Source organism: Phoca vitulina, unplaced genomic scaffold, assembly GCF_004348235.1.
Source record: "Phoca vitulina isolate PV1807 unplaced genomic scaffold, GSC_HSeal_1.0 scaffold31, whole genome shotgun sequence".
NCBI lineage: Eukaryota > Metazoa > Chordata > Mammalia > Carnivora > Phocidae > Phoca > Phoca vitulina.
The window spans coordinates 12,371,861-12,660,218 of NW_022589734.1; the positions used below are offsets into that span (position 1 = coordinate 12,371,861).

Here is a 288,358-nt window from a genome sequence, read left to right on the forward strand (position 1 = left end):
GAAAGTTTATCTCCGCCAAGGAAAAGCTTTCTGGAAGAAACAAATGTGACAGGTGAATTGAAAAGTGTGAGGGAGACAGCTTGCTGCAGAGGAAGTCAAATAGAATATTTCATAGAGCCCAAAGGAAGGAAGAAGAATATTTTTGCCTCTGGATTTCCGAAGAAGAAATGTGAAATGTGTCTGTATTCTGTCGTTGTTGGCAAAGTCTGCAGCCGAGCTCTGTCAGGCAGTCATACTTCCCCTAAGATGCCTTGGCAGGTTCTTTGTGTAGAAACTACTGTGGGAGAGAGCATCCTCAAAAAAATCACAGAAGCACATCCTTTGGGAGGTTCATGTTATCTCTTTTCAGACCACTGAGATGGGACTGAATGCACTAAGGGAATGTCTTGTGCTAGGGTATAATGGTCTTACAGAAAAGCCGAGTCCTTGTCCACCAAATGGGGTTACTTCGAGGTTGTCAAGCAGTTCTCTTTCCAGAAGAATCCCCGGGCAGTCCTATCAGCTAGAACCTGAAATTCCTTTAAATAGTCATTTCTTTTTGTGGGTGTGATTGCATTTCTCGACAAAGGTCAGCCAAACAGCTATTTATCACTCAGCAATGACTCATCATAGGTTCCATGATCAGAAAATAGAATACCTAGAGACTGGGATGTAATAAATATATTTAATGAGGTTGAATGCCCGTAGCCAAACTCTTTGGGGTGTTACCTGGCTAAGCGCATTGCGGAGCTACCATGGCAGGTAGGTATAGCCAAGACTGGTTTTTAAAAAATATGTACTTTTTAATATATAAAATGTATTTTTAAATTTGATACATATATAATGCAAGTTTGCTCAGATGTTGAAGACAGACAAATTACTTTAGCCTCTCATAACCAGGCACAACACTTATCTCAGTTTGTAGCTATTTCTTTTGTATATTATTATAGTTGTGATCATGTATTCTCTGCCCTCCCCTCCAGGTAATGAGTTCCAAGAGGGTGCTCCCAGCAGCACCTGGCCCAATGCCTGGCCCATAGCAAGTGCTCAGTGATATTCAGTGAGTCATAGTGAACAGGACCCCAGGCAAAGACCAAATAAATATTCAAAAAGGAGGAGGAGTTGAGAGAAAGAATTTGGTGGAAAGAAGCATCTCAGGGTAGTAACCTACTTTACAATTTTGTCTTGGGTTTAAACTACACAACAGACATATATATCATCCTGGGGTTTTCAAGACCACAGTCACTTTCTCTGCGTGCATTGCTTCTAGTTTTTCCAGCTGTGCACATTCGACACAACAATTACCCTTCTGCTATGAAAAACCAGTGAATTCACTTTACAGAGTAGAATTCCAAAAGGTCAAAGTCACGGAAAATATGCATCAATTCAACAACGGTGAGACATAACTTTCCTTTTAGACCTTTATTAGCTATGTATCATCTTTGAAAACATTCCTTTTCCTTCCTTCCTTCCTTCCTTCCTTCCTTCCTTCCTTCCTTCCTTCCAAATCTTGTTACATTATTTAACAGTTTCCTTCCTGTATCTCAATAACACAGGTATCAATTTTTTGACACTGTGCATCCTCCATCAGTACCAGAAAATAAATATTCCTATACCTAGCATATCTTTATTCCCTGCTATATTATGGGTAAAATGATGCAGGGAGGGGTGGTAAGGGAGCTATCAAGATGTTTACTTTATCATTAGTCACCCTTCCCAAAATACAGGGAGTTATTTATTTAACAAATATTTACTGATTGCGTACTATGTGCCGGGACCCGGCTCTTGACACTGAAAACACTGCTGGGGACCAACCAAAGTCCCTGAGTGCTAACATTCCAATCCACTCAGAGCTAGTTTTCTCAGGATTGAGGTTCATTTCTTATATAAAAGTTTGTTCAAATGTGAAAAGTACAACAATCTCTTTGGCATGGTGCAACTGGATCTTATTTACATTTTCCAATTCAGAGATTAAAACAATAAAACGAGCCCCTGTCGTCATCAACTAAGTTACTAAGTTACTTGTCACCATGCTCTGGACAGGAGACCCATTTTTTTAACCCAAAGATGGGTGAGAACAGGATTTGTAGTGACTCTTCACAGCCTTTTAGTGGAGAGCAACTCAGGATGCCCTGTTTCCAGAGCCAATGGTGGAGAGGAGGCTGCCGACGTTCTAGTTCCAGGGATGCTGTCGATAGGAGAAAAGGAGACATAGGTAACATTGCTTCTTTTAAAATCCTCACTCTTACCTGCGGAGTTTATCCTGAGAGTGTAAAACCGGGGAAAAGAACAAATTGCTCTAAGTGTCTATCATCTGCCATCCCTCATTCCCTTTCACAGCTTTCAAAAGGAAAAGGAGGACTTAATATTTATGGCCTCAATATTCTCCATCCCTGGCTTTTAGGTTTGAGCTCCCCCAGAATGAGACCCTGAGAAAAGTCATTGAGTTCAAATGGTTAATTGGGGAGGTGCTCCCAGGACACACGGTCAAGGGAGTGAGACTTTGAGCTAGGAAAGGAGAAGCCAGCCAGCGCCCAGGCACCTCCCGGTTACCTCCCAGTTACCCCCAACCTGGAGACCTGGTGCTCTGACCGGGGAGGGAGCTAGGTATTCACACGCTGTGGGGGAAGGTCTTCCAGCTCTGTAGGAACAGGCCTGCCCTTCCTCACAATGGAAGGCATGGTCTCTTTTTCTTCCCCTCAGACGGGGCTGGCTGATGACTTGCTTTTACCAATAGAAGGTGACAGAAGTGAGTTTGGGCAAGTCCTGAGCCAGTAGGAGATCCAGAAACCTCCATTCCATTTCCATGCTTGCTAAGGAAGCCGACTGCCGTTCTGGAAACAATCTAGGCTCATCCACTAGATAGTGAGCCATGTGTGAAGAGGAAGAGGCCACTTGGGGGAGTATCCAAGTGCCAAACACATGAAGGGGGTCTTCCTGGGCCTCAGAGCCCTCTAGCTGGGGGCTGAAGGCAGCTCAGCAAGTGACCCAGTGTAGACCTAGAGACTGCCCACCTGCGCCCTGCCCGAATTTCTTACCTCCAGAATCATGAGAATTAACCAAAAAATGTATTCTTTCACCAAGTGGCTGGGCATGGGTGCAGGAAGCATAGCTTTCTGAAACATACACTAAGTTCAGTGGGTCACTGGTTGAGAGTTGTTCCCGGCCCTTCTGGCCTGTTTCATAAGTGGACTTAGAGAAAGCCCCAGGAAAAGAAATACAGGTTCTGTGGCCTAGGGATGCTGGGCTAGTGTGTGCTAAGGTCACAAAGGCCCAGGAATGTGAGTAGGGCGCCGACAGTCTCTGCTACACCCGGACACTCTCCCTTCCGGGCATCCCAACATTCTGGCAAACTGGGTCTTTTACCTTTCCTCCCAATCCAGAGATCTCCCCTGCTTCTGTTGTCAACACTTATTCCTTCCAATTGGCCGGCTGTGATTTCAGTGTTCCAGGCAAACTCTTGCTTCCCTGGAGATTAAGATCTACCTCCTCCTTACACCTGATCCCCGAGGCTTCTAAGCTCCACATTCCTTTCCCCAGACACTGAAACTGTCTATGTTAATCGGCTTAAGGAAGAATAAATCCTAACTCAGCAGAAAGTTGTGTATTAGGTAATGTGGAATGTGAGTTTGTGCTTGTGTGTGTGTGTGTGCACTTGTGTGTGTGTGCACTTGTGTGTGTGTGTGTATGTGTGTGTTGTATGTGTGTTGACAGAGCAAAGAATTACAAAGAAAAAGATACACACTCTTCTCTCAAGAAGTTCAAAGGTTTAAAAGAGACTGACTTCCAATCAGGAAACAGTTACCATCCAGCAACATCGTCAAGATCAAGTCCTTCTACAAACGTGCTGGCCTACTGGATAAAAGTAATGCTCCACCTCAGATGGAATGCCGGTTATTTTCCTTGTTTTTCTATCGGTAGCAATGAGGTCACGCAGAGGCCCCGGTCTCTCTCCTCGTTGCCCGGGTAATCAAAAGCATGTAATTAAAAGCTGGCTGGCAACAGCAATGAATGTGATTCTGTGACCCAAGAACACTTTTTTCCTAAGCAAAGCTCATTAGGCCACATTAAATTCACAATAGGTTTAAATTCACAAAGTGTACACTGGAATGATCCTAAGCGGAGGGTTTTAAGCAGAGTTCCTCCTAGGACGGAGGGGGCTTAAGACCTGTTTTTGTTTTTTCTTTTTTAATGTGAGGAACCTGAGTAGAGATTGGGTTTTCTAACACACAATGCAGAAAACCCGGTGGGGGTCCTACTATATGAGGCTGGTGGCTGGGAGGAGAGAGAACGGTGAGAAATGGGTTGGCTCAACAAGACCTAGATTGGAAATGCCTTATTGTTGGATTCCATTCTTGTCTAGAAGGCAAAGCCAAGTTGAGTTAATTTAGTATTTTCTATCACCCGAACAGGTGGTTCAGGTCCCTGGATCAACGGATGGGATATATGTGATTTAAAACAAAGCCAAACAAAAACAAAAACAGAGGACTTGTCCATTCACCTCTGTCACTGAGACAGGAACCTCCATATTTCCCTTTTCAAGAATAAAATTACAGAGGGAAAGAAGCTATGCCAATTCCACATAGATTTTAAGAAGTAGACCCAGACTCTTCGGTTGTGACCAGGCTTTGGAGCGTCTCCCTAAACTCTCTCCAAAATGCTTGGAGAATGAAAGCCCACAAGTGGCCTCTGGAGTTTTCCCAGATGCCAGATGTTTGCCCGGAGGGCAAAAGCGGAGGCAGGCCAGTGGGCCGAGCAGACCCAGCAGCCTGCGAGCTCTCAAAACCGGGACAGCAAGAACCCAACCTGCAAGGGACAATGGTGGATTGCTCATGGAAGCCAGCAGATAGGGCTCAGACCCTCCAGGGAATGATCCTGCTTGACTTGGGGCAAGTTTTTAAAACCCTTTCAAACCTGTACGTTTCCAGCTGAATGAAGAGGACCATAATAGGATCCGCCCTGCAGAGGCATCCACAAAATACTTTTGCACAGCACCTGTGCTCTTGCAAGCTGTCCTCGAATGCTAACCGTTAGTATGGTCATCATCAGCAGTCTGCACAAGAAGTGCGAGGGGTCCCTGACATGATGTGCTCTCAGGGATGCTGGGAAATGTCCCCACATGCCGAGATTTTTCCCACTCAGCCCTCCTTGATGCCTGAAGTCTCTTCTTAGAGAACTTCTCCAGTTTCTTAAAAATTGTTCTTTCTTAAAAATGCAACTTAGCAGCTCCGAGAGTAGCTTGTAATGCCTCCTCACCCCATGAATGTATTGTGTGCCAAGACACACCCCATCCTGAACTAAGTGTCCTGAGTTCCTCGGGCTCACATACCTCACTGGTAGGGTGTGTGCGCACGCACGGTTTTGAGGGGGCGACAAACTCCCAGTATATTCTGGTGCAGAACACGATATCATGCGGAGGTGCTTCACCCATGTGTGCAAAAAACGGGGCTTTAGGAGTTCTTTGAGTCTCCTGAAATTAGATGCACAGTTGTGGTGAATTTGTATGCTTTGGGGCTAGGAGATCCATAGCTTTCATGGATTCTCAAAGGGCTTAATGATTAAAGAACTGTTGGAAACGGCAATTTGGAACCAGCCCTCCCAGCCACCTTCAAGTACGGTGATCCGCCGGGGGCCTGGGGAGACCTCAGAGTGTGTTCCAGCTGTCGAGGGTGGATGCGTGGACAGCCAGATAACCTCCAGGGCCCTGGGTGCTCTGGTGTATCAGTGTGACTGAGCAGATGGGTTGAGAGCCAAACCCAACCCTGTTGACTCACAGCTTGCTTCTGGAAGCTGCCTTGGAGTGAGCATGCAGATCAAGGTTCTAGTAAATTTCTCATCATGGGGAGGGCTTGGCCTGGGGGGGACAGTGAAACCTCAGGGCTCGTAGCCTTGCTATAAACCCGGGCCTCAGGGGTGCTGAGAGCTAGGGGAGGGGGGCACACTCGGGGTTCCTTAAAGTTTCTTTCAGTCCTAAAGTGAAATCATTCTAATGATTCCGCATTGAGTATTTCTCCCTCCCTGAAGCTTATATAATTTGGGGATAGAGCTGCCAAGTAAAATACAGGACTCTCAGTTAAATGTGAGTTTCAGGAAAACAATGAATAATTTTTTTGTATATATATATCATCTATATATATATACATATATACACATACATATACATGTATATATATCTTAACTACTTCAAGGGACATACATATACTTTGTAATTATTTACTGTTAACTTGAAATTCACATTTAGCTGGGAGTCCTGTATTTTTTTTTTATTTTTTATTTTTTTGCTAAATCTGGTATAATGGGCTGAATTGTGTCTTCTCAAAATTCATACGTTGACGTTCTAACCCCCTGAGGCTTCAGAATGTGACTTTATTGGAGGTAGGGTCCTTAAAGAGGTAATTCGGTTAAAATGGGGTCATTTGTTGGGCCCCCATCCAATACAACTGGTGTCCTTACAAGACAGAACATGTAGATGGAAGACCATGTGAAGACACAAGGAGAAGACAGGCCTCCACAAGCCAAGGAGAGGGGCCTCAGAAGAAGCTAGCCTTGAGCTTGGACTTCCAGCTTCCAGGAGCATAAGCAAATCAATGTCTGTTGTTTGAGCCACGCGGTCTGTGGTATGTTATGGCTGCCCAAGCTGACGAATACATCGGGCAACCAACCATATTTGGAGAACACTCTAAATAAAAGAGCACAAAATTATAAATACAGAATTAAGCCCAAGTGTGAATACTTATTAGAATAAGAAAAGAGATCACAGCAAATTACTAGAGACGTGAAGATTTGAGTTCCTTTTAGGCAACTGGAATGTCCGATGGTTCCTGGAACTCACCGAGACCCCCCCGATGGGAGAGGCTCTCAAGCCTAAGCTTTCTTAGTACCCCAGTCCATTTAAATCTGCCCGGATGTTTACCCTGACCTCTTCTAAAGCTCTCTCTGTTTACTTCCCTGGTTTCGCTCGCTTTCACAGCAACCTCTCAAATTACACAATGGGGTATTTTTGGAGCTCTGTCCCTCCTTTTATTGTTTAGTTTCTTATCTCTCTTCTGAGGGTAAGATTTTTAGCTCTTTGATTTCGTGTAGAAATGGATCTTAATAATGTTTATAAAACAGCATAAGTTTTTTCACATTAGAGCTATTTTTAACACATCATATTATTATTTTAATTACATGGGTAGCTTTGGTAATTTCATTTTCTACATTTTATGAAGTCTGGAAAGAGAAACAAGGAATAATGTAATTTTCTTTTACATAAGGAACTCTTACAGAAACATTTAATTTTGGCTGTAGCTGACAGATTTATAAAGATATGAGTGTATATAAATACATATGTGCATGTATATATTTCATATCTTTCTGAATGCCACACAGAATTATCCTAAAGTGCAACTAATTACACCAACTTGATTGCCCAGTGGGAAATCAGTTAAGTTAGACAAAATTGTTCTGTCACAACCATGTATAAAAATTCTTTGTGGATAAAATGTATGTATATTTAAAATATCATATAGGAAGGGTCCATAGAAAGCATTTCTTTTTCATTTTGAATTTAAAAACACTAGGTTCAATCTTTTTTAATTGAAAGAAAGTGTTTTTGAGCATTATTGTGTAGATTTCACATTAGTATGGCAGGCAATGACTTTGAGCTTGAAAATCTTAAATCTCTCCCTAATAGGGCTAAAAATTGGCTTAAATGCAACATGATAGAAAAAAGTATGGGGCATCTGGGTGGCTCAGTCAGTTGAGCACCGGGCTCTTGGTTTCAGCTCAGGTCATGATCTCAGGGTCATGGGATCAAGCCCCAGGTGGGGACTCCACACTCAGCAGGGAGTCTGCTTGGGATTCTCTCTCCCTCTCTCTCTGCCCCTCCTCTCACAGCTGTGCAAACTCTCTCTTAAATAAATAAATAAATAAATAAATAAAATTTTTAAAAAGAAAATAAAAAGTATAATGAGTATAAAGGAAAATAAAAGTAATTTAAGATGGACAATACGTGCAGTGGGGGAGGAAGAGGAATGCAGAACAAGATAAGCAGAATGAAATTAAAAAAGAATCACTAAGGCTTTCTCTTACTGAAATAGTTAACAAGGGATAGAATTATATTACTGTTTAATCTTTAGTTCTACCTTTCTTTTTGAAAAGGCAGTTAATTGAATGCCCAGTAGTTATTTATATTATTTTAAGGTTTTCACTTTTTATTTTTGCTTTAAATTTATTTAGCAATTTTTGAGAAATGGTCTGAAGTAAGTTCTGATATATTAGTAGATGCACAATGGTTATTGAGTCAAGTAGCTCACCATTCCAGCTATGCCGGTCTTGGAATAGAATTTGTACAGCCATTTGCTTGCTTTTCCCCTCCAACACATTAGAGATATTACATTGGTGTGTGTGTGGTGTACGTGTGTGCACATGCATGTAGTGGTGGTGGTGGTACATCAGAGTGTGCATTCGCAAGCATGTAAATTGTGCAGTGAAATGAGTAGGGCTGGTGGTGATTGCCCCATAAGTCTTATAACTACGTCAGGATATTCATCTTACTTTTTATTGTATAATTTATAGTTATAGTTAAGAATCAATGAGACAAAAGGTGGGCATGTGATATAATGAGTACTGGGCATTATATAAGACTGATGAATCACTGACCTCTACCTCTGAAACCAATAATACATTAGATGTTAATTAAAAATAAATAAATAAATAGCAAAAAAAAAAAAGGATCACTAAGGTGAAATAACTCAATCAGAGGAAGACAATTATCATATGATTTCACTCATATGTGGAATTTAAGAAACAAAACAGAGGAGCATAGGGGAAAGGAGGGAAAAATAAAACAAGGCAAAATCAGAGACAAAACATGAGAGACTCTTAGCTTTAGGGAACAAACTGAGGGTTGCTGGAGGGGAGGTGGGCGGGTGGGATGGGGTAACAGGGTGATGGGCATTAAGGAGGACACATGATGGAATGAGCACTGGGTGTTATATGCAACTGATGAATCACTGACCTCTACCTCTGAAACCTATGATATTGTATATGCTAATTAATTGAATTTAAATAATAATTAAAAAAGAATCACTAAGGCTTTCTCTTACTGAAATAGTTAACAAGGGATAGAATTATATTACTGTTCAATCTTTAGTTCTACCTTTCTTTTTGAAAAGGCAGTTAATTGAATGCCCGGTAGTTATTTATATTATTTTAAGGTTTTCACTTTTTATTTTTGCTTTAAAGCAGCTAATCTCTTGTGCAGGTAATTATGCAGGGATCTTCCATGCAGATACATTTAATGCTTGTGATTGTTTTCCCCTTGGAATTGGATATGCAATTGCTGAACAATTGTTATCCATAGATATAACTTCAGCTAGGGGGAAGTAAGCAACAAAGAGTGCCTTCTTATGGTCCTTTTCCTTATTGTCTGACATGATATTCTACAGCTCAAAGTCACCAAAATAGCCCCGTCTTCTTTTGGGAATCATATCCTTTTACTTGCTATGCTGCTGACGTGTTTGTTCTTTCCCTGAGCGTGGTTACCCCAAGTTTGCTTGGTTATTATTCAGTAGCCACTTGTGGTTTGAGGCCACAGCATTTTCAAAACTCTTCTTACTTATACTTATTCAACTTGCTCTAGAACAGATTCCTGGATATCCTCTTATTCTCCGGCTTTGCACAATATATCTTAGCTTAAATTAGTTGCCGTAAATGGTACTTCACAAAAAGGCTTGTACGTATATTTAGCTGAAGGCAGGGGTTACAGAATACATTTTCCCATCTTTTGGAAGCAGGGGAAAACCTCATTGAGAGGGAACTATTTGCACATGAAAAGATATGTTTTTTCAATAACCTGTCACAAAATGAATGCACTATATAGCATTTGAGCACTAAAATGAGCATTGCATTTAGCAGTAAGAGAAAGTGGGCTGTGTCACACGGTGATCGTGAGTCCTTTCTGATGGGCTTGCCCTCCCCGAGGGCAGGAGTGACAGCTGATGCACCTTTGTCCCCGACGTCTAATGCATTATGTGGCACACGGAGTGGGTGCTCAAAACACTGAACTCAACCAAGTAACCATCAATCACCCACATTGAGCACAAATTGTTAAATTAAAGTATATATTGTGCTCTGCCATTGGCAGAATCCTTACCCAAGCATGAGTTAAGTCTCCAGCTGGATCCTAACTATGTCCTCACCTTCCCTTGTCATTTTGACTCGCCATCAGCTTCTGGGATTCCCCATTTTCTCCTGTCTCTCTCTTTCTCTTTTGATCCACCCGCTACACTCTTCTGGCCTGAAATAGTCATTTCCTCATATCTGGGCTGATAAAATAATTGCAGAGATTTTTCAGGCAATTAAGTCAATGGGTACACTCTAAGTATTGTGCCGGGTTTTCTATAGCCCCACATCCTGCTATTTTTAATTTGCAACTATACAAGTCCATGACATGCTGGAATTTAAGGAGGCTCATTAGCCTACAATGTTTACTCTGAAAATGGTTGTTGTCATTGAAGAAAATAACCTCCCCCACTTCACAAAGATCACAGCCTCGCTTTATGTTGCTTCAGGATATAGCATCAGAAACACACCCCTACTTTCGGGGCAGGAACAGAATCGAGGTCTTCAGTCCTTTCCGGACACCTATGCATGGGCGACAGTGGGGCTGATATAACTGTGAGCAACAAAATACACAGAGATATAACCTGTGTGTCCCACACTGGAAGGTCTTATGTGCAGAGATGTCTTAATACTATGTACCACTGCACCACCATCCCCAACACACACACACACATTCCGGCATGCGCACACACCATGTTCTCCCACAGGCTTTATATTATCCACAAGGTCAATGGCAGACTTCTTTTATACTTAATCTTCAGTACTGCATACTCCATAAGGGATGTTCATCCATAGGGGACATTTATTTGACAAGCTAAATCCAGCTGCTGGTCCATGACATGCCATCCCCAATGATGGTTCAAAACTTCCCATTTCCCCAAGTGAACCATGTCCCCAGGTCATGGATACATGACACATGTCACTCATTCTACTATCACTTGTACCAATTCCTAGATTCCTTTTTTTTTTTATTCCCAGAAGGTGCAATCTTTTTGAAATAAAATGTTGCCTGGCAAGAATAAACATGAGACTAAGTTAAGTTTATGAAGATTATTTAACACACATTTGCAAAAGACTTCAGATGCAGCTTTGACATTTTCTTCTTGAACATTCATAAAAGCTGTATTAAAAATCACTATTGGTAAGTTTTGTTCACAAAGAAAATTATTCCAACATATCTCTACATGAAATCCTGGCCATAGGAGAATCAAGAAACAAGATGGGAGAGGATGGTTCTCAAAGGGTGTACCAAGGATCTCCACAACGTTTCAGGGGACCCACAAGATCAAAACTGTTTTGATAATAGTATCAAGATGTTGTTGACTTTTGTCAATGTCATTGTCCCTTATGTGGACAGTGATCCCACCCAAAGGCTACATGACCTGTGATATTGCAACCTACTCGTTTGGCTGAACCCAGAAGCAGATATGAGAATACAACATTTCTATTTTTTTTTAAGATTTTATTTATTTGTCAGAGAGAGCACAAGCAGGGGGAGCGGCAGGCAGAGGGAGAAGCAGGCTCCCTGCTGAGCAAGGAGCCTGATATGGGACTCGATCCCAGGACCCTGGCAGACGCTTAACCCACTGAGTCACCCAGGTATCCCCAACATTTCTACTTTAAGCCAGACATTAAAGAGATTTGTAAAAATGTAAAACAGTGCTATTATTCTCCCTCTATATTTTTATTTTGGAAAATACAGTTATTTTTCATACAAATATGTTAACTTACATTGATGTAATGGTTTCTTACCATTATTTTAAATGAATCAGTAAGTAAATATTAAAAATATTTCCTAGTTTTAATTTCAAAAATAGTAAATATTGATAGATACAACTCACAATTTAAAAAGCTCTTTGGGGTCATCAATCATTCTTAAGAGCATAGGTTTCCTGAGACCAAAAGGTTTGAGGAGGGCTAAACTATGCAAATGGCTGGGTACATCATCGTCAGCTTGTAAATATTCTCCTCTAAAAATCATTGCTCAAAACAATGTTTCAAAAGATGTGTTTTGGGTGCTTGGGTGGCTCAGTCAGTTAAGCGTCTGCTTTGGCTCAGGTCATGATCCCGGGGTCCTGGGATCGAGTCTCGCATTGGGCTCCCTGCTCAGCGGGGAGCCTGCTTCTCCCTCCCCCTCTGCCTCTCCCCCGCTTGTGTGTGTGCTCTCTCTCTCTCAAGTAACTAAATAAAATCTTTAAATTTTTTTCTTTTTTTTTTCTTTTTTTATAAAAGCTGTGTTTAGTGACTCAGAGGGGGGTTTTCCAAGTAGAAGCCTCTCCATTGGCTATCAGCAGGCTGCACCTGGCCTGGGTTCCACCCCACCTTATCTTTAACATCCTCTGTAGCTCCCTTTAGGCAAACAAAGTAACAGTGGGTTGGGGGGCCCACACGCCCCCCGACATATTATTCTTGGAAAAGGCTTGCCCTGGGTCCTGGGCCTCCTTGAAACTTCAGCAGTTTAGGCAAATGCCTCTAACAGGTTTCTACCTTCTCTCTGCCTATCTAAAATGCATCCTATTTAAACTCTCCTGGGAGTAAAAGTAGCTATCCAAAATACATATCTGTTATGATGGCATAAGAATGACCTGGAACATGTTCTAAATACAAAGCTTCCAGGCCCTAGTCTAGATCTAAGGAATCAATAGCACAGGACTGAGAAGAGCATGTTTTTTTCCTTGACAAGCTCTCCCCATAATCCTTACTACAGTCTCCAGGAGGTCACTGTTATGGTGCAGGTTGCCCAGAAAAGATAGGAAGACCTGAGTGTCTCGCCTCCAGCCAGGAGCACCAAACAGTCAGCATGTGCCTTGAGACAGGGAAACCCCTGGCTGGGGCAGCACCCAACACTTACCAGTGAAGTCAGACTTGGATGGGGCACCCAACACTTACCAGAAGCCCAGGCAAGAAGTGAACCAGCTGCTGTAGAGCTTTGGGGGGGGGGGGTGGAGGAGGATTTGGGTTTGGAATGACGACTGATGGAGAAGGAGAGAAAGAAAGGGGGATGAAGTATCAGGGCAAGAAGAAGAAAATTCCAGAAATGAGGGCCCTAGTGCTGAACTATGATTTTCCCGCCATGATTTTGCTTAGAGCCTGCCCTAAGCCTTCGTGGGGTCAAGACTCAAAGCAGACTTGACAGGCACAGACAGTCCAGCTCTGATGAAGATCCTCAGAAAAGAGAAACAGAAAGAATGTCAAAAGCCAGAAAGAGGGATCACATAAATGAGACCTGGAAAGATCACATAAATAAGTACTAAAGTGGACACAGGAAAAATCAGATCTAAAGGCTTTTCAGGGGCACCTGGGTGGTTTAGTCGGTTAAGCGGCTCAAGTCATGATCTCAGGGTCCCGGGCTGGAGCCCCGTGTCAGGCTCCCTGCTTGCTGGAGAGTTTGTTTCTCCCTCTCCCTCTGCCTCTCCCTCGTGCTCTCTCGCTCTCAAATAAAAAAAAATAATAAAATATTTTTTTAAATAAATAAATATAAAGGCTTTTCAGCTCCAGCATGTGTTTGGAGAAGGAAACCGTGTGTCTGCATGTTCGTTCCGCGGAAGGGGGCGGGGTGCAGGAAGCAGAAGGCAGAGGACCAAACGCACTAGGCCTGGTTATTTACCATTACCCATTGTGGGCACATTATAAAAAACCCACCCAGAAACAAGTCAAGGGTTTATAGCCTTTATTAATCTTTTCTAATCTTAGCGCCTCCGATTAAAGTCAGTGAAGCTTTGATACGAAATAGTTTATGTATACCCAGGGGTGACATCTCCTATTGTTTCACTTGTCCTTATTTGTAAGTTTCTTTCAAAGAAGCCTTTGACTTTGTATCTCTTTCCTTGGCTACTTCTCTATCTAAATGCCCTGCGACCATGTAGGCCACTCCCCTATTGACCGTTTTGAACATAAACGATTACATTTCAGCGAAGGACTAATGAATTTGGGAGAGATGGGGAACAGGGTAAAATCTGATCTTTGGGGACAATTTTTGATGGCCTGAATACTGTCAACCTTCACCTATTTTTCTTGCACAAGAAGAGACCTCTCTAGCAAGTCTTACTCATGTCTTGCAACACATTTACAAGTTGCAATGTGTGTGGCCCAGAGTACTTTTTGTATCACAGGCGGCTTTGATAACGAGCAGAGGTAGGAGGAATTCACTTCAGCCAAGTCTGCAGAGGGCCTTTGTGAAGCTCTTCACTTTCTTTGCCTTAACCTTCCTCGTTCTCAAGATAAGATGGGAAAAGAAAGGAAAGAAAAAACTATTTACCTCATACAAGTCTTTCAGAAGATGGACTGTGGCATTACAGGATGCTTCATGAGCTGTGCAATTTTGCTTATTTGTGTATTGTGAATTCATGATTTGCTGGAGGGTTTACTAATCTTTGTACCTATGCATCGAATAGATAGTGCTCAATAAACAGTGAAAAAATATTTAATAAATCACATCAACTTCCATAATGGTATTGAGGCAAATTAAAAATAAAACATGTATCTTGTCAACATAAAACTCAAAGTATCAGCAAAAATCTTGTGGGAGAAATGGAGAATGGCATTAAGATATAGTTCATGCTAATCAGGCCATAAATGAGACTCTGAGCATCCTGGTAGCCAAAGTAAAAGAAAAATTTGCCAGCGTACATCAGAAATAGGGATTGTGGATTCAGAGGTGTTGGGTCCTGGATTTTAATATATTTCAGTAACTAATAAATATTTTATTATTATTTTATTACATTTCAGGAATTTTCCAATTATACTTACACATTTTTCTTGAGATAATTAATATTGATCCTACAGAAAAATTACTCTTTTATTTTTGCATACACTGGGTGCTTGTAGAAACATGGAAAATATCAAATAATCTTATGACAAAAATAAAAATTAGGTTTTTCCAAAATGAAACTTCTTTAGCCTTTCTCGTTTAGAAATGATCACCTTACTTATTTCACTGTGTTTGGGATTATAAACTTTACACATCAAATGTGCCTAAAGTAAATCAAAAGCCTCCCCCAACCCTCTACCAATGAAACATACTTAAGAACAAGATGAAAATGCCTGGAGTAGTCAGGTGGACTGATATCAAGAGTAAACACCAACATTATATATGAGGAATTTTTAGCAAGCAGGGAACAGAGCCATTTATGAAGACTCCAATGAGGAAAGTATCTAAGCATTTCAATGAACTAAGAACTCTGGTTTCTAGAGGCACCTGGGTGGCTCAGTCAGTTAAGTGTCTGCCTTCAGCTCGGGTCATGATCCCAGGGTCCTGGGATCGAGTCCCACATCGGGCTCCCTGCTCCGCAAGGAGTCTGCTTTTCCCTCTCCCTCTGCTGCTCCCCCAACTTGTGCACTCTCTCTCTATGTCAAATAAATAAATAAATAAAATCTTTAAAAAAAAATTCTGGTTCCTAATTAAGATTTGACAATCATATTGTTTTTCCTGTTTCTTTGAGCCTCTTGAACACATACAGGGAGTTAGAGACCTGGACTCCAAGATCGGTAAATGATCACCTGACAGGTAGGGGGCCATTCACCCAGTGACGCCTCAGTTTTCCAAGCCTCAAGACAAAGATTATAATACCTACCTCATGGGATTATTGTAAGAATCAATGCAAATAGATGAGATTATGTATGTAGACAAACTTAACAAACTTTATATGAAGATACAATTTGGGTCCTATGGATTCCAGCACTGACATCAGTTAATTTGTCAGTTGGGAAGTGGTTGATTTTTCATAACATTGTATGTGTGATTGGTTGAATTCATGTAAAACTAACTTCATCTACTGCTAAAACCCACTTAATATTTTTTTTTGCTTCATAAATGTGTACAATTTTTAAAAATTTATTGAGTTCTGTGGCTCAATGTTCTTACAGAACTTGATTTTATATTTTAAAAGCTCTCTTTCTGCAAGAAGCGTGAATTCACAGTGTCTATCTATAGATTTAATACATATTTATCGTCACACAGGGTAGTTCTATGTGTGATGAAGTTCTACTTCTTTTCCCAGATTATTATTTTCTTGACTTTATTTACATTTTGCCTGGATAATCATATCTATACAGTTTAATAGTTCAAGTGATTGCACCATGATTTTGAGATTTTATGAGGAAAGCTGGAGTATACAATTATGTTTTTAAGTTAACTGATTTGACCATCCTTGATCCAAAGCAAAACAAAAACCACCTGACCTGCTAACTTTTCTGATGGCTGCATCAGCTTCTCTAGAAGCAATCAATCAGCAATGATCACATTTCAGATAAACCTCAAGACTGAGATGTCACCAAGGTGATTGGGAAGAAATAATCAGCCTGCACAGACATACAAAAACAAACCTTTTGAGTAAAGGCAAAGACCGCAGAGAGGCTCATCCATTCCCGTGGGCGTCCTAAGCAGAGTAGTGCTGGTTGTGATGGCGGGAGGAACCACACGTTCTTCTCTGGTCTGCCACGATGGTTAAAAAAACAAGGGATCCACTGGCAATGAGGTGGAGTCATAAACTGGGACATGGTGTAAAGGACTGGAGAGCGCCCAATGGCAGGAAAGCAGGAGAATGAAGAATTGCCTAATCCTCAGAATATCTGACCAGGTGCCGCAGGGAGAACAAACACTGCAGTCGAGGTATCCGGACACGATGGCCATAAACCCTGCCTAAGGCTCTTCCCTTCCCAAGCACCCGCTGATCTCTTTTCCTAATGATGCTCTCTACAGGGCAAAGGGTAGATGGATCAATATACTACCGACCCCTCATTTCACTCCTTGATTCTCTTCCAACTAGGGAATAGAAGCTGGGATTAAAAAGACTTACTTTAGTATGGTATTTTATTTTCTTTAATGTATTTGCCTGTGTCCAGCAAAAACCTACACTCTATATGGAAAAATCTACACCCCTAAATGGAAAAACCTACGTACATCATTTCTTGGTCTGCATGTATGACTAAAATGTGTGACTTCTGGAGCCAGTTCTTTTTATGTGTATAAAGAAGGCAGAGATTAATAATAATGCTGACATACACATACAGCCTGGTGCCAGAGTGTGCAGATTGAGAATTTTTTTTATTTTTATTTTTAGAGAGAAAACGTGCAAGTGGTGGAGTGGGGTGGGTGGGGGAGGGCAAAAGGAGAGGAAGAGAGAGAATCCTAAGCAGGCTCCATGCTGAGCATGCTGATGAGGGGTTCAATCTTTCAACCCTGAGACCATGACCTGAGTGGAAATCAAGAGTGGGACGCCCAAATGACTGAGCCACCCAGATGCCCCTGTTTTTTGATTGGAGTTATTAATTATAATGTGCACAAAATCATAGGAGGTGTTTCTTTGGCAACAGAAAAAGAAAAAAAAAACATTATTTACAGTGTTGTACAAAATCTTAGTCCCACCGTTTATAAAGATCACAAGTTCATGAGTGGATACTAGAGATTCCTAAGGAATTCCCTTATTATAAGTAGAACTCATCTGTGAATCTTCAACAACATGGATGATGAGAGTATATAGTTTGGGTTCCAGGAGTCACTGAAATGCTAATCTTATGAGACTAATACTATCTAGTATTACTATGAAGGTTATAGTAGTACTCATAAATATCTTATTTGTTCTCCTACTTTTTCCAATTAGGGCCACACAATGGATATAAGAGGAAATGAAGTATGTCACTTCTAGCCAGAGCCATGAAAAGGCCTTGAGCAATTCTCCACTCTCTGCAAATCTACAGGTTTAGAGAAAAGTATGCAGTGGTGGAGATAGAAGTAGCCTACCCTGCGAATGAATCACGGCAGAGTAGAGTCTCCAGACCCACAGCAGACATTAGGTGAGTAAAAAATAAATGTTCACCATGTTAAAATGCTGAAATTTGGGAAATGCACGTTTACTGCAGCCTAGCCCGTCCTGATTAATATAGATAATAATGGATTTTAGTCTTGGGAGCTAAATGAAGGTCTGTGTTAGACTGTTAACACATTTTCAATCTTTTCATGAGAGACTCAGCAGGATATAGAAGAATTGGCCAACTTCTTCTGTAAAGGACCAGACAGTAAATATTTTAGACCAGATAGTCTCTTCACAAGTACTCACTCTGCCATAGGAGTACATAAGCAGCCATGATGATATGTAATGGGTATGGCTGTGTTCCAATAATACTTTATTTATAAAAACAGGTAATGGACAGGATTTGGTATACTGGTCATAGTTTGCTGGGCCCTGTGATATGGGACCTCCTGTTAAATGTAGTTATGTTGAAAACTTGGTATATGAGTTTCTTAGGGCTATCTTTTTTTTTTAAATTTTTTTATTGTTATGTTAATCCCCATACATTACATCATTAGTTTTAGATATAGTGTTCCATGATTCATTGTTTGTGCATAACACCCAGTGCTCCATGCAGAACGTGCCCTCCTCAAAGCCATCACCAGGCTAACCCATCCTCCCACCCCCCTCCCCTCTAGAATCCTCGGTTTGTTTTTCAGACTCCATCGTCTCTCATGGTTCGTCTACCCCTCCGATTTCCCCCCTTCATTCTTCCCCTCCTGCTACATTCTTCTTTTTTTTTTTTTTCTTTCTTAACATATATTGCATTATTTGTTTCAGAGGTACAGATCTGAGATTCAACAGTCTTGCACAATTCACAGCACTTACTAGAGCACATACCCTCCCCAGTGTCCATCACCCAGTCACCCCATCCCTCCCACCCCACCCCACACTCCAGCAACCCTCAGTTTGTTTCCTGAGATTAAGAATTTCTTAGGGCTATCTTAACAAAGTACCACAAACAGCGTGGCTTAAAACAACAGATATTTATTCTCTCACAGTTCTGGAAGGTAGAAGCCAAAATCAAGGTGTTGGCAGGGTTGGTTCCTCATGCAGGTTCTGAGGGACAATCTGTTCGAAACCTTTCTCTCAGATTCTGATTTGTTGCTGATGATGCTCGGCATTCCCTGACCTATAGATGCATCACCCCAATCTCTGCCTCCATTTTCACATTGACATCTTTTCTCTGGATGTGTCTGTCTTATAAGAAGTCCAGTCATATTGGATTAAGGGCCCACTTTTCTTACTCCTTCCAGTAGGACCTCACCTTGACTAATTACATTTGCAATGACTCTATTTACAAATAAGGTCACATTCTGAGGTACTGCAGGTTAAGGCTTCAACAAGTCTTCTTGGGGTACACACAATTCAACCTGTAACCCTTGGTTACTTAAGGAACACATTTCACTTAGTAAACTGTCAATGATACGTGAAATTAAGAAAAGCTCATAATCAGAAATCAATTCATGAATTCTCTTGACAAGACTGAAATTTTAGGTATATTATAGAGCCATTAAAAGAGAAACTGTGCTCATAATTAAAATAATAAATAGAGTTTTGTAATGAACATTTACAATTCAGTATTATTTTTCAGGATCCTACGTTTTCCAAGTCATTGCTTAATGCTTAAGATGAGAAAATTAGATTTGATTTATATACTTTATTTCTTGTGACTGTTATTAAAGCAGAGGATTGATGAAATGATTATTCCATCTATAAGAATTTATTGAAGACAAAATTACAATTTCCTTGGCAGATTTTGTAAAAGAAGCACACAGGTGAACAATCAAGTAAGTGCTTTAGATGGTGCAGGAGAGGAGTTCAGAAGGAGAGACCCCCTAAGTGGCACCTTCCAGGAGGATGCAGTACCCAAGCTGGGCTGGAAGGGTGGCCAGGGTTTGGATAGATGCCAGAGAACATCTAATGTGGGCAAAGACAACATGATGTGTCATGGGGAGGAGGATCAGCCTGATTTGAGGTCGCAGGGGCATATTGGGAAATACCAATAATTATAACTGCAAAGAGCAGTTGAAACTGATAAAAGGACCTTGAATGTCACCCTAAGAAGGGTTTACATTACATTCATGAGCAGTAGGTTTCTAAGCAAATAATCAAGTCTGTATGGTGTAGTACACAAGATAAATAAGGCAATGGATCAGTGAGGAATTATCTAGGCATTATCTAAGAATGTCTAGGGATTACCAAAAAAAAAGGTGGTAGACTGTGGCTGGGTAGTGGGGTAGAGTTAGAATGGTTCATAGGAATTTTTATACATTTTGATGATTGGAGTTTTGAGACTGAGAAAACCATGAAGGAGAAAAAGATGAGCCAACATGATCTCAAGAGTGAGGGAAAAGAGGGAAGAGGCAGATGTAAACACGAGGAAGGCAGGCAAGACAAATTCTAGCTAATTGCTATTAGAGTAAAGACTAGTTCATTAGTTCTACTTGATTAGTCAAGATAGGATGAGGTAGTCATGGTTACATATAATTCCCCACATTCCAATAGCTTAGCACAACAAAGATTTATTTCTTGTTTGTGCTACGAATCCAGGGCTTATTGGAAGGGACCTCTGTTCCACAGATTTATTCAGGTATCAAGGCTAAAGGGCATTCCACCATCTTGGGATGCTGCCATTTCAACATGGAACAGCACAAGGGGAAGAAAGAACAAGGACAACTCCCACCACTCTTAACTGCCTTCAGCCTATTTGCCAGAACTTGTCACATAGCCAAAATACAAGTTAGGCTGGAAAATGTAGAGAAGCTGTGCCATATCCACTAAGCATTGCTGTCTCTACTGTCTCATTTTCTCTTCTTTTTCAAAAACAGTTATCTATGAATTTCTGTACTAATGTTGCCCTTAGTAAAGGGATTCTATTTCTTTCCACATGTTTTCACTAACAAACAGCCAGGAAATACTCGTGTATTCTCAACCGTAACCATTGCAAAGGGCTTTCACGAGCATCTTGAACAATGGAGACAGAAAGAAAAGGAGAATGTTAAAATCTGCTAATTGTTTCTCTTCAATGACTACATTGGTTCTATGGGTTTGGGCTGTAATGTGTACTTGTCACATCAGCTGCCCCTATAACTCCTGATTGTGTCATCATCCATAGGGTGGTTGTCATTAAAAATACCAACATGGAACTGGAAGAGTATGTATATGTAGCAGGATGTTAAATGTAACTTTTTCTATCTCGGGTTTAGAAAAAGACGCCAAAGACGGAGCAAAATGCAATCATTGCCAAACATCCATGTGCTAGAACAAGGCGCTAGACATATGCAGGTATATTAAGGGACTATGAAACTGGTTCTTCTAGCCTTAGCCCCGCAAACACCTTCAGGCTATATGAAGAGACCAAGAATTCATTCCCCAGTTGAAGAGGCCAATAGTGAGATTTTCTCTGGAGAGAGTTTTTGGTCTGTCGTGTGTTTCCCTCTTCAAAATGGGGAAGGAGAAGAGGATGCTTCCCTTTACCTCAAACCAAGTAAGGGGGTCTTAAAGAGACATGCACAAAGAACACGGTTCTCGTGGAGTTTGGTAAAGTGACAGACTAACATTTGACTCATGCCCTGAGAGATCTAAAGGAAAGAGTCTGTGGTTAAAGAGGGAAGCACTGGGCTGTCAGAGGAGAAGACTGCCATCAGCGGGTTTGCATATAGATGGAAGGGTGTGTATGTGTGTGTCTGTGTGTGTGTGTCCCATAGACAGACGTGGAACCTGCAGAAGTTCAAGCCTGAATTATCTTTGAAAGGACTCTGCCTAAGAACATGTCTTTCCAGGGACAAGATAATCTTAGCACAGAAGAGGCTAGAAGCTAATCAATGCAGAAGCTGAGAGAAGGAGTAGGGAACAAGAAGCCAGTTGGAAAAGCCATCATCCAGGCTAGGGACCGATGAGTGATCCTCAGAGATAGAGAGGAATGAGAGGTAAGGAGGTCTCTAATAAATCTCCAGCCCCTCAGTGGAAGAATCAGCATTTGGAAACTCTTAGACCCAGAGGTCACTAACAGATGATAAGAGTACTAAGCTAGTGCAGCTTTCGTGTTCCTTCCTCACTGGGTGCAAACTCTGGAGGGGCCCAAAAAGCAGCAAGGAGAGAGAGGAGAAAGGAAGACAGAGAAGAAACTTTCATCTACACTGCACTGCTCTGACTAAATTAGACCTCCGCTGGGGGAGGAAGAGGTTTCAAACTGGTTGAGTAATCAGACCTGAACTAGGGAGGAAGAAAAAGTTTGAAATGGGTTGAGAACTTGGCATTTTAACATCACACTGGCTGGACTTCCTACCATCCGAAAGAGGACTCGTCACTGTCTGAAAGAGGGTGAAAGGTCTGGGTCATGGTGGTGTTTCACCAAGGAGCAAGAAGACAGATCCACAGAGCAAAGTTTGCAAAGCAGTAGTGAGGAAAAGTAAAGTTTCTTATTTCTTGGATCCTACTTAGTCCTTCTGGTTCAAAAAGCCTGTTCACATTAATCGCTCAGTGAACACTAGTAAGTATGGCAGAGGCTAGTAAATACACAGTTAGTCCTTGAACCTCACAGATTTGAACTGTGCGGGTCCACTTACACACAGATCTTTTTCAAGAAATACAATATAGCACTGTAAATGTATTTTCTCTTCCTTTTAATTTTCTTAACAACATTCTTTTCTCTGACCTGCTTCATTGTAAGAATACAGTATATATTACATATACAAAATATGTGCTCACTACATTCTCAGTAAATCTTCTGGTGAACAGTAAGCTATTAACAATTAAGTTTTGGGGATGTCAAAAGTTATACACAGATTTTGAACTTTGCAGGGGTTTGGCACCCCAACCCTTGTGTTGTCCAAGGGTCAATTGTAGTTCATATTGTAATAGAATAAGGAATAATTGTGAATTGCTTTTGCTGGTGATTGTCTTGATGGGTGGTTATGTTTTTAAGAATTTAAAGTGTTTGCAATCAGTAATCCTTTAATTCAAAACTATTTAATTGGGGTCCTATAACTGGGTACCTACAGTACCCATAAATTGCTGTAGGATATATGGAAGGTCATCATCCTACTTTTTCAAAGCTTTTACATATTAGTGAAAGTAGACAAAAAATAATCTTAACAAAATGGGATAAAAGTTATAAAAGGAGACCATAGACTGTAATATTAGAGCAGAGAGTAAGGATATTTTACCTCTCAGAAAGATCTAGAAAGCTTCCCTAGAAGGTGATACCTAATCTGATGTTTGATGTGTTTATTTAACCATTAACCAGAATGGGTTGAAAAAGAGTGAGATTATTCTTGGTAGCAAAACAACTCAGCACAAAGGCATGCAACAGGAAAACCCAACTTTCTCAGGGGCAAATTTGCCCACATAATTATGGTACCAAGTACCATTGGCTGATGGTCGTGAATGGGTCTAGAGATTGTTCGGAGTCTAGATTGGCAACAGACCTATGTGACACGGTATGTAATTGGAGCTATCTTTCAAGCCATTGAAAGTGTTTAAAACATTTTGGTTTTGCTCTTACGTTTATATATGTGTTTTAAAAAAATAAACAGTATAAGTCTTTTAAAAAAATTATCTATAATTTAACTATCCAGAAAGACTACTAAATATATTCTGGAGTGTTTTCTTCCATTATTTACACATTTATTAAATTTTTATTTTATTTCAATTTTGTAGCCAATAGTTTTACCTTAATATTATTCTGTGATTATTTTCCAGTGTTATTGAATAATTTTTTAAAGATTTTATTTATTTATTCGAGAGAGAGAGAAAATTAGCAGTGGGGAGAGGGGCAGAAGGAGAGGGAGATGCAGACTCCCCACTGAGCAGGGATGCAGGGAACGGATATGGGGTTCCATCCCAGGACCCTGAGATCATGACCTGAGCCAAAGGCTAGACGTTTAACTGACTGAGCCACCAAGGTGCCTCTCACTGAATAATTTTTGACAACATGATCTCTAATGAGTGACCAATATTATATCAAATGAACCCACTATTTTTTATTCAGCCATTCATTTACTGTTAACAGTTGGGTTGTTCCAAATGCTGCAATTGCCATCCATATTTATACATCTTTCAGTGCATATTTATGCCTTTAAAGACACAGTCCAATAAATTAAATTGCTGAGTCAAAATAAATTCTGTGGAAGCTACTATTTACACATTTTTAGATTTGTTTCCACAAAAATTGTGCTAATTAACACCCTCCTCCCTTGCTCCTGTAGCAGCGTAAAATATTCTTTGTTCTTTTGTAGGTTTATCAATGGGACAAATTATTTGCTTTTATAAGTAATCTCTGCTGGTTTTGTAATAAAGTAAAATTTTAATAGACATTTCTATAAATAATCCTTGGTAAATAATCTTTGTTTAATTTTTAAAATAAACATCCACTGAAGAAATGTTGGGGATTATAGAGAAAGGCAAAGAAGAAAAGTTATTTCCTATAATTAAAGCCTGGTAACATCTTGGTATATACTCTTCTAGTTCTTAACTCTCTAAATGTATTTAGCAAAATTGAGACTTTATTGTATTTGAACTTACTTATATTTGGTCTTTTACATATAATCCTGTAGAGCAAGTGGGCCATCAGATCTTTAATTAGACTTCATAACATGGCTTCTAAGAACTGCATGACTTTCCCTGGTATGAGTGGGCTGTTGTCAATCTCCATTCCTGTCTTGGAAGTTAGGTTGGTTTTTATCTTTCATCTTTATATGAACATTTTTTTACATGAGCATTTTTTTTACATGAGCATTTTTTAATACCTTTGTGAATACCTTGAATTAAATTCTAAGACAAATTGCTAAAAATGCAAACGTTGAGTAAAAGGATTTGAACATTTTTTGTGACTTTTAATTCATATTGCCAAGTTGTGTTCCAAAAAAGATGCGCCTGTGAGTAGTGAATGAGAGGTCTTGCTTCACAACATTAAGAATGATCAATATTTTAATTTTTCCTATTTGACAAATAACAATGGCTTTGTATTTGAATTTGCCTTTCTTTGATTATTTATAATGTTAAATATCATTTTATGTCTTATGGAAGATATTTATTTTTCTCTTATTTGGAGGATCTGGTGCTCTTATTGGTGATGGTCAAAGCCTTTTTCTGTACCATTAAGGTATTATCCATTTATCCATTATATTTATTCATACAGTCCTTTTTTACCCAATATTTCATATTTCTGAGTTACTGGATTGCAAATCTTTGCTGGCTATAGTACATCTTTGATATGTTTTTCAGGACACATACAGGTGTTCTTTCTGAACCCTTGCCTAACTAAAATATCCTTTCTGCTGCCATCACGTGTGAATGACATCTTGCTGGGATGTGGAATTCTTGGGCTACAAGCTTTCCCTCACAAATGCACAGTGTCTTCTGATACACAGTGTAGTGGAAAAGAGTATGCATGGCTGGTGGTTACTTTGATGTCAGTTTGCCTGGGCCATGGGGTACCCAGATATTTGGCCAAATGTTACTCTGGGGTTTCTGTGAGAGTGTTTTTGTGATGAGATTAACATTTGAATTGGTAAACTGAATAAAGCAGATTGCCCTCCCTGGTGTGTGTGAGTCTCATCTAATCAGTTGAAGGTCTGAATAAAACAAAAAGGCTGATCACCTCCCAAGTAAGAGAGAATTCTCCCTGACTGCCTTCAAAATGGAACATCAGCTTTTTCTCACCTTCATAATCATGTACACCAGTTCTTTATAAGTCTTCCTCTTTCTTTTGATAGATGATAGATAGATAGATAGATAGATAGATAGATAGATAGATAGATAGATGATAGATATAGAGATGATAGAGAATAGAGATAGATTCTGTTTCTCTGGAGAACCCTGGTTAATACATCACGTTACCTAGAATTTTTTTTCTCTGTTTCCATGGTTTTAGAATTTGTTTCATCTGTGAAATTTAAAAATATAATCATGATACCTAGGTGTCGTGTCTTTTTTTTTTTCCAGTCATTCTGTTTGGAACATGACATGATCCTACTAGACAGGAAGTTGAAGGATCTATATAGTAGTTGTTCTCTGTGGAGTATAGTACAAGAAAGGTCATCTGCGGGACGCCTGGCTGGCTCAGTTGGTTAAGCAACTGCCTTTGGCTCAGGTCATGATCCTGGAGTCCTGGGATCGAGTCCCACATCGGGCTCCCTGCTCGGCAGGGAGTCTGCTTCTCCCTCTGACCCTCCCCCCTCTCATGCTCTCTCTCTCTCAAATAAATAAATAAAAATATTAAAAAAAAAAAAAAAGAAAGGTCATCTGCTAGGAGAAAGGAGGAAGGTGGTAAGGATTTTAAATTCTGTGACTCAGTACTAGGCCTTTAAAGTATACTTCCCCCGTCTGTCTGTCAATCCATTTCTGTCGGTTACAACACTCCTACTCTCCTAGTTTGGTCTTGACCTTCCACTGCTTGGATTCAGATGTGACCTTCAATATGAACTTCCAACCCTTAGCATTTAGCAATTACCAATTGTTAATTTTTCATATACTTAGGTCCTCTTTACCCAGACTTAAGCATAGGAATTAATTTATATTTACCTTTCATTTAGTAGATTTTGGTAATATTTGTCCTCTGATTTAAAGTGAAAAGACCAACAAATATTACTCATAGGGCAAAAATACACTTGCATAATTTTAAAACACACACTTTCTTTGGATCACTGTTGATGATAATCAAAATAAACTCCTATTCTAGGCTGATTATCAGGCTTTGTCCTTTAAAATATATATATATTATATATATTATATATATATATAAATATATATATAATATATATATGGATTTGTTACAGACAAGGAGAACATAAAAGTAAAAATTGGAAAATGTGCCTATTCTAACATAAATATTTTCCCAGTGATTTTGTTAGGGATATAAGAAAGCATACAATTAGTCCATTGACACTGTAATTCCATAGTTGAAGAATTCTGCCTGATTAACTACAACTTCACTTACCAATAAATAATTAATAACATCTACTGTGTGTCAGGCACTGTGTTATGTGAAATTTATCAGTAGTCTTATACATATAAATTTTTTAATTTATGGCACAAAATTATGCTACCTGCACAATACATAATAAAATCACATATTCTTGTACTTAATTTAGTGTTCTTTCAGTTACAATGAAATTACTGCTTTCCATAAATGATAACTATTCTTCAAGACTGCTAGAGACTTAAGCAGGTATAATCAATATAACTCTTAACTCACCTAAGCCATCTCTTGCAGATTCTCTCTTCTCATTTTGTGAGGGTTACTTTTGCATACTCATTATCCCGTATTATGTACAGTACAATCCACAGGAAGGAGTGTGCATATATCCATGCATATCCACACTTCTGGGAAAATTCTGAGGTCCTCCATAATCCTATAGCTATCAAAGTTCTGTGCACCCACAATGCCCTATGTTCTCTAGCTGTCTGTTCCTACGTTTCCTCATATTTATTCAGCTTATTTTTGTCTGTCCACTTTCCGCCTCACTTCTGGGGGTCTGTGCCAGCATCTATCTGTTTCCCACCCACTTACTTTAATGCAATCATCAGTCATTCCACCCATCGGTCAATAAATATTTCCCTCGAGCCATGCACATTAACTCTGGGTCTAGAGAAATCAGTAAGGCTTCGTCTTTCTTCTCAAGAACATCCAAAGACAGTCACACTGGGGGATAAGGGATTCGGGCTTCAACATATGAATTTTATAGGGACACAATTCAGTCAACAGCAGGTTATAAAATTCCTTACCATAATTTTGTTTCTATAACTAGATTAGTTTTAGTTAGCTTCGAATAGCTTCAAGTTTGCAAGAAAAGGAATGCGTGATTATTAAATAGTACCTAGAAGTCAAAATAACACTGTTTTAAACTACCAGCTGCCTAGATAAATTTATTGAGCAGCTCCCCACTTATTTTCCAAAGCTCATATGCAGTGTCTCAGTTAAATTTATTAATCATTTTATTCAAAAACAGGGGTCTTTTTTTTTTAAGATTTTACTTGTTTATTTGAGCACAAGCACTAGCGAGAGAGAGCAACATGAGTGGGGGGCAGAGGGAGAGGGAGAAGCAGACTCCCTGCTGAACAGGGAGCCTGACGAGGGGCTCGATTGCAGGACCCTGAGATCATGACCTGAGCCGAAAGCGGACGCTTAACTGACTGAGCCACCCAAGCTCCCTCAAAAATAGTTTTTGATAGAATTTCCATGGCCATGATTGATGGATTTGAAAATGTAACACTATAGCTAGACTTGCTCCATACCGTGGCATAGTCACTGTGGCACAAGAATGTCCCGAAGACACGAGATAGCGACTTTCCTACCTTCCTCCCACCTCGGCCCTAAGTACATGGGCCAAATGCAGCACACTGGACACTGCTTGGTTTTCCAGGCTGAAGTGTCTATCAAGGATCTCTAGGAAAGCTCGTATCAAGAAAATGTGCACACTTGCAACCTCTTGCTCAGGCTCAATAGTTTGGGTTTTTTTTAAGATTTTATTTATTTATTTGAGAGAGAGAGAGAATGAGTACACAAGCAGGGGGAGAGGCAGAGGGAGAGGGAGAAGCAGGCTCCCCACTGAGCAGGGAGCCCGACATGGGACTCAATCCCAGGACCCTGGGATCATGACCTGAGCTGAAGGCAGACACTTAACCGACTAAGTCACCTAGGTGTCCCCAGAGTCAAATAGTTTCTTAATCCAATATAAACTATGGAATGTCCATGCTCATTAGGTGTTATAAGTAGACTCTGATTGTCTAACTCTTTCTCTCTCTCGTGTACATTTTGTGATTGTCTTACATCCCATAATAGAAACATTTATTTATTTATTAAGAACCTCCAATGGTAACTTATTTAATAAGGAATTGTGCCATTGTGACCCACAGTTCAGTCCACCTGCAGTTGGGAGTAGCAAATGTGCTCTTGTGGATGTTGAAATTCATCTTAACGTGGGCCAAATGTGCTGGGAAACCAAATGAAATGACGTATAGTGGACTCAAGTTTGTCAGGCCACCTAAACAAGGAGGGAAAAAAGGTACATCAAACTTAAGGAATATACAAACCCCTTTTCAAAGAAATAAATCTCACATGCTTCCGTATATACTTAAATTCTTTTCTAATGTTATTTAATTATTTGTAGACATAAAAGTATGTATAAACCCCTAAGATTTATATCTTGAATTCATCTATAAAACCAGGAAAAAATAGTAATTAAATACAAACAAGAAATACAACATCAATAAAATTAAAATTGAAATATTTTTGCTAGGTTGCGTGCTGTTACGTTAATTCGCTACTTGTAACCTGACCGTATGACTACTTGCTATGGCAAAGGATTGCCTTTTTCCCTGATTATGAATATTCTGATGGTTTATATTTTATAATGATATATTCATAAATATTTTCCTTATATTTGATGTCAAAATATGTATTGCATAAATAATAAAAATGTACATAATCACACATATTTATTTAACTGCACAAGTACAGTTTTTATCATAACAATTACATCTTATAGTTAGTTTTTTTAATTATAAAATACCAAAAGGCATTAAATCAATTAAAATTACCCAAACATCTAATACCCAGGGATCAGCCCAGTTTAGCATATTTCTTTTCTCTTGTTTTAAATGCACGATTGTGGAGGGAGGAAACAGGAAAGCAGGTCAATCTATATGTGAACTTTAGTATAATACCCCATGCTTTCAGCTAGGGTGATCCGCCATCTCAGTTTGCATGAGGCTGGGGGTTTCCTGGGATGTGGGATTTTCAGCCCTAAAACCAGGGCAGTCCCAGGCAAATGGGATGGCGGATCACCCTACTTTCAGCCTCCTGTTTTGTTCCCAGCCTCCTTCATACTGAAATCTGTATGTATTTTAGGCTGTAGCTTCTTTCCCTTTCCATTATCAGTCAACATTCTTCATCCAATTTTCCAAAGTTTGTTGAGAGCACTTACCTTCCATGTGGTCCCTTCGTTCTCTGTTGTTGAAAGTGGAGGACTAGGTTTTATCTGAACTCCATTACTGCTACTTTAATGGGCTTTCAGGTGTGCTCTCCCCACCATCTTCAACAAGAAGGTGCAAGATGTTTTTGAGTTTCACATGCCTGTACAGCCTTGGATCAGGGATGACTCAGCCCCAGCTCCAATTCTCTGCGACTTGGACTTTACTTGCCCTGAATGCATCATCTGCTGCCTCTATTCAGTTGCTTTTCATGATCAAAGAAGAACTACTTGGCTCTAATGTGGTCCTAAATATAAATAGAAACACTGTGTTAACATAGGAAGTTTGGTTATTAAAAAAAAAGTCATCCAAATGTTTTTGAGCAGTCATTTTTTACAATATCACTTAAATAAACACACATAAAAATGTGGTGCTTATAAAAAAAACTTTTGAACCCCCAAGAATATATCCACAGATTCTGGAATGACTTCTCATAGATCACTTTAACCCTGTATGTTTATTCATATTTGCAGGGAGCACCATTTTAAAATACAGAGAAAATTATGATTGTGATTTAGATTTAATTTGAAATATGTTAGAATCTTGGCAAGTCCTTTTTAATATAAATTGGATAAGGCTCAGTCACTCAGGCCTATATCAAAGAAGAGTTTTCTAAGAAACATTCTAAATAAGATCAGATGATAAAAAGGTAGAATGTTCGCCTGACTTCTCATCCCCATGATTTTAATTCTTGGGTGCATTTTTCTTTTTTCTTTCAGGACTTGAAATAGTACCCATGTTCCCTTCCTAAATATTTTCTTTTTTTTTTTTTTTAAGATTTATTTATTTATTTTTAGAGATGGGGAAGGTGCAGAGGGAGAGAGAGAACCTCAAGCAGACTCCACACTGAGCACGGAGCCTGACACAGGGCTCGGTTTCATGTCCCTGAGATCATGACCTGAGCTGAAATCAAGAGTCAAAAGCTTAACCGACTGAGCCACCCAGCCCCTCCACCCCCGGAAAATTTTCAATTGATTGTGGCCTATCAGCTCTAGCTCTTTTAAAGGTCTACATTTATCATTGACAGGTAGACCAATTTTACAGATGTTCTTACCATAACTTAATTCCTTGTTTCAAATATGAAATGAAAATTAGAAGATTAGTAATAGAGTAAAATTTATAGGACATATTTTATTTATTTTTTAAAAAGATTTAATTATTTATTTGAGAGAGAGAAAGATAGCACATGCATATGCCCTGGCATGGAGGGGAGAGGCAGAGGAAGAGGGAGAGAGAGAATCTCAAGCAGACTCCCTGCTGATTGTGGAGCCAGATGCAGGGCTCGATCTCATGACCCTGAGATCATGACCTAAACCAAAATCAAGATCAGATACTTAACTGACTAAGCCACTGAGGCGCCCCAATAGGACCCATTTCAGAATGTCATTTAGATATACTCTGGGGACTCTTCTTTTCTCACCATGAGGCCCACTGATGTTAATGTGAGTATGGAAACAGTGTAAGCAATTGGGAACCCTGTAAATTTAAAGAGAATCTTCCTCATCTTCACAGAAATGAAAAGAGAAAATGTAATCTATTTAAAGGACAATTTTGTGTTCATTTTATTATTATTGAAAATATATGTATTTGAATCAATTTGTTACCACTCCATCACAACTCTTGGTTTATTCTTCAAAATAACAGTATCTGTTTTTCATCTCAAGCTTATTTTTATTGTTATAAACATTTTTATTTCATTGGAAAGAAAAGAAGTCCTCTGAGAAATATTGTTTGCTCTCTATAAATACGAAAAAAAGTTCAGTAAAATTCCAAACATGAAAAATTATGTTTTCTGAAAAAGATTTATTGTAATGTCTTCTGCAATATGAAGATCTTGAAGGAAGCTACTACTCATTCAGTGGTAAAAATTTTTATTTCATGATTATTTAAGCAATAAACCCTTCAACATTTTATAAGATGGCAATTTCCAGATTTCATTTTCAATAAAACAACTCGGAAATAATTTTCAGTTCCTTAAATCACACAAGGCAAGAGCATATTTCCCAAATCTCTAATATAATGCCCATAAATGTTGTGAATCAGAATAAAGATTTGTGACTAACTCCTGTTTCCAGAGTGTGGTCTTGGTTACAATCCCTCCATAGACTTATCTCCATTTAAATATTTGATTGTAAAAGACATGAAGTTCGTGTATATCAAGTGCAGATGGAAAGAGAAAATTTTCAGAAGGGAGTTTTCAGAACTATGGAATTCTGAAACTGGGGAGAAATGGTTACTTTAAAGAAACTAAGGATGATCTGTGAGATTAGTGTAGATGTATAAAATCTCTAACTTCACCTGGGTCCCTATGCTTCTCTCCCTCTCAGAGAAGAAGAATCAGAACCTACTTTCCTGCTTTGTTGAGCTTCCTCAGAGTCCAAGACTGTGACCCAATTTGCCATTTCCTAGGGCTTGTGTGAGCCAAGGCAAGGATGAAATGTATTGGGAGTCTGAATGAAGACTTAGGAACTAACAAATTATATTTCTCAACTATATTATCTTATTGTAGACACAAGAACTCAACAGAGCATCCCTAGGCCATGAGTTGAGTTCCAAGTTGATTGCTTGGGATTTGTTTTCTCCACAGAATTAACATTATAGGTAGAATTTAGATGTTTAATCCAAAACACATATATATTGTATTGGTAACAAACTTTAGACCTTGACCATCACATGTGACATTGTTTACCAAAAAAGAAGCTCCAAAAGAAGTTACAATTCCCAGTTGCTGTGGGCATATCTTTCCCATTGCCATCTTGACAATAAGTGCAAACTCCTCTTGTCCAGTCCAGCACTGGGCCACTAGAAGAAGATCAAGAACTCAAGACATCGTTAAAACAGAGATCCCAAATCTCCCTAGCACAGAGGAGATTAAACACGGAAGGGGTTTAATGATTGGGGTTTAAACATATGGTATATAATTATAAATTTTCAGGCTTAAAAAGTAAGCAGTTTTCAAGGATTCTTAATATTCTGTTCATCTCAATTTTAGAAATATCAATCCCTGTGACTGAAACTCAGTCACAAAAAGACAAGAGGATGATGATACTTATGAGAGAAAAAAAGGAACAAAATCCTTTATGTCAACTTCATATAACAAGATCTATAAACTTTAATGACCTCAGAGGATTTGACTGTGTCCATAATTGTAGAAATTAGATACAGTAATGGAACACTTGGTTCTTCTCTTTTCCCGAGGCCATCTTAACACCACATGAGCGGTGTGCTTAATTTTTCTGGCCTTTGGCCATGTTATATACATAAGCCATGCTGACCGAATGTCTCACTTTTTTAGCCAGAATGCTCTCATTTAAATAGCAATAGTGGGAAAAAAAAGTGAATTAATGCTTCTTAGCGGTTACCTGACATTACATTTCCTGTCCTTTCTACACCCTCCTGCGAAATATACACAGTGTTAAAACTTAAAATTCTGACATTTATAATTCTCTTCTTCTAGTAATGTACTTCTTCCCTTTGGCAAATTCATCTCTAGGGGCCTGGGTTCTCTCACTCATAAAATGAGGGATTTATATACCAAGTAATATCTGAGAGTTTTTCTAACTGAGAAAGTTCATGGTACTACTTATGTTTATACTAGGATTGTACAAATACACAAATATATTGTGGATAGTGAGAGCTAGGTTTTCACTTCTGGGGGAAAAGGGGTATAAATAGGGAAAGGGGGACAATACAGTAAACTCTGGTATTGGATGGAAACTAAAGGTGTTAGTATGAATTCATGGTTTTTGATATATATACAGATGAATAGACAGAAATGCAGTTATGTACCTGGGTTATTATAGAGACATATATTTTCTGCTTTGTCTGCTGAGAGGACCTAGAAGCAATGATAAACCCGTAGCAATTAGCACATCTAGAGCCCAGATAACTAGTTCAAAATACTTGTCTCTATTAAAAAGGAGCCAAGGCTCCTTGGAGAAAGTGTTGATTTCAGGACTGTGACAGGGAACATACAACACAAGCCCAGAACATCTTGTGGTACCGAAAAGTAAAGACTTGTTTGAAAATGATGGGGCTATGTCAAAAGAACACTGGAACCAATTTGGAAGAGCTTCCCAATGGCCAAACCTGGAATAATTTGAGTGAAAAAATAAACTACAGTATAGGATTATAACCTATAGAATAAAAGAAATATCCACAAGTCCAGACTCCTATCAGTCAGTAGGGGAGCAGAGACTACTCTTCTTTACAATAGAATTCCAACAATAAATATCAAAGAAATGAGGAAGAGAAAAACATCCATTATAGGCAAACACCAGGGCCATGGAATGATGCTAAAATTAGTGGGCAAAACCATGATGAACAACTGCATAGCCTTAAAGCATCTCCCAACAAGATAATTACTAATTACAATGGGAAAAATCCTAATTTTACCATGGGGAAATCAGCAGATACCACCTTGACCAACTGGTCAGAGTTAACATCCTCAGTAATAAGATATATTGACATGATGTATCCCCTGATATGATGCACTGGGAAGGGCACAACCTCACTTCTGCCTTCTCACCAAAAATGCAGAATCTCCTTTTCCTCAAGTGAAAAGATTAGGTAAATTGAGGGGTATTCTAAATAATGACTGACCAGTGCCCTCCAAAAAGGTCATGGTCGTGAGAACCAAAAAAAATATTAAGAAATTTTCAGATTGAAGGAGACGAAGGAGACATGACAATTAAATACGATGTGGATTTAAGGATTGAATCCCGGACCAAAAGTGTCAGTGAAAGGGCGCCTGGGTGGCTCAGTCAGTTAAGCATCTGCCTTCGGTTCAGGTCATGATCTCAGGGTCCTGAGATCAAGTCCCGCATCGCTTCTCCCTCTGCCTGCCTCTCTCTCTCTGACAAATAAATAAATAAAATCTTTAAAAAAAAGTCAGTGAAAAAATGACATTTGAACAAGGATTATGATGTAGTTCGTTGTATGGTATCAATGCTGATTTCCTCCTTTCAGTGATTGTACTATTTATAGAAGCTAGGTGAAGGTATACAGGACCCCTTTGCAACTTTTCTGTGAGTCTGAAATATTCCAATTTTTAAAACTAGGAAAAGAATATATTTATAATAACTTACAGATTTTAAATATAATGACATTCATTTAACAGATACCCATTGGATGACTTTTCTGTACCAAGCACCATGTTAACAGATGTCTAAGAACGCACAGCACATCATAGTCACGCACACAAACGTTTCCAGTTATCTTAAGAAATCCTTAATAACTAATATTAAGATAAGAGTCCCTATTTTTCCAGAAATGAGGACTGAACATCTCTAATTATAATGATGGTATTATAACAAAAATAATAAAGAAGAAACGTGTTTCAAATTAATCCATGAAGTCTATATATTTCTAATTTAAAAATCCCAACAGAATTTTGTAAGGCATTATAAATTAATCCTAATGTTCATCTAGAAGATAAAATATGTGAGAATCTCTAAGGAAATTTTAATAACTTACTCTAACAAATATAAAAACATACTTTAGGGGCGCCTGGGTGGCACAGTTGGTTAAGCGACCAACTCTTGGTTTCAGCTGGGGTCATGATCTCGGGGTCGTGGGATTGAGCCCCAGGTGGGGCTCCATGCTCAGCAGGGAGTCTCCTTGGGGTTCTCTCTCCCTCTCTCTCTGCCCCTCTCGCTCATTCTCTCTCTCTCAAAATCAATAAATAAATCTTTTTAAAAAAACATACTTTAAATCTATAGTAATTAAAGTGGTGTGATAAGAACACAAGAAGTAGTCAATGGAATGCTAAAAGACCAGACATAGATTTATCTATCTAGGAAAATTTAGAATAGGATACTAATGATATTTTAATCTAGTAGAAGACAAAGTTAACTAGTCAATAAATGACTTTGGGATAATTAAGCTTATTTATTCATTCAACAATTATTTAAATGCCTACATGGGGTTTTTTGGTTTTTATTGACATAATTGACATAAAATATTATATTAGCTTCATGTGCACAACATAGTGATTCAACATTTGTAACATTGCAAACTGATCACCACATTAAGTCATTTATCATCTGTCAACATACAAAGTTAATACAATACTATTGACTGTATTCCCCATGTTGTACATTCATCTTTATAGTTTATTTATTTTACAACTGGAAGTTTGTATCTCTTGATCCCCTTCACCCATTTATATCCCTCTTACCTCCCTTTCCTCTGGCAACCACCACTCTGTTCTATCTATGAGTCTGGGTTTTATTTTCTTTTATTTGTTTGTTTTGTTTTCTTGGATTTCACTTATAAGTGATCTAAAGATATTTGTCTTTCTTGGTCTGACTTGTTTTACTTAGCATAATACTCTGACGGTCCACCCATGTTGTTGCAAATGGCAAGATTTCATTATTCTTTATGGCTAAGTAATATTCCATTATATTTTTATATATATGCCACTTCTTTATTCATTCAGCTACTGACAAACAGGTTGTTTCCATTTCTTGGCTGTTGTAAATAATGTTGCAATGAACATAGGGGCATATATATCTTTTCAAATTAATGTTTTCATTTACTTTGGATAAATACCAGGAGGTGAAATTGCTGGATCCTTTGGTAGTTTTTTTTTTAATTTTTTGAGAAACCTCCGTACTGTTTTCCATGGTGGCTGTACCAGTTTGCATTCTCACCAACAGTGCACAAGGGTTCCCCTTTCTCTACATCCTCACCAACACTTGTTGTTTCTTATCTTTTTGATACTAGCCGTTCTGACAGGTGAGAGGTGATTATCTCCTTGTGGTTTTGATTTGCATTTCCTTGACTATTAGTGATGTTGAGCATCTTTGTATGTATTTGTTGACCATCTATCTTTATGTCCTCTTTGGGAAAATGTTAATTCAGATCTTCTGCTCATTTTTTTTATCAGATAATTTGTTATTTTGTTATTAAGTTTTACGAGTTCTTAATATATTTTGGATATTAACCCTTTAACAGGTATATGATTTGCAATTATCTCCTTCCATTCAGTAAATTGTCTTTTCATCTTGTTGATAGTTTCCTTCACTGGCAGAAGCTTTTTAGTTCGATGTGGTTGTGTTTATTCATTTTTGCTTTTATTGCCCTGGCCTTTAGAGTCAGATCCAAAAACATCACTAGGACCCATGTCAGGGAGCTTATTGCCTAGGTTTCCTTTTAGGAGTTTTATGGTTTCAGGTCTTACATTCTCTAATCCATTTGAGTCCTTTTCTTAGTATCTGGTGTAAGATAGTGGTCCAGTCTTATTCTTTTGCACATGACTGTTGAGTTTACCCAACACCATTTACTGAAGAGACTATACATTCTCCATTGTATATTCTTACCTCCTTTGTCACAAATTAATTGACCATATAAGCGTGGGTTTATTTCTGGGCTCTCTGTTCTGTTCTACTGATCTATGGGTCTGTTTTTATGCCAGCACCATAGTGTTTTGACTGTTGTATAGTTTGAAATCAGCTTTGTTTTTTTCTCAAAATTGTTTTGGCTATTTGGAGTCTTTTGTGATTCCATACAAATTTCAGAACAATGAAAAATGACATTGGAATTTTGATAAGAATTTCATTAAATCTCTAGATCGCTTGGGTAGTATGGATATTTTAACAATATTAATTTTTCCAATCCATGAGCATGAAGTATCTTGCCATTTATTTGTGTCTCCTCAATTTCTTTCATCAACGTCTTATAGTTTTCAGTGTACAAGCCTTTCACCTCCTTGATTAAATTTATTCCTAGGTATTTTGTTCCTTTTGATGCAATTGTAAATGGGTTTCTTGGTTTCTCTTTCTAATAGTTTGTTATTAGTACACAGAAATGCAACCGATTTTTTGTATTTATTTTGTCTCCTGTAATTTTCCTGAATTTATTTATTAGTTCTAACAGTTTTTTGGTGGAGTCTTTAAGATTGTCTATATATAGTATTATGTCATCTGCAAATCGTGAAAGTTTTACCTTTTCCTTACCAGTTTGTATGCCTTTTATTTCTTTTTTCTTCCCCTAATTGCTATAACTAGGACTTCCAATTCTAGATTTAATAAAAGTGTCTTTGTTCCTGATGTTAGAGGGAAAGTTTCAGATTTTACCCATTTAGTATGATATTAACTTTGGTTTTGTTATATATGGCTTTTATTATGGTGAGGTTTGTTCCTCTATACCCACTTATTTGAGAGTTTTTCTCATAAATGGATGTTGAGGGGCACCTGGGTCGCTCAGTCAGTTTAGCATCCGACTCTTGATTTCGGCTCAGATCATGATCTCTGGGTCATGAGATCGAACCCCACATCAGGCTCCACACTCAGCAGGAACTCTGCTTGGGATTCTCTCCCTCCCTCTCCCTCTGCCCCTCCCCTCCAGGCTCATGCTCTCTCTCTCCACTCTCTCTCTCAAATAATTAAATCTTTAAAAAAAATGGATGTTGAAATTTGTCAATTGTTACTTCTGCATCTATTGAGATGATCATATGATTTTTATCTTTTGTTAATGTGATGTGTTATGTTGATTGATTTGCAGGTGTTGAACCATCCTTGCATCACTGGAATAAATCCCACTTGATTATGGTTTATGATCCTATTAATGTATTGTTGAATTTGGTTTGCTAATACTTTGTTAAGGATTTTTGCATATATGTTTATCAAAGATACTGGCCTGTAATTTTCTCTTTGTTGTGGTGTCCTTGTCTGGTTTTGGTATCAGAGTAGTGGTGGCCTTGTAAAATGAGTTTGGAACGATTTTCTACTCTCCAATTTTTTTGAAGAGTTTAAGAAAGATAGGAATTAAATCTTTCAGTGTTTGGTAGAATTCACATAAAGTTGCCTGGTCCTGGACTTTTGTTTGTTGGAAGGTTTTTGATTACTGATTCAATCTCCTTAGTAGTAATTGGTCTGTTCAGATAATCTATTTCTTCATGATTCAGTTTTGGAAGATTGTATGTTTCTAGGAATTCATCCATTTCTTCTAGGTTGTCCAGTTTGTTGATTTATGATTGTTTATAGTAGTCTCATGATCGTTTGTATTTCTGTGGTATTAGCTGTAAATTCTCTTCCATTTCAGATTTTATTTTTTTGAGTCCTATCCCTTTTTTCCTTGGTAAGTCAAGCTAAAAGTTTGCTGATTTTGTTTATCTTTCCAACAAACCAGCTCTTAGTTTCATTGATCTTTCTATGTCTTTCAGTCTCCATTTCATTTATTTCTTCTCTGATCTTTATTATTTCCTTCCTTCTACTAACTCTGGGTTTCATTTGTTTTTTTTTTTTTTTTCATTCCTTTAGATGTAAAGTTGGATTGTTTATTTGATATTTTTCTTGTTTCTTGAAGTAAATCTTTATTGCTATTACCTTGCATCTTAGAACCACTTTTGCTGCATCCCATAGATTTCGATATGTCATATTTCTGTTTTCATATGTTTCTAGGAATTTTTTTTATTTCTCCTTGATTTCTTCAATGATCCATTGGCTGTTCAGTAGCATGTTGTTTAAGCTCCACATTTTTATGGTTTTTCCAGCTTTCTTCTTATAATTCATTTCTAGTTTCATTGTGATCAGAAAAGATGCTTGTTATGATTTCAATCTTTTTTTAAATTATTGAGACTTATTTTGTGGCCTAGCATGTGTTCTATCTTGGAGAATGTTCCATGTGCACCTCAGAAAAATGTATTCTGCTGCTTTTGGGTCAAATGTTCTGTATATATCTATTAAGTCCATCTGGTCTAAAGTGTCATTTAAGGCTTATGTTTCCTTATTGTTTTCTAAATGCCTGAATGTTTGAGAAATAAGAATTAGATCTCTAACCAATTCCATTTACAAAAAGCAGATTTCCAGTGTAATAAGATAAGTAGGTTTTAGTCTATAAAAATGGTAAAATAAAATACAGAAGAATAGTTTTTATAATCTTGGATTGGGAAAGACCTTTCCACATAGGATAGAAAATCTATATGCCATAAGGGAAAAATTGAAAATTTTAATTTCATAAAATGTAAAAATTTTTGCACACACACACAAAAGATAATGGCAAAGATATATGCTCAATTCCTTCATGAAAAAATAAATACAAATTAAAACAACAATTTTATACTTTCACCAAATTGGCAAAAATTTTTCAAGATGATTGATGTCCAATGTTGATGGTTAGATAGAGGTGAAGTAAAGAACTCACATAAACTGTTGATGTAATAAAATGCACAAATCTTTTGATTTGGCAATTTAATTTCTATGAATCTATCAAAAATACTCAAATATGTACACAGGAAGCATGTATAGGAAAGATCATTTGAATTGTTTGCAACAGCAAAATATTAGGAAAGAACCTCAATATTCTTTAAAAGGGAAATGGGTAACAAAATTATAGAACACCCGGACGTTGAAATACTTTCCAATTATTAAGAAAGAATGAGATAGTGTTTACCTATAAATATGGAAAAATCTTGAGGACATTTTATGACAAGCAAGTTGCATATCAATTGATATAGTATGATTTTATGTATATAATATATATGCAGATACATAAGAAGATGAGAGAGAACTTACATATTTTACTCTGTATTTGTTTCATATAATTCTTGGTTTGAATTTTTACATTGGGAATCTATTCATTCATGACACATGTAGCTAAAAATGTAAAGTGAAAAGATAAGATTCCTTATGATTTAGAGCAGCTCTATGTAAATATAGTTATTTTGTCCAACTTTTAAGGTCACACTTAAAAAGAAAAAATGGGCTAAAAGTAGAATATGGAACCAAAAATATGTATTCCTTAGATTAAACGAAGCGATAGATTTTCTTGGTAAAGCTCGAGAATGTGAATGATTTCATTCTAAACACAACTCATTGAACTATAGATCAAGTAGATTGCATCTTATTTTGGAGGATAAGATAGGGAGAGAGCACCCAGGGTTCTACCCAGCTCTGGTTAATAGCCTACTTATTTTTACAGTGTGCGCTGGGGAACAGGATAGCCTGACTCCTAGAGTTCACTCAATCAGAAAGGAAACAGAAAAATGAATTTCCCCATCTGAATACATTTCTTGTACTTAATGGAAATACATGTTAAGATAAATAAAGAAGAAAAGCGGATGTGAGGTCTACAAACCCAGGTGTGGAGAAACTGCTAGGTAACGTGAAAACTAAAGAGGAAGACTACAGAGCCAACACAAAGCTAGAGGAGATATTTGAGAAGCAGTGAATGAAAGCTAAAACAAAGAGTCATACCACTTTAAAACAAGTATTTGAATTCTGATAACATTAGTAAACTGATGGAGGAAATATAAAAATACATAATTTCCCAGCCAATTGTTTAAACCAGAAACTGGAGGTCATATTTTATATTTCCCTTCCTTCACCTCTACATCAGTCCTTATTACAAGAAAAATGATTCAATTGATCCAACTATCAAAGTATCTTTCAAGTCTGTCCACTGCATTCTACCTTCAATGTCTCCAGCCTGGTGTCACCACTGTCTCATCTTACCAGAACAACCACCATGAACTCCTAATTCTTCCAGCCCACCCCCTTGTCCCTCCAACCCATTCATATAGCAATCAGGGTGATCTTTTAAACACTTAAGTAGTCCTGTCCCTTTCTGTTTGAGAGTCCTTACCTTACAGCGCTGCCCTGCAGTGACCTTGAAGACAGCAGAGACTTGCCATGCCCTCTCCATCCCACCCGCCATCCTCATTCTTCTTGTTCACTAAGCCAGTTTTGCTTCCTTTATCTCCTTGCATCCCTCCCCAGGGCAGTCATACTCACTTTCCCTAAATTTTTGCCTGATTGAGTCTTTCTCATCATTCAGGCCTCAACTGAAATGATATTTACCAGTAGATGCTTCTGAAGCATCTAAAGTAGCCCTTATGTCCACACTTTTGGTCTCTGACCTTTTCTTTTATAGTACTTCAGAAATGTGTAATTATATATTAGTCTTAGTGTATGCCTGTTTAATGTACATCCTCTCCCCCACCATATAGATTCCAAGAGGGCAAGGACTATGTCTATCTTGTTCTCTTCTAAATTCCCAGTGCTTACCCTAGTACTTAGCATGCAGTAGGTGTTCAGTAATTGAAGAGGTAAACAGCCCAACATAATCACATCCAGAAATATTTTGATAGAACAGATACCTAATGAGATAAAGATTAATAGGAATAACTATTATTCATGTGATTTAAAGATAGAAATGATATAGGGATAGATACAGGGCCCCCTAAGGAGGTCATATGGCCTCCCAGACACACAGAGAGTTAGAAGTCAACATGGCCACCATGTTTGCTCTTCACTTACTGGGTCTAGAAATAATTTTTCAGTGCATCCACGGTGATTAACAACTGATTCATACTGAATAAACCCATGACAGATTTATGTGTAGATTACAATGCCAACTCATTAATTTAGAATAAAATATATAACTGTCAAGTCAACCTGATCCTTAGTCTTTGTTTAGCTCAATAACTCCCTATTAGAGAGAGATGGATAGCTAAATTATATGCAAATGATAACTGCAGCTCAGAAAAGATTCCTGGGCACAGCTACTTATGCAGCTGAAGTACTATCCTTTTAGACTAAGTCACCATTACCTTACACCTGGATTCTTACAGCAGCCTCTTAACTGTTCTCTACACTTATCCCTCTAAAATCTATTAAGCAAATTGCAGCCAACGTGTTTCTTTAAAAACATTCATCCAATCACCTCATTCCTCTATTTAAAACCCTTCAATTTTTCTCTTTACATTAGAAGGAAATCCAGCTCCCTATTCATGGTGGCTCTGTGTGTTCTGGGTCCTGCCACCTCTCCAATCTCATTGGATGCCCCTCTCCCCAGCACTCTAGATGCCCCAATACACTGGTGTGCTTTCATACTGACAGACTGAGTATATAAATGAACAATGGCCAAGCCATACATAAAAATAGAACTCTGACCAACAGCCTGCAACAACCAGCCCAGGAAATCAACTCATTATCTACAGTAACCGGCCTAGGAAGCTGGCCTGCTTTCTATGAGTCAGACTTATAAGAAGTCAGACCACTATCTCTAACAACTGATCCAAGAAACCAAACAATAACCCCTCAACAATTGGACTGAAATTACCAGGACTTATTAATAACTGATAACCTTTGTGTCTCTGCCGAAACATAAGTGACAATGGCTGACTCCCTTGCTATAGCAAACTTGGAATAAATGACTTTTGTTTGTTCTCTTTGGTTGGTCTTTGTTTATTTCCACAAGACCCTTCACTGTAATAAGCTGCTTCCTTTCTTGGAAACTTTCTAATCCTGTTCCATTTGCCTGAAATGCTTTCTCAATCCTTCAGATGGACAACTCCTTCCTGTTTCTTAGATTTCTGCTTGTATATTGAAGACAATGTCTCTGATCATTCTTTTTAAATACTCCCATCCCAGATTCTTTTCTTTTTTTTTTTTTTTTGGTTTCATTATAGCACTTACCACAACTTGCAATCATTTTGTTTATTTTTCTAGTTAACCTGTATTCTACCTATCATCCCTACCTATCATCACTTAGAATGAAGCTTTATGAAGATAGAGACTCTCTCTCTCATTCACTCTGACCCTTGAAGACCCTAGAATAGAACCCAAAAAATAACAGGTACCAAAGAAATATGTTGCATGACTGAATGGGTGAATAAATGTTTGCACACCTATAGGAAATGTAGACCCAGGGTAAGAAACAATTGTGCCTAGCCCCCCATTAAAATAACTAGATGTTGGATGAGTCTATGGTGCTGCACTTTTGCTGGCTTCCCTTAGACCCAACTTGATACAGAACATCCCACTTCAGAGCAGAGGATGAAGGAGAGGCATGACCCAAGGATGCATAGCTGGATCTCAAAATCTCACCAAGTCTATGAATCTCAAACATCGGAGTTGTCTAATCCCTCTAGCCATCAATTATTAGATCCCCCAGGCCTTTCCAGAATCCAACTGTCAATGTCAGCTACTCCCATGCAAGCTGCTAAGACAAAAGGTTGAATTTGGTGACTTAACAAGCCTTGTTAGGCCTTGCCTTTGAAGGCATTTTCAAATTAAGCCACTGGCCACAACTTCATTGTAGCCAAGCCTATCAGTCAGAGTTTATCAGAGAAACAGAACCAAGTGGAGAGAGAGAGAGAGAGATGTAAAGATATAGAGATATACAGTTGACCATTGAACAATACAGATTTGAACTACGTGGGTCTAGTTAGACATGGATTTTTTTCAGTAAATATAGTGTAGTACTATAAATGTACTTTCTCTCCCTTACGGTTTTCTTAATAACATTTTCTTTTCTCTAGCTTACTTGTTGTAAAAATACAGTATAGAATACATATAAACATACAAAATATGTGTTAATCTACTATTTATGTTATTGGTAAGGCTTTGAGTCAACAGTGAGCTATTAGGTAGTAGTTAAGTTTTGGCCGGGGGTGGTGGGGGGAAGTGGTGTCAAAAATTATACATGGATATTTGGCTGCATGAGGGTTCAGTGCCCTTAAACCCCACATTGTTCAAGGATCAACTGTATATGTACAGAGATTTAATTTTGGGAATTGGCTCATGCAATTGCGGGGGCTGGCAAGTCCAAAATGGCAGGACACACCAGCAGGCTGGATTTCTGCGTGAGAGTTTTAGGGCAGAATTTCTTCATCTCCGGGAAACCTGTTTTTCCTCTTAAGGCTTTCAACTGATTGGATGAGGTCTACCCACTTTATGGAGGGCAATCTACTTTACTTAGAGTCAACTCACTGTAGATGTTAATCACATCTACAAAATACCTTCATAGCAACATCTGGACTAGTGTTGGACCAGACACTTTGGCACCAGAGCTTAGCCAAGTGGATGCATAAAATTGACCCTCTCATCAAGGTTTCAACTTAAATTCCTTATTTTTCAAAGTAAAATTGTGTCATCCCTCTACTGAAAATTGTGTGGGCCTTGCAATTGTGCTCAGCTTGAATTCCCACTTCTCTACTGTGACTGAAAGGCCCAACCTGATATGATGCAGCTCTCAACTCTTGCTGTCCTACTTGTCACTATCCTATGGTCACTCTATCCTTTCATCACCTAAGTCTTGGCAAGTTTTGGCAATTATAAATTAAGCTGCTATAAACATTCATGTGCAGGTTTTTGTGTGAACCTAAATTTTCAACCCCTTTGGGTAAATAACAAGGAGCATGATTTCTGGATCATATGGTAATAGTCTGTTTGCAAAACAAACAAACAAAAAAAACTGCCAAGCTGTCTTCCAAAGTGACTCTATCATTTTGCATTCCCACCAGCAATGAAGGAGACTTCCTGTTACTCCACATCCTCGTCAGCATTTAGTAATGGCAGTGCTTTGGATTTTGGCCATTTTAATAAGTGTATAGTAGTATCTCATTGTTGTTTTAATTTGCAATTCCTTAATGCCATATGGTATTGAGCATCTTTTCATGTGCTTATTTGCCATCTGCTTATCTTTTCTGAGGGGTGTCTATTCAGGTCTTCTGCCCATTTTTTAATTGAGTTGTTTATTTTCCTATTGTTGAGTTTTAAGAGTTCTTTGCATATTTCGGATAACAGTCCTTTATCAGTTATGTCTTTTGCAAATTTTATCTCCCAGTGTGGGGTTTGTCTTTTAATTCTCTTGATGGCCTGTCTCTGGAGATATTTTTGGTTGTCACAATTTGGGGGCTGCTCCTGGCATCAAGTAGGTAGAGTTCAGAGATGCTACTAAATGTCCTACAATGCACAGGACAGTTCTTCACAATAAAGAACTGTCCAGCCCAAAATGTTAACAGAGCTGAGGTAGAGAAGCCCTGACCCAGATATTTTCTTGGTTGAGATGGATGACCAGACTGTTGAAGTCACCGCCTGTGGTGGAGCCCCATGAAGGTAGGAACTTTGTTTTGTGTTTTTCATCTCCATATTTCACCATTTCTGTCAATGAGCATTTGATGAAGTCTTTGCAGAGTTTTGAGCAGAGGAGAGATATAAGCCAACCTAGTTTTTTAAGGGATCACTCCAGCTGCCAGGTTGAGAAAAAACTATAAGGGGAGCAAAAGCAGAAGCAGTGAGATCAGTCTGGAGGCTGTTGAGTAATTCAGGCAAGAAAGGGTGATACCATGACTTTGGTGGTAGCCATGAAGGTGGTGGGAAGTGGTCAGAATCTGGATATTTTCTGCAGATAAAAACCAAAAACATTTTCTGAATAATCAGATAAGAGAAGTGAAAGAAGAAATGGAGTCTGTTATGAACTAAGATGGGGAAGCCTGAGAGGGAGCTGGTTTTGTGGTAAAGATGGGGAGTTCATTTTTGGACATGTTGATTCAGAAGTCTTTATTAGACATCCAAGTAGTGACAGGTCAAGTAGGCGTTTGTCATAATAAATCTCTGGAAATATGCTTGTGGGAGCCATCAGCGTGTGGAGAGTGAAGCCATGAGATGGGAGTAAATCAATAAGGGAGTGAGTGTGAATAGAGGACAGAGCCCAAGGCTGAGCCTGGGAGCATCCTAGCAGGAAGAGCTCTGGAGAAGAGCAGGACCCGGCAAAGGAAACAAAGAAGCAGCCATGAGGAGGGCAGAAGGAAGACACAAACGAAGGTGGAATCCTGGAAAGTGAGTGAGGAAGTGCATCAGGGTGCAGTGATCCATGGTGCCAAACGCTGTTGAGACAACAAGTCAAATGAGCCAAAAACTGGCCACTGGCTTAAGTAACATGGAGACCGCTACTGACCTGAATAAGAGGAGTTTCAATGGGGTTGTGGGATGAAAGCCTGGTTGGATGGGCTAGAGAGGGGCTGGAGGAGAGCAGTGGACGACAGTGAGTAACAATACCTCGAAGAGTTTTGCTGCAAAGGAGAGCAGACAAATGGGGCCATGGATAGGAAGGGACAAGAGAAGTCTTTCAATGGGAGGAATTACAGCAGAAGAACCCAGTAGAAGGGGAAATGATGATGAAAGAGAGAGAGGAGAGAATTGCTGGAGGAGATCAGAGCAGATGGGATTGTGTGCAGGAGAAGGGTTGTCTTTCCACGGAGCTTGGCTAGTTCAGCTATGGTGAAGGGCAGTAACAGCGTGCATAAATGTGCTACCTATCACATTTGACATGCTCACTGGGACACTGCAGAAGGGCTGGCTGCCTTATAGGGCTGAAGTAGGTGAAAGTCAATGTTGTTGTGAAACTTGTCCCTCGGTAACTTCAAATGTTCCTTTGTTAATGCATTCAGAGATCTGTTTTGGAGGTGACCATTTCCTTCATGAAAAGGCAAAGGGCGTATATGTTTCCACGTTGACTCCCCCAGACAGACAGACACCCCAGTGGCATTTGAAGCAATCATCTAGGACCCTCTCTGTGTCTGGTTTCTAACCTACTTCTATCCCATTTCCATCCTGCCAAGCTCCTGCCCTTTGCTTTGAACTCAAATTTTGGCCCTTTCTCTGGCTCTTTGGAATTGGCACTGCATTCTGGTTTCTGGTTGGGTTTCAGTACTTCCTACTAACGTTGGCTAGGACTCATCCCCTTAGCTCCTGGCTGCCTTGAGCTGCATGACCTGCTATTTCCAGCTCTTTGAAACCGAGTCCCTGATTTGGCTTACTTGGCTAATGCCCCAGCCTGGATCTTCTTTATCACCCCTCAACAGGGAATAGATACATCCAGTGACAGCTGGGATTTTGTGGTGAAAACAAATTCAAAACAGCAAAGTGAATTACCACTGATAATATATATATAGCTGTTAAGTATACTGTGGCCCAGGCTCATAAACCAATAACAGCTGAAAGTATCCTATTGATGAAACAAATCCATGGGTTGCAGTGGTAGGCAGAATTCTAAGATGGTCTCCCAAATTTCTCACTCCTTCCTAAATGTTTGCATCCTGCATAGTCTCTGGAACTGTAAATAGGATGGATTCCACTTCCTGTGATGAGGTTATGTTATAAGGCACAGTTGACTGTTACAAAGGGAGATTATCCAAGTGGGACTGAAATAGTCACATGAGCCCCTTAAAAGCAGAGAGTTTTTTCCAGCTGGTCTTGAAATAATTTGGAGATTGAGAACACAAGAAGGACCCCATAGACAGGCTGTTGCTGGCTTGAAGATGGAGGGAGCCAGGTCTCAGAATGACAGGCAGCTCCTAGAAACTATGTACAAGTCCCAGCTGCCAGCCAGCAAGGAATTGGGGACCTCAGTCCTACAACCATAAAAAAATGAAACCTGCCAAAGAGAATGAACTTGGAAGTAGATTTTTACCCAGGGCCTCCAGATGGGAGCTCAGTCTGGCTGATTGATTTTGGCTTTATGAGACCCTGAGCAGAGAACCCAGCTATGCCATGCCATAGTTTTGACCTACAGAACTATGAGCTGATAAATGGGTATTGTTTTAAACCTCTGAATTTGTGATAACTTGTTACACATCAACAGAAGACAAATGCAAATATCATAGACCAGTAGCGGTGGGTGCTTAGCAATTGGCTTTAAAAAAATTTTTTTTAAGATTTATTTATTTGAGAGAGAGAGAGAGAGCAGGGGTGAGAGAAACTCAAGCAGACTCCATGCTGAGCACAGAGCCTCAAATGGGGCTTGATCTCAAGACCCTAAAATCAGGACCTGAGCCCAAACCAAGAGTCAGACACTTAACCGACTGAACCACACCAGCACCCTGGCAATTGGGTTTTGAATGCCTTTCCAGACAAAATATGTAGCCTATGGAGAGGAACTCCAGAATGTTCCTGCAATTCTGCCTTTATCCTTTACTTCAAACCCTCAGTCCCTGTGGGCTTATTTCCTTAGTTAACACTCCCTCTTCTCTCTTAGCTGCTCTGTTACCTGAGATGGACATTTGACATGTTTGGGCTTTGGTTTCTCACATGGATGCTGCTATTCCTTGAATCATCCTTGATTCCACACAAGACCAGAATAGCTCCTTACCCTCAACCACCCTTTTTCTCCTTTCCCCACCCCAGGACAGGACTAATGTTCCTTAAACTCTGAATCCCAGTACACTGGATCAGGCAGTGGGGGAGGTAGATGGGACTGCTCAAGCCTCACTTTTATAGAAGGAAAGCATTGCAAATATGCAGTCACATTGCAAGACCTAGAACTCCAGTTTTGGTTTTTGCATTAGGTTCATTTCTTCCTTACTTTGAGAGGAATTAATACCAACAGCATTGATGTGACAGCCCAAAATGGTGACATTGGATGTTCCAAATTTAATTTTTTTCTTTACTTTGGATGTTTTGAAATGACATAGAAATTCTTTAGGTTTCAATCTAGAAATAGACCTTTAGCTATTCATAAAATCCTAAAATTATAGACTTATGTAATCCTAAAATTATAAAATTAATGGTTTTTCTAATCCCATTGGGCTATGCTACAACTGGACCTAGGGGAGAAGCCTCTAAACTTGCTATAGCCAAGATCAGCAAGGTACTGAGAAGGGGTAGGTAGAGCTTGGGCAGGAAACACCATAAGAAGACAAGGCTTTAGGACTTCAATATCTCTAGGAGTGGATAAGAGAGACAAGGGCTGGATTAGGCCAGGCAGGAGGAATGAGAATAGGGGTATCATGCCAAATTGGGGTCCAATGTTAAGAACTATTGAGCTGACATATCAGGGTCCAACAACAAGTGGATGGAAAAGCTGAAAAGATTGGGTACCAAGGGACAGTTAGGGTGGAGAACCTACAATTACTGAGTTTTTACATTCTACCAAGTCTCATCACATGGTTTTTGCATCTGAATTTTCTTCTCAACTGCCTTATGAGATCAGGTACTACCATTTCCATTTTACAAATGCAGAAATGGAAACAACTCAGAATGGATAAATGACTTCTCTTGGATCACATACATAGTAAGATGACAGAGTCGGGATTAGAACTGATTTCGATTGGCAGCACCCCATCATGCTGCTTCTTTATGGTTCCTCCCTTAACAGAGGCACCACTGAATCCATGACAATTATAACTTCAATCCAATAAAAATTTCTTGAGCCCCTACTACATACCGGGCATGATACACAGTGCTAGAGAGATCTGCCTCCCGAGGCTCTGTTGTTCATGGGCTAGTGGGAACTCATTATAGAATAGCACTGATGGGGAACGGGGATTTTTGTGAGCTCTATGAATATGGGAGCAGTAGCAAAGACATTTCAGGCATACTGAATGCCTGCCGTGCTTCAGACACCCCGCTAATCCCAGAAATGTCACAGACAGCAAAACAGTCCTCCTAGTTCACGACTACACCAGTTTCTTTGCTGTTCTTGCTCTGGGGGAAAGCCTTTGCAAACTTCAGGATGGTCTTTAAATGGTCTCAAAATCTTACCGGAGGTATCCTGAGGACTGTTCCCCTCTAAAAGTGAAAATAGACCAGTTGGCCTGGATGGGATCAGCAGAAATAAGCCAAGAGATTTCCAGTAAATACATGGCTGGGGAATTTGGGTAAGCTCCAAGCCCAAAAAGCCTCTGTCAGAGTCATTGGAAGAAAGCAGGGATTGTAACTATGAACGTTGGAGCCTAATCAATAAGCCTCATCTAGACAAAGGTGTTTAAGGAGAAGATGATCTGACTGGAGCTTAACAATAGGATATTATAATAGAGATCAAGAATTTGTTCGTGTAAATCTACTACTGCCAACGAAAACAGAGAGTCAGACCTCTTACAGAAATAATAAGCCACTGGGAGACAAGAGTGACTTTTTTTTCCTGACCCATATGAGGTCTTTCTTAAAATGATCTCACTCTCTTTATTTCTAATTCTAATCTTCTGATTAATATGTTGACTCTGGTATCAGAAATTGGGGTCTGGATTCCAGACAAATTATTAAGTGGGAAGTCTTATTTATACATCTGTCATTTATAAGTTTGATTAACATAAGACAACCTCAGAGAAGTTGAATGGTCAACTTACAAAAGATCTTACAAGATGGTAATATCTAGGCATGGTCATTTCCCAGGGTCTGGTCCATAGATCTGGAAGAACTGGAGAGGAAAAGAATCTAAATTTTGAAGCTAAGGACCAGAACCTGGGAATGGGGGATGATGCCCAGTATTACCATCTCAGTGACACTTTTGAGAGCTTGTTCTGTCCCTTTCTATGATATCTTCGTGACTTTGCTAATTGCAAAAAGCCCTAAGAGAAAATTCTTTTAAGGTGGGGTTACTAGTAAATAATAGACCATGACTGACACTGACTTCTTTCTTAGCCTCTTTAGTGTTCTAGAATATCATGAAGCTTCTTGCCCTGGAACCTGCAGGTAGAATGCAACTCTTGAACGTTATGCTGGTTGATTTGTACAACATCTTCTTTTTTACAATGGTCTTTCTTCCTAAAGAATTGGCTTTCCACATCCTTGAATTTGCAATCAGGAAATTGAATCTATCCCCAGGGAGCCAAAGGCAGAGTTATCTGTGTTGATCTGCAAAACCTCTGAATGATGTTTTTCTTGTATCCTCCTGACCTTATTCGAAGCCTGCTGTTTAGAGGCAGTGTTTATATTAGAAACAACTGCTTTGATATCTCTGGCAGGGAGTGAAGCTCTCTTACTGGCTACAGTCTTCCCTTGGGTGCCCACAATGAATAATTTAAGTGGCATTTTGGGGGACATGCATTCTAAATAGAAGAGTGATCTGAAATGTCTTCCAGATTTCCATGTTGATGTAATTGACTACAACACAAGAGAAAGGCTTACAGGCTCTGGATTCCATTTCATAGGTATAACTGATGGAACTTATCCACAATATGCTTTTTAAAAATCTTTTTTTTAAATTGTGCTAAAAAACATAAAACATGAAGTTGACCATCTTACTCATTTTTAATAATACGGTTCAGGGGTGTTAAGCATATTCACATTTTTGTGCAACAGATCTCTAGAGCTTTTTTATCTCTAGAGCTTACAAATCTGAAACTCTGTATCCATTGAACAAATCCCATTTCCTCCTTCCCCCAACCCCTGGCCACCTCTATCCTACTTTATGCTTCTATGAATTTGGCTACTTTAGATACCTTGTATAAGCAGAATCATACAGCCTTCGTTTTTTCGTGACTGGCTATCAAAATGCTTTTGATCATAGCACTACTTCCTAACACCCGTTCCTCAGCTGTGCATTCCAGTTGAGAAGCAGCAGAAGATGTTATTTTGTCATCATGGTAATAGTGACCATGGACTTCAGTGCTGTTCAATGCGCTAACAACGTCACGTTTGGGATCTCGGTTGGTCCCCACAACAGCCCTTAGCAGTAGATACTCTGACTACCTCCATGTTATAGATGAGGACACAGGGCTGTAAGACTAGAAAGGTTGAGTCACTGGTCACGCAGGTAGCAGGTGTCATTGTCGGCATCCACAGCCAGCTGGTCAGACCCCTCGGCCTGCACTCTGAACCACTAGACCACACCACTTCTCAACGGTGTCTGTAATTTGCCAGAGATACAATGACCTTCTCTTCCAAATTTCTATGTTATCTCCTTGAGACAGGATAGATGTTGTTCAGATGAGTACCCTTGTTATGCTAACATCCAATTTTGCAGTATCTTCAAAGCAGTCATCAAAAAACAAAGTTTACCCAAATTTTTTCAAGGAAGCTTAATAGTGTAGGAGATGCTCCAGATCCTCCATGCATGCACCCAAGCTCATCTGTATCAGCAGTGGATGGTTTCTGGGCTCCTGACAGGTTCTCCCAGTTGTTCTGAGTGACACTGTCTCTGTCGCCCAAACTATGCCGGCTTGTCCAACCAGCATGCAGCGCAGCTGGGAACACTGGGGCTGTACCAGCAGGGATGAGAGTAAGCTACCCTGGGCATTACTCCTCCCCTGCATTCCTTCCTCCTACCATTTCTGCCTGTCCCACTGCTCTCATTTGCACCTCCTGGGATGACTCCATAAATAAAATAAAATTCTTCTCTGGGGTGTGCTAGGGAACCCAAACCAAGACATGTAGCAGACCCTTAGCAAACAATGCCAGTTACTGCCCAGTTTGTGTTTTTTGCTGTTGCTGTTTTTAAAAGAATTGCATCCTCAGACCAGTTGTCCGTTGGAGTATCAAGGGATGTGCAGCATTGACCATGGGACATTGGGTCAATATGACTGGGCTAGGAAGTATAGAATTCACAAGGAACTGGCCGGCCTTGTACAACAGCCCCTGGTACACAGAACAGACACTGGATCATTTTAAACAACAAACAGCACAAATGAAATTGGAACTGAAGCGTATGTGTCATTGTTGGCTCTTTACAGAATAAATGAAATGCAAGCTGAGCAAATCTAAAAGGCAAATCATTTCCTCTCTCTTGGAGTAAGCCACCTGTGGGTCTCTGTTTACTGGTACTGAGAGCACCATAAGTGGTTATACAATGGGTCTCCGCGTATTTTCTCTGTATGCTACTACTGAGCTAGACCCAGCATTCAAGGGAAAATAAAACAGTAAATGCCTGGTACAAATCGATTTTATTAAAGAAATATTTCTCTCCATCAAAAGAGAAATAACCACGTTAAACTCATTAGGAAACGGTGAAAACATTATTTTGTCACGGTCCTGAGCAGCTGCTTCTAGTCTCAAGGATTAATTGGAAGTCAGGCAATCTTAAACAATCAAGCAAGTACCCTGTTGAACATCACCTTTAATAAGCCATCATATGCAGGTCACCCTATAGAAACATGGCATCCAAACCTCCACGTAGCATGAGAAAGAAGGCGCTTTCATGGTTCAGGTCTGTAACCTATGCTAAACCCATGAAGTTTGGCTCAAGAAACTCACAAACAAATATCAACGGCTCAAATCAAGTAGAATAAAGTGATTCTAGAATGAAATTTAGTGCTTTCATTTTCTCAAAATAAGTTGGTTTCAAGAGGAAAATATGAACAATGGAACAAAAACAAAGACAAGTAAAATATGGGATGGTTCCAAGTGATAACAGAAGTTTGTTTTTTTTTTCATTTTCTTCGTTTTTTTTTGTTTTGTTTTGTTTGTAAGAGTCAAAACTGGATAGAAAACTACCACAGCATCATTTGCACTGAGAAATTTCCCTGAATCTCCTTCTGCCATGACAACAGTCGAAAAAGAATTACGAAGAAGAGTAGGATTAATCAAAAGGTAAAGTCAAAATGAGTGATTCTCTTCCCTTCCATGATAACAGTCCTTTAAAAAAACAACGAAACAAAAAATGCTTTGAGAAGGAAGGGAGTTAGGAGTTTCCTAATTTAGTTTGAAATGTTTCTATTGGAATGAAGTCAGAAGCACTCGCTTTGTTTATCTACAGACTTATCTATCTCTAGGTGTGTCAGTCTTATCTATTTTTAAAATAGAAGATTATTTAGCATAAGGATTGTGCCTTACTTATATGCAACACAGTGAAATTAGGTGTATAAATCTGGAAACAATTTTCTTTGCACTGATCTGAAGAGTTATTGACCCACCCTCCAACATGCAACGCTGAGTCATTATTGGAATGCATGTGTTTGAGAATGTGGATGTTCTGAACACATCCCAACTTGAAGGGGCACCGTCCATAGGCCTGGATGACACTCTGAGGTGTCACCTACCACTGAGCGAGGCCTGCCCATATAGCGGAGAAGGATTCCAGTAGAACTTTACCGTGGACAACCACCAGGGAACAAACCATCATATATATAAGGCCAGTTTTGTCAACCTCTGAGTATTGATATTTTAAATCCTTGAACTTTATAAAAAAATAATTTAATGTGACACCATTTGAGTGTTTAAGGCAATGAATATAGGAAGCGTTGGAAGTGAAAAATGGGAATTCAGCTTTTTCTCAGTGAGCTTACACACCAACAGAGAAGACATATTATCCATTTTTTATGGAAAGTAGTAGATAGAGAGACAGAGAGAGAAAGAGAGAAAGGAAGTTAAATAATGTGGAGGTCAAAGTGAAAGTACAAAAGAGAAAAGGATCTAGAATGACTCCTGGATTTCTGGCCCAAGTTACTGTGTAGCCATTTGCTGAAATGGGAATAGGAATGCCCCACAGGAACAAGGATTCAACGAATCATGATGAGCTCAATTATGAGTTGCTATCAATGATTATGAAGATGGTGTGGAATCTGTGGCTTTAAAATGTCCCTAAAATTGACATGTTAAAAAAAAATCATTGAGGGGCCCCTAGGGGCTCAGTCGGTTAAGCGTCTGCGTTTGGCTCAGGTCATGATCTCGGGGTCCTGGGATAGAGCCCCACAATAGGCTCTCTGCTCAGCAGGGAGTCTGCTTCTCCCTCCTCCTCTGCCCCTCCCCCTGCCCATGCTCTCTCTTTCTCTCTTTCTCAAATAAACAAATAAAATCTTCAACAATGTCATTGATGTTAGCGTGCATTTTTGGCATTTGGCTTGTTATAAAATGCAATGAAATCTAAAAAAAAAAAAAATGCAATGAAATCTGTCATACACCACACACATACACACATTCCCACATGACTCCTGTCCAAAGGACACTGTATGTGTAGTTCAGCACGGGGAGCTGTTTGTCCCCTGAGAGCACAACACAGCTGTTCTAACTTCCCTGTCTTCGCAGAACGTGGTCATCTCGTCTGTGGTCAGAGGACCATCTATTTACTGCCTCTCTGACCACCTTCAAGCTGCCACCAGGGCTAAAGCAACCACTTATCTCTTGTTCTCTCTACTGAGTTTTTTTTTTTTTCTTGCCCAGTTCCTTGGCAGACTTTTATTGTTTCTCAGCCTTTAAACCAACACAGAAACAAATACAAATTGGCCTTTTCTCAATGTGCCCATCAACCACAGGGCTCCACGGGACCCGTGGCGGCCACGGCACCCCCACCTCTGCTCAGTGAGTTGAGAGGGGTGAGCTGCGAGCCCTCAGCCCCTGCGATCTTGCCTCCGGAGAGTGGGCTGGGCGGTTTTGTCCTGACCATTCCCAATTCCAGTCATTTCAGAAGTCTGAAGTTGCCTGCTGTCTTGACTTCTGAGAAACAGGCTAAAGGCAAGCTTGTTCACATATAAAAGTTATTTTTTTTTTACCTTAGCTCCTGCCAAGAAGTTCTTGAAATGATGATTTTCATGCCATAACAAATCTGAAAAAAATAGCAAATAGATCTTACACTCGCTTCCTATTATGAAGGGATTTGGATGCTGTGTTCATAAGGCTGTGTTCTGAAGGCAAAGAAAAACCCTAGAAGGTTTTGGATAGGAGATGACAGCCTGCCTCTTTCTCTTGCTCCTCTCGACCCTGAGATGAAAGAAGCTAGCTTAAGAGATTTCAGCCTGAGATGCAAACACTATGCTCCGGCCTCCATTGTTCCTCCCAAGTGGCTTCACTGCGCCCACGGTTTCCATAGGAGTTAAGAGGATGACCACTCCAGAGGACAGTAAGACTGCGCCCACGGTGTTTTGTGGCTGTTGCTGTTGTTCATTTCATCTGCACCAGATCATTCCCTGAGTGTATGATGATCATCCATTTCTCTGTGTTCTTCCCCCTTTTTCTACTTCCTGTATGCCTCTCTCCCTCTTAGTGGACACGTGATATATTACGCCTTTGCCTTTCTGGCCCTTTGGAAAGCGTTCTGACTTCCCTGATCTCAGTGGTCACGTCACTGGTTAGATACCTCCATTATCGTTCCTGGCATACAGCATGTGGTTATTCTATGTGACCGCCACATGGACTTGCTCTGTTCATCCCCAGAAAGTCGCTAAGGGACCTGGCGCTTCTTAGACTCAGTAAGCATTTGTGGGATACGATGGAACTCATTGGATTAAACAAGGGTAACTTGGCTGATATTTTTCTTTCTTCAAGCATTTCAGCCACCGTGGGGTAAAGCAGTATTACCAGCATTTTCGGACCAGAGATGGTAGACAATGAAATATCAGAGAAGCATACTCCAACTCCCTAAATTTCAGCATTTGTACCCTCCCCCCCACAAACCAAATGATAGGTAGTAAAAACAGAAAACCAAAGGGAGTATCTGGGATTTATCCAAAGCAAATATCAAGAAAAGAAATAAATTACTGATGGGGGAAAAAAGAGAATTATCTGTATGCTACAGCTTCCAGCTAATTCTACTTTTTCCAGAATCTGCCTTTTTTTTTTTTTTTTTTTTGGTATGGGGTTCTTTCTTCTGCATATCACAGGACAACTCTTGGTTAGGCCTGTCCCCCCCTCTGCTGTTAGACACACCCCGGTCTTGGCCACGTAATTAGTTTGGTTGCTGTACACCTGGTCCTCTGCCTCCCATTTCTGATGGTCTCTGATGGTCTTTTTCAGCATGTCCCTAAATTGCATTTTCTCTCATTCGCTCTCTGTGACTTTGTCAATTTCCTCTGCTCTTTTGAAGTATTATTTTCTGTATGATAATTGGCCTTCTTTATTTCAAATTGACTAATTGGGGAACTCCATATTTCTATACATCATTTTGAATACTGAGTTCAAACATCATTATTGCAGAGTCTACCAATTGCTTTATATATGCTGCTTAAAAAAATAATGCATTTGCTGGGGGGCCTGGGTGGAGCAGTAGGTTAAGCATTGACTCTTGATTTTGGCTCAGGTCATGATCTCGGAGTCCTGGGATCCAGCCCTACATCGGGCTCCATGCTGAGCATGGAGTCTGCTTGAGATTCTCTCCCTTTCCCTCTGCCCTCCTGCTCTTCTAAAATAAACTTAAAAGAAAGAGAGAAAGAAAGAAAGAAAAAGAAAGAAAGAAAGAAAGAAAAGAAGAAAGAAAGAAAAGAAAGAAGAAAGAAAGAAAGAAAGAAAAAGCAAGCCCTTGCCAAAAAATAAAAGTAAATATGTGAGGTGATGATATATGAATTAACTCGATGAGGGGCTTCCTTTCACACTGCATATGTATATCAAACCATCACCTATACACTTTAAATACTTTACAATTTTATTTGTCAATTTTACCTCAGTAAAACTAAGGGAAAATAATACAAATTAGTCAAGTAATTTTAAATTTTAAGAGCACTCAGTACTCCTTATGTTTTAATGAACAATTATAAGTAATTTTAATCCATTTTTTCTAATTTTACGTTCACATTTTTACATTATTTAGTTTAATGAAAGCTCTAAAATTGATTGAGTCCCACAAAACCTGGATCCCACCCCTGGATGCATGCTTAGAGAATTCCTTTTGAGTATAAACAATTGATTTTTCATATTCAAAATCTTTAATCTAGCTGGAACCTATTTTAGATTATGGGACAGGGTGGGAAATTTGCCTTTTTTTTCCTCCAAAATGGTTAGCCAATTGTTTTAACACCATTTTTAAGTAATATGTATTGTTTTCCTATTGCTAATAAAGATCATCTTAGCATATATTAAATTTTTAAGTATGGTTGGAACCCAAGAATTTTTATCCTGTTTTACCATTCTATTTCAGTTCCACTTTTAACTATTATATTTTGATAATGTATTTTGAAAAACATGAGAGGAAAAATCTCTTCTCAGGCTTAGTTTCGAAAATGTTCATGGTTTTTGCAGTTTATTTTTGTTGTTGAACTTTGATATCACTCAGTCGTGTGTTATAAAAAGAAGCCCATTAGAATTCTGATATATTTGTATGTAACTCCACAAAAAACAATAACAATATTGAGTCTTCTGATCTAGCAACATTACTTTTTTGTAGTTGCCCTTGGAAAATGTTGTAAATGTTTTCCTATGGATCTTCTGCATTTCTAATTAAGTATATGTCTAGGTAATTCACACTTATTGTCGCTGTTGTGAAGGGTCTTTGGCTTGGTTATCATTGGTTATTATTGGAAACCTGTTTTATAGTTAATAGGTCTGTGGTGTGTGTTTCGCAAATGGCCGTTTTCCTAAGCTTTCTTATTTATTGGTGTAATTTTTCAACTGCAAACTGGTATCTGCTTGATACTTTCTTTCATCTGAGTATTTTACAGCCTATCTAGCTTTTCTCATTATATTGGCTAAGATTCTAACATCACAAAATAGCAGATAACTGTTTGTATCAGTATTTATGACTTTATAGGAATACCTCTGAAAGAGAGAGAGAGGGGGAAGGAGGGAGGGAGGGAGACACAGAAAGACCCATCTAAGTATCTACATATTTATTTGCGTTTGTATTTGTGTATGTGTATGTGTGAAGAAAAAAAAATATATATATGAAACATTCAAGGAATATTCTTTCTACTTTCTTTAAATACATTGTCAAACATAGATGATGAACTAAACTGGGTATTTTTGGAGGGCATCTATTGATATGATTTTTTTTATCATTTGTGTCTATTACATTAATAGATTTCTTGCTACATGATCCTTAATTCTAAGAATAAACCCTACTATAGTAGGAATTTGTTGTTCTTTTATTACATCTAGATGGATGATATTTTATTTAGGATTTTTTCTCCTCTATAATCATAAGTGAAATTTAGCTGTAGTTTTCTTTCATTGTGATAATTTTATCAGGTTTTGGTATAAGGTTAAAATAAACTGGGAAGATTTCCATCTTTCTTTATGCTCTGGGACATTTTAAATTGCAAAAGAACTCTATAATTTCAGAGTTTAAAATAACATCCATAAAATCATCTGGTTTTGGCAAATTTGGGGGGATAATTATCTTTTTCAATTTTATTCATGATGGATCCTTTGCATATTGAGCCAAATTTGGTTATTTATATATTCCATGCTGACAATCTATTTCTTTATGATATTCTAACTTAGTCACATCGAGTTTCATAGATAAGTGGCTCCCAATGGTTTATCCTTGCACCCTAACAAGTAAATATGCCTGAGTAAGCACCCCAATATACTTATTTAATAATTTCACATATGTACTGCTTAATATATTCATGGGTTACATTCATTATAAAACAAACTTGGTAATAGAAAAATTTTAAGATTGAGATAAAGGTGAAATACACTATTTAAAAGTAATTTTTCATTTTTGTAGCCCAATAAAAATTTTTTTTGTAAAAATAACCTTTTTGTGCCTCTAAAACAGTCCATTTTTTCAGATTTATTGAGATTTAATTGACATATAATGTTGTATTAAATTTGTATACGATGTGTTGATTTGACACAACATTGCAAAATGATTAGCTAACACCTTCATCACATCACATAATTATCATTTGTTTTTTGTGGTGAGAACATTTAAGATCTATTCATTATTAACTTTCAAGTATGTAATAACATATTATTAGCTATGATCACCATGCTGTACATTGGATCCCCAGAAATCATTCATCTTATAACTGGAAGTTTATACTCTTTGATCAACATCTCCCCATTTCTCCCACCTCCTGGCATGAAATAGCCTTAATATTTTAGTAAGAGTCATGTGATTCAATAGCTTTTTTGTTATATTTTAATCTTCATGTAATACATTGTGATACAGGGAGCAAACACTTTTTTCTAAATTCAATTTGCTTTGATTTTTTTTTAATGATTTATTTATTCTGGAATTTGCTAACTATTGACCTTTTAAAAATAAAATGTAAATCACATTATATCCAGTGGCATCCCAGTGCCATAACCATTTGATACCTACCGCCATCCATTTTTTAAATTTATGAATCAGATTTTATTTAACAATGGGAATCTGTGCTTCATCCTTTTTTCCTTGGATTTACATTTCTATCCTGCTTCCACTACTCCCTCCCCCAGAGAATTTGTTTTAATATATGTTTATTTTTGAAACTCTACATTTATCACCATTATTTTCTACAATAAAAATATGCACATAAATTGAAAGTTTAATTTTATAATTACCTGTGAATGAACATAAGGCTCTAAGTGTTAATTGCCTCTTGGGTAGAGCTATCATTGCAATTGTTAGTAGTACATAATTGGTCAAAACAACTTAACTATATTACTAATTTCCATAAATAATCATTAAACAATTTTTTTTAATCATTGGGAAAAAAACGCTTAACGACATGAATAAGGTTGGGTTATTTTGCTATATTGAAGATAAATATTGCTTATGGCTTCGATGAGACAGGGCTCACAATTCTATTTATATATTTCATGTTTCTAGACGTCAGCCCCGAGAAACCCTGTTCATGTAAATAGACAGGAATAGAAGTTTTATTTTAGCAATGCTGTTCAATTTGTTTAACCACTTCTGGATCATATGCCAAAAAGTCACCCACTGATGAAATTACTTTTAATAATCTATCTTTTGACAATTCTAATTCATTCTTCGATTTTGTTGAAAGCCAAGAATGGATGTGTTACCCGGTCATTAGAGTTCATTCACTTAGGCTTTATTGAGATCTACCAGATGATTACTGTATGAGTCAGCCTTTGCTGTATAACTAACAAAATCTCAGTGGTATATAACAAAAAGTGGTTATTTCTGTCCTTGGCAAGTATGTAGGTCAACTGGGGCAATTCTGGTCTGTTCTGTGTGTTGCCTTTCGGGGTCTAGAATGAAGGCGCAGTGAGCGTGTTCTCCTCACGTTAGTGGACATGATGTGTGCATCTTAAAGCCTGGGCTCAGAGTTGGACAACTGCCCCCTCTGCCCACATTCCATTGGCCAAAGAAAGTCAGAAGACCCAGCCCAGTTTCATTGGGGTGGGATGAATAGACTTCTCATGGATGACATATGGGGTTGGGGGAGGGGGTGAGGTGAATGTTTGCTGACCAATGTAATCTACCATGCCTATTCTTTTTGTTGTTGCTTTTTGTTTTGGATTTAGTTTTTTCTTAATGGCAACATGTTCAAAACAATATATTAAAAAGTATTGGTAAATTTAGAAAGGCATAAGGGAGGCTTCTGAGACACTAGCCATGCTCTGTTTTTTACCTGGGTGGTAAAAAATACACAGGTGGGTTCAACGGGTGGTAATTCATTCAACTGCACACTCGTGACCTGTACGCTTTTTCTGTAGGTGTGTTATGCTTCAAATAAGAGCTTATTTTTGAATGAGGAGTTGAGAAAATTCTTTTTCATTTCAGAACTTTTTCAATACAGTATTTTTATAAAGATTCTTTTTACCCTGTCACAACCTTTAAATATGTATTTTATTAATATCTCTAGAACTATAGATTTAGAGCATTCAACTTGTGGAAAATGTCTGCTCTGAAACTTACTTAGCAAAGCCATTCCACGTTTTCAAATCTATCAAGTGAATCAGATTTATATTTATTTTGCATCGGAAAAACATTCTCCACATTTTTCAGTTCAAATAAATATGTTAATATTTATTTCAAGGAATGTTTACTTTTAAAAAATACTGCAAAGTAAACTATGGACTGTCTTGTGATATGGTTTACTAAAAGTGATTAAGATTAAAATTGGGTAGATTCAGTATGACAAATTCATCCACTTTGTAAGTTAAAAAACAAGAATAAATCTATACACTTTTAATATCTTAATTTCTAAGAGTACAGTGCAGTGTATAGCTAAAATGATGTTATTATGAAGGGAGAAATATAGTAAAATCATGGTATCTATTAAACGTTGTACACGTGCATGTATTTAGACTTTGACATTGGTTTTTAGAATAATTAACTAAAAATCATGTGTAAAGATCCAAAGTTAGCTTCATTAATTTTGTTCACACTATAAATAAACATTTCTACATTTCATGAAAGAAGGTTTATATATTGCTAAAAAATTACTTTAGAAGCTATCTTATTAATTTGAAATTTTGATGAAGTAGAAAAAAGTAAAATCATCTAGAAGATGAAATAAATATTTTTAAGGTATGACTTGATATAACAAGCTTTAACCAATTATTGAGGAATATATACCAAATACAAAAAGAAAAAAAAGTATAACTCAAAAAATTTGGACCCCAGTTCCTTTTAAAGCAAATAGTACCACTGATCTGCACCTGTTCTTAGATTATGCTTTTTTTTTTCTAGTCAGTGAGTCTTGGAGATGAGTGTTGAGAATAGCCAAAGAAAGTTGCTTACCTTTAAACAAATAAAAGAAAAAAGAAACAGTCATCTCAGCAACAGTATGTCTTACCAATGTCCCCTTTGCTTTGCCCCCTCTAACCTTTTCCTCAGAGAGCAATGCACTTTTTGACAATCCTTTTTAGAAGCAAGAGGAGAGACTGTAGAAGACAATATCCATCACTCTCCTCTCCCTGGAAGATCGGATTTCAAAACAATCTCCCATGAGCAAAAGACTCTTATTTCTGATACACTGGCTATACCTTGAAAAAGAAATATGTATGAGAGAGGAAAAAACTAGAAACCCCATAGACTTTTATTGATTCATAGACTAATCATAAAAGGAAACTTCCAAAAACTAGTATTTCCACAAGTCCCTTTGGTGTCCTAGAAGCCCCGGTTGACAAGAGGCCATGCATTGCCACGGGGTAAGTCTTTCAAGGTAGTCTTGATGCTGTTCACTGAACCTGTCCAGACTCTATTTTCCATGCTCATGGTAGACTCAGTGAGACCAACAGACTAGTTCTGGCCACTGCATTGTAAAGGAAAATGATGTATAGCCTTTCCAAGCAAGAGCATTAAGTTCCACTACAAGACCTTCCAGAGTTCTCCTTTCTTTCTGCCATGATGATTAGCAACCTTCCGTCCACTGACTTACGGGTTCACAGAGTGAGGACAACATGATACAAAGACCCAAACCTCCCCTAGTGGGAAGTACAGCGTAAATGAGAAATAAACATCTGTGTTTTAAGCCACTGAGATTTTGAAGTTTCCCAGACCATCCTAACCAATTCAACTTTCTTTTGTAAAGTGGGACAAGGCTATTTTGAAAGGGGAGATAAGAAAAAAGAAACCTACATTACACCAGGGAGGAGGATATAACAAAGTTGTTCTCTGTATATTGTGTCCTTTAAACTATTCACATTGTATCCCCTTTAAAAAGTCTCTACTTAGCCCAGTGTGAAGACCCTTAGTTTAAAAAAAGAAAAAAAAAATTCTTTTAAATACTTTGCCAAAAGGCACTGGGGGGAATCTCTGCAGAACACAAAATATATTCATAATAATTCCTCAACTCATTTCAGAGAATTGTAAGGATTCTATTATTTTAAATAATTTAGTCTGAATACCATTTAGCTAAGTATATATTAGCCAAATATGTGCCAATACACTGAAAATGAAGAAAAGCCAAGGACATCAATATCAACACTTCAACAGGGTGAAACCTTGACCTCCCTTCACCTATCAAGATGACACAGGTCTGACATACAGACTAAGTGAGGGTCCACTCTAAAATATGAGCTTTTTTATTAGGAAAGTATATTCGCAAAATTTTAGATAAAAAAACATAAAAGTAGATTTTCCATGGTTTTATTTGCAGATCACTATGGACCATTCCTTTGGATGCATCCACCTCACTTTAGAAGAGTATTCTTCCCAATTTAGAGGAGTATTCTCCTCAATTTAGAGGAGTATTCTCTTCTAAATTCGAATTAAATCTCTTCTAATTTGTGGTTAAATACTCTTTATTGTTAGTAATTATAGGTATTTGTACTTTTGTTCTTATTTTTCTTAATTGACCTTTCCAGGTATTTACCGATTTTGTTGGACTGTTTAAGAAACAATCTCTTGTATCAGTCAATTTTTTATTCTTTTGATTTCTTATTACACTTCTACATTTAATAATTATTTCTATTCCTTTTCTTAGGTTCCTTTTGTTGTGATATTAGCTTCTGGAGTTAAATACTTATTTTTGTTTGTTTGTTTTATTCTTTGTGGTTTAGTGATAAAAAAGCGTTTAAGACTTCAGTTGTAAAATGAATAAATTCTGGAGATCTAATGAACAATAAGGTGACTGTAGTTAATAATTCTGTACTCCATACTTGAAATCTTAAGAGAATAGATCGTAAGTAGTCTTACCACACACACACACACACACACACACGCACACACACAAAATGGTAATGATGTGAGGTGGTGGATGTGTTAATTAGTTTGATTGGGTCATCATTTCACAATGTATATATATATACATATATATCAAGTCATTACATTGTATACCTTAAGTATATAGAATTCTTACTGGTCAATGATATCTTAATAAAGCTGGGGGCAGGAAGCAATAAAGATGACTTTTTCTTTTTTTTAATATTTAATTTTTTTTTTGAGAGAGAGAGAGTGAGAGCTCATGAGCAGAGCGGGGGGCAGAGGGAGAGTGAGAGAGAGAATCTTAAGCAGGCTCCATGCTCAGCGCAGAGCCTGATGTGGGGCTCAATCTCATGACCTGGTGTTCATGATCTGAGCTGAAATCAAGAGTCAGATGCCCAACCAACTGAACCACCCAGGCACCCCAAGATGACTTTTTCTCCTCAGAGTATAGCTTTCGTTGTACTGATGATAAATGTTTTCATTATGGTCCATGACTGAATATATTAATAATGTTTAAATCTGTGATTGCATATTTGATTTCTTTTTTTTACTCAAATGTCACTTAGAAAGGTGTTTTAATATTTTCACTTAGTTGGGTTTAGAGGAAGAAAGATTTGGGGTTTTGTTTTGTTGTGTCTTCCAATTTTAAATCTTGAGTTACACATACAGTGCTGTCATCACAGAATCTACTTATATCACTTCTGCTTTGGAGAATTTCTTAAGATTGTTCTGAGTTATTGATTTGGGAAAGAGGTTGTCATGGGTTCTGGATTTGGTATTTAATCTGTAGTTCTTTCTCGCTCGATCTAGGAGTCACACAATTTGTAACAAAGAAAGTTCCATGACCAATCTTGAATTAGCTGCACTATGATTTATTGAGATCACTCTCAAAGAAAAACTTCCATCCCCAAAGAACGAAACACAAAAACACCATCAGCAATTGTACGGGTTCTTCTACGTCTTGGAACAGGACAGGATAGCCCCTGATTTCCTTGGAATCGTCACTCTAGTTGAGAAAAACAGTAGTATAGACGTTGTTCCCGTGCACGCCAGGCCATTTTATTTTGCTCGGAGTCAGTGGAGGGTGGGAGAACGGGATAAAGTCTTGATGACTAGTACCTCAGAAGTGATGGTACAAGTTAGTTGTCTCACTCACATGTGGATCATAACTCCCTTGCTATGACCAGGGTCAGAGTGGCCTGGGAGATGGTACAAGACACACAGGACATGAATATTCTCAAAAATAGCTCTGCTGAAGGAAATAAAAATACAAGCTCTCCAAAAACACCTGCTCAAAAATTTCTTGAATTAATGATAAAAGTAATTTTTATTTATTTATTTATTTGGTCTATTTTGTACCAGTAGGATGGAAGAAGTTGAGGTCCTTCTTTACCTAACATCCAACCTGGGAGAAGGAGTGTTGGCTGAAGAATCCTCTCATTTCCTTCTTAGCACATCACTACAGGGACCTGCTTCACCATGACTGATGTCAGTATTCTGCCATTCTGTGGGTACTAGAAAAGTAGGGGTATTCTCTCGTTCTAAGAGGCAAAGTTTTATTTATATTTATTAAATCATCATTGCTAATTATATTATTAGATCCTTCATCTTCATACTTACATTGTTGTCTCCTTGATGGTATTGTTTGCCTCAACTCAGAGACTGAGTTGAGAATTTTATTTTGATGAAAACAGTAATAAAAGTTATGTAACAGATAATGGAGTCAAAGTCAAAGTTATGAAACGGATAATGGAAAATGGAAACATGTTGACTTCAGCCCTCTCCAGTCCACTCCTCGTGAAGTGTTAACTCAGTGTTAGAAGTTCTGGGGTATGTTCTTCCATATCTTTTTTACAAATATATACAAACAAATACTGAGGTTCTTTGGGGTTTTTTTATGGGATTATGCTACAGATATTAATTCCACAATTTTCTTTGAAGGCGAATTTTTCTAGTATTCTTTATGTGTATATTTTATGCAACACCATTTACGTCTAAAAATTTATGACTTTGCAAGTTTTATTGTACCAGTATAAAAGAATCTATCTGGGTCCCACCCTATGCTTATTATCATAAGTTGATATTTTTAACAGTTTTATTGAGACATAATTACATATCATAAAACTCATCCATTTTAAGTGCACAATTTAATGAATTTTACAAAGTTTTGTAGCCATTGCCAACATCTGACTTCAAAATATTTTCATCATACCAAAAAGAAACCACATGCAAATAATTCCCCATTGCCAGCCCCAGCTTTAAGCAACAGCTAATGTAGTTTCTGTCTCTAATTATTTGTCTGTTTTTTGGACATTTCATATAAATGGAATCATACAATATGTATGGCTTCTTTTGCTGAGCACAATGTTTTTGAGTTTAACCATATTGTAGCCTTTACTGTATTTTGTGCTTCTTTTATTGACAAATAGTACTCCTTTAAATTGATCTTTGCCTAGACTATATTGACCCATTTCTTTATTTTCACCTTTAATGAATTGTGTTCTTGTAAACAATAAGATTACATTGTATCCTTTTCCAATTTGACAATCTTTGTTTTTTTTAACAAAATAGTTTAATCCATTCACATTTTTATTTTGATATAGTCCCTTGCTTCTGTCATCTTGTTTTATGCTTTCTGCTTTATATCTGATATTTACTGTTTTTTTTTCTAGAATTTTCCTATGGAACAACGTTCCCTTTTTTTGTGTGTGTTTTGGGTTTTTTTCCTGCTAAACATTGGGAAAGTATGTAACCTACTTCAGTTTTATGAGCAGTTCCCTTAAAGGTGAATTTGTATTTTTCTATGTTCATGAGTTAGATTGGCCTGTAATTTTTTGCTCATACTTTCTTTGGGTTTTTGTTTTGTAGTCAAGGCTGTTTTAATCAAGGTTTCATCATCATAAAATGGTGAATAGTCCCTCTTTTTCTATTCAAAAGTTTGGTAAAAACCAGTGTCCTTTTGTTTTTAAGTTATTGAGAATTTTCCTTATGGGAAGGCTTTGATTGTGGGCTGTTTTTTACTAGAAAAAGGACTATGCAGATGTGTTACTTCTCCTTGTGTATGTTTCATATTTTCTGTAAGAATTTGGCCATTTCATCTACATTTTCAAAAGTGTTGGGGTAATGTTTTTCTTTTTTTTTTTTTTAAAGATTTATTTATTTTGGGGGGGAGGAGGGGCAGAGGGAGAGAGAGGATCTTGAGCAGACTCCCCACTAAGCATGGAGCCTGACATGGGGCTCGATCCCACAACCCTGAGATCATGACCTGAGCAGAAATCAAGAGTCAGACCTTAAGACTGAGATGTCCTGGGGTAATCCTTTTCTCGATGTTCTCATAATCATTGTCATTTTTCAGAATTGAATTATTTTATCTTTTTTTTTGGCTCCTGACATTGGTTAATTCTGCCCTCTCTCTTTTATTTCAAAGAGCATTTAGTTTCATTGATTTTCTTTTTAGGGTGTTTGTTTTCTATTATTAATATCTGCTCTACTTTTTCTTTTGTTATTTCACTCTAATTTTATTTTTAGCAAAAGGTTAAATTCAATATAAAAAAAGATCTGAAAATGAGGGCCCAGTGATATTAGAGAATAAACAATGCATTTGCATTTTTTTTAAAAGCAATTATACAGGAAACTCCAGGGAAAGGCCCTTGGGATGGGGTGAAAGAGTGGCATTGGGACACTGAGGACAGGAAGGGACAAGGACACCTTCAAAGGAACTCTGTGGAGCCTGTGGAGCCATGGGATCAAGGGATGGGCTGCTTGCTGTGCTTTTCCCCCTTTCTCCTTCTCTCTCCCGCCAACTCAGGCCAGTTTGCTGGGAACTCATCTCTTGCATTGTATCTCCATTTGGAGAGGCTCAGAGGAGGAGGCGTCTATTCAGCAATTCAAATCTTTGGATTTTTACACTGACTTTTAAGGTCTGGGCTCTTAGGGAACTGTTTCGAAACCCTGAAGGTGAGGAGGGATGACTGGTCCAGTGTTACAAAGGACGTACTGGGATCCAGGGACTCTTATTTATCCTTGAGACAAGTCCCAACCCAAATCTGTTTCTGGAAGGAATATTTACCTTTCCTCATCATTCATTCACAAGCCTTCTGGTCCAGCTGGGGCAGAGTAGGGGATATGGATAGAGTTTGGGGTTGCATAGAGATGTTTTATGTATTTCCACGAGAGTAGGTTCTTGTCCTTCCACCAAAGATTAAGCAAAACAAGCTTGCTTAAGGCAAGAATCTTTAAATGGCAGGTCTTCCAACCCTAGAGTGGGTCAACTGAGTGTCTTCTTCACTGGAGAAAGGAAAAGTTAGAGCTCAGGCCTGTCTTTGTGTTTGTGCAAGTACCAAAAATCTTCATGACTTCTATGACTTTATCACCACCCAACTACACCCCCTCTTATTGTTATTATTGTTTTAGTTTAACTTAATGTTCACTAGTCTAACTTCTTAAGGTGAGTGTTTAGCTTACTGATTTCAGCCTATATTATTTCTAATTAACTTATTTTAAGCCATAAAGATTTTTCTTTTTTTTTTTAGGAAGAGAGAGAGAGAGTGCATGAACAGGGGTGAGGGGAGAGGGAAGGGGCAGAAGGAAAGAGAAAGAATCTTAAGCAGATTCCATGCCCAGCATGGAACCCAACCAACACAGGGCTCAACCTCACAATCCTGAAATCATGACCTGAGCCAAAATCAAGAGTCAGATGCTTAACCAACTGAGCCACCCAGGTGCCCCAAGATCTTTCTAAATATAGCATTAACTGTATCCCACAAATTTGATGCACAGTATTTTATTATAATTTCCTAATCTTCATTGTGATGTCTTCTTTGATCCATGTGTTATGTCAATTTGTATTCCTTAATTTCTTAATTTCCAAACACATGAATATTTTCTATTTATCTTTTCAGGTTGTTACATTTAATGGTACCGAGTCAGAGAAAATTCACTGCATGATTTCAAGCCAAATGTCTCAAGTCTTACCCTATGGCCTGCTTGATTGTCGAATTTGGCAAATGTTCCCCATGAGATTGAAATGAATGTGTGGTCTACGATCGTTGGATCCCGTGTTTTGTATGTGTTCATCAAATCAAGTTTTTCAGTTGTATTGCTCAAATTTTCTATGTTCTTGTTGGCTTTTAATCTGTTCTATCCAATATTGAGAGACATGCTAAAATCTCTGCATATGATGGGAGATTTGCCTGTTTTGTTGTTCTAGTTCTGCCAATTTTCCCTTACATATTTTGGGGCAGTATTTGGGTACATGTAAATTGACATTTTTTAGATCCTCCTTATTAATTAGAATGTTCTCATTAAAGCGTACACTTTGTCTCTAGTAAAGAGATCGGATTTTGCCTTCAAGTTTCATTTGACCAATATTGTTCTGGGGACACTAGCTTTTTGGGTTGATAGTTGATGTGGTGTATTTTTCTCTATTATCTTATTTTCAACCTCATGTTTTAAATGTGTTTCATCACAGCTGTGAGTTACATTTTTATTTAGTCTAACATCTTTATCTTTAAATTGGGTCATTTGGTCCATCTCACTTGATGTAATTACTAATATATTCTTTCAAATCCACCACCTTATTGAGTGCTTTCTTAGTTGCCCATCTACGTATGTTCCTTTCTATGCTCCATTTTTTTTTTACTTCTTTTGGACTGATTATTCTTATTCTTTGATTTCTCCTCTATTATTTTAGAAGTAATACACTCACTGATTATTCTTTTAGTGATTAACCTCGGGATTAGAGCAGGCATTCTTGACTTACCAAAGTTTAGTACTAACTTACAACTTTTATTCTTTCAGGAACTTGCAAGAACATTAGAACACTTTAATTCTATTTGCCCTATTCTCAGACTCTTCGCTTTTCATTACTACCTGCTCTTATTTGAGTAGACATGATATATTCTTGGATCATACTGAGAATACAGATCAGAGATTTTTAAAATAACCTTTTGTTTCTTGCAGTAAATAAAGAAGTTGTTGCAAAAGAGGATTTACTTTATTAACTCAAATTCATCCCCTTCTCTGAACTTCCAAGTCTTTTCCTATGTCTGGATTTTTATTGTTTCTTATTAGTTCTTCCCTATGGAAGAATGTATTTGTCCAACATTGGTAATCTAGATGCATTTTGTTGGAAGCTTGGTAAGTTGTATAAAAATTGGAAGCAATTATTTCTGTCTTCGAATGTACACCCTTCTTCTATATGACTTTGCAATTTCTCCTATTAATATTTGGGGTCTATTTTCCTATTCCCCAATTTAGGCTGGCCTTTTGATTTGCTTCAACAAGCAAAATATGGTAGTCATGTCCCAAATCCAAACCAAGGCCTCATGAAGTCTTGTGCATTTGGTTCTTTCTCTTGAATTTGGCAGAACCACCAAATAAAGATCCAGCTCTCCCGCTGGAGGAAGCTAGACCACATAAGGAGATAAGGCATCCTAGCTGAGGCCATCCTAGAGCAACCAACTCCCATCCGACCCAGCAGCTGACCATACGCACAAGTGAACCCAGCCAAGACCAGAAGAACTGCATAAATAAGCCCACCAAACTGACCACCTGTGCTATCATGGGCTAAATAAATAATTACTTCAAGCTATATCATTTTGGGTCGTTTGTGATGCATCAAAAGCTAACTGACATAAGTCCCTATTCAAAACTTTTAGACTCAGAAGAAAGGAAGAAAGAAAAAGTTTAGATTTTTTCATGTTTTAACTTTGGTGGCTAAAGAAGTCTTGTAATCTGTGGGGTAGGGAGATAATCCTATGGATGGGGAGTTCCACCAACTGGCTAACACTGCACGATGCTAGCTGATCAATAAGGCTTGGTGGGCCTTATTGTCAACTAGTAGTAATAAAGTGGTAATCAGGAGAAAGTTGATGGGCCAGTAGACTGTTTTGATAACATTGTGGCCACTGCTCGAAGATCAGAGAAAGCCCACAGCCCTCTGGGTAAACACCCATAGCATAAAGTCACTGGAAGGTATATATGGAGATAAAACTGGCTCAAAGAACTAGTAAGTAGACCATTCCACAGAGCTTACACCTCTGCAGTGACCTGAAAGATAAATGACACCAGAGAATTTCAGACAGTTATTTCAAGCCAGCAGCAAGAGAAATGGAGAATGCTGAATCTTGTTTGGATAGTAGGTGGCCTTGGGGCATCCCAACAGAAGAATAACTTTCTATTGATAAAGATCTCACAAACAGTTTTGTATAGTCATTATCATGACAAGTCATCCAATAGCAAATAATACATCTATCTGATTTGACTAAAGGAATGCAAGAACCCAATAAAAAGAACAAAATAATATGGGAAACTTTCAGATGGTGATTCTTTGTGCTGCAAGCACCTTAACCCTGAGTTATCCCTACAATGCAATCTAGCAGAAAAGTCTGACAAAAGTATGTAGGCACTCATTCAACAAATTGTATTGAATGTCTATTATTGTGAGTAGTCTTAAGAGATATAAAAATCATCATAACAACTCAGATATAGGCTCTTTCCTCAAGGAATAAGTAGATAGTAGGGGTTGAGGCAAGTATTTTAATGATGGTAATATAACCTCAGAAGTGATGGATACCATCTGAAAGTGTGAATTCCACAGGAATTCAGTGGAAAGTAGGATCAGTCAATGCTTATCCAAGGGACATCATCTGATCTTCAAGGCAAAAGAGAATTTGCATTAGAAGTGACTCCAATGAGAGATGGGAAGAGCTGGAGCCTATCTCAATATTGGGACATCAGCCCAGACACTGAAGAGGGAACCTTAAGTCAGAATCAACAGATCTTGTATTTAGGAGACAACAAGAAGTTTGGCAACACCAAGCTGGTAGTGGAAAGCTAGCTGTGTGACCCAAGAAAGTCACTAGGTCTTGGTTTCCAATTTTTCACCCGTGAAATCCATCTGTTAAAGTCAATGATCTCTAAGGTTTCTGCCAGTTCTAAAGTTCTGTTGGGCTTGGAACGAAACACTGTAGTATTTTAAATCATTAAAGAGAGTTGTGGTCATAGTTTCAGTTGTACAGCCTATTGTTGGTCATATCCTTGATTTATTTAACATCAAGTCCTTGTTTGGGAATGCAATAGCTAATTATAACACCAAGACTATGGGAGAATATGATTTGCCTTCCAATAATATATTTGACAGGAGCTCTAGGAAGGCTCTTTGGTAAACAAAACAAAAACTTTATGCATTAATAATGTGTACAATGGAACTTTAGAAAATGTATTTTGGAACTGAATTGTTAAATGCATCTATGAAATAAGGATTAGAGGCTGTAGGAAGCTGTACTTTTAAATAGCTAAATAAATAAATAAATAAATACTTAAAAAATACCTTAAGTGTAAAAATGACAGAAAGAATGAAAGAAAGAAATGAAATTTTTGTTGAAATTTGATCATGCTAAAAAAGGAAGCTTCAGAACTTGTTCATCATCTTTAGTTTTGCCTGAAATAAGAAAAAAATCAGAAAGAAGTGAAACTTAGAAGTTACACTGAATAGAAACTGAGGTCCATTTGCGTACATAATGATTTAAGAGCCCACCCTCACTGTGGCAGTCTATAAAATCATAAAAATATATTCAAACATTATTTTCAGTACACATAATTTTAAATCTTTAAAAAGTATTTTAATGGTATTTCTAATACTTCTAAAAGTTTAATTGAAATCTACATTGAAATTCCAGGGCAAAACTTTCATGGTTTAAAGTAGTGGTCATCATCAAGATTATCCTTCTAGACCATCTCTAGATCTACAAGACATTATGAAGTTCATAAGTGTATTAAAATAAAGGGTGATATAATTTTACATGTCCTTTGACTCCTTCCTGGACTCTGACTGGGGAGTCTGTTAGTAAGGAATCTCAGGTTAATGTGTTGTCATTTTCCATAATGTGTAGGTTATTGATTTTCCTTCACTCACTGTCACCGATCCATATCCTGAGCAAAAGAGCTCTGACAGCAGATGGAGGAAAAGAGTAATAGGAAATCTCTGATAATCAGAAATTCTACGCTCGCCAAAATGGGTGGATTAACCTGTACTAGGTTGCAGGGTAAATTCCTAGAGTGGATAACCTAGCATTTCATTCAGACACAAGTAAAACTTGATACGAAGGAGCTGGACTCATTTTTTTTTTAGAAAATCAGACGTATAGTTTTCCTATCCTAAAGCATATTTGTGTCTGCTGGCAGACAAGTACAGGTAATTGCCTCCAGGTGTTTGCCCCCAGGAAGTCATTGAAATTCGGTGCTAGTAATGGTTGTTTCCTCAGCAGCAAAAACTAACCTGCAGGAACCTCATAGGCACAGGTATATTTTAGAACAGCAATGCCGGCCTGGCTGAAAGAACATAAACCCAGAAGGCCCAGTTTAACAGGGAACAGACTAACTAAAATAAGAATCAGGACATACTTTTTAACTATTAACAACAATTTAAGACTTTAAAAATTTGTTCTTGGGCGCCTGGGTGGCTCAGTCGTTAAGCGTCTGCCTTCGGCTCGGGTCATGATCCCAGGGTCCTGGGATCGAGCCCCGCATCGGGCTCCCTGCTCTGCGGGAAGCCTGCTTCTCCCTCTCCCACTCCCCCTGCTTGTGTTCCTGCTCTCGCTATGTCTCTCTCTGTCAAAAAAATAAATAAAATCTTTAAAAAAATAAAATAAATAAAAATTTGTTCTTGGCTTTTAAAAAGTTTTAAAATTTGTGGGGATTTTTTAAAATTTACTCACTTATGGTAACTGCCTAGCAGATTCCTCCCATCCCCTGCAGAGGAAATGTGAATTACAAGAATAACTACACTTTTCTTTAAGTTCTCTTTTTATGGAATCTCATGTTCAAAAATAACTCATTATTAAAAATTAATCTGGACCTTTTATCCCTTGTGAATAGATACCCTAGGACATTTTATTAAAGGGGGCAGATAAACTATTAGCATTTAACTCACCTCCTCTGCTCAAATGAAAAACATACTTTTTTTTTTTTTTCAAAAGGCACAAACCAACAAAGACAAAATAAACAAAAATGACAGACTAGAGTTACAAAAATTTGGAAGCTTGGAGCAGACTTGGGAAAGCTAAATTCCTAAGCCAGCTGCAGGGAAAGCTGAGAAGTAGGCTAATCTTTGGGAAAACTTTCAAGTAATGATTCAAGAATGGGCATCATCGGTACCTCTGGAAGTTGAAAGTGGGGTGGTTTAAAAAGGAGCTGGGCCTCCAGATTCCCTCCTCTACTCCATGCAACAGGCCAACTACACACCCCAGCAGATGACTGAAGAGATGTATTCCTGCAGACAGACACATGGAGGGAATCATACTAAAAACAGGGTGAGGGGGGTGAGCCTACCTAATGAGTGCTAAGATTCCCAGTATTTTTTGCCCTTTCCATTTAGGAACACTGGTAGACACACACACACACACACACACACACACACACACACACACTTCCAAGTCAGTAATTGGAAGTCTTTATGGAATTTAACCAGCTTAAGAGAAAAGATCTGAAAATAATGACCTGGAACTCCCTAAGTAAAAGCAAATGGAAGAAGATAAGAAAAACAGACATGTCCCAGAGATCCAACATCTGTATGATAAGAGTTCCATAAAGAGAGAACTGAGGAAAGAGACAAGGGGAAATCATCAAAGAAATAATTCAGTACTCTCCCAAACATGAGGATGTAAGTCTTCAGATCAAAATAAACCTAACACCAGAGAAAATAATAAATCTACACTAAGATACACCATCGTGAAATTTCAGAACTCCAGAGATAAAAAGAATATCTTATGAACTTTCTGGAAAGAAGAGACTTCATAAGAAGAACTGAAATTCAGAATGGCATGAAGCATCTCAGTAGTAATGCTGGAAGCTAGGAGACAATGAATTAACGCCTTCAAAATTCTGAGGAAAAATTACTTCCATCTTAAGAATTCTTCTCTACACAAAGTATAAATTAAGTGTAAAGGTAGAATAAAGACATTCTCAAGTATTTTGAGTCTCTAGTTTTTTGTTTCCCATGAACTCTTTATTAGGAAGACTCTGGAGGATGAGCATCACCCAAATAAGGGAGTAAGCCAGGAGAAAACATAGGGTCTAAGAAATGGTGCCCCACTTGAGAAATAGGAGACAGCAATGCCCAGAATGATGGGAAAGTGATCCCCATGGAAACAGTGATACGGCACACTAAGGGTGACTCTTCAGAATGCAAGTCAAAACACTCTAGGAGAGAGCTATTCCATAAAACCAAATTAATACTATATTGAATGAGCTTGAATGCATTAAGATGGCATTTACCCATCTTAGATTGAATTAATAAGTACATGGGAAGCCAAGCAAATATAAAAACTAGGCAATTACTTTCACCAGGGTAATGAAGAAAAAGAAAAGGCATTAGATGGTTTAGCTGTGAATGGTGTTCATAGTACTGCATGTGGTCACGGTGATAATGTACGTGTAAACACTGTTGATCCAAGCAAAATTATAACCTACACGGGGCACATGGGGGTGGCATTGTAACTGTTGGTGCTGCAGGATAGAGGGAGTAGGGATGAGAAAGACATAAAGCTTCTTGTTTCAGAGTTAGAAGTCAAAGATAATGTCTAAATTGAAGTCCAAATTGGCAACATGCTTATGTTATATATATATATATATATATATATATATATATATATATATATACACTAATATAAGTATTAAAGAATTGGTTGAAATAATTGAAAATATTTGTGTCTAAAGAGCAGGAAAAACAGAGATGGTAGGAAACAGCTTTTGTTCACAACATGCTTTATAACTGCCTGACTCTTTAAACTTCAGGGAAAAATTGTACATTCATTTTTTTAAAAAAGAAAAAAGTTCAGGTTAAAACATGTATTCCTAAAGTCTTTGAGAAAATCATTTCAGGAGATATGGCTAAGTTGGATCACTTATCTTACAAAGATAACACCTGTCTACTTCTTAATTCCTTCATATAATCACACTGTGAATGAACATTTATTAAGGTGACTACCTTGTGCAAGACACCATGTGAAATGCCATGGGAAAAGTAAACAGGAAGGACTACAACATGATTCTCTTCCTCATGTTGTTGGCCAACAAGAAAGATACTTGAAACATGTTTTTACATGTTTATAGGAATAGATGACAAAAAGACTAGTGTGGAGGTAAAGGAACACCATATTACAGGACAAGAGAGACAGGATCAGAATTTGCCTGTTAGATGTGGCAAATTGAATTGAGCATTGAAGGAAGAGGTAGACCAGATAGCTAGTACTCACATGAGCAAAATTATGAAGAAAGGAAATATTTCAGCAAGTTTGGAGAGTTACAAATCATTCAATATGATGGAGGACAAAGAATGACAATGTGAATTCCAAGAGAGCAGGGATCTTGGGTTCCTTATTTGTCACTATGCTCTCAAAAACCTAGAACACTGCCTGGCACATAATAAAGACTCAAAAACATTTGCTCGATGCATGGCTTGATAAGATTGGAAAGCTAAGTTAGGAGTTGGTAACAGATGGTCTCGATGCCATGTTAAGGAACTTAAGAGTTTAGACTGTGAGTAATAAGCAAATATTTGAGGAGAGGATTATGGGTCTAATTTTGATGGCTGAATTCAGGATAGATTGGAAACATGAGAGATGTCAGTTTAATTAGAAATGGAAAATAAATGTCTGATTTCTATCCATTAGCCACTAAAATAGAAAGGAAGAAACATAGAGCAGTTATTACAGAAGCTAGCCATGATTTTATAGAAATTACCAAGTTTGGGGTCAGGAAATCTGAGTTTAAATCCTGTTCTCCGTCATTTAAAGTGTGAGAAGTCATAGAAACTCTTTAATGAATATGTTTCCTTATTAGTAAAATTAGGAATTAAAAAAACAAATCCTTCACCTGTTGTTGAAAGGGTACCAGATACATTTCAAGGATATGTAAATGCATGAAGGCAGTGTAAATTGAGGACAAAAGAAGAGAAAACCGTAAGATGGGGGACATAAAACAGAGCTGAGAATGAAGCTAAAAATCCCCCCACGATGATTCACAAAATTATAAGAGAGCATGTTGTAAACTATGAAGAGCTAGACAAGTAAGAGGTGTATTTAACCTACACCATTTCTGATGTACTGGGAGCTTGAAAGATATTGCCATGTATACAAGGAAAGGGCATTACATGGACGCACAGGCAATGGGTGTAGATGAAGCTTTTATGTTTAGAGGTCAAGAGGAAACTAGAAACAAGATATTCACTGGGCTGAGAAACTGAGTCCAAGTAGAGCTTTTTTGAATGGAGATATTTGAACAGATTTGTAGCTGGAGAAAGAAAAGTCTATGGAATACGAGAAAGAGTAAGGAGAGGGGGAAATGTATGGGTTAAGAACTGCAGGAGATCAAAGGATGCACAGTCAGTGGGGAAGCACATTGGCCTTAAGTGGAGAACAGATTCCACTTTCTCTTTTTTTTTTTAAAGATTTTATTTATTCATTTGAGAAAGAGAGAGAGAGAGCACAAGAAGGGGGAGAGGCAGGGAGAGAGGAAGAAGCAGGCAGCGGGGAGCCTGATGTGGGACTCTATCCCAGGACCTTGGGATCACGACCTGAGCTGAAGGCAGATGCCTAACCATCTGAGCCACCCAGGCGCCCCAGATTCCACTTTCTCAAGAGAAAGAGAGCAGTAGGGCAGAAGGTGCAGTATCAGGGGTAAGGGGCGTCTGGTTTTAATAGTCCTTTCTCCACAAGCTAGTCAAGGACTTCTGCTAAAAGCAAGGTAAGTGAATGGGTTGGGGGAGGAGTTAGGAGTTTAAAAGGAGCAGACAAGTTTCCAGTCCTAGAGGGCAGCGCTAGAGACCCAGCTATGCGAGGGACCGTCAAGTGTAAATAATAAGCACGCTTACTGAGACCAACGAAACATATTAACATATTGCAACTACAGTTTATATGACATATTATGCTTTTTGAACAGTTGTTTTTTAAAACATACAATCTCACTCGTCTTCATAGGCAATCACCATATTACAGAATAAGAAAGTTGAAGGTAAGAAAGAAATAACTTGCCCAAATGACAGGGCTAGTAGGTTTTTGCCTCATATTATAAAAATATCAATCGTGTTGGGTCATTAGTGAGAGGAAATCATTCTTTTTAAGTTATGAAATGGGTGTTCTTTCTTGGATAATTCCTTGGTCAGCAAGAAAGTTGAAGCTTCACAAGTCGGAGGTAAAGTCAAGATCACCCAAGATATTGTTTGGGTTAGAGAGAGCGAGAGAGAGAGCACGAGCACGAGCAGGCGGAGCAGCAGAGGGAGAGGGAGAAGCAGAGGGAGAGGGAGAAGTAGACTCCCCGCTGAGCAGGGAGCCCGATGTGGGACTCGATCCCAGGACCCTGAGACCATGACCTGAGCCAAAGGCAGACGCTTAACCGACTGAGCCACCCAGGTGCCCCTAAATTTTATTTTTTAAGAGCAGTTTTAGGTTTAGCAGAGAACTACTTCTCCTTGCATCAGTATGGTACATTTGTTACAATTGATGGACTGATGTTGATATGTTATTATTAATTAAAGCCCATAGTTTACATGAGTGTTCACTCCTCATGTGGTACAGTTCTATGGGACCCACAGCTTTTAACTACCATTTTTAATCACCTCACCTACAAAATAGTTTTGATTTATTAATATTTAAGTTGAGGAAAACTCTCAAAGGATCAAATGAACATTTAGATTTTGGATTTGTGGTACTGCTTCTAGCCAGGACTTCAAAGCGGTCATAGGAAAGACCTTTTGTTTAAAAACAAAACAAAACAAAAACACCTTTTTTTTTGTACTACCTTCTGAAAATTTTCCAATCAGTACTCTCTAATTATACCTTGATGTTCTCTAAGAGAAGTAATATAAGAAGACAGTTTTAATTTTAATTTTTACTGAAATACAGTAACGTTGGGGGAAATTAGCACATAATTCTTACAGATATAACAAAGTTCTATAGTACAGAAGGAAGGGGCCAATGCACTGATCAATTTTGTTTTCAAATCAATATTCTGCAGTGAATGCAACCACATCTTGCATGTCTCAGATTGAAAAGAGCCTAGAATACATAATCTAAATATTGCAACAGAAGATCCTTGAAGGTTTGTCTATATCGAAATAGTATGCAATTTGGACAATCCATCTCAAGGTCATAATGAAAAAGAATGAAAGAGCCCATAGTAAGAGAATGGATTAAAGAAAATCTAAAAAAGTGAGGTCCATGATTAAAGTTTATATTACCACAAAGTACCTGATTAGAAAATTCACCAGTTTTTGAAGTGGAACCAACAAAATCATAGCTTCTTTTTTTTAAAGATCTTATTTATTCATTTGAGAAAGAGAAAGCCAGAGAAAGTATGAGCAGGGGGGAGAGGGAGAAGCAGGCTCCCGCTGAGCAGGGAGCCCACTGCGGGGCCTCAATCTCAGGACCCTGGGATCATGATCCAAGCCAAAGGCAGATGCTTAACTGACTGAGCCACCCAGGTGCTCCAAAATCATAGATTCTTTAATCTAGAATGGACTGTAGTGAGCTGGTCCCACAGAGTCACTTTACAAATAGAAACTAAAACTCAGTGAGATGTCAATGTTAGTGATAAAAGGTACCACTTAACTATGTTTTTCACCAAAAGGAAAAAAAAAACCTGGATACAACAACTATGGATAACATCCAGAGTTGGTTATTAATTAACTGATTAATGAAGGAGACTAAAGAGAGGGCTATATAGAATAATAAGATAGAGTTGTCTATTCTAAACAGTATAGACCAGAAGATAGAAACCTAGAAAAAGTAAAACAATCATAGCACTTAGAGTTGCAGACGTGATAACCTCTCTTACTGAGAGTATGCCAATTTCCCGTGAGCCTGTTCAACCACTTCATGAAATGATCACAGAAAAGGGACAATTTAGCGAGATCTTAGAGAACTGGCAGGGTTTGGATGAGCAAAGAGGAAGAAGGCAGGCATTCTCTGTAATGACAATGGTTGGAAACATGGAAACTTTTTGCAGAAACAGTGAGTGGAACCATATAGCTGAAATGTGAAGACATTTTTTGGGGAAGCGGCTGACAGTAACACTGCAAATGTGCATTTGGGTCACCGTGTGGTTTGAAAGCAGCTAGAGAATATGGACTTCACCTTGTAGTTAGCAGTAAGCTGCTTGCTTCCTTCAGCAGGAGAGTTACATGCTCAAAGCATTATTTTTAGGAGATAATTAGGGTGGTGTGCCTGATTAAGAGAAGTTAGGAATGTTTGGACTCCAGCCCTATCTTTTCCAAGTTGTTGCATTGATGGACAACTGTGTTCTCTCTCCAGACACCCTCCAATGTTAATATTGGCAACACAGAAGTACCCCTGGATTAATCTACTACTGAGCAGCTTTTTATTAAATGTAATATAGAGTGTACTTGCTTTTCCTTTTTGGCAATCTTCTGAAGAAGGGTGAGGAAAATATTTTTAAACCTATCACATTGGCCTTTACATTTAGGGTAATATTGATGAAATCCCAAATCTTCTAAATGTGGGAGAAAAAAGCAAGAAGTTGATGTTGGGAAAACAGGAGGTTGTTGGTTAAAAAAAAATTGAGGGAACTAGAAAAATGTGGTTGGAAATGATGTCAAAATTGTGGGTTATGGGGGTTGTAAAGAGCTAATCTGTTTTTAGTTAGAGAATCTATATTCAAAACGCCAGGTGTCAGGGCAATACAGCTAGAAGAAAAAGGACAGGTATACAATTCACAGACTTCATAGAACCTAAAAATAATATTGTTCTGGGTTTAAGAATAAGCCATTCACTCCAAATTCAGAAGCAAAGAAGAAAAAGAAAAGCTAGCAGCAGAATGGGGTATAGTTACAAGTACGGGAATAAATGTTTGCTTAAAAGGATCCAGTTACAAAGTTAAGTGAAGACAGAAAGGAGGTGTAATGAAGATTTATGGGAGAATAATATAAAGGAGACATTGCACATAGTTAAAGGATAAAGAGGAAAAGCTAGTTTGATAGTTTTATGGAAGTAGATACATTCAAATTACTTAATAAGCACTCTGCTCTTCTGTAAACCATCCCTAGAAAATAGGTTATGATTATCACCCCATTGTACAGATGAGGATACTGTAAAATGCTCCTTAGTATTTTAGCACATTAATCTTAGCTTGCTAACTAGCAATGTGATAATTTGGCTGTGATAAGAAACATTAATGTTTCTTTTTTTTTTCTCCCTAGGATCTTTAGTTTAACCCAAAAGAATGATTCCTTTGACTTATCCACCACACAACTGGTCAGTATTCCATCATGACATCCCAACACTGCCATATATTTTAGATTACCAGAAAAATCAAGCACATTTCCTCAAGGAAATCTTCGTAGCAAGAAATCCATGCTATTAAATCACTTGCTAATATTTCTGCAGCATCCTAGAATTTTTTATTTAAGTACTGCCCAAATTTATTCTGGCTTTCTTTGAATTTGTGAGAACGGACACAAAATATTTTCCTGTGATGTATTGCAGAATAACAGCTTGGCCTTTTGGGACTTTGAATCATAGTCATAAAGTAACTTATGTTTGAAAACTTTTTGGAATAATAATAGGTTTGGGACCATGGTTTTTATTTCTAAATAAGAAAATAAAAGATTTCTCAATAAGAAATGTCATTAGAGATTAGAGTGAAAAAAATTGTTTTAATGGTATCAAAACAGATATAAGATCATCAGTTGCTCAGAACCTATGCTTAAAAGAAATGGTTATTGAGACAGTCAAAAAATACTTTTGAAGCATATCCAGAAGCTAAACACATTCCTTCCCCCAATCAAACTTTAGGGTCCAAGAAACTATGCGTTTAGAATAAGACAAATACGAGAAGAACTACTGTGAGGAAAACGTCTGATTTACCTTTCTGGAAATCATTTTATTTTGTTGCAGAGGGGTGGACTGTGGAACTTTCTGAGAGAACATGGTTACGAAACTGTTGTGCGATTAGAGCTCAGGAGGGAGGGACTGTTTTGACTCTCTTGTTACTATGTGAGCGCTGGAATTTTGCAACCAGAAGGCTCCACAACAGTTGGGAACGACAGTTGTATGAGTAGCAAGCAGAAGACAAATGTGTGTGTCCTGTTACTCCTGTTCTGAGCACTATATACCACGACTGTGCCAAGACAAGATTTCCTGCTTGCATCAATATTTTTTATAATTATCAAACCTCCTGTGCGTAATCCATTAATAGCAAAAAAAAAAAAATCTTACACATAATATCTACGCCGTCTTTAGGTTAGACAGCCATCTGGTTAGCTGATATTCACTATGCGCACACACACACACATATACAGCCTTATTTAGATGCCTTATTATAATCCTTGTTACATATCCAATTATCTACTATGAACCAAGCTCTATCTCCTCTTGCAGAAATTAAAATAGCTGAAATTTGGGGCGCCTGGGTGGCTCAGTCGTTAAGCGTCTGCCTTCGGCTCAGGTCATGATTCCAGAGTCCTGGGATCGAGCCCCACATCGGGCTCCCTGCTCGGCGGGAAGCCTGCTTCTCCCTCTCCCACTCCCCCTGCTTGTGTTCCCTCTCTCGCTGTCTCTCTCTGTCAAATAAATAAAATATTAAAAAAAAAATAGCTGAAATTTAAAAAGCACTCAAAACATGTTAAAGTTTACTATGAGCTGTTACTGTCCTCTTATTAGTGGCTTTCTCTTATCTTTCATTCGCTTGCTTATGTCTTACTTGTGTATTAATATTAGTTTCATTTTCCTTAGCCTCTATACATTTCGTTCTGTCTATTGCTCTTTCTCCAATTTACCCCAATTTGGACTTTGGCTCTAGATTCCTGGGTTCCTTTATATTGATACCCATAAACATTTTGGCATAATAGGAACCACCACGAAAATAAGATCTCAATAAACTCAAAATCATAAATTAAACCACGAGCTTTTGCAAACAGAAAATTAAATGAAACAGTGTAGAATAGTAGAGCACTGAGTTTAGGGAAGGAAAAACTGATGGGTTGTAGGGTTGTTTACCAGAAGCAATTTAATTGCACAATTTCATTCAATGGGCAGGCATCCAGAGGGAACTTCTTAGAGCCCAACAAGGTATTTAAAAAGCCAGGAGCTGGTGAGTTTGGGACCTGGTCAGGTCTGGGGTAACAGAGACATCAGTGTGGGATGCAAACATTTGGAGTCAAACTGTATTTGGAAAAGGAGGGCACTTGTAAGCTGGGGGTGGAGTTGAGGGGTTGGCAGTTAATTTACAGAAAGGAAAGGCTACGGATAACCAATGATTTAGAAGGGAAACGTGAAATGCATTGAATGCTCTGTTGAATCCTGTCCTGGAAGCTGGTTTATACACCTCGTATCCCCCTGTGCTGATGCTGGAATTTCATAATTATAGATATGATCTCTATTAAAATGAAGAAATGCTAGCGATGACATATATTATATATAATATACATATATAAATATGATATATATTTAAACTTGAATTATAAAATACATGTAGGAAAATATAAAGTATATTTTTGTGGTAAGCCCCACCTGCTTACCCGGATCCTACACTGCAGCAGATGAGTGAGCAAAGGAAAGACTCAGTGGGAGGCAGGGTGGTCTGGAGGTTCAGGATGTGATCTTTGCTGCAGATGGCGAGAGTCCTTGTGAGACCATGCGTGGTTGTACCTTGGACATGTTATTTAACCTCTTGAAGTCCGAGTTCCTTTGTAACATGTGGATAACAATAGTACCTATATAGCAGATTATTGTTTTTTTTTTTTAAGATTTTATTTATTTTTGCGAGAGAGCCAGCACGAGTGGGGGTAGGGGCAGAGAGAGAAGCAAACTCCCTGCTGAGCAGGGAGCCCCCCCGCCCCATGCCAGGCTGGATCCCAGGATCCTGGGATCATGACCTGAGCTGAAGGCAGATGCTTAACTGACTGAGCCACCCAGGCGCCCGCAGGTTATTGTTATTTTAAATAAACTTTACTTTGGAATATTTTAGATTTACAGAACACAGGCAAAGATTGTACAGAGAGCTTCCATATACCCTCACCCATTTCCCCCCATTGTTAACATTTTACATGATCTGTTTGTCTAAAATGCAAGTACATTTACTCTTAATTCTAGACCTTCTTTGGAGGCCACCAAGTTTTTCCACTGATATCCTCTTACTATCCCAGGATTCTATCCTGGGCACCATGTTACATCTAGTTATCACATCTCCCCCATCTCCAGAGACTTATTTCAAGATTTGAAAGGTAATAAATGTTTAAGCACACTTGGCAGAGTGTGGGAAATGCGATAAAGAACTGGTCAACATTTATGTGTGTTGCAGTTATAACTAAGTGACAGGCACCAAGTGCTTCAGAAATACCAACTTATGGGGCACCTGGGGGGCTCAGTTTAGTGTCCAACTCTTGATATTGGCTCAGGTCATGATCTCATGGGTCATGAGACTGAGTCCCCTGCTGGCTGGGCTCTGTACTCAGTGGGGAGTCTGCTTGAAGAATCTCTCTCCCTCTGCCCCTCCCCACTCTCTCTCTCTCTCTCTCTCAAATAAATAAATAAATCTAAAAAAAAAAGAAATACCAACTCATTGTCCTCATAATAATTTTATGATGACACCAATTACATCCACTTTACAGTTGAGTAAACTGAGGCACAGGAAGGTTAAATAAATTGCCCCAGATCATGCTTCTGGCAGAGCCGGGATGCAGTCTAGGCTTCTAATCACCAGGTTATCTTTCCCTGTGAATGTTTAATACATGTTGTTATTAGTAGCAGATTCTGAAACTGGTGGATTCTCTCCAGGGCTGTAAGGGTATTACTAAGAAATTCTTTCCCAATTCCTATTTCTCACTAAGAATATGCCTGATTTTAACCCTATTGAATTCCACAATTATAGCAACCCAGAAAGAAAAGGTATGGAACGTGGATTGAATTAGCCAGGAACACTCAGTGAATAGCTTTTCCTATAGATCACATTTTTTTTAACCCTTGCTCGGCCATATTTTTCTTAATTTTAGAGACACACACACCTACCTTTCTCTCTTTCTCTCTCTTCCTCCTTCCCTTCCTTCCTTTCAACATAAAAATGCACAAGCCATGAAACCTCAATCAAAACTATACCAAAGGAGAGACATTTTTTAAAAATATGGGCATGAAGATTAAGAGCAAGCAAAGGCAGTGGAGTGGCTGGTGGGTGAGAATCAGGGAAGGATGTGCAAGGAGAAGGACTAGGGTGCAGAATGAAGGAAGGGTTGACTGGGGGTCTCCAGTCAAGCTCTGCCAGGAGCCAGCTTGACCATGTTGTACAGACACATGGCCCCTTTATATTTCCATTCCCTGGTCTACAAAAATAAGCCGATCCCTTTTAACTGTATTATAGGACATCGAGTCCAGAAATACAAACATTCCAAGTTGTTTGAATGAAAATGCAAAAGTAGGAAAACAGTAAAGTTGGCATGGAAATCTTGGTAACCAAACTGAAAGATGAGCTGGACTCAGTCTACGACAAAGCTATTAGTTTGGGGCCATCTTGAGAGCGGGTCCTGCCACCAATAAAGCAAGATCTGAAAGTAACTCATCGGATTGCATTCGGGTGGAAAGGAGTTACAGTTTTCTTGCTCATTTGTTCAACAAACATTTATTGCAACACTGTTCCAGGTGCTGGGGACTCAGTGGGGAACAAATCAAGCCCCCTTCACCCATGGCCCTTATATTCTAGTCGAGGATTGAGAGATAACAGACAAGGAAATCAGCAAGATAATTCCAGAATGCCGGATGTTGTAAAGGAAATGAACAGAGTGATGAGATGGAGAGTATGGGGTAGGGAAAGGGGTATCCACAGTTTAGATAGGCTAAGACAGAGAATGCTTCATTTATATAAGTTCAGCCTGTGAACACTATGGGGAAGATGAGACTCTTAAATCCATTGGCAATCAATAAAATGCCTTTATTTACAAGGCAGTAAATGTGTATACCAAAACAGCTTTAAACTGACTAGAAATGTTAAAAAGTAGAGTACACAACTATGTTTTAAGAGTTATTTAGGAGTCATTCTTCCTGGAAGGAGGAGATGAGCATGAAGGCCTTTGGCCCTCTGAGGCCATGATCAAATCAAGCACACCCCAGTCGGTCTCCCCTTGGATAGAGGAGGCTGCAGTCTACTTCAGAGCTTTTCCAATTCCCCGTTTTCCCAGGCAGCAGCATTAGTAAAATAGTGAGTTATAATAGGAGCTAACATTCATTGAGCCCTTTGTTATTTCCAGACTTTACATCTAGTATTTCACTCAACCCTATGAGGAAGGTACTAGAACTTAAAGAGATGAGCACAACCTTTCCCACAGTGTCCTCTCTGACTGGAATGCAGGTTTGAACCCAAAGCCCATGTTACTCATTTCATCTTCAAGCACCTGACAAGACGGTTTCCTAGGTGTGTACGAATTCGCTCTGCATTTCCATGTAAGTCTGCTGTGGACTGAACTGTGCCTCCCCGAATACTCTGGATTCATACGTTAAAGCCCTACCCTCAGTGTGACTGTATTTGGAAATGGGGTCTTTGGGAGGTAATTAAGTTAAATGAAGTCATAAGGGTAGGGCCCTGATCCCATAGGATTAGGGTCCTTCTGAGATACTAGAACGTTCACTGGCTCTCTCGATGCGCACATTCGGAAGAAATGTCACGTGAGGACACGGGGCAGAGGCGGCTGGCCAGCTACAAGCCAGGAAGGGAGCTCTCACCAGACACCAAATCAGGTGACCCTTGATGTCGGTCTTTCAGCTTCTAGATCTGTGAGGAAATAGATTTCTAAGGTTTGAGTGGCCCAATTTACAGTGATCTGTATAGCCGTCCCAGCCGATGATACAATGTCTTAGATTATTGCACTTGTTTGTATCCACATTGTTAGATCACGGATAAAGTCGGACTATTTTGCTCATAGATAAGAAATTGAATGCCAGTGCCTTTTTCCAGTGTTCCCCAGTGTTCCACTTGTGGACACTGTTTATGAAGAATGGTTTTAGGAACTGCAAGTCTCACTCCCATCAGCCACTTCTAGTCTTCCTCCACCCCTTTAGCAGATAGTACACCAAATAATACTCAGTACACTCTTCTACTAGTTGGCATTGACCTAGGTGCTTTTAAATGACGTTAGAGACCAGGTATCTTGTAATAGCGTATCCTGTAAGGTTAATAATATTGGCATAAATGTGAATGAAATCATCCTTAAAAGTAGACTTGGTTAAAATTAGTAATTTTCTCTTCTCCCCTTCAACCATCATACCATTCGGACTTCCCCATTTTCATCACACAATCTACCAGCTTCTCAAAACTTGAAAATATGGACTTTTTTTTTCCATTTCTTTTTCTTCTTTCTCCACAGATGTAGATCATGATAGAGCTATTGTAATGTTTTTCACAAAATATAATCTTCAAGCTTTAAGCATCTCAATATTCTCTGGGCTCCAAGCATGTACCTACCACGTACTAGCTCTGTGGCTGTAGGTAGATTATTTGGCAATTCTAAGGCTCTTTTTCTTCATCTGTAGTATGGGTTTATAGTGAGGATTAAATGAGTTTACACAGGAAAGACCGACAAGTCATAAATTCTCAAAAACTGTCAATTACTAGCACCACCTTTCTGTCCACTATTACTCTGGCTGCTGATACAAGTACTATTATTACCATTGTTACTGATACAAGTCTACTATAGCAATTTCTGTCCATACAAATACTACTTTATTACTTCTGCTGGTAAAAATACTACAGTGACAGATCCTAAATCCATCAATGACCATAATTTTTCTTAAAAAGATCAGTCTCAGTCCAGATGTCTCCAAAGAACTACCAACTGTAGTAACATGTCCAAATTCCTTCCTAACGATGCCAGAGAAGGCTTTTCCCGGGTTGTCTGTTGTCTCCCCATTCTGTCTTCGTAGCTCATTACTAGGACAGCCCAGGTATATGTCTCTCATCTGCATAGTTATTAATAGCTTCCCTTTCCCTCTCAAGTGTCCTGGTTTGGATGCTACATTTACAGGGCCACCCTACTTGTTTCACATTTGCAGTGACTTTCAGCTCTAGCCGGCAACACCATCACACACAGTTCACTTACTCACCTTCAAGCTATTTCCCTTGCCTGGAATGTGGTTCTCAGACCATTGCCAAATCATGAACTTTCTCTCCTTCAAAATCCTACTGAGAACTCACCTTCAGGATGGAACTTTCTCTGATAATCCTGCCCTCCACCCAATCCAGAAAGCTCTCAGCAAGCATGTAAATAACTCTGTAGAACTTTAATTGGCTCTGTTTATAAGCTTCTTGTATCTTTTTTTCCCTCTAGGTATTTTTTTCAATGTGTTTATCCTGTCTCCATTAATTTGTAAATTCCCAGAGGGCAAGGCTTGAACACAGGTTGGTGTTGGCATAAAGTGGATGAACAGTTAGGGCTGAATGGCAGACAACAAACCTTCTTGATTACTAATCTGTTAAAAAAAGAGAGAGAGAGAGAGAGAGAGAAAAACCAAAACCATCCTTTGTTAATGCTTTGTGATGGCCTGAGACCGCTAATCTAATGTGAAAATATATCCAGTTTCTGCTAGTGTCCAGTTAACTAAGATAAAATCAATAGTTACAACCTTTCCATAATGTAAGGGGGGAGGGCGCGGACATATTCTGATCTATAAGAATGGGCATGAACGACATGTTATTATGGAGATTCTTCAGAAGTGTATCCTTGTCGCTTCAAGGCTGCTGGTCCATCTCAGAAGGGAAATAGTATTCACTTTCAAAACAGATCTAAAAAGCAAACAAAGCCTCAGAAAACATACAATACCACCTTGTTCTAAGTTTGCGCTGAGAGGGGAGGGGAAATGAATCTAATTTAGAAGGCCTTTGTGCGTGTGTGTGTGTGTGTGTGTGTGCGTGTGCGTGTCTAACAGATAATACCACATGGTCCAGCTCTCCAGGATCGCGGGATTGGTGGATTGTTCATTTCGGTCCAGGTAACAAAGGATAGCCCGGGGCAAATGGTCCTTTCTCACTGGGGGGGGGGGGGGGAGGGGGGGGGGGTTGTGGGGGGAAGAAGTGGAAATCCTTTACCGTGACCACCTGCTTCCCTCTCTTCAAACCAGCACATAAAGTGCCAAATATCTGCATATCATTCGCGGCACAGAGCCCACGGTGTAAACCAACGTAGGCGGTGCACTAGATAACATCAAAGCCCCAGGCAGGGGCCAGAAGGGGGGGGGGGGCAAAAGCAGCCGAGGGAATGAAGCGCCTCCCCCTAGCATTTCCTCTCACGCCCACTTTCAACCTAGGAGGCTTTTGGTTTCTGCTTTTGTTGTTTTTAAAATTAAAAGTTAAACCCAGGAAGCTTTGGATCAGACTTTTGCGTTGCAGTTCGGGTAAGTTTTCTCTCGGTTCTTTTGTCTGGCGTCTGGCTCGGCAGTAGCCTGGGCGTGGGGGCAGAGTTGGCAGAGCGAGCGGGGGCAGGTTTTGTCGCCGGGTCGCCCCGAGGAGGAGGGGATTCGGCCGGTGGACGGGAAAGCCCGGCGCGCGCGGAGGGCGGAGGGCGGAGGGCGGAGGGGAGGGACGGGCGGCGGCGTGACCCGGCGGCCGGCGGGGAGGAACCTCCGGGATCTCCGCGTGGCGGCGGCACTGCGGGGCCGCGCGCAGGGCGGAGGGCCGGGGCCGCGGGGCCGCGCCAGGGGGGAGCCCGAGCCGGGCCGGGTGGCCGCGTGGGAACCGGGGCTGGGGACACGCGGACGGCGGTGGTGGCGCGGAGCCCGAGGATCGCGGCGGGACGGTCGGGTCCCGCGACGAAATCCCAGGGTAGACTTGTGTCCTCCCAAAACTGCTCAGCAAGGAAAATGTGTGCAGAGCCCTGCCATGACACTGCCCTCGCTTGAACCGCACTCCCGGAGGGGGAGCTCCAAAGCGTTCACACAGCCAGCTGGGATGCAGCTAGAGAGAGCTAGGGCCCTGGGAACCCCTTTCTTCTACTTTTTTTTTTTTTTTCCCCTCCTGAGTATGATCACCTCCCCCATTGTTAACAGAATTTTTGACAGTTCAAACTGTTGTTCACCATTCACATTTATCTTCTGGTTAAAAAAAAAAAAAATCTTTCCCCCCACATTCCGATACCATTTGAGAAACTGTATTTAATTTGCCATAAAGCAAGTCGAAACTAGCTACTTTACCGGTTAGCTGGATTTCCCTTCGTTCTGATAAGTAGGAAGTTAGAACTGCAGGCAGAATTAGGAAAAGAAATTGCATTTAGAAAATTCGAAACTAGGAAATAGGAAACTGTTCCGTATTGCATATATTTCAAAGGAAAGTTTAATATTGATTTACCACTCAAGAAAGTTAAGTTGTGAGTCGTCTATTTAAGAAAAAAGCTCTTTAACAAGCTGAAATGGCAAAATTAGCTATTATAACTCCAAATTGCATGCTTAATCTGTTAGAAAGCGCACAACAATGCCAAATCCCATATAAACATTGTGTTCACACTGTGTATTTGTTATGTTCACCAACCACTGGGTTAAAGATATATTCATTCAGTTAGCATTTTGATTTAGCAAGTGACACCAAGGAGAATTAATCATTATCAAGCTACCTTAATCTTTATCCTCTGACAGATTAGATATACTTGAACATTTAAATGAGTGTTTATCTTTTATTCAAATGCCCAGTTGGGAAGTTACATTACATACTTTTTGTGATTGCAATCCATTAGATATCATTTACTTTTACAAAAGACAGATGATTACATCACATTGAAAATTTAAAGATTGCATTATTTCATTGACAGGTTGGAAGTATAGTATGCTAAACAACATCATTTCAAATTTAGACAGTTGTTGGGTGATCTTTGCTCTTACGACCAAATTTAGTTTTTAAGAGGTATATTCCCCCCTTTACGTGACTTTACTTTTGGTTACAAGCTCGCCTTTTTAGAGTATTCTATTTTTAATCATTCCCATTTTGGTGCATTAAGCTTTTCTTAGCTCAAATGAGCTAGAGGTAGGATTTCCTCAGGGGAATTTTCGGGGTCAACCCTAGCAGGAAAAGCCTAGATGTCTTTATGGAAGCCCCAGGGAACAAAACAATTCAAGTTTGCACAGATGGCCCGCGTAGTGGATGTACGGTCGTTTAGCATTTTTATTCCTTAAAAGGGGAAAGCAGTTTGGTTTAATCTAAGAAATTCTTCTACATCACATTTTTTGTTTTGCTTTATTCCTCCCAAGTTCAACGTGGCTCCTTAAACCAGTCACTTTTGCCTGCTTCTTTAGGTGTACATGTGGAATTTCTGAGTCCCCTGTTTCTAATATTCTTTAGTAGTTCTAACCCCGAAAACCTTCCTTACCCTGGTCCAGCCCTTCCTGACTGACTTCCATAGATTACCACTTCTTCCTCTACTGCTTTCTAGCAGCAAGGGTCAAACTCTGGTTTATGATAATTACTCCCTCTTCCCCCTTTCTCTTCTCCTCGGCGTCCCGGGAGCCAGGTCCGCTGCCGAGCCTCGCATCTCCCTTTCCGACCCCAAAGACCCCTCCTCTCCCTGCCCAAAGCTATCAGGCGGACAGGCAAGGGTTAACTGCGCTGGCAGCCCTGGCTCTGGGAACCACCAGCGGGCTTTGGAGCGGCCTCTGGAATAACCTTGGCTTTCCTCAGTCTTTTAATAGAACATCCGCCACCAAGAAGTGGTTTCAGTTCAGGGTTAATAATATGTCCCCTTCCACCCTCCAAACCAACACCCCGCCCCCCTCCCAGTTTTTTTTAAGTTGTTTTTCAAAGTTAATGAGTTTCAAGTTTCACAATTACTTTCCCCTTCCCTCAACGCGTTGCTGAGGAAACCCCCTTGGGGTCCCCCCCGCCCTCCCGTCTCCTTTCCCCTCCCCCATTCGGCCCGGGCGGGGGGCGGGACTGGGAGACCCCATGACGTCACCGGCCCGGCCCACATCCTGCTTTAGAAAGTAAAGAGACGGTAAAGAGAAACTACCGCCCCGCCCGTCCCCGCCCCTCTTCCCGGACCAACCGCCCCCAACTGCGCGACCCGGCCAGGCCTTCCCCGGGCCGCGTGACCGGCTGGGCCCGCCCCTCCGCCCCCGCCGGGCGCCAGTCCCCGAGCCGGCGCGACCCCGGGCTCCCGCCCCTCGCGTCCCTAACCCCGCCCCTCCCCCCTCGGGCCGCGCCACCGCCTCCTCCCGCCCCCCCTCCCGTCCCTGCGGCGGCCGGGCGGGGCGGAGCCGCGGGGCGGGCAGCGTGGGAGGGGGGGTGGGGGGAGGCGCGGTCCGGGGCCCGCCCCGCCGGGGAGACCCGGGGCTCCGGGCTCCACGGGAGCCCCGACCGGGGTACCCCTCCCATCCCCACCCTGCGCCGGGCTGCCGGCCGTGCCTGTCCACTTGGGCCTCCGAGCCGGCGGTGGTGAACCCCCCCTCCCCCGCCGAGCCCCCGCTGGGGGACGCCCCCTCCCCCGCCCGCGCGGCGCAGCTCGCGGCCTCCCCGCCTCCCGCCCCCGGGGATCCCCTGCCGCCCCGCCCACCCGCGGGAAAGCCTCGGACCTTCGCCCTCCCTCCCCCACGCCGCCCGGCCCGCGCTCCTCCCGTCGCCCCTAAAGACGCTAAACGTGCCCTACTCTGCCCCGGGGAGAGGTAAAGCCCGCGCCCGCCCTCCGCGCCCCGGGCCCCAGGGCCCCGGGGGCCGCTCGCTCCCGCCTCGCCGCCCGGCCCCCCGCCGCCCCCTCTCCGGCGGCCGCGGTCATGCCGCGGCCCGGGGCGCCGGCGAGCGCGGCCGCCTCCTCCGCCCGGCGCCTGCGGCCCCCGCCCGCGCGCCCCGCGCTTCCCCCCCGCCCCCCGGCCGGCTCCCCTGTTTAATATTTCAGCGCTGGGTGGTGTGAGTGCCAGTCGCCGGCCTCTAGTGTGGCTGCTGTTGGGGCGGCGGCGGCGGCGGCGGGGAGGGGGACGGAGCCCGGGGGCCTGGAGCAGCAGCGGGAGGAGGCTATGTTTGTGTTTGGGGTTGTCAAGTGAAGGAGGGATCCCGGGCGCCGCCGCCGCCGCCACCGCGCGGGGGTCGCGGAGATTCCGAGCTGCGGCCGCCGCCATCAGCAGCGCAGCTCCTGGGCCGGCTGCAGCGGCAGCGGCTCCGCCGGGCGTCCTGGCAGCAGGTTCGGCGCGGGCTCGGCGGCGGGGGCGCTGCAGCTGGGAGGGCGGCGGAGGGGGGGGTACCCGGGAGGGGGGCAGGACCAGTTCCCCCTCCGCGGGCGGGGGGCGTGCGGGCGCGCGTGTGTGTGTGTGCGTGTGTGTGCAACCGCCGACCTTGCAGAGGGGATGGCTGCGTGCGGGAGACACTTGCCACTTCTAGGCGCCCTCGCCGCGCGCGAGCGGCCCGAGCTGCGGTCCTGCGAGGCGAGCAGGTACGGAGGGACCCAGCCTCCTCACCCGCGTTCCAGCCGCAGACGCATTTTGCAAGAGGGTGGGGGGTGAGGGAGACCAGGCCTCGGCTTCCCAACCTCCCGGCTTTGTGGCTTTCTTTTCCTTTCGTTCTTTGCTCTAAGTGCCTGTTTACTCCCAGCCACCTGGGTAGTTTCTTTCCGGGGTGGGAGTACGCGCCTGCAGCAGTTGGGAAGTGGGCGGTGGGTTTGGGCGCGGGTCGGCTCAGGCTCGCCTCGGGGTCGGGCTGGGTAAGGAGTTGCAGCTGGAGAGGGGAGGGGGCGGTGGCGGAGCCGGCGGCGAGGAGGAGTCTCAGGGCTGCCGCGCTCGCCTCATCCCGTCCTCCTCCTCCTCCTCTTGCTCTCCGCATCCACTCCGGGCTCCTTCCTGAGCTGGCACTTCCATTCCCCCCTCCTCCTGGCATGCGAAGCGCTTTGTTCAGTGCAGCGTTGCAGAGGGGTTTTCCCAGGCTCCGCCCTCCACATTCATTCATGTTTTTTCTCCTTGCAACTGTCTTTACGCTTTTTGATCGTGTCATGTTTTTGCTCCATGTAGTATTTATTTCTTTCCTGCAAAGGAACGGTTTATTACTCGTCCTAGTCGCTCTGGTGCCGCTGTCTTTGCATGTACTCATTTCCCCTCACAAGGATTTAAACATGGGATGGACAGCTAAGGACAGTGGGTAGGCAGGGAGCGGGGTAGCAGAGAGCTGTTACTGATTGGGAATTTGCGTATTTTATATTTATGCTCCCGATACGGGATCACGTGATTATATTACATTCAGAGTTCACGCTTTAAAAAGTTCCAAATATCGTGACCATTTAAAAGCTTTAAGTTTAACAAGGAATGTAGTTAAGCAGTCATACAATTTATTTGGCCCTAATGTCTCTGAATTCTCTATTGAATCAAGCTTCGTGAATCGGATGGTGGATGTTTTTAATGCAGGGAGTTAGGAACCATATCTTATAGATCATTTAGTGCTGTGCTAAAGTATATGGTATTTGGGCATCATTTCTTATTCTTCTCTATGCAGTTAAAAAAATTGCAAATAATTTTGTGCAGTGCCCACACATAGCCTTATCAGGGGGTAAAATAACTGAAGTTAATTGTAGCCTTTTTCTGTTTCTTCTCTGCTGTAATGAAATCATAATTTTTTTTTTTAAAGATTTTATTTATTCAGTTGAGACACAGAGATAGCATGAGCAGGGGGAGAGGCAGAGGCAGAGGGAGAAGCAGGCTCCCGGCTCAGCCAGGAGCCTGATGCGGGCCTCGATCCCAGGACCCTGGGATCATGACCTGAGCTGAAGGCAGACGCTTAACCATCTGAGCCACCCAGGCGCCCCTTGAAATCATAAATTTCTAAAACCTTATACAGGGATATTAGATCTAGCCTTTCCCATATAGGCTTTCTTAAGGAGAATTAATATTTGAGTGTTTTTGTGGGCCAGGCAGTGGGCATCTACATTGTTTAGTTTACACCTTACAACAACCCTGTGAGGTGGATACTATTTCCTAGTTTTACAGTTGGGAAATCTGATCTTCGGAGAGGTTAAGTACCTTGAACAAGGCCACACAGTAAGGGATAGAGCCTGGCTTTGAACCTAGTCCGGTTTGACACTAAAATATATAGTCATGACTTGTGCTCTGTGCTCTACAGCCTCTTGAATAAAACCATAGAATACCTATTATCTCTGCTGAGGAAGTAAGCACTGAGAATAACTGAGTCATGTGGTGCCACATTGTTTAGTTGCTGACCATGGGCAGGTTAGTCAACCTGTCCCCATCTCATCATCTTATCTGTAAAAGTAGATAAATGATAGCTATCTTATCAGTTAATATTAAGATTGGATTAGGTAATGTGTAGAAAGTTACATAAGCACCCTGCAGGGGCTCAGTAAGTATTCTCTCGTTTCTTCTACAGTACTGGATATTACAAGTTTTAAACAGAGCATTGCTATCCCATTGTTCTGTCTTTGCTTTGTGATGAAACGAATTTCATGCTTAACATCATCAGCTTTATTCCAGGAAATTAAAACTAAAGTTTTAGCTCTAGGCTCCATGAGGATCTTGTGAAAGAGGAGACAGAGGTGGCTGATTTGGGAAGAGGATGATCAGGTTTTGAATTACTATTGTTTTGGCATATTGCATTTCCAATCACTGTTTTTAGAATGTATAAGTCAGGACAGACCAGGTCATGCTGCAGTAACAAATAACTCCCAAACCTCAGCCATTTAAAACAACAAAGGTCTGTTTCTTGTTTATGCCACATGATCATGGTAGGTTAGCAAGAGCTCAGCTCTGTGTTGCAACACTCACTTGTCTGGAACAGTGCCTGTCCCATGGCAGAGGGAACAGAGAGGGCCAGACGATTTTGCTTTGATAACAAAAGGTACAGCCTGGAAACAGTGCAAATCTCCTCCACTCACAGGTCATTAGCCAGAACTGGTCCACATTGTAACTAAACACAGCGAGGCATAAAGTATAGTCCTGGCACAAGCCTAGAAGAAAATACTAGAATAATTGGGGAGCAGCTCCAATAGCAACCACATATATTAACTGAATTAATTCAGTAAAATAAGGTGAATGAGACGTGGTCCTTGTTCCCAAAGAGCTTATGAACCAGCGGCCGTATTACATACAGCATAACGCTTTTATGGCCTCGTGCTATACTTTAATTGTACCTTGGGATGTCACTTTTAAAACACAGTGGAGTGAATCTTTTTCACTCTTCTTCGATGAAAGTACAGTGATTTTCTTTTTCTGTTTTCTTAATGAGAAAGCCCAGAGAGTAGCAAAATGAGATGTCCTACGGTTAATTAAAAGTTAGTAAGTAAGCTTTTGCAGGTGTCTCTGGCTTGGTTATCTTTTGTTGGGTTTCGGTGAGTGCTGAACTAAGCCATGACTTTTGAAGTGTCTTTTTCCTTTGAAGGTAGTAAAGTGTAATTTTTTTTTTTCTTTTTCAGCACATGGATTAATTGATGGATGTTGAGTTTATGGAGCTTCCTTTTTGTGACCTGCTCTCCCTACAGTTTCTAAGAAGAAAAAGGGGCCCCTGAATCAGAGAAGATGCCTCGAACTAAACAGATTCATCCCAGAAATCTAAGAGGTAGGGTTCTTCATGAAACAGAAGTAAGGTTTATAGTAAATCTTACAATAAAGTATTTCTTGGGTGACAGGAATGGCAGTTTGCTGGATGTTGACCCTGGTCCACGGTGAGCGCCCGGAGGGCTCCGTTTCTCTCATTCACTTCCAGTTTTCCTGCACAATTCCCATCTCTCAGGAAATGTTTCATAAGTATTTGTTGAATGAATTAATCGAATTTGACAAAATTACAGTGCCCTCCCAACCACTAGCATGGGTATGAAAGTGAGAGATTTACTTTCTCTTAACGGAGACTGCATTTGCCTGGAAGAATCTGAAATGAATAGTTGGATATTCTTTGCCAACATGATTTTGTTTTAACCCCTCCCCCATACCACTTTTGAGATTTATTTCTGTACAACTCTATACATTAGATTATCAAGAAGTGAAGAGAGTTGTAGTTGACATTAACTCAGACCATTATTTGCAGAACTCAGAGACAACATGACCTATTTTCCATGAGGAAGCAATCAGTCAAAATTACACATGCTCTATACATTTCATGCAAAGGTGAAAAATGCGTGTTGCTCCTTCACTGTGAAGAGAAATTTTAATGTTAGGAAAGTAAGCGTATTTTAGTTAATTGTTTCAAGAGATGTATGTTGTTCTAATGTGTTACATCAACTGGGGAGAACAATTATCTTTTATATTCAAGTTTAGTAGATAAGGGTATAGCAGTGCTAAGCAAAGAACAGTTACAGCAAATATAAACCCCAATGGAGTGAAGTATCTTAACGACATATTTACTATTACAGAAAAAAATTCTCAGGCACATGCAAGGCAAAAAATAACTTAAAGATCAAACAGATTAATTGGGAGATGTTTCTTTGTGAAATAAAGTTGGCCACTGTGGGGTGATCATTGAAAACGTGGTCAATTTTGTGGTCTCCTCGAATCTGAAACAGTGTGTGTTTCCTGTCTAAAAAGTACTGGAACTCTCTGCTGGCATAGGTGGCTGCCTCGGACCAAGTTCAGATTGATGATTATAGCACCGGTGTTCAATGAGGTGAGGATTTAGATGGAGAACATTGAATCTTGTGTGTCCCAAGTCTGATTTTTCAGAGTCCTATGGAAAATGTTGCGAATTGACCAGGTATTTGCCTGTCTTTCTCACTAGAACCTGAGCTCCCCAAAGTAGGTCTTTTTTCTCATTTACTATTAGAGGAAAGCCTTCACACTCCTGGGTGTCAGCTGAGGTGGGCATTTGGAGTCCTGGGCCCGGCTTTTATAATTCATCTGTCTAAAGAGGGTGCAAAAGGCAGCCTGGGGCTTGTGGGTGCCTTAGCTTAGCACAGGTCCTGGCAGCTAATAGGAGCCTAGATATTTGTTGAAATGAATACATGATTGATCTTACAGTATTATTTATGAGGTTGTAAATAGTAAACATTTTTCATATTTAAAATATATACAGGCATACCTTGGAGTTATTGTGAATTCTGTTCCCGAACACTGCCATAAAGCGATTATCGCAATAGAGCGAGTCAAATGAATTTTTTGGTTTCCTAGTTAATATAAAAGTTATGTTTACACTGCTGTGGTCTCTGAAGTGTGCAGTAGCATTGTTTTTTAAAATGTATGTACTTGAATTAAAAAAATAGTTTCTGCTAAAAAGTGCTAGTCATCTGGGCTTTCAGCGAGTTGTAATCACTGATCACAGATCATTGTAGCAAATGTAACAATAATGAAAAAGCTTGAAAGATTGCAAGAGTTACCAAAATGTGACACAGACGCATGAAGTGAGCAAATGCTGTTGGACCTGCTAATCCCAGGGTTGCCACAAACCTCCTCTAATTTGTAAAAGACAGCATCTGCAGAACGCAACAAAACAGAGCACAATAAAACAAGGGGTGCTTGTACTTTCTAATATTCTAGATCACACCGCCATCCAGAGAAATGCAGATGTTAGGCCACAGACTATTTTCCTGTCTGTACCAAATGTACAACCCACCAGGTCGTTGAACTGTTCCTGTCGCACCGTTCTAGGAGGTAGGGATAAAATGATCCTCAGACCTGGACCCTGAAAGAGCGTAGAGTTGAGGATGGGAGACGGGTACACGTGCACCTGTGCTCCTGTGATGAGGGAAGAGCAGAGGTATGGAGTTTCCGCAGAGGTGGGGCGTCATACTCTGTCCTGATAGTGGGGCCGGGGCGGGGGGGCAGTTTGGCAGGGGCAGCGTGGGAAGGGAAGAGAAGCAAAGGTATCATCTGAAGTGGGTTCTTAGGGCTGAGAAATTATCCACGAAGCTGATAAGACAGGGTGAGTGCATTTCATCTTGGGGGAGGAGCTAATGAAGTGACTTGGGGAATCCAAGCCAGTCTAAGTCCTTCTCCATTACTGAAGCATACAAAGTTCCGTTCAGGGGACAAGAGGGGAGGGACAGGGTAGGAGACTGGGGCCGGAGAATTAGAAATCTCATCCTGAGGGTCCACCAAATCTGACCCTAAATTTCATACGCAGAGCTAAAACTTTGAATAGGAAAGCTGGCTTATTTTCCAAAATTAAGGTGTTTTTAAAGTTTTCTAAGAGAATTTGAAATGAGTTCGGTTCTGGCCCATCACTGAGAGCTTCAAAGTCGCTTCACTAAGGCAGTAATGACTCAGGCACCGAAGAGCAGATCAGAGTAGATTAGCACAACACAGCCTACCAAAGCCATGTTGGTGGGACCTGCAGACTGGCCAGGTCCAGGGGTGCAGGGATGGACTGGTGGCTTGGGCAGCCCTTGATGGGAGAGGCGTATCTGAGCCAGGGAGCTTGCTCAGCAGAGAGGGATGAGGGCGAGGCTGTTCCTGTAAACAGAGGCACACAGGCAAGGAAGTGCTAAGGTGTAACACTTTTAGAATTTCCTCTTCTCTTCTAAAAATATATTTGAGGACTATATATCCCTGGGCACAGGTTGGGGGTTAAAGTAAGCAGATATGTCCTGAATTGCAATTCCTCTGTTATTCCTGAAGAAACTGATTTTAATGGTTAAAAAAAAAAAAGTAAGCAAGTAAACATTAGCTACTAAAATGAATTGTTTTAGCATTGATTTTGTGTCTCCCTGTGACCATTGAAATATCATGTTTGTTTTGCCTCACCTGTCACCCACTGCTCTGACTTGCAGAAGACCTACCGCGTAAGTTAGCTATGAAATGGGGAGAGAGGAAATCAGAAGACCAGAAAGCCATGCACAGCCCACCTTGCTCTGGTGAGCACGTTGCTCACCCTGCTTTAAGTGCATTGCTTCTTTTCCGGGCTTCCTTGGAAAATAGTCTGTGAAGTATTTGTCTTGTGTTTGGTAATTAAGTCAGTAATAAAAGATTTATACTTAAACTCAATTATATGCTCATTATGCTTTCATGGCAGTTTTAACTCTTAAAATACAATCTTTCTTGAATTTATTCTGTTCTTCAGCTGGTATTGGTGTAGTCCTAAGGCTATGCCAAGCTGTAGGGTAATCCTATTCTAACTTTCTGGAATATAAATTTTATTTGGGGGAAAATATGTATACACACACGTGTGTGTGTGTGTGTGTGTGTGTGTATTCATGTATTAAAATATTATAGAAGTCATATATGAATATACAAAATTTGTATGGATTTAAATGAGGCACGTGCATGCAATGCTCCTGTAGAAGGTAGAATTTACACTTCTCTGCTGTTAGAGGTTCTTTAGTGGAAAAGCATGAGAAGTGATATGTTAAGGGCAAGATATGAATCTGGGGCAAAACTGAGACAGAGTTAGAACTGATGGGGAATCTGTACAGATTATAGGAGTGGGATTTGTTGAATTCTAGTGTCTTGACCCTTGGTCCTATAAACCAGATAGAACGTTTGTCTTTGGCGCCTGTCTGCGCAAAGCAGATGGGTAGAGTTTAACACTGACATATCCTTTTTTTTTTTTTTTTTTTTAAGATTTTATTTATTTATTTTGGAGAGAGAGAGTGGGGGGAGGAGCAGAAGGCGAGGGGCAAGCAGACTCCACGCTGAGTGCAGAGCCTGACACGGGGCTCGATCCCAGGACCCTGAGATCATGATCTGAGCCAAAATCAAGAGTCGGATGCTTAACCGACTGAGCCACCCAGGGGCCCTTCCTGACTGACATATCCTTTGTGAGGGTGAATGAGAATTTCTGAAGAGCATGAGGGAAACACTTGGTGTTCAGAAGCAAGGCTTTGTATGTTGTCGTAGGTTCCCTGAAGAGGGGCTCTTGGCCACTATGTGGCAGACTCCGGGGCTGGAGCTCCCATGTATGGTCCCGGTGAATGTCCCAGCAGGGCAGTGCCCCCGTCGCCAGCAATCATTCCGTTCTGATCAGCCATCTCCCCCGCTTTCCCTGGCCTTTGCTTGGAATCAGGTAACGCGGATGGAAGAAACGGGGACTTGCTGGGGTTCCATGTCAGTCCTCTTAAGAGAAAAGGCTGTTTTTCTGCTATGCCAGTCATTATTGTGAATGTGTTTTCAAAACTTTGGGGGAAGAAAGAAAATTTTTTAGTTGAGTTTGGGCTTAGGGTTTCAAAGACTGATATACTTTAAGGTTGGAAGTCAGCGTAGAAAATACCAAGTGTTAACCTTTTGCAAAAAGGTGAAGTTTTTTAACCTCTAGCAAAACGTATTTGGGGAATTTCGGTGTGGCTGTTTTTCATTTTTAGTGGTTGAGTGCGTTTGGCTCTGAACACACTGCTTTATTATAATGTGAGAAGTAAAGGGTGAGGTCCACACATGGGATCTGTGGATGCCCATCACCTTGTAAGATGAAGTTCAAAGTCCTGAGTTTGGCTCGGACACAGTTTGGCCTTCTTGTTCTCCTGTGTATCTGGTGAATAATCTGCCATTTCAGGAACTCAGCATGCAGATCCAGTATTTCTGTGCTTGCTTTTCTTTCTGGAAAGTATTCCTTTCCCCTTCCCATTTGTACTCTGTTTTCTTATTCTGCATGGGAGATGTCGCTACCAAAGAAGATTTCTCTTCACCTTTGAGCTTTTCCCCCGTCTCCTACCTTCTCCCCTGCCACCGTGCCCCCCAGCATACATCTCCATTGCTTGTATCTCCAGGTTCCTTACCGTGCTTCTGATACTGCATCATAATTATCCTGCAGATCTATCATCTTAGCTGGGTATAACTTATATGTCAAAAGAGCATGTTTTAGTCACCCATCCGTGTTCAACAAATACATATTTGCATTAGCTTATTAGCAAACTAGAGGGTTAAAGATGATTTGTACTCTCGAAATTTGCTTACACTTCCCAACGTTGATTAGCAAATGCTTCTTGTGATATTTGGTAGCCTCTGATTAAAAAACCTGCTGTAATATAAAATTTTAATCGCTTAAACCAAGTCGTTATGTATTAACTTTTGTTTTACATTAGTTTTTGTCCTAGGAGTCCTCAAGTTTATCTTTTTGGTACGTTTAATTATCATAATGGTAAAGAGTCTGGCCTCAGGTTATCACTGGCTAGCTGTGTGGCCTTGAGCAAGCTGGGAGTGTTGGTTTCCTCCTCTGCAAAGTAGAGATAATGTGTGAAGATTAGGTAATGTGGCAACATTTAGCATGATGCCTGACACCAGGTAAACGCGCAGTATAGAGTTGTCACTTTCTCTAAAAAACTGGTTTGTGCCAAACTCTTGGATTGCGCGTGCTTTGCAGAGGCCACCCGGAAGCGCGGTGTGATGCTGCTTCATTGTGCTCAGCATGAATTACTGATGGGTCTTGTGGTCCTGGCGATCCAGGGCTTGGGATGTGGAAGAGAGCCATCGCTGCAGAAAAGAACTTGGGAAGGACAGTTCTCACCCAGAGTGCTGCCTCCTCAGTTTGTCCGTCTGTACGGATTCAAACCTTACCTCGTGTTTTGAAAATCTAGTTCTCAGGAAACTGATTGTGAAGTCTTCTGTTTTATTGTGACGGAACTGCTTTTAGAAGCGTTCGACCTTCACGATCCTGTAGGATTGAAGTGATGCGCTGTAGCCCACACTTGTGTTTAGGTTCTAAGACGGCACCGCTCTCTGTCCCCCGTGCCCCCGTCTCATGTGGGACCTTGGAAACCCAGTGGGTTTTCAGGAGTAATCTGATGAATGTGAATATTTTCATTTGCTATCAGTGCATAGACCCACTCCAGTGACTTGTTTTATCAATCACCTGTCGTGAAGAAAATCTCTGTTTTCTTGTTCTGTGGGGATGGTCTTGTTGAGCTTATGAGTAGGATAAGTTTAGTTTTGAAGATTTTTATTTACTTTATTTTTATTTATTTTCAAAGATTTTATTTATTAGAGAGACTGTGCAAGAGAAAGAAGGAGCTGGGGGGAGCGGGAAGAGGCAGAGGGAGAGGGAGAAGCAGGCTCCCCGCTGAACTGGGAGCCCAATGCGGGGCTCGATCCCAGGACCCCGGGATCGTGACCTGAGCCGGAGGCAGATGCTTAACCTTAAGCCACCCATACGCCCCTAATTTTGATGATTTTTAGATGGAATTCCAGCTGTTCATGGACATTGTTTTTCATCTTTGAATGTCAAGTCAGCAGTTCTATGTTGACAGCCTTAAGATTTGAGAAGTCAGAAATCTTGTAGGGTAAACAACCCAGGGCTTATTAAAAAAAAAAAATGCTGTAGGTGACTGCAGCTAGGAAGGGAATAAGTAAATAACTTACGGTTAAGGTTTTGATGGTAAAGTTAAGAAAGATTCTGAAGTTATTAGCAGCTATCACGTAAGTAGCTGTTAGTTTGTCTGACTAGGATAAAAATAGGAGACTAGATTTCATAAAGCCAGCCTCCCATTTGTTTCCAGATCATTATTTTTCAGCTCATATTGAGAGCTTATTTGATGCTTTTGGAATGCTTATTAACATTAACCAGATGCTTTTTTTCTGTTTAAAAGCAAATATAAAATGTAATAATACGATTAATCAGAGTAATGATTTTATTTTCAAACATCTTTGCACAAAATGTGTTCTGATGAGGTATAATTTTATCTTATCATAGAATAGGAAAATACATAATGTGTATAAAACCTCCTATTATATACATACATTTTTAAGCTCCACATTTAGGATGCCGCGTAATTTGAATACGTCTGGGACAAAGTTGGTTCTTGTGTTCTCTGAAAGAATATTTTACAAATAAATGCCTTATTTTTTCATTCCAATATTCATTATTTTAAGACATTTTAACAGTACTCTTTTGCATGTTAATAATGTGCCAAATTTACAAATGGTGCTCAGGTATTCCTATAAAGCACTTGGTACTTATAATGATGTTAACCACTATTCACTGCAGGGCAAAAACTTGTAACCAAATAGTGTCCTTTCTTCTCAATACTCAAGTCATTCTTCAGAAGGAAGTTCTTCTTGACTATTAGGCTTTTATTTTGGGGCTTTTATTTGGGGTAGCACTGCATTAACTTTGAATTTTTAAAATAAATTTAAGTAATCTTTATACCCACTGTGGGGCTCGAACTTAGAATCCTGAGATCAAGAGTTGCACGCTCTACCGACTGAGCCAGCCAGGCGCGACTTTTTTTTTTTTTTTTAAGATTTTATTTGAGAGAGAGAAAGAGAACAAGGGGGGGAGGGTCAGAAAGAGAGGGACAAGTAGGCTCCTCACTGAGCAGGGAGCCTGATGCAGGGCTCCATTCCAGGACCCTAGGATCGATCCCCCGACTCTGGGATCATGACCTAAGTTGAAGGCAGATGCTTAACCAGCTGAGCCACCTAGGTGCCCTCAGGTGCGACTTTTTAAAATAAATTTAAAATGTAAGGTTCTTAGAAATTTTCTATGATGAATTTTGTTCTAGAAAATATTCTAAGGCTGTGCTGCCATGCTAAAGTACTTAAAAAAAAATACAGTGATCATAAACTAGTTGGCTGCTAAGTAATTAACTAGAATAGCAGTCCTTTAAGTGTGAAGTGGAACCAGTCAAAAGTTATTCCTGCTTAATTGATGCCAAGCTGGATTTTTATGGTACTTGGGTATTTATGTGCATATGGTATTACTGTGTGCCTATATGGTTAGAGTATGAATTTACTCAAACCCACTTATTGCTCTGCATTTGGTAGTATGGTTTTATGTGCTTATTTTCCAACTCTTAATAAGATTCGCCAGCGAAGAAGAGGACCAGATCAGCATGTAATTGCTTAATATTGCAGTATTCAAATAGAAATTAAGCATTCAGTTGGGGCCATGTTTGATAGTTTAAAAATAAGTAAAACTGAACTGAGCTGATACATAGCACAGGGACCCAGAAGGTGGTTGAACAGTGCCAGAAATGTGTCTGGGAGTTCTCTCTTGCTGGCTTCTTATACGCCTCTCCCAGAGAATCCTTACAAATTCTACAGGGGGAAGGACAGCCCGGGGAAGTCATTCAGTTCATCTTCCTCATTTTACAGATGACAAAGTTGGCCAGAGAAGTTTAAGTGAATTGACTTTGAGCAGCTTATTTGTATCTTATTGGAGATATTTGTGGAGGGGTCTTTAGAATTTTCTTTTTTAAATCATACTGCTTCCCATAGTTATGTTTCGTTGTGGGCTGGCGGCAAGAGGGACGTTGTGTTTTATCATTTTTGTGGTAAAAAGAGCTAACCTGTCCACAGGTCTGTGTGCTAGGCTCTATTCAACATGCTTTTAATATCTTTGTTCATGTAATCCTTACAACTGAGTGAGAGAGGTGCTATTATTGCTCCCGTTATGTAGACATGGAGGTGAGACACAGAGAAGTTGCTGGTTGCCCAGGGTCCCACAGCCAGGGGTCGCCAATGCCTTTGCTCTTGACCATCATGCTTATACTTGCTCATGTTGATAGCAGAGTCTTCCTGATTAGTACGAGCTTGCAAATGCCCTCCATCCCAGTTACAAGATAAAGCTTGTCCAGCGCTGCACATAGAGCAGAGGTCACTCAGAAGATCAGAATTTGAAGGACTTTTCTTTTCCCCCTCTAAGTCTTTAATTGTTGAGATTCATTTCAGAGCTGTGGATATATGTATTACTCAAAGCTAGATTTGCTGTTACAAACAGAGGAATTTCCAAGCTCTTCAAGAGGGAGAGAAGAGGTGTTCCATCAAAGATGTTTGCTTGCTTACTTATTTAGTAATATGTAGTTGAAAGTAGAGGTATCTTGCTTAAAATGGAAAATGGTTTTATAATTGTTTTTTCATTTTGAAAATTTATCTTTTGAAGTGCAGTTGACATACAACGTTATATTAGTTTCAGGTGTTCAACGTAGTGATTTGACAGTTCTAGACATAGCCCAGTGCTCACCTTGGTAAGTGTAGTCACCATCTGTCACCATACAACGTTATTACAATATTATTGCCAGTATTTCCTATGCTGTACTTTTCATCTCTGTGACTTGTTTCTTTTATAACTGGAAGTTTGTACCTCTTAATCCTCCTCACCGGTTTTTCCCATCCCCGCATGCACCCCCCCTCTGGCAACCACCAGTTTGTTCTCTGTGTTTATGGATCTGTTTCTGCTTTTTGATTGTTGGTTTTGTTTTTTAGATTCCACATATAAGTGAAATCATATGGTATTTGTCTTTCTCTACCTAATTTCGCTTAGCACAATACACTCTAGGTCCATCCATGTTGTTACAAATGGCAAGATTTCATTCTTTTTTTATGGCTAGTAATATGTTGCATATGTATACCATATCTTTATTCTTCTATGAGTGGACACTTGGGTTGCATTCATATCTTGGCTATTGTAAATAATCCTGCAGTAAACACAGGGGTTCGTGTATCTTTTCAAATTAGTGTTTTTGTTTTCTTTGGGTAAATATCCAGCAGTGGAATTACTGGATCGTATAGTATTTCTATTTTTAAGAAGAATGGTAGTAGTTAAATGGGAGTCTCAGACTAACAGTTGAAATTTTAGACATAAATCCTTAAAAACTATTTCTCGGAAAACTAATGTGAAAACATTAAAATTTAAGTAAGATATAGAGGAAAACATTTTGTAATTTTTCCTCATAAGTAGGTACAGAAGAATATAGAAAAAGTATGCTATTTTAGATATATTTGGACTCTTCTAGAATATAGATGTAGTTGAAGGGCAAATGAAAGAATGAAAGGGAGACTATTAGTCTTCCATTTAATTTCACAAACAGTGAAGATGCTAGTATGCTATGCTTAGAAATAAAACCTCACACCTAGCCTTCTAAGGGTTTTTCATATAAATGTCTCCAAACATATGAAAAACATCTAAAGGCAATATAAAGCAACACATTTAAGATTAATATGGAACATTGCAGTATGGAACTCTCAAAGGGAAAATGAAGTAAAAACAAACTGGTTGAGATAAATCAATCAGAAAATAACTTCTTGGAGGAGTTAACGTTTTTCCAAATGAAAACCTGGATGAAGCAGAGTTTTGAGATGAGTTTTTAAAGAAAGGAAGGATAGATTGGTAGAGAAAATAAGTTGTTTTGAGATTGTGCTGGAAGATAGAATGGGGAGAAAATCATACAGGAATGGTTCTTGGTCTAGTTTGCTTGATTGGAGTGAATTTCTCAATGGACTTGAAGCTTTAAGGAAGAAGAGTAAAGGAAACTTTGTAGGTTTGACATGTGTAGTTTATATTTATAGTAATTATAAAATCACCAAGTTGAGTTCTTCTATAGTAAGTTGAGTGTTTATAAAAGATATGTCAAAGGCTACAGACTATCTTACAATATTTTGTAATTTAAAGATTTATTTATTTGAGAGAGAGCATGAGGTGCACGAGTGGGAGGGGCAGTGGGAGAGGGACAGAGAATCTGAAGCAGACTCTGCATCAAGCGTGGAGCCCAACTCGGGGCTGGATCTCATGACCCTGCGATCACCACCTGAGCCAAAACCAAGAGTCAGACGCTTAACCGACTGCACCATCCAGGTGCTTTGAAATTTAAAAACAACTTCCCCACACAGAGGATTTTTAGAGCAGTGAAACTACTCTTTATGACACTATAATGGTGGATCCAGGTCATTACACATTTGTCCAAATCTATAGAATATACAACCCCAAGAGTGAACCGTAAACTGTGGACTCTGAGTGATGATGTGTCCATGTAGGCTCATCAATTATAACCAGTCTGTCGCTCTTGTGGGAGATGTTGGTAGTAAGAGAGGCTGTGCGTGTGTGGAGGAAAGGGGTATATAAGAAATCTCTGTATAGTCCTCCCAATTTTGTTATGAACCTAAAACTTTTAAAAAATAAAGTGTATTCTAAAAAAACAACACCTCCACCTAGGGTCAGTATGATTTGTTGATATCCAGGAAAAGGATGATAGGTTAAAAGAATGAGGCAGTCTCTGTGTCTCTGTCTCTATTTCAGAAAACCATCTTCATGCATATGAACAAACCAGCAAAAGAATAATATATGCTCTTGAGCAAATAACTTGAATTTAGTTTCTTTCTTGAGAACAAGGCATGGGAGTGGGCAGGTGTTGGGGGTGGGGTGATGTTGATCTGTAAATTTCTTTTTAGCTTTAAATAGTGGTTATTCTAAGTCAAGGGTCTGCAAACCACAATCTTATGGTCAAATCCAGTCTTCCACCTGTTTTTGTAAATACGGTTTTATGGCACTCGGCCACACCCACGCATTTACATATGTCTGTTCCTGCTTTCCTGCTATAGCGGAAGTTGCAAATGGCTCAGAAAGCCTAGAATATTTGCTGTCTAACCTTTTACACAATTTGCTGATCCCTGTCTATGAAATCGGGGGGAACTGGATTATTTATGTTTGGGAATGAGTAAGAATGTTCCATCTATCTTTAGAGGAATGTAGGAATGAATAATAGGGGAACTGAGAGGGGCTGCTTTAGTGTGTTAGGGTCTGCTGCCTGCCAGGCATGATAAGGGAATTCACATTCGTTTGGTTCTAAGGTGAAGGGAGAGCCTTAGAAGTTGAGTTGGTCCTGACAGAAAGATTTAATTGTTCTTGATGTTCCGATGCCAGGATCATGGGTCTCCACTCAAAAGGCCTGGGTCATCAGGGTCCGTTCTGTCAGAGCACTGTCCTTCTTCCAGCTGTATTGTGTCCATTAGTCACCTCTATATTTATAATTCACACTGGTAGAAAAATATCATAAGCCACGATTCCCAGTGCTGTGGGCAAAGCCACCAAACATTTTGTGAAGGATTGTTCCTCAGAAAAATGGTCGCTGAGAGGCAGTCCCGCCCCTTGAGAGAGGTGTACTGAGAATGGGACCCGTTATCTGCGTGGTAACTGCTATTGACACATTAGGCCTGACAATTTGTACTTCAGTTTCGGGGAACACAATTACATTTCTGGATGTCTGAATTCTCAATATTACCTACACCACCATCTTTAATCTCCCAAGTAATTCTTCATTTCTGATGGTTTTGGGTTAGTGGAATGAGAGTGGGTACGGAAGATATTTTTATGTTCTGGTTTTGTTTTACTTTATTTTGCTTAAGTTTAAATACGTTAAGGATGGGCTCAGTCGAGTTCATAGTAACTATTTGAATAGTTTGAGAAACACTTTTGAAAGCAATGCTGATTCAGGGCGCCTGGGTGGCTCAGTCGTTAAGCGTCTGCCTTTGGCTCAAGTCATGATCCCAGGGGCCTGGAATTGAGCCCCGCATCGGGCTCCCAGCTCAGTGGGGAGCCTGATTCTCCCTCCACCTCTTCCCCTCCCCACGCTTGTGCTCTCTCTCTCTTCTCTCACAAAAACAAAGCAATGCTGATTCTCCACAGACACATTGGAACATTAGCCTTGTTATTGTGGTACCTGCCAGTGTTAGCATGTGGCTCAAAAATGGTGTGAGATTCAGTATGTTAACACGTGACCTTTCTCAGTGAAAAGCAGAGCCGTTGTGGTCATGAAGTGGAGTGAAAACAAAGGGCCACGTTGGAAGCCTCTGCCTGGACTTCCGTAGGCCCTGCTGGGATGGGTAAGACACACTGTAGAGTTCCACAGCTCTGCCTCTGTCTCTCGAGAAACCTATAGTTGAAGACACATAATGGCTTACACGTGAAAGTCCAGCCAGCTGTGCGAACATTTGATGAGTGAACATGGAAATAATATTCAGTTTACATATGTATGTGTGCCTGCATAGCAGAGGGGTTACGTGCATTATTTGGCCTTCTATCTATTGATAGTTTAGGTTGACCTGTTACATTTTGGTGGAATTAATGCTATATGAGCAATGAGTTACATGCTTCCCATTTACAGTAACGTCTTCAAGAATATAGAGTTTCGTTACATTTTCGTGGAAAGAGTGCATTTTTCAGTCTCTAGACAGTAGTTTATTGCCTCAGAAACCACTGCGCAATATATATATCTTTTACAGCTTTTCAAGATATAATTTATTTATGTGCAATAAAATTCACCCATTATGAGCGTACAGTTCAGTGAAATTTAGTAAATTTACAGAGTTGTGCAACCTTTACCACAATCCAGTTTTAGAATATGTTCATCACCCCCAACATTTCCCTGAGCCTGGTAGGAGTCAGTCTTTACATTTGCCTTTTCTGGACCTTTAATAGAATGGGATCACACAATTTACGGCCTTTTATCTCTAGTTTCTTTCAATTAGCATAATGTGTTTGAGACACACACATTATAGCATGTATCAGGGTTTTTTTTTTTTTTTTTTACCTTTTATTGCTAAGTGATATTCTGTTATATGAATGTATCACCTTTGATTTGTCCGTCCAGGTGATGGACATTTGGATTATTTTCAGTTTTTGGCTATTACGACTAATGTTGTAAGCAGCAATGCCCAAGTCTGCAGTTAGCTGGAGTGTCCTATAAATACCACCTAAGTCAGGTTGGTTGTTAACATCTGTTTTACCTGACATAATTATAGAGATTCCAGCTCTCTTAGAATTGCTGTTTGCATGGTATATCTTTCCCTGCCCTTTTACTTTGAGCCTTTGGATTCTTTGAACCTAGGGTTTGTCTCTTGTGGACAGAATCGTGTTGAAATTGCTCTTTTTTCAGCCTGACAGTTTGTCTTCTATGTGGTGTGTTCATTCCACTCACATTGATGTGCTTATTGTTGGATATATGTCTGCCATTTTGTTATTTCTTTTCTATTTGTCTCATACTTTTTTTTTAAGATTTATTTATTTGAGAGCGCAAAGGAGAGAGAGGAGAATGGGAGCAGGGAGATGGGGGAGAGTCGGGGGGGAGGGAGAGAATCCTCAAGCAGACTCACCACTGAGCGCAGAGCCCAACACAGGGCTGGATCCCATGACCCTGAAATCATGACCTGAGCTGAAACCAAGAGTCGGATGCTTAACAGACTGAGCCACCCAGGTGCCCCTCTTTGCCTCATACTTTTGTTCTTCTGTGTGTCTCTGCCTTCTTTTGCATTAAATATTTTTTGGTATACAGTTCTGATTTCTCTGTTGCATTTGTTGTTTTTACTATATTTTTGAGTAATTTTCTTAGTGGTTGCTCTAGACATTATAATATGTCCCTTAATGTATCCCTGTGTACTTGAGAATAGTACTACTTGAACCGTGGTAGAACATGGAAACTTTGATCCAGTTTGTCTCTGTTTTTCCTCCTTTATTGCTGTTCTTGTCAAAAATGTTTCATCCTTTTATGTTATAACCCTGGCAATGCAGTGTTAAATTATAGCTTTATACAATCTTATGTTTTTTAAAACATTTAAGATAAGAAATGAGGAAAAGTAGTAAGAGTCTTCTATCCACTAATATCTTTACCATTTCTGACACTCTTCATTTTTTCAGTGGATTCAAATAATCTTCTGTGTTACTTCTATTCAACCTGAAGGACTCGATATAGCATTTTTTATAAGGTGGGTCTTCTAGCAGCAAATTGTCTTTAAAAAAAAAAAAATCATAGAATGTGTTTTTTTTTTTTCCCCTCCCCTTTTTCAGTTTTGAAAAGTAGTTTTCTGGCTATAGAATTCTTAGTTGATGGTGTTTTTCCCCTTTCATCACTCTGGACCTTCCACTGCCTTCTGGCCTCCATTGTTTCTGATGAGAAGTCAGCTGTGTGTGTGTGTGTGTGTGTGTGTGTGTGTGTGTGTGTGTGTGTGTTGTTTTTCTCTGTGCACAATGAATTTTTTTTGCTTGCTGCTTTCAGTTTTTTCTTTGTCAGCAGTTTGAGCACTTTGTGTTTAGGTGTGGGTCTCTTTGTGTTTATCCTATTTTGAGTTGAAACTTGGTTATGGAGTTTATTGGTTTTGTTTTTTTTTTTATCAAATTTGGTAGGTTTTAGGGCATTATTTCTGAAGATTTTTTTTCACTGCTTTCTTTTTAAAGAAAACTTGGTGTCATGTCACACGCCCATGAGATTCTGTTCATTTTTCTTTCATCTGTTTTCTTTCTGTTCCTTAGACTGGCTAATTTCAATAGAGCTATCATCAACTGTACTGATTTTTTTCTTGTGCCAGCTCAAATTTGCTTTTGAACCCCTCTAGTAAATGTTTTATTTCATTTGTTTTACCTTTCAACTCCAGAATTTTTCATTTGGTTCTGTTTTTTATAATTTATATCTCTTTATTGAGGTTCTCTATTTCTTGAGTTATCATATTTTAATTCTTTAAGCATGGTTTCCCTCAGTTCTTTATTTATTTTAATTTTCTGTTTCCTTCAGTTCTTTAAATGTGTATATCATATAATTGCTACTTTGAAGTCTTAATCTGTTAAACCAAACATTTGGGGACACTAGAGACAGGTCATATTGACTGCTTTTTCCTGAGTATGGGTCACACTTTGTCTCTCCTCATGTCTCTCAAGTTCTTTGTTGAATATTCAACACTTCAGGTAAAAGATTGGAGCAACTCTATTGATTCTTGTCACTTGTGTATTTTGTTGTTGCCGTTGTTGTTCTGTTTGTTTCTTTACTAACTTGCCTGGATTAAATCTGCAAAGGCTGTCTCTCCCATACTGTGTGGCCGCTGCTGTCTGTTCAGGCTTGTTGTTGTTCGTTTGTTTTCTTGTTGTTCTTGAAGCCTAGTTTCCTAGGGGTCAACCTCGTGGCTCATAGTTATGTGTTCAGCCAGTGATTGATCCGAAGTTGACCTCGAGTCAGCAGAGCTTTCACTCTGCTGATGGATCTGTGTGTGGTCTGGGGAGCACATTCAGATTTCAGGGAGTTCTCACGTCTGCCCTGGCTTGTACTTTCAGCCGAACCCCCTTGCATCTTCACTGTGTGTATAGGTGTAGGTTCCATCATGAAGGAATGTGTGGGTGGCATGAGCCCACTCTGGTGTCTACGATGCATATGCAGAATCTCTGGTCAACCTGGGATATCTGTAGAGAGTTTATCAAGGGCACTGTGGTTCTCTCACCTCCCAGAACTCCTTGTTAAATCTCAGCTAGTTGGCTGGTGTCTTGCTTGCCCTGCATAGGACCTTAGCTGCAGACTAGCAGAGCCTCAGGCCTTTGTGTTCTCCTGCTGATGGGATTGCCCCTCGGACAGTGCTCCCTATCTAGTCGGCCTGGATTGGCGGTGGCCATGAAGCTGTTGGATCTCGCAGCCCACCCTCCCATTGATGACTGCACTGATGGAGCTGGGGGCCAGTGGATGGGAACCGCACCAGCGGAAACCATGTGGGCTCGTGCTGCGCTGGTCCCGCCTGAAGTTCAGTACTTCTCACAAGGAAACACTTGTCAGTTTGTGATTGGCTGCGGTTGATTTCCAGAATGTCAAACTGGTGGTTTCTGGGTTTGCCTGGCTTCATAAGTTGTGTTTTGGGGAGAAGATCTGCCTACTTCATTATTATATATATATATATTATATTCAATCAGGATTGAATCCTGATTCTGTGATTTACCAGGTCTGCGATTTACAGAGTGCTTTTTGACCCCTGTGAGTCTGGGTTTCCTCAACTTCAATTGTGAATAATAATACCTACCCAATGAGTTTTCCTGGAGATTAAATATACCATCCGGGAAACATCTGGAACGTAGTAGGTATTCAGTAAATGTTAGCCTGTGGTTGGGAATGCAGTTTTGGTAATTTTCCTATTTCAGATTATCTGCTTCTTGCTTTATCTAGCTTTGCTTCCTGAGATTTCTTTTCCTTTTATGGAATAATTTTGGTACTTTATACACTACTGAAGCATACTGTATGTTTTCCTCAGAGTACATTTTGGTTGAATGCTCTTTCTAGATATCCAAATATTTCACAATGATTTCCTTTCTAAAATCCAAATTTTATATGCTTGTAAGTGGCAATGAAACTTTTTATGACCATTTTATGGTGTCTGAGCTCATATGTAGAGGATTACCTTTTGGGGAGGTCTATAAAACAAAAAAGTGGATCATTATCTAGATGTTCTCAGAATATGATTGGAGGGGGCAAGACAGAGTCTCTAGTAGAGATGATCAAAGACTTTTAGAGAAATTTTTTTGGATCTTGCTGGACCACAGCTCACTCTCTTCAGCTTTGGAGGCTCTCTTCTCTGATATTTAAGTCCATAGGGAGGAAGTGGTGGTTTTAGTTGCACCATTAGGTTGTAATGTCATTTTTGGTTTGAGAGAGGATATGGTTGGACTAAGGCATATCCAGAGCCTTTTATGAATAGCCATACTTTCCTATGATTTCAAAGCTGAGAAGTTAACAGTTCCTCTTATGTAACATTTTACTTAACTGTCAGAGCACCCTGTGCCAGAATAGTTTGTAATGCTTTTAATTAAATTTCTGGGTCACCTGTGTGGCTCAGTTGGGGTTAAGCGTCTGCCTTCGGCTCAGGTCGTGATCCCAGGATCCTGGGATCGAGCCCCGCATCGGGCTCTCTGCTCAGTGGGGAGCCTGCTTCTCCTTTCCCTCTGCCTGCCCCTCTGTCTGTCTCTCTGCCTACTTGTGCTCTGTCTATATATGTCAAATATATAAATCTTAAAAAAAAATTAAGTTTCTAGACACTGCCTCTTCTTGGAAGCATTAATTTTCTCCCGAAGAATGTGTGTGTTGTGGACACTGTGTTTATCACGAATAATTCTTGGAAAATAGACTACTTAAGGGGCACCTGGGTGGCTCAGTCGGTGAAGTGTCTGCCTTCGGCTCAGGTCATGATCTCAGGGTCCTGGGATCGAGCCCCACATCGGGTTCCTTTCTCAGTGGGGAGTCTGCTTCTCCCTCTGCCTGCAGCTCCCCCTGCTTGTACTTTGTCTCTGTCAAATAAATAAATAAATCTTTAAAAAAAAGAAGAGAAAGCAATTAAACTATAAGTTTCACAATGGTGACATTGCAGAACTTAGACATACAGGAAATCAGGACGCAGAACTCTCTTGGAAAGTGAAATCAGGAAGTCAGGTACAGGGTGGATGGGATTATGCAGATGTTTTATAGGAGTCACCCTGCCCTTGGAGTTGCAGCTGTGTGCTACCAGGAGCGAGGTCTGATCCGGCAACTCACACATGCATGTAACATGCATGATACAGCCAAGGTTCTGTAGTTAAATCATGGATTTGTCAACATTAAATGGTCTTTTAGCACCTGCACCTGTTGCTGGAATACAGCGTGGAGTTACACATGCATGTTGCTTCTGATACGAATGCAGGTCTTGAGGCAGATCTGTAACAGGTTTATAAAAATTATGACTTCTCTTGGGCTTTAAACAACAGTATTTATGATAAAAATTGTAGAAGAGTTTTATTAAATGAAATAAAGGTTTAAACTTTTTATTCTGTGTAGATTGGATATTTTTTCTCGTGCACTCAGTGAACATTTGGTAAGTAAACCATGCAAAGCGCTGTGCCCTGTGAGTGCTGTGGAGGATACGAAAGGGACTCTGTCATAAATTTATGCCAGCCTCCAAGGTCCTGCATTTCAATAGGAGCAGTAAGACAAGCCCCTAACCGTAACAAGTCCCAGGTGCTGAGTGCCATGGGGTGAGTAGAGCTACCAGGAGAGACTGGGAAGGGAAGCAGTGCTTTCTGGTTGGTAAGAAAGCTATCCCCAGCCTCTCAGAATTCTCTTCACTTGTTCATTTCAGACCAATTCTCTGAGTCCCCATTTTAGGGCACAAGACCTGCACATACATTTCTGATTTCCCTTCATCATGAAAGCTGGAAAGAGAGGCAAGAGGAATTCATGGGTGAGAGACTTGGTGAAGGAGCATAGCTTGGATCCTTGGGGTGGTTTCTCCACTTGAGCGCTGAGCCAGGCTGCATGCGGCATCTGACCTGACCTGGAACCGGAAACCCCTTGCAAGTGCAAGATCCCACTCAACGAAAAGATCCCCGAGAAACAGCTCGAGTAAGCTCAGGGGCTGGACACATGCTAGATAGATTTGGGAAAAATACCATTTGTGTGAATCAAGCTGTTGGTACCAAATGTATGAAGAACTACTGACACCTCATGGATGTGGATATTATTATTTTTAGTTACATAAAGTGTGTATGCATATGTCGCAGAGTCTATCTGCACCTGAGTATGGACGCATGTATGGTCTTGGCTCAAACTGATCTGTGAGTTTAGTCTGTGACAGTGACAACTGTTCAGTATATTCCTAAGTTATTTGAAAAATAAAATAAAGTTGGAGTATATCTGTTGAGTAACAGCTTAATCTCTCCCAAGGTATCCATATTTTTTTTTTATAGAATTCCACTGATAGGACTTACAGAAAGTGGAAACAAGGTAGCATGTAAATAATTCATTATCCTTTTCAAATTTATATGCATTATTGTTTTAGGAAAGAATCACAATCATGGTTTTCTTTTTTAATGATATAATAAGGACAGTGCAGAGAGGTGGACTGTGAGGACTTACTGACAGGTGAATCTAGATAAGTCTACACTGAAAAATTATATATAGTTCACTTTACTTTCCATGTGTCCCTTGCTCTGTGGACTTCTATGCGTATCAGCCAAGTTGGTTGTTTCCAAAGTCAATTTCTAAAGTGAATCCTATTTGCTAACATTTGTAATTTTGGAATCATCCTATACATACGTGAACATCCATAAACAGGGGAAGATCATTAGAAATTAACTCGTGAAATTAACGAGTAGGTGCTTGGGGGGTGGGAAGATACTGAAATTTCACCCCACAAAGCAAAATAAATTTTAAAGAGTGGACATATAAAGAAAATCAAAATATAAGAAGTATAGAAAATGGAAAAGAACATCCCAGACCTCTGGAGAGGTTACATTCTCAGGTTTGGAGAATTACAACTCAGAAATAAAAAGCATAGCAGATCTAAAAAATGGAAGGATTTATCTCAGAGATGGTAATTAATATTAAAATGGTAGCTTATTCTAATATATAAGAAAAGGTGGTAGGTGAGTGGACAAATTACTCTCAGTAATAAAAAGGAAAAGTAAAAACTGTCTGGAGATAATTTTTATTTACCAATGTATTTGATATTTTTTTAAGAAAAGCATTCAGGGTGCCTGATCTTGGTGGAACAGGTGTAATCATTTGTTGTTGGTGACGTGGTGGGGCTTTAAAGGTTCTTATATTCCTTATGTACTCAGTTTATACTCCACATAAACCCCCTTCACCCAGGTATTCTATTTCTTGAAATTTATCCCAAAGAAATAATTTGTCAGAGGGAAAAAGATATCCCAGAGATACTAATTTTACTGTAATCTTTAATAGCAAAATAGTAGAAGTGACTTGAATGCCCTTTAATGTAGAATAGTTAATTGATCTTCTATACCAACAGACTTGAGAAGTGATAGTTTTGAGATCCTGTGGAAACAAGAAAAATGCTTGCTGTATGTGAAAATATATGTCTAGTATAGAATACACAATTATATGGCCTTTGTGGATATGCTTCTGTTGGGGTGACAGCAGTATGAGAATTTTAAACCATTTCAGATGTTGAGTGAGCATTTGCCTCGTGACTCTCGGTTTTGTTTGTCAGGCTGTGTTGTGCGCCCTGCTCTTGACCCTGGGGATGTAGAGCTCCTTGGGTGATGGTGTATGGTCGTGCAGATAGACCCTTACACAGTGGACAGTACAGTTTGAAAGAGTGGCTTGCCAGAGGTGATTCGTGAGCTGAGTCTTGGAGAATGTATAGAAGTTGGTCGAGTCATCTGGGAGGACGTGATATGAGCAGCAGTGACAGTTTGAATAAAGGCGTGAAGTGTGAGTCATGGGGGAATGTGTGTATTTACAAAGACTGTCTTATTTCCAGGGTAAAGTTAACCGCGAGGAGTGGTGTAGACGGCGCAGCGTGGGTGGTGAGGACTGGGTCTTGGAGGGTGTGTATGTTACTAAGGATGGAAGAGGACTCTTGTGTTTTCACCTCATGCAGTGTTTTCTTCTTTGAGAGTACGGTACACATTCTTTGTTTCGTTAGTCGTGCTCCATCCTATAAATGTTGAATATTTTTGGTTGTCTGTACAGTAAACACAAGTGAATGCACAGAATCAAAACGGGTACTCATTTGTGTCAGTGTCTTTGTGTATTTAATACTCTGGTCATTCATACCTTGACCTGTGATTTTCTTGAGACTGTACGAGAATCAGTGGCAAAAATTAAATTTTCTGACCCCTGATCCGTGAAACTATATTTCCTTTCTAGTTTATTGCTGCAGGTTATAGCTGAATATGAACATATTTGTGGGTAATGCAGTTTTGTTTTTTTTTTTAAAGATTTTATTTATTTATTTGACAGAGAGAGACACAGCGAGAGAGGGAACACAAGCAGGGGGAGTGGGAGAGGGAGAAGCGGGCTTCCCGCGGAGCAGGGAGCCCGATGCGGGGCTCGATCCCAGGACCCTGGGATCATGACCTGAGCTGAAGGCAGACGCTTAATGACTGAGCCACCCAGGCGCCCCGTGGGTAATGCAGTTTTATGTGGTTAGAAAACAAGTTTTATTGAATATTATGGGAAAGAATTTTGTGTATGCAAGAGGTAGTAGCAGTGTTTTGCTGCTTTTTTTAAAAATCTTCATTATAAAATCTAAATGATAAATCCTGACATTAATTGTTTTTCTTTGTCTTTTTTATTTTAAGCATCTTGTATAGGAAAAATTAAGGAATATGATACATTTCTGAGGACATCAACACCATACAAATTCTTTATGTTTAAATGTTTTGATCTATTGATGTCTTTTCAGTGGAAGGCAAATAACAGTAGCTGTATTAGAGCTTATTTAATGCTTTCATAAAGAAGCACAGATATTACAATTTCTTTATGTGTTTTTTTTTTAATATTTGAGGACTGTATTTTGGTATAATTGGTTTCCTTTTTTTTTAACCCATATGTATGTTTTATGCACTTAAAAGCATATGGAACCCAGGTGTTTATTGACTGATGAATGGATAAAGATGTGGTGTGTACACACACACACACACACACATACATACACACAGTGGAATATTACGCAGCCATCAAAAGGAATGAAATCTTGCCATTTGCAACAACATGGATGAATCTAGAGAGTATAATGCTAAGTAAAATAAGTCAGAGAAAGACAAATACTGTATGATTTCACTCATATATGCAATTTGGAAACAAGGCAAATAAAGAAAAAAAGAGAAAACAAAAAACAGATTCTTGAATACAGAGAACAAACAGATGGTTAGCAGAGGTGAGGTGGATGGAGGGAATGAGTGAAATAGGTGAAGGGGATGGAGAGTACCCTTATCAGGACATCTGGGTGGCTCAGTTGGTTAAGTATCTGACTTCAGCTCGGTCATGATCTCAGAGTCCTGAGATCGAGTCCTGCATCGGGCTACCTGCTCGGTGGGGAGCCTGCTTCTCCCTCTCCCTCTGCCCCCACTCCTGTACTCTCTCTCTCTCTTTCTCAAAAAAAAAAAAAAAAAAAAGAGTACACTTATCACGGTGAGCACTGACTAATGTATAGAATTGTTGAACCACTATATTGTACACCTGAAACTAATATAACACTGCGTGTTAATTATACTTCAATTACAAATAAAGTTAGGTAGAATTCACCATGGAAAAAAAAGAAAAAAGCATTCTAAGAAGAGGTCCATAGATTTTACTCAACTGCAAAGATGTATATAGCGTTCATGAAATGTTAAGAACCACCCCCCCAACCTTGCCCTGTCCCCCTAAACCCCAAAGCCAGGAAGGGAAGGGACCAGGATGAACTTTAGAAATGAACAAATTTCTACTCTGTGAACCTCTACTCTGCCTCTTAAGAGCTCTGTGGCTGAGGCATTTAGCTTCTGAGGTTCATCGTCCATTATAAAGTATGTATGATACATCTATCCCAGGTTGGTGATGAGGATTAAGATAGATGCTCTATTTCATATGCCCGGCAGGGTAACCTGCACCTAGAATAAACGTCGTTACCTCTGGGTCCTCTTACCAGAAACTAGCTATGTGTCCTTGGGCAAATTATTTGTCATTTCTTGATCTTGTGTGTTTATTGAAACTGAAAGGAGTTAGACCTGTTTCTGTTTCATCGAAACAAGGAATCTGAGACTATTTCAAAAATCAGGATTGCCCTTTTTCAGATTGGAATACTTGCTCAGCTGTGCCGAAGAGCACTAAACACCTGTCTTCATGTGGGGCACCCTAAAGGGAAGCAGGCATAGACGCGCCTGCATGGACAGGCTTTGTCTTTTGTTTCTGTGCCGCCGAGCTTTTTTCTTCACCAGTTTTCCTTCAGTAAGTGCTGGCCAGTCCCCTTTGGTTGAAACCATGCCTGTTGTCTCAAGTATCAACGAGATCGATGTGGAAGCTATCCTGGTAAACAAGCCTCTCTTTGGGGTTGGCTTACAGGAATCCTCCTATAGTTCTAAAAATGGTATTTCTGCATTTTGTAACTGGTAACCTGCTCTCCCTAATCTTCATTTCCAGTAGCTTTTTAACCCCCGTTTAGTCCATGGATGAATCTAGAGGGTATAATGCTAAGTAAAATAAGAGAAGTTGGTTAGATTGGTTGATGGTGGGGTGCATGGGTGGGCAGTTGGCAGGCTTGCAAAAAAGTACGATTATACAGTGAGGGTTCGTGATGGCAAAGTCTAGAAACTCAGAGAAAGGAGTTCATTGGAAGAATATGGGATGGTCCACATGATTGCCACCACAGTGGATATTTGTGTTTAATAGACAGGTAGGAGGCTGTGTGTGCAGCCAGAACATGGGAGATCATGGCCGAGGGGTGGAAGGAGGGCCTGGCCGCCCACCATCCAGTGGCGGATGCCCCAACTATGGGATGAAGATTCAGATGCTGAGCAGCTAAGAGAAAATACAAACAGAAAGAAAAATGAATGTTTTCTACTGCTGGATCCAGGAGTTGTTGAAAGTGCTTATTATTTGTGTGTTTGAGTGTGCACCTGCTGTGAAGATGCATGCACATGCCTGCTTTGGGAGGGGAGGGGACCCAGGGCTTTCATCAGGGGCCTAAAAGGGCCTTTGATCCCAGAGGAACTAAGAAATGCGCTATAATAAAGACATTTAACTGTGTTTGAATCTTTGCTTTTCCACCAGGTGGTGCAAATCTTTTATGATCACAGAAGTTAATCCTCTTAAAAGATAAGAAAAATGTAAAATTAAGTCATTTTCTCGTAAGAGTTTAGCTCTACCACACAAGAGTGAAGGATCATTGGTCTGATGCTTGCCTTCCTTCTGTCTTTCATAAAGAAATCTGTGGATATGTAACTTCTAAAATACTGACTATTGATTTAAGCTAGTCATAGATTTTTGAGCCTATCCTGCATCCACTATTTTGTTTTGCTCTTTCTAGAAAGAAATGATGACTCCTGGGAAAAAGTGGTAATATATTCAGTATGCTGATTGTTTCATTCAATTTTATAACTTTTTGCTTGATACAGAAAACTTGTATGATTTAAATTTTTGAAGATAAGAGTGCACCATGGCAGACAGGTCAGGTATTTTAACTGTCTTGTAATGTGACCCAAATGACAAGTAGAATTGTAATCAAAACAGGAAGGTAGGCGGCTGAATCGTACAGGTCCCTCGACAACGTTTTTCATTTGTGAGAGGTAGAAATAACGTCAGGTAGGGTCTTTGTAAGCCAAGTGTAAATATTTCATTGCTGGGATAAAGATAAGAATGAATTTTTTATTTGAATATGTTTCCAATTGTCTTAGAAACTTGGGACTATTTCAGTTTGGACATGTTTTGAATATTTTGGGGGAAAACTGAATACACTTACTAAATTTAAATATTATATACATACACCATTAGCAGAGTTGCTTAAAATATACATTGCTAAGATAAAATTTTTAACGGTTCAGAGGTCGTTTAACATTTGAATTTGGTTATTTAATAGTTTGGATGATTATACCAATGGTTAGCTAGTTAACATTTTAGCTTATCCCTAACAACATTTAAAATACTCCAAGCCCACTGGATACCCTCAAGGTCCCTGCAGTGTGTCTAGAGTTTAGGTGAAAACTTGTTAAATACAATCTTTTTTTTGATAATCCTTGTACCTCTACTCTGTAGGAATGATCCAGAACAGTGCCTCTCACTTTTTTAGTTCATTATCCCATTAAAGAGAAAAATTAAATTGATCATTAATTAACGTTAAATTTCGGCCTAATGAGACACATTAAGTACTAAGAACTAAGATTTTGTTACAAACTACTGCAGTAAACACCCTCCTTATGTACGAGGATCTACTTACTGGTTTATCTTGTTTAAACAAACTTAATGTGTTTGTTACTTCTCTTGACCTTCCCTCTTCTTTATACCCTTTACTCACTTTCTCTCTTAGTTGTTGGTCTTTTGCTCTTCCCTTTGAAGGAGGGCTTTCTCTGTTTGGGAGTCGTAGCACTTTGTCAGTCATACCATTTTACAAATGTTTCTCTCAGTCTATATTTTAGTTCTGTTCACGGTACCTTTTAATTATACAGAATTTTAAAACTTTTATATAGTCCAATCCATCATTTTTCCTGTTCTAACCTGCCGTGACACAAGTATTCTTCTGAAGTTTCTTCTACTATTTTTAATAGAAATATCATATTTTATTAATCCTAAGATGCACAGATTTTTTTTAACTCCTTCACATCTCAGGAGTTGTTTTAATAGCGTGTCATAGTTTAAGTGGTGGTGTGTTTTTCAGTGGCGTACAAAACCACAGTTTGTGTTATGACTGGTGCTTTGAATTCAGTATAATGACATTTCCTTTTTTTTTTTTTAAGATTTTATTAATTTATTTAAGAGAGAAAGAGCACAAGCTGGGGGGGAGGGGCAGAGGGCAAGCTGACTCCCCGCTGAGCGCAGAGCTGGATGTGGGGATCCATCCTAGGACCCTGAGTTCCTGACCTGAGCAGAAGTCAGATGCTTAACCGAGTCACCCAAGCACCTCTGTGACATTTCTTACGTTTAGATCTTTAATTTATTTGTGGTTATTTTTGTATATATCGTGAGGTAGGGAGTGTTTTTTTTCCCCAGAAATAAAACCAATTTGTCAGGATTGCTTATTAAATGAAGCATCCTCTTCTCTCAAATTGCTGTAATTTCCCATATACAATTGGCCTCCTGGCCTGGGTTGACTGACTTACTTATTCCTGTGCTGACACCATACTGTTTCGGTGGCAGTAGCTTTTTAGTGAGTTATAAATTCCGAAAGATAGGTTTGGCTTCACTATTTTTTTTAAAATAACATTAGTTAATGTTTGCCTTAAATACCATTAATTTCAATTCCAAAGGCTCTGATTTTACCTGTTCTCTTAATGTTTTGGTGAACTAGGCAGGCGTTGCGTACGATGCTTGCATGCTCATGGGTGCTCACATAACAGTGTCTCCCATTTCACTGGGGCGATCGATGCTTCTATATCCAGTGCAAGACAGGTTCCCCGTGAATCGGGTGCTCCCCAGTGTTTCCTTGCTGGATTCATTAGTGGCACTTCCAGAAGTCAGTTTAACTTAGAGACGGTCCTAGACGTTTTGGAATTTCTGACAACCTCTGATGTCTGTCCTCTAAATGCCAGTGGCATTCCAATGAGTATGCCAAACAAAAATTCCCAGAGTTTTGCTTCAGAATAATCTGAGGGGTGGACCTTGGGGGTGGCCGGGGAGTGTGGATAATTGTTAAAGGTGGGTGAGAGTAAGAATACAGGGTTATAGCATTTTATCAATTTTTTTTATATATATTTGGAGTTTTCCATATAAAGAGTGTGTGTGTGTGTGTGTGTGTGTGTGTGTGTGTGATGTCCCAAGCATGTAAATGATGCATTGTGCAGGGTGACCTGCCCCCATTGAGACCGCTACTCTAAAGCCATGAATGGAAGCCCGGGAAAGTGTGTTTCGGGCTTCCTGAATAAGAATGCTAAATGAATTTGCTCTCCCCACAAAACATTGTTATAACGAATAATTGGGATCTGTATTAATATTTTCTTACTCTGGAGGGCAAATTTATGGGCTTCTTTATGAGCTGGTCAACACACCAACACGTGCCACTTTTTTCCTAAGGGAAAATATATTCTGATTGCTGAACAAAACGTTGTCGGGAACAGTGGACTACTGAGATCACCAGGGGGCTGAAACATGGTGTGGGCCTTGGCTTCTAGTTTTCCATCTCTGTCCCTACCCTGGTCAGCAGATGGGCATTTTCTTAGATACCGCGGGTCAGAAGTGAGATTGGGTGCACGTGCACGTGGATCCCACAAATCCATCACGCATCACAGACAAGCAGCTCGGCCCTGGGTCCTTGGAGGCTCCGTGGGTAGATGGAGTAACAGGGCAGCTCTGCTCCTACCTTAGCATCGGCTGCAGACATGTTAGCTTCATCTGAAAGGAAGGGGGAGCGTGTCGAAAATATTTGACACGTTGAGGGAAATTCATTTGGTTCGTAGACTTCCTTTAACATGTCATGAGTCAGGCCCATTTTTCAAGGTGCTGTCAGAGTGGAAAGGTGGCCCAGGGCATTGCACTGACAGCTCCAGAAGACAGTGTGAGTAGCGTCCCCTGGGGTGTGCAGTGAGCACAGCCTGGACCTCTCCTCCGAATTTCTTTTTTTTTTTAAAGATTTTATTTATTTATTTGACAGAGAGAGAGATAGCGAGAGCAGGAACACAAGCAGTGGGAGTGGGAGAGGGAGAAGCAGGCTTCCTGCCGAGCAGGGAGCCCGATGTGGGACTCGATCCCAGGACCCTGGGATCATGACCTGAGCCGAAGGCAGACGCTTAACCACTGAGCCACCCAGGCGCCCTCTCCTCCGAATTTCTTCAGTCAACTCCTTTGGAGTTAATGCTTGCTAGCAAAGCACGCGCCTCTATGTAAGAGATGGATGTTGGTGCTTGACCCACGCAGGCCTCGGAGGGTGTGTTAGTGGTGTTTGTAGTGTGTAAACACCTTTTTACAACAGATCTCAAACCTTATTTAACAGTTAAAAGCACATTATCATTTTAACAGTGCGTGCTCAGTAAAGGCTTTCTATAACATCTGTAATGGTGTAAACATGCCTAATAAAATTTTGATTACAACATTTATAAGCATTGGGAAGCCATGCTTTACAGTCATCTTTTAAATTCTACCAATTTGAAATCCAGTAATTTATATTTTTAATGCTTAAAGTTTCTTTTCATAAGTGAATGTGATTTTCAACAGTGTTAAGTAGCTTTTGATAGAAACACTGACTGAAGATGTGAAATACATGTGATTTAAATAACCCAGAATTCACTGGGGAAAGATTTTTAAATAATTTCAGGAAAACAGAAACTAGAAGAATTTTACCTTGGTTGTCCTATCTGAACTACCTTGGTAGATTTTATAGACTTTTAAGATTGTGTTCAAAAAAACTTTTTTCTGTGTATTTGAAACACTTTGATATTATAAAGTTGACTAGTAGTTTAAAATTGAACCATGGAGTAATAGTATGTTGTATAGGTTATTAAGGATAATGGTCAGCATTTATTGAGCTCTTACTGTATTTCCGGACCTGTCTTAATCTCATTACCTCGTTTAATCCTCCCAAAAAGTCCTGCAGCACGTTGGTATTCTGTTGTCCCCATTTCAGAGAAGGGAAGACTGAGGCATAAAGGAGCCAGAAGCCACAGGCCTCACAGGAATCACGTGGGAGACTGAAAGTAGAATTCTGGTCTGTCTTCCCCTTAAACCTCCTCTTACTGCCACGGCGCTTCGAAGTGCAGAAAGTGCTGTTCAGATCCTTGGCGCCGTAATTTGTAGATGACTTCATAGTAACATAATTCTGAATGCCTTTCAGGTATGTGTAAGTCTTACCCGTTTGGGGACATGCTGGTGTCAAGTGCAGCCTCGTGCAGTGATGTGTCAGGTCCCAGAGAGGCGCTTTGCCAGGATCATTGTCAGAATCAGCAAGGTGTGCCCTTGGCCAGTGGCCTCACAGTGCTGGGGGGGGGGGACGCTCAGGAGAGCAGGGAGGAGCCGGGTTCTCTGGAGTGGGAGCTGTGGGGCCCGGGCGTTGCCACCTCCCCGCGCGCCCGGCTCCGGGGGGCAGGTGCCTGGCAGCCCCGACAGCCCCGGGCAGCGTGGGTCCCTCAGCCACCTGGGCAGAGCGTCTGCCCACAGACACGGCTTCCTCCCGCGTGCTCTCAGAGCCAAGAGCTGTTGCTGTCGTGCAGTGTGGCCTCTCCCTCACTTCCGCTTTGGCGGTGGCCTTGTCTGAGGGCGCTCCTTCCTTCTGTTTTCGTCGCTAAGTCTGTGAGATTCGAGGTCATTCCACGCAGGCCGCCTCATTCTTGCTGCTTGCACCAAGGCGGGGGCATCGGAGCCAACCGCTCGCTGCGGCCCGAGACGCACCACCTGCGGTCATGTGGACCCGGCTCCTCAGCAGGCCAGCCAGAGAGTCTCAGACCCCGCTCGGGGCTCCGACACTCTTCCTCTCCACAGTGCTCTCCTTGCTTTTAAAATCTGGGTACGCGAGCAGTTTGCAGAGTTTAGGGATGTGGCCGGAGACCCTCTGTGCTTGCCTCCTGCTGTCCCTAATTCAGCAGTTAGGATACACCTGGAACCTCCTGTGGAGGAAACATGGACTTTGTGCCCCTGGATGTTTTCAGCTTTTTCCAGGCTTTCTGTTCGTTAAGCTGATGTCCTCGCGTAGAGTCGTGAATTCTAGGCACCCTGAGGCCCAGTGGTGAGAGCGGGGGTGGGGTGCAGAGCGTGCGACTGGCCGTGGGAAGGCATCTCAATGTTGTTCCTGAAAACAGCCTGTCAGAGGGGCTTGAGAGTCCAAATTTTTCCACATCTTTATATAAGAAAATGAAAATTTGCTTGAATAAAGAATTATCATATGTTTTGAACTTTGTCACCCAGACATTAAATGATCATTTAGTATTTGGGAGAGATGCCTTACACTATCAATACTCCATCTCTCTACAAACATCTCCTGGTCTTCCAACCAAAAATATCCACCATCCCTCCCAAAATTCTTACCTCTTTTTTTCTTTTTTTTTTTGGTAATCAAGATGTTGCTTGTGATTCACAGGATATTTCAAAACATGCATGGTGAATTTATTGTTATTGGAACCTGGATACACTCTGTATTCGAAAATCCACTATAAAAGTCCAAAATAGAATGTTTTTCAAAAGACCTTTCCAGTTGAGTTGAAGAACTCTAGAAGTTAAAAATGGTTTTTTCTCTTTTTAAATACTATTTAAGTAAAAATATCCTCAGCCTCTATGAAACTGGTACCCGTGCTTGTTTTGTGATGCTTTCTGCCCAGATACTGGCTCGCCTTTGAGCAAAAACGGTGAAGCTGTTCTTTCTGCTTGGGAACATTTTGGTATTATTTTTCTCACCACTAGTCTGCTCAATTCAAACCAAAAGCAAACTTCAAAGTCTTTATGTGATATCTACTGAACATGCTGACTGCTTACTGCATTTTAATGCAGTAATGAAGAATTTCAGTATAAAAAAATGTTAAAATAACTCTTCATTGTGCATTGTAAGATTTTGGATTCTAGCATATAGTCACCTCCTGGTTATGCACAGGAGAAGAGCAGAGGTGAGACTAGAGAAAAAGGTGTGTGTGTAGGGAGGGTGAAACTCCCAAAGCATTTATAACCAGAACACTTCGTATGCGGTTTAGATGATCAAATGATAGGAGCACCCGTGAAATAGGTGTTAAGATGTAGAAATCTTTTGGTATATGGAAATTTGGGTTTAATGATATTTATTATGTATTTTAGATGAAAGATGATTTAGGCACACACCCCTCATCCCGAGCAGCCTTCTAGCTGAAGTTTTTCTCTGTGCCTGCCCTCCTCTCTCTCCTACTCTTTCTTGCTCTTTAAGATTTGCTTGGGAGTGCGTGGGTGGCTCAGTCGGTTAAGCATCTGCCTTTGGTTCAGGTCGTGATCTCAGGGTCCTGGGATCGAGCCCTGAGTCGGGCTCCCTGCTCAGCGGGGAGCCTGCTTCTCCCCTCCCTCGGCCCCTCCCCCAGTTCATGCTCTCTCTCTCTCTCTCTTTCTCTCTCTCGCTCTGCTGTCTCTCTCAAATAAATAAAATAAAGATTTGCTTGACAGGTGGGTCATCACCTTGGGGAAGAAGAGCTCAGTGGTATTTGACCTCCTCAGGTAGCTTGTGGGGTGACCAGCTTGGTTCGTGTGTTTGGTGGAGTAGGTAGGCTTCGTACACATCATTGTGCCAGTTAACTCTGCTTGAATTGATTGCTTCTTTTTAAATGACTATAGAACTTAAAAATCTCACCAGTGCTTTTTGGTCTATGAACTTCATCCACTTCTCTGATCACAAATCGACACAATTAGCCAAAGAAGGCATTTTCCTGTTTGCTCACTCAAGTAATAAAAACCACTTCTGCGTAGGAAAAAAAAAAAGATGGAAGTATGATTTACAGATGATTCAAGGTTATTTAAAAACAGATGGAATTTGTGGATTTCGAACTGATAAGTATATGCTTTCCTGGCAAGTGTGAGTAGTTTTGTTAAATAAGCTTCCTTTTTCTCACATGCCCTATTTGAGATCTCAAACCATATTACAAAGCTCTAGTATTCAGAACAGTATAATATGGCATAAAAGCGACACATAGATGAATTGAATGGAATAGAGAGTCCAGAAATAAACCCACACGTACAAGGTCAATTAGTTTACGGCGAAGGAGGTCGGAATAAACAATGGGGAAAGGACAGTCTTCTCCATAAATGGTGCTGGGGAACCTGGGCAGCCACATGCAAAAGGATGGAACTGGATTGCTTGCTATCTTAGACTGTGCACCGAAACCAGTTCAGAATGGATTAAGGACTTAAACATAAGACCCGAAACCATAAAACTCCTGGAAGAAAACAGGCAGGCAGTTTCTTGACATTGGTCTTAGCAATGAATTTTTGGATCTGATACCAAAACAAAGGCCACAAAAGCAAAATGAACAGGAGGGACGACATCAAACTAAAAATCTGCACGGCAGAGGAAACCATCAACAAAATGAATAGGCAAAAAAAACAAACAAAATGAATAGGTAACTTAGAGAATGGGAAAAAATATTTGCAAGTTATGTATCTGATAAGGGGTTAATGTCCAAAGTACATAAAGAACTCATACAACTCAGTAGCAAAAAACGAAACTATCCATTTAAAAAATGGGCAGAGGATCTAAACATTTCCCCAAAGAAGACATAGAGATAGCCGACAGCTACATGAAAAGGTGTTGAACATCAGTATTAACAACAAAATGCAAATCAAAACCACAGTGAGATATCATCTCAAACCTTTTAGAATGGCTGTTTTTTTTTTTTTTTTTTTTTTTAAAAAAAGATTTTATTTATTTGAGAGAGAGAGCACAAGCAGGGTGAAGGGCAGAGGGAGAAGCAGACTCCCCACTGAGCAGGGAGCCTGACGTGGGACTTGATCCCAGGACTTCGGGATCATGACCTAAACTGAAGGCAGACACTTCACCGACTGAGCCACCCAGGCACCCCTAGAATAGTTATTATCAAAAAGACGAAACACAAACAAGTGTTGGCAAGGATGTGGAGAAAAGGGAACCCCGTGCACTGTTGGTGGGAACGTAAATTGATGTGGCCACGGTGGAAAATAGTATGAAGGTTCCTCAAAAAAATTAAAAGCAGAACTGCCATTGATCCAGCAATTCCACTTCTGGGTATTTATCCAAAGAATATATAAATTGAAAAGATCTGTGCCCATCCATGTTCACTGCAGCATTGTTTACAATAGCCAAGGCATGGAAGCAACCCATGTGTCCAGTGATGGATGAATGGATAAAGAAGATGTGGTATATAAATACAGTGGAATATTATGCAGGCAAAAAAATCACATGAAATCTTGCCATTTGCAACAACATGGTTGGACCTTGAGAGTATTACGTTAGGAGAAATAAGTCAGACAAAGACAAATACTATATGATCTCACTTATATGTGGAATCTTAAAAGAACCACAAAACAGTGAGTCCATACACACACAGAACAGATTGGTGGTTGCCGGAGGTGGGGGGTGGAGGTGGTCAAAAGATACAAACTTTTTTATTACAGAATAAATAAGTCATGGGTTTTAATGCATAGCAAGGCCATTATAGTTAATAATACTATACTGTATAAATGAGAGTGGCTAACAGAGTAGGTCTTAAAACTGCTCATCACAAGAAAAAAACTTGTAACTGTGTGGTGATGGGTGTTACCATATTATTATGTTGACCATTTGACAACATATATATGTATATATCAAATCATGTTGTAATATATGTCTAGTGTATCTCAGTTAAAAAAACTTAGTAGGTATCTAAGAAAAATTATGATTTATTCTTCCATTTTTGTCTTTATTGTTTATGTGTGTATATACATATATAATTTATAGGTAAAATACAAAAATGTAGGCATATGTATGTATGTGTACACTGATTTCCAGAGGAAAGGAAACGCACCTGATTATACTTTACAAATGAATATACAGACTGTAATTGTTTTTGTTTTGTTTTTTTTTTTCCCGTGAGAGGGGAGGTTATAAGGGAGGATGGTACACGAGTGGGTATTTCTAAAATTGTTTCAACAGAAGGATTAAAGTTTTTGTTGTTGTTATTTTTTTCCCTTCATAGCTCTTATTTAATGTGCTTTTTTTTTTTTTTTTTTTTTCCTTTTGGCTAGCTTCTTTTTCCATAATTACACTTGCCCATAATTATGCTTGAACAGTCTTGGGAGAGAAACTCTGTGGCTTTCTGAAAAACTGTTCTTTCATATAAACTTGCCCAGATGAGTGATAGGAGGAACTGTCCTCTCTGGTTTCAAAATGAGTTGAAGCTCTGTGTGGGGGACTTTCCAAATGAGTAAAGCATGCCATGCTGTGTGGTAGGCCAATACAAATCGAAGGGACTACAACAGCTGTTGCTAACTTGTGAAACATGCCTTTGGGTCAAAAGCAGTATTTGGAAACTCTAACTTCTATTGGTACACAGCATTAGACGCATAAGGAACCGTCTTCCTACGGTAACAAAACTGTGATGTATCCATTCAGATTATGAAAGTATTTATTCATTCCCTTTGTATTATGTTTCCTCTAGTGAAGGCACAAACCAAAATCATGAAATGTATCTTATTTCCAGAAGCGCCGAAAGTGGGCAAATACATCTTTAAAGGGCTTCCTGGATATAGCTTTGTACAGCATGTTGTAATATTTGAGGATTTATGTTAATGCATTTTAACTTTATTAAATGCTGTTTAAAAAGCAAAACAAAACTAGTGTTCTAAATGCACTGCCTATCATGCGTGAAACAGTCTGTCTGACCCTTACGTGTACAAAGTTAGTTTAATTTTGTTTTGTTTTTTTTAAAGATTTTATTTATGGGCGCCTGGGTGGCTCGGTTGATTGAGCGACTGCCTTCGGCTCAGGTCATGATCCTGGAGTCCCGGGATCGAGTCCCGCATCGGGCTCCCTGCTCGGCTGGGGGTCTGCTTCTCCTTCTGATCCCCTTCCCTCTCGTGCTCTCTGTCTCTCATTCTCTCTCTCTCAAATAAATAAATAAAATCTTAAAAAAAAAAGATTTTATTTATTTATTTGACAGAGAGAGAGAGACAGGGAGAGAGGGAACTCAAGCAGGGGGAACGGGAGAGGGAGAAGCAGGCTTCCCGCTGAGCAGGGAGCCCGATGTGGGGCTCGAACCCAGGACCCTGGGATCATGACCTGAGCCAAAGGCAGACGCTTAACAACTGAGCCACCCAGGCGCCCTAGTCAGTTTTAGAAATTTGTATTTGTGAAGAGGGGAGGGAGAGCTAACGTGTACTGAGTATCTTCTCTGTACTGGTACATTCCATCAGTGATCGCTTTTAGGAATTAAAGCCATCTTGGGGGGCGGATGACTTTTTTTTTTTTTATGATAAAGTTGAGGTGTGAGAATTAGAACCTGTGCCCACTGTCACACGGCTAGCAAGTGGCAGAACCAGGGATTGAGCCTTAGTTTGTTTGAAAAGAAAACCCTTGCTATTCCCAGTGCACCCTGTTGTCTCATTTACTTTCTCTTCTTGTCCTAAAATAAAACCAGAGGATCTCATTTCACCAGATTAAAGCTAGGTAACTACTTGTAAGCTAGAAATTTTAGTTGATTTAACCTTTGATCTAACACTGCTTGCCAAAATGCTTAGGAAATGTTACCTTTTGAACACTTTCAACAAACGCTCAGACACTAATTTCTTGGAGTGTGTGTGGGGCGTGAGGATTCTCATTGGCACAGGTTTTAAAGTAGTTTATTTTCATTATTGGAAAACCTGTACAGTTCTTGTCACTGGACTCTGTGTCTATTATACTTCATAGCATAATTTCCCCCTAGATCAGGAGGCTTTCTGTGCAGCGGCTTTAATTTATGTCCCTGTTTTGGGGGAAGATCTGAAAGGATATGTGTCCTTACTATAAATGACGTTTCAGAATAAAGATTTGAAGACAAGATATAAAATTTTTATAAATTTCCTAACTGCTTGTTCTTTTGTATGAGGATATGTTCTGAGGCATGTCTAGCCACATTTTGCGTGCTGCTGTTTAAACATTAAACTGTCCTGTCGGTTTATGGTTTGTTTAAGAGAAGAATGGGGTTTTTCTCCTGGTCAAGTTAGATGATCAAGGGTAAAAATAAGAGAAACAGCATAGAAATAAACTATTTCTATGACTATAGAAATAGACCATGACTAAACTATGTTGTAAACTATGGGAAAAAGACTATCGTGGGCAAACGTTTTTAATTATAATTAACCCAAATGTTGGGATATAACAGAAGAACCTAAATAGGTACTTGCAAGTCTTAGGGACAGGAGACCAATGGAAATATTCTAAGGCCCTGGGGAGACGGTGTGAGGGGGTTCTCAGACTCTCTAGCCTTGAGGGCAGAATTGACTCCCTGTCGTGACCGAAACCAGAGTGTTGGTGGTTGGAGAATGTGTATGGAGGTAATGTACTGATTCAGCCAGGATATGCTTGGAGAGAAAAGAAAACACCAATTTTCCTCGTCCAGCCTTATCAAGCCCCAAGCAAAACAAGAGACAACATAAGAACACGAGGGATAAATGCACAAGCTGTGTTACATGGTGTCTTCCAGCCTTTTCCAGAATAAATACTATTATGATGAACATCTTGGTGCACAGTGATTGTTACGTATTTAAGAGGTTTTTTTTGGTTTTGTTTTGTTTCAGTGAAGAATCTCACAAGTAGGATAACCAGGAGAATGTACATTTTCACCCTTCTCCATGTAGAGATAGGACCTACAATTTGTTAGTATCAGAAAAAATGGGTTCTCTTTCTTCTCTGTTTCAAGTAGAGTCTAGTGTACTTGAACGCTATTAGCTCTCACAGCCCGTGGCTCTCAGCAACGTACAGAAAGCGTCTGCTCTGTATTCAGTTACTTTACTCAGTCAGTTGTGATGCCAATCTGAGGTACCCGGAGTATTATATTTGGAGTCTAGTATTTAGTTCAATTTACTTATGAGTGTGTAAATAATTGGATTGATACCAGTGTTTATGCTGTGGAAGTTAAGATATGAAGAATAGAATATGGTCTGTCTTCTCTCCCCCTCCTTAGATGTATTTACCAAAAAAAATTATTAATGTTTTTTTGCAGAAAATTGGAAAGATCCACATACTCAAAAATTATAGTCACTCGTAACTGTAACATCCAGTGATAACAGCTGTCAATTTGAACATATAATTACGTATGTATAAATTTTAAAATGCAGTTGGGATAATATAGTATATGTTTTGTAGTGTTCCCCTTTGATTATATCTGCCATTAGTGTTTTAAAATGTCATTGAGGGCGCCTGGGTGGCTCAGTTGGTTAAGCGACTGCCTTCTGCTCAGGTCATGATCCTGGAGTCCTGGGATCGAGTCCCACATCGGGCTCCCTGCTCAGCGGGGAGTCTGCTTCTCCCTCTGACCCTCCTCCCTCTCATGCTCTCTGTCTCTCATTCTCTCTCTCGCAAATAAATAAAATCTTAAAAAAAAAAAAAGTCATTGAAATTCCTTATAGATATCAGTTTCAAATGTGACTCCGTGCTATTTTGTCTCATGTTAATTTGTTAGACTTAACAGTCTCTTGCTGATGTATGATTAGTTTGTTTCCATTTTATTTATGGAATAAATAAATTTATTTGTGATCATGGAACCCTTTTTTCCACTTTTATAACTAACATGCCTGATTTGATGGTGTAACATATTACTTAATCAAAAATGTCTTGCTTCTTGTTCATTAAAAAGTCTGAGCATTTGGGGTGCCTGGATGTCTCAGTCGGTTAATCGTCCGACTCTTGATTTCTTCTCAAGGTCCTGAGATCGAGCCCTGCATGTGGGGGCTCCGCGCTCCACGGGGAATGTGCTTGAGGTTCCCTCTCTCCCTCTCGTCTGCCCATACCCCCTGACTTGCACAGGCTCTCTCGTGCTCTCTCTCTCTCAAATTAAAATTTTAAAAAAAGTCTGAGCATTTGAGAACCTAATTCAAGATTGTAATATTCCATTTTTGTGTTTATCCTGTAGTAATTCTAAGAAAAAAATTCTTTGTGTTTTAAATACCTGTTTTAGAAAGTTGTCTTTGTTAGCTTCAGTTTGATCTACTTTCATTCACACTTCCATGAAATATAAATTGAGCATCTTTGTGCTGGGTAGTCAGACTATAGGGCAAGCCAAGATGGTACAGGGTTCCTGTTCTTACAGAACTTACTGCTTGGTTGGAAAGTATAATATTAAATAATTACCTAATAATCGGGGGTGGCTCAGTTGGCTAAGCATCTGCCTTCGGCTCAGGTCATGATCTCAGGGTTCTGGGATCGAACCCCACATCGGGCTCTCTGCTTAGTGGGGAGCCTGCTTCTCCCTCTCCCTCTGCTTCTCCTCCTGCTCATGCTTTCTCTCTCTCACTCTCAAATAAATAAATAAAATCTTAAAAAAAATTACCTAATAATTAAATGATTATAGAATTGTACTTGTAATAACTGTTACAAACCAAAAGTTACAGTGTAGCACCAGAACATCTACTTGAGGAACTGGTAGGAAAAGACAATTCTTCAGTTAAAAGCATTCTCATTAATTGTATTATCCTTTGTGCCTTCTATTTAAAATAGAAAGCCTCTGTGCTTTATCTGAGGAGCTGCCACAAACCGGAGGATACCATGTAGACCTTTTATTTATGTGTTTTGCTCTCACCAAATATCCAGTCTGGAGGAGAAGAAATCATTAATCCTTTTGGTTGAGTATTTGACTTCTGAGCTGGAATTTTCTTCTGAGCTAGCAGATTTCAGGGTATAAGTTGAATTCTTTTAGCCAGCATTGTGGTTTCCAAGCATGAGATTTCATCACCATGATTTAAAACCATTGGCTTGCTCACAAAGCAAGTTAAGCACAAAATAAGCAAAATGATGTAAACATGTGCCTAAGACTCAGGTCCTATGAGGCCAGTGCTGTTTATGAAGTTAGTACAGTGAGACATGGGAGGATATTGTACTTCATTTAGGGGAATTGTACTTTGTGAAATATTCATGGAAAGGGTGAGTTAATATTTGGTTCATATACATTTGATTTCTCAGCAGTTTAGTTAGCGGAAGTCAGATATTGGATGAGAAAGGCTGTAGACAGTTGATCTGGGGTCCAGGTTAGATTCAGCCTTGATCTGATGCCCAAGTTTGGAAGAAAAGCTGAGATACAAGGTGATTAGTTAATAAAGAAACAGAAGTGAAGAATACAGAGCTGAAAAATCAAGTTAAATGCCCTAAGATTTATTTGGAGGTAAAGTAGGATCTACAAAGTGCTAGTAGGGTAACTGGGCAGGATGAGAGGATTTGAAGAGGAAGGAAGTGTCTCGAATTTACTTAGCATGTTGTATGGAGCCTTAGCCCCCAGGGAGTGTGGTACTCTTAAAAGGAATAAGGTATTAATACCCGTGTGTCCTTCACTTAAATTCACAGCTGTTTACATCTTGTCACATTTGCCATCTCTCTCTCTCTCTCTACTATTTTTGGTTTTGTTTGTGGTGTATTTGAAAGTACTTTAAAAGTACTTACTGATTTTTGTAAGTTGACTTTGTATATGGCCACTTGACTGAATTCTTTCTTAGTCATTCTTACCAATTCAGTTGATTCTCTTGGATTTTTCTAATTAGATTCTATCAGCTGCAAATGAATGATTCTGTTTCTTCATTTACAATTTTCATACCTCCTAAATTTTTTCTTCATATCAAATTGTCCAGAACCTCTAGTGAAGTATTAAGTAGTTATCACTGGTAGAATTCTGTCGTTAACGGGAATGCTTCCTATAGTCCACAGCTGAATACAGTGATTGCAGTTAGCTTCTGGTGGATATTCTTTACAGAGTTTTAGAAATTATCTTCTAATCATAACTTTTTGGGTATTTTGCTAGGAATCGGTATGGAATTCTTATCACTCCAAATTGGTTTCCATACTTATGTTGTTCCTTAATATGTCTATGTAGTGAATTGTAGTAATAGGTTTTTCTGTTGTCAAACCTGTCCTTACATTCCTGAGATAAATTCTACTTGGTGATGACCTTTTATTCATTTAATATATTTTGGTATTACATATATATAAGATTTCACTTATTAATTTGAGAGAGAGAGAATGGGGGAAGGGGCAGAAGGGGAGGGAGAGGGGGTCTTCAGCAGACTCCGCACTGAGTGTGGAGCCCCATGCAGGGCTTGATCTCATGACCCTGAGATCACGACCTGAGCAGAAACCAAGAGTCGAACCCTTAACTGACTGAGCCACCCAGGGGCCCCTGATGCTACTGTATTTTAGGTAGATCAGTGAATATGGACGTGATTGTGCCTAATGAATTGCAGATCCATTTAAAATATTGCTTTTATATATTTTTATCATTGATATGCTTCTTACATCAACAGATAGTAAAAGTATAGCTACTATTACAGGGAGGACTACAGAATTATTGGTTAAAAAGAGGAGACTTGAAGTGGTTGGGAATTTGTAATCTAGATACTTAAAAACAAATCTCATACTCCTCCTTGCCCTCCTTCTGGTAGTTTTGCATAGGAGTCTGTTATCTACAAGAGGATCTCGATGTTAGTCTGGGCGCCCTGCAGCGTCACCCACTAAAGGAACTTTCAAAGGCTGTCTCAGTTCTCCTTTTATTTTCTGTTACCTACGACTCAAAAAACTAAGGATTGCATTATATAGTCTTATGAAATAGCTCATTGTAAAGTTTTACTATCAGTTGCGTATCTCCTGACATTCGCGCTCTGGGACATTTTTGTTAATACTGTTTCCTCTTATGCTCAGGGTTGGTTAAGATGCTCCTTTCTTGAATATTTAATATTACAACTTTTTCTAAATAGATTAGAATGGTGAATATAAAATTTAATTATTCTTTGGAGGGTGGGGGGGGTTGGTACTTCTTCAGAATCCTTCCTAAGAATTGATCATCATTATTCGGTAACTGTAGGATATGCAGGATATTAGGCTTGGACATGAGAAATCCCTGAAGCCAGCATGTAGAGTTGTCATGTCTCCTTAGTGTGGGAAGGAAGGAATCTAGATAATTAGATTTATCCTGATAACTGTTATGTCTGTTTAAAAAAAAAAAATGCCTCAGAGTCTTTGGGAGGGCTAGATGTATTCCTTCCCCTTTTTATAACATCCATCAGGCTGTAAATGCGGATTTCAGAAAGATCATTTTTAAAGCCAACATGCTGCTGTAAAATGTAAGGCACTTTGATCAGGGAGCGTTTGCCGATGTCAGTATTGCCAGTGATTTAGATAATGGCCATTTGGTTCAGAAAGTAAAAAAATAGCCTTGACTTTTCCATAAAAATAGGAACTTACAAAGGAAACAATGCATATTGAGTCCTGAATAATCATAATGGACAGTCTCTCTCTCTCTCTCTGTCCTTCTCTGAGAAAGCCAAATTATAGGATGGTTAATATCTTAAAGGATTCTTGTCTCAAATGCTGGCATGCCCAGATACAAAGGGGACTTGCTGAGATGCTGGCTTGGTAAATGCAACTCAGCAAATCAGAATCGTCTTTGGGTCCTCAGTCATGTTATGTAAGTGGTCATACTGATGGATTTTTAACTCTGATTCTCCTAAGTTGCTTTCCCATCCATTAAACGGTGGAAGGTGTTCTACAATGCAAAACAAGAAGAAGGCACCGCTGTTACTTTAAGAAGGAAATTAAGTAGGGAGGGAAAGGGGGGATGTTGTGACTGCTGACATTTGTGGCCTCATTTCATTTGCCTAAGAGGTGGACCGGCTTCTCTGTAGCTGCGGTTGCCATGGAGAGCTAGTGGGGGAGGACTCCCAGGACCCAGCCTGAGAGCGCGACTCCGACTCAGAGCTGCTCCAGAACGTGACGTGGAGGGGCAGGGAGCTCAGGTGTGCCAGCTCACGGGGGCTGGCTGACCTGCCGTGGCTGGTGACGTGACTGTGCACAGACCCCTGGGCGTGACAGACATGTGTGTGGACGTGCCTGTGGATGCTGTGTGTGAAGGGAAAGGATTGTGATGTTGTATGTATCCCCACCCTTCATACGATTGCTTACACGCGAGATGTGATTAGAAGAGTTTAAACAGATCTAACCCAAATGTACACCCTTGTTATCATAGGAAACTAACTTCGGTTGGCATGTTTGCATATAGATAAATGACATAAACAGTAAGTCAAATAAATTCCGATGGGAATAATAACACTCAGAAAAATCTAATATGGTAGATCAAACTGCAGCCAGAAATGAATGTGTTACTAGCCCGGAGTCATTAATTTACAGAGGAGAGAGAGAGCGGTGTAGCTAGATAATACAGGAGAAATGAAAACCATAAAAGTTGTAAGGATTCTTCTCCATTAACAGGTAGAAGAAAATCAGTTGTGTGTTTTGTAGGTGAATATGCTTGATCTTAACAGATGAATTTTAGGGATTTTGTCATCAGTGTGTTTTGGGGGGATAGTTTCAGATCAAATAGAGAATTGTGGTTAATGAGTTTGTAGTGTGATCATTTTAGGACTTTTTTTGTTTTCTTCACAGAACTGGTAAATTGAATCTGATGATATATTAGTCTTTTGTTTTCTCGTGGTTATCATTGTGGAGGATGCTTTTGTTTAAAAACAAATGTGATTGGTAAATTTTAACTAGAACTACTGTTTAAAGTATTTCTAAATAAATATATGTTTCTCTTAAGGAAATCATATCATGTGTTAAATTCACCAAGTTTAAAGAAACTTGACTTCTTAATTTTCTGGTGAAATCTGAATGAGAAATCTGAATATTAATACTGTTTTATAGTAGTTGAGTCAGAAATGGCTTAGGTGAAGAATACATTGTAAGGTTGTTACCGTCATTGACTGCTTAATGCATGGTACAACTTAATTTAAGAATGACCACTAATTGCCTAATTTAGTCCATGAGAGAAATGCCAAACCAAGTGTTCTTGTTTTTTTTTTTTTGTAAGATAGCATTATTCAAATTTATACACAGTGTCATACAGAGTGGTACACGGTGCTTCTGAAAAGATTTGTAAAATATACAAATTTATTACGGAATTTACTTGGAAAATGTTATTTCAAGTTAGGGTACTTCAGAAATTGTTCTATAAATATTTATTGGAGATTATATATATAAAACTAGTCCTTAAATGATAACCTTATTTGGCTTACTAAAAATTTCTATTTCTTTTGTCTTGGGAATATTGTATATTAAAAATACATTTCCTTACTTTTTAAGCATAATATCTAAAGACAAAAGTTCGTGAGTTATTAGGTACAGATATTGGTGAATTTGACATTTTCATTATTTTTCTTAATTTTTAAATTAATTCCAAGGTACGCTGATTCAACAAGGAACCGAAAATTTGTTTTCTTGATCACTCATGCAAGTCAAAGGGCTATGAAGTGTAAAATATTTGCGTATTTGTTAAATAGTAATAAATAATTTTTTTTCAAAGATTCGTTTACTATTTTAGAGAGAGAAAGAGAACATGGGATGGGAGAGGGGCAGGGAGAGAATCTCAAGCAGACTCCCTGCTGAGCGCCGTACCCAGCACAGAGCCTGATCTCAGGACTCTGAGATCATGGGTCAGAGATCAGGGTCATGAGGTGATGACCTGAACCAAAACCAAGAGTCAGATACTGAGCCACCCAGGTGCCCCAATAGCGTATCAAGTCCAAGCTGAGGATTATTCTGAACATTTCCCCTTGTTGCCTCTTCTCAGTCTTGTGTAACTTTGTGAGGTGGGTGTTGTTTTCTTACCCATTTTACGGATGAGGAAACTGAGATTTGGAGGATAGAGTCACTTGTCAAATATCACAGAGATAAGAAGTGGGGGGGACTAGTATTTGAACTCATGAAAGTTGGTAACCACCACACTTTATTGTTTCTTGCATGTGAAAACTATAACCTGGCCTAGGGAGAAAAGCTTTGCGTTCAGGTGTCCTGGGATGGAACCCTAGCTTTCCATTGTGTTAGCCAAGGGACAGAGCAGAGGTTATACATGTGAATAATTTCAGTGCTAATGTGAAGGCTGCTCCCCCTGACCCCCATGGTCGTAGTTACTTGCCAGCATGCCTTATTATTCATAATGTTAAAATATAAGATAGTAATCAAAATTATATTTTATTCTGTTTGGAAGCAATGGAGTAAAAGAGGATTAAAGGATATGATTAAAGTACTACTGAACCGCTTTTCAGATATCCTTTCAAATACGTGTCCATTTACGCAGCAGGGTTTCTCGGCCTTGGCACTAGGGACATTTGGGGCTGGATCCTCCTTTGTTGTGAGGGCTGCCTGCCCTGTGTGTCAGCAGGATGTTTAGCAGCATCTCTGGCCTCCACCCACTAGATGGCAGCTGCAGCGCCTCCCCTTCAGTTGTGACTTCCAGAACTATCTCCAGACATGGTCAGAGGCCCTTTGGGGGACAAAATCATCCCTGGCTAAAGACGACTACTAGAGATACAGAGGGGTTAATCAAGTAAATAAACATAATATAATTACAGAGTGTGTTGAGGACTTTAATGGAAAAGACCAAGATGCTGTATGTAAGCAAGAATAATGTGAGGGAGCAGGCTGGTTGTTGTGGGTGTAGCTGCATGTGGAGTGTGGGTTGGCCGACAGGGAAGGGCATGAGAAGACATGGAGGCCAGCAGAGGCCGTGGCGGGGGTCGCAGTGAGAGGTGAGGGCCTGCACCAGTCGGTGGGGGTGGACAGTTGGGAGGGCTTCCTGGAGGGAGAATCGGAAGATTTGGGGTTTGCTAGAGTATTACAGTGCTGACAACAAAGAGTAAAGAACCAGGAGGGTTTGAGAGGTGGATGCTGGGCAGTGTGCAAGACTACCTCACCAGCCGAGTGAACCCTCTGTGTGTCTTTGTGGCCATGCGTGGGATTCACCTGTGTTTCTCAGCAAAGTTAGGAGTGACTGAACGTCCTAGACCTTTGTGAATATTGGAAACCACGAGTGTTACGTCCGCGACTGCCAAGTGAGTGCATATTTAAGACTTGAAGGATCTGCCTTCCTTTACAGGTTAGATGTGATCTTGAGAAATGGGAGATCTCCCCCTTTGGCCAGTGGCGTGCCTCTCTACACACTGCTGCTGCTTCCTGGGCCCCTGCCCCCCGCCTGTCCCTACCCTGCTTTCTGCCCTTGGCCCCAGAGCTTTCTCCTCGAATGCAGCCACTTGTAGAGTGAATAATTTTTTGGACATCAAGTGATTATCTTGCTTTTGAGTCACAATTTTGAAATTTGCAGATTTCTTCAAGCAGCGTATCTCTGTAGTGGGCACAGTGTACACCATCAGTTTCACAAAGGGTAAGGACACGACATCCCAGGCCCTTTCTGTGGTACAGCATTCAGGGAAACCCAGTGGAATTTCTCTCGTCATGCAGCAGATCACCTCAACAGGCTGTTTTCTGAGGCCGTTTTAGTAAATAAGATCGTAGGAGTATAATTAATGATTAACAGTAACTTTTGTTAATAAGCGTAGGTAAAGTCACTCAGAGTTGTAATTACACTTTAAATGCTAGAATTCAGAATTGTAATGCCAGTTACCTCAGCAGTGGTGATAAAAGCTCTCCCCCCACCCCCACTAAATTGTATTGTTGAAATTGTGTGTAGCTGAGTGTGTCTGTCCGTGATTTCTACGATAGTAAAGTAGAAATTCCTTTTTGCGCCAGAACTGAGGCCTTGCAATTCATAGGTCTGGCCTAGGGGAGGCAAAAAGGAAAGAAAAGAGAGAAGCCACCTTGCCTGACAGCTTCACAGAGTCTTCATTTCTTGGTTTTCATTTCCTGTCCTCCACGGTCCCCACTCCAGTTCTGTTGATCAGCTAGGTCAGCCAGTGGTCACTTTATTTTTCTCTGGGAGAAGGACTTTTTCACCTCGATTTTCCATCCCGAGTCATCTTCCCCACGGGCCTTAGTCTGTTCATTCGCTCTGACAGATACGAATTCAGCCACATTGGAACACATGCTGTGTTTCTAGAGTTCTGCGTGTGCCGCGGGGATGGGTTTTCCTCTCTGCAGGTAGCTTAACAATCGCAGAGATGGAAAAGAGGCTTCCACGTAATAGAGAATTTAAGGAATAAATGAGACCACTAATAATAATGGGTAAATGGGATACAATTGAATACCATTGAAGAGATACTTCATTACAGACAATCGTATGGAACAAATCAAGTTCTGTAGGCTGTGGAGGAAGGGCAGAAGCTTTCTTTGCTGGATTTATTCGAAGTTTCTGAGAGTTGGGCGAAGCTTGGTGATGAAACATTGGTGAGGTCTGGATTCATACTGGGGGTCAGGGTGACAGAGTGACTGTGGTAGACCTTTCTCATGGAGGCGATGGTTTGAGCATGATTCGATACAAGCATGAAAGAAGCAGCCTGACACACAGGTACTTAATGCGAGAGGAGCTGAGGCGGTTAGTGTTGGTGCGTGCTGGAGTGTCCCCCTTGGGGCTCAGGAGGGGGCTGCAAGAGCCTGCGGTATTCTAGTTCAAGCATGAGAGAGGATGAGGCATTGCCAGCTCAGGCCGGACGCCGTTTTGACATGCACGGAGTCCAGTCGCATGGAAGCGGTATGGAGAGTAGAAGTATGGTGTTAAGAAGGGCACATTCTGGAGGCAGTCTGCCCTGATTCAAACCTGGCACTTCTCATTAGCTCTATGAAGTCGGCTTCTGCGGGCCTCAGTTCGCTCCTCTGTAGAGTGGAGGTTGAGGGCAGTTCCTTCCTCCTGGGTGGGTTTTCTGTGAGCATTGAATGGGTTCGTGCACGCAAAGTCCTTAGCCCAGCGTCTAGCCCCTAATGAACACTTATATTTTTGCCGTCATTGATAGCTTTTTCCCCAGTAATCTCTGAAGGAGGGTCAGGGCTTCCAGGCAGGTGTAAGGGAAGCACCTGGAGGCGGTTCTCCGAAGGAACACCCATGAGTTCGCAGCAGTGATGGGGGAAGAACAAGCTGTGTGCGTTGTGGGCATCCCTTAAAAAGGCAGTGTTGCTCATTCAAGGGGAGGGTTTTCAGGAGCAGGGATTCTAATGATGGGTTGGAACAGGTCACTTACGATGTCTCCATTGGTTTTAAGAAATGTGTATGTGTTAATCCTGTTTTGCTAGTTTATTTAACATATGTTTTAGAGAGTTTAAAAAAGAGTTAACCTTATTAGCTGTCCAAAGTAATTACATCCTGGTGGTCTCTCGTGTGCTACAGTATTATAACTGAAAAGAGCTATACATTTTCTTAAGTTTAGTGATATTTTAGCGTGTTTTCACCATGATTTGCCTAACTGGGTCTATATAATACAGTAGCCTCTAAAGCAAATGACCACAGTTGATAAATGACTAAAAAGCTATTTTTGGCTTGACTAGATTAGATCCATACATATGAAGTTACAAGTCTAATTACTGTTATTTTTGGCCAGAGCCCTTGCAAGTGTGGGAGTTAGCCAAGTACTTCCTTTGTGAAAAAAATGACATTTGTTCATTGTTTCAATTGTGATGATTGCTTAAAGTCTATGAGTTGTGTGTGTGTGTGTGTGATTGCATTATAAAGATTTGGATTGGGAATTTTATACATTGTAAAATTTATCATAAATACTGATTCATGGGGTACATGGGTGGCTCAGTCGGTTAAGCGTCTGCCTTCGGCTCAGGTTTTGATCTCAGGGTCCTGGGATCGAGCCCCATGTCTGGCTCCCAGCTCAACAGGGAGTCTGCTTCTCCCTCTGTCCCTCCCCCTGCTCGTGCTCTCTCTCTCTCTCAAATAAATAAATAAAAATCTTAAAAAAATAAAAATAAATACTGATTCAGAACCACTTCAACGTGCAAAGGGTCCAGTGCTCTCATTATCTTATATGAGATGTTATTATTCAGTAACAGTGAAGACTACTAGAGGACGTAGGCATGTATGCATGTAATGGTGTGTGGGTATATTTCAAATAAAGTAATATGTATAACAACATATATGTAACACAAACACATACACATCATCCATTATACACATCTACATACACAAATCAAAACTGTATGAACTGTTGTTTGACCATTATTCAGGCCAATAGCCTCAAACAATCATTTGAGTTTATTTTCCTAAAATATAATTTAACGTAACCAGTGGATTTGATGATGTATTTTGTAAGTGTTACTCATTTCAAAATCAATTTAGGGAATGTCTCTCCGAGTGTGTCAGCCAGTAAAGCTAACTCAAGTTCACGATCGGCCGTTCACTCTGTGGACCCCACAGACGACCACCTGTGCATTTTTGCACTTCCTTACCATTCTGTATTTGTAATGACCTAAATCACTCAGAAGTTAATACCTTTCACATTAAATATTATGGCATAGAATATTAGTAACTGGAAATAATTGTATTTTGTACATTTCATCTCTTATATCTGTGACATTATGCAAAGTTGGGAGCTTTTGTCAAACGACTTCTTGAATGGAAAGTTACTTTACTAGTCTAGACCATTTATTCACTTATAGCACAGAAAAAGATGGTAAGGATTGTTTAAAACATGTAGCTAATCCAAAGTTTGGAAATTTTGAAAGGTTACTTTTCTTGTGGTTATCAAATTTTTAATTCTTGCCCGCTTGCGAGTAGCTTTATACAGTACAGAATGGTTAGGATTTACGGTACTTGTCTGATGCCAGGGTCCAGGTGATTGGGCAGTTGACCTGCTGTGTGTCGAGCACTGTGCTTGGAACTCAGGGCTGACCAGCACCTACCTGGTCTCTGCCCTCGTGGGCCGCTGGGCTAGTGAGGAAGCCGACTTCAAGCAAGCCTACCATGAGCCCACTGCTCTGGTAGGACAATAGAGGGTGTTAGGGATTGCAGGAATGCATAGCGGCCCCTAACTTGGTCTTCATAAACTACAAAATGTTAGGGTATTTTGGTTTATTTTGACTCTAATTCCCCCTTAAAGATTCTATCTGTAGTTGATGAGTAAAATTGTTAAGGTTTCACCTTATTTCTCTCCCTTCTACCACCTACTTACAATTTTTCATATCCTTTTACCTTCTGCTTCTCGCTGATGAGGGAATTACCCTTTGGCAAGGATGCAAATTGGACTATTTTGAGGTGAAAAACAGACTTGTTATCTGACCTCTGAGTATTTTGCCTAACGTGTTGAATCGAGTTAAGTTAAAGGGAAGTGTAAAGAATAGTGTGTTGTAATACTTAGAATGGTATTATTGCCATTCAGTAAATGTTAATGTATCCTCAGTTTGCAAGGAGGAGACTGGCATCAGTGACTTTGACAACATGGAATAATAGAAAGTTTAAGTGAGAATACTGAAACAAAATCTGAGCGCATGCGTTTATGTTTAATATGTGTACATATGTAATATACATAATATATGAATTTTTTAAGCATGTAAGTAAGTACTTATATACTGTTAGAGAATTGAGGCATTCAAGTTCTGGTTTTGATTTGGCTACCCATACTTACACACATATATGTACATATATCTTTATATATGCCTAGATATGTAAATGAGTAATACATCCTCAATATGAATCATACATACAGTTTTTTTTTTTAAAGATCAACTAGTACAAAAGCATGTACTATAAAAAAAAAAATTGTCTTTTCTCCCTTCTCCTGCCCCTGTTCTTTATCCTCATACTAAGAGGCACCCAGTCATAGTAATTTCTTTGTCACTTTTTCAGAAATGTTTATGCAGGCATGACAACACCATTTTTTAAAAACTGGGGGCGCCTGGGTGGCTCAGTCATTGAGCGTTTGCCTTCCGCTCAGGTCATGATCCCACGGTCCTGGGATTGAGCCCCGCATCAGGCTCTCTGCTCAGCGGGAAGCCTGTTTCTCCCTCTCCCACTCCCCCTGCTTGTGTTCTCTCTCTCGCTGTGTCTCTCTCTGTCAAATAAATAAATAAAATCTTAAAAAAAAAAAAAAACTGAATTATATAAAAACAAAAGAATGAATTATATAATGTATGCTAGTCTGAACCTCTGATGTTTTTTAAATTTAGGATTCTCATACTCCAACAAGTCATTGCCCAAATCCCTAGAATTGTAAACTGAAATTGAAAGCAAAAGCCATACTAGTAGGAAAACATCTACTAGTGAGCTGACTACTGATAAAATTTGGCTCCACCTAAACCTCCTGCAGGATTTTAGGTTGCCATTGATTCCCATCCTTTCAGTCAATGTCTATGTCAGTTTATTGCTGATTTTTTAAAATTTTCTCACTCATAATAGTATTATTTACAGAATATGTATTTGAAATAGTATGAGAGCAAAGTACTTGCAATGTTCTCTAGTGACTAAACATGCTAAAAACACAAACCAGAATCCTTTAAAACAAACATGAAGTCTAGACTCTTAGTTCCAAGTCTGTATGTCCCGCCTTGACCAGTCAGTAGAGTTCTGTTTAGCTTCCCTTCAAGTATCTCTTCTGGAATAAGCCCTTATCCCCTCAGACTCATGTTCCAAACAAATAAACCATTTTTTGTTCTTTATTCATTTGGTCATTGATCGCTGGATTCCTAAATGTGAGGAGAATATCTGTCTGTCATCATCTCTGTCATCTGTGTACGTGGCTAGGTGTGGACCGATGTCGGGAAAGCAGGTCATTTGCCTCTGTGACGTGTGGTGTGGCTCACCCAGCCAGCAAACCTGAACCTTCCATGTCACTTGAGACTCTCTGATTACTTTCCTGATACGTTAACTTTTCACCACATTCTCCTTTCACCCTGCATATTTACTTTCTGCCATGCCACACCTACTCATGGTGCCCCACATGCTGAGTACTTATTCCTACTTTCTTCGTGCTCTTCCCTCCCACAAGTTTTTTCACTTCCCCTAGAATTATTTGAGCTCACATTCTGCCAGTACTTAATAGAATGAAATAATTCGTTATTTATTTAAAAAGAGAGGATGCTCTCAGTTTTTCAAAAGATCGCCATAGCTGATAATGTGCTTGCTGTTTGAAATGTGTACCAGAAAATAGGTTGGGAACAAACCATCTATTTCAGTTTTGTGTTTTTAAAAAAATAATCATTTCAATCTAGTGTCTAAGACTTTGATATAATGTGAAATAACTTAAAGGTATTAAGATTCAGATTTGTATGAGTTCATTACTTAGGGCTGACCTTGGGCCTTGGGGGCATTTTGAGATGAATAAATGTTTTTGTCATATATTTTACTTCTGTGTATATTAGAAACCTTATAATATAGTGTTTTATTTTTTGCTTTAATGGTCAGTTTGTCTTAAAGAATTGAAGAAAAGAGAAATACAGTCTTTTTATTTGTCCTGTCTCTCTTCCTCCCTCCCTCTGTCTGCTTCTTTGTTATAAATCAGGGGTTTGCAGATTTTTTTTGGACAAGGACCAGATAATAAATATTTTAGGCTTTGTAGCCTCATATATTCTCCATTACATATTCTTCTTGTCCTCCCCGCACTTTTTTTTTTTTTTAACATTTAAAATAGTGCACAGGCCTTACAAAAACTGGTTGTGCTCTACATTTGACTTATGAACCAGTTTGCTGGCCTCTACTCTAGAGACATATTTTTATCTGTTAATCATTTCCCTGCAGCTTAAAAGTTCTTCAAGTTCTTCAAGTTCACCACTTTTAACGTTGCTTATATTAGTAACAAATTTTCTCAACTTTTGTTTATCTGAAAATATCTTCATTTGCTTTCATTTTTGAAGGATAATTTTGCCAAATGTAGTATTCTAATTTGACTTTTTTTTTCTCTTCAGCACTTTACTATTTATTTATTTGGTTGAGAGAGACAGAGAGACAGCGGGCAGAGGGAGAGAGAGAACCCCAGGCAGGCTCCACACCCAGTGCGAGCCAGATGAGGGGCTTGATCTCCCGACCCTGAGATCACAACCTGAGCTGAAATCAGGAGATGGATGCTTAACTGACTGAGCCACCCAAGTGCCCCATCTCTGTAGCACTTTAAAAATCTGTTGCCACTCCTCCCCCATATTCTGCAGTTGCACTAGGACATGCCAATGTGGTGTTCTCTTTGGGGTCCTCCTTGGGGTTCACTGAGCTTCTTGGATCTGTAGGTTGATGTTTTAGTCAGATTTGGGAACAATTCAGCTATTATTTCTTCAGCTATTATTTCTTCCCAGTTTTCTCTCCTCTCCTTCTGGGACATTAGTTACATATATGTTAGATTACTTGATACTGTTCCATGGGGCATTAAAATTATGTTATTTTTCAGTTTTTTCCCTCTCTGCTTCAGTTTAGATAATTTCTTTTGACTTGTCTTCAAGTTCACTATTTTTTTCTGCTGTAGTGTTTCATCTGCTCTTAATACCATCCAGTGAATTTTTTTTCAGATACTGCATTTTTCTTGATATTATTTCCACTGTTTTTAGAGTTTCTATATATATATTCTGAAATTCTTCTATTTATCCTTTACAAGATTCATCTCTTTTTTGTAACTTTTTGTCACGTTAATAGTTAATTTAAATTTTTTGTCTGCTCATTACAACATCTTTGTTATCTGTAGGTCTAATTCTTTTTCCTGACTTCTCTGTAGCAGTTTCACGATTCACCTTCTTCGTAATGTTTTGTCGTATAGAGAAGAGTGTGGTTGATACGTTTTAGAGGTCTGGATTCTGTCATCTTGATCTGAAGATTGTTTTGTACTAGCAGATAGTTAGGTTACTATCAGATTTTCTGAAACCTGTGGAGGCTTTTCAGAGTAGGTCTCTTTGATTTGCCCTGAGTCCAGGATGCGATGTTAATCCTAAGGCATAGCCTTGGAAACACAAGGTGTTTACCTGGCTCTTCTAATATGACAGGACTTGAATTCCAAATTCGGTGTCCCCGTATTCATGCCGATAGCTGTTGCTGTACTTTGCTCGGTTCTTTCATCCTGGTCTTGGGTTGCTTTCCCTCGGGTTCCTTGAGGTCTTACCCTCCATACAAGCAGTTCAAGAGTCAGCCAGGGATTTGAGGGGCTTGTTCACAGATTCCAGACTCTTTTCTCTGAGGCTCCCTATGGGTTTTCCCCCCACACTCACTGTCCAGGTGTTGTAGCCGTTCCAGACTCTACCTCTGTCTCAACCCGGTGTGACTGGTGCTGTGTGCTTGCTCCATTCATACTCTTCGCGGACTGGTGATTGCCCCTCAGGAAACAGCCATTGAAAAGTGGATCTTAACATTGTTTGCGTCTTACCCTTCCAAGGTCAAATCCCATCCAGATTCTGTCTGCTCTTGGTCACTCTCTAGTACCTTCCTTATTTTTTGTTTTTGTTTGTTTGTTTGTTTTTTTAAACAAAACATTGTTTTTGTTTTTTGTTTATTTAATACTTCATCATACTTTTATTGTATTGACAGGGGAGTTAGTCTCCTTTAAGCCACTCTGACATTACCAGAAGCCAGAAATTAAATTCTTGCTTTCAGTGGAAGATTTTTATAGTATTAGTAAGATGATTATTCAAAGAATTAAGAGACTCTGGGAAGCCTTCCAAGTCGGCATAGTAGAGGAATAAGATAGTCCTCTGATCCTTTTGGTTCATGAGTTTGGTGTCCCAGGTTGACCGGCAGCTGGTTGTAGGGGAGCTGGTGAAGAACTCACCGTGCAGTACTCTCCACTACACGCTGTTGGAAGCAAAAGTTAAATGGATTATGAATTGGGCATGTACTATGAGAGTTTTGCTTCATGTTCTTTCTTCCTTTTGCTATAGTGAGGTTACCATTTTTTACTGTATATTATAGGTACTAATACATTGATATATCTTACTTGATTAACGTATTTTCATTTCCACTAGAGCCTGGGCTCCAAAGGGAAGACACTGAAGCTAGATCAAAGCTTTGCACAGGGTAGGTTCTAAGGATGAAATGAAATGTACTGTGCCAAGCACAAGGCCTGATGGACTGAGAACAGTGATCAGTGATTTTTTTTTCCTTTGCTATCTACTCTCCTCTGCTCTGTAAAGAGTTACTAAATATAATGGGACTGGTAAACTAAGAGAAAGAACAGATTATTTATTACAATTACCTGCTTTTCCCCCCTTTTTTTCATGTGGCTACATAAGAATAGTTTGTACTAGTAAGAGCTACATTGTTAAATTATTTGGGGAGAAATTTAACAACTAAAAAAATGAAAACCTGTTTTTATCACTGTGAAAATATACCTTTGAATGCTCACTTAGAATGCAAAAGAATAGTAATAGTGTAGATTAGGCCTGTGTCAGAAGTTCTTAACCTCTGTGGTCCCTGCAAAAGTGTGTGTGTGTGTGTGTGTGTGTGTGTGTGTTGCTGTCTAGGAGATGGTACACAGTGGTCATAAGGATTTTTTTTTAATAGAAACATTTTGAAATTTTATTTTTTTAAGTAACTAGCTTTTTTTTTTTTTAAGAAACATTGAAAAAGTGATAGATCAATACTGGAGTAGGAGGAAGATACTCTAGTTAAAAAAGACAGTGTGTCTTTATAGTTCTTATGTCATTTCATTTTAAAAAGAGTGTGTATGTGTGTGGGTGTGTGTGGGTGTGTGTGTAAAATAACCTGGAATCTGATGTGCCAGCATGCTAACAGTGGTTAATTTGTGTAGTTGAAATATTGTTTTATTCTTGTACCATAGATTTTTGTTTAAATTTCAAAACCTAAGTAAATCTCACACTATTAACTGATTCAAACAGAGAAGACATTAAAAGATACAATGAAGTATGTGTCTTTCTCATGTGGACCCCTTTCCTCAGGGCTGGCTGTGAACACCAGCAGCACATACAAAAGCACACACACGTGCACACATTCGTTTTTATATTCTGACACAAATGGAAATATACTATATACATTGTTTTACTCCTTGGGTTTTGTTTTTTTGTCTTTCTAATTCTGGAAAGTTTTCTCATCTTTAAATTCTTATCTTCGCCCTGCCACACCCAAAGGAATTAAGAACACTGGATAGCATCGTTCTAGAAATCATTTTCTTTTCTTTTTGATATCTTTTTCAGCTTTGGTGTGTACAAACCTGACTCCTAGTGGTAGTTCAGAAATTATTTAATTTCCTCTTGGCTCTGATTATTTCTGGGGGCAGTGACCTTTATTGAATGCCTACTCCGTGCTGGGCCTGTAGATACTTTGCTTCATTTACTTAACATTGTTATATATATCATTTCTTGCTTATGATTATTATTTGAACTATAATGCTGTGACAATACATTAATAATACTTTGGTAATCTTTTAGTTTTTTAAAAAAAATTGGCTTCTTTTGTTTCTTTTTTAAACTTTGGAATGTGGAAGCTTTATTTTCTTATTTTCTAAAGATTTTGTTTATTTGAGAGAGTTTGAGAGAGATAGCATGAGAGAGAGAGCACAAGCAGGGGAAGAGGGAGAGGGAGAATCAGACTCTCCGCTAGCAGGGAGCCTCACACGGGGCTCGATGCCAAGACCCTGAGATCCCAACCTGAGCCAAAAAGTTGCTTAACTAACTGACCCACCCAGGCGCCCCAATGTCAACATTTCTTGAATGAATAATGTGTTTCAGGCAAAATATTCACATGTTAATTTCTCTGTCTCTCCTTTTCACAAGAAAACAAAAGACAAAATCAGATAAAATGATTTTAAATACAACCATGAGAGGTGGCCACCTGTGCATTAGATGATGAGTGTGTTGTGTCTGCTAAATTTGTGGTAAGCATACAAGCGAAAAAAAATTCTTGTTTCTTTTTTCATTAGAATGCAGTTAACTGCTTAATGTCATATAGAGAGAAGCCTTTTCAGAGTCTCTTCAGTATGGTGTACTACTGCCTTGGAGTTTGTCTCTCCAGAGTTGAATCTTGCTGAAAGGATGCTGGGTATCAACCACTAGGCCAGGGCTCGAACCACTGCACCCATAACATCCCGACTCACGAGTGGGGGGCCTCCATGGGCAGAAGGGGCCAGTACAGTGGTGAGAAATCCAGTGGCAGGTAGTTGGGAAGACCGCGTCATAGCTCTTTGCCAGGTATATAGTAGAAAACCAAAATATCAAAGTATTCCTTACGCCGGCCTGACATCCAATTAGAATTCTAGAAGAAATGTAGTTGTACTTTCTGTTCAGTCTTGTGAGTCTCTAAATACTCTTCTTCTACCCAAAGGGGGTTTGGGCCGTTATTTCTAATACTGCTTTTCTTCTTCCCTCACATTTCTAGTCTTCATCTGCCCGCGCCCCCATTTTCCTCACTTCTTAGAGAATATGAATTGATTTGTATCTGCAGTAATTGGAACCAGTGGAACCAGAAATCTGAAACATCAAACTTTCATTTACCCCAGCTCATAGTAGAGTTACCACAGTTGCGGGCATACTGTGAGCATTAACTGTTCCTGATGAGGAAAAGAGTGGTGAGTGGGCTTCCAGTGAGGGTTAAGGAGGCGTCCCAAGAAGAGCCCCCAGGCATATAGAAGGCGGGCAGCCTGCCTTCCCTCAGATACAGTTCGCTGTGCTTCTTCGTTTCTGTGCCCTAGATCATAGCAACACCGTGCATTTAAGTCCTTCATTTTGTTTTGTTTCTTTCTTTCTCTCTCTTTTTTAAATAAAAGGCCTTTAAAAAATTATAGGGAGAACTGTATGTGTTATTGAGATGAAACAGCCTGAAAAGCCAGAAGAATTCTCTTCAGACTTTGAGAGCCTCACCTCTTGGTTCTCTCTGAACCATCTCTACATTAACAGGCTTACCCCTGAATTTGGGGTGTGTGTGTGTGTGTGTGTGTGTGTGTGTGTGTGTATGCATGGGGGTGCACACATGTATGTATATGTGTGTGAATCCATTACTGGGTTAGTGACTCAAGTGCAGTGGAACCTGGCATTTAGCCTCTCAGGATAAGAACGCTCTGTCTTCCTAATCCTGTGTCTCCCCATCATAGTTACCATGACTACCTGCTCCCATTCAGGGCATCAGAAATCATCAAGTGGGATGAGGAAACCAGTGTTGTCATACTCTAATAATAATATCTGAACCAAAAGGGGCCATGTATTTTAATGTGATAATTAGAAAACCGTCTTGATCCATGTCAATTTTTTAGCATCTTTACACGGGAGCTTCTTATGTTTAAATAGTTTTTGTATTTTCAGACATATGTTTTTCAGCTGGAAATTTATTTTCTAGTTTAGGGCTCATGTTGGTAATAAATAGTCGATCTGTCTGTGATATGCTTATTAAGAACGTCTGCGTTGACTTTGCATGTTAGCAGTGTCCTTGAATTGGACATCCTTACCCATGAAGCGTGCCTGGAGCTTTCCCTTCCTCATCTTCCCTGGTGTCTACCAGAGGTGATGTTGCTGGCCCGGCCCTGTTACCTGATAAAAAGTGGCTCCGAGGAGCCAGCTGATAAGACTTTTTCTCCCAACTCCTTGGGTTTTACACAATTTTGAATCTTGACCCGATAATATCTGTAATTTAGAGAACACTGATTTTCAGGTTTGGCTGCATATTAGAATCACCTGGGAAACTTTTAGTACTGATTTGATTGATAGGGGCTGCAGTCTTCCTACCCAGATTTTTGGGTTTTTTTATTTTGTTTTATTATGTTATGTTAATCACCATACAGTACATCATTAGTTTTTGATGTAGTGATCCATGATTCCTTGTTTGCGTATAATACCCAGTGCTCCATGCAGTACGTGCCCTCCTTAATACCCATCACCAGGCTAACCCGTCCCCCAACCCCCTTCCCCCTAGAACCCTCAGTTTGTTTTTCAGAGTCCATAGTCTCTCATGGTTCGTCTCCCCCTCCGATTCCCCCCCTTCATTTTTTAAATGACTCCTGTAATAAATGAGCAACAGCTAGAGTTTGGGTGTTTTTGGCAACTTATAAAAGAGCGTAAGCCAGGAGCTAGAAGGCTGGCACTAAGGGACTCCACCTTGGTCTACATTGCTTTGGCAGCCATCTGAAGAAGGAGCTTTTCATCAAACTTAACCTCCTTGGCCAGACTTCTCGTGGGTTCTGAAACTGTGTGAGCTTTAGGAAGGAGACTTTGGGAGTTTGCTTTGCTTTTTACTTCTTAGGAAATGTGTGCTCAACTCTGAAAACCAGTGGCCTTCCCAGCCCCCTGTAGGGGTAAAAAGGTATAATTACCCCACTATTAAAAGTATTTTGCACACAGTAGCCTAACACGGTTAGTTCCCAGCTCTGCTGACGAAGACTAAGGAACTCTCTGCAAATGAAACCAGATGATATGTTATTAAGAGGCAAAAAATAATTTAAAAGCCTTAGATGGTTCAGTGGTAACCTATTCACTGTGTGTATACATTTTATTTCCATGGTCAGCTTTGATATCAAGATGATTTTCTTACAGAAGAAACATGGCATATAGTTGATCCATATTTTTAAAAGCGTGATGGAGCTTTTACTTTTCTCTCTGAACTCTTTTTTCTCAGTGTCACAATGGAAACATGCTTTCTGAGAAGGGCAAATGAACAATTTTGCTAAGTCGACGAAGGTGTACCTTTATGTATACGTAAAAGTGTAACAAGGCTAAGCATTTCACAGTTGGAGTTTTCTTGTGGTATATTTTTGTTCCTGATCTTTGCCTTTCCTTGACTCATTACCATATTAGATTAACAGATTGTTCATGTCCAGTTAACCTTTATCTCTGCCCTACTTTACCTGTAGCCAAACTCTGGATCTTTTTCAAACCCGTGAACCTCTTATCGGAAATCGATCATGACCTCCGGCCAGATTTGCTGGCTTCAGACTCTCAGCTCCTGTTCTCTGCCCCTGTGTTCTTCTGTCTTCTCCTTTCCCAGTTCCTTCCTAGCCACTGCCCACTGAACCACTGCCCATCTTGTGTATTTGCCCGATCAGATGACCCATCCTCTAGGACCTTCATCTCACCGAACTCTTTATCCTTCCCCCTGGAAAAGTCCAAATTTGGCATTCCTTCTCCATTTCTTCGTCCAGGTTGCCAGACTTTGTTAGGATAAATAGCACTGCTGTGCACATTGGAGCCATCCAATATCCGTGGGTTTGCACTTCACAGATCCCTAGTCTCTGTTCATCAGTGCTTTTATTTGTACTTAAAATAGATCAGCTCTTCCTTTCCCATCAATAGTTTTTGTCTCACCATAGCCAGTCTTGAAGACCCCTTACAGAAACACTATGCTCCTTTTTCTTTGTAGACAATCATGCCTCTTATCTCAATAAAATTGAGGCAGTTGGATATGCATTCCCTCAAACTCATCCTTCCCATCAGTAGACTTTTCACCTGACATACCATCTCTGAAAAACACGCCAAACAACCTTCCCTTGACGCTGTGTTTCTCAGTGGCTCCCCAGTTCCCTCTCTTCTTCTCCGATGAGTGTTTAGAAAGACAGTTCTGCTCTGTTCTCTTCTCTACCTCCCGTCCCATCGCTGTCTCAGCCCTCTGCCCTCCAGCCTCCCCCACCCACTGCATGCTTTGCAAAGCATCACAAGGACCTCCTAATGGCTCGATCCAGTGGAAGCTTTTTCAGTCTTTACTGATTGCATCATCTCCTGATTTGACAGTGAAACACTGTTCTCGTGACCTCTGGGACCAAAATTATTTCTGGGTCTCCTCATTTTTTTCAGCCATTCCTTCCCCCCCCCCCCCCCCCCCCGCCCTTTGCCTCTTTCTTGGGTTTCCTTTACCTCTTCCTTAACAGCTGAGGCTGCCTCTCATTCCCACCGGTGGTTCTTAACTGGAAGGAAGGCAACCCATTAAAGCCCTTGTCAAACCTCTTAACATTTATATAATCTGGGGCCACCATTTCTGTAGGTATTGGTTCAGTAGGTCCTCCTTCCAGAAACCTATAATATAATGGTTTTATAATATTCTGTCATATGGAAGTACCGTAATTTACTTATTTCTCAAGAATTCAGTCAACAGGTATTTATTGAACACCTACTTTATGCCAGGTACTATAGATGATGTAGTTTTTTTTCCCTAGTATGAAAAGCACTGTGAAGAATGGCCTTTCCCTCATTCCTTGTATGCTCTCAGTCTAGATTTCTAGGACTTTAATCACTGTATTAAGGATGAGCTGGTTTTCAAAGATCTTAACACCTGTGGCCCAGTCACTTCGTAGACTAGTTATGTTTTTGCTTCCACCAACTCCGTGGTATGGTTTTAACTGCTAGATATGTAGGAAGGTAGTTTCCAAATAACGTATCCTTAGACCTGCACTCTCCATGTTTGTTTCCAAACTGCTCTGAGCTCCTGACAACACTGTTTGGTTTTCTTCTCTGCCTTCCCAACCTCCTCCTGGTCCCCTACCTGAAAGCCCTCAGTTTCTCTCTGCGGTGGGATCACTCATCTTCTGTTTGTGTTCAGCCCTTGTGTCTTTTCCATGGACGTGTTTCCGGACTCTTCTATGGCCGGGACAGCCACCCCTCCCCGTTCTGCATTCCCCCGAGCCCCCTGTGGCTAGGGTCACATCCTTACAGCATGTGCAAGAATTGCTAGTTTACCTCTGAAAGTTCCTGCATGCGGGATCGCTCAACTTTGTGTATCTTTACACCAGCACGTGGGAGCTAATAATATATTCCCAACTGAATGAACCCTGTGTATTAATGTTTTAGAAATGATCCCAGAAAACCTGGCAGTAATGAATGCTGCTCTGGGGGCAAGAGCACCATGCTGGGGGTGCAGATCAGAGGTGGGACCGGGTCAGGTCCTCAAGGAAGTGATAACAAGATTAGTGGCCAGTTTCTTTGTTTTAGGGTGTTCATTAGAATAATACTTGGCTAATATGGTGAAGTCTATACTATTTCTATTTATTGTTGAGGATTTTTTATTTGTTGTTTTTTTGTTTCGTTCTTACACTAACAACAGATGTGATTTAGGGGCGCCTGGGTGGCTCCGTCGGTTAAGTGTCTGCCTCAGCTCAGGTCATGATCCCGGGGTCCTGGGATCGAGCCCCATGTCAGGCTCCCTTCCCAGCAGGGAGTCTGCTTCCCTCTCCCTCTGCTTCTACCCCTGCTTGTGCGTGCTCTTTCTCTCTCTGTCAAATAAATAAATAAAATCTTTAAAAAAAGGAGATGTGATTTAATCAAGTACATTCTGTACATTTTTTAAATTTCCTTTTTCCTTCTCCTTTGTCCTATTGCTGTTATAAATTAGAACAACATGCTTCCTAATATTGAAATACCTTTGCATACTTATTTTATACCCTACTTGAATGTGGCTTTCCAGACTTTGAATATACTTCTTTTAAAAAAAATTTTTATTATTATTATTTTTATTTTTTAAGTAATCTCTATGCCTGATGTGGGGCTTGGAATTTATGACCCCAAGATCAAGAGCCACATGGTCTACCAACTGAGCCAGCCAGGCGCCCCTGTACTTCTTGACATAGATTGTTAAATCAGTATTCACACATGGGACTTGCGTGTGGTATTGATTTTTCTGCCCATTTGGTCACATTTTGGTATCAGGGTCCTATCAGCTTTATAAGATGACTTAGAACAGCTTTTATGTTATCCTGTGCTCTGAAACAGTTTAGGAAATGCTTTACTCTTCAGAATCAGAAAGAATTTGATCACAAAACCATCTACGCCTGGAACCTTTAAAAGTAATTCTAGGGGCACGTGGGTGGTTCAGTAGGTTTAGCGTCCGACTCTTGATTTCCGCTCAGGTCACGATCTCAGGGTTGTGAGATCGAGCCCCGAGCCTCACATTGGGCTCCACCCTGAGCATGGAACCTGATTGGGATTCTCCCCCTCTCACTACCTCCCCTGGCTCCTCTAAATAAATAAATAAATAAATAAATAAATAAATAAATAAATAAATAAATAAGGTAATTCTATGTTATTCTCTGGTAACTTTCTTAATTTCATCCATAGTTATTACGCCAGTGTAGTTTTCCTCTTCCTGGATCAAGTTGAGTAATTTTATTTTCTGGAACTTTTTACTAATTAATCAGAATTTTCACATTCATTAGCACAGAGTTGAGTCTCTGATTTTTTTTTTTCCTGTTTACCTCAGATAGTATTTTCCAATTTGAAATATTCTAGTCTGGATTATCATTTTCAGCATTATTGTACAGTGTCATCTTCCTGGAAGACAGGAAGTCCAGAGGTACAAAGATGTATGGCACCTAAATGTAGGCTTACTTAGCTGATTTAGTAGTTAACACCGGGCTAATTTTCATTTGAAAGAGCACGTGTAAATGGTTATGGGTATTGGATGCGTTTTTAACATTACGTCATTGTCATATATTTAGTCTTACTGAAATAGCTCGAGCAGCTAACAGTAAGAGTAAGGAGCTTGTGCTGATGGGTAATGAGAGGACGTAGGAGTTATGCTTATTTAGTAGTAAAAATAGTACAGTCACATATGGTGATCCTTTTTCAATCAGATGGTATCTCTTTCAGTAAATAGAGGTGCCTTTTACAGTTCATTAGGATCTACTTCATAAAATTTTACTCTTAGCCTTTCGGCTTTGTGCTGTTAGGGCTCAGTGGAGAGGGAGAGCCTGTGGTGTTAGAGCAGGGGTTACAGGTGCCGATCCGAAAAGCAGGAGAGAAGGACGAGCTCGTAAAATTAAGGCCGATATCACTTGTCATTGAATGGAGTAATAAATAGTTGATTCAAGTGTTTTCAGGGTACCCATATGGCTTCCCACATGTTGAAATCATTTGTAATGTGAAAGAGGATAACATGCTGGGTTTTTAAGTGGAACCACCCAGTGCCAATTTTAAATCTGTGTACAGGTATCCTTCTCTTTTCAGAATGCACCGATGCTTCCATGTCTCGGCAGGTTATTGTCAGCATTGATCCAAACAGCAAATCACGCAGGTCCATCTTAGTGTCCTTATGACTAGTGATCACGAGCTGTGTTGCCACAGGGACACGGGGTTCCACATGCAAGGTTTTTGGTGGTGGCACAGAGAAGGGAGTGATAGGCTGTGAGTAAGGGTGTTAAGAGAAGGTTTCCCGGAGGAGGCGAATCTTGAAAGGATGCCACCAGGAGAAGGGACAGGGTGGGATCTGATGGAGCCTGCAGGAGGTGGGGCTGAAGCAGGAAAGAAAGCAGGAATGGGGATAGGAGGGAGGCTGAGGACCTTGTTAGCCACACGGTGGAATTCAGACTTCATGTTTACCTTGAAATTGATACTGAAATGATCACTGAAAGGATAATCTGTGAGCCCCTCCAGGAAAGCCATTCTGTTTTGTTTTGTTTTCCCATCTCTAGTGCCTCCTGTTGTACCTGACGCAGGGTAGACATTCAGCACAATAAAAACACAGCTTTGGTTGAATCAAATCCTAAGGATTCTGTGGGTTGGTCCCCAGAGCTGTGCTGTCCTGCATCCTGAGGCTCTCAAGGAGTGGTGCAGAGGGAGAACCCCACACTTCACCATAGGGTAGACATGGCCAGAGAGCAGGAACTTAACCATGAACCTGTATTTGAAGAGTGCTTTATGGTTATTAATGATTTGTTTTTAATCATTCAGTCTTCTTCCCAGAGCCCTAAAAGAAGGGTTGTTTCTTAAGGGCTCTAGGACTTGGTTTTTGTTTTTGTTTTTGCTCAGTGGTTTCAGATTACATTTCACGAAGAAAGAGACTTTTTAAAATTATTTATAGATGATAGAAACAGAATATTTTTGCATCATTTTCTTATACAAACAAAAGTTTTTATTTTTTTTATAAACAAAAGTTTTTATTTTTTTTACAAACAAAAGTTTTTAAATATGGAAGCTGTTGTACAAGATTGTTCATAGCCTTTACCATTAAGAAACGGTTTCTGTGCTTTATTGGAGAAGAAAATCTATAAAAAGTTGTAAATTTTTAATAGTTGCAGAACCAAAATATGACTTACATGATTAGTAAGTACCCTCTCCCTTCTCCTGGCCTGTTACTCTTCCAGCCACAGGCCCCTCTGGGCCTTAAAAAAGATTATGGATCCATTCATGTTGCCTTTTCCAGGTGATAGGTCCTCCAAGTACATTGAGTAAAAATTGAATTAATTAGAATTCCATCTGAAATACAGTAGGAACTCATTACATAAGAATGCATTACTCACTTTAGATTTACCAACATGGTGTGGGCGTATCTATTTTTATCTTTAAACAACAGCAACAGAGAAACTGTAGTTTATTTCTGAATGTGTAGTTCTCTGAGATTGTTACCTCAGATAACAGTGACACTGGGGAGGGGGTGATAGAGATGGCTCCGAATCTGAGATCCTATTCTAAACAACAGCCCCAGCCCCCCAAGCCAAGGCTTATAATAATGAGATCCTATATTATTGCCGGGAAGTGTTAGCCTTGGTAAAGGGAAAAGGGTAAAAAAATAAAAGGTAAAAAAGATGTGTAGGTAACTGCTGCTTATATCTGGTTCAGAATCCAGCAGTGGGTCGTAAAATCAATGTAGCTGGCTGGGCAAGGCCGCATTTTTCATTTTTAATAGGAAAAGATAGAGGATGGAGTGTGGGTAAGTTTGTTTCTGAATTACGTATACACATAATAGTACACATGTATAATTGGTTGGAATGTAAAAATAGATTTATTGCTCTAAGTCATAGTGAAAAAAATGATAAATATTGCTTTAAATACCAGTAAATTGCCTTGTCTGAACCAATTAAGTACGTACAATGTATGACCACTTTCTCTGTGATTTTGGAGTGTCTTTGAAACACCATGTTTTACCAGGAGAATCATAGAGCATAGGTTAAATATAAACAGGACTTTTTTTTTCTAAAAATTGAAGCAAAAGCTTTGAAAATTGGCTGTTAGAAGCCCTATACATGAAAATTGTATTTACCTATTGAACTGGAGCCTTAGGTAAAAGCATTTAAGTAGATGCTTATCCCTTACATAGATGTCCTACATCTGCTGATTTATACACTGTTATTATGAAGAGAAAAAGGCAACTTAATTGAAAATTTAAGAAGAAAGAGTAGTGTTTTGTGATCCCATGTAAATTGAGGTCATTTTTGTAAGAATTTGTTTGGTTAACGTGCAAACAGAAGGTAGCCCAACCTCCATATACTGAATAGTAACTGTTCTTTAAATATATGTTACATCATGAGTTTTTGTTGCTTTGAGCCACAATTGATTCTATTAATAAACAGTTGTTTTATTATATAATGCCAAATTATGCGTGCATAAATCTTAAACACAGTCATTACTACTGTGAATATATAGAATACGTATATATTATTTATGATTCTTGAGTTTGGATGAACTGCTGGCATAGAACTAACAGTGTTTTTTCCTTTTTATGTTTCTCAAGAGCTGTATATTTAAATTATATGATTTGTTTCTTTATATTTTTGCAGGTCTACAGTGTAGTTAGTATATTTTATTTTTTAAAAAAAGTGGCCCTTGCCCTTTTGTTATTTATGTTAATGTAGATTTCACCCTTGCATTTGGTATTTTTCTCTTTGAAGTAAAATTACTGCTGAGGCAGGATCCACTTTCTACATTTAATAAGAGGTTTTTTGTTTATTTTGGGGTTTTTTTTTTTAGGACAGTTTCCAGTTTCAGTTGTCATTTCATGAGAAGTGATTAAAATTTATAAATAAGAAAAATTGTAATATTTCTACGGGTTATCTCTACTTATACGTCTCATTCTGGATCTGAGAATTAGCAGCAAAGAAATAGGACATTGCTGTGGGGATAGATTTGTCAGGATAAAAACTTACTTATTTTTGACCAACGCTGATAGCATCTAATATTTCAGACTAGCTTGTCTCCTTTATTCTGCTCCTCCCACTCTGCCTTTATTTTGTAGGCTGGGTGGGTCAATATGCAATTAAAAGAAGTTTGGTCAGTAAATTGGAGGTTCTCTTGAGTTTCTGGCTTTCCCAGCAAGGTTGACGGGAGAAGCAGCAGGTGGACCAGGGTTCAGAGGGCCTGTGGTGGGATCTGCGTCTTTTATTTGTTTGGAAAAGCATGCATTTCGGAGGTTCATCTGTGGCCAGTGGTGGTGGTAGGGGTAGCTTTGGAAACCATTTTAGGGACTGGGGGTGGATCCCCAAAGGCATAAATGACTGAAGTACCAATATTTTGAAAGCTTTTAAATGGTACTTCCATGGACTAACTATAACATTACATAATTATTGGTTGTGTATTCATTTCAGTACAAAATAGTTCCCTGGGAATTTTGTAGCTTCTGCCGTTATCACGAGCACTTAGACCCCTGTATTAAACTTGGAACTGGTTGTTGTCATGATCATCAAATAAGGTGCATTCTTATAAAATTTAAATTAATTGTTAGCCAAGGTAGAACACGTGCTGCTTTTACACGATCCAGTGGTGCTCAGAGCCTCAGATCTAAGAGCTGTCGGCTCGGGGCCCCCACTTGGCTCCCTCTCCCATCCGCTCCTGGGGAGCCTCCCAGGGCCTTGTTCGGTGTCACTTCCGGGTTACACCTGCTCCTTCAGAACTGGTTCCAGTGTAACAGTTCTGTGGTCAGTACTTGGAACATAGGATGTCTTTAATGCAGTTCGCTGCCCTCACACTTCATAAATGACCATCCTGTTACCAAGGCTTGGCAAGACGGGTAGGTATTAATTAAAGCTACTCTTCGGCTCCTCATTTCATTTATTTCCCGGTTCTTCCATGTTTGGCATAGGTCTCAGGCCATCTGTGAACTTGGATTAGACTTGTTTCTAAGCCAGTGGGCGTTTGTTATATCTCTCTAATAAAATCCTTGTTGGGCATTTGTATGTCTTCATAAGGAAAGTTTTATTTTTAGGTACTTTTAGGCACCTAGACATTTTTTAACGATAGTTCAGTTTTGAAATGCGCTCATTATTTGCATTATGGAAACATTAAGTGGAAGTGGTCCTTGTGACCAAGACATGATTGAAAGAAGAAATTCAATTTTAAAATGAGGGAATAAATCTATCATTATTTTGACAGTTTACACGTATTTATTTCACAAATAATTCATTCAATAAATATTTATTATTTATCAGTCACCATGTATAAGTAGTATGTTTGTTTTTCTGTATTCTTATTTGTGTATGATGAATTGATTTGTAAAATTTCTTTGTTTTTCTTAGACAAAATTGAAGAAGCACAAAAAGAACTTAATGGGGCAGAAGTGTCAAAAAAAGGTAAATTAAACTCAACTGTAATATAGACTGTATTCTTAACAGTGATTCCTCTACAGCTACCTTATAATCACAGCCTTACTAAATCTATCACTGTAAACATATCACAAAATTAAAAATCACCTTAGACTAACTGTTGCCTAAAAGTATACGGGCTCTGCTTTATGAAATGCTTTAGCTATGTAGCATGTTCTGTAACTGTTTCCCATGTATTTATCTATTGCTGGTAGGATTCTGAAAGATTGTTGCAGTTCTTTTGAAAGTCCTGTTTATGAGACCGTCCCATAGCAAAAAAAGTACAAATATAATGACTAATGATGGCTGTTTACACATATATGTGCCTATGTGTGTTCTTGTGATGCAGTATTTTTTTGTAATGACAAAAGCCTAAGACAAATAAAATAATATGAATGCTAGTCAGTGGGAAAATAGTTGAATAAATTGTAATACATTCATATTTTCAGATACATTATATACCTTTTTAAGAAATGTTATTTCAGTTGATGGTGATGATTTATTGCTGAGTGAGGAAAGTGAAATTGCACTATAGCTTATAAAATATCTCAGTTTCTTTGTTCAGTCAAATGACAAAGGTATACGCATGAACACATACATATTTACATGCATACTCGTACATATGATTATACAGGGCTGGACAAAGTTTGCAAGGACTATGCACAAATATATAATGGTGGAAGAAGGGGCTGAGGAAGATTAACTTTTATTTATGTGGCTTTGTGTTTTTTATTAGTTATAATGGTTATTATTTTGTAGAAAAAATAAAAAGTTTAAAGGCAAAAATTGATTGTCATCATAGAAAACACACTGGTTACTTTTCCAGGTAACAGGAAAAAATACATTCACTATAAACCAGCCAGTGCAGAGGGGAAAACAGTGTGAGGTGGATAGTGTTCTAACCCTATATGTTAATGAGAAAAATTGATTAAAAAGACATAATTAAATCTCCCTTTGTAGCATTTATATTTCATGATTTATTATTTCCTTGTCCTCCTTAAATCTTCTTCTTCTTCTTCTTTTTTTTTTTTAATCTGGTTAGGTTCCCAGCTAACTAGGTGTCTTTAGTAGAAATATTTCTGGCTATGCAGGTTCTTCATCCCTTGGGCCAACCTATGAACCTTCAAGATGGTTTGGGGGTGGTTTGAATAGTTAGGTTGTGATGTGCAGCAACCTTGAAGTGTCTCTCTTCTCCGTTTTCCTTTTCTCCCACTCCCTTCTTCCCTGCAATCTGGAAAGTCCATAACAAATAAGCATAGTTAATGACATTCTTGCTAAAAAGTTTAGAAAGAACAGAGAAGTTGCTGTAGCCATGCTGTCCCTTCCAGTGGTTGACTAAAGATCCCTTCCCCCATCGCTGTAGACAGACAGCATTTAAGACACGCAGGCTGTCAGAGATCTTTTACATCCAGTAATGGTTTAGAGCTGCTTCAAGTAGAAAAATAAATGTGTGCTTGTTTTCCTTTTCCTTCTTTCTCACTCCAGTGGCAGAGTTTTAAGAACAGTGAACTAAAGGCCTGATAGGAAGGAGGAAATGAAACAAAGGTTCTAGAAAAAGAAATTGGATAATGAGGTTCAGAATAATCTAGTGGGCTACATTTGGCAGGCTACATTTATTTAAGACCTAGGATGAATACCAAGTGAGCATTGTTCTGTGCAATTCACTGCCTAGAATTACAACTTGGCTTTCATTTTTACGTACACATTCTGGGCAAATTAAAAATAAAACAGCTTTTCCCTCAAATATAATTAAGGAATAATATCAGTTTGTCTTTAACAATATGAGATAAAATCTTTGAGTAATAAAAGTGTTAAGATTTCTCAAATCTTTGCTGAGCTGCCTATTTTATTCAAGGAAATTCATTTCTTCAAATAATGTACTTTAAAATTTTCTTGTTTATTATTTTTATTAAGACTAGTCACCTAGGACAGATCACTTTTTCACTATTCTTTCAAGATGCTTTTGTTCTTTCCCCCTGAAAGTTTGACTTTTTCTTCTACATCTGGTTATTTTTCTACAATGCTCATGGTTCTGAGGCTTTGCTTCCATAGAAGATAGTGTAGTCCTTAACTTATCTGTGGATCTTTCTCCCCTTTCCTTTATTTTTACCATTAGGACAAGTAACTAATTTATCTTCAGAAGCATCTACGTTAATGGCAGGCCCTTACAAAAAAAATTTTTAAAAATAAACCTTGCTCGTTGATAGATTTGTATTGTTTTCTAACATTTTAAGTAAGGATTAATCTGTTTTATATGGTGGCAAAGAAAGTGACTTGGCCCATTACACACCAATAAAATAAAGAAGGATACTGAATTATGTATTTCTTTTATTCTTTTTGCATGTGAATGAAAATTAGATGACTTTGATTTATTTTGATTTTAATCGGTTTGGGGATAAAGAGAACATGTAACATTCACATAATTCTCTATAATGTCATTATATTCTTCCTTACAGTGCTCTTTACTTGTTCTTAACATCCATTGTATTTGACACTATTCCTAAAATTATTGCACGGGTTTAAATAAAATAAATAGTGAATGTCACAGATGTGAGAATGGAGTATGTTATAAAATAAACTTAGGAGAAATAAATAGATCAGTTTCTCAGGAGAGCTTTCATGTGCTTTCTTTGTCTAAGTTTTAATTTTAATAGTTTAAAATTTTTATCATACAATATTTGATACCTATAAATTAATAGATGTGACATATAGCATAAAAATAACATCGTGCTCTTTGATTCCACTACCCGGTGTAAGTAAGAACTGGTGCATTGTCAATACTGTTGCATCAACCTGCATGCTAGGCTCTGTTTCATCCCACTGTCTGCTCTGTTGAGGTATTTACCTCCTCAACTTTGTGTTCATTGTGTTAATGCTTCATGAAAATAATTATACTTTTTAGTTTTGCCTGAGTTTGAGCTTTAAAAATAAAATTACATTGTATAATTTTAACAGCTTTTTCACTCAACATTGTTTCTAAAATGTATACATGTTGTTGCATGTAGCTATTTCTTTTTATTGCTGTAATAATGTTTTATTCTGTGAAACAATATGTGCCTCCATTCTCTTGTTGATGGATTTGAGTTATTTCTACCTTTTTGCTGTCACAAACAGTGCGACTGTGAATATTCTCATATCCTAGTGCACATCTGTGAGTTTTCCAGGGCATATAATAGGGGTATAATAGTGTCTAAGAATTCATTTTGTGCTTGGAATTGTCAACCCTTTTATTTTTTCTAGTTGGGTAAAAAATAGTATTTTGTCCTGCTCTCGATTTATTTTTCCCTAATTTGTAGTAACATTAAACATGTCTTCATTTGTATTCCACCTTCTTGAAATGCTTATTAGTATCTCTTATGCATTTTTAAAATCTTTGTTTTTTCTTAATATATCTTGGATAACAGTCCTTTATTCATGTTATGTGCTTTAATTTTGGGCTTAATTTTTTACTTTATTTAAAGTGCCTTTTAGTAAACAAGCTCTTGATTTTAATATTACCAAAGTATTAGGCTTTTTTCTTTTATGATTAGTATTTTTTTGTTTGGGGGATTTTTAAACTTATTTGCTTGTCTTATATTCTTCCCTACCACAAGGTCACGCATATTTTTTTCTCTATTTTCTTCTTTAAAAAGCCTTTCACATTCAGATAAAAAAAAAAAAATCCATCTGGAGTTGATTTTTTTAAAAAACATAGTATCAGGGTTCCAGTTTTGTGGGGATTCTTTTTGTTTTGTTTTTGTTTTGTTTTTTGTTTTTTTGTCCCTGAACATGTATTTTTTAAAATTTTTTATTTATTTATTTTATTTATTTGAGAGAGAGAGTGACAGAGATAGCGACAGAGATCATAGGCGGGGAGGAGAGGGAGAAGCAGGCTCCCGCTGAGCAGGGAGCCTGACGTGGGGCTTGATCCCAGGACCCTGGCATCATGACCTGATCCAAAGGCAGATGCTTAACCGACTGAACCATCCAGGTGCCCGGTCCCTGAACGTGTATTGAGTGGATTTCCCTTTACTCTCTGTTTCATACTAATTTTCCTTATATGTATGGGTTTGTTTCTTGGCTCTCTGTTCTGTTCTGTTTATGTATCCGTGGGTTAATATCACAGTGTATTAATTACTTCACTTTATGTTTTTTTTTAAGATTTTATTTATTTATTTGAGAGAGAGAGAATGAGAGAGAACACATGAGAGGGGGGAGGGTCAGAGGGAGAAGCAGACTCCCTGCCGAGCAGGGAGCCCGATGCGGGACTCGATCCAGGGACTCCAGGATCATGACCTGAGCCGAAGGCAGTTGCTTAACCAACTGAGCCACCCAGGCGCCCAACTTTATGTTTTAATATACAGTATAGTAGGGCAAATTCCTGAAGTATTTTGACTATGTCTTGTTTTTTGCTCATCCATTTAAATTTTAGAATCAACCTTTAAGAGAATATGTTGGGACCTTGTTTGGGATTACATTGAATTTGGGGCAAACTGACTGTTGTCACAATTTTCAGGCTTGCTTTCTATAAAAATAGCATATTTTTGATACATGTGTTTTCTTTAATGTCTTATTTTTTCCATATGGGTCTTGTATTTATTTTATTGAATTTATTTGTTGGAATGTTATTTTTTTGCTTACTTCATTGATTGTATGTATATATATGTGCAATTGTTTTCTAGTTCTTGTTGACAAATAGAAATGCAGTGTATTTTTTTGTATATTCATCTTGTATCCAGCCACTTGGCTGAATCATTCATTCTGAAAATTTGTCTGCAGATGCTTTAGATTTTCTTGTAAACAGTCATATCAGCTGGAAGTAATGAAAGTTTTGTTTCTTTCTTTTTTAAATCATTGTTCCTTTATTTATTTTCTTGTTTTACCCAGTTGGCTCAGTAAAATATCAAAAGAATGGTAGTGTTGGCATCCTTGACTTCTTCTTGATTTTAAAGGGAATGCTTCTAATATTTCACCATTAAAATGTTTGAAGTCTTTTTTTGGGAGGCTGGGGTCATTTTTTTTTTTTTTTAATAGCTTAAGGAAGTTATCTTTTTGATTTATTGAGATTTTTAAAAGAATCATAAGGGCTCTTTTTTTGATCAAATGTTTTTCTTCATAGGTAGAGCTGATCTTCTGGTCTTCCTCCTCTCCTTCTAGTGTTTAAACTTCACTTGCATTCTTATAATAAAACCAATTTAGTCTTGATGTTTGTCTTTTTAAACACACTGCTAGATTTAATTTGTTAATATTTGTTGAAGAATTCTGTATCCATGTTCAAGAGACAGTGGTTTTATTTTCTTATAATTTTCCTTCCCTGATTTGTCTCAGAATTATACTAGCTTAACAGAGGAGATCTGAGAACTGTCCTTCTGCTTCCCATGGATGTGATTAATATTGGAATGATAGCTTTATAGGAAGGTCTTATTATATATTTTGACTTTCAAGAGGGATTGAGGGTAGATTTTTAATTATCAAATCAGTGTATATAATAACAGGGTTCTGCTCAAGCTTTCTTTTTTTTTTTCAATCAGATATATATATTTGTTACAGTGGTATACATTCTGTCAAGTATTCACATTTATTGGCAAAAAGTCATTGGTGGTATTCTCTTAGTCTCTTTCATTGCTACTGGATTTTTTCATTGTTAATTTTGTTCATTTGTGCTTTTTCTCTTTCTTGATTAGTCTTGCCAGAGGCTTATCTGTTTCACTTCCTTATTGTTATACCAACTTCTGATTTTCTTCATATTGTATTGTCCTTTTAATTTCAAAAGTTTTGCTTTTTATTATATTTTTTCCTCTTTGGGTTTATTCTGTTATCAAATTTCTTAAAGTTGGAATTTGGGCTAATTTATTTTAAGCCTTTATTCTTTCCTACTTGAATCACTGAGCTATTTTATTACTTTCTGTGTATTGCTTTATTACATTGTACATAATGTCATATTTGTTGCTTTCACTAATTTCTATGCCAGTTGTTTCTTTGACCCTCTTGACAGAATTTTTTTTCCCCCACATTGTTGGGGATTTTATTTATGTTTTTGTTAGTGATTTCTCACTTCATTGCATTCTTACATTAACTTTTTTTTAAACTAGTTTGTATTTCTAAAACAATTCGCTCTGTTTCTGAACACCGTGTAATCAAAAATTTCAGGGAATGTCCTACAAAAATGCTCCTAGATTTTATGCTAGAAATTCAGAATTCAGCACTTTCTAAATTTACCGTGTTACAAAGATTAAATAGCTGAAGTTGAAAGATGTCAAAGAACATTACCCCCAGAGAGTACAAGCAGAAAGTGGTATGAGGAGGTTTTAAGTCCTTGTCTTGGACTGTGCTGTTCTAACATTATCCTGCATTATAACTGGATGATTGCTGTGGTCCAGTGGTAGTTGAATCTGTGATAGTCCTGTTCTAAATTACCCGTTGAGTGATGAGATTATGATAGCAGTCACCTCCTTTAAAAACACTGTGATAACTCAGGAAAAATAGGATTCAGCCAGTTGGGTCTAGAAAAAGGTGGAGATTGTAGGTCAGCTTGCTTTGGAATGTTTCACAGTAATTCACAGCAAAATCCTGAAATCGTCCCTGTAATGCCAGTACTTTCCTTCAGCGCGGTGGTATCACTCTGACCTTTTAAACTCCAGCCCCCAGAAAGTTGATTTATGTAAACAATAATTTCTGTTAATCATCCATTTTACCCTGTATACAAGAGTAATGAGGTCCTAAGACACATGTCTGTAGGTTATGTGGCTTAAGAAACATGGTAAGATGGGCGCCTGGGTGGCTCAGATGGTTGAGCGTCTGCCTTCGGCTCAGGTCATGATCTCAGGGTCCTGGGATCGAGTCCCGCATCGGGCTCCCTGCTCCTTGGGAGCCTGCTTCTCCCTCTGCCTCTCTCTCTCTCTCTCTCTGTCTCTCATAAATGAATAAATAAAATCTTTAAAAAAAAAAAAAGAAAGAAACATGGTAAGGAATCTGCTCTGCTGAATAGCTAGTGGTTTTAGACTTGCTCCGAGGAGGCACTTGACAAGTAGGACTTTTGTTAACATAGGCGTAATGTATGCCCGGGAATTACCCTCCCGTTATCTGGGGAAGCTGGAGGGAAGTTAGGTTTCTGTGTAAAACTAGCCTGCGTAATTCTGAAGTGAGAGTGACAGACTAATGAGCAGAAAACTAGATTGTGGAACTCTAATTAGCGTGTAAATAAGAAACCTAGAGTTGGCTCACCTACTTTCCTAAACATCTTTTTTTTTTTTTTTAAAGCTTGCCAGGAGAACAATAGGAGTACGTTTGCCAGGAGGACAAAAAATACTCCCATGTTTTTTCTGTTTTAAATACCACACATGCTATTTTTAAAAATGAAGGCTGATTTGTGATACTATTTTATGTTAATAAGGTTATGCTTGAATGCTAAAGACACTCTCTTCCTTAAAAATTCTGCTAAGTATACTTAATAGAAGGGTTTGTTCTTAGATTAGGGGCGATGAAGTCCTTCCTGAGTAAGACTAAAATTGAAGTGGCATTATGGAAAATTTGGGCTGATTTTAGTAAATTAAAATAACAATGCAATCTAAGGGAAGATTAAAATTTTTTAAAAATAGTCTGGGAGCAAGTTTGTGCACTAGCACAAAACTTAGTTAGCATCATCAAAATGCAATAAACCTGGAAGGGCATTAACAATTTACAAAATGAAAGTTCCCTGCCAGAGGAGAGGCCAGCGTAGTCTTTCATTGAGATGTCCGAACTTCAGAGTATTTTAAAGGAATGAAGTTTTATTACTTTAGTGTATAGTAATACTTACTAGTTACGTATGTACTCTTGACAAGTTGTGGTCCTTAGGTTTATAAATTAATTGCTGGGAAATAATGTATTTAGATGAGCAAGTCAATGGATGTTTATTTTAAATAAAAACATCTATAAATTCTGCTTTCTTCTTAATAAATGCCCTAAAAAACTCATGTTTTTCTTGTAAGGTTGTTAGTTCATTCTTTTATTCAATAAATTTGTATTATGCGTCAGCCATTCTTTGTAGCCCTGGGAAATAGGTAGGAAAGAAAAAGTCTAACCCCTAAAAGGATAACTTTTAACTTTACTGCTCTTGCCCAAATTATCGTGAAATCTGAATTGATAAAATCAAAATCCATGAGGTTTTATGTAGACTGTCAGCAGTGCCTAGCAAATTTCCCTTGGGAAAACAGCAACAGATTTTCTGGGGTTTTTTTTAGGGGAAAAAGTCATCTTCTTTTAATGATTTATTTCTTGGAATTTTAGATTTAAACGTTAAGGTTTCATGAAGTATTCTGAGTATAATGGAGGATGCTAATTTGAATTATAGGAAGATTAGTATTGTTTTAATTATTTGTTCAGTGTGTATGACTTAAAGGTATCATATGTCAATCCTGTCAATATTTTGAGATTTAAAAATACCAAATCCTAAGAGATGATTGCCTTTCAGATAGACTGCCAGACATATAGAAGATGATTTGCACAATGATAAATAACATAAAACATTTTTTAGTACATTAGTGTAAAATAAATGTCTTTAAATATTCTGTACTCGTGGTGTTTAAACGCAAAAAAAAAAAAAAAAAACTAGGGGCGCCTGAGTGGCGCAGTCGGTTAGGTAACCAACTCTTGATTTCTGCTCAGGTTGTGATCTCAGCATCATGAGATCAAGGCTGCGTCAACCGCTGGTCAGGCTCCGCGCTCAGCGTGGGCTCTGCTTGGGATTCTCTCCCCCTCTCCCTCTGCCCCTCCTGCACTGCTCTCTCTCTCTCTCTCTCAAATAAATAAATAAATAAATCTCTTTTTTTAAAAAAAAATGCAGAAAAACTAACACTTTGTTTCCCATAAAATGCAAGAGGCAAAATCCTTAATGTTTTACTGTTAGAAAATTCTGTTGCTGATTACTATCTGTTGAGGAATCATTCATTAAATCTGAGACTTAGGTAGTTAAGATTTTTATTTTATAGGATTCATAGGATATCACAGGCTTGCATTCTTTTGCACTTTTATTGCATATTCCATTGACTTCAAGATGCTGTTGATTGTGAGATGCACAATGATTTCATGCACCATTTAGAAAGGGAAAGTCACTGCCCATTAAATCATGACACAGTGCTCTTATAATTGACTAGAAGATGAATCCTGATTTCAGGGAGATTAAAATGCTTGAAACATGTTTGTTTGAGAGTCTACAGAGTATGTACTTACGTCCACTGCTTCATTTTGTGGTAAGAGAGGTGAAGTGGTTCAGATGGTGATGTGTGGATTTGAGCTGCTTTGAGGACAGCATCCCTAAGAACTGTGAAAAACAAAGGAATGGATCTTTTTCTGTTGGTTCACTTGGGAATTCATCGGAGAATGATAAGAGGACAAAAACAGGTTATGTTCAGCTTACTGTCTTTGCTTCTTGGGTAACTGACCTCATACATACGCTTCCGTATTTTCTATGTAAATAATGTTTCAGGGTGACTTAAAAGAATAGTGTGTGTTACTCTTGATTTAGTTAGGCATTTCTCCACTTGGCTGCTGTGATCTCTGTGTGGGGCAAAAGGAACAAAAGGGAAGTGAGCTCAGGTATCTCTTGCCTACAGAGAGACTTGTTCTTCTCTCTTCCACAGATGAGAGAAGGCACTAGACGTGTGGCATGAAAGTGAGGCATATAATTCCAAGGAAGAAGAATAGAAAATAAAAGTGAGGGGAGGCAGAATCAATTGAAAATGGATTAAACAACTGGGAGAAACTCTGGAAAATAAATTTAAAAATTAAAACACGAACAGTTTTGGAAATCACAAAGTATCATTTCACCCAGATATGATATTCTTTTGTCAGTTTCACGATTCAGAGTGTGTTTTATTGGGCTGGGCTGCATCTGAGAAGAATTTCAAATTTTGAAGGATAATAACTTAGAGTTTTGTCCTGAGCACCAAGCAAAGAATGAACTCCTTCCTTCAAGAAAAGATTTGGAAGCCACAAATAGATTCTGTGGATGAGTGAGGGAAGGTATGAAGAGGGCTGAAGAATGTTGAAATGAGAACAAATGTAGGTGGTGACGTCTGCGCAGAGGCTGATGTTGAAGTGGGGAAGCAGATTCGAGCAGACTGCGTAACAGGTTGCGTGGGGAGTGCGGCCCGCTCCCTGCATGGGAGCAGGGAAGGGGGCTGTTGCTATGGGTGTGTTGATTTCTGCAGGCCTATCACCTATTAGAAACTGTTTAACAAAACCCCTTCATGGCTTTCTGTGGCTCTTGGCATGAAGACAGTGCTCCAAAACATGGCGCCCGTGAGACCTCATCTCACTAAGCTACGCCCCTCGTCTGCTCACCCAGCCTCACCAGTTGGTCTCCTGTGATTCCTCCAGTTCAGTTTTGCCCACTGTCTCCCCTCACCCCCCACACTTGGCTCCAGTTCCTGGTGCATACAGTAGGCATTTGGCAAATATTCGCTGAATAAATGAAGATGGGTGGGTAGGTGGATGAGAGAGAGAAGAATGGCTTCCTTCACATTACAGGCAGGACTTTTAGACAACATGTACTATTAATTTCTTCTATTTTTTTTTTTTTTGAGTGTGGCTACGTAGATATTTTTTATTTCTCCTGCTGTAACCTAGATGGTATTATCTGAAATAATTTTTTTATTATATTAAATTATCTGTATAATTTAATTGTATATATCTGCAGTGATGTACAGAACTCATTTATGTATATCTCCCTAACAAAAACAAAAGCTTTCCTCTAACCCTAAGGGACTATGGACACCTCCTGCAAAGGAATCCTTTCTCGTGACTTTATCTAAACAGTATGACTAAACCCATTCTTGGTATACTTTGGTAATATAATTACACATTAGTTAACCTGGTGGGAGGTTATGATGTTCTGAATGAAAACTTGAGGATTTCAGACTTCTGAAGGTTCAACACTACAACCCCAAGAGCCTTTGTGGTAGAAATGGTTATCAAATAGATTTCATACTTTCTTGTCTTGGTAATAGCATTAGCTTCAATTTAAACATTTTTTCTTTTTTCTTGTTTAAACTCAGGGTCAGTCACGTGCTGGTCCCTGGAGGAAAGGAGGGAACAGTTGACGGCATTTGCAGTTTGGTGAAAATACTCCTACCATGGCCGATTCCAAGCTACCGATGGTTGTGTAGCTTACAAAATTCTTAACTATTTAATAGGACAGTTTTAAGCACATATTCCTCAGAGAATTTATCACCTTGCTGTATTTTTCTTGTGGATTCAACCATAGAAAGAGTAAGACCTAGAGTGACATGGGCCCCAGTCCTTAGTGTAGAATTTTCTTAGAAAAATCGCCAGGGTTTTTGGGCTCTTTCTTGTGGAAGGGAACCAGAAGGATACCAACCTGAATGACCTTCAAGGCTGGGAAATCTGACTGTCTTGTAAACTTATTATTTGAGTGGAAGGCTGAATTAGCCTTCTACCAGGTGACCTTCTTAAACCTGCAAAAGTACATCCAGATATTTGGTTTTATTTTCAGTGTCAGCTCTTTTGTTAGCAACACTGAGATTTTTATCTGACGCTTCTCCAGCTCACTATTTTTGCACAGGCCATATCATTACACATTAGAACAACTTATAAAAATAGAAAATATACTTATTTAATCACGCCTCATCTCAGTTGTTACTTTTCTACCTTCTTCGATAACCTAGCTATAACATAGCCAGAGAGGATGAGTTTCTCTGAGGTGTTCTTTAGAAGTAAGGAAAAGTACTTATCAAAATCGTAAATAAGGTTACTATAACAAATCTGTAACTATATACTCGGGTTCCTTTTTTAGTGGCATCTTGAAAGACATAAGTTATGTAAAGTAATAATTAGAGCAGTATTTTGTTGGAGTGGACTATTTGTGAATGTGATGTTGTATAACAATAATATGACAAAAAAGGGGGAAAGAGAATAGAGCTATAGAGGCATAACATTTTCATACGGTACTGGAATTAAGTTGGTATAAATCTGAAGTAGACGCTGATAAGTTAGAACGTAAGGTAAGCCCGAGAGCACTACAAAGAAAATAATTCAAAAAAAGTAGTGAAAAAATCATTGAAGAAATTAAAATGTTATGCTAGGAAATATTCACTTAATATAGAAGAAAGGAGAAGTGGAGGAACAAGAAAGGTATAAGCTATGTAGAAAACAGAATGCAAAATAGCAGATATGAGCCCAGCAATGGCAATAATAACGTTTTTTACATGGAAATTGATTAAATAATCCCATCAAAAGGCAGAGATGGTCGGACTGGTTAAAAAAACAAGATCCAACTATATGCTGCCTACACCGAGACGCACTAGATTCAAAGACGCAACTAGATTGAAAATAAAAGGCTAGGAAAAGAAATACATAAACAACCAACATAAAAAAGCCAAGTAGTTGTATTAATAATAGACAAAGAGACTTAAAATATAAATAGGGGTGGGGCGCCTGGTGGCTCAGTCAGTTAAGCATCTGACTCATGATTTCGGCTCAGGTCATGATCTCAGGGTTGTGAGATCAAGCCCTGCATTGGGCTCCACACTCAGCAGGGAGTCTGCTTGAGATTCTCACTCCTCTCCCTCTGCCCCTTCCCCCCTCCAAATAAATAAATAAATCTTTAAAATAAATACGTGTGTGTGTGTTGTGTGTGTGTGTGTGTGTGTGTGTGTGTGTGTGTGTATAAACAGGTATTTTCTAAAGATAAAAGAGTGAATCCGTCAGGAAGACATAACAAGTTAAAAACACATATCTACCTAACAATAGCACCCCAAAACATGAAGCAAAACTGACAGAAATGAAGGATCAAGTAGACAATTCGTCAGTGTGGTTGGAGACTTCAGTACCCCACTTTCCATAATGGACGGGACAGCTAGGCAGAAGGTCAGCAAGTCAATAGAAGACTTGAACAGCCCGATTAACCTGCTGGACCTAACAGACATCTATAGAGTATTCCACCCTACAAGAGTAGAACACACATGTTCTCCACTGTGCATATAAGATTCTCCAAGATAGGCCATAACTGAGGCCATGAAACAATTTATCAGTAAATTTAAGAGGACTGAAATAATACCAAGTCTGTCTTCAAGCTGACCATAATGCAATGAAATCAGTGACCAAAAAAGTATACACACCTGAAAAGTTCTTCTGATCCTACATAATCCCCCAGAGGAGAAATGGCAGTCAGCAAAGCAAAACTTTTATGTCCAGATGATTTAGAGACTTTCAAAACAAGTATACTATGAACATTGCCATGAAATTGATAGAAGGATTCTACATTAGATTATCTATCCATGAGGAAGGTAACAAAGGCACAGGCCACTGGGAATGCTTTCTTTGAAACAAAAATATAGCTTGCTATAACAAATTTTTAAGGATTACATTTCTTCCAAAAGAACAAAAAGTTGTTCAAATAATTAAGCAAGAAAGGGATTATACAGGGAAATGTATTTGGAACAACAGTCTCGTTGTCTTCCTTTTGAATAAGACAGAGCATTTTAGCAGCTGAAACTTTTTTTTTTTTTTTAATTTAAATTTTTTATTGTTATGTTAATCCCCATACATTACATCATTAGTTTTAGATATAGTGTTCCATGATTCATTGTTTGTGCATAACACCCAGTGCTCCATGCAGAACGTGCCCTCCTCAATACCCATCACCAGGCTAACCCATCCTCCCACCCCCCTCCCCTCTAGAACCCTCAGTTTGTTTTTCAGAGTCCATTGTCTCTCATGGTTCTTCTCCCCCTCCAATTTCCCCCCCTTCATTCTTCCCCTCCTGCTACATTCTTCTTCTTTTTTTCTTTCTTAACATATATTGCATTATTTGTTTCAGAGGTACAGATCTGAGATTCAACAGTCTTGCACAATTCACAGCGCTTACCAGAACACATACCCTCCCCAGTGTCCATCACCCAGTCACCCCATCCCTCCCACCCCACCCCCCACTCCAGCAACCCTCAGTTTGTTTCCTGAGATTAAGAATTCCTCATATCAGTGAGGTCATATGATACATATCTTTCTCTGTTTGACTTATTTCGCTCAGCATAATACCCTCCAGTTCCATCCACGTCGTTGCAAATGGCAAGATCTCATTCCTTTTGATGGCTGCATAATATTCCATTGTATATATATACCACATCTTCTTTATCCATTCATCTGTTGATGGGCATCTTGGCTCTTTCCACAGTTTGGCTATTGTGGACATTGAGCAGCTGAAACTTTTTGCAGAAAAATAAACTTGTCACCCAGTGTCATTACCTTGTCATTTCTTAAGGACATATTTCTAAAAGAGATTAAGTATTACTTTATTTTTATGTTAATTTAATACTCTATTCTGATAGTGTTCAGTCTATTTAAAATAACAGTTTTTATTTTATATTCTAATAAAATAGAATGTTAGAATAATGTTGGCTCTTTTATAAACTTATTACAAGACATCAAATAAAATATGTGTTTATGATGTTTTTATTAGAAGTGTATTAAAAATTTGGTTTCACTGGAGCTAAAATAAAATACTGGGGTTAATTCCAGCTACTCAGTATTATAGGAAATAAATATTGTAATACTGGTTGGGCCATTTTGTTCTAGTGATATAATTGCAATCCATGATGAAATAATATAATAATAATAGGATGTTGATGATATAATAATAACATTATCATTACCATCAACAGTAGCAATGGTGGTATTAGAACGGAAGTCGAGGTTTCAAGCATCACACTGTGCTTCCTACATGCGTTACCCAAATAATCCTCACAGCGCTGTGCAGTCCCGTTACCTACACAGTAACGTACATGTCTGAGGTCGCGGAGCCGGTGATGGGTAGGACCAGGACTTAAAGCCAGGCTTCCCTCTGTTAACTGAGTGGACGGAGTGGGAGAGTACGAAGAGTCTAGGCCAGTTTGTGATCTTAAACAGGTGCACGAATGTCCATGCTCTGCATGCTGAGATTGGCCTAAAATATTAATTATGTTGATCTGACAGGACTCTATTGATTATATTGGGTAGCTTTCCTTATATTTAATCATCTGGAAAGGTTACTTGGAAGTTTGAGTGCGTGGAAGGAGAGGACCATATGCAGGTCTTATATTCTTCCTCAGTGAGAGGTCTGTTCAAGTTTTCACCTTGTTGGATCAACTTGATTTATAACTTGTTACATTCTGTATGTTATTCAAGTTTCCAAATATCATAAGATGGAATATAATATTCTCTTCTTATAATTTTGAATGCTTTTTCTGTTTTTTTTATCATACCCTTTTTCAAAACCTAAGAGCTTTATTATTGATTACACTGATTTTTATATTTAATTAAAATTTTCAAAGGTAAGTATTACTTACTCTACTTTAAAAAAATTTTTAGGGGCACTTGGTTGCCTCAGTTGGTTAAGCATCTGCCTTCGGCTCAGGTCATGATCTCAGGGTCCTGGGATGGAGCCCCGCATCGGGCTCCCCGCTCAGCGGAGAGCCTGCTTCTCCCTCTCCTTCTGCTGCTCCCCCTGCTTGTATGCATGCTCGCTCTCTCTCTCTGTGTCAAATAAAAAATAAAATAAAAAAATAAAAAATGTTTTTTTTTAATTTGATTATGTCTAACTTTATTTTTGTTTTTATTTTCTTTTTTCTATATTCCTACCATCTTATTTCTCCAAAATCATGTATTAGCTGCTTAGCGAATTATCTCTTATGTATAAAAATGTCCTACAGCATTCATTTGCCGTTCAGTGGTTAATTACACAAATATTTGAGTACCTATTTTGCCCATATCTGCTAGATTTTGATCTATATTATTTTCAGATACCTTTAAATAAGCAATTATCTGTTAGGTTCTTAATTTGTTAGTTGAACTGGTTTGGGGTTGAGTATTTTATTACATGTTTATGAGAATATATTTGTGCATGATGAATTTAAAAATGTGGAACTTTAGGTGACAGATAGTAAGGGTCTCCTGTGCCGTCTTTATACTCCAATCCCATAGTGGGTTTTTTTTTTTATTCCAATATAATTAACATGCAGTGTTATGTTAGTTTCAGTGTATAATATAGTGATTCCACAATTGTATACATGACTCAGTGCTCATCACGGTAAGTGTCCTTTTAATCCTCATTCACCTATTTCACCCTCCAATGTTTTTAAATTAGTTTTGAAACTTTATGTATGAAGGTTTTCTTTTAACCAAGATTTATAAGTTAGTATGTCTCTATTTTATGACATTTTCTTTGTGTGTTAAAACCTATGTGTTTCTCTTTCCTGACTTTTTGCTACGTCCTAGCCTGCTAATGAATTCCGACCCTCCCCTATAATTCTATTTCTATGTCTTTTGAAGAGTTTTTAATGTATGTTGTTGCCTCTCTATACTATTATAAAAGCTTAGTAATGTTGTCTCTTGCATTGTTTAAACCTTTAGCCCGATGATTCGGGGTCTTAGTTGGGATGGGAGTGGACCTCAGATTCCACTTAGCATTCTATTCTTGCATTTCTTGTCAGGGCTGAGGTTATTGTTCAGGAATGCTGCTGACCTCTGATGGCTTTCCAGTGTATTCTTCCATTAGGAATATTAACAAGGCCTTTGAACCCACTTTGATTGGTAGAACTCCACTCACATTTCACTGAATGCTCCAACAGCTGCCCCGGTCTTCTGCTCGAGGTGGCCCTTAACGAGGCTCGGTGACGCTCTCAGAACTTGCTTTTGTGCCCCTGCTGATGCCAGACTTCTGGAACTTCCCACCGTGGGGCTTGTTCTTCCTCACAGGGGCTAGCCCACTTGCCCTGCTTTGGACTCACATGCTCTCATTATCGTGTATTCGGATTCCATATGCCTTCTTATTTTTCACACTGTTGCTGCTCATTTTGCTTTAGCCACATATTAATCGCACTTTTCCCTCTTTGTCTTACATCTCCAGTTTCCCATCCAGGATAATTTTATTTTACTTCAAGAATAGTCTTTAGTTTTCCATTAGCGCAGGTCTGTTGTGACAAATTACTTCAACTATCATTTATTAGAAAATGTCTCTTTCGTTTTCATTCTTGGAAAAATGCTTTTGCTTAGTATAAAACTAGAGTCTTCTAGCTTGGCAGTTTATCTCCTCGAGCACGTTGCTGCTGTTGAGATTGTCACTTGTGAGTCTAATTATTGCTCGTTGGAAGGTTGATCTGTCTTCATTTTAATGTATTTTCCCGAGACTTTTAAGATTTTGGGCCTCGTCTCTGCCTTGCAGTTTCACAGAGAGGTGAATAGGTGTGACTTCTCTGTATTTATCTTGTTTGTGTTCCATGGCACTCTTGAATTTGTAGAGTCCTGGGTTTCATTCAGAAGGGCCCAATTATTTATGTCCTCACCGTCCGAGATTCCAGTTCCAGTCTTTTCGACTCATCCTTCGTTTAGAATGTCTCCATTTTGCCACCTTTTGTCTCCGGTACTGTATTCCCTGTTGTTTCTCTTGACTCTTCTCCCAGTTCCCGGTAGTAATCTAAGCTTAAATCCATCCATCTAAATTTGCTCGTATTTTTCCAGTTCTGTCATTTATATTTGGCTTTTCAAACACACTCGCTCTCTTTTTATACTTTCCCATTTTCCTCTGGAATTTTCAATATGCTTTCAATATGAACAGCATTAGTACTTTGATTTTAAAGTCTCTGCATATCAATTCCAATATATTGGACCCTCATCGATCTCTTTGTGATAGTGGTACTTTCATTCTTTTCTTAGGCACCTGGTTGTCTTTGAATAGTTAGACATTCTATTTTAAAAATTAGTGAAATGGGTTTGGAGCCTAAGTTGACATCTTTCTCCAGAGAAGATTTTGATTTGCTTCTACGAGGCTCTTAGGAGAGCTAACAATCCAATAACTTAATCCGGTTTTGGGGTCTTTGATTTTTCTGGTCACTGGAAGTGAGTTGCTATTCATTTGAAGCTTGCTTGGTCTACATCCAGTTCTCTCTTATTTCTAGAATAAAGCCCTTCAGGCTCTCAACTGGGAACAGGTAGATTTCCATAGGGACTCCATGGATGGCATGCTCTGGATTCTGTCATTTATACCCTTAGCTCTTTTAGATTGTCAGAAGAGCTGCTCAGCCATTTAGCTGCTCCCTCTGGACAAATTTTCCCTGAGCAAAAGGAGCCCAAATGCTGAATTCACCTTTTTGGACTTTTATCCTCCCCTAGCTGTTGCGGCCCACTATTCACTATCTCCCTACTGTTTCAGCATCTTCAGTCTGATAATATTTATAATTTGTTTAGCTATTCTGTTATCCTCAGAGGAGTATCATTTGAATTAATTACTTAATTCCCCATTACTATAAAAGTTCTTTATATATTTAGAGTACCAACCCGTTATCTGCCTTATATGTTGCAATATTTTTCTTTTTGTCCTTTGCTTTTTTCATATATAAAAGAAATAAAATCTTATTTTTAAGATTTTATTTATTTATCTGAGAGAGAGAGAGTGTGTGGAAGTGGAAGGAGGGAAAGGAACAAGCAGACTCCCTGCTGAGTGTGGAGCCCGATGCTGGGCTTGATCCCATGACCCTGAGATCATGAAGTGAGCTGAAACCAAGAGTACGACACTCAACCGACTGAGCCACCCAAGCTCCCCAAGGAGTCTTTTATATACACTCAGAGTTCTTCCAGAAATCACTTCTTTCTGTGGTTTTGTTTCTTACATTGAATTAATGAACTTAGTGTGGAATGTGGTGTTTGTTCAAGATATACTTTCCTTTTTGGTTCCGTGTGTGAAACCTGCGTATTTAAAAACTGTATCATCCTTTACCCAGGATTTTGAAATATGCCACTTTTTTGTATACTAAATGCATATATACGATGCAATCTTTGTATGGGCTTTCCATTTAACCATTAATCTGGTTTTGAGAAAATATTATTTAATCATTTAATGCCTCTCCATGTTGGTGTCCTTATATCACTCTTTTTTAGAATTTTATTATCTAATTTAGAATATTCTCCCAAATGAAGATTAGAGTCATGTGACATTAAAAAAAAAGAGCAATTTTTTTTTATTGTTTGAAATTGTATAAAGTTTAGAAATTTGAAAAGAACTGAATTGATATCTACAAAATATTCTTTCCAGGAGCATGGTGTGTTTCTTTGTTTTGTAAGTCTTTTTTTAATCATATCAGAAAACTGTTTAATTTTTTGGTATGTTTTGAATACTTTGTGCCAAATTTATTTCTAGGCATTTTTCTATTTTTGTTGCTGTTACAAATAGAATATTCTTGCCATTTTATTTTCTAACTAGTTATTTTTGGTACAAGTGACAAGATTGATATTTTTATGTTTTTGGGAGATATCTACCTTCCTGAGCTCTTTTTAGATATACTAGATTTCTGGTTATTTCTCATAGGTTCTCTAAGAAACCATTATATTATCAGTAAATAAGGCTACTTTCTTCCTTACCATTATTTATATCTCATTTCTTTTTATTGCTGCTGCATTAGCTAGATCACCTAGAGAACTGATTAAAAATCAGTGATCATGGCAAAAATCCCCTCATTGTCCTATTGTTCAAGAGAGATTTCTCTAGTGTTTGATTTTGAGTGTTGTGTATCGTGGGCATGGTAAATATTTATTGAATTTTCCTACTTCTCTAAAGTTTTGTTTTGATTTTTCTGATTTCTCTGTGACTTCCTCTCTGACCCCTAGGCTATTTAGAAATATGTTGTTTAATTTCCAAATATTTGGGGGTTTTCCAGATATCTTTCTACTATTTATTTCTCATGTAATTTTGTTGTGGTCAGAGAACGTACTTTGTAGGTCCTTTTAACCTTTTTGAGCAGCAGACCATTTTTAAATTTAAGGTCACATGTGCCCAGTGGCTACCTATGACTGCATAACAAATTACTATGAACTTAGCAGTTTAAAAAATACTTAACAGTTTTGTAGGGCAGAAACCTGACATGGTCTCACTGGGCTATAATCAAGGTGTTAGCAGGGCTATGTTTCTTTCTGGAGTCTGTAGGGGAGAATCTGTCTTTTGCTCATTCAGATTTTGGCAGAATGAAACTCCTGTGTCTGTGGGTCTGAATTCCTCCTGTCCTTGCTGGCCTTCCCAGCTTCTAATGTCCACCTTGTTCCTTGGATCTTGGCTCCCTTCCTCCATCTCCATAGCCAGCAGTAGCTGGTCAGGTTTGTCACACTTGAGATCTCTCCCTCTCTCTCTCTTTTTCTCTCTCTCACACACATCTTCTTCTGTCAGTTAAGTTTGAAGAGGTCCTGTGATCATCCAGGATACTCTCCCCATTTTAATGACCATAATCTTACCACGTCTACAAAGTCCCCTTTGCATATGTAAAGGAACAAAGTCTCCAGTTCCAGGGATTGGGGTATGGACATTTTGCAGAGCTATTATTTTGCCAAACACACTACCATATTGGAAAATGCAGGGTCACACTGCATTATATTTTAGAGTGATGGAATTTTAAAAATTCTTCTTCAGATGTTCTTTTATTGTTAGCATTTTCAGAGTTCTTTATATATGTAGATCCAAATTAAGGTTTTAACATTTCAGTACAGGCCAGCTGGCAATGAATGCTCTCAGCCTTTGTTTTTCTGTTAAAGTCTTTGTTTTGCCTTCATTTTTGAAAACTGTTATCTTTTGATGGAGAATTCTGGGTTGGCCATTTATTTTTTCTTTCAGTAGTGTGAAAATGTCACTGTACAGTTTCTGTTGAGAAGTCTGCTTTAATTTTTATCTTTGATTCTCTGTGTGTAATACATTTTTCTAACTTCTGGGTACCTTCAAGATTTTGTCTTTATCTTTGGTTTTCAGCACACTGAATATGATTGGTCTAGGTGTTTTTTCCTTTTTTCTTTCTTTTTCTTTTATTTCTTGTTTTTTCTCTCATCTTTTTTTTTTTTAAGATTTTATTTATTTATTTGACGGAGACGCAGTGAGAGAGGGAACACAAGCAGGGGGAGTAGGAGAGGGAGAAGCAGGCTTCCCACGGAGCAGGGAGCCCGATGCGGGGCTCGATCCCAGGACCCTTGGACAATGACCTGAGCTGAAGGCAGACGCTTAATGACTGAGCCACCCAGGCACCCCTCATCTTGCTTTATTCTTACTCTTACTCATCCAGTTGGGGTTGTCTAAGCTTTTTGGATCTATGGTTTGTTTATTTTTGAAAAATACTTGCTATTATTTCTTCACTTATTTCTACTACGGTATTCTTTCTTTTTCTTTTGTGATTCCAGTTATACATTAGATCATTTGATATTGTCCTATGGGTCTTGAATGCACTGTTCTTGTTCTGTCCTATTTAGTTTCCATGCTATTTTTCTTCTTTGTATTTCTGTTTGGTTAATTTTTATTGGCCTATCTTCCTTAGTTTTGTCAGGTCTACTAATGAGTCTGTAAAAGGCTTTGCCTGTCTCTATTATTTTGTCTTTTATCTCTAGCATTTTCATTTGACCTTCTCTGTGTGTGTGTTTAAATTCCCATTTGTGAATGCACATATTGATTAGAGTTATTTTAATTCCCTGTCTGAGAGTTCTGGGATCTGAATGATCCCTGAGTCTGGTTCTTCTGATTGTTTTGTCTCTTGGCAGTGGGTCATCAATGTCTGCATCATATTGAATTTTGGATATTGCATGTATATAACAGTAGTTACTGAGGTCAGTGGTTTTTAGTGGTTGGAAATGGGCATGTTTTTCTTCTCTCAGGTGATCAGGTGGGGAGTTGAAGCGGTTTGTTCAGGAGTTGGGCTGGGTTTAGATTTTGGTGTTGCTGTGTATATCTTCCATGTGCCACCCCGGCCTCCAATTATTCTAGTGATGACCTGCCATTTCCTTGTGCTTATAGAGGGGCTGGGGGTCTGGACGGTTTTTTCTCAGTTTGGTGCTCCATGCTCAGCTTTAGCTGCCTGTGTCGTTGTGGGAGTGGCGGTCTCCACCTTTTTACCTGTCCTAGCAGGTGGACTGCTGCTGCTCCTTCCTCATTGCCAGGCTGGTAGCGGGGGCTGGTGAGGATTGCTCGCTTGTCCTGCTCCAGCCTCAGTCTTAGACAGTTCCTGTGCTTCCTGACCATCTCTCGTGGTAGCAGACCTCTCGTTTTATTAGTATGGGATTTTGGTCCCAGGACAGTTTCCTACTGACCCTGGGAGAAAGGGTTTCTTCTTCTATCCTTCCCCAAGCCGCAGTGGGGTTTACATGGGTGACACATCTGCTGCTCTTTGCCCAGTAGCTTGAAGTTTAAGGTTTTTGTTCCACATGAGAGAAGCTCTGAGGGCCCTGGGCTCTGTGCATTTTCCAGGAGCTGCACCTCCTCTCTCTGGTCTCCCACCCCGCCCCCTGGGTGAGTACCTGCTGGAGGCTCACGGGAGAGAGCCTGGGAGTGAGTGTGGACTCCCCCAGGTCTAAGGCCAGGCCAATCCAGCCCATGCTCAGCCCTTAACAGTTTGTTATAGTTTTAGATGATATTTTCTTGCTTGTTTGAATAGCTTTCATGTCTTCCTCCACATGTCCTTCCCTGCTTGGCCCCAGGTGAGCCATTTCATGCATCCCTGCATGGAGTTCAGGCTTTGGTTGCTCTGTGACCTCAAGTTCTGATGGGCTCAAGAGAAGTTGTGATTTTTGTGATACCTCTAGCTTTTTTATGTTATTATGGTGGGAACAACATTCTTTTCAAGTGTCTACATCTTGAAGCAGACTCATCTAGCTTTATTTTTTAAAATAAGGAATGGATGTTGAATTTTATTAAATATCATTCACCCTTATTGAGAATGGTCATGTGAATTTCAAAGTTAGTCTTCCTGATGTGATGAATTATATCAGTAGGTCACCTGATATTAAATCCATCCCTTATTTTCTCTTACTTGAAGAATTTTTTCACTAGCAAATATTTCTTTGATAACCTATTAAGGGTTGGATACATAGAGATGGATAATAAAGTGTCTTAGAGATTTGTATTCTGATCAAAAAGTAGAGAAAAACAACATGTAAATAGATAAGTAGGGCACTTTAGATTGTGATTTAGATTAGGAAGGAAATGAACGGGGTGGGTGGGCAGTAGGGGTAACTACTTAGGTAGGGTGGACAGGAACAGCCTAGAGTTAGGCTCTAAAGGTTGAAAATGGTCCAGTCGCTTAAAAGAGTTGAGAGTAGGGAGGGCTTTTCAGGAGCCGGCAAGTACACATTCCCAGGGGCAGGAAGGAGACGGGCCTGGTGGAAGATCAGAAAGTTCACTCGTGTGGCTGAAACATAGTGACTACGGGGGAAATGTTATGAAGGGAGGTCAAAAAGGTAGACAGAGCCAGATGGCCATGCCATGTCTTTAGCCAAGTTGCATGTTTGAATTACCCGAGGGAGGGGAAGAACGTGGAGATGAACTGAATGAGGCTTCCTGTTGCTTGCTAAGTAAAAGTCGTCGTTCCCACATCCACGCGGTAGCCTCCCGATTACAGACACTCCTCACAGGTAGTTCAGGTTTGGGTCCAGACCATCGCAGTAAAGCGAGTATCTCAGTCAAGTGAGTCAAGTGAATGTTTTGGTTTCCCAGCACGTATAAAAGCGATGTTTACGCTCTACTGTAGTCTAGTAAGCGTGCAGTAGCATTATGCCTAAAAAAAACTTAAAGATATACTTAAAAAAAATACTGTATTGCTAAGAAATGCTAGCCGCCTTCTGTGCTCTCCGTGAGTGATAGTCACTGATCACAGCTCCACCGTAACACATGCCACAATAACAGAACAGTTTGGAATACCGCGAGAATGACTGAAATGGGACACGGAAACGGGAAGTGCGAAACGCTGCGGGAAAAATGGCACCGATCGACTTCCTTGATGCCGGGTTCCCATAAACCTTCAGTTTGTCAAAAAAGAAAAAAAAGGCACTCTCTGCGAAGTGCAGTAAAGCGAAGCCCAAGGACACCAGGTGTGCCCTGTGTGCCTCTGGTACAGTTGTTTATCTCCTATTAATGTGTTTGTTATGTCTTACAGTTTCAGTCTCTCCGTGCTGACTTTTCCTTCCTGTGTATGACCACACCCAGCGCCCCCCTATCCCAAAAGAACCTTCCATGTCCTTTTCTTCCGCTGATACTGACTCCCTGCCTCTCTCCTTCCCTTCACAGCGACTTCTCAGAAGGTGTTCTGTGTTTGCAGGCCCTCCCTTCCTCCCTCCCTCCCTCCTCCTTACCCTCTTGTGACATGGTTTTTAACCATAACAATGTCCTCCTGATCCCAGTGACCACCAAACCCAGCACCCTCCTGTTTATTCTTACTTCTCAGAACGGAAGATTTAAAAATACACTATTGGCCACATCTTCCTTCTTGGAGTCTCTAAACCCTGACTTCCCGGGCCCTTCACTGTCACATGTTTTGTTTTATCTTTCTTATTACCCCTTGTTTCCTTTCATTTCTACTTCACCCTAAATAGAAGGATTACCCAAGGTGCTGAGTCAGACTTCTCTGTCTACCGTATATTCTCTCTGGCTTATCCTTTATGTCCTTTTACAAAAACAGCTCTCTCTGTGTACTCCCAAATCTGTGCCTCTAGCCCAGACTTCTCTCTAGGGAAAGAAAAGAATATGCATCTATATTTAATAGATCATAATTTTCGTATTGCTATGTAATCTTTGTAATTATTTTAAATGGATGTGTAATGTTATGTTAAGTGCCTCTGCTGTAATTAGCCTAACCATTTCTCTGTTGAAAATTTCTAGTCCTGGATTTGCAGCTACACTTTACAATTCTACACATGTATATTGAGTTTGAGATTTGGTGGGACAGAGAGTGAGTTGCTTTTTTTTTTTTTTTTTCCCTCTCACAAACTAGCTCAGGCCTCCTAGATAAAGATGGGAAACTCAGCAGAATCTTTGGCAAACCTTTCTTAGGCTTTCTTGCTTTGGATCAGCTGAGAGGCCCACTGTCACTACCTGAGTTCAAGGTAGCATTTTCACCCTTGCATGAACTCCTGAAAGGCCTTCCACATGGTCTCTGTGTCCCCGGTCTCCTTACTCTCTGCTACAACATGCTCTCTGTTGTTAGAGCACAAGTCGTCCTTGTGTCCCCAAGACTCCAAAGACCCTGAAGCTTTTCACACTGACGTTTCTCTGAGTAAATCTGAAAAAAGAGATTCACCTTCAACCAAGGCAGGATTTTAAACATACTGTTAGGTTGTAGTTCCTAATACCTACTGTCAGCCTTAGGAATATTTTTTGCCATATTTAACTGGCAAGGCAGATGCTCTCTGGAGCCAGGAGATGTGTTTGTTTTCATTCTGTTATTCTCTAGAAGGAATCCTGGAAACCAGCTGATGGTGCTGTTCTACACTCCTTGGTGTTCTTCAAAAAATATAGGAGCCCTGATGGTTATCAGGCTTGTGCCTTGGGAAACACGGTGCTGGTGCCTTAGCTACAGAGAACTTGGGAGCTATTTCTCTAACCATTCACCTGTCCCAGGTCAAGTGGCCTTGGTGATCTTTCTAGGCTGTTCCAGCCACCTACCTGATGGAGAACTGGTTTTTAACGAAGCCCATCAGATCAAGCTTCCAACAATGGCAACGCTGCCAGTTTTGGTCTGTCCCCTCAGCATGATTCATCTGTGTTAATGAATTCCTGTTTGGATATCCGACCTGGTGAGGCCTCGGGGCTTTTGCCCGATTGTCAGCCATTTCCAGGAGCACACCGACCAGGACACGAGTTACAGCAGTTGGTTGACTCCATTTTTGAGCCTTTCGCACCCTTTCCCACCCGGACTCTGTGTTATCACTGCGTAAGGAGAGAGCGTTGCGTGCAGCAAGCATTTCCAGGCCCAGTGTTAGTAAAACACTGGCATCCCCGGAACCATATGGTAGCAGCTGTGAAGCAGGGTCCACACTTGGGGCAGAAGGTGGGCCTGTGTGCTGGCCGGTGGAGAGTGGGCATGTCATCAAGGCACCGTCCTTCCGCTGCCTTCCACCACTTGTCCCATGGTCTTTCTCTCAGATCCTCCAATTCTCAGCTTAGTCTACCATAATAACAAATTGCCTTTAAAGTTATTGCAAAGCACACGTGCTGCTGGTAAAAGCTTTTTTTACCCTTCCCACCCTCTGCCCCAACTGTACTTCTGCCTTGAGGCATTCTGGCCTGTGCATCCTCTTCACTCGGTGGCCCACAGTAACTGTATACCAGACATTGTGGCCGTACCACACTGATGGCGGTGCTCTCTGCTGTAGGTCGGGGGGGCAGGAGAAAATAACAACTGTCACTCGCCGCTGGATTGATTTGAGATTAATCACAATGAAAAAACTACCCTGGGTGCTTCATTCTTGAAGACCCAAGGGTCTGCCGCTTCGTTCTGCTCCACGCATTGGTTCCCACAAGGAGGCTTCTATCTGTAATTCCTGGCCAGATGGCCTAGCCGTCCGCTCTGTGCGCTCCTGCCCCAAATCTTGAGAACCAAAGGGGGGAAGACAACAGTCAGTAGTGAGGCACACAACTTGTTTGAATTCCAGCTCTAGAACGATAGTGCGGTGTTCATCTCAGATGGGCCTGGTACCCTCCCTCTCTTGACAGTCTCTCTGATCCCCCCACCATTCTTTCCCTTCACAACAACAATGACAACAAAGTCCTTAGATTTAGAGACTGATCCAACATGCAGAGTCATCCCCACCCGGGATGGAATGGGCTTCATCCCTTCAACAAGGAGAGGGAACCCTGTTAAAGGAGACCTGACAAAATCTTAGAAGAGTGACCACAACTCAGAAAAAGACTGTTAGGAACATACTCTCCACCGAAGGGAGGTCAGCAGTCAGGCTGGCTCCAGGCTTTTCCACTTTAGCATCACTGCCGGATAGCAAAGGAGCATGCAGAGTTTTAAAAGAAAGAATCGAGGGGCGCCTGGGTGGCTCAGTCATTAAGCGTCTGCCTTCGGCTCAGGTCATGAACCCGGGGTCCTGGGATTGAGCCCCACATAGGGCTCCCTGCTCAGCGGGAAGCCTGCTTCTCCCTCTCCCACCCCGCCCTGCTTGTGTGTTCCCTCTTTCGCTGTGTCTCTCTCTGTCAAATAAATAAATAAAATCTTTAAAAAAAAAGAAAGAATCGATGTATTTAGCACCAAGTGTTAGAATTCAACTAGAGAAATCAAGAGTAAACAACTATGCAAATAGAATGTAAATGTTATACACTTTGACAAAAGAGAGAGAGTTGGTCTTCATCTAAAATTGAAACTTGTAGTTCAGAAAATCTGTTTAAAATATGTTTTTTAAGTCTTAACTTCAGAGGAATTTTTTAGGAATGTAGTGTCTCTATAAAGAAATATGGATTTAAGTGTAGTTTTTCCTTTATTTTCACTTCAGCTTCATTTTAAGTACAAAGTTAAATTTTACTCTTTCTGTTTAAGACATACGTAGGATCGTGTATAGAATCCCTTTAAAACTTGGTGTGATATTTCTGGGTGTTTTGCCTGTGCGTTGAATTTTCGCATTTTCCTTTGGAGTGCCAAACATTGTTGCATTTTTTTTTTTTTTTTTTTTTACAAATAACTTTATCTAAAAATAAAAGCTTATTCCAAAACCTATGTAAAACATAACAAAATAAACCCATCTACCAACCAAGCCTCTGGCTACATAGGTCTTAGATGGGGTTTGGCATGGGCAGATTTTTTAGAAATCTCTTGTGTTTCTGAATGTTCTGACAGTTTGGAACTGCTCCTTCAGCAGTTTCTCTTCTCTCTTTTTATATGTGTTTTGACAGCCCGGTGGCTTTCACCTTTCTTATAACCCACCTCCATGCTTTCTCGAAACAGTGGGAGAAACCACTCACCCCAGATGACGAGTTACGATTTTTCATTTCCACGTGTTTGCTTGGCATGGCTAATAAGAGGCAGAGAGTACATCATTAGCTTCGTTACATTCATCCTGAAAAGGGAAAACCAGTGGGAAACATCGTATAAATGAGTGGATCAAAGCATAAAAACGATTTGCTCAACATCATTTCTTATCAACAAACCTGATACTTTTTTCCCCCTATTTTCTTAGCTCAAATATTTTAGTCACAAGGCACCCCCCCTTTTATTGCTCTTCTGATTCGTTAGCATGTTAGTAATGTATTTTTTCATTAAGTTAATCTGTGACAGCACATAAACTGATAATCACAAGATGACTAGGATATTTTTTATCCTATGTAAATTTTATCTTCAGTTAATATAAAGTGGTTATTATGGTGGAGACATTTTGGTCTAATATGAACTTCAGATACATACATTGCAACAGCTATTTGAAAATAATCAGGAATTCGAGTATTTGACTTTTGTACAAATAAATAATACGAGCTTGAATAATTTTTGTCTGTGTGCCCAAGGATCCAGCAAATGGAAACAAATGAAATTATCGCAAGTAGTCACTACTCAAAAATAAAATAGTTGGCAGAGATTGTGGGTGGTTGATGCCATTGAAATACTGATTTACTTCCAACACAACCAGAAATGAAGGTGGTTTCATCCCTTCTGTCCTGCAATTAGCTCTAGTCACCTTCCTGCCATTAATGAAAAAGAAACCTAGCCATTGAATATTTTGCTCAGTTAAAATGGTGATTTTCTTTTTAAACTAAAGGCCATTGCAACATTATGACTTTTAAACTGTGTTGTTGAAGAACCACAAATAAATAGATTTTTTTTTACTTTCATAAAGTTTTTGTTCATTGGTAAAATTGCCAGATTAGCAATTCTTCATGCTTCTACCAGCTAATATCTCATGATCATCTGAGGTATGTTTGTTCTAAAAATCATTATATTTCTCACAAGAATATCAATATTGCATATTTTAGAACAATACTCCTAGAAACTTGCTGAGGAGATTGCCTTAAAAGATACTAAATGTGGGGCGCCTGGGTGGCTCAGTCGTTAAGCATCTGCCTTTGGCTCAGGTCATGATCCCAGGGTCCTGGGATCGAGCCCTGCATCGGGCTCCCTGTTCCGCGGGAAGCCTCCTTCTCCCTCCCTCACTCCCCCTGCTTGTGTTCCCTTTCTCACTGTGTCTCTCTCTGTCAAATAAATAAAATCTTAAAAAAAAAAAAAAGATACTAAATGTGAGAAGACAGTCAAATACCCAGCATTAAAAGGTTGAATTTTCTTTTGTGGGGCAGGTCTGTCAGTCTGTTGTGTAGACAGAGTCCTCAGCTGTCAGTGTGAAGGGGAGGGGTAATTTAGTTTTTGAAAGATCTGGTTCTAGGACCTTGGTGAGAGAGGTGGTCAAGAGAGAAACACAACATTCCGGAAATGTACACAAAGGTCTTTGCCTGATTGTTTCAATAGATTTTGATTGCCAACATTCTTAAAATTGCCAGAACGTTCGAATGCAGTGTTATCCAAAATAAGCTCTCCTAGACTACCTTTTTCAGTGTCATAGCACTCTTGTGATTGTAATCTTAATTTTAAAAATATGTATATAGTTAGTATATATACCATTTTACCGATTGATATTTTTAATTTTTTTCTTAACAGAAATCTTAGAGGCTGGCATTAAAGCAACTTCAGAGTCACTTAAAGGTGTGAAACGAAAAAAGATTGTAGCTGAGAATCACCTGAAAAAAATACCAAAATCCCCACTGAGGAATCCTCTTCAGGCAAAACATAAACAAAATACAGAAGAGTCCTCTTTTGCTATTCTTCAGAGTGCTTCAGAGTCTCACAGGAAACAGAATCCTAGTCCCGTAAAAAACGGGAAGCAGTTTATGAAACAAAATGGAGAAACACCTGGGGTAGTTGCTGAGGCCCCTAAATCCGAAGACTTGGTCTCCCCAAAGAAGGCTTTGTTTCTGCAGCATGCATCTGAACTGCGTAGATGGGGATCGGAAGGCTCCGACCCCGCCAGGTTAGACTTCCTGGACGCAAAACGTGACTCTGGTTCTTTGTCAAGTCAAACCAGGACTGACCATAGTGAATGTACCTCCTCCACTCGTAGTCCTACTTCTTCTTCTTACACAAACACCGCATTCGATGTCTTACTGAAAGCAATGGAGCCAGAACTGAGCACCTTGTCACAAAAGGGCTCGTCTTGTGCAGTTAAGATAGAAAAACTGAGACCAAATAAAACTGTACGGCCCCCTTCTCAGTTACACAGCAGCTCAGTGGAGGCCCCAGATCAGACTCCGCAAGAATTTGTTTCTGAGCCGCGGCCTTCTCCTTGTACCTCATTTGCCGTGCACGTATCTGTTGCTCAGAAGAACGGGCAGATTCAGCCAGTTTCTCATTCACATAATCAGCACGAACACTTTGTTTCCGCACCTGCACAACAAAATCAGCAGCCTCCAGCGTGTTCAGGTTTCACGAGGTCACTGGCGAATCTGCAAATTCAAGAGAATGCCAAACTTGAACAAGTTTATCATATAGCAGTGACATCATCTGTGAGTCTGACTTCACCTTCCAGTAGAACTCAGGTTACTCCTCAAAACCAGCAAATGGATTCTGCTTCACCGATGTCAGTAAGTCCAGCCCATTCTACACAGTCAGCCCCCCCGCCCATTTACAGTTCAACTCCTGTCGCCTCTGTCGTTAACCACAGCGTGGAGCAAATGTGCAATCTTCTTTTGAAAGATCAGAAGCCCAAAAAACAAGGAAAATATATTTGTGAGTATTGCAATAGAGCTTGTGCAAAGCCTAGCGTGCTTTTAAAGCACATCCGCTCCCATACTGGCGAGCGGCCCTATCCCTGTGTGACCTGTGGATTTTCATTTAAGACTAAAAGCAATCTGTACAAGCACAAAAAATCCCATGCACATACTATCAAACTGGGTCTTGTCTTGCAACCAGGTGCTGGTGGTTTGTTCTTGTCCCAGGAGTCTCCCAAAGCACTTAGTATCCATTCAGATGTAGAAGACAGTGGGGAGAGCGACGAGGAGGGGGCTGCTGACGAAAGACAGAACGACCCAGCCTCCATGGACCTGCAGCCTGTGCAAATAATGAAAATGATATCAAATTCTGAAGCTTTACCAAAATCAAGTTCCATTCCCAGCAATCCAGACCACGCAGCGGGTGACTTTTCACTACAGGACAAAGCTTCAGAATCCCAAGCTGTGACGGAGTTACCAAAAGTCGTGGTCCACCCTGTCAGCGTGTCCCCTATAAGAGTTGACAGCCCAAAGCTTACGGACCCCAAGCCTGAACTGTCTAGTGCACAGAAGCAGAAGGACCTTCAGGGAACCAGTGTCCTGTCCCACTCAGCCTGGGCATCCTCCCTAGAGACTGATGAGAAGTCCCATCAAAAAGGGGACCTGAGTCAGCCTGAAGGAAAACAAGAACCACACATAGGAACGGTACATGCCCAACTACAAAGGCAGCAGGCTACCGACTGCTCCCAAGAGCAACAAGGAAAACTTCTGAGTCCTCGAAGTTTAGGAAGTACAGATTCTGGTTACTTTTCACGTTCTGAAAGTGCCGACCAGACGGCGAGTCCACCGGCTCCCTTTACCAGAACGTTACCCACCATGGAACAAGACTCAAATAAGAATAATGGGCCCTCTGCACGTATCAGTACACCAGCATCCTCGACCCTGTCAACAAGTGAGAAAGCATTGCTTCTACCGGGTCAGATGCGCCCACCCTTGGCAACAAAAACACTTGAAGAACGGATATCAAAGCTTATCTCCGACAATGAAGCCTTGGTAGATGATAAGCAACTGGATAGTGTTAAGCCACGGAGAACCTCTCTCTCACGACGAGGAAGTATTGATTCCCCCAAGTCATACATTTTTAAAGATTCTTTTCAGTTTGATTTGAAACCAATGGGACGGAGAACAAGCTCAAGCTCTGATATACCAAAGTCCCCTTTCACCCCTACTGAGAAATCAAAGCAAGTGTTTCTTCTGTCTGTACCTTCCCTTGACTGTTTGCCTATTACAAGAAGTAATTCTATGCCTACCACAGGTTATTCAGCAGTACCTGCAAGCATAATACCTCCCCCTCACCCACTGAGAGGGAGTCAGTCATTTGATGACAAAATTGGCGCTTTCTATGATGATGTCTTTGTGTCGGGACCTAACACTTCTGTGCCCCCCAGTGCGCATCCCCGGACCCTCGTCAGACAGTCAGCAGTCGAAGACTCTTCAGCAAATGAAAATCACCTTCTCGGTCCTGGACAGTCCTTGGATGAGAGCTATCAAGGATGTGGTGCCCCTAGTGACACCGTATCAGCAAGGAGCAAGTCCTCGGCACCAGGCTCGCATTTAGAGAAGAAGAAGTCCCATCAAGGGCGAGGGACGATGTTTGAGTGTGAAACCTGTAGAAACAGATATAGAAAACTGGAGAATTTTGAAAACCATAAGAAATTTTACTGTTCGGAGTTGCACGGACCAAAAACAAAGGTAGCTGTGAGAGAACCTGAACACAGCCCCGTGCCTAATAGCACACAGCCTCAGATTCTGCACTACAGAGTTGCTGGTCCCACAGGGGTGTGGGAACAGACGCCCCAGATTAGAAAAAGGAGGAAAATGAAAAGTGTTGGAGATGATGATGAACTTCAGCAAAATGAAAGGGGGGCTTCTCCAAAAAGCTCTGAAGGCCTTCAGTTTCAGAATTCTCTGGGCCCCACTTCCACTCTGTCTAAGCATAATATTGCAATAACAAGTGACCAGCAGCATAGAAATATACAGTTGCAAACCCTCCAAATCCAACTGGTTGCCAGAGGCCCCGACCAGACCATGGATCCAAAGCCATCCGCCATCACGGAGCCACACCTAAGTTCAGCTGCCCAGGACAAGACAGAGTTGAAGAGGCATGGAACCGGAATCTCAGTCATTCAGCATACAAACTCACTGAGCAGACCCAACTCATTTGACAAGCTTGAGTCTTTTGAAAGAGGTTCCCCAGTTTCCTTCCAGGAGCTGAATAGAACATTGAAGCCCGGGCCTCTGAAAGTAATAGGAATTTCCCTAGAGGAAGGCCACCCTCCTCAGAATACATCTCACCCTCACCAGCCTGTGCTATCATCAGACGCTCTGAGAGGAGAACTTCAGGATAGTTTGAGAAAGAGTTCAAATGAACGACACGTGTTAGGACAGCCCTCCCGACTAGTCCGGCAGCACAACATCCAAGTCCCAGAAATTCTGGTCACAGAAGAGCCAGATCGGGACCTTGAAGCCCAAGGCTACGATCAGGAAAAATCAGAGAAGTTCAGCTGGCCTCAGCGTAGTGAAACCTTGTCAAAGTTGCCAACAGAGAAACTGCCACCCAAAAAGAAGAGGCTCCGTCTTGCCGAGATGGAACATTCTTCAACAGAATCAAGTTTTGACTCCACTCTGTCCAGGAGTCTAAGTAGGGAGAGTAGTTTATCTCACACTTCCAGTTTCTCAGCTTCATTAGACGTAGAGGATATTTCTAAAACTGAGGCTTCCCCCAAAATCGATTTTCTAAACAGAGCAGAGTTTCTCATGATTCCAGCTGGCACGAATACCCTTAATGTTCCTGGAACTCACCGGGAAATGAGGCGTGCTGCCTCAGAACAGATTAGCTGCATGCAAACATCCATGGAGGTCTCTGATTTCAGAAGTAAATCATTCGACTGTGGAAGCATAACTCCACCTCAGACAACACCACCTGTTGAATTGCAGCCCCTGACGTCCCCTTCTGGCATGGGGGTCACTGGGCATGTGCCTCTCTTAGAAAGAAGGAGAGGTCCACTGATGCGGCAGATATCTTTAAACATAGCTCCAGACAGTCATGTGTCTCCTGTGAACCCACCCTCTTTCCAAACAATTGCTCTTCCCGGTGTGAACGCTGCACCCTTTCAGGGCCCTCAGCTCACTAATGCATCTTTAGCCGAGTTTCCTGCAAACACTTTGCACTCCCAGGCTCAAGTTAAGGATCAGCGAACAGAAACTTCCAGTTCCACCTCTACTAACATCTTTCCTGTTCACCAGCTTTTTGGTATCAATTTGTTAAATCACATCCACGCCCCCCTTAGCCACCAAAACACACAGATGTCTCTACAAGTGTCTACACAGAGTGTCAAACCAGATGCAAGTCCCAGTTTATGTGTATCTTCTAAAAGTAAAGATTGCTTTGCCCCGAAGTACCAACTTCATTGTCAGGTTTTCACTTCAAGCCAGCCTTGCTCTTCCAGTCCTGTACTTTCTTTGCCAAAGCAAGTTCTTTCAGATCCAGTTGGAGTTGACCATCGTGGGACTTCATTAGCATTACCAACCAAATTAATGGATGCCATGCCTAATTCATGTGTCCCGCCCCCACTGAAGCTCGGTCCCCTCGGTGGTCAGGCGCAGAAGGTGCCAGCATCGTTTGCGTTGCCCGTGCATCTGCAGAGTAACATTCCAGCATACTGTTTTGCCACTGTGACACCTCTGCCACAGATCCTGGTGACCCAAGATCTCTCCAACCAGCCAATTTGCCAGGCCAATCGTAGCATGGTGCCAATCAGCGAAGAACAAAATTCCATGCCAAAATTGCAAAAAGATCACCAGAATGCTTTGCCAAACCCAGCGAAGGAACTCGTTTGTGAAAATGCGTTTTCAGAGATGGGCCAGAATTTTTCTCCATCAGATTCCCTGTCCATAACCCAGAAAACGTCTATGGGTAGACTTTCCCCCCAGCAAGAATCTTCAGCTTCAAGTAAAAGGATGCTTTCCCCCGCAAATAGTTTAGACATTGCCATGGAAAAGCACCAGAAGCGAGCTAAAGATGAGAATGGGGCTGTTTGTATGACCGAGATTAGACCCTTTGAGCCATTGAGTCCAAGACCTAGTGAAGGTAATAAACAGAAGAAACCCGTTTTAGTGAGGCAGGTTTGTACTACAGAGCCTCTTGAGGGTGTGCTATTGGAACAGGATATTTTTTCTCCACCTGAAATGAGTAGTGAGGCTGTTAATTTGACAGATGTTTTACCAGCTGATAAGTTGTCATCTGAACACTCTAAGTCTTTAGCTACAGAACCTAGAAGTGAACTACAAGAATTTGAAAAGATCAAGTCATCCACATCGCTCACTCTTACTGTGAGAAATTCACCTGTCCCTGCAGAAAACATTCACATTTCCCCTTTGGAACGTGCAGACAATAGCCAAGAAAGGAAGTCTCCAGGGGTTAAAACTCAAGGTGACAAAGAGAGCATCCCAGAGCGAAGTCAAGCTACGACCAGCACACTTTTAGTGTCTGACTCGGGAGAGACACAGCAGCTGCCTTTCCCCAGCCTGAAGACCTCAACCAGCTTTACGTGGTGTTACCTACTGAGGCAGAGGGCATTGCATTTGCCTCAGAATGACCAGAAAACTTCAGCCTACACTGATTGGACAGTTAGTGCCAGTAATCCAAACCCACTTGGTTTGCCTACAAAAGTTGCTCTTTCTCTCCTTAACTCAAAACAGAAGACCGGAAAATCACTATATTGTCAAGCAATAACTACCCATTCCAAGTCAGATTTATTGGTCTATTCGAGCAAGTGGAAAAGCAACTTAAGCAAGGTATTTGACATATCATTTATCTTCAGAAATAGTTTGTGCAATGTCTTGATGCCTTTAAATGTTTTAATTGGACGTTGTATCTTATATCTTAATTTTGAATGACAAATTGTGCTCTGTAAGTATAAAGTTATCTGAAAGAAAGGATGATAAGTTTACCCTGGAAGTTATGCTGATAAGGGTCACATGGAATCCTTTGGTGATTTTATCTTGAAACATTTTGAAAATAACTTGCCCTGAGCTGAATATTTAAGTCCTTACATAATGGTACAGAGAATCACGGTTTTACTTTCATCTTTCTCTTATACTGAGAGGAGATTATGTTTATGCTTTGTTCCTGCTAAGTGCAGGGGAACAGAGGTGTGACTTATCAAAGAGTGTTCTATTTCGTCTTGAAATATAAGCAGAGAGCCATTCATACTTGTCCTCCGTGCACCTGACTCCTCTCCCCTCACCATGCCAGTCTCAACTCCCGCCCAGTGTTGGAATCATCTTATTACTAGAGAGAAGAGTCACAGGATAGCTGACTCAAGACGCTGGATAATTAAGTTGATTTGGTCAAGACGTAGAGTAAGGTCATAAAACTATAACTTTGGGTTCTTTGTGGAATCCATTTTAGTAGAGTTGTTGGCTTTATAAAATGGGAAAAATAATTGAAGTGAGAATAAATAGATAAAGGGATTGTGTTAGACTCTGGCCAATCAGAATTAGAGATTAAGTCCTTGACCTCCACAGATTCACAAGCATATAATACAGGTTCCTAGACATATATATGCTTATCAGTAAGGAAATACTTCAGTATCACAGTTATAATGGAGGTATATGCAGTTTTAAGAAGGAAGTCTCTAACTTTGCCAGTAGGTTGAGGAGGTATGGATACAGGGAAGATATTCCAAAAGTGGAGATACTTTAGCTGAGTCTTTAAAAAAAAAAAAAAGAAAAAGTAGGAATTTTTTTTTCAGGTAAACAAGAATGAGAAATTTTAATAGTTTGCTGAAATGATATGGAAGTGAGAAAGAACTTGGTTTGTTTTAAAGAACCCCGAGGAGTCTGCCATGGCTAGAAGGTGTAAGTTTGAATCACTGATGTGCCTTCAAGTTGGAAATACAGGGAAAAACCAAAGAATTTGCATGGTGGTAGAGAGAGATTGATCCTTTTTCAGCGAGGGAGGGTGCATCCAAACCATTCAGAATTTAATTTTTAAATGCCCAGACTTTACTCTAAACCAACTAAATCATAATCTTGGAAGATGAGACCTGATGATGAGAATTTAAACAGAGCTTCATGAATGTTCCTGTGCCTATAGAAAAGTGACTATTCTTCAGTACCAAGTGCCTTGGTAGAAATGCCTCTGGAAATTTGGAGCTAGGCAAGGACTCCCGGTGGAAGGTGTCAGAATTCCTTGGTGCTTTGGTGTAATTCATGAGCTTGCTCAGAGAGGAAGGAAGGAATAAAGGGCTCAGGATGGATTTGGGGATCACTACTACTTAAAGGCTTGAATGGATAAAGAAAGCCCACCCAGGAAACTGAAAGAGGTTGTTCATAGAGGAAAGAGGAGGACTAGGAGAAAGTGGGATCACATAGATAAAGGACGAAATTTCAAGGAAAGTTACTCAGATGGAGAGGTCAAATAAAGGTCACATAAAAATGAAGAACATGGTTCCTGAATTGAGTGGTTCTAATATCGCTAGTGACTTGGGTTGTATGGGCAGGTGGTTGTGGAGGACTGGGTGCTGGTGTTAACTCGCAACCCAGATGGTAATGTAAATGGACAGGAAGGGACAGGTGTTTCTAAGAGAAATAAGGTATCAACAATATAAATAGCACAGGTGGTCAAGCATATAAAGACTAAGGAAGGGATAAGGATTTTGGGGTGTTTAGCTCATTGGTAACTGGTGACTAGAAGCCTGATTTGATAGTAAGAAAGTGAGCAAAAGGTAAATGGGAATTAGGCGTTGAAAAGAAGGTGAAAAGTAGAATTGGCGTTAACGGTATAAAGTCAAGGAAAGGTATGTGTATGCATTCCAGATTGTGGGGAAACCCGATGTGTTTGCCAGGAAAAGAAGAGCCCGATGCATTTGTTTGCCGGTCAGGGTCCATGTCATTACCCCCTCGCACTACCTTTCTTTCAAAGCCAGCAGCTTTGCTTTAGTCCTGGCCTTGAGAGGACAGGGGCTCCCCAGGGTGCTCTTGCTGAGGCTGCGCGGGCCCTCCATCCGTGGTGCAGGCTCTCTCATTGCTTGCTGGTAATAAGTCAGGTCAGTACAGAGCTGTCTGCTTGAGGATGTGGTTTGTAAAGAGGGCCCTTGATCAGAAGAGTTGTGCCTCAAGTTGGATTTGGCCAGAGGATGGGAGTTTGAGCCTTGGCTGTTAAGCTTGACCTTGGACAAGCGACTTCACCCCGAGAGTGGCTTTCCTCACTGGGTCTAACCCCTGTGCTGCCCGCCTCACAGGATGTGTGAGAATGGCAGGGGCTGAGAAGGGGGACGCTGTGGAATCCTAAGGTGCTGTCCTATAAACTTTCCACAGGAAATGCACATACTGTTTATCATTTTGATGTTTGTTACCTTTTCCTAGAGACATAATCATTATCAGGCCACAGCCTGACTTCTGACCTGCATGTCTCTCACAGTTATCAGCATTCAGGAACTTTTGAGAAGATACAGAGAGGAAACATAATTATGGCTTAAAATGATAGGAGAAGGGGAGATTCTTGGGAAATGGGGCTTCTGCTTGACAGAATGCAGTTACAGTGCATTCCAGTGAAGGGGGTGTAGTCCTGTTTCTCAGGAGTATGAGACAGTGTTATACCAAAAAGGGGACCGGGCTCCTTCCCATCTCCAAAGAATAAAGCTCTTTAAGAAATAAAGTGTAGTGTGAGCGGTTGGTCAGTGGATTGTGGTGGGATTTTAAAACAGCATACGATTCGTCTGGTTGCTGTGGGCAAACAGAGAGACTAAAGCTGAGGGAGGGGAGAGAGCAAATGACCTATAAACATGTTATTTCCTCGAAATGCATTCCATTAAGTTAACTACATGTACGGTTCTCTGCCATGTTTTAATTTCCAAGTGAAACATTAGCATGTTTGTGTTTTCAGTTTTATTAAATTAGTTTCTCTTTTTTTTTTTTCCCTTTCAGAGAGCATTAGGTAATCAAAAGTCCACAGTAGTTGAATTCAGCAATAAAGATGCCTCTGAAATTAACAGTGAGCAAGATAAAGAAAATTCCTTAATCAAAAGTGAACCAAGAAGAATTAAAATATTTGATGGAGGGCAAGTACAAATTTTACTTTTTAAATGTACATTTAAACATACTTTTTAAATGTACATTTGCTTTCATGTGAATGAAGACTTACCAGTGCCAATTTTATATAAATGTTGCAAGGTTTCTCAGCTTATTAACAGAATCTTCATGGCAAAATATATGTTAGATTGTCATATTAAATAATTCCATTTGATCAAGAAAATATTTAGGAAGCATTGTAGGTCCTAGGAGGCAGCTAAGAACTGTTTTCAGAGTAAACTCTGGGTTTCACATAGATTTACAATAAGGAGTGCCTCAGGAAATCTGTTGTCAGACGAATTCACTGCCTATTTGATGCCTTTGTGTATTTGGTAATGAGAAAAACACATTGTAAAAGCTGATTGTAGTTCTGGCGAAGCCAGGAAATATTTCAGTACTTAGAGTTGTTGTCATTGAATTTAATAATAAAGAAAACTTTTGCACCAGTGGTTTAGAAGGAGGGAGTGCTATGCTAAAATTAAACTTAGTATCGAATAAGGTTGCTTGATTAGAATTAGCTATTAGCATATTAAGTGTTGATGCAAAAACCTGGACTATTCTGTTACTTATATGTGCATAAAATTTGTATTGATTGAGTATAAAAATTGTGACTTGCTTTATTTTGTAAGTTGAATTCTAATCATCAGTATTTTCTCAAAGACATAGTATCCAATCTCCCTATTTATTTTTTTTTTCTTTAAATTAGATATAAATCAAATGAAGAGTATGTATATGTCCGAGGCAGGGGAAGAGGAAAGTACATATGTGAAGAATGTGGAATACGTTGTAAGAAACCTAGTATGTTAAAGAAACACATACGGACCCATACAGATGTCCGCCCCTACCACTGCACTTACTGTAACTTCTCCTTTAAGACAAAAGGTATGAGATGACATTACTTCATGGTCCTTTTTATACACATTGAGCCCCAACTTTACATACTCTTTAACCAAGGATGCAGCAGCTTGAATTGACTAATATAAATACATCTTGCCAACATGGTAGTCTTATTTCTTTATCTGTTTCTAGACCTCTGAGGGAAAAAAAGTTTTCTTAATTATACACTTTTACAATATATATAATAAATATGACATTTTAAAAGGAGAAACTGCCCTTTTTTATTTTACTCCCCAAGTTAGAGTTGCATAACATGATGACTAATACATTTCAAAAATACTTTGGGGCCGAAGAAGAGAAATAAATTTTCATGATTACAAGTAAACCGAAAAAGATTGAAGAAAATTTTTAAATAATAACTATAGTAAACTTATAATGACTGTGTTCATGTTTTATTATCTAATTTTAGGCATGAATAGCCATTTCTCTTTTTTCCATGATGCTTTTTGTTCTTCACCCAAATTCTATTGAATTTCAGCTTCACAAAATTTCTGTTGTACTATTTAAAGTGCACATAACTCCGAACTAGTCATTAAAGTTATATTTAGTACTCTTTGTACTCTTTATATGTTTTTATTTAAATTGTAAGTCTTTATTATAGTTAAGGTAATTTTGCCCTCTTCAGATTCCCTGCTATATATAATGAGTACACTACTTATAAAATAATGCTCACTTTCTCCATTAGGCTCCTTGCTCGTGATCATTATATAAAAATATGTTACTTGAGACTTTAATTTCCCATACCACCCTTTAAAAACTAAATCTCTCTAAAACAAATCAATGTGATCATAAAATTACCTGCCTGAAAGTGCAACATCTGTAAAAAAAATATTTAATTATTTTTTTTTACAGAAACTTACTTTTATCCCTTTTGAGTGAACATTCACCTTTTTTCTGATTATATAGGCTGTCTTCGGGGTTTTTGTTTTAAAGATTGATCAACTCTTTAGCAAAATTTATTTCATTTTTTGGCTAGTATTTATTGATATTTAAAGAGAGTTATAATAAGTAGCAGCTAAACAGCTTCAAATTCACTCTCTTTACAAGCCAGTAGTCCCCTAAGCCAGAATGATAGAAATAACAGCAACGGGACTGTTCTTCGGCTAGCTTTGAATGTTACTGAAGAGTTTCAAGACATCATGAGTGATTGGGAGGTTCATGGTCTATAGTCCTTTCATTGGGATGTGGATTCTCCTCCTGGAAATGGAGAGTGGGTTTCAGGATGCTCCTCCTGGCCGTGTGTGCAGGCGGTGATAAGAGAAAGTGCTTTGATCTCTTAACCCAATATATTGCCATTTCACTGGTTTTGATCCTGTGATTAAGAAGCATCAGTTACTTTCCAATATGAGACCAGGAGACCGGAAAGAGGCCAGTGTTACTAATAAAAGATTACCAAGTACAGAACAGTGTTGCTAAATAGAAGAGGCTTAAGGTATAATGTGTAATGGGTATTTCTCAACAGAAGGAGGAAAAGGAATCAGGATATTCAAAAAAATTATATTCATAAAATAAGGGCCATAGAGGGAGGAACACTTAGGTGTGGAAAACCAAATGACACTGCAGAGACTTCTTGGCAAAGAAGAATACTCTGAATCACCAAATAGTAATCTTAGTGAAATAACTCAACACGGCATCACGTCACGTTTTAGATAAATGTTTCTTAAAAGGCTGACAGAGCATAACGACCCCTGAAGAGTGAGCGTGCAGTCTTCTCAGTGTTCACGTCCTCCGCCCCTCTGATATGCTGCTTATCTGAATTTACATTAAATGTTTTGTTTTGTCAGCTAATTCTTTGGAATTACGCAATAAATACGCATTTGAAGAAAGCTACCCTCGCTAAGGAGACTGGTGAAGAAAATGCTAGAAATTCAGTCTTTTCCTCTCCCCAGCATGACAGTTCTTTATTTTACTGGTCAGCTTCCTTGTAGAAGGCTGCCTTCTGTGACTATCTGTAAGACAGATACCATAGTATCTTCTAAAGGTAGCTAACTAATAAGAGACTTGTTTTTAGATGAGGCTCTAGGTGTTGCCCTACTGGATTTACTTGGTTGTCCTAGCCGGTGCAACAACTCTCCTTCTCATCGGCTGTGTCTGGTGGTAACAGAAATAGTGATGTAATGACAGTGCTACATAAATACGGGTATGCAGAGAGAGCGAAATGCTGCCCAGTGAATGCTCTGCAGTGCGAGAAAGTGATGCTTCCCATGGTAATGCCTATAAATCTCTACTTTGTCATTTGTCCTCTTAATTTATTTTATGAGGACATTCTCCAAAGAATTTTAATTGATTTGTTTTCACTGTTTAAAGGTCAGTCAGCAGAAACTGTACAGTGAGCTCGCGTCTCTGCAGGATTTACTATCATTTATGTTACAGAAAAGCTAGGCACTCTGTATGTTGCCATCAGAACCCAAAACAAAACCTCACGTGCCTTCCAGAAGATTTAGATTAATCTTTATTAAATCTGTTAAAAAATTTACTTATTAAGTTAATGCCCAAAGTTCATGGCATTGCTAGGGGATATTTCCATCTTAATATGTATATTTTGCATGTTAAAATGCAGATTGTTTATTTTAACTTATTTAAGAAGTAGGCTAATAATAAGTAATAGCTCAAGTTATGAGAAAATGTGCTTATTAAAAGCTATATTCCCAAATTTGCCTGATTACAATTATCCATTAACTTCTGTAAGAAGCAAATAATGTGCTATAGCTGTCCATTTAGGGAACAAAAGCACTTTAAAAGAGACTATTAGTGGAGCTCATAATTTGGTTTGTAATAGTTATTATATTAGAAAGTGCTTTGACTTGTAAGTGGACATTTCAGCCATATTCAGATGGCCAAGCCATTTTTGTTTACAACTTTTTAATGTGAAAATTTTGAAGCATATAGAAAAGTAGAGGTCTGTATAATGAACGCCAATATACCAACCACCTTTTACTAATCATTAACGTTTTGCCATATTTGCTTCATGGTTGTTGTTTTTTTTTTTTAAGTGTATTTAAACTAAGTATCTGACACGGCCAAGCCATGTAAGCCCGGTGTCACCTCTAGAATTACAGAAGTCAGAGTTTGATGGGCCTAGACATTATCTGGTCCAGGCGCCCTCTCACACTTGAGCCCCCCTGAAGCACAAAGCTCTGGGTTGCTCTGCATACTGACTAGTGGAAGAGTTGGCTTGAACAAGTGTGACCAGGTCCACGGACTTAGGGCATTTGCAGTGGTCCTGAGGTTCTGTAAATAGAGCCGTGTCCCCGGCCCTTCAGCCACTGCCAGCCCAGAGTTGAGAGCAATGACTCAGACATTCTTAACTCTTCTAGATGCTTGTTCTCAAATACTAGTTTGCCCCTGCTCACCAAACTAGGTCTTTAGATTTTGTTTGCGTTCTCAAAAGAGATGCTTTTCCCTTGTTGGCAGTTTTGTATGTGTATGTGGCATTATCCACTCAAGCTGCTTGGTATCCTTAGAAGAATCTGAGCTCTCCCCCTGCATTCATAATCACTTGGGACAAATGTGCCCAGTGGTTCCCAGTTAACCTGATAATACTTAGCTGCCAAAGGAAATACCTCTTTAGAGATACTATTATGAGACTTCTAGTCAATATGGTGAAGGGAAATTAATGTGGGAAATTCTTTCTCAGGTTCCAGTGAACAGAAATTCTGTTTATGACATAACCAAATGTAGTTTTTAACAGATAGTCAAGCTTGAAATTTAAAAAGGCAAATTCCCAGGTAACAGAAATAAAAAAGAAACTCAGTGCTAGCATAATAGTGAATAGACATTTAAAAAATAATAATGACCAAACAAATAAATAAAACTTAAAATTAAAAAAAAAAAAATCATGGGGACATCAAAGCCAGATATATTCCTCCAGCCCTGGGGTTTTAATGTCAATCCTGGAATGGAGTCCGGGGCTTCTGACATAAGCCTGGCCCTCCTGCCCAGTGACTTTGGACCATGTGGGGAAAAGGTACCTGCTAAAAAAGCAAAACCCCAGACCTCTGCCATAAAGAAATAGATACATAGATAGATAGATAGATAGATAGTCTAGAATTAGTGGTCTGAAACCTTAACTCCCAAGTAGAAGCAATTGGAAAACTGACCCAAGAGATGTTTCTACAATCCAGGGTCCTTAAGACTCCATGGGAAACAGTCTGGCTGAAGATAAACTTAAAATAAAAACTACAAAGCATGCAAGGAAACAAGGTACCATGGGGGAGATCCAGCAGATGCAATGTGGGAGGATTCAGACTCCAGGAACCATAGATCTTAGTGCAATCCCAAAAGGACTTTAAACTAAATGTAAACTGTTCTCAGAAATAAATGAGGATGAGAGAATAGAAACCAAAGGCAAAAGTAGACATGATCCAAGTAGAGGAGGCAGATTTGAAAAAGAGAAGTTATTAGTAATAAATAGCAAGGTTATTACAACATATAGATACCAATACTTTCGTTTGTCCGAGTTTTAGTCTTGGAATTGTATAACCACAGTCTGTGCTTTCACTTGAAATAGGAATGGAATTTGCCAGTGTTGACAAATGCAAGAACAAAATAATACTACGTAAGCTTAGTAAACATTCTTTTCCCTTAAGGAAATCTGACAAAACACATGAAGTCCAAGACACATAGCAAGAAATGTGTGGATTTAGGCGTCTCAGTAGGTTTAATAGATGAACAAGATACAGAAGAATCAGGTAAGGCTTTATTCCATATTTTTCATAAATGCTATTTACAATGTGCTATTTTTTTGCATCCATATGCTTCTTTTCATTCTCACTAATACTTCCTAGTTCTTATTGTCATTGCTGCTTATTTACATGATGCAATAGCCTCCTAATCAGTTTTCCCATCTTTAATTTGTCTTCCTTCCCATCCATCCATCCCCACAGATGTTCCTCTTCCTGAAGCATGTGTCTGGTCATATTACTGCTCTGCTGCAAGTCTTTCATTTAGCCTCCCAAATAAATTATGAGCCGCTTGACCTCACATCTTCAAAGTCCATTATAATCTGGTGTCCACCTGCTTCCTCACCCTTATTTCTCATTTCTTTCTTTCACCTATCCTAAGGCTTAAATTTCCTGCTTACATGACATTGATCTGGCTCTCTACCTCTCCAACCCTCCCTTAAACCGCCCGCCCCCCCCCTCCCCCCCCCCCCCCCCCCCCCCCCCCCCCCCCCGCCCCCCCCCCCCCCCGCGAAGAGCGAAACCCCCCCCGCCTTCAATCCCCATGCAAACGTGGCTCCCTGTGTGCACTGGGCAAAATCTTCCTTTCCTTCAAGGTCTAGCTCAAATCCACTGCTGCCATGAAGCCTTCTCTGATTTTCCCTTCCCACACTGGGGGAAGCCACTTTTCCCTTCTCTCAGCTTCTGTAGTGTTTTATATTTTAGCGTTTGCTCTCTGAAAGCATTGAATCTCTTTCTGCCTTATTTTTGGATTATCTACAACTGCTTACCTTACCTCCTCACTGAGACTGTTAAGCATCTCCTGAGCAGAATTGATGAAGGAGGGATGCTTCCTTCACCCGCAGCCCATGGTGCCCTGCCTCGCACGGAGCAGCTGCTCTGGAAATGTTTGTGGAATAAAACATTTCTTTGCATCCCCAAAATGTTTGTTATTTTTAAAGAGTTAACTGGTTGTTTTCTTAACAATGTTCGCTCAACAAATATAAGTGTTTATCTCTAACCAATTTTGAGGAAAAATAAACCTGTTCATCTGTTCTGACTCATTAGAGAGTAGAATTATTCTTTCGTAAGACTTTTTTTATAAGCCAAGAATTTATCAACCAAGAGATCTAAGTTTTCTTTAAAAAGTTGTCTTTTTTTGAAATATGCCCCAAATTAGACCTTTATTTGCTTGCTATGTTTTAGTTAATATGCATTAGTTTCATATCTAGAAAATTTCCAAAGAGAAAATGGTGAGGACACCATTGAAAATATAGGTAAAAAGTCAAACGCGTTTTAGTCCACCTGACAACCAGTAACACACTAAATGAATCACCCTGAATTTTTTTCTAAATATGCAAAGGAAGTGACTCACATCTTAAGTGGTACAGCTGATACGATTCAGTATTTTAAGCACACAGAAAGGATTGCCTTTAACTCTTTGGGGAATAAACTGATAGATTCTTGATAGAAGAAAAAGATAGTCATAACAAATTTAGGACAATAAGGAGCTTTTTTAAGTGTTTTAGGCACCTTGATGCTTTGATACATTTTGGGGATGGCAATATCAGGATTTAAAAGTGCCTATCACATTAACGTAGTGTAACTTTTCTGTCCTAGGAACATATTTATTAAAAGCTGATTTTTTAAATGTCAGAAATTGAATTACACACTTACACATTTAATAGAATTATTTATAATTCACTTCTAATGTAAACAGCTTTTATTTGGTTTATTTTCTGCTCTTAGCAGTCATGCAGTAAATTAACTACCACAATGAAGCAAAGAAAAAAAATTTTTATTTGCCTTATTATTTATTTGCTTTATAATTATTTGCTGTATTGTTAATTGTATTGAGTCATTCAGAAGTAAAAAGCTAGGAAGAATGAATAACAGTTTCAGCAAGTTTATTATTACCCACAAACTAGAAAAGGAAGAAAGTAGAAATGCGAAATACTAATGTCTGAAAAACCTAAGTGTAAAAAGTATTACTACAATATATACTCATTTATATGTTTTACTTCTTTAGGAAGATGTCTTATAAAAATTAAGTAAAATATCTCTAGAGTCCTCTAAAGTTAAAAGAAGGTAGTGTTTATATCCTAAATTTGCATAGGAAAATTAAGTGCGGTTTCCATTAATTATCATGTATTGTTTAAATTGGCTGACAGATGGACTTATATACCTATCCATTCTTTTTTGTATTTCTCAGCTCATTCCAGAAGCACTTGAAGCAGGTTTTAGATTATAACTCAAACTTGATAGCCTAATTCCCTATTCAGATCTTCTGATAAAACTAGGTAGTTTTACTCATTTTTCTCTTGGTTAAATTTTTTTTTTAATTACTGTAATTATGGGTAGCGTACTCAGTTCTTTCACAGTTTTGATTGAATAGTAAATTGTAGCATCTAGGTGGATTTTGCCAAGTGCTGTGGCCATATGGAGGCCTAGTAATTCTTTATGAATATGCCAACAAATATATCCTACTTTTGCTTTATTATGGGCTTGGAGTGTAGGTATAAAAGTAGTAAACATTTGTCGTTTTATACCAGTGGTCTTCTTTTCATTATACTATTTTGTGCTTTTAAAAAAATACTTTGATTTTTTTTAAATACAAAAAGATTACGAAGACTTTTATTACATGCACTCATGTATTCACACCGGACTTGATTATTATATTTTCTCGTATTTGCCTCAGGTCTTTTTCATAAATTCAGTGTATTTTGGAAAAAACCAGCCAAGCACATCATTACACATCAGGTCACCTTTGCCGGTCACTCTCCCTCCCAGAGGCAGACACTAACTGTGCTTTTCAGTTCATTTAATGCACGTTCATATATCCATGAACAGTATGTGTTTGGTTGGTTTGTGTTTTGAATTTGCATTAACAGTACCACCTTGTATGTAGATGCCTAGAAAATTAATTTTGCTTTCTAATTTTAAATTGTTTTCTAGAACAATTTCTGTCTCTGCACATCCTTGACTGTATACTGTAAGAATTTAAATTTTGCCCAGTTGGATGAATGAGAGCCTGCTGTCTTTGTGTTTTCTTGATTACTGTCCTAAGGTTGTGTCTTATTATTCTTTGAAAAGAGGTTCCTCTCCATTAAATCAGCAGTCGTTAGGGATGGGGTCTTGCTTAACAGTTCTTCAGATGTCTGTGTTTTTCGGGGAGAAAGCCCAGAAGCCTGCAGTAGGATGCTGCCTGTCTGGAGGGGGTCCTGTTTTCTAGTTGAACACTGGCCTCCACATGCAGTGCCCAGGGCTGTGGTGGCTGGTCTCTTTTCTTTTCTGTCTATACCCACTCACTAGGTAATCTCATTCCGTTTTCTGACAGTAAATACCACCTGTCTGCTGCTGATTCCAGTACCCACTCCAAACTGGCACATCCGTCCACCTGCTCATCACTCCCACTGGCGAGTCTAATGGGCACCTCAAGTTGGACGTGCCCCAAACTTCCGATTCACCCCTTACATCTAAGAAGCACACTTTCCCGAATGTCTTCTCCCATCCTTTCAGCTGCTAGTCCAAACATCTTGAAGTCATCCTTGGTGCCCTTTGCCTCTTCCTTTAAAGTGTGTTCAGGATCCCCTGTGTGTGTGTGTGTGTGTGTGTGTGTTTCATGGAAATAAAACATGAGGACAAGGATTTTGTGTTCACTGCCCGATCTCTGGCTTCTTAGGATGGTGGCTGGCAAGTGATAGGTAGTAAATAGTTGTTGATTTAATGAAGGACTGGGGGAAAAAATGACCTACAGTCTGTCAGAAAATTCTTGATTATTATTAGTTTTAGAATTGGACATGTTAGTTTTCCGTTAAATCCCTTCCCTAAGATCAGACGGTAGCTATAATACGGCATTTAATGCCTCTACCCGTGAAGATTACTTTAAGTAACACAGACACAGGTGTTGTCAAAGCCATGACGACATTTGTTCGTTAATTTGTTAGTTCTTGGTCATTAGACGAGACAGTAATTCAACTTACCTGACTACTCCTTTTTTCCATCCTCGGTGATGATCATTCCAGATTGACGAAGATCTGTTTTTCAGTAGTTCCAGAAAAGAAAATTTGCTTCTCTTGTTGAAGTGTTCATTCATTCGTTTAGCCCTTGAGCAGCTGTAGGTGATGTGCACGGCCGCTGCCCTCGGGCTCAGGGGCTCCCTGCCTGGGCGGCGGTGTTGGCGCGAGTCAGCCTCGGCTGGGATCGGGGCAGGAGCAGGGATGCCTGGTTGGTTGCAGAAGGATGACTAAGGATGTCCCAGAAGAAAGGGAAGGGACTTACTTATCCAGACATTGCTTTATTTGAACAAGTATCGGTGAGGAGGAGGGGTGAGGGAGGGCAGCATTCTGGACCGAGAGGGTTGCTTGGGCAAAAGCCCTGAGGTTAGGGGCAAGGAGCAGGTGCTAAGCACGTAACTGGGACAGGATGTGAGAGTTGGACAGGGTGCATACCTGATGGGGGCCACGGGACAGGTCAGACTATGCAAGGGAGCTTTAGCCCAGGAGCGGTGGTTCCAGGTGTCCACTCTACTCACTTGTCCTCAGATGTAATCAGAGCCGCTGCTGTGGCAGTTTATACCAATTTCTTGATGATGTGACACTTGACAGCCAGTATTTCTTCGGTATGATTTTTCTAGTATTTTTATTCTGTTAAACATTCCATAATATGTAAAGTGTTCCTTTGATTTAAAAAGTTTAATTCCATAAGGATGTGGTAAAGCGTAGCAGTTTGTTACAAAGTGTCTCACTTTACTGTCAATTTCCTTTCCCCGGGAAACATACAAATTATTAGAAATACAGTTGTAGATGAAGTGGCTGACTTTTAAAAAAGTAGGAAGGAGAATCAATGTTTTCAAGTATTGCAGTTTTAAATTCTGAAATGTACACCTCCACCTCCTGCTAGACTGAAGCTCAGGGGTCTGAGGCTGGTCAGTGTTGAGTGATCTCTGCCAGCTTCGCCTCTCTGCCCCCTCCTTGCTCACTGAGGTTTCCCGTCCTCCTGGTCACACAGTCTCCCCCATGTAGGGATTAGACACATAGTGGTTCCTCGGGAGACTTTAGATGCCTCATAGGATCCTCTGCCCCTCTCGACATTCCTGCCTGACCATGTGTTCTCCATCTTCCTGGCCCACTAGATGAAAACGAGGGGTCAGATTGTATCGTGTGATGTAGGATCTTTGCACACAGAACTTGCTGTCTTCTCTTTAATGGTGAACAGTTTTATCAGATGCTTTTGTGGCATCCTGCGATCTTAGTATCATTTCTCAAATTTGTGATCTAGCATAAATCTGATACTAAGCCCTGGTGTGGGGTACTGTCAGAAACCACACTGGGCATCCCGCTGCCGCATGTCTCCAGTAAACACTCAGGAAAAGGCGGAGGTCTGGCTGGCAGGAAGGTGCCGCAGTGCCACTCACGGTTAGCTTTTTTACCTTTATTTCAGAAAGGTAATGATTGCAGTGGCTTTTCCGATGCCTTTCATGCCCACACAGCGGCAGTTGTCCGGGGATAGCCGGTCTAGCCCTGTGAAAAGTGAAAGGCTGAAATAATTCAACTCCACCAGCTGACTGTCCTTTGTCACCGAGCTTTGCCTAAACACAGTTGAAATTTGTCACTACCAATGCTGACAGATGATAGATGCCCACTAAAGAATATAGTGATTAAGAAAAAATTAAGTAGCCAGATTCAGAGACTCCGTGTCTTTGGGGAAACCATTCCTCTAAAATGTCAAGGCTTGATCAGTATGAAAATTTGTGACATTGTCTTCTCTAGATACTGATTTAAGTTCCTATGTAATTTTGATCGCCACACTGCGTATTTCCTCGTCTAACCGTGCGGCCGCTCTGCAAGCAGTGGAGTCCTACAGTACCTTAAGGAGGACGATTAGAGGGGCACCTGGGTGGCTCAGTCAGTTAAGCTGACTCAGGTCATGATCTCAGGGTCCTGGGATCGAGCCCCACCTTGGACATCTAAGAAATGGGGTAGATATTTTTAAAGGAAGAAAAAAATAACCCACAATGTTGTTGTTTGGGAGATCTGATTCTAAATGCCAGACTTTGCAGAGTAGCACCCAGAAACCTATACCAAGGATAGTGCTTTTAGGTTACAGGGAAAATTTGGGGGTTTGGTCATTTAATTGATCTTCTCTATAGCACACCAAGGTATATCACCAGGAAATACTATCTCTGAGCTTTCATTCATTCAACAAAATTTATTAAACACTCACGAAAGGCCAATGTTACTACATAGTATCTCACCAAAATATTTTTTTTTTTTTTTAAGAGAGTGTGCAGGGGGTGGAGGGTAGAGGGAGAGAGAGAATCTTAGGCAGGCTCCATGCCTAGTGCAGAGCCAGACGTGGGGCTTGATCTCATAATCCTGAGATCGTGACCTGAGCTGAAATCAAGAGTTGGACGCTTAACTGACTGAGCCACCCAGCTGCCCCCAGAATATTTATTTCTTAAATATTATTACCATTTGGTAATGTCTTAGCCAGCTTATGGCTTTCTGGCAAAAATCCAAGGCTTCTTAATACTGTATCTAGTTATTCCTTTATGTCTACCTCATTTTGTCTATTTTCTACAAAGGTTTACTCTGGGTTTATTTCTCCTTAACTTTAGTATTTATTTTCCTGGCATTATCTTCAATCTTTTTTGTTTAAGTTATCTTAAACCCATTCCCTACTGTGCCGACCAGCACAATACTCAGAATGTCCTTCACTGGGGTCATGTGCATGTCTCTGGTTGCTAAAGAGGACTTGTTAAAGGTCACTGTGAAATGGTGTGATGAAGGACCCAAGACCCTTGATTTTTTAAATTCCTTCCTGCCCTTAGCAACAGTGGGCTGCAAGGCTACCCATTTTATCTTTCAGCCGATGAATTCTTGGCTATTTTCCAAGTGGAGTAAATTTACAGGTGCTAGGAACCATTTACGTTGAATGAAGCAGGAGGAATTATAAGTTTCTCTAAGCCAGCCATTAAAATGTGGACATTTGGCATTTAAAAAGAAGTTTCCATTTAGTTTAAAACCAGCAACTCAAGCTGCAATTATAGTAGTATGTGCTCACGAAAAGTCTCATCCCTCCAGCCAGCCGCACGTGGTGCGCATCTTCTTTTTGCCGGGCCAGATGACACAGTCTCAGGAATTTTGTCCCTGTGCTCTTGGGGTAGTAGTGAATACTTTCTTGTTTTCACCTTTTGTGTCACAAACCGTGCTGCCGGCTATTTGCTTTTCATGCCTTGATCCAAAGAATGTTTTTGTCAACAGTGCCGGGCCTCAGTGCTAGAATGTTAATCTGCTGCCGAATGGGGAGAACCATCCAGTGTGGCCAAGTGCAGCTTCAAACATGGTTCTTGCTGGGGTACAAGTTTGGGGTACGGTGTGTAAGAGCCGTGACGTTAGATCGCAAGATTTAAAACCTGTATCACATTTGCCCTTAAAATTAAATGAATTTTTCTAAATGAAATTCTGTCGACATGAAACCTGTACAGTGTGTTTCTGTCACTGGGATTTTCAGGGAAAACAGAATTGCTTCTTTTTAAGAAAACGTTCCATGCACAGTACGAAACCATAATAGCTCTGGAGATTTCTACATAAGATAAAGAAGTGTCAATATCATTAACGAACGACACAGATACGAGTCTTTTGGTTTTACTTCCCGAAGCGAACGAACGTTAAACTTTGGCCCCTTACATTCTTAATGATGTTTTCACCTTTTAAAACAAGCAAAATAACAACAACTTATTACTGCCATAGTTGTGGGCTTTAAAAGAATTTTTTTTCCCCCAAGTTGCTGCTGTTTGTCTGGATCTCCAGGTACTGTTTCTAAACTTGTGAGCCAGACAAGCAGGAGCATGCGGATCCCAGAGGGGGTGGTGGTGGCCGCCTGTGAATCCGATTCTTCCAGCAGGTGTCACTGTGGCAGCGATGTGAGGGCAGGCTGCAGTTCATCCGACCCATGCTGGAGTTGGAACTCCATCTTCAGGGAAACTGGGTGACAGAAGCTTATGGAAACGTTTACTTTTGAAAAACAGCGGTGCCGCATCACCTACCTCTTCTTTCCCTCACAAATTTAAATTCACAGAAATTAAAGGCATTAATTTTCCACTTACATAAATTTTTACCGAGTATTGGAAAAATTTAGGAGCAGGGGATGTGTCCAGGAGGACGTAAACGAAACAGAACTTGTAAGGGCCACGCATTTATGAATTTGTTAAGCAAGTGTGGGGTTTTTTTTATGTCTGTTCTAGAGGCCCTGGGGGACGCGGAGGGGTAAGCTACAGCCTTTGCCCTCCTGGAGTGTTACAGTCAGTATGTCACACCAAGAGAACAATGGTAGGAGAATAGTAGGAAGGCCGTGCATCCCATTGGTGTAATGACAGGACTCCTAAGTACATGAAAAGCTGGTTCCAAATTTTGGCTTTGATGCTTCCTAGCCACAGAGACATCTCTTAACTTCCTTGCTAAGAGGAGTTTGATATCACTGCTGTCACCGTGCCTGTGAGATTGAAACAGGATAGTGGAGTATGGGTGTTGGCCGACTTTTCCTGGAAAGGGCCTGATAGTGAATATTTCAGGTCTCGTGGGTCATACAGCCTCTGTCATGACTACTAACGTTTGTGGCTGTGACCAAAGGCTGCCTTAGACAGTTTGTAAACCCCTGAGCCTGCTACGTGCCAGGAAAACTTTACTGACGAGAACAGGCAGCGAGCCACATGGTTGCCAAGGTCGGATGTAACAGGAACTCCGTGCAGCACGCTGTGGTAGTTCTTGCACTGTGTAACGTGCTACAGCAAAGTGAACAATACCACAAAGTCCTAAATGGTAAGTCTTTGGAGTAGTTAACAAGTCTCTGGTCTCGCCCTTGCCAGCTGGTGATCACAGACAAGTCACTTTTCCTTTCTTCGTCTTCTGTCAGCATGATTTCTGAGGCCGTAGTAATAGTGTTCTTTGGGGGTAGGAGCAGGGCTAAGGGGATGGTGAAGTTATATGAAAGGACTTTTATTAACAAGAATCCAAACAAGAGAACAAGAGTTGGTGGGCTCTGCCTTGGCGCTATGGGTATTTGAAAGGATGCCATTGTCCATTCATTTCAGCTACCCATTTTCTCTTTTCTCTGTCACCCTAGAGTATCAACCCTGTTTAACAAGTATGTGATGATCCAGAGTTCATTTTCAGGTTTCCAGACTTGGAAACTTCCCCTTCAGGAGTTTCAGGACTCAGCACATGCAGAGATAAACATTATTCTCTCCTTGTCCTGGAGAAGGAAAGCTACAGCAAGGAATCCCAGCCCTTCAAGCTGTAGGCCTGTGGCTCTGTCCAGGGAGAAAGAAAGGTCCAGGGAAGCCACCCTGTGGGCCTTCCCACCCATCATACCTCCAGCTTTGTCTGAAACTTGGCATGATCAAGGCAAAATCAGATTAACATGGAGCCAGATAGTTTTACCCCCTTCCCCATTAAACAATATATGGTGTTCTTTTTAAATCCTTCATGTAAATTGCGTGTGTGTGTGTGTGTGTGTGTGTGTGTGTGTATACATATACACATATATATATAATTTAAAGATTTAAAGATTTATACCGTAAGTATTCTTAAACTTCCATAGTCACTATAAAATGCAGTGTATTTGTTGTGAAATTAAAAAGGTTGAGTTATTAGCTTACATTCTTCTTGGGGATTGCGTTTTATATGTTCTACTATTCCTAATCAAATAATTATATGAAGCTTTTAGTTTTTGTACCTATAAACATTCAACTCATGCATATTTATAAGCTGGTTTAATTTTGATAATTTACTATTGACCTTTCAGGTCACTCTGTAGTTAGATTTTTAAAATAGGACATTTGAATGTGGAACATTTAGCAGAGACTCAGGAGCCAGACAAAACCTGGGTTTGAATCTCAGCTCTGACACTTGTGAGCTATGGGCTTGACACTGTAAAATAATTAACTACAATTTACATTTTTTTAAATCCTTATCAGAGAAAATACCCTGTCCTTAACTACTTGTTTTAGTTATGATCAACTAGTACTGGTGTGTATGTAGCACAAAGCCAGATTCTCCGTGAGTCCGGGTGGCCAGAACCATATACGCAGCTGACTAAGAGATGCAAAACTAGGTACAAGATACAAGGTAGGAACAGTTGTAGGTGCTAAAAGCTTAACACATGTATGTAGGTTATGGTGTATTGGGGAGAAATTTCCTGTGCTTTTAAATTCACCAAGAGGAGCGTTGGATTTGGTTTCAAGGATTAATAGTTTCCTATTAAACAATAGGAAAGAGAAAATTGTTTATCAGAAAGAGAAGTCTTGGTGAGTATAAGAACAGCAGGGAAGTGGATATTGTGCAAGCTTATCTGAATGAGACAGAATATTGATGTCGAGGGAGTAAAATAAAGACCCTGGAGCACTGGCAGATTGTTTGTTTGTTTTATGCAGCTTTCCAAAAGATAAGTTTAATCTTAACAGAAAAGCTGCAAAGCGCATATAGAGAGTTCCTATATACTCTTCACCCAGCTTCCCCTTATGTTAGCATCGTGCAGAACTGCAGAACGTTTGCCAACACGAAGAGATTAACTTCAGCTCAACATTAGTAACTGAAGTACAGAAGTGACTTGAGTTTCACCACTTTTTCCACCGATGTCCTTTTTCTGGCTGAGGATCTCCTTCAGAATCCCACATGGCCCTTGGCAGTCATGGCTCCTTAGGCTCCTCTCATGAGTTCCTCAGTCTCTCTTGTCTTTCATGACCTTGCCATTTGTAGGGAACACGGATCAGTTATTCTGTAGAATGTTCTCAGTGCGGGGTTTTCGGGTGTACGCTCATGATTGGATTGAGGTTGGATTAGGAAGGTTAGAGCGATTGTACTTGTGGCAGTCTTACCGTATCCGGAGGCACGTTACGTCAATAAGTAGTATTGGTCAGGTTAACCTATCTCACTTGGCTAATCTTCCAGGACTTTCTGCTGTAAACTTACTGTCGTTCCCTTTGTAAATATTAAATGTCTGTGGGAGATACTTTGAGACTATGCAGATACCCTGTTTATACACTGGTGGATCTTGCCTAGGATAAGTATTACTAGGGTGTTCTAATTTATTAATTGGAATTTTTCTTCAAGGGGAAGTTACCATTTCTCCCATGTGTTCTTTCATCCTTTCATTCATTTACATCCATATGGACTCAAGGATATATATTTTATTATTCTTTGGGTTATGAACAGTCTTACTGTTTTTTATTGTGTAGCTCAAGTTCTCATTCACCGTTGAGAGCTCTTTGAGGCCTGTTCCTGTGCCCTTTTGATGGGCCCCATCTTTTTTTTTTCCTTAAGAAGTTCCTTATTTTCTCGCACACCAAGATGTTCCAGCCCTGACATCAACCATTTCTCCAAGGACCTCTGGTTCCCCCTACTGGAGAATGGTATTTAGAAACCAAGATCTCACTAGGTGGTGTGTTCATAGCTACTGACCTGTCACTGCTCTGTCCTCTGTCACTGGGTAGAGCTAGGAAGCATATGTACATACGCTAACTCCTACTTACACATCTGTATTCATTTCTGTATCTGGGGGGGGAACATGTACACACACACACACTCACACGTATGTCATATACATGAATGAAATATGAGTCCATACTGATAGTCCCAGTTCCAGTCCACACGGTTGATTCTAGCCTTCTCTTTTTCTGTCCCTGGCAGTGAGGAACCTGGTCCCCATCTACGCTGTGTTTGCATATTTGTTCAACTCTAGGATTTTTTTTAAAGATTCATTTATTTATTATAGAGGGAGGGGCAGAGAGAGAGAAAGACTCTCAAGCAGACTCCCCGCTGAGCATGGAGCCTGATGTGGGGCTTGATCCCAGGAACCATGAGATCATGACCTGAGCCGAAACCGAGTCGGAAACCCAACCGACTGAGCCACACAGGCACCCCTTGTTCAACGCTAGTATTAATGAACCAGTTTCAGAAATCCTAACCCACCTGCAAAAGAAACAGATTTACACTTACAGTCAGTGTGTGTGCAGTTTGTTTTGTCTTCGACCTTCACCTCACCCGGTCAGAACCCTCACCCAGGGTGGACCTTTCTTCCCACCCCTTCAGAGTGGTTGTGCGGTTCACTTGTACTTCAGATAGGGTCATCTGTCTCAGCTTGCATTCCATCTTGGGTACATCCCACATCCTGGCTGATTATGTTTCTATTGACATACTGTAAAGTTCACTTCATGGCATTCAGCTCACTCTATGGTGGTCTTTGACAAATGTGTAGAATGGTATGTCCACCCCCACAGTTCCATACTGAGGAGTTCCATCACCCCCCCAAATTTCCCTGTGCCATTCCCTTATAGACAACTGCTTCCCCTACCCAACAACCCCTAGCAACCACTGATCTCTTTTTTCCCTATAGTTTTGCCTTTTCCAGAGTGCCATATGAAAGGAATAATAGAATGAGTAGCTTTGGGGGTCTGGCTTGTGCTTTCTCTCTATTGCTCTGTCAAATAAATAAATAAAATCTAAAAAAAAAGAAATGTGATTTGCAATGTTTTCTTGCAGTCTCTGCTTGTCTTTATTCTTTTTTGTAGTGTTTTTCTCAGAGAAAAAAGGGTTTTTTAAAATATTAATGAAGCCCAGGTTATCAGTTTTTTAAAATTGTGCTTTTGATGTTGTATGTAAGAAATCTTAGTCTACTCCAAGGTTACACAGATTTTCTACAGTTTTCTTGAAGAAGTTTTACAGTTTTGTATTTTACATTTACATTGAGTTATTGTATAAGGTGTAAAGTATGTGTCATTTTTTTATATGTGGATGTCCATTTGTTTCAGCAACATTTATTGAGAAGACTGTCCTTTCCCCATGGAACTGCCTTTGTCAAAATTTAGCTAACTATATTTGTGTGGGTTTTATCTCTGGATTCTCTCTACTCATCTGTTGGTTCCTATATGTCTGTCCTTCTGCCAATACCACACAGCTTGGGTCTGAGTTCTTTAACTTCTTTTCTTTTCTAAAATGGCTTTGGCTATACTCGTTTCTTTTCTTTCCCCTAGAAATTTTAGAATCAGGTTGTCAATATCTGTAAAATGCTTATGAGATTTTTAATGGAATTGTATTGCATCTATAGATCAAATTGGGGAGAAATCCTTTCTTAACAATACTGAAATTTCCAGTCTATGAATTAAGTATATCTCTTCATTTATTTCTTCATTTATTTATTTCTTCATTATTTCTTTATTTCTTAAACTAGTACTTTCTAGTTTTCAACGTAACAGATCCTTTTTTAAATTTATACTTAGATTTCATTATTTTGGTGCTATTTTAAATAGTATTGTAGCTTATTTTTGAATTCTAGTTTGTTCATTGGTGGGTCATAGAGTTCTTAAAAGATTTTTTTTAAGATTTTATTTATTTATTTGAGAGCGAGAGAGAGCGAGAGAGAGCACGAGTGGGGAGGAGGAGAGAAACAGGGTCCCCACTGAGCAGGGAGCCCAACACAGGGCTAGATCCCAGGACCCTGGGATCACAACCCAAGCCGAAGGCAGATGCTTAACCAACTGTACCCCCTTAATAGATTTTTTATTATCCTTTTAACATCTGTGGGTTTGTAGTAATAGCCCCCTTTTCTTTCCTAATGCTGGTAATTTGTATCTTCTTTTTTTCTTAGCCAGTATTACTAGATATTTATCAATTTTATTTATTTTTTTTTTCAAAGACCCAGCTTTTGGTTTCATTGACTTTCTCTGCTTTTCTTTTGTCAACTTCTTTATTTCCATTCTTATCTCTGTTATTTACTTTCTGCTCCCTGCTTTGGGTGTGATTTTGTGTTTTTTTTTCTAATTTCTAAAGGTGAGAACTCTGATTATTTATTTAAGACCTCTCTTCTAATAGAAGTGTTTGATACAGTAAATTTCCCAATAACCACTTCTTTAGCTGCCTTCCACAGTTTGCATGTTATATTTTAACTTTCATGTAGCTCAGAGTATTTCTGACCTTTCTTTGAGACTTTTTCTTTGACCCAAGGATTATTTAGGAATATGTTAGGTAAATCTGGAATACTGGGGGATTTTCAGGTATCTTTCAATTATTGATTTCGAGTTTCATTCTGTTTTCATCCAAAACATACTCTGTATGACTTGTATTAATTTAAATTTGTTGAGGTTTGCCTTGTGGCTCTGAATATGGTATATATTGGTAAATGTTCCATGTATACTTATAAGGAAAGCATATTCTGTGGGTTGGGTGGAATGTTCTATACCTGTCAGCTGGGACAAGTTATTTGATAGTGTTTTTCAGGTCTTCTGTGTTCTTACTGATTTTCTGTATACTTGGTCCATCAATTACTGAGAGTGGAATGTTGAAGTCTTCTACTATAATTGTTGACTGGTTTATTACTTTTTTCAGTTTTAGGCTCATTTATCTTGAGGCTTCATTTAGTTGCTACACTTTTAGGATTATATGTGTTCATAGTGAGGCAACCCCTATATCATTAATATAATGTTCCTGTTCATTCTTGATAATATTCTTTGTTCTGAAATCTACTTTGTCTGATATTAGTATACTAGTTAGTTTTTCCAGCTGTAATTTAGTTAATGTCGTAAGGTATATCTTTCTCCGAACTTTACTTTCAATCTATTTATATTTAAAATAGGCTTCTGGTACACAATATGTATACTTGGCACTTGCTTTTTTTTAATCCCATCTAGCAATTTCTCTCCTTTAATTCGTGTGTTAGACCATTCCTTTTAATGTCATTTTTCATGTAGTGGAATAAAATCTATCACCAGCTGTTTTTTTATTTCTTTTTTTCTTTCTGACTTAATTGAGCATTTTTTATGATTTTGTTTTATCTCCTCCTTGACTTGTTACTCATACCTTGTTGTGTTCTGTAATTTACACTTGTTATATTTTATCTCTTCCTTGACTTTGTTACTTATACTTTTTTAAAAAATGTAGTTGTCTTCCTTCAGATAATGCTACATTATTTCACAGGCAGTGTAGACACCATAACAGTGTGTTGCTTTCCTCCTTTCCGTCTGTTGTGCTGTAGGTTTGTACCTTCTCCATCTACGGTTGCTATAAACACACAGCACACTGTGACTGCTGTAGACCTTCGATTGTCTTTTAGAGAAAGCAAATAAAACTTTAGAGAAATAATTTTATCTTTATCCTATTTCTGATGCTTTCATTTTTGTGTGAATGTAGATCCACATTCCTATCTGATACCATATCCTCTGTGCTTAAAGAGCTTACATTAACATTTATTGTCAAGTAGGTCTGCTGACAATGAATCCCCTCAGTTTAGGTTTTTCTAAGAAAACCTGCATTTCTGCTTCATCTTTGAAAATTATTGCCAGTGAGCACAGAATTCCGGGTTGGACCATTTTCTTGTTGTCATTGTTACTTTGTTTTTCATTTGTAGCATTTCATTTCATTCTCATTCATAGTTTCCATGTCTCATCTGAAATTCCCACTGGACATTGCAGGTTGTCCACCTTTCCCATTAGAGCCTTTAACACATCACTTATTTTAAATTCTCTGACATGTCTAGTGTCTGTATCACATCCAACTAGTTCTGATTGCTTTTTCTCTTCTGAGTATGTTGTTTTTTTTTTCCCTGCCTTTTTGTATGCCTTGTAATTTTTGTTGAAAGCTAGACATCTTGTATAAGACAGTGGAGACTATGTAAGCAGTCTTTCTGCCTCCTAAGGGGTGTGCCTCTCCTGCAGGGCCTTTAGTGTGGGTGTTAGAGTTTCTCTAGTTAGGAATCTGACAGTGTGTGAGAGATTTGTTGTAGCCATGGCAACTCCCACAGCACCAGAAGCTTCAGATTCCTATAGAGATAACGTGTCTTTGGGGGGTTGGGTGGATTATGAGAACAGTGCCTGTTTCAGTCCCAGTTTTAGGTCTTCCCTTTGTACTGTGTCTCAGTGAGAGTCACTCTCCACATTCCTGTTCTTCTCCTATCCCTTGCCCAGCAGTTTTGGGCTGTTATCTTGTCACTTAGAGGTCCTAGCTTGGCATTAAGGGGTGAAGAGGAGGACAGGAAGCCACCTGTGTTCTGATTCAGCCTCAGTCATCCACATGTACCAGGTTCTTAGGTTTCTGGGCTGTGGCCCTTGTGTTCCCCCACCACTCCCTCAGCTCCTGTGGTAGACTCAGCTGGTAATCTTGTCACTCCTCAAGGAGTAGAGCTGTGTTTTTTCTCCTGTTCCTCCCACTGCAGTAAGTCTTCACCAGTGTCCTGAGGGCAGCAATGCTTGTGCCCTTCTCTTCACAGCGTAGTGTTTTTTCCCTAGTGGGGAGAGGGGGTGTGGATCCAGGTGGAATGTCTTGCCCCTTCTCTATGGCTACCACTCCTGTCCCCCAGACCTGGATCACAGTGGATACTGAGCGCTCTTTTCTGTGAGCACTTGAGTGGGGTTCATGGCATCGAGCCTGCAGGAGAGCGTAGCTTCAGAGGATTCACACAATCCTGCCAGACCATAGTTGGCTTTAACCAACCTGTCAGCTGTTTAGCTGAATTCCTCTGCCAGTGATGCAGGCTTGGTGTCTTCTCTCTTCCTGCACGCACGGTCTCTGCTTGGAGCTTGGACTCTTTGACTGACTAGGACCTCGGCTTTACGAGGAATATTGAAAAAGTCGTAAATATAAAAGTAAGACTGTTCTCTTTTAAAACAGAGTAATAGTTTTTAAAGTAAAGCAAGTTTCATCCTAGTTAGACTCTGTAGCAGGGCTGACCTCTGATGAAATCAGCCTCCCTCTCTAGTCACCTGTTCTCCTAATCATCTGATGTCTTCTGATTTTCTTCAACTTTCCCCTTTAAGAGAAAAAAAAAAATACCAAAAAATGTCTGATTTGGCACTGTTGTGGCAAACTCAAAACAAATTGGGAATGACTCTTCAATTTTAGAATTTCAAACATCAGATAGGGTTGCAGAGAGGTATCTGTGAGGCAGAAGGCAGGGCAATTACCCCAAAATCACCCATTCCATCTCTAGCTTGGGCACTTGGTGGGATTCAGTAAATTAGTGTTATTTTATAGCAAAACAGAAGCCTTAAGGCAAAAAGCAAGTGAAATCATGTTTTAAAGTAGCCTACATGTGTATGTTTTGCCCTTGAATGTTTTAATTCTAAAAGTAACATGTACTTGAGATAAACAACTTAAAAATTCTAATCCATTCCATCTTCTTGAAATAATTACCCTCAAATGTTTTGGTGTCCATCCTTTGAGACTTTTCTCTAAGAACTTATCTTTGTAATATACAAGGAGTAGTAAAGTAAATTAATATGCAGACCATTTGGAATATGCAAGAAATAAACCTCTTCAAAATATATGTGTAAAAGCAAAATGTTAAAAAGTACGTATAAATGCAGAATGTTTCAAAGCTAAGCTGAATACAATGTGATGTCTTCTTTATTATGGCTCATGACAAAGAATTGGGGTAGAGATTTTGCATTCATCTTCCTCCATTTAACTTTTTAAAGTTCATTAGCTTTCTAAGGGAAAGCACCTTTAATTTTGTAAGATTTTTAAACAGGTAAAGTTTTAAATCAGGTTCCACATGAGCTTATGAAAATTTTGAAACCATTTGAAACCTGGACCTTCTTGAATATTCTTTGTTAAACGCAGTCCCACATGAGTTTATGAGGCTGATATGAATTACTTTTAGTTAACGTTCCTCTTCCTGTGAGGAGTTGAATTAATCATAATGAAAAAATGATGGGAATATTTAGCACCTCTCTTAGTAAAAAAGAAAAGAAAAAGTAGAAGTCTTAAATATTAAAGAATATTACTACCCAGAGGACAATGGAAACATGTCTAAAATACTATTCACTTATTAATTCAAATATTTGATATAATTTTTTTTTTTTTTAAAGATTTTATTCATTTATTTGAGAGAGAGAGAGAGAACAAGCAGGCAGAGAGGCAGGCAGAGGGAGAGGGAGAAGCAGGCTTCCCGCTGAGCAGGGAGCCCGATGCGGGGCTCGATCCCAGGACCCCGGGATCATGACCTGAGCCGAAGGCAGCGGCTTAACCGACTGAGCCACCCAGGTGCTCCTTGATATAATTATTAAATAAAATTATTTCACTTACAAATACAAATGGCATCAGGTTTTTTTTTGTTTTTGTTTTAATTTGTCCAATGAAAAGGAGATACAAAGAAGTAGAGAGAGCTCAGGAAGAATTGTGTTGAACTCTGTCAAATTTTTGTATATCTTTCAGTCTTCTTTAATAGTTGAGGCCTTTGTTTCTGATTTTCTTGATACATTGCCCTTGCCTGCGTACTCTTCTGAGGTCCATTTCATGTTCTGCATCCCTAACAAGTGTCCTGGCCATGCCGCTCTCTGGCAGCACCTCCCCTCTCTGATTCCTGACTGACTGACCTATTCTTCCCCTCGCCGCTCTCCTCGGCTAACCTTTGGGCTTTTTGTGGGTAGAGCCCTTGTCTGTTCTATTCCTCACAGCATTGCTAAGCTTATAAAAAATAATAATAATAAAAGGTTGCGTTTGTCCACATGCAAAATATTCTATAACATAGCCCCCTGGTTGTTTTTATTAGATGAAAAGCAAAGATTTGGTTTCGAGCGGTCTGGGTATGACCTTGAAGAATCGGATGGCCCGGATGAGGATGATAATGAAAATGAAGATGATGATGAAGACAGTCAGGCTGAATCTGTCTTGTCAGCAGCTCCCTCCGTTACCGCCAGCCCGCAGCACCTTCCATCTAGAAGTAGCCTCCAGGATTCTGGGAGTGTGGAGGAGGACATCAGGATTGCCGACTGCTTCTCTGGGGTGCACACAGACCCGATGGATGTTCTGCCCAGAGCCTTGCCTACCAAGATGACCGTGCTAAGCACAGTGCAGTCAGACCATAGCAGGAAGACAGAGTCCCCGGCGAAGATCAGGCAGCGTGGTACAAAAGACGGAGAAGAACCAACGACTCCCGTAGACACTTCTCAGTCCCCCGAAGCTGCACCCAGATCCCCCTGTCACCAGATGTCTGTAGACTACCCGGACTCAGAAGAAATTCTGGGAAGTTCTGTAGCAGGAAAGACTATCACTTTAACACAGGTAAATGCTTTGTTGTTGGTTTCCTTCCATTTACCCTGTTAAATACGGGGATTCTAATGACTTAAGAAAATAATATACTTAAATTATTTATTTCTGGCTAAATCAGTTTGTTTAGGCTTAATTTTTTGTTTTATTTAAAGGCAAAGGACATTTATGTCTTTTGGCTTCTTGCTGGGTATTTTAATAAGAGTTCACATACTGGATCATAAATCTGTGAAAGAACCAAATGGATCTTTAAAAATCTGTTCATTTGAAAAAATATGTATGTGCCCCTTGGGAATATGAGCCTTGGGACCTATTTGTCCCCGTGCTTACCCTGAGTTCTTTTTCCACTGGCATTGATATGATGGATTTGCACTAAATTATCCAAACATTTTGCAGTTTGCCCCTGTCGGCATGACAGCTACCAGTTTCTGTGGCAGAGTTGGTGTGACCCAAATAATGTACCAAGAAGTTCACTTTGCTTGAATGATCAAATTGTTGTGGCAGCTTTAGAGAGCTTCCTGCCGGAGAACCAGCTCAGGGCCAGACACAGGCCTACGGAGACACGACCTACGTGTGCTGTGAATGGGTCTCTGCTTTTACCCCTGGTGCGGCTCATGAGGAATGTTTAAATCTCTGATGAATACATTCATCTCCCTGACACTTGTCTTGCCTGGAGTACGGATTGACGATGGCCATAGGATTTATTTCTAAATGTGGCAGATTTTGGTTTGTGAGGTGACCCTGGAGAAAAATAAAGACTGTGCAAGCTCGGGTTTCTAGAGACTACTCTAAATTAATATAATTTAACTGAATTGCATTAATACTTAAATTATATTTGATATTTAAATTAGTATATGCGTTAATGTAGCTCTGTAATGTAGATATTATCAAGAAAAAGCTAATATTTAGGTGATAATCTTGGGCGGGAGGGAGATTGGCAAGATTTGTCCCTTTTCATGACTTCCAGATTTGGTCACCTGTGCTCTCCGCTTCTCTAGCCTAAAATCACTGACACACCTGCCAGTGCCTGGAAGTCAGGTTTTCAGTAGACATTTCATAAACTTATGAATGAAGGAACGAGGGAATAAACAACTGCAGACTTTTTTTTATTAATGACAACCCTTTATTTCAAAAATGAGTAATCCTCCAGTTGATTTTCCCTTTGAGTTGACATTCATAGCTAACTAATGTCGCAATTCCTCAATAACCCCTAATCTCTAAAATAGGGTAGAGCTGGTGGTGCCAGCAAGAATAACAATACCAACAACAGATACAGAACAACAGCAGTATAATTATGGCTGCGTCTCAAGGTTAGTTTCTGTATAAATGAGACAACACCCGGGGAATTTGTTCGAAAAATGCAAAGTACTGTACAAAATGTGTTGCTGTTATTTGTATAGAGATTAAAGGTATAATGGGTTTTTTAGTTGGCAATTTGTTTCTTAAAATGCAAACCTCATTTTCAGCGAGCTTGTAATTCGTATACAAATATACGTGCTCCCGCCTGGTTGGGAAGAGTAGATTTTATGCCAGCAGTTTAGCTCAGGGACTGAGAGGGCCGTGCTGTAAAAGGGTTTTGTCTCCTGCCTTTCAGAGCGCAGCAGCTGTAAGACTTCCTCCTCCTGCAGCCGCGCGCAGCCCTCAGACAGCAGCGGGGGTTCCTTCGGGGGCCTCGCTGCAGCCTGACGCTCAAGAACAGAAGCAGCAGGTGACCCTCCAGCCGCCTGCAGGCCTGCCCTCCCCCCAGACCCATCTGTTCAGCCACCTTCCTCTGCATTCTCAGCAGCAGTCCAGGACACCCTACAATATGGTTCCGGTCGGGGGGATCCACGTGGTACCTGCCGGCCTCACATACTCCACGTTTGTACCCATCCAAGCAGGGCCAATGCAGCTGACGATTCCGGCCGTCAACGTCATTCACAGAACTGTGGGCACCCCCGGGGATTCCGCCACGGCAGTTTCGGGCACCACACGTGCCGCCGGAGTGGCCGAATTAAGCGGCGTGGTGCCATGTATTCCCATTGGCCAAATCCGCGTGCCGGGCCTTCCGAACCTCAGTGCCCCAGGCCTGCAGCCGCTGCCCTCCCTGAGCATGGAAACCGTCAATATCTTGGGCCTCGCCAACACCAACGTGGCCCCGCAAGTGCACCCCCCGGGGCTCGCCCTAAACGCCGTGGGGCTGCAGGTTCTGACGGCAAACCCTCCCTCACAGAGCAGCCCCACCCCTCAGGCGCACATTCCAGGCCTCCAGATCGTGAACATCGCGCTGCCTACCTTAATCCCCTCGGTCGGGCAAGTGGCCGTGGACGCACCGGGCGCCCCCGAGATGCCACCCGCCCACAGCAGAGCGCGGGAGGCGCCGCCCCAGCCCGCCTCGGCGGCCAGCGCCCATCCCGGCAGCAGCAGCACGTCTCCTCAGGGGTCTCCTCAGGTCCAGCGGGCAAATGCAAAAAAAGTTCCAGATCCCTCTGCCCCCGCAAGAGCCCCGGCCAGGCCCGATGGCTCCAGTAAAGTGGACGCAGGGAAGGCCGCCTCGGTGAATCATGTGAAGCCCAAGCCTGAACTCGCGCCCGTGCAGGGCCAGCCGGCGGCCGCCGCCGAGCCTCCACTGCCGGCGCGTCCTGAAGCCTTCCCGGAGCCCCCCGGCCCGCAGACCCCCTCCCCGGACAGAGCGGCGCCCAGGCCCGCAGCGCGGCCCCGGAGGCAGGCCAGCGCCCCGTTCAGCGACGTGAGTAGTGACGACGACGAGGACAGGCTCGTGATAGCGACCTAGGGGCTCTTTGGGGGGTGGGGGGGCGGGCTGGTTTGGTTTGGTTTTTTGGTGGTGTTTTTTTTTATATAACACTTAAAGGTTTCTTTGAAAACCCTCCTTTCCTTAAAGCACATTTTTCTGACATAAACTCATGACTAATCTTTGTGCAATCATGAACTTTTGACCAATAATTGTTGTTTTGTGTCCGCTCCAGCCATTTTTGTACATGTTGTATAGACACTTGTGCCTTTTAGGAGTTTATGTTTAGAAGCTGTACAGATTGTTGAATATCTATATACATAAAATATATATTATATATGTATATGAAAACCAGGTAGTTATTTGTGTTTAGAAAAAAAACCTGTCAAATAAATCAAATGATTAAATTATATGTTGCACTGTTAAATATAAATTTTTATGGCTGTGGGGCAGAGTTTCTGTGTATAAATTAGTATGTAAACTCCATATTTATTGTATTCATATTCGTCTTTGAAAATGGGTCTGTCCTTCTTGTGTAAGACAGTAACTTTACATTTCAGACAGATTTTCTGTGTCATGAAATGTTTCAGTAAAATATTGTTTACTGACTTTACCATTGCTGAAGTCGTGCCTTCTTTATATACCCAATATCAGTATTCGGAAAAGAGCCATAGGTCACGTGTGGAAACCACCCTTAGTTTTGAGAAATGGGGGCTTTACTGGTGTTACTACTGTGTGAAACTCAGTGAAACCCATACAACTGAGAGGCCTATTTTTCTTATTTGTGAGCATTCATTTTATAGCTATTAACTTATAGAAGGTTCAGTACTTAGGAACACTTTCTGCAAATACGTATAGCATACAGCCTGGAATGGGCAAAGTTCCTAAATGCGGGTGTGACAATTTCTGGTAAACATAAAATAAGTTAAAACAATTGTCCAGAGAACTTGGATGAGGCCCGGCCTGTGAAACCGGTTTCTCAGGCTCTGCCCTCAAGTCTGTTTATTAGCCACCGGCTCTTCTTTCCCTCATAGGAAGTCCTACTGATTATGCTCAGAGAGCTCTCCGGCCAAAACCAAAACGCAGAGGGTCCAAGATTTACAGAAGAACCAAACTCAGACTTGTAAATTACTTATGTGACTCTCTTTAGAAATGATTATGTCCTGTCCTGGGAGGCTTAACCATCCTTACTCATTCAGAAAAAATTCACAGTTCCCATTGCAGTGATTTGCATTATCACTTAAGCATTACACATGCTAGATTGTGAGAAAGTGTTTTAATATTGAAATTGAATACGTAGCATATCATTAAGGCGATGTATTCAGATTTTTTAAAGGTCTCCTTCATGGGGATACCAAAGGTACCAGGCTGGTCAGACAACAGACCGTTGGGGAAGTATTGGAGACCTGCTGCTGGCCAGCCCCTGCTTTCCATGACTTTGGGAAGGGCACCCGCCATCTTGGCCTACATGCCCTGAACCTAAATTAGGATCTCTAGAACGCAGTCTGGCCCCAGCAGGCTCTGATGGGTCTGTGATGCTTTTGATGCATGCTTGAATTTTTATTTACACTTACCAACAGATTAAGTAACAAAATTCTCAAAAATTAAAAAAAAAAAACTATTTTATATTCCAAGATAGATTTGAAAAGAATTCTAGAAACTTAAGAGAATTGCATTGCTCTGTCAATATAGTTGTTGAAAATGAGGTCCATTATCCATCAAATTTCTCAAAATTAATGTTTTAACTTGATGTCATGCTTTCTATTATACTTTTTATGTATTTTGCCTAAAATTTTAAAGCAGTATAGCAAACATTTTTATTCTAAAATCATATTTTAGGTATGTGTAACTTCTCTAAAATCAAAAGTAATGCTCAAAATTTTGGGATTGGGTTGTTTTTGTTTTTTTTTTTTTAGTTTGTATAGATAGAATTTTCTTAATTTGAAAAATTTTCTACATTTAACCAAATACCAAATGTTGTGATGAACTTGGATGCTCCCTTAAGAATTTCATAATGCTCTAATATATCTTAAGCTTCTTTTGTAGTCTTGACTTTTCAAGATTCATTAAATTATACACATACCTTTAATATTAGTGACTTTAATACTTGAGTGTGACATTCAAATAGTTTGCTAACATTTGAAATATGTAGCTAAGTGAGAAACCCAGGTCTGGGCCATTATATTTTGAAATAGTCACATAAACAAAATATAAAGGAATAATTTTGAACACTCTGCAAAGTCATCTTTTCCCATGGAGCACTATTATTCTTAAATATAAGTGACTTTCAAATAATGCAACCCGGATTGCTGATGAGCCTACATTTTACTTTTATTCTTTTGAACTGTCATGAAAGACCCAGGTCACTAGAGAACTAGACCACAATGACCATGGCAAATCCCCGTGGTAAGTTCTTAGCTAAACAGGTGAAAAGCATAATGTGAGACAATTTCAGTATCTCCTTGTATGAACCCATTGCAATGTCACTCTCAGAAGTGTTGAAAATAGCTAAAGAACCAAAGGTCTGGTTGGCACCTGGTTGGGTCAGTCAGTAGGCCATGCGACTTTGATAGCAGGGTCTCAAGTTCAAGCCCCATACTGGGTGTGTAGAGATTACTTTAAAAAAATAAATAAAGCTCATCTAATAAAACTTATTTAAAAAAAGGTCATCTTTCTAGTTTTTAAAGTTTGGTGTATCTGTTTTGTGAAAATGTGTGGAATTAACCTAAGTTAGTGGCATTCAGGTAACTTGTTTTCATTCCCCAAGCTTTAGGCTTTTTTTTTTCCTTTTTTTTTTTTTTCTTTTTTTCAGAATGATAATTAACTGATAATATTTCACAAAGAGATTGTGTTTCTCTTCTTTTTTTTTCCATAATACAGCCATGACTTTCATTTCATAGGAACTGTATAAATAACACTCTTATTAGATAATCTCTGATCTGAATTTTAAATGATAGGGCTTAACAGGGCTTATGGAGATGTCCATTATTTTTGTTGGAAGACTGTCAACGTATTTCTTGATGCATGCATGGGTCAAAATATAACATCAGTGGTTCTTTACTTTTCTATTTTTAAGCTTACATTTTGAGATCAAGTGTCGGCAACACAAAAGGTGACTTTCATTAATTTTGTCTCAAAACTATAAGTTCTAAACATGGGATACTAAATCTAAGGCAAGAATCTTCTTCCACACTGGTTTCTCATGACTTTGAGTTATCTATTTAATATTCAGGGAAGTTATGTAGTTAATATTCAGAATTAATACATATATATATTTATTTATAGTATTTTAATGACCTTGACTCTCTGCTATCACTACAAAAAAAGAACAAATTTAAAGCAAAAATGGTAAAATATTTTTCTCTACAAGTTTTATAATCAGAAAGTCATGAGTCCCTTACCGCTATTGGGTTCATCTAGAACCTTGCATATACAAGGTTCTGTGGAAGGAACTGTAGACATCAGAGTTAAAGCAGAGATATAACCTGCTCCAGGGTATTCCCTGTCCCCTGAACCAGTCTCAGGCCTGAAGAAGACTCAGGCATCCCAATTCCAGCATTTGTTTAAAGTATCAACCAACTCCAATACAATGGAAGATACAAAAGAAATCAGAAGGCACACTTTCTACCCGGAAGGAGCATGCTTGCCTAAGACGTAGGCCATATAAACTAGAAAATAATACTAGACCACACACATCTTAGAAACCACAGGCTATAAACATTTTGAGAGGTAAGAAAGTTATTAAGTAATGAAAGAACGATTTGTGTATGTTGGGCACTGCTGTATTTTGAAAGAGGAGTGGGATTTGGGACTTTAGAATAGAGATAATGCTAAGCAGTAGAACAGAAATAGCTGAGATGACTATGTTACTTAAAAATTATGCCTGGGTAGGGGGAGCCTGGGTGGCTCGGTCGGTTGAGCATCAGACTCTTGGTTTCAGCTCAGGTCATAATCTCAGGGTCATGAGATCAAGCCCCACATCAGGCTCTGGACTTAGCACAAAGCTAGCTAAAGTTTCTCCCTCTCCTTCTGCCCCTACACCCACTCTCACTCTCTCTCATAAATAAAATCTTTAAAAAAAAAAAAAAAAAACACGTTCCTGGGAAGCAGTCTAAGTGGAAGAGAAGATTCACTCGGGCTTTCACCAAATATTTAGCACCAACAATGTAGAGAACACTTTGGAGATACAAATTTAATGCCAATAAGCGTCTACCCTCTAGGAGCTTAAGTTCTGGTAGAAGAGTAAGTGTGAGACCCAGAGTATCTCAAGAGGCACGAGTGGAAGAGTAGTTCCCCTTTATTGGTGGTTTCACTTTCTGTGGTTGCAGCTGCCCGCCGTCAACCTCAGGTGGAGGTGGAGGCAGGTGTCCCTGCATCCCCCCCCGCCGGCGCATCCTCAGCAGGTGAGTGTAGCCTAACGCCTCGCCACGGTGCCTGTGTCACTCACCCCACTCCATCGCATCACACATCATCACGGGAAGGGTGAGTATGGTACAGTAAGTTATTTTAAGAGAAAGAGACGACATTCAAGTAACTTATAGTACATTACAATTGTTCTATTAATAGTTACTGTCAGGGCACCTGGGTGGCTCAGTCAGTTAAGTGTCTGCCTTCGGCTCAGGTCATGATCTCAGTGTCCTGGGATCGAGCCCCACGTCCGGCTCCCTGCTCAGAGGGGCGTCTGCTTCTCCCTCTGCCTCTGCTCCCACTGCTTGTGCTCTCTCCTCCCCACTCAAATAAATAAAGTCTTAAAAAAAAAAAAGTTACTGTTGATCTTTTACTGTGCCTCATTTAAACGTTAAATTTTATCATAGGTATCTATGTATTGGAGAAAACAAATAGAGGGTTCAGTACTATCTGGTTTCACACGTCCACTTGGGGGAGAGTCTTGGAACATATCCCCACAGATAAGGGGGCCTACTGGACAACCAAGAGCATTGGTGCATCTAAGGGGGAGTTCCTGATTAGATTGATCAGAGAATGCTTTATGGAGCACGTGACATTTAAGCTTGGCCTTGAAGGGACTTCACTAAGCAGAAACAAAAAAGGGAAAGACATTATGGACAGAGGATGTGGAGGGCAACCAATATTTATCACCGCTGTGTGTTGTTTGTAATCTCACTTAAACCCAGGCAGGTGTTATTCTCCCATTTTATAGACAAGGAGGCTGCATCTCCCATTGTTTTGAATCTTCGTCCTGCTGGTGCAGGAGCTGGTATTGAACCCAGGATTGCCTGACGATGGTGTTGCACAGAAGCGAAGATACAGGAAGCGGGAAGAAAGAGCAAGACGGAGCAGACCATATTTTTAGTGGTTTAGCAAGCACCCGACATAGCCATGGTGATACTGTGGAGAACAAGGGATGGAATTGAAGATGATTAAAAGTGTGTGGGCTGAGGCGCCCGGGTGGCTCAGTCGGTTAAGCGTCTGCCTTCGGCTCGGGTCATGATCCCAGGGTCCTGGGATCGAGCCCCGCATGGGGCTCCCTGCTCCGCGGGAAGCCTGCTTCTCCCTCTCCCACCCGCCCCCCCGCTTGTGCTCTCTCTCTCTCTGTCAAATAAATAAATAAAAATTAAAAAAAAAAAAGTGTGTGGGCTCCTCTATGAAGGGGGCACTCCCTGGGTCAGAGTCATTCATGTAGGGAAAGGAGTGTCATTTTTTAATGGGTAAATAATTTAGGGGAGGAACTGGCCATAACAGGCCAGAGAAGTGAGGAGGAGAAGGAAGTAATACAGGGAGCATGGAAAGCCAACACACTTGATCGATTACCAAGCTGGCCACAGTATTTCTTCTTAATTGGTGGAGTCAATAAAATTACAGGAGACATTTACTGATCATGCAAACAGATGAGGATCAGTGTCCAAGAAGATTGGACCAACTGGAGAGATGGGCTGGATATAAGACAAAATTTCACAGGAAAAATTAAACTATTTCAAAATGTAGCCGTTTCATTTATACAAAGTTCAGTATATGCCATTCTTAACCCCCCCCCCCAAAAAAAGCATTGTCTTGGGATATTAGAAATACATTAGTTAGACCCACATGCAAAAATAGCCACGCTTTGTTCCCTCGTGGACAGAGCACCACGGGAGTATTATTAATAACTGTGACTTCTGGACCCCAAGCTTGAACAATATAGAAACAAATGAGCACATTTTGAGGCCATCAGGCCCTGAGGCCAAGCCTTGGGAAGGGCCTTCCTGAGAGGGCCCAGAGGTAGGACTACCTGGACATCATGACAGCGAAGAAAGCACTCCAGGAGAGTCATAACAGCAGAAATAATACAGAGTGATCATAATGAATAATAATAAGAAAGAAAAGGGCGCCTGGGTGGCTCAGTTGGTTAAGCGACTGCCTTCGGCTCAGGTCATGATCCTGGAGTCCCTGGATCGAGTCCCGCATCGGGCTCCCTGCTCGGCAGGGAGTCTGCTTCTCCCTCTGACCCTCCCCCCTCTCATGTGCTTGCTCTCTCTCATTCTTTCTCTCTCAAATAAATAAATAAAAAATCTTTAAAAAAAAAAAAATAAGAAGAAGAAGAAGAAGAAGAAAGAAAGAATAACAATAAAGTTGTCTTTCCAGTAGGGGAGAGAGAGTTTGGGGATTATGAAAAAAAAAAGAGTAGGCCATTGTGATGGAAATGCCAGATCTCCATTACCTTTTGTGTGAAGCCAGGATTAGCCTCACAGCAAGCAGCCAGTGGGAATTCATGGCCCCCAAACTAAAACTCACATTTGCATAATAACCAGACAGAAAGGAATATATCTTCAAGGAAGATTGCAATATTAAAAATTCTAGCATTCCACCCATCCTTCAAGGTCTATCCAGACTAGCCCAGGGGAGGGCCTGCCGAACTATCCTCCCTTCCATTTTGTTCTGAAGCAAGTTTTACAAAAACACCATTTCCAAGCGCTTCGGTGCTGGGGACAATATCTGTTCTGGAAACATGCAGACACGGCTGAGAAGAGCCCCAGAAACTAGGATCAGTGACCCCAGCCACATTCCAACTGCAGAGAGAAGGACCAGGCAGGTGTTTCTCTCAAAGTCATGGATCAAGTTTTGCTTATTTTGTAGTTGGGGTCCTTTTTAAAATAAAAAGTCCCCATGACATAGAACAAAAGTGTTCTCATCACTATGCTTTTGTTCTCTGAGAAGTTAGGGTTGTCTCCTTCCAGTAATGCCTGAGGTTACACTGGAAATGTAGGCTGTATTCCAGCACACTGAAGAACTATTCTTTTGAAGCTCTAGATTCTGGTAGGCATGGGGCTGCACGTTGGGGTAATGATGGAAGAATGGTAAGCTTTATATTTTATTGCCCCACCACCCAGGCCTTGTACCATGCTGAAAAGATGTAGCTGACTTAGGTTATTAGGATGAAACTCTAAATTAAAAGTGAACATTTCCTGGCTTAAAAAGATATGATAAATTCATTTTCAGAATTAGGTAAATTTTCTTACTTAATCTAATAAAGCATCCATACAGACAAAAGTTTTGAGGTCATCCATGGATTCCATAGAGTATTTTATGAACAAGTCACCTTATGTATAATGCAGTATTTCTAATTTTGATAATTACGACAAATATTATATGATGTTATTTCCATTTTATGGTTGAGAATATTGCCTAAGGGTTACAAAGTAGTGAGGCTAAGATTGAAAACTGGGTCTTTTTTTTCCCACTGTACCATGCTGCTTTTCAGTAATGATTTACAGTAATTGGGTTGTATTGTATTCATTTCTAGGTGAAAGTCTACTTAGTATTCATAAAACATCCCATTTAAATTTCTGACTGAAATGAGTACATCCAGTGCCATGCATATTTGTATAGATATTAGATTTTATAACCTTTCTATATGCCCTTTTTCATAATTGATATAATAGGAGCCATAAAAATATTTAGTGAGGAAATATTTAATTTAAATAGCAGGAGATAAAATAGCAATGTAAAGTGACAATCCTAATCAAGTATAAAACATGTAAATTTCCAAAGTATATTAGGTTTCAATTATGAGTCATTATTCAGAAAAACGTCTGTTACACATCTTATGGTGGTAAAAGCCAAATGAAAGGGGAAAGTTAAACATAGATTCACATTGTTTTGGATATAGACATGGTTTGAGCACAGCATACCATTATATTATAAAGTCTCTGAATCTGATCCTTTCAGAACTATTTTCAAAAAGAAATAGAGCAATTGTCTGTTACTTTTTTTTTTTAAGATTTTATTTATTTATTTGACAGAGACAGAGATAGCGAGAGCAGGAACACAAGCAGGGGGAGTGGGAGAGGGAGAAGCAGGCCTCCCGCCGAGCAGGGAGCCCGATGTGGGACTCGATCCCAGGACCCTGGGATCATGACCTGAGCCAAAGGCAGACGCTTAACAACTGAGCCACCCAGGCGCCCTGTCTGTTACTTTTGATAGAGAAGAAAATTATTTAAACATATTCTCCTGCAAGAGGGAGCATCAAATTATACTTTTAAAAATGTCTTAAATTATACTATTTAAATATAATGCAAAGAAAGCAAATATTGGAATTTAGAAGGAAATGAAGACATTAATAAATTCTTTTTACAGAACCAGTAAGAGAGAAAAACAAAAATTGATCTCCTTAGCAAATGATTCCGTATCTCAGAATAAACCAATACAAGCACTATATAGAATTTACTCTTTCTTATTTTCTTCCAGATCTCACTCTTGGTGTCTGGATTATAGTAGTGAATAATTAGATACCTTTCATAATGTCCACGTACTTGTGGGTTTTATAAAGTTATAAAAACCAATCGGCATTTGTTATGTAGTTGGTTTTGCTGGAGACATCTCTCATTCATTCGTTTTCAGTTACTTGGAAGACAGTATGTTTAGTTATTTATCTATGAATGTTGCCAAATGGGATCTAAGGAAACCATGTTAGGTGAAAGACAACAGGACTTTACATTCCTGGAGGTCAATCATGGAAAGAAAAGCCAGCTTTGAGATCAGTCAATTAGCCAGGCATGCTTAGTTTTCTTTGCTAATAGCAAGGCTTAGTTTTGCCCAGTAGGGTCAAATGTTAAGACTCGTTTTGATTCAGCAGTGGTATCCTTTGATACATTTAAATTTAGTCATTTGGGAACATCCTTATACATTCATTATACATCGAGACCTTTTCTGTTACTTCCACATGCATATTTACTAGAAATAGTTCTCCAGAAGTAGTTTAAGGTTTCATGCAGAGTCTGCTCATTTATAACCAACTATGTACCATCGCCATCATAATTATTGAAAGATCCAGTCTTCATTGAAAGTATATTAACTATTCTGATAAAATAACTTGCACCATGTCAGTCTACAGGGGCTGCCACCTTTTGAACTCCTAATGTTGAGTATAAGAAACTGAATTTTGGAAGGTAATCTCTGAGGAGAAAAATAATTTTTACAACTCACCTTTTTAAAAATGAATTTCAGATCCCAATCACTAATGACTTCTTTTGTGAACGACCGTGAGGTGAAATGCTTCATAAAAGATATTTTCCTTTGTCTCAGCCTCTGTTGGAAATAGTTGTAAAATGTTTAGTACATGGTACATCAATCCTCTTTGATGCTTAAGCAACCCTGAATGCCTTCAGGTCAATGCTCTGAAGGTTCTTTAAATAGGAGATAAAGATCAGAACTGACACAGGGACCCCAGGGGCCTAGCCTGGAAAATGTTTTGTTTGTTTTGTTTTGTAACTAAACAAATTCCTGCGAACTCTTTGTTGTCATTTTTCTAAATCCTTCCCAAAAAAGAGGGATTTGGAAGACAAAACAGCGTCAAAACATTTAAAGCTTCTTCCATAGGTAGAGTCATATATTCTTTCCAATTTCAGCTGAAATAGATAAAAAATTTCATGACAGACTTTTCATTATTGTCTCTTAGAAGCACCGAAAGCTTTCATGGCTACTGTTTTACTGTGGCCACTTAAGTAACTGCCCCTCCAGCATGTAGAATACACGTTGAATGTATTTGTAAGTGATTTGTGATACGCTGAATGTATTTGTAAACGATTTATAATATAATGTAACTGATTGGTAAAATCTGCACATCTCATTAAAATTTTGTCCAGAGTTAGGGGGCCGCTTAGATCTGTCGGCTGGAGAATGATTGAACCTTAGTTTAATCTCGGCTTATTTCAGTGGCCAGTGATTACATCCCTAACTGCTGTGAATTGTCTCACAAATTTGACCAAATGGAGTATGAACAAGAAAGATTGCATATGCAAAAAATATCTCAAGGTTCATAAGCTACACATTGCAACAAATGATTAGCATAGATCGTATATGTTCTATAGTTTATCTGTTTATCAATACATTTTAGTGTGTATGGAAACAAGTAATCTTAAGAACAGATTGCTTAGGGGCGCCTGGGTGGCTCAGTTGGTCAAGCATCACACTCTTGATTTTGGCTCAGGTCATGATCTCAGGGTCATGAGATCGAGCCCCGTGTCGGGCTCCACGCTCAATACCGAGTCTGCTTGAGATTCCCTCTCTCTTCCTCTCTCTCTCTGCCCCTCCTTCCCACTCACACTCTCTCTCTCTCAGTAAATAAATAAAGCTTAAAAAAAACAAAGAACAGATTGCTTAAATTCAATTCCCAAGTTGACACTTTACCAGTTATCAAATTACTTATTTTCTGTTCCTCAATTTTCTCATCTATCATTTAGGGCAGAAGTAAGTACTCCCATGCTTACTGCAGCATTATTCATAATAGCTAAGATATAGCAACAACCTAAGTATCCATCAAAGGAAGAATGAATAAAGAAAATGTGATATTTATATATAATAACTATTATTATATATAGATATATATATATAATGGAGCCATGAGAAAGGAAATCCTGCCATTTAGCAACATGGATGGACCTTGAGGACATTTAAGTCAGACAGAGAAAGACAAATACTGTATGATCTCACTTATATGTGGAACCTAAAAACGCAGAACTTGAATAAACAGAGAGTAGAATGGTGTTTACCAAGGTGGGGGATTGGGTAGATGTTGTTTAAGGATATGAACTTGCAACTAGTAGGTGAGTAAGTCCTGGCGATCTAATGCACAGCACAGTGGTTATAGTCAACAATACTGTGTTATAAACTTCAGAGTTGCTAAGAGACTGGAACTTAACTGTTCTTACCACAAAAAAGAAATGCTAATTATGTGACGGGATAGAAGTGTTAGTTAATGCTACAATGGCAATCATATTGCAATATATAAATGTATCAAATCAACACACTGTACACCTTAAACTTACACAATGTTATATGTCAATTATATCTCAAAATATAATTACTTATTATAATACTTTATTATATTAAAAATATAGTAAGTATGCACTTGAAAGGGCTATTGGAAGATTAAAGTAGACAGTATGTAAAGACATTAACAATTTTTCTGGTGCATAGAAGCATCTGAATAAATGTTAGCACTGATTATTAAAGTTTTCAAGTGATTTTGAAGGCTTTGCAATAAGACAAATATCGTCATCCAAAAAGTACTCATGAAGCACCTACCATGGGCAAGACAATGTCGGATCTTTATCTATGCTATGCTAAAACCCCCTTGCACCATTTTTTAAATGCTGTGCTATGTTTAAAATGTTTTCTAACATTCTTGATTTGCAGGAAAACCAGACAAGGCAGAAGTAAAATGAATAAACCAAACAGGTTATTTCTAATAGCTTATATGAACTCTTCTCTCTATATGTTTGAAAAAGTGAAGTTATTCCTGTCCATTCTCAAGAAGATGGGCTGTTGGCTGGCAAAAAAAAAAAAAAAGGTGTGTGTGTGTGATATTTTCAGATGATGAGCGCACTGCTCTTTTTTCTTGGTGGACTCTAGCAGGAAGTGGAGTCAGAGAGTTTTCTTTAAGGAAGATCCCAGCTGGGACAGCCATAGAGCCCAGGCCTGCCCAGAGACCAATGTTAGAGAACAATTAAACCTCCAGGAGCTGGGAGGAACCCAAACCCACAGAATTAGGCTGGTGCCTCTTAGCATCTCTCCTTGTGTTGGAATTGGGGCTGACTTCATTGCCTGCAACTTCAAGGTTACGCCCAATTGGGACAGGAGGCTATTCAAAGTAGATTGTTAAGGAGTGATTGGAAACAGCTGATTTGTCAGAGAGCTATATGGTTTGATTCTAGGTCACTTTATTATTTTAAGTCTTGGGTGTGTTTTTAAGAATCACTGAATTTTAGATGTAAAAAGTGAACTTAAGCTAACTCCTCCAATCTCCCCATTTAATGAATGAGGAAAATGATGTCCAAAGAGGGTAAATACTCTACATCTTTTTTTTTTTTCTTAAGTAGGCTCCACGCCCAGCGTGGAGCCCAACGTGGGGATTAAACTCATGACCCTGAGATCAAGACCTGAGCTGAGATCAAGAGTCAGATGCTTAACCAACTGAGCCACCCAGGTGCCCCCCATCCCCACCATTTTTTTTTTAATACTCTACATTTTTTAAGAAAGATACAAAGTGGCCATATTGACACTGGCTACCAGGGCAGGCTCCCAAGAAGACAGTGCCTGAGATTACTTCCTTCCTCCTCTGCTTACAAGCTTTCTAAACTCAGGAAGGTCAATGACCCTCCCTGTACCTCAATTTCCTGATCTAAAAAACGGGGATGATAATAATACAAAACTCAGAAATCAGCAGGAAGATCAAATGACATCTCATTAGGGTATTTGGTAACAAATCTGCCTCACCTATAATAAGCATTCAATCAAAGTTGTCTCATTATTATTTTTACAATTATACTTATTGGTATTATTTTGGGGAAACTAAAGTTAGAAAGAAACCAGAAGACAATGGCTGACAATCAAACATCCCTTCGTGCTCTGAAATTTTCACTCTTAACCTCTAATGAGCTGGCTAAATGATAAGGAAGAATATTGTATTTAGGGTTGTTCTTGTTTTTCATTTGTCCGTCTCCCAAGTCAGTATTCAAAGTACCTGAGAGGATTAGATTATAAAAGTTATGCTTGGAATTGTAAATGTTTTTAAAGAATTTGATTATTTTATAAACAATGTTTGAAAGAATTTAATTTGTTGAGCTTATGTTTTGGTGACTTAACTCGAAATGCTTAAGATGGCATTTAAAATATAATTATAAAAAGGGAAATTATAAATTTACTAGGAAAAAATATGAGATACTATTTTAATGACATGTGGCAGGAGAAGGCTTTTAGGTAAGGAACTAAAAACAAAAATCAGGAAGGGTCATAAATTCAATTTCATCAAAATGCAAAACTTTGGTTCAATGTAAAAAACATTAAAATGTTAAAAAAGACAACTCAGCTGGGGAAGGGATTTGGTTTATATATCTAACAGAGGATACTCACCCAAAATATACTTAAAATATTTTATAAGCCAGTAAGAAAAAAATTAAAAGACCCAGTAGGAAAATATCCAAAAAGTAAGAATAAGAAATTCATAGAAAAAATACAAATGGCCAACAAATATATTACAAGTCTTCACCTTCAACAGATATGAGAAAAGTGAAAATTAAAATGAGATTTTTTTTTTTTTACTAGATAGGCAAATATTAAAAACCTAATCACATCAAGTGTGGGCAGGGCTGTGGAGGGAGAAGTGTTTGGTAGAGGTCTGAGGTGATACAGCCATTGGGAAGAACAATTTAGCAGTATTCATTAGAACCAAAAATGCAACCTATGTCCCTCCCCACTTCTCCATATTAACCCTCAGTATGAAGGAACACATAGAGGAATACTCACCAAGGGAACCTGAACAGAAACATTGTGTGATTTTTTTTTTTTTTTTTGCTATATTGAAAAATTATTTTTTAAAAAACTAAATATCCTTACATAGAGTGATGGCTACATCAACTAGAGCATATTCCTGCTCTGGAATACTCAGCATGATTAAAAAGGAAAGCATTAAATAGAGGAATAGATCTCCAAGACCTATCTTGAGATAAAAATAACCAGTTGCAGGAAAATTCATATAAGAGGTATAATTTACACCAAAAATATAAAAAGATATAACCAAATGGAGTACAGATGTTTGGAGCCATATGTCTTTATGTAAAAGCATAGCAAAAGGCATGGAATGATGATACGTACAACTCATAGCACTGGACGTCACTGAAGAAGAGCTGGGGATCATGGCAAAGGCATTTGGGGGTGGGCATTCATTGGGTGTTATGGCTCCAGCCAATATATAGACAGGGAAAAACAATGTCAGCTCTATGATGGATAAAGGCTATCATGGAGTGGATGGAGTAGGATGACAACCAAATGGGCTTGCTGAGGTCTTGCTCCTCCATCCCCGACCATGTTTACCCTCTGCACGTCCCCTCTCCTCTACAATCCAAGCCTTGGGGCCAGTCCACAAAAAGGGGAGTTTAGTTCTACATAACCTCATAATGGTCAGAGCCAAAGAGGGGAGTGAAGAGTCTGGTTCCTCAATCTCATAACCTTTTATTAGGATGGGCTCCACTTTACTTAAAAATGTAGACCAACGCTGCCCCACCATTTAGGTAACAGGTTTCTCCTTCACATCCTCTGGAGGAGTGAGTTTGGAAAGGATGGGACAGCAAGGTCAAGATTGCTGTTGTTGCTGCTTTCAATGTTACTATTACTATTGTTCCGCCCTGGTGATGAGTGTTTCCCCTGACAGTGTTGCTAACAAGCAATGTTTTAATGCTTTAAAAAGAGGAAATGTACTCTTGCAACACAAGTAAACAAAACCAAAATTCAAATAGAAATTTACAAAGGATGTTAGTTAGCCTTTTCTCAGAACAGTGGTCACTTATAAGTAATGTTTTAATACTTCCAAGTAAAGCATATGTCAAAGTCACGTAAGAGAATGAAATTAAGATAGAAAACAAAATAGAGTGATGATATGAAATTTCTTTAAAAGGTTTAGAAATTATTTCTAAGAAATGTTAACAGGTAGAATTTCACTAAGTTTTATATCAACCCCAATATACATTCAAGATATTGAACAGCATTTTTGAAATAATAAATATTAAAATAAAAACTGTGTGCAAGGTACTCTGTTAATGTACTTTACATGATTTTTTATCATTTAATTTTTTTTTTTTTTAGCACCATGGGGTCAGCACACCTCTTTAGTTAAGGAAACTGAGGCATAAAATGGATAAATATTTGCACAGGGTCCCAAAAATTTGAGCCCATCTCAATGCATATTTATCTCCCTTGCTCTTTACCAATATTCTCTTCCAGGTTCCAGGCCATCATTGGATAAGCTGAACATATGTGTTTTAAAATTAAAATAAATTCTGTTATTTTCTTGGCATATAAACTTGCAATGATTCACTAACTAGAATCTTCATCTACTGAGAGGAAAGAGTCCTTTATTCTTATAAACTATAATTGTAAGCATTCAATATTTTTAGGGGGAAAATGTATCTGTTTATGCTAGGTATTTAATAATCACCGAGAGATTTGCTCTATCAGCTTCTCCAGAATTACTATGGTTTTCTAAATTTCTGAACAAGTAATTATAAATAGATGTTTTGGTATGAAAAAATGAGAACAATATTCAGTGTTTCCTGTATTTCACAAATACCATGTAACTTCCCTCCATGACAATTTCCATTTTCTGATATGAAAGTGTGCTAGGCCACACTCTGGGCTTAAGTCTTTACTGGAAACATCCACACATTCTTTTCCTCCTCAATTATTCAGATCTTCCTCTACAATGTCAGAAATTTACACAAGAGATTAATAATCTAATACACGAACATGTCTTTGTTTTCATTTTCAGCAAGTTTTTTTGTTTTCTTTTTGTAAATGCCATTTAATGCTGAGTGAGCTTGAGAGACTACATCACATACCGGCGCAAACAACATGTGACTTCATTAGGCTGCACGTAAGTATAAAGCAATGATGGCAGTGGGTGAGATTCATAGGCCTACAGAGATATGTCAAGGTAAGTGCTGATACACTGAATGTAGACTACTTTGTAATTCTCATTGTACATGTGTTTAGCTTGGCTTGCGAGCTTTCTCCAATCTGTTATTGCAGAAAAGAACTGAGGTAATCCAAAAGAAAGTATTTGGGGACTTCCAGTAGATAACTTGAGCCAACAGAAATACACCCAAATGCCAAAGCACTCCCTTGCTAAAGTCAGTATGTGAACATGTGAATATTATTTTGAATGCCATTGTGCTAACACAAGTGTGTTAAGGTAAGAGTTTATATTTGTCAATGTGACGATTTGGTTCTTCCCATGTCCTAAAACATGGAAGCTAACATCTTGATGACTCACCTTAAAATCCTTTTCTTCTCTTTTGATAACGATAATGTATTTTGCCGAACAGCCGAGAGAAGCTACTTTTTTATCTGCCAAAAGACTGAGATTATGATCGAGATTAAAAGCCAAGATATAGAAATGATGGAACGCATCACATCTCTTCTTCCAAAACTTGATTCCCCAGATAATAATCCCTAGGTTATTATCCCCAGAATAAGAATCCAGTTACCCTGTGGTTTATTCACAGCTCCTAAGATTTGGGAATTAGCCCATACATGGATGCCCAAAACTCAAGCATGCCCTGTATTAACAAGAGGAAACAAAATTATCATACAAAAAGGAAAAACAATTTATTTTTATTTTTTTAGAGAGAGAGAGAGAGAGAGCTTGGGGGAAGGAGGAAGGCAGAGAGGAAGAGAGAGAATCTTAAGCAGACTCCGCACTCAGTGAGAACCCAACACCGGACTCGATCTCCCAAGCCTGAGATCATGACCTGAGCTGACATGAGGAGTCTGTTGCCTAATCAACTGAGCCACCCAGGCACCCCCAGGGAAAAACAATTTAAAATGCAGATTAAAGCAGATATTTAGAAATTTGTTTTAGGAACTTGACACCCAGAGAAGTCAAAGAGAAAAACAATTCACACATGATATCAGTACTATTTTTTCCCCATTTGTTCTTTGAAACTTCCCTTACATTTAAATTTTTAAAAAAAGGCCAAAAAAAAAAAAATAGGTAAAGAATCACACTCTAAAATTGCTTCCTCATGCCATACCTCAGGGATGTGAAGTAAAAAGAAAGCATAATCAGTGTACCCATCTTTCGACTAGCAGATCATTGGCAACTCTGAGATCTATTGTTCTCCTTCCAACTAAGTAGCAAAAGTTCTGATCACGCATGAATTAATATGAAACAAGGTATTTTCATGGAGATGTCAAATGAAGTTTTCCCTTTAATTCAGGGCTGAAGGAAATGCCTGTTTCTTCAGAGAGGAAAGATGGCGCGCTGGACTGAATCCTGAGCCAGGGGCTGTAGAACATGGATTCTCCCCTCAATTCCGTCATTTACGTTCTTTGTGATTCACTCTTCTAGCTTCCTCGTCTTCCTTCTTAAAGAGGAATGCCTGTCATGCCCTGCTCAGAAGAGCTTTGTGAGGAAGATTCAAAGAAGACCTATATTAGAATCATCTAATAAAACAAGCCATGTTATCCAAGAAGATGTCATTACTAACATCAGAAACTCTTTGTGATTACTAACGAGCGTGACACGTGTGAGTGCTTCCTGTGGGGATGTGGTGTCCACTCAGATGGTGGCCCTCCAGAGTGACTCAGAAAAGGGTGTACATCTTAGCCCAGGAGACCTGATTTTTTAAAGGGAAGACGCAAGAAGTATGCCAGAGACCAAACTGCGATACAATATTGTCTCTGGGGGAGGTGGTCCCCGGATATTTAAAAAGGGAAAATTTATGTATTCAAAAGAAAATGGGCTTTCAACTAGAACAGCTAAGAGAAATGATTTTCTTAAAAATTCCTGGCAAGTTTTAAGCCAAAGGAAAACAAAAGAAATGTTAGGAGCCTACCAAGTCTAGTTTTAATCATTTTGAGAAGCAGAAAATCTTGAGAAGTAATGGATTCATAAACAATGGTAAAGCAAAGCTGTTGTTTGTACTGATCTTAATGCCCTCCGCAGGATCAATCAGGTACATTAAGCACTCAGAAGGCTAATTGAGAAAAAGAGAGAATGAGAGAAAGAGAGAGAAGGAAAGGCATATTTAAAGGGTATGGTTCTTCCGCAGAGCAAACTCTGGCTTCAGCACCCTCTTGTGTTTATTAAATATTCTTTGGAAACGTCTGGGTTGCAAGCTGCATTTTGGAGTTCTTGGAGATGTACTCCACGGTGATCTTTCTGATAAAAGCCCTTAGTTTTAGATGAAAATGATAATTGAGATAGCTAAGTTTTAATCACTTAATTTAATCTTGTCCTGCTTGGACTCGAATTCAGATTTCCTGATTCCTAATCTTTTTGCTGCCTTTCATCATTTTTCGCATTTACAAGATATGATCATTTAATTATTGGACAGGGATTTCAACTCATTTTGGACCCTGTCTAGCCACCACCACTCAAAATTATACTACAGCACACATTTCCTATATACAGATATGGATCAAAAATAACTATATCTTAATAATTTTGTTATATCCCTTGAGATTAGTGATACAAAACAAAGGGTAGAGTGCTTATATTTTCCCATATGAATGAGAAAAATTTGAAATATAAATCACTAATGACAATAAATGACAGAGAATTTCAGATTATTAACTCAAATTACTTTAAGAAACTGTAGTGGCAGAGATACTAGACTAAAGCATGTTATTAATACGAACACACTGAGAGATAAAATACATAGATACATAGATACCTAGTCTTTGGGGATAGGGTGAGTCAGAATGTAAATGAGAATGAATAGAATTCTGTCAGGTCATTTGTTCTTGGAGACAATGACAGATGACATGACATTGCCTTTCTTTTTTGGCTTCAAGAGACTAGAGGCAAAGTATTTTTGGCAAAGATCCTAATTTTGGATCTCTCGAAGCCTTTGTATTGAGAATTCGATATATTTGTCTCTACTTTGTGGGCTGATCTGCGATCTAGAATGTTTAGATATCAATCCCGGTTAATAATACCCAACACAAACATAAAAAAATTCCTTATCTTCTTAAAATCATACATCATCACACTAAATATAGACACAAACTTCTCTGCATTTCACTCTTCCAGAACAGCCCACAAAGTATATTTTGATCTGTATTCATTGCCATCTGTTCATGTGGCATTCACAAATAATGCCATTCTGGCAGACTATATTTACATTTTAATTTCATTATGATTAGAATAATGAGACTATTGATGGTTTCTTCCATTTTTCCCTTTTAATAGCCTCTTAAATATGAACTGCAGCCCTTTTGTGCATCAATCTGTTTTCACAGAGGGAGTTTGGTGAGCATGCATTTTTCTGTTCCTGTGAAAGAGGGTAGGAAAAAAAAAATACAGACTCATAAGTTTAAATTCCACTAAAAAAAAAATCAAATTTTTATAAGTGATTATTTAATTGTCCCAGAACAGTAAAAAGTTCAGCTGGAAAGTGATATGTATTATTATTTTATTGCAACATTCAAAATCTTCCCAGGAGAAAGCATTACTTATTTAAAAATGAAAAGCAGTTGAGGTCTTCAAAATATTTTTATAAAATTTCTGACTAAAGTGTAAGGTGTGCATAAATAATATAATAAACACACACACATACACACACACACACACACGAAATCCATACATTTAAAGTAAAATTTCTGGGATAAACGTTTTGGTGTTAAAAAAGAAGGAAGTTTTGGTTACGGACATGATCAAGTAACAGGTATTGGATATAACTACCTAAGTAGTGAGGGACAAAAGATAGGAAGTAACTGTTTTCACACATCAGACAATATACCACATAGGTCTGCCCTTCTTAAAAGAAGGAAAACACAGGGGTGTCGATACATTCTACATTCACTTCGGCTTTCCGCCTACCGCGCTTTCCAAACTGTAGGACAAGGGAGTTAACCCTGATTGAGAGCAGTGATCTTGCTGGGGGGAGAAAACAGATGTCAAGAGATCAGGGCTGCTGAGACAGCTGTAATTTCTGGAGAAGGGGATCCAGAGAGGAAAAAAAGCTGCACAGAGAAGCATCTCTAGAAATCGGCACGTAAGTTCCTTTCACTTTCACCAAATACGAACCTGCGCATGCTCAGAGAGGAACCCCACGGTCACCTGCAGAGAAGAGCTCCCAAGGGACCAGAGTTGCCTTGGGATGCTGGAGGCTCCAAGGTGCAGGGAGGCACCAGCCTTCTGAGCAGAGTGGAGTCATTTCACTGGATAGTCTTCCAGGCATTCTGTTGACATCTCAGAAAAGCCGCACCTTAAAAGTAGGGCTAATAAGGTTGTTAGGGCTGATGTCAGAGAAGTTAGTACCTGTGCTCTTTTCTAGGATTTTTATGGTTTCAAGTCTCACATAGAGGTCTTTAATCCATTTTGAATTTTTCTGTGTGTTTGGTGTAAGAAAGTGGTCCCGTTTCATTCTTTTGGATGTTGCTGTCCAGTTTTCCCAACACCATTTGTTGAAGAGACTTTTTCCCACTGGATATTCTTTCCTGCTTTGTCGAAGATTAATTGACCATATTATTGTGTTTATGTCTGTGTTTTGTATTCTGTTCTGTTGATGTATGTGTCTATTTTTATGCCAATACCATACTGTTTTGATTACTGCAGCTTTGTAATTTAACTTGAAGTCCAGACTTGTGGTGTCTCCAGCTTTGCTTTTCTTTTTCAAGATTGCTTTGGCTACTCTGGATCTTTTGTGGTTCCATACACCTTTTAGGATCGTTTGTTCTAGCTCCGTGAAAGATGCTATTGGTATTTTGATAAGGATTGCTTTGAATGTGCAGATTGCTTTGGGTGGTATAGACATTTTAACAATATTTGTTCTTCCAATCCATGAGCATGGAATGATTTTTCCATTTCTTTGTGTTGTCTTTCAATTTTTTTCATCAGTGTTTTAGAGTTTTCAGAGTATAGGTCTTTCACCTTTTGAGGTAGGTTTATTCCTAGGTATCTTATTATTTTTGATGCAATTTTAAATGGGATTGTTTTCTTAATTTCTCTTTCTGCTGCTTCATTATTGGTGTAAAGAAATGAAGCAAATTTCCCTGAGGTAAGGGAAACAAAAGCAAAAATAAACTATTGGGACTTCATCAAAATAAAAAACTGCGCAGTGAAGGAAACAATCAACAAAACTGAAAGGTAGCCTACGGAATGGGAGAAGATATTTGCAAATGACATATCTGATAAAGGGTTAATATCCAAAATATATAAGGAACTTGTAAAACTCAACACCCAAAAACCAAATAATCCAATTAAGAAATGGGCAGAAGACATGAACAGACATTTTTCCAAAGAAGACATACAGATGGCCAACAGACACATGAATAAATGCTCATCTTCACTGATCATCAAGGAAATACAAATCAAAGCTACCATGAGATATCACCTCACACTTGTCGGAGTGGCTGAAATTGACAACTGAAGAAACAACAGGTGTTGGTAAGGATGTGGAGAAAAAGAAAACCTTGTGCACTGTAGGTGGGAATGCAAACTGGTGCACTGGAAAACAGTATGGAGGTTCCTCAAAAAGTTAAAAATAGGACTGCCCTATGATCTAGCAATTGCACTACTGGATATTTACCCAAAGGATACAAAAACACTAATTCAGAGGGATACATGCACTCTGTTTATAGCAGAGTTATCTACAATAGCAGCTATGGAAACAGCCCAAGTGTCCATCAACTGATGAATGGATAAAGAAGATATGGTATAGGGGTGCCTGGGTGGCTCAGTGGGTTAAGCATCTGCCTTCAGCTCAGGTCATGATCCTGGAGTCCCGGGATGGAGTCCTGCATCAGGCTTCCTGCTCAGCAGGGAGTCTGCTTCTCCCTCTGCCTTTCACCCTGCTCATACTCTCTCTTTCTCTCTCTCTCTATATATATATGTGTGTATGTGTGTGTGTGTATATATATATGTGTGTGTATGTGTGTGTGTGTGTATAAAATAAATAAGTAAAATCTTTAAAAAAGAAGATATGGTATATATATAATGAAATATTACTCAGCTATAAAAAAGAATGAAATTTGCAATGACATGTATGGAATTAGAGAGTATAATGCTAAGCAAAATAAGTCAGAGAAAAACAAATACCACGTGATTTCACTCACATGTGGAATTTAAGAAACAAAACAAACAAGCAAAGGGGATAAAATGAAAGAGAGAGAGAAACCAAGAACAGACTCTTAACTATAGAGAACAATCCGACGGTTACCAGAGGGCAGGTGGGTGGGGGGATGGGGGGAAAAGGTGAAGGGCATTAAGGAGGGCACTTGTGATGAGCACCAGGTGATGTATGGACGTGTTGGTTCACTATATTGTACACCTGAAACTAATATTACACTGTATGTTAACTAGAATTTAAATAAAAACTTTAAAAAAAAGCAGAGTCCTTTTTAGTTGTGTTTTTGTGGCACCTAATTCCTTCTAGTCGCACTTAACCACAGATAGTTGTTTTTCATTTCTTTATCTGTCTTGTTGGCTTGTTTAGTGTTTTTCTACACCCCTCCTCAAACTGTAAACTCCTTGAGGTACCATTTTTATTTTATTCTTTGGTCGATCAACACCTATGATAGTCAGTGTTGACACATTCCAACTTGGTTGGAATGGAAACATCTCTTGAATACATTCATTCACTCATGAAAAACCAAAGTTGTATAACAACAGAGTAAATGTCTTACGGATCGATATACAAATGTGGCCCCTATTTTTAGTATTTAAAACTCATGATGCCCAATATGTTTTACTTTTTTATACACAGAACTACGTACAGCTGGTATGCTCATTTGTCTTGACAGTCTCAGTGTTTTGATAACCAAATCAGAAAAAAAAAAGCACAGGAAAATGCAATTTTAGAAACGACTAGATGGATTAATAACTCCAGTAGTAGTTTTTAAAAATTCCCAGGAAGTGTAATTGTCAAGTGTGATTCTCAGCCACGTTTTCCTGTAAGAGGAAACTAAGAGGCAAGCTGATGTGTGCGAGATGCGGAGCAGCCACACGTGTTTAAGAGGGCTGTCAGTACACCGGCATCAATTTGTTGAAATATCTTCCATTGTCGACTAATTCCAAAAAAAACCAATAAAACATGCACACAAATTGACACTCCACATCATTTGATTACTTTTGCCAAAGTCCAACACAGTGAACATAGCTACAGGGCTATGTTTTTAAAAAGATTTTATTTACTTATTTAGAAGAGAGAGAAGGCGAGTACAGTGCATGGGAGAGCAGGAGCGGGGGTGGGGGGTGCAGTAGGGGGAAGGGGCTGAGGGAGAGGGAGAAGCAGACTCCCTGCTGAGCAAGGAGCCCAACATGGGGACTCCAGGGATCATGACCTGAGCTGAAGGCAGACGCTTAACTGACTGAGCCACACAGGTGCCCCTAAGATTTTATTTTTAAGTAATCTCTACACCCAATGTGGGACTCGGACTCACAACTCTGAGATCAAGAGTCACAAGCTCCACAGCTGAGCCAGCCAGGCGTCCCCATTGTTGTCATTTTAGGATATTATTCTCTAGTGTCTTTCTTTGATTTGCATATGATTTTCATAGATTTTTCGATGTATATGAAATTTCACTCTATGCATTTCGCTTAACGTGCCATTCTTATATTTTTATTGCTGCAAACTTTTCATAATCATAATTTCACTACGTATTTAATATGTTGCCCAATGAATGTAGTGTGATTTACTTTGGACTTTGGGATTGTTTTCACTTTTTGCTTGTATAAATAATCCTGGAGTAAACATTCCATGTGAATATCATGGTCACTATCCCTGGTAATTTCTATAAAACAAATTCCCTGTAGGATGATTACAGGATCAAATGGAACGAATATTTTTAATATCACTGACTCACATTGTCAAAGGGTTTTCTCTTCAAAGGATGTGACAATATCAACAATAGTGCGTGGGAAACAGTTTACAAGCTTTTATTCTCAATAGGTGTTGTCATTTAAAGATAAATCACTAATTTAATAGGAAAATAGCTCTCAATTGTCCTTTTATTTTGCATTTATTTGCTTATTCATGAGATCAAACATTTTCCAATTTGTTTGTTTATCTGATATCTTTTAAGACTAGATTAAGCCACTACTTTTTTTTTTTTTTTAATCTTCAAGGCAAGCTAAGGCACTAAAGATGAAAGGCAAAGCAGAGCAGAGAGGAGGCAGAAATGGTTAGTGACCCCCTACTAAGGTGATGATTATTTCAAATGACATTCTCAGGTACATTAATATGCAAATTATGAGACAGAAAGGAAGCAAAAGCCATGAGATTTGAGCCCATAATATAGTAAAAAAACGACTTCAGACTGGCTCAGTTTTAGATCTTAAGGGACTTTTATCTTTTGTTAAAGCTTTTACAAACCAAATGCGTTGATGTAAAGGAATTGATTTAATATTAAAAGGAAGTATGAACAGCATGAATAGCTGCCGCGTGGTGGGTCTACAGCTATGTTGGGCAATATGGCAGCAGGTGCCTATCGAACGCGTGGAGTGGGGCTAGTCTGAATTGAGATGTACTGTAAGTACAAGATAGATGCCTCATTTTGAGGACTTCGAACACACAAAAAGGAATGCAAAATATCTCATTGATAATTTTTAAATTATTTACATGTTGAAATGCTAATGTTTGGGATATATTAGGTTAAATAAAACGTATCATTGGAATAACTTTGCCTGTTTCACTTTTTCTTATTTAAATGTGACCTCTGGAATTCGTATCGCATATAGGCTACATTGGCTGGCACAGGTCTAAAGTATCATTATGATCTCAGATTTTAATAAGGCCAATACAGAATTTCAGTGCTTTAGCCAGAGATCTAAAAGGGTATATGACTCGAGAGAGAGATAGGATGAACCACATAATTAAATTAAGTGAAGAGAATGGCAGCACATAAACCAATATGACCAGCCAGGAGGGCTCTGATGAGCTCAGATATTTATTCATAAATTCAGATTTTAAAGGTCTTACTACAAAGACAAACATAAAGGAGCAAAACCAGCTAGTGTCATGACTCTTCTATGGAATGAGTCAGATAAAGACAAAGCGTTTTGAAAACTATGTCCAGAACACAAAGAAGAACAAAGAAGGACAGATACTGTGTAGGAATTCAGGCAAAATATCACCATATGAGAGAGGGAAGATAGAATTATGCAGCTCCTATTTTCCTTCTGTCCTCACTACAAAGAAGAATGATCTTCAAAATGGAAAAGGGAGACAAAATCTCAAGAGGAAAATGGACTCAAGATAGAAGGGAAGACATTCAAGAATATCCAGGTGTTATAAATACACATTCACATCCAACTGCGGATAACTTTTTATTTCTGGGAGATGAAATCATTGGTAGTCTTTGGCACTTGTTCCAAAACTGAACTCATTTAGTTACTAGATTATCAGTTCCATGAGAGCATGGACACGATCTCTTTCATTCACTGCTGTACCCTCAGCGCCTAGAACACTGCCTGGCATATAGTAAGTGCTCAGTAAATATGTGCAGAAGAAGTGAAGAGAGAACATAGAATGGCCAGATAATTGAAATGGGAAAATACCCAGATCTTCAAAATGGGGGAAGTGAGGATTCTGAATTGTATAGATACCCAAGCATCATGCAAACAAGCTGTCAATAGTTTAAAAAATTTTTACAATCGATTAAGAAAAAAATTCACAATATGCCCATATTCTTCTAGAACTTACATCTAATTTCATCTACACAGTAATATATTTTTTAAACATTATTTTTTTATTTTTAAGATTTTTTAAATTTTAAAGTAATCTCTACATCCAACGTGTGGCTCAAACTTACAAGTCCAAGATCAAGGTCACATGCTCTACCCACTGAGCCAGCCAGGCACCCCCATACAATAACACGATTAATTAGTGTTACACATGTTTTACAGATAAGGAAACTGAAGCCCAAAGAAGTTAAGCAATTTGCCTAGGGTTCATAGAGCTGGTAAGCAGAAAAGTTGCCACACAGAATGCATCTATCTGGCTCCATTATTTTCTTATTATTTTCACTCTACTGGTTGTCCTTGGAATGGGAAATCATGATTACTTCGAGCCAAAATATGAACAATAAGAACACTTGTGTTAAATTCTCCTGGTTTCCTTTTTAATCAAATTGCTAAATTGATGCCATAGATAGCTGGTTTACACATTAAAAACAAAAACCAAAAAACAACAATAACAACAACAACAACAACAAAAACCCAGTGAAACCCTTATCCCAAATCTGAATATATAAAGAAGTTCCTAGTACAATTTCCTAGCTATTCGGGGTGAAACAGAGGTTCAGAAACTTATCCAAATAGCCAACCATTCACCTTTGCAGAAGGTTCTCATCCACTGCCATAAACAAAGGGTAATGAGATTTCAGCCGGTCACTTGATAAGGTTGCTTGTAATAGTCTTGCAACTAAGGCAGTTACAACAATTGGTGGTGTGTGGAACCACTGGTCCCAAGGAGAGGGAATTAATGGGTCGATGTGGAACGAAAGGAAGTCATGTTGCATAGAGCTCTGTTCTTGACCTATGTTAAAAAAAATTGGGTCCATGACTTGGAGAAAGTAATAACATTCCCATTTTTAGTTGGTCACACAATTTGATACCCATTCCTACACTCGGACAATTATCTTTTCACTCCCATTTACACAGACCCTCTTGGTCTGCTTCTTCTTCCTCTGGTAGAACAAGAAGGTGATGTGAGTGTCATGCCTATGAAAGGTGCGTTATATTTAGACATTTAATCCATGCACCTTTACGCACACCTTAAAATGAATTTTTGGCTCTTCAGCCCTCAAGAAAGAATCAAGAGAATCTTCGTCTGCTCATTCCTATCATTACTCCAAAAGGGACTTTTGGGTGTGGACCATTCTCTGTGGTAAGCATTCCAGTTCTCCTCTGTGGCCACTGGTCCTATTCTCTCTATCCCACCACTTCGGAATATCTCTGCTATTCGGCTATTCTTCCTGCTAATGGGAAATGGCGTTAGAGTGACTTTGGGGTTAGTTGCTGTCCCACTGACACAACTCCCTGCTCCAAATTACTCCCCCATCACCACTTGCCACCCCGTCACGGCTCTGAAGCTCTCTTTCCATTTTGACGCACGGCCCTAGTGGAGATACAAGAGGAGCCCTTATCCATCCATGGTAGAACCCTTTTCCCAGGCTCCCAGGAAAGTACCCTCGTTCTTAGTTAATCTCAAGCTGCCCTGCATGTCACAGTCCATTTATTGCATTTAATTAAGATTTATTTAGCTTTATGCTATGCTAGGAACTGACAAGATAATCGATTCTTTCATTTAAATAAGATTTATTGAATGTTTATTCTATGCCAGGAACTGAGCTCAGAATGAGGGATAAAAAAATGCATGAAGACATATTCCTTGCCCTTACAAAACTGTAAAGTTTAGAAAGACAGAGGAAGTAAGTAAATCAACCTCAATTCAGGGTAATGGATGCTTAGGTGCTAGTAGTAGTATATATGTAATGCTGGGCTCACTCTGAGAGAGGGTATCTAAATCATCCTGATGCGAGAGAGTTACACCAGGTTAATTTTTAAGTACAAGTTAGCTGTGTAAGTGAAAGGGACGTGGTGTTCCAGGAAGAAGCATCAGCATGAATAAGGGCAAGAAGGCCTGACCAGGTGGGGCTTTGGGAACTGCATTCTGTCTGGCGTGGGGGAAGTATAGATGAGGAGGGATGCGGCGGCAAACCAGGTGAGAAAGGTAGGTTGGCTTTGGATCTTAAAAGGTCTTAGGCTCTACTTCTTAACACTGTGGGGAGCCAAGGGACTGTTTTAAGCTGGAGTGCAACAGGATCTGATTTGCATTTTGGAAGGACTGCTTCTGGTGGACACAGAGGATTAAGACGGGTAAGGGAAAAGCCAAGAGGAAGGAAGGACCATTAAGGGGTTAGGTAGTGATAGAAACAGAAACTGGTGAGGGTCTTCACTGGGCTTCTGAAGAAAATATGGGTTTGAGAGTGATTTAGGAGGTAAAATGGAAAGAACTTCATGAAAACGTGTACTTGGGAAGGAGGAAGAGTGGGGAGGTATAGGGAACCTGCGTTTCTGGCTAGAGCTAGAGTTGGTTGGGCGAGGGTGTCCTAATCAGGGAATACCCAAGAAAGGTAAGTGTAGGGGAATGACAATCGCTTCACTGTTGGAAACACTGAGTTTGAGATGTTTATGAAATGTACGGGAAGGATGTATATTAGGCAGTTGTCCTAAAGGATCTGAGGCTCCAGAAGAGTGGGTTGTCCAGAGATCATGATACACAGGGATGTGTATACATAGTGGCTGAAACACTGGGTTCTGACCAAATCTCCCAAGAAGCTGGTATAAAGTGCTAAGGACAGAGGATCAAGAATGGAACACTGGAGAAGGTTCATGGTTGGTCTTTGCTGTCTTGCTTTGTTTTGTTCAAATGGAGACTTTTGAAGAATTTTTTTTAATGGAGTAATTTTTTTCAGAGAGGGCACAAAATATTCATCCATTTGTTTGTCAGTTCAATATTTACTGGAGGTAAAGCTGGGAACCAAAGATCCCTGCCTTCATCAGCTTCCATGATGGTGGTGACAAAAGAGAGCCAGCAGGAAATAAGTAAATGACAGAGCATGTTAGGGGGTGACAAGTGCTACAGAGAAAAAAAAGTCTACCTGAGGAGGGCAAGGAGAGCTGGTGCAGAGTGACTAAGGAAGAATTCCCTGAGAAAGTAACAACAACTTGGAGGAGGTGGAGAGAGCCATACAGATTTCTGGGGAAAGAATGTTCTAGGCAGGGGAATAGCAAGTGCCAATCATCTGAACCTCAGAGAGCAGCAGGAAGGCCAGTGTGACAGCAGCAGAATAGTGAGGGCAAGGGTAGCAGATTAGACCAGAGAAGTACAACGTGGACAAAGCATACAGAGGCCTTTGAAAGAAGCATGGCTTTTTCTCTGAGTAGAAGGGGAATCTACTGGGGAGTTGCAAGCAGAGCATGGACAGGTTCTGATTTGGCTTTTAAAAGATCATTTTGATGGCTGAATTGAAGACAGACTGTTGGAGGCAATATTAGTCAAGGTTCTCCAGAAAAACAGAATTCAGTAGGGTGTTCATATACATATAATAGATTTATCGTAAGGAATTGGCTCATATGATTGTGGGGGCCCGCAAGTCCAAAATCTAGAGTTGGCCAGAAGGCTGGAGATGTAGGAAAGAGTTGAAGTTTGAGTATGAAAGAAGTTGGCTGGCCGAATTCCTTCATCTCTGGAGAAGGTCAGTCTTTTTTTGTAAGGCCTTGAACTGATTAGATGAGGCCCACCCTACATTACAGAGGGCCATCTTCTTCACTCCAAGTCTACTGATTTAAATGTGAATCTCAACCAAAAAATACTTTCACAGAAAATCTAGAATACTGTTTGACCAAATATGTGGGTACTGTGATCCAGCCAATTTGATGTATAAAATTAACCATCACAGAGTCCAATGGCAGCAGTAAGGAGACCAGTTAAGAGGCTGTTGTATTAACACAGGGGAGAGATGATGATGGTTGGCACCAGGATGTTACAATAGAGGTTGGGAGAAGTGGTCAAACCTGTATATCTTTGCATGTGGCAGTCACTCCACTGGAGTACAAAGACAACCAGAATTATTCCCTGAGGTAGAGTCCTCATAGTTTGTAACAGTTATCAAAACTGCAATCACTTATTGTTCATGGCTCTTCAGATTACTTTATCATCTCCTTGGTTCAAATAATAAAGCTTACTACTAATACAGGATCATACTCAACATCTACAACAGAAAGGCACAGGAAGGAACCTACCAAGAAAAAGGGGTGCAGTCTTACCATCCTAGTGCATACTTGCTCATAATCCACAATAATCACGATGAGTACTATGAACTCACTAAACAAAACTCAGTCAACTTCGAAGGGTAGGTTAGCATCCTGATCAGGAGATAACACAGTGTACCTTATCAGGTTATGATTAAAATGATTTTCTCAGCATTGGCCTCCATCTTTTTAAGTGGGACACTGAGAAGCTAGAGATAATCTAAAGAAGAGCAACTTAGATGGGGAGGGAGCTCTTGAAACCAGGTTTCACAAATAAATGGGAACCATTTACTTAGTGAAGAGAAGATTTATTTATTCATTTTTCCAACAATTTTTTTAAGGCAGCACTTTTTTTTTTTTAAGATTTTATTTATTTATTTTTGTTAGAGAGAGAGAGGGAGGAAGGGAGGGGGAAGGGCAGAGGGAGAAGAAGGCTCCCTGCTGAGCAAGGAGTCCGATGTGGGGCTCCATCACAGGACCCTGGGATCATGACCTGAGCCAAAGGCAGATGCTTAACCGACTGAGCCACCCAGGCGCCCTCTTCAACAAATGTTCTTTTTGCCCCTACTATCTGCCAGATGCCCATTACATGCCTCGCCCAGACTGAGAGACACAAACACAGAAGTTAATACCTAACCACTGATTACATTATTGCTCATCAGACTTTGGGGGCCTTGCAGTTTACACACCTAGAAGAGACAGGTGTCTAGTAGATGGTCCGTCAATCTTGGTTGACTCATACAGGCTTTCTCATGGTCTTATTTGAATCTGGGCATTTCCAAACATGTGTGGTTTTGTTTTGTTTTGTTTTTTCCTTCTAGAAGTTCATTTCTACTCATTTAAATAAAATGATTGACTATTTTTTGAACGTGTAGAAAGCGTGGTCTGTAGTCCTGGAGACTCCCAAGATGAATAATTTGGATTCCAATGCACATAATTTCAATTTTCACCAATGACTTGGGGAGAATTCCTTAAGAGACTTCTCTAATCATGCATGCTTTCTTCTTCTCTTTTGATCCCAATCCTGTTCTAAACTTTTTATAGGTTGGTTTTATGGCTGTGTGTGAGGAAGGGTTCTCACAAAAATGACACTAAAAGAACCTTTTGCTGACTTGGATGATGAAAGGAAATGGGAAAGAAACCAAATGAGTTCCACCAAAGGTAGTATCCTCCACACTTAAGAAACCATTTTTCTGTAATTTTTATGATTTGGACAGACACTTTGATCTAAATCTCTATCTTCTAGTATTGCCTAGGAGTAAAAAAATATTTTTTTAAACAATTTTAGGTATTACAGGGGGCAACTTTTATTTTCTACTATCTTCTACTGTAACTAAGCCCACATTCGTTCTGTTCGTCTACAACAGGTCAATAAGTCAAAAGGAAAGATGTTGGTTGGGGCAAGGAAAGTGATTTTACTGGGGAAGCCAGCAAACCAAAGAGGTGGCAGACCACTGCTTCAGAGAACCATCTTCCCTCGGCATGGAATTAGAGCTTCTTTCATGTTAGCCAAAGGGGGAAGCAGGAGGGGGCTGGAGTCCAAAGGTGACTGACATCTGGAGACATCTGAAGAAGGTGGTCTAAATTCTTTGTTCTTGGTCAAGTTGGTCTTTGGGTACAGGATTCTAGTCGTGTCATTCTTCATCTTAAACATTGCATAGTCATTTCTGTATGAACTTTTTTATCTCTCGTGGTGACGTAGGTTTCGGGTAAAAAGCAGTTTTTGCAAATCTTAGCTGTAACATGCCTACATGCAGGGCTAAGCAGAAGTTGCTAAGCTGTAGGTCACAGCAGCAAGGGAAATGGAAGCACTGTGAAGTCAGACATGCTAAGTTTCGCCCTGTCATATTAACATAGAAAATCTTCTCTTGCGTATTTTATTACTTCGAGAGATTTGTTCTATTTAATAACTTGCAGCGCATGTCTTATTTTCTTGCTATGTTTCCAGCAATTCAAGATCATTGATTGTTTTAGGTATTATTGCCAGTTTTTAATTATCCCCTGTCATTTACTTAGGAAATTTCTGGATCATTTTTCTTTTGCCCACCTCTTCTTTCTTGCCAAACCTTCCATGTCAGGAGAGTATATTGCAGATCGGTGTTGGTTGAAGAAACAGGAGCTGGTACCTACCCAGAACACACAAATTCATTGTGATGTCAAGTTTAAAAACCTAGCCCATGGAAGGTAAATGTATTCTACTCCACAACCTGCATCGAAGACAATGGATGCCAAATCTCTCTCTGCCCTCCCTCCAGCCATCCTCTACACTGTGAACCCTGAGTTAAAGTCAGAAAAGTCGGAGTTACTAGAAAATTACCTAGAAATCAGAACTCACTCCCCTTTCAGTTTTCTGGAAAATGAAGTAATCATCTGGGTACCTTCCCAAATCTATACTGTGAATGTGAGTATGTGCATTTATGAATCGCACCACCTGTGAAATGTACATGTGTGAACCATGACCCCAAAGAGTTGGCTTTCTAGATTCCAAAAAAGGGCATACATTTTCAGATGTCAAATGCACACTGATGTCAGGCGTCATTAATGGCAACATATTTCTGCATTTTGCAGTCCGTCTTCCAAACGATCTCATCCAAGAAGTTTCTCCCTCTTGCTCTTGATTTGGGTGGGGAGGGGGCAGGAGGGTCTGACACATGGAGCTCTGTTACTGAGAGCAGCACTTTGGAGCTGGAAATAACCTTATATAGCAGCATTGCTTCATACTCCCTGTGCTAGAAAGATCTGTATGGAATGTGGTGACTCTTCATACTGATAAGGGCATTCCACCCGGGGAATGCTGGGGGAGGGCTGAGGAAGGATCCCTGCAGCATGATTACCCATTAAACACTGGCTCTTGTTTCAGACCAATGGAGAGTGGCAGCCAGCAGAGTTTTCATTAGTCATAGACACCACGACCTGGGCTTGGCCCATTTTTCTTTTAAACGTTTGGAATTGCAAGCCCAAATGCACTTTCCATGGGGTGAGTCTGCCCAATGTGCTAGTTTATTATTATAGGGGTGACAGAGGCTCAGAGCTACTCCCAAGCTATTGTTTTCCTTTGCTGAGAACAGCAGGAAGAGACCAAAAAAAAAAAAAAAAAAAGAAAGCCCTTCAGGAAATAATGGATCTAGACTTTTGCCAGCCCATGAGAAAATGAATTGACACAAGGCTGAGCCACCTGCCCAGTGCCACCTGCCACTGAGGACCTGAGAGTGCTTCCGGAGGTGACTGCATGTCGAAGAAGTTTCTCTGCTGATCTTGGTGCAACCCTGGCTTAGAAAAGTGGTATTCGGGGGTTCAGAGAAAATCCTTTCTCTGCAAAAAAGGGTAAATGAAGGAGACAGGGTGCTCTTCCAAGCAGAGGACGAGACTGGCGAAAAGTAGAGTGGTTTTGTCACGCTGCACCTTTGACACGGGGTGCGTCCCAGGGGTCCCGACCGTGGGCTGCTCGTGGACCCAGCCTGGCTTTTCGGCTTCGTCACCAGCACCAAGCAAGTTGCCTCCCTTCCCCTTCTCTTTCTCCTTTGCTGTCCTTTCCTCTCCCTTCCCCCTCCTGTTCTTCCCTTTCTCACTCTTTCTCCTCTGGCTCTTCTTCCTCAACCCCCAGCTGCCGCCGAGCGCTTCCTCTATGCCGGGCGCCGTGCCCCAGGACAAGCTGGAAAGCCTGATGCATGGTGCATCTCAGTGACGTGCATTCTCCTAAAGATGAAGAAAAAAAGTTCCCCGGCCAAAATCATCTTGTTCTCTACCCAATCCTGTGCCACTTCCAATGAATTTTGGTTTCTGCATTAAAAAAAAAAATTGCAATATTATTTATGAAGCATGATCAAGCCTGGTGATAATCACCCAATCCATTGATTTAGCTATCTAGTCACAAAGCACTGGGATTCCGGCAGTGAATAAACAAAGACTCCATCTTCAGAAGCCCTGGGAGTTGGGGAGAGAAGCAATAGGCAAACAAACAATAAATATTATGTCAGGCAGGGATGAGTGACATGAAGAGAAAGGAAATAGTAGCAGGTGCAGAGAGAGTGGCCAGGTGGACAGATGGGTGTCTTCTGAGCAAAGGGCTGGAGCAAGTCCTGAGGAAGCTGTAATGGGAACAGCATTACAGCCAGAAGGAACAGCAAAAGGCAAAGGGCTGGGTCAGAGAGTGCCCGAGTGTCCGGGAAGAGTGGGTTGGCGGGAGCAGGAGAGATGGGGGGAAGTGACCAAAGATGAGGTCCCAAGCTGGCAGGGGTGAGACCTCTGACAGCTTTGGAGGCGGGATCAGGACCCTGACCTTCCCTCTGAGTCAGATGGGAAGCCAGTCAAATATTTTGAGCAAAGGTAGGTGGGGCATGACCTGCTGCACGCAATAGGGGGCCTATCAGGCCAGTTTTAATAAGCAGAAGGGGCTCAGCTGGTTTAGTCCTTAGGTCTTGGGCCAAGCTACCAATTGTGAAGCGTGCCCCTGCTTCTTGCTCGTTGTATCACTGAGGGTACATTACTTAACTTCTGTGTGCCTTCTGTGTGGTAACTACCTACCCTTTAGGTTTGTCGTAAGGATTATGTAAATTAGTATTTGTAAACTACGTATTTGTTACACATATAAAATAAATGTATTTTTAAAGGATCTTTTTTTTTTAAATTGCAAGATAGTGAGTTATGACTTACCTTTCAGCAATTAATACCAATAAGTTCCCTAAAGCCACATCTCCCAGATGACCAGGTCAGGATTTGTATCCAGGTCTGCATGACCCCGAGCTCATTTTACCACACTACACGGTACTTGCCTCTTTCCCTCGCCCCCCCCACCCCCAAGCTGCTGGAGTCGTCATCAACGTGATAGTAACACTGTGTGTTGTGGGTTGAATTTTCTCATCCAAATTCATCCAAATTCCTGTATTTAAGTCCTAACCCCCAAGTAACTCAGAATGTGACCTTATTTGGACACAGGGTCTTTACCGAGATCTTCAAGTTAAAATAAGGTCACTAAGGTAAGTCCTAATCCAAGATGACTGATGTCCTTATAAAAAATGCAAATTTGGATACAGACACTTTTAGAGGAAAGCATGGCCCTGCCAATACCTCAATTTCAGAATTCTCACCTCTAGATCTGTGAGAGAATAAATGTTTGAGGGTTAAGCCACTCAGCTGTGTCACTTGGTTATTGCTGCCTTAGGAAACCAGTATGCTGTGTTTAGGTCATCTTTACTATTTTATACATTCAAATTAGTCTTTGCCAAGTTGCTAACAAAGGCACAGTGCTAGATCCTAGCCTGGAAAAGAGGCCCGAGTTTCATGAAACTTCATTGGTGTCCAAACCCTCAGCCCAAGAGGTGAATGAGAAGCTGTAGCAAATCATTTACAGTTAAAAGTGATTGCAAGTAGGAGTGATTGCCCTGGTCTCTGAGGTGCACTAATTTCCTCCGGTAATTAACCTGTCCACACCACCTGTTAATAAACCTAGGGGCTTGCCAACGTTGATCAAGTAAAATGTGAGGAAATTGGATCCCATGGAAAAATGTCGCATCAAAGTATCAGCGGTATTTTAAAAAATCTGTTCTGATCCTGCTGATATTTTTAAGGAAGACAGATCATCTCTGATGTGTAGAGATTGCTGGCACTTGGATAATCTGGTAGGGTACCTCACTTGGATTGCCCGTCGTGTGGCTTCATTTCAGCCTATGATCTTAATTCCTACAAATGATTGATGTAGCATGCACATCGAAAGGTAATGCATCTGCTGAAGATGGATTTAACCACACTCCACTCTTTATTAAGGAGATCTTGCCAGGGACCGTGTCTTTGTTTGTGTTTTTTAAACGTCTGTGCGGTACAATGGCACACAAATCCTCCATAAATATAATTTTCATCATTACACTTAATAGTTTCCCTCAACCTTGATCTCTTCCCATAGATTATTTAAATTTCCTAGTAATACACCCAAAGACCTATGATTTCCACTTATTTCCTGTAGCCTGCACACTTTTCTAGAAATACTTGGTGAACTGCCCTATAGCCACTGTGAATCAGCCTTAGAAGCTGACGGCGGCTACCAACTGAAAGTCTGATCCATTGTTCAGGCATTTCATAACCACTTCGCGGTCAAGACTCTAGATTTAAGGAGCCGGGTGTGGGAGACTACAGATCCTGATTTGAATTCCGCGATGTCGCCCACTAGCTGTGATTCAGTCTCTCTGGGCTTCACCTTCCTCAACTGTAAAATAAGGACGGTGGTAACATCTCTGTTGGGATTATTCCGAAAATTAATGAAATAGTATACATAAAGTGTCTGACACCATGCAAACACCCTTCAAATGGTTGTTACTGTTATCGTTATTATCCATTACAGTATGTTACCAAGTGACAAGCATTTTTAGAAATACCTTCTGAGGGACACCTAGGTGGTGCAGTCAGTTAAGCATCTGACTCTTGGTTTTGGCTTAGGTCATGATCTCATCGTGGTGGTGGGGCTCCACGCTCAATGGGGAGTCTGCTTCAGAATTCTCTCCCTCTCCCTCTGCCCCTCCCCCCCTCCACTCTCTCTGTCTCTCTCTCTCAAATAAATAAATAAATCTTAAAAAAAAAAGAAATACCTTCTGAGGCCATGTCCCTCCCAAATAATAAAAAGAGGAACATAGCTATTTGGCCTCTTAAGCAATTGCTGATTATCTGAAAAAAAGGGAAGTCTATAATCATGATTTAAGTCAATGTTTCATTAATTAAGTCAATTTCATTAATTGCTACTTCGATAGGAGACACAGGAGAGTAGTCATCAATTTCACTCCTTCTTTGATTTACACGTTCCATTCGTTTACATGGGTGCTTTGTAGCACCTAATGTCTCTCTGCCTTTTGAGCAATTCCCCAGAAAAACAACATAACAGTGACCATGACAACAAGGAATATTCGTGTAGTGTTGCTGGAGACCGGTCACTATGCTGAGTGAGGACCGTGGCTCCCCGTAGTTCCGGTTACCTGAGGTCATCCGCAATCCTGGAGCAGATGATTTCGCTCCTGACACGCCATCAGAAGGTCAGTGGGAGCCTGACGCTACGTCACCGTGCCTGCGTCGGTCACCACCCCGCATCTCATCACATCTTCACATCTCAAAGCATCACAAGAAGAAGGACGAGAACAGTGCAATCAGGTATTTTGTGAGAGACCACATTCACATAACCTTCATGACAGTATATTCTTCTCATTGTTCTATTTTATTATTAGTTATTTGTTAATTTCTTACTGTGCCTGATTTATGTAGTAAACTTAATGATGGGTATATGTGGGTAGGAAAATATGTGGTGTATGTAGGGTTCTGTGCTAGCTGTGATTTCTAGCATATCCTGGGATTTTGGAATGTACCCCCCCCCCCCCAGATAAGGGGTAACTACTCTATTTATTTATTTATTTAAGATTTAATTTATTTGAGAGCAGTAGCAGGAGGAAGGGCGGAGGGAAAAAGAGAAGCAGACTCCCCACTGAGCAGGGAGCCCTACGGTGCGGAAGGGGGGGCCTTGATTCCAGGACCGAGATCATGACCTAAGCCAAAGCAGATGCTTAACCAACTGAGCCATTCAGGTGTCCTGGGGGATTACTGTATTTATATTTCCTCTTTTAATCCTTCCAAATCACCTTAGGGGGCACATCCACCCCCATTTTTCGGTTGAGGTGACTGAGGCCCAGAGAGCTTAGGTAACTCGCTCAAGGTCACACACAGCTAGTAAGTGGCGAAACACCAAAACTCAAAGGAACTTATGGAAGCCATAAAAATACATGTATCTTTTACCAAATGCACTGTGTATAATGAAATTTGGGCAAAAATCACAAAGATATGGTTTGCAGATTTAGCATTTTTCTTTTTATTTTAATATGACTTGCCCTGAGGCACTGAATGTATAGAGTAATGGTAGGGGTGAGAATTATTCTAATCAAGGACATAGTTCAGAGGGGGAGGGGAGACAGAAGACAGTTTTATAGTTAAACCCATGCGTAGTGGGTAATAGTTGAATTTGTAGGTTGACTGGAAAGTTTGCTTTGGCTTTTTTTTTTTTTTTTAAGGATTTTATTTTTCCTTAAGTAATCTCTTCACCCAAGGAGAGTGTCGAACCTACAACCCCGAGATCAAGAGTTGCAAGCTCCACGCGCGGAGCCAGCTAGGCGCCCCTTGTCTGTGGCTTTTGATTGGGCCGAAGGCTCATCCTAAACTAAAGGGAAGGTCTCCAAAGAATGGTGTGATTTAGATTAAGCTTTTTCTTGAGCATTGGTTCTGGAGGCTTCATTAACAGTGTGAAAACCGATCCGCCGCTTGGCGCTCTTGATTAATGAGCACTCCCCAGGCTCTGTAGAGCATGAGAGACTGAGGAAGGCATGGAATTTGAGACAACTGACTTGTTTCCATGCAGAGGATAAATACTTACTAAGCACCTTGCCCTTTAAAAATAAATAAATAGGGGCGCCTGGGTGGCTCAGTCGGTTAAGCGGCTGCCTTCGGCTCAGGTCATGATCCCAGAGTCCTGGGATCGAGTCCCGCATCGGGCTCCCTGCTCTGCGGGGAGCCTGCTTCTCCCTCTCCCTCTGCCTGCTTCTCTGCCTACTTGTGTTCTCTCTCTATCTCTCTGTCAAATAAATAAATAAAATCTTTAAAAAAAAATAAAAATAAATACATACATACATACATACATACATACGATTTTATAGCCATCAGTGCAGCATTCAAGAATGTGGAGTGGTTAATCTGCTGCTGCTTGGCCCAACCTCCCTCTGCTTTAGCCACCTTGGTCTTCTTGCTGTTCCTCACACATGCTGTTCCCTCTGCATGGAACATAATTCTCCCAGATACTCTCCTTGCTCCTTCCCTTACTTCCTTCAAGTTTTTGTTTCAATGTCACCTTCTCAACAAGGCCGTCTCTGGCCACCTTATTCAAAATTACAAACCAATCACCTCCTATGCTCCCTCAACACTGCTCATTCTCCTTTATTGCTTTATTTTTCTCTATAGTGTTAATCACCTCCAAACATCCTATATAATGCACTTATTTCATCAGCTGGCTTCTCCATGGAGCTCCATGAGGGAAGAGATTTTTATGTTATTCACTGATGTATACCCAGTATTAGAATAGTTACTCAAGAGGAATTTATTGAATAAATATATAAATAATACGATTTATTTATATGAACATGAACAGCAATTGAGCAATGTAGGTCAGATACTAAGTGCTTTACATGTGTTGACTTATTAAATATGCATAGATACGTATTTAACATATTACATCTGATAGGATGTAATTGCCTCATGCATACAATCAAAATATTCCTGTGTGGTAAAAACAATATTGATATTTTTCTCTTTATCGCATATTGTGGGAGTTTGAGAAATAGAGAAGTTCAGGAATTCATCCGAAGTCAAACAGTTGGTGATAAAGTCTAAAAGGGAAACCTTGATTCAGGACAAAGAAAGAAGTGTCTTCTCACTCAAAAAGGAGGTCATGGTAAATGGGAAGTGGTACCGATCAGACACTGATGATTAAGCACTCAGTCGACAGGAATCAGAGTCCCTGACTAGGGGGCCAGGGAGAGAAGGGAGAACACGGTCTGCAAAATAGAAAATGCAAACAGGAAGCGCAAAGATGGAATAAAAAAAAATCTAAAGTGATGCCACGGTCCAAACAATTCTTACCTTTCTTACCATAACTGGCAAACTGGGAAATGTCCTTTGATTAGCTAGCTGGCATCATTTTGAAGCAAATAATATCCTGGAAACACTAAATTTCAATCTCTGTTGCTTTCATGCTTCGTGATTCTTATTTATTACCCATTTTACCCTAGTTAGAGTAGTTTATAGTCGCTCAGATCAATTATAGTATAGAAAACATCAATAGCACTGTTCGATTTTTTTTTTTCCAAAGGAACAAGTCTAATGAAGAACTATAATTTGAAAGCAACAAGGGTGTGAAAAGTGCTGCTTTTATTCCTTCATGCATTTGTCATCTTCTGGCTTTTAGTTTGTTGGATACAACCTCTGGGGACAGAACTGAATAATTTGAAGATGGAAATAATATGCTTTTGTAAATTAAACACCACTGCCTGGGAGATTGATTAAATACAACTTAACTAAAACCTTATTATATATTCAGATTAAGTTCCTTGTCAATCTTTTTTCAGAAAAAAAAATATCTTCCTAGTTAAGGTGTGGTTTCTCCTGGAATAGACCTGTTTTTTAAAGTTTTCCTTCGATGGTATTAAAAATACCGTTTTCTGCTGTTGTTTAGAAAACCTGGGAAGTCTTTTTTTTTTCTTTAAGATTTTATTTATTTATATGACAGAGAAAGACACAACGAGAGAGGGAACACAAGCAGGGGGAGTGGGAGAGGGAGAAGCAGACTTCCCGCGGAGCAGGGAGCCTGATGTGGGGCTTGATCCCAGGACTCTGGGATCATGACCTGAGCCGAAGGCAGAGGCTTAATGACTGAGCCACCCAGGTGCCCAAGCCTGGGAAGGCTTAATGCCTGATAAATGAATGCCTCATTTAGAAGCTACCTTTGGGGGCGCCTGGCTGGCTCAGTCAGTTAAGCTTCTGCCTTCAGCTCAGGTCATGATCCCAGGGTCCTGGGATCAAGCCCCACGTTGGGCTCTGCTGTCTGTTTCTCCCTCTTACTTTCCCTCTGCGCTCTCTCTCTCTCAAATAAATTAATAAAATCTAAAAAAAAAAGAAGAAGAAGAAATGACCTTTGCCTTGATATGGAGGAGGGAGGATTCCCTGGAGGTACGTCTGAGGATTATAATGAAAAAACCTATCTTATTCACTCAGGGGAAAGTACACAGAGTATCTCCAAGGGTCTGTACTCTACTTTCTTACAAGAATACTTGTATCATTTCCCATCACCACTTTGCGTTATATATATGTGCACAGACGTATTTATTTATGTATGAATATATGTCTGTTTATATAAACATATTCATGTATGTGTATATGTATTTAAATAATGCCTAATACTTTTTTATAAAAATGGGACATTTTCATCATAAAGAAAAAAAATCAAAGAATGCAAAAAAAAAGTACAAAGAAGAAAGTAACCCCCACACAAAATTATATCCCCCAAAGGAAAAAGAGACATTAGTGTTGGCACTTGGTGAACATCATTCTAGGCCTATCATGTTGACCAAAATGCCTTCAGCAACCAAAAGGAACATCAATGATCAAGATGGTTTGGGTGGAAAACTCACTCAACCTTCTTCGTCTCCCTTGGTATTTTCCACATGGATATTGGGGAATGTTTCTCTACTTTCAGAAAAACCACAGTGCAGTGAAATGATAAATAGGAGCCAATGTTCTCTTCATTGCTAAAGACGATCAAGGGGTGGTGGGAGCCATGGCAGGCTGGAGAGGGATGCCCCCAGAGGGCACAGGTACCATCACTCAGATAGAATAGATTGTTGCCAAGTGGGAGTGTGGCCCCTGTGTTGTCAGGCCTTCAGATTCATTAGAAGATATGAGGCATTTGCATTTGTAATCGAACCCTCCTACTTTGACACTATTTTCTCAAAATTGTTTGAAAACTCTGTGCAGACTAAATGAAATATGGAATGTAGTCTGCGGACTGGTATTTGTTCTAGACCGTTTGATCAGTGTATGGACAAAGAGATTGGTAAAAAAAAAAAAAGTGACCAGCATATCAAATAATTGTTTCAAAATAAAATAATTCTGTCGAGGCTATTTACTTTTTAAAATCATGGTTAATTTTATTTACTCTTCACAGAGGAAAAATAAACCTGAAAGAATTGGCTGAACTTCATGAAGCACTTCTTCACCAACGAAAATGCCTCTAAACTCAAGAAAAATTTGATGAAAACTTTTAGGAGATTGGATGCTTGACAGTTATAATTATCACTGTATTTTTAACTATATGTTTCAGTTTTAGACTATAATGGATTCACTTCCTACTTTTGGAAGATTTCAGGTCCTTAAATCATTTTTTTTTCTTTTTCTTGGTTTGTCTTAAGACTTTTTTATTACCCTTAGTCTACTTTTCTCCAAATCATGGAGTATTATGAGACTCTCATAATGTTGATGGGCCTTTCCTTAGTACCTTTTCCAGGGATGGAGATGTACTTAAAGCCAAGGCACTCCAGAATATTCTGTTTCTTTTCCTGACCACTAGTTTTTAATGTTTATGGAATAATGCTTTGCTTTTTCCTTATATTGTTTCTGCTAGAGAAATTTTTACCTTTTAAAAAACTAGAGTTGAGGGCGCCTGGGTGGCTCAGTTGGTTAAGCGACTGCCTTCGGCTCAGGTCATGATCCTGGAGTCCCTGGATCGAGTCCCGCATCGGGCTCCCTGCTCGACAGGAAGCCTGCTTCTCCCTATGACCCTCACCCCTCTCATGTGCTCTCTCTCTCTCATTCTCTCTGTCTCAAATAAATAAATAAAAAATTAAAAAAAAAAAAAACACCTTATAAAAAAAAAATAAAATAAAAAACTAGAGTTGAGAACACTACATAAAAAACTAATGATGTAATGTATGGTGATTAACATAACATAATAAAATTTAAAAAAACAAAAACCCCCCCCCAAAAACTAGAGTTGACTCTTGAACAACAGGGGTTAGGGGTACAGATCCCCCTACATGGTGCAGTCAAAAATCCACATACAATCTTTGACTCCCCTCAAACTTAACTACTAATAACCTACTTTTGACCAAAAGCTTTACCGATAATATACTGATAATATTGATTTAACACCTATTTTGTATGTTATATGTATTATATATTGTATTCTTATGATAACGTGAGCTAGAGAACAGAAAATGTTATTAAGAAAATCAAAAGAGAAAATACATTTACAGGACTATACTTATTAAAAAACAAACAAACAAACAAACCTGTAGGTAAGTGGACCTGCACAGTTCTAACTCAGGTTGTTCAAGGGTCAAATGTAATTTTTATTAAATAGGTATCTGAGAAAGTGATTTCTATAATCCTATGTCATTTCACCATATTTACCCAGAAACCTTTCTCAAGCTTTAAAGCTTGTATAAATTTTACAATTTTACCAAAATTTTACCATCGAGATGTGTATGAAATGGCATGACTCCTAAAATCTATTCTCAGGTCCTTATAGGTGTATCATTAATTTAATAATCATATGCTACCCTATATCATGAGCACATTTACATGCTTGTGTATCCACACGTCCAATATAGCAATTTCCTGGGTTATTCAATAATGATGTCTCCAGTTGGATTTTTGTAATTCAGTATTTTTTAATTAATTAACTTACATATTTTTAAAGATTTTATTTATTTACTTGAGAGAGAGAAAGAGAGCAAGTCGGGGGAAGAGCAGAGGGAGAGGGACAAGCTGACTCCCCACTGAGCTCAGAGCCCCAGGTGGGGCTCCATCCCACCACCTTGAGATCAATCCCATGACCCTGAGATCATGACCTGAGCCAAAATCAAGAGTCGGTTCCTAAGCCAACTGAGCCACCCAGGTGCCCCTGGAATGCAGTATTTTTTTTAAAGCTAAAGAATCTTCTAGATCAGTTGATTTTTTTCATCGTACAGATGATGCAACTGTGGAACACAGAGATCAATTTGGAAAACTTTTCAGTGTTTCAAGGAACTAGAAAGCCCTCAGGCATTTTGCATATCCACTCCTCCCCCCCCACCCCCGCCCATCTCTGGTGTTTAAAACAATGCCTAGTGCGACCACAGATAGATGGAATTTACGAGCTGTCTGCCGCCAGGAGCACTTGTGTTGAGAACCTGCTGGTGGGGCACAAGAGAGGCTTTTCCCATTTTCAGAGCAACTCCTTCCTGCCGCCGCACAAGCACGCTTACTCAGGGCTTACCGGGGGGTCAGGTGCTGGGTGTCCTGTGAGGGGAAAATGTGGATGTCTCCAGACTTGAAAGTGATCCCTGGATTAGGAGACTAGAGCTCCCGAGAAGGAACGGTTCTTCTACAGGTTGAAAACTACGTGATGTGTGTGTGTGTGTGTGTGTGTGTGTTCAACAGAACGATGTTCAGAGATCCCAGTCAGCCTACCTGCCCCTGTGTCCATACATTCTGCCTGCCCACCCGCCAAAACAGGTGACCTGTTCTTGGTCCGATCTAAATCCAGCCTCTCTTCCGGGACACTGTATCCATCTGTCTGACCGACCTAAAGGGTTTTCACTCTAATTTTTCCCCACCTCCCATATCATTATTTCCCTCCTCTCTGCCAGATCTTCCTCATTAGCATACAGACATGTTTATCATATTTCCATCTTATAATAAAAAAAGAAATTTCTCCTATTCTTGTCCCCGTTCTCCTTTATAGTAAACTCCTCAAGAAGTTATTTAAGCTGGGGCGCCTGGGTGGCTCAGTCAGTTAAGCGTCTGACTTCGGGTCAGGTCATGATCCCAGAGTCCTGGGATAGAGTCCTGCATCGGGGTCCCTGCTCAGTGGGGAGTCTGCTTCTCCCTCTGCCCCTCCCCCACTCGTACTCGCGTGTGTGTCTCTCTCTCTCTCTCTCTCTCTCTCTCTCGCTCAAATAAATGAAATCTTAAAAAAACACACACACATTTGCTACTATGTTGAGAATAGACTTGAGAGGCGCATATGGGTAGAAACAGGGATACCTGTTAAGAGCCATTGCATAAATTCAAGCAAGGGGGGGGCGCCTGGGTGGCTCAGATGGTTAAGCATCTGCCTTCAGCTCAGGTCATGATCCCAGAGTCCTGGGATCGAGCCCCGCATCGGGCTCCCTGCTCAGCTGGGAGTCTGCTTCTCCCTCTGCCTGCCACTCCCCCTGCTTGTGCTCTCTCGCTCTCTCTCTGACAAATAAATAAAAAAATCTTAAAAAAAAAAAGTTATCTAAGCTGATTGTCTCCACTTTTTCACTCCTATCCGTTTTTACCCACTTGGTGAAACCACCTTTGCCAGACCATGGGTGATCTCCATGTTACCAAATCCAATGGTCAGCCCTCGGTTCTTATCAAACTTCCAGCAACAATTAAACCAACGGCCCTCCTAATGTTGGCAGGGTAACAGCTGTGTTGCTGATCCGGGGTACAATGTGGATCTTAGAGGTCAGCCCACTCGCTGTGGCTCCTTCTCAGTCTCCTTTCTGGATCTTCTTTTCCTTCCTGCCCTTTGAGCATCAATGGGTTCAGATCTCGCTTCTTCTCTATCTGCAGTCAGCCCCCAGGGAGATCTCATCTATCCCATGGCTTTTGAATACCATGGATATGGTGCCAACTCCCCAAAGTAGGTCTGTAATCCCTTTGAGTGACCCTGATATGTGCCACTGTTAACATCTCAGCTTGGATGTCCAATGGGAAGCTCTAATCTCACATAAGCACAAAACAGAATTCTGCTTTACACCCTCCCACCTGTCCCAAACCCACTTCCTCAGTATTGACTATGTCCAAAGATGGCACTCCCTTCCACTGTTTCCCAACAAACCTAGGAGTCATCCTTGATTTCTCTTTTTCTCTCACATCCCACAAATCTGTTAGCATGGCTTGTTGTCCCAAATTAGAAAATATCTCCTGAATCTGACCCATTTGCAGAGCCTTCCCGACAACCATCCTGGTGCAAACCATTACCTCCGTCCCCAGTTACTCCTGAATACCTCCCCACTTCTACTTTTGATCCCACACAGTATCTTTATAGAACCAGACCAGTCTTTTACGTTCTCCTTTCCCCTTTTAACAGTATTTGTTGAGGTATAACATACATTCAGTAAGGTGTTCAAATCTTACGCATTCAACTCAGTTTTTACATCTGTATGTTTACCTGCGTAAAGGCCATCTGTATGAAGATAGAGAGCCACTTCCAGCACTCAGAAGGCTTGCTCCCAGTCTCTCCCAGGCAAGAACCCCCAAATACAATGATTCTTGTGGGGTCGATTACTATAGATTCGTTTTTCCTTTTTGAACTTCATGTTAGCGGAGGAATACAGAATGTGCTCTTTTGTGCTAGGCCGCTGGTACCTCCCCGCTAGGTTGGTGAGGATCGTTCGTTCTTTTGTACGTGGCTGTACCTTGTTGTTTTCCTTCACCGTGTTATAGTCTTTGTGTGACCATACCACCATTTATTTACCAGTTCTACACCTGACGGACATTTGGGTTGTTTCCAGCTTGGGTGTCTTGTTAATAAACGTGCCGTGAAGGCTCTCCTGCATGGTTTTTGGTGGATAAAGACATTTTCCTTTCTTGGATAGACACACAGGAATGGAACTGCTTGGTCAAAGCTGTATGTGTCCAGCTGTTTTTTTTTTTTTTTAATTTTTTTATTGTTATGTTAATCCCCATACATTACATCATTAGTTTAAGATATAGTGTTCCATGATTCATTGTTTGTGCATAACACCCAGTGCTCCATGCAGAACGTGCCCTCCTCAATACCCATCACCAAGCTAACCCATCCTCCCAGCCCCCTCCCCTCTAGAACCCTCAGTTTGTTTTTCAGAGTCCATTGTCTCTCATGGTTCTTCTCCCCCTCCGATTTCCCCCCCTTCATTCTTCCCCTCCTGCTACATTCTTCTTCTTCTTTTTTTCTTTCTTAACATATATTGCATTATTTGTTTCAGAGGTACAGATCTGAGATTCAACAGTCTTGCACAATTCACAGCGCTTACCAGAACACATACCCTCCCCAGTGTCCATCACCCACTCCAGCAACCCTCAGTTTGTTTCCTGAGATTAAGAATTCCTCATATCAGTGAGGTCATATGATACATGTCTTTCTCTGTTTGACTTATTTCGCTCAGCATAATACCCTCCAGTTCCATCCATGTCGTTGCAAATGGCAAGATCTTATTCCTTTTGATGGCTGCATAATATTCCATTGTATATATATATATCACATCTTCTTTATCCATTCATCTGTTGATGGACATCTTGGCTCTTTCCACAGTTTGGCTATTGTGGACATTGCTGCTATAAACATCGGGGTGCACGTAGCCTTTCGGGTCCCTACTTTTGTATCTTTGGGGTAAATACCCAGTAGTGCAATTGCTGGATCATATGGTAGCTCTATTTTCAACTTTTTGAGGAACCTCCATACTGTTTTCCAGAGTGGCTGCACCAGCTTGCATTCCCACCAACAGTGTAGGAGGGTTCCCCTTTCTCCGCATCCCCGCCAACATCTGTCATTTCCTGACTTGTTAATTTTAGCCATTCTGACTGGTGTGAGGTGGTATCTCATTGAGGTTTTGATTTGGATTTCCCTGATGCCGAGCGATATTGAACACTTTTTCATGTGTCTGTTGGCCATTTGGATGTCTTCTTTGGAAAAATGTCTGTTCATGTCTTCTGCCCATTTCTTGATTGGATTCTTTGTTCTTTTGGTGTTGAGTTTGATGAGTTCTTTATAGATTTTGGATACTAGCCCTTTATCTGATATGTCATTTGCAAATATCTTCTCCCATTCTGTCAGTTGTCTTTTGGTTTTGTTGACTGTTTCCTTTGCTTTGCAAAAGCTTTTTATCTTGATGAAGTCCCAATAGTTCATTTTTGCCCTTGCTTCCCTTGCCTTTGGCGATGTTTCTAGGAAGAAGTTGCTGCGGCTGAGGTCGAAGAGGTTGCTGCCTGTGTTCCCCTTTAGGATTTTGATGGACTCCTGTCTCACATTGAGGTCTTTCAACCATTTGGAGTCTATTTTTGTGTGTGGTGTAAGGAAATGGTCCAGTTTCATTCTTCTGCATGTGGCTGTCCAATTTTCCCAACACCATTTGTTGAAGAGACTGTCTTTTTTCCATTGGACATTCTTTCCTGCTTTGTCAAAGATTAGTTGACCATATAGTTGAGGGTCCATTTCTGGGCTCTCTATTCTGTTCCATTGATCTATGTGTCTGTTTTTGTGCCAGTACCATACTGTCTTGATGATGACAGCTTTGTAGTAGAGCTGGAAGTCTGGAATTGTGATGCCGCCAGCTTTGCTTTTCTTTTTCAACATTCCTCTGGCTATGCGGGGTCTTTTCTGGTTCCATACAAATTTTAGGATTATTTGTTCCACTTCTTTGAAGAAAGTGGATGGTATTTTGATGGGGATTGCATTGAATGTGTAGATTGCTCTAGGTAGGATTGACATCTTCACAATATTTGTTCTTCCAATCCATGAGCATGGAACGTTTTTCCATTTCTTTGTGTCTTCCTCAATTTCTTTCATGAGTATTTTATAGTTTTCTGAGTACAGATCCTTTGCCTCTTTGGTTAGATTTATTCCTAGGTATCTTATGGTTTTGGGTGCAATTGTAAATGGGATCGACTCCTTAATTTCTCTTTCTTCTGACTTGTTGTTGGTGTATAGGAATGCCACTGACTTCTGTGCATTGATTTTATATCCTGCCACTTGACTGAATTCCTGTATGAGTTCTAGCAGTTTTGGGGTGGAGTCTTTGGGATTTTCCACATAAAGTATCATATCATCTGCAAAGAGTGAGAGTTTGACTTCTTCTTTGCCAATTTGGATGCCTTTGATTTCTTTTTGTTGTCTGCTTGCTGTGGCTAGGACTTCCAATACTATGTTGAATAGCAGTGGTGATAGTGGACATCCCTGCCGTGTTCCTGACCTTAGGGGGAAAGCTCTCAGTTTTTCCCCATTGAGAATGATATTCGCTGTAGGTTTTTCATAGATGGCTTTTATGATATTGAGGTACGTACCCTCTATCCCTATACTCTGAAGAGTTTTGATCAAGAAAGGATGCTGTACTTTGTCAAATGCTTTTTCTGCATCTATTGAGAGGATCATATGATTCTTGTTCTTTGTTTTGTTAATGTATTGTATCACGTTGATTGATTTGCGGATGTTGAACCAACCTTGCAGCCCAGGGATAAATCCGACTTGGTCGTGGTGAATAATCCTTTTAATGTACTGTTGGATCCTATTGGCTAGTATTTTGGTGAGAATTTTTGCATCCATGTTCATCAGGGATATTGGTCTGTAATTCTCCTTTTTGATGGGGTCTTTGTCTGGTTTTGGGATCAAGGTAATGCTGGCCTCATAAAATGAGTTTGGAAGTTTTCCTTCCATTTCTATTTTTTGGAACAGTTTCAGAAGGATAGGTATTAATTCTTCTTGAAATGTTTGGTAGAATTCCCCTGGGAAGCCATCTGGCCCTGGGCTTTTGTGTTTTGGGAGATTTTTGATGACTGCTTCAATTTCCTTAGTGGTTATAGGTCTGTTCAGGTTTTCTATTTCTTCCTGGTTCAGTTTTGGTAGTTGATACATCTCTAGGAATGCATCCATTACTTCCAGGTTATCTAATTTGCTGGCATAGAGTTGCTCATAATATGTTCTTATAATTGTTTGTATTTCTTTGGTGTTGGTTGTGATTTCTCCTCTTTCATTCATGATTTTGTTGATTTGGGTCATTTCTCTTTTCTTTTTGATAAGTCTGGCCAGGGGCTTATCAATCTTGTTAATTCTTTCAAAGAACCAGCTCCTAGTTTCGTTGATCTGTTCTACTGTTCTTTTGGTTTCTATTTCATTGATTTCTGCTCTGATCTTTATTATTTCTCTTCTCCTGCTGGGTTTAGGCTTTATTTGCTGTTCTTTCTCCAGCTCCTTTAGGTGTAGGGTTAGGTTGTGTACTTGAGACCTTTCTTGTTTCTTGAGAAAGGCTTGTATTGCTCTATACTTGCCTCTTAGGACTGCCTTTGCTGTATCCCAAAGATTTTGAATAGTTGTGTTTTCATTTTCATTGGTTTCCATGAATTTTTTTAATTCTTCTTTAATTTTCTGGTTGACCCATTCATTCTTCAGTAGGATGCTCTTTAGCCTCCATGTATTTGAGTTCTTTCCGACTTTCCTCTTGTGATTGAGTTCTAGTTTCAAAGCACTGTGGTCTGAAAATAGGCAGGGGATGATCCCAATTTTCTGGTACCGGTTGAGACCTGATTTATGACCTAGGATGTGATCTATTCTGGAGAATGTTCCATGGGCACTAGAGAAGAATGTGTATTCCATTGCTTTGGGATGGAATGTTCTGAATATGTCTGTGAAGTCCATTTGGTCCAGTGTGTCATTTAAAGTCTTTATTTCCTTGTTGATCTTTTGCTTAGACGATCTGTCCATTTCAGTGAGGGGGGTGGTAAAGTCCCCCACTATTATTGTATTGTTGTCAATGTGTTTCTTTGCTTTTGTTATTAATTGCCTTATATAATTGGCTGCTCCCATGTTAGGGGCATAGATATTTACAATTGTTAGATCTTCTTGTTGGATAGACCCTTTAAGTAGGATATAGTGTCCTTCCTCATCTCTTATTACAGTCTTTGGTTTAAAATCTAATTTGTCTGATATAAGGATTGCCACCCCAGCTTTCTTTTGGTGTCCATTAGCATGGTAAATGGTTTTCCACCCCCTCACTTTCAATCTGGGGGTGTCTTTGGGTCTAAAATGAGTCTCTTGCAGACAGCATATCGATGGGTCTTGTTTTTTAATCCAATCTGACAGCCTGTGTCTTTTGATTGGGGCATTTAGCCCATTTACATTCAGGGTAACTATTGAAAGATAGGAATTTAGTGCCATTGTATTGCCTGTAAAGTGACTGTTACTGTATATTGTTTGTGTTCCTTTCTGGTCTATGTTGCTTTTAGGCTCTCTCTTTGCTTAGAGGACCCCTTTCAATATTTCTTGTAGGGCTGGTTTCGTGTTTGCAAATTCCTTTAGTTTTTGTTTGTCCTGGAAGCTTTTTATCTCTCCTTCAATTTTCAATGACAGCCTAGCTGGATATAGTATTCTTGGCTGCGTATTTTTCTCATTTAGTGCTCTGAATATGTCCTGCCAGTCCTTTCTGGCCTGCCAGGTCTCTGTGAATAAGTCTGTTGCCAATCTAATGTTTCTACCATTGTAGGTTACATATCTCTTCTCCCGAGCTGCTTTCAGGATTTTCTCTTTGTCTCTGAGACTCGTAAGTTTTACTATTAGATGTCGGGGTGTTGACCTATTTTTATTGATTTTGAGAGGGGTTCTCTGTGCTTCCTGGATTTTGATGCCTGTTTCCTTCCCCAAATTAGGGAAGTTCTCTGCTATAATTTGCTCCATTATACCTTCTGCCCCTCTCTCTCTTTCTTCTTCTTCTGGGATCCCAATTATTCTAATGTTGTTTCGTCTTATGGTATCGTTTATCTCTCGAATTCTGCCCTCGTGATCCAGTAGTTGTTTATCTCTCTTTTTCTCAGCTTCTTTATTTTCCATCATTTGGTCTTCTATCTCACTGATTCTTTCTTCTGCCTCATTTATCCTAGCAGTTAGCGCCCCCGTATTTGATTGCACCTCATTGATAGCCTTTTTGATTTCTACTTGGTTAGATTTTAGTTCTTTTACTTCTCCAGAAAGGGTTTCTCTAATAACTTCCATGTTTTTTTCAAGCCCAGCTAGTATCTTTAAAGTGATGATTCTGAACTCTAGATCTGACATCGTACTAATGTCCGTATTGAGTAGGTCCCTGGCAGTCGGTACTACCTCTTGTTCTTTTTGTTGAGGTGATTTTTTCCGTCTTGTCATTTTGTGCAGAGGAGAATAGATTAATGAGAGAACAAAATGCTAGCAGGGTAACAACGTCCCCAGAAAATATACTCTAAACAAATCAGAAAAGACCTGAAGCAGTGGGAAAAGAAAGGGAAAGAGAGAAAAAAGAAAAGGAAAGAAAAAAAGAAAAAAGAAAAAGATAAAGATAAAAATAAACAAAAGCAGGACAAAACAAAACAAAACAAAAACAGAATGTGATCAAATATGATCAGGCTGGATTATAGATCAGTGCCACACACTAGATTTTGGGTGTATTTTGGTCTGTTAAAAGAAAGTCCCTCCCAAAATTTTAAAGAAAGAAAAACTTATATATGTACAAAAATAAGGGTTGATATGATGAAGGGATGGAATATGACTCTAAAGATGGAAATTATAAAAAATTTTAAAAAAGGATTTGATAAGTTGTTTGAAAAAAGAAAGAAGAGGATTAAAAAAAAAAAAAGAAAGAAAGAAAAAAGGGAGAGAATGTGATCAGGCAGGGGAGTAGAAAAAAACCATACACTAGAGATTTAGAGTATATTTTGATCTGTTAGAAGAAACTATCTCAAGATTTTAAAGAGAGAACAACTTATATATATATGCCAAAAATACGGGTAACTACTATGAAGGGATAGAATATGACTTTAAAAATGAAAAATAAAAATGTTTTTTTTTTTTTAAAAAAGGGATTGATAAGATGTTGGTTGAAAAAGGGAAAAAGAAAAATTCAAAAAAAAAGAAAAAAGGAAAAAAAAAGAAGACAGTTAAAAAAAATAATTAACTTTGAAAGACTAAAGAATCATGGTAAAAAAGCCATGAATTCGGGGCACCTGGGTGGCTCAGTCGGTTAAGCGTCTGCCTTCAGCTCAGGTCATGATCCCGGGGTCCTGGGATCGAGCCCCGCATCGGGCTCCCTGCTCAGCAGGAAGCCTGCTTCTCCCTCTCCCACTCCCCCTGCTTGTGTTCCGTTTCTTGCTGTGTCTCTCTCTGTCAGATAAATAAATAAAATCTTTAAAAAAAAAAAAAAAAGCCATGAATTCTATGTGCAGTATTCCCCTAGCGCTGGAGTTCTGCCGTTCTCACTGATAGGTAAACCTGGTCTTGGCTGGCTGTTCTCGCTGATCTTCTGGGGGAGGGGCCTGTTGCCGTGGTTCCCAAATGTCTTTGCCGGAGGCAGAATTGCCCCGCCCTTGCCGGTCCGGGCTAAGTAATCTGCTCGGGTTTGCTCTCCGGAGCTTTTGTTCCCTGCAAGCTTTCCGTACAGCTTTGGAGGCGGAGAGTGAAAATGGCGGCCTCCCAGTCTCCGCCCCGGAGGAGCCGAGAACTCGGGGTCCCGCTCCTCAGCGAGCCCCCAGAGAAAAGCAGTCAGTCACTCCCGTCTCCCCGGTCTCCGGCCGCACTCCGCGCTCACCCGGCCTGTGACCGCGCCTTTCTATCTGGCACCCGACCCCGGGTGGAGTCTCCAAACCCAGCAGATCCCCGCGGTGCGCTCCCGCACCTCTCCTCCCGGGGGAAGAAGGTGAGTCTCCCCGGATCTGCCGCTTGTTGGGTCCCTGCTGGAGGAGCAGTGGCCCGACTGTGCCGCGGATCACGGTTTATAGCAACCCCGAGCTGAGAGCCCGCGCCTGGGCTCCGTCTCTGCAGCCGGCTTCCCCGCTCCGATACCTGGGAGCTCTGCCGCACTCAGGCACCCCCGGTCTTTCTGTGACCCCGAGGGTCCTGAGACCACGCTGTCCCGTGAGGGTTCCACCCCCCACTTCGCCACCAGAGTGACGTCCCTCAGCGGAGCAGACTCTAAAAGTTCCGATTTTGTGCTCCGCGGCTCTATCACTTGCCAGAAGCGGCCGACGGAGGCCCCTCCCCCGCCGTCTATCCTCCCGAATATCGCCTCGGATTCACTTCTCCGCACGTCCTACCTTCCAGAAAGTGGTCGCTTTTCTGTTCAGAGAGTTGTTGCTATTCTTTTCTTCGATCTCCTGTTGAGTTTGTAGGTGTTCAGAATGGTTTGATCCCTATCCAGCTGAATTCCTGAGAGGAGACGAAATCCAGGTCTCCTACTCCTCCGCCATCTTGCTCCGCCCCCCTGTGTCCAGCTTTAGTAGATACAGTCAGATGACTTTCCAAAATGGCTTTACCAATTCGCACTCCCATGTAAGACATGGAGATTCTGGTTCCTCAACATCCTCACTAACATGTTACTTTGAGCTAGTCTTTAGCGTCACAGAAATCTTTTTAAAATGAAAATCAAAGCACTTCTTTGTCCTGCTGAAAATTCCCAGAGGCTCCTCATCACACTTAGAGCAGGGCCTGTCTTCTCTGGGCCGGACTTCCTTTTCCATCTGTCTGCCCCCCTTGCTACCTGCTCCACCCCTCCCTTTACTCAGCCCAGTTCTGCCTCTGGGTCTTTTCTCTCCTTTCTTCCAGGCCTGGTGTGCTCTTTCCCAGCTCTCTGAGGCCCTTACTCTCTCATTTCCTTGAGTTTTCTTCTCAAATATCACCTCCCTAGAGAGATCTCTCTGTCTCCTGCCACCCTCCCCTCACTCTGCGTCTTTACCCTGCTTTGTTTTTCTTAATAATACGTATCAGTTCCTGGGGTGCCCTGGGTGGCTCAGTTGGTTAAACGTCCAATTCTTGATTTCGGCTCAGGTCATGATCTCAGGGTCATGAGATGAAGCCCCCTGTCAGGTGTCCGTGCTCAGTGTGGAGTCTGTTTGGGATTCTCTCTCTCCCTCTCCCTCTGCCCCTCCCCACCTGCACATGCTTTCTCTCTCTCCCTCTCTCAAATAAACAAATAAAATCTTTAAAAAAATATTAATACTACTTATCAGTTCCTGACATGATATCATATACTTGTTTATTTGTTTATTCTCAGTCTCCCTGGCTGCAATGCCATTCCATGAGAGCAGGGATGCTGTCTTCCTTGATGGTCACCCATCCATCAGGATGTGGTGCTGGCGGAGTGTCTGGCATTCAAATGTAGAGGACAGGGGATTTTTGTACCTGGATTAATCCTTGCTCCCTAGCAGTTGCATCCCGTCACTTACTTACAGGGATGAATCTACTCTTTTTCTCAGCCCATTTCCATCTTCCTTCTCTGTTCACTTCTGTTTTTCCCTCCCTCCTACCCACATCTCATCATTGGTAGGAGCCTTCAGAATCAGAGAGGGGGCTGGGCAGCAGGTTGGGTTTGAACATTAAATCTCCAAGTTTCAGTGCAGTGAGCAGGGGAGGGAGCAAGAAAGCTAACACTCCCTTTGCAACATTAAAAACATAGCATGAGACCCTACAATTTTATCTTTAATTTAGCCAAAGGGTTTTAGAAAAATTCTCCTCTGTCTTCATCTGCCCACCCCGCCCCCTACCTCTTCCCTCTGCACCTCTTCACTGGATATTTCACAAACAAATCTTTCCAGTGGAGTCTATCCTACTTAACCACAAGCCCGTCTTGAAGTTGGAGCCGCGGAACTACACTGTCAGATGCAGAGACAGCTGTAAGCTTTGCTCTCCCAGATGGAGAGCAGCCTGAACAGGGATTTGGTGGAGGGAGTTGGGAATACATCAGGCAAAGTCTGTGATGAGAACAAAAGAGGGAGATGACTATTCACCACTCCATCATAATGGGCAAGAGAACAACATTCCAGATTTGTCATCGCCTTGGGGTCTGGCAGGGTCATTAGCATATTTCCAACGAGCATGAGAAAGAAACAGAAAATAACGTAAATCTGGGGGTGTGCCTGCCTGCCTCTCTCTTGTGCAAACAACAACTGGAAAATATGACCGAGCCCCACCATGGGGGAGGGAGAAATTTGGAACTGTTCTGAGATGATGAAAGAATGGAGATAGCAGAGGAGGGTAAATGCTCTTCCTTGTCTGAAGGCGAGAGAAGATCCATCTTTAATAAACCCCAACTGCCAAGAGTACAGTTGTCCAGGTAGACTCCCCTCACGTTGGCCCCCTGTCAGACAGGGGAAAGCAGCTTTTGCACACACCTATGTGTGCAAATTTTCAAACAGCCATCTGGTAGACCAAGGGAAATCATCCATAAGTCCGTCAGTGGACACCGGGGTGCTGGGAAGCCTATGTCTAATGTCCAGGCATAGTGTATTGCAAGAACCACCTCCCTGGTTGACATCACCCTATGAAAATTCTTATGGATAAATTTATAAACAAAGTTTCTAGGAAGCACAATTACACAAGAAAAAAATGATTGATTTATACAAGCGTGGATTTATTTATTTTAACCACCCCATTCTACGCCTTGGGGAGTTTCTAGTGTTGTCTAGCCAGGCAGGTCTAGGCAAACATCACTCTTGCTCTTGGCTGTCTCTCCCGTGCCATGCTCATTCTCTTGGATGACCCAAGTACGTGTGGAGAACGTGTTGCCATAAAATACAGTCTTTAGCTTCCTTTCAAAAGCCATTCCTACCCCCACCCCCTTCTTGGCAGGGGTTTCCTCCCATTGCAGCATCTGAAAATGTCAGCTAATCATTTTTCTGGTGTATTCTGTGGCTCGGCAGAGCAATGGCCCCCAATGTCGACCACAGGAACTTGAGGGATTCAGGAAAATATCTTTCTTTTCCTAATTTCCAAGGAGAGGTTTCTCCATGGAGGAAGCATGTGATGCTTGGAACTGCAGCCACTGTCTTGTGAGCAGGTGGGAACAGCCCCAAGGATCATGAAGAAGCTGACCCAGATCCCGGACATCACTCAGCAACTGAGCCAATCTCGGAACTGCCTCTCTTTAGGCTTCTTGTTAGGTGATAAAAATAAACGTATCCAAGCAGCTTTGAGTCAGATACTTCATTTCTTGCAGCCGAGAGCATTAATGATAAATTACAACATGTTCATTCATGCAATATGTTAATGAAATGCATGATCACAACGCCTCAGTGCTTCCCATTGCAAGTGGAGTAAAGTACAAAGGGCCAAACCAACCCCTCTGTCTCTCTGAAAGTTCTCAGGCCTTGTTCTATGTTTCCCACCCTCACTCTCCTTTACTTTCTTATTTGCTGTCACTGCCAAATTCCTACCCCAGGGCCTTTGCACACCCTGACTAAATCTTATTTCTTCCTCTCCACTCACTTTAAAAAGCAACTTCCTCAGAACAGCCTTGTTTTATTACCCAGCCTACAGCAGATCTCTCATGCTGTTCCTTCTGATAGCTCTCTGCTCTTTCCCTTGGTGACTACGGCTGACTGGTGGGTTGCCTCAAAGTGCATTCCAATCTCCTTCTGGAAGGCCAGGACTATGATTAAAACTGCCTTTCCCAGGCTCCCTTCAAGCTGGGTTCTAGAAGTAGTTGAGCGCTGCCTAGCACACACACACATGCAGGAGGTGGTGTTGCCCTGCTGTTGAATGAGCAGAGAGAGGTGGATAGAGGAGTTCATTTGACTGACTGGGGTCCTGGAAGAGGAGATGTGATTCTCACTTGGCTGCTTTTGTGGCTTCGTTGTGCAGGATGGTTTGGGACATTGGTTTTGGAATTCTTGCCTCGAGGCTGTTTCTTTAGGCCACTTTAACAATGTGAAGCCTGCTGTCTCTCTTCATACATCCCTTTCTGCTTAAATTGCTTAGCGTGGATCCCACGTCTATAATTAAGAGCGCTGACCCATAGAGAAACCCTCACTACAGCTATAGTGATATATTCATTCGTACGTTCCCTTCTTACCTGGTGTCTCCAGCTAGCTTCTGTGCTCTGATCACAGCCAGGGTGATCCTTATGTCTAGAGCTCAAATATTCTTTGAGTGGGTAAGTAAGTAAATGATTAAAAAAAAAATTGCATATAAAGTTATAAGAAAAAACAAAATGCTGAAGTCACATCTTAGATATTTAAAACTCTAATGATGTGTCAGAATCCAGAAGCCAACACTTAACACTGAATTTCCAACTTGCTTGTTTCACCTGGCAGACTCGTGGCTGTGAGAGCCAAATTAAAACAAAAAACGAAGGACCGGGAACATGGACTCTGTTATGAAATGGGATAATAATCCTGACCATCACGATTTTGTTTCTCAAGAAATGTAATTTCCCTCAGACAGATTTCCCTGATGCTTTTTTATCACTTCCAAGAGGGCAAGTCACCCTCCGAGATGCTGGCATGGTACCTGGGACTCTCCATGGGAGGCGCAGGCTCTCTCCTGGGTGATCGCTGGCTGGCCCAGGAAGCTGTCAGATCCCGGAGGGCACGACCCCTGCCTGGTTTGGCTAATCACGGCTCTCTAACACCTAGCACACTGTCAGCACTCCATAACTAAATGGGTTGTACTGCATGTTATATAAGCATAAATTCTGAGGAATTTCAGGCTCCTGGGTGGCTCACTCAGTTAAGCGTCTGCCTTCGGCTCAGGTCATGATCTCAGGGTCCTGGGATCGAGCCCCACGTCCAGCTCCCTGCTCAGAGGGGAGCCTGGTTCTCCCTCTCCCTCTGCTGCTCCCCACTGCTCATTCTTCCTCTTGCTGTCTCTCAAATAAATAAATAAAAATCTTAAAAAAAAAACTCTGAAGAGTTTCATAAAGAACGAGTTAGCATTATATTTGCATGAATCAATCACATATCGCTTTTTATACCCTATTTGTGTATGTACATTTTCATGAATGCATGATCCCTGCCTCATACATGTAAAAATATATTTTCTACAGGCCTTCTTTCACTATGGTAGGCTCTCTCTTCTTCTTCTTTTCTTTTTAAGATTTTATTTATTTATTAGACAGAGAGCACAAGCAGAGGGAGTGGCAAGGAGAGGCAGAGGGAGAAGCAGATTCCCCGCTGAGCAGGGAGCCCGACATGGGGCTCGATCCCAGGACCCTGGGATCATGACCTGAGCTGAAGGCAGACGCTTAACCGACTGAACCACCCAGGCGTCCCGTAGACTCTCTCTTCTACTGTGGTTTTTTCCTTCCACTACTAAAAATAGCAAATAAATGCATCTCTTGCTCTCTTTGGCCTTCCTCCCCGTAGCTGGGCTTGGTCTCTGAGCCCTCTCACTCTCTGATGCTTCCACAAATGGCTCCTCTCCTTGAAAGGTGCCCATTGTTTGGGGTTGTTCCTGGCTGACTGACCCTCACCTTTATAAGCGGTAGAGAGGAGGGAGTGGAGACTGAGGGGACAAAGGGAAAAGGGGGAGAAACGACACTCCTCAGAAAAGCCCTCCAGAAAGACCCCCACCCCAGCAAGCAAGACCAAACAGAGGTTTGTGCTGCTTCACCGTGGCGAAATGCACCTGTTCAGAAGCTGGTGTTGGCTGAAGAAACGTGCTTCTGTCTTTTGCTTGTGTTTAATTCTGGTCTGTTTCTTGACCTCTATGTTCCATGAATAGGTACAGATGTCACTGTGTTGAATCCAGTACAAGTT

General features: G+C 40.0%; 1 protein-coding gene across 5 annotated transcripts; it reads left to right on the forward strand.

Moving 5' to 3' along the window:
• Positions 1-89,909: 89,909 nt before the first annotated feature.
• HIVEP1 (HIVEP zinc finger 1) lies at positions 89,910-229,821 on the forward strand. 5 transcript variants are annotated; one of them, XM_032424664.1, is made up of 9 exons: positions 89,910-89,947; positions 96,937-97,079; positions 163,759-163,812; positions 193,209-199,171; positions 202,307-202,440; positions 203,157-203,332; positions 207,937-208,038; positions 226,552-227,063; positions 228,643-229,821. In XM_032424664.1, the coding sequence occupies exons 2-9, from the start codon at positions 97,040-97,042 to the stop codon at positions 229,819-229,821; spliced, it is 8,160 nt and encodes a 2,719-aa protein (XP_032280555.1). In that variant the 5' UTR covers positions 89,910-89,947; positions 96,937-97,039. The 5 variants fall into 5 exon arrangements, with proteins under 5 accessions (XP_032280555.1, XP_032280556.1, XP_032280554.1 ...); XM_032424665.1 differs by lacking the exon at positions 89,910-89,947 and adding an exon at positions 93,137-93,196; XM_032424663.1 differs by lacking the exon at positions 89,910-89,947 and adding an exon at positions 93,465-93,708.
• The last annotated feature ends 58,537 nt before the right edge of the window (positions 229,822-288,358 follow it).

Coding starts and splice junctions, on each gene's coding strand:
- HIVEP1 (XM_032424662.1), top strand. CDS start 187,500: ATGACTGAAATGGGACACGGAAACGGGAAGTGCGAAACGCTGCGGGAA. Junction 187,663..193,208: donor GCGAAGCCCAAGGACACCAG/GTGTGCCCTGTG, acceptor TTTTCTTAACAG/AAATCTTAGAGGCTGGCATT. Junction 203,333..207,936: donor CTTCTCCTTTAAGACAAAAG/GTATGAGATGAC, acceptor TTTTCCCTTAAG/GAAATCTGACAAAACACATG.